The sequence below is a fragment of the Struthio camelus genome, chromosome 28, assembly GCF_040807025.1.
Source record: "Struthio camelus isolate bStrCam1 chromosome 28, bStrCam1.hap1, whole genome shotgun sequence".
Taxonomy (NCBI): domain Eukaryota; kingdom Metazoa; phylum Chordata; class Aves; order Struthioniformes; family Struthionidae; genus Struthio; species Struthio camelus.
Genome location: NC_090969.1, coordinates 303,843 through 519,944, shown reverse-complemented (window position 1 = coordinate 519,944; position 216,102 = coordinate 303,843). Strand labels below are relative to the sequence as shown.

General features: G+C 63.5%; 26 protein-coding genes, 1 long non-coding RNA gene, 2 other non-coding genes and 1 pseudogene across 58 annotated transcripts; 10 read left to right on the top strand and 20 right to left on the bottom strand.

Annotated features, from left to right (window-relative positions):
- Nucleotides 1–4,261: 4,261 nt before the first annotated feature.
- ANKRD52 (ankyrin repeat domain 52) lies at nt 4,262–29,022 on the bottom strand. The gene is made up of 28 exons (XM_068921284.1): nt 28,939–29,022; nt 24,882–24,965; nt 22,144–22,222; nt 20,817–20,887; nt 18,911–19,111; nt 18,673–18,760; nt 18,376–18,518; nt 17,988–18,200; nt 17,794–17,872; nt 17,026–17,140; nt 16,760–16,842; nt 16,551–16,668; nt 15,566–15,634; nt 14,941–15,081; nt 14,400–14,477; nt 13,954–14,065; nt 13,199–13,270; nt 12,533–12,734; nt 11,919–12,006; nt 11,448–11,565; nt 10,978–11,197; nt 9,917–10,004; nt 9,361–9,444; nt 8,841–8,986; nt 8,361–8,443; nt 7,755–7,837; nt 7,047–7,138; nt 4,262–5,867 (listed from the first exon to the last, which is right to left on the bottom strand). The coding sequence occupies exons 1-28, from the start codon at nt 28,963–28,965 to the stop codon at nt 5,623–5,625; spliced, it is 3,222 nt and encodes a 1,073-aa protein (XP_068777385.1). The 5' UTR covers nt 28,966–29,022; the 3' UTR covers nt 4,262–5,622.
- Nucleotides 29,023–31,443: 2,421 nt separating this feature from the next.
- On the top strand, nt 31,444–36,579 carry COQ10A (coenzyme Q10A). The gene is made up of 5 exons (XM_068921393.1): nt 31,444–31,560; nt 33,961–34,116; nt 34,292–34,484; nt 34,563–34,664; nt 34,837–36,579. Exons 1-5 carry the CDS (start codon nt 31,481–31,483, stop codon nt 35,002–35,004), a joined length of 699 nt encoding a protein of 232 aa, XP_068777494.1. The 5' UTR covers nt 31,444–31,480; the 3' UTR covers nt 35,005–36,579.
- CS (citrate synthase) lies at nt 36,553–42,554 on the bottom strand. Its single transcript, XM_068921392.1, has 11 exons — nt 42,437–42,554; nt 40,007–40,054; nt 39,762–39,869; nt 39,555–39,620; nt 39,336–39,467; nt 39,059–39,247; nt 38,660–38,859; nt 38,151–38,280; nt 37,964–38,065; nt 37,680–37,889; nt 36,553–37,560 (listed from the first exon to the last, which is right to left on the bottom strand). The coding sequence occupies exons 1-11, from the start codon at nt 42,488–42,490 to the stop codon at nt 37,390–37,392; spliced, it is 1,410 nt and encodes a 469-aa protein (XP_068777493.1). The 5' UTR covers nt 42,491–42,554; the 3' UTR covers nt 36,553–37,389.
- An 890-nt stretch (nt 42,555–43,444) lies between these two features.
- Nucleotides 43,445–47,169, bottom strand: CNPY2 (canopy FGF signaling regulator 2). The gene is made up of 6 exons (XM_068921659.1): nt 47,093–47,169; nt 46,713–46,837; nt 46,316–46,431; nt 45,933–46,130; nt 45,524–45,620; nt 43,445–44,262 (listed from the first exon to the last, which is right to left on the bottom strand). Exons 2-6 carry the CDS (start codon nt 46,810–46,812, stop codon nt 44,219–44,221), a joined length of 555 nt encoding a protein of 184 aa, XP_068777760.1. The 5' UTR covers nt 46,813–46,837; nt 47,093–47,169; the 3' UTR covers nt 43,445–44,218.
- A 366-nt stretch (nt 47,170–47,535) lies between these two features.
- Nucleotides 47,536–59,997, bottom strand: PAN2 (poly(A) specific ribonuclease subunit PAN2). 4 transcript variants are annotated; one of them, XM_068921656.1, is made up of 26 exons: nt 59,300–59,445; nt 58,910–59,210; nt 58,125–58,294; nt 57,773–57,893; nt 57,496–57,573; nt 57,071–57,338; nt 56,479–56,821; nt 55,773–55,869; nt 54,997–55,116; nt 54,683–54,802; nt 54,479–54,607; nt 54,108–54,307; nt 53,537–53,676; nt 53,066–53,172; nt 52,432–52,530; nt 51,874–51,950; nt 51,214–51,355; nt 50,773–50,910; nt 49,978–50,037; nt 49,634–49,724; nt 49,398–49,555; nt 49,117–49,260; nt 48,731–48,910; nt 48,311–48,404; nt 47,916–48,113; nt 47,536–47,826 (listed from the first exon to the last, which is right to left on the bottom strand). In XM_068921656.1, the coding sequence occupies exons 1-26, from the start codon at nt 59,344–59,346 to the stop codon at nt 47,792–47,794; spliced, it is 3,657 nt and encodes a 1,218-aa protein (XP_068777757.1). In that variant the 5' UTR covers nt 59,347–59,445; the 3' UTR covers nt 47,536–47,791. The 4 variants fall into 4 exon arrangements, with proteins under 4 accessions (XP_068777757.1, XP_068777758.1, XP_068777756.1 ...); XM_068921657.1 differs by lacking the exon at nt 59,300–59,445 and adding an exon at nt 59,911–59,997 and having other exon boundaries at nt 47,537–47,826; nt 53,537–53,679; XM_068921655.1 differs by having other exon boundaries at nt 47,537–47,826; nt 53,537–53,679; nt 59,300–59,442.
- A 2,801-nt stretch (nt 59,998–62,798) lies between these two features.
- IL23A (interleukin 23 subunit alpha) lies at nt 62,799–64,949 on the top strand. Of its 2 annotated transcripts, none has more exons than XM_068921432.1 (4): nt 62,799–63,062; nt 64,114–64,215; nt 64,426–64,551; nt 64,695–64,949. In XM_068921432.1, the coding sequence occupies exons 1-4, from the start codon at nt 62,907–62,909 to the stop codon at nt 64,839–64,841; spliced, it is 531 nt and encodes a 176-aa protein (XP_068777533.1). In that variant the 5' UTR covers nt 62,799–62,906; the 3' UTR covers nt 64,842–64,949. The 2 variants fall into 2 exon arrangements, with proteins under 2 accessions (XP_068777533.1, XP_068777532.1); XM_068921431.1 differs by having other exon boundaries at nt 64,102–64,215.
- Nucleotides 64,950–64,979: 30 nt separating this feature from the next.
- Nucleotides 64,980–71,386, bottom strand: STAT2 (signal transducer and activator of transcription 2). The gene is made up of 23 exons (XM_068921430.1): nt 71,347–71,386; nt 70,416–70,640; nt 70,171–70,321; nt 69,995–70,093; nt 69,827–69,919; nt 69,671–69,749; nt 69,475–69,560; nt 69,251–69,399; nt 69,021–69,179; nt 68,789–68,941; nt 68,647–68,667; nt 68,421–68,514; nt 68,240–68,296; nt 68,083–68,166; nt 67,917–68,015; nt 67,258–67,393; nt 67,106–67,155; nt 66,936–67,024; nt 66,732–66,868; nt 66,451–66,639; nt 66,319–66,376; nt 65,285–66,183; nt 64,980–65,201 (listed from the first exon to the last, which is right to left on the bottom strand). The coding sequence occupies exons 2-23, from the start codon at nt 70,544–70,546 to the stop codon at nt 65,068–65,070; spliced, it is 3,147 nt and encodes a 1,048-aa protein (XP_068777531.1). The 5' UTR covers nt 70,547–70,640; nt 71,347–71,386; the 3' UTR covers nt 64,980–65,067.
- Nucleotides 71,387–72,380: 994 nt separating this feature from the next.
- Nucleotides 72,381–73,700, bottom strand: APOF (apolipoprotein F). Its single transcript, XM_068921231.1, has 2 exons — nt 73,568–73,700; nt 72,381–73,466 (listed from the first exon to the last, which is right to left on the bottom strand). Exon 2 carries the CDS (start codon nt 73,442–73,444, stop codon nt 72,419–72,421), a length of 1,026 nt encoding a protein of 341 aa, XP_068777332.1. The 5' UTR covers nt 73,445–73,466; nt 73,568–73,700; the 3' UTR covers nt 72,381–72,418.
- A 150-nt stretch (nt 73,701–73,850) lies between these two features.
- TIMELESS (timeless circadian regulator) lies at nt 73,851–81,666 on the bottom strand. Of its 10 annotated transcripts, none has more exons than XM_068921224.1 (30): nt 81,547–81,666; nt 80,697–80,845; nt 80,462–80,615; nt 80,227–80,341; nt 80,074–80,136; nt 79,860–79,961; nt 79,511–79,666; nt 79,263–79,396; nt 79,096–79,183; nt 78,841–79,017; nt 78,515–78,732; nt 78,290–78,393; nt 78,039–78,208; nt 77,777–77,902; nt 77,530–77,681; nt 77,335–77,432; nt 77,124–77,238; nt 76,828–77,029; nt 76,575–76,726; nt 76,402–76,487; nt 76,152–76,275; nt 75,949–76,031; nt 75,705–75,847; nt 75,457–75,625; nt 75,301–75,369; nt 75,111–75,229; nt 74,888–75,029; nt 74,755–74,794; nt 74,499–74,584; nt 73,851–74,263 (listed from the first exon to the last, which is right to left on the bottom strand). In XM_068921224.1, exons 2-30 carry the CDS (start codon nt 80,791–80,793, stop codon nt 74,148–74,150), a joined length of 3,600 nt encoding a protein of 1,199 aa, XP_068777325.1. In that variant the 5' UTR covers nt 80,794–80,845; nt 81,547–81,666; the 3' UTR covers nt 73,851–74,147. The 10 variants fall into 10 exon arrangements, with proteins under 10 accessions (XP_068777325.1, XP_068777324.1, XP_068777330.1 ...); XM_068921223.1 differs by lacking the exon at nt 81,547–81,666 and adding an exon at nt 81,367–81,455; XM_068921229.1 differs by lacking the exon at nt 81,547–81,666 and adding an exon at nt 81,367–81,455 and having other exon boundaries at nt 74,755–74,791.
- An 855-nt stretch (nt 81,667–82,521) lies between these two features.
- On the bottom strand, nt 82,522–88,633 carry MIP (major intrinsic protein of lens fiber). 2 transcript variants are annotated; one of them, XM_068921214.1, is made up of 8 exons: nt 88,476–88,633; nt 87,441–87,551; nt 87,203–87,355; nt 87,042–87,122; nt 84,940–85,059; nt 84,229–84,393; nt 83,701–83,781; nt 82,522–82,732 (listed from the first exon to the last, which is right to left on the bottom strand). In XM_068921214.1, exons 1-8 carry the CDS (start codon nt 88,563–88,565, stop codon nt 82,529–82,531), a joined length of 1,005 nt encoding a protein of 334 aa, XP_068777315.1. In that variant the 5' UTR covers nt 88,566–88,633; the 3' UTR covers nt 82,522–82,528. The 2 variants fall into 2 exon arrangements, with proteins under 2 accessions (XP_068777315.1, XP_068777316.1); XM_068921215.1 differs by lacking the exons at nt 82,522–82,732; nt 83,701–83,781; nt 84,229–84,393; nt 84,940–85,059 and adding an exon at nt 86,269–86,625 and having other exon boundaries at nt 87,441–87,761.
- Nucleotides 88,634–90,422: 1,789 nt separating this feature from the next.
- Nucleotides 90,423–96,572, top strand: RBMS2 (RNA binding motif single stranded interacting protein 2). 3 transcript variants are annotated; one of them, XM_068921213.1, is made up of 13 exons: nt 91,186–91,576; nt 92,885–93,033; nt 93,154–93,212; nt 93,290–93,381; nt 93,510–93,667; nt 94,433–94,512; nt 94,579–94,688; nt 94,761–94,807; nt 94,895–94,988; nt 95,069–95,116; nt 95,695–95,802; nt 96,296–96,373; nt 96,451–96,572. In XM_068921213.1, exons 1-13 carry the CDS (start codon nt 91,511–91,513, stop codon nt 96,529–96,531), a joined length of 1,170 nt encoding a protein of 389 aa, XP_068777314.1. In that variant the 5' UTR covers nt 91,186–91,510; the 3' UTR covers nt 96,532–96,572. The 3 variants fall into 3 exon arrangements, with proteins under 3 accessions (XP_068777313.1, XP_068777312.1, XP_068777314.1); XM_068921212.1 differs by having other exon boundaries at nt 90,423–91,576; nt 92,888–93,033; nt 94,579–94,807; XM_068921211.1 differs by having other exon boundaries at nt 91,173–91,576; nt 94,579–94,807.
- A 1,238-nt stretch (nt 96,573–97,810) lies between these two features.
- On the top strand, nt 97,811–98,286 carry LOC138062543 (uncharacterized). The gene is made up of 2 exons (XR_011136516.1): nt 97,811–97,941; nt 98,072–98,286. It is a non-coding gene; the product is annotated as an uncharacterized lncRNA (long non-coding RNA).
- Nucleotides 98,287–100,403: 2,117 nt separating this feature from the next.
- Nucleotides 100,404–120,785, bottom strand: BAZ2A (bromodomain adjacent to zinc finger domain 2A). Of its 3 annotated transcripts, none has more exons than XM_068921209.1 (29): nt 120,708–120,785; nt 114,382–114,519; nt 112,158–112,748; nt 110,853–111,038; nt 109,771–109,992; nt 108,886–109,089; nt 108,723–108,786; nt 108,502–108,610; nt 108,229–108,330; nt 107,799–108,009; nt 107,568–107,629; nt 107,056–107,121; nt 106,776–106,967; nt 106,409–106,663; nt 105,637–105,851; nt 105,286–105,360; nt 104,887–105,049; nt 104,688–104,747; nt 104,453–104,588; nt 103,806–104,362; nt 103,188–103,413; nt 102,772–102,927; nt 102,532–102,695; nt 102,174–102,457; nt 101,948–102,080; nt 101,585–101,731; nt 101,273–101,499; nt 101,048–101,191; nt 100,404–100,855 (listed from the first exon to the last, which is right to left on the bottom strand). In XM_068921209.1, the coding sequence occupies exons 2-29, from the start codon at nt 114,515–114,517 to the stop codon at nt 100,687–100,689; spliced, it is 5,256 nt and encodes a 1,751-aa protein (XP_068777310.1). In that variant the 5' UTR covers nt 114,518–114,519; nt 120,708–120,785; the 3' UTR covers nt 100,404–100,686. The 3 variants fall into 3 exon arrangements, with proteins under 3 accessions (XP_068777310.1, XP_068777308.1, XP_068777311.1); XM_068921207.1 differs by lacking the exon at nt 120,708–120,785 and adding an exon at nt 120,100–120,202; XM_068921210.1 differs by lacking the exon at nt 120,708–120,785 and adding an exon at nt 120,100–120,202 and having other exon boundaries at nt 108,723–108,783.
- A 690-nt stretch (nt 120,786–121,475) lies between these two features.
- Nucleotides 121,476–125,454, bottom strand: ATP5F1B (ATP synthase F1 subunit beta). Its single transcript, XM_068921112.1, has 10 exons — nt 125,303–125,454; nt 124,491–124,673; nt 123,980–124,154; nt 123,479–123,600; nt 123,024–123,208; nt 122,744–122,902; nt 122,403–122,525; nt 122,077–122,289; nt 121,786–121,987; nt 121,476–121,681 (listed from the first exon to the last, which is right to left on the bottom strand). Exons 1-10 carry the CDS (start codon nt 125,445–125,447, stop codon nt 121,584–121,586), a joined length of 1,605 nt encoding a protein of 534 aa, XP_068777213.1. The 5' UTR covers nt 125,448–125,454; the 3' UTR covers nt 121,476–121,583.
- Nucleotides 123,280–123,353, bottom strand: LOC138062664 (small nucleolar RNA SNORD59). The gene has a single exon (XR_011136573.1). It is a non-coding gene; the product is annotated as a small nucleolar RNA SNORD59 (small nucleolar RNA).
- Nucleotides 124,371–124,445, bottom strand: LOC138062665 (small nucleolar RNA SNORD59). Its single transcript, XR_011136574.1, has one exon. It is a non-coding gene; the product is annotated as a small nucleolar RNA SNORD59 (small nucleolar RNA).
- A 499-nt stretch (nt 125,455–125,953) lies between the features above and the next one.
- On the bottom strand, nt 125,954–135,981 carry PTGES3 (prostaglandin E synthase 3). The gene is made up of 8 exons (XM_068921307.1): nt 135,751–135,981; nt 130,000–130,113; nt 129,762–129,831; nt 128,993–129,091; nt 128,695–128,784; nt 128,136–128,198; nt 127,668–127,692; nt 125,954–127,119 (listed from the first exon to the last, which is right to left on the bottom strand). Coding segments are annotated over exons 1-8 (483 nt in total). The 5' UTR covers nt 135,753–135,981; the 3' UTR covers nt 125,954–127,099.
- A 1,918-nt stretch (nt 135,982–137,899) lies between these two features.
- LOC104147448 (nascent polypeptide associated complex subunit alpha) lies at nt 137,900–152,323 on the bottom strand. The gene is made up of 8 exons (XM_068921306.1): nt 152,201–152,323; nt 151,809–151,880; nt 140,973–141,058; nt 140,481–140,558; nt 139,796–139,942; nt 139,336–139,464; nt 138,439–138,561; nt 137,900–138,029 (listed from the first exon to the last, which is right to left on the bottom strand). The coding sequence occupies exons 2-8, from the start codon at nt 151,876–151,878 to the stop codon at nt 138,015–138,017; spliced, it is 648 nt and encodes a 215-aa protein (XP_068777407.1). The 5' UTR covers nt 151,879–151,880; nt 152,201–152,323; the 3' UTR covers nt 137,900–138,014.
- On the bottom strand, nt 140,976–151,802 carry LOC138062557 (nascent polypeptide-associated complex subunit alpha, muscle-specific form-like). The gene is made up of 2 exons (XM_068921305.1): nt 148,302–151,802; nt 140,976–146,969 (listed from the first exon to the last, which is right to left on the bottom strand). The coding sequence occupies exon 2, from the start codon at nt 146,854–146,856 to the stop codon at nt 142,735–142,737; it is 4,122 nt and encodes a 1,373-aa protein (XP_068777406.1). The 5' UTR covers nt 146,857–146,969; nt 148,302–151,802; the 3' UTR covers nt 140,976–142,734.
- A 734-nt stretch (nt 152,324–153,057) lies between the features above and the next one.
- Nucleotides 153,058–156,088, bottom strand: PRIM1 (DNA primase subunit 1). The gene is made up of 13 exons (XM_068921637.1): nt 155,931–156,088; nt 155,234–155,391; nt 155,054–155,160; nt 154,889–154,962; nt 154,495–154,631; nt 154,354–154,412; nt 154,168–154,277; nt 153,997–154,088; nt 153,781–153,925; nt 153,646–153,715; nt 153,486–153,562; nt 153,308–153,406; nt 153,058–153,221 (listed from the first exon to the last, which is right to left on the bottom strand). Exons 1-13 carry the CDS (start codon nt 156,031–156,033, stop codon nt 153,202–153,204), a joined length of 1,251 nt encoding a protein of 416 aa, XP_068777738.1. The 5' UTR covers nt 156,034–156,088; the 3' UTR covers nt 153,058–153,201.
- A 249-nt stretch (nt 156,089–156,337) lies between these two features.
- Nucleotides 156,338–158,805, top strand: LOC138062654 (retinol dehydrogenase 16-like). Its single transcript, XM_068921636.1, has 4 exons — nt 156,338–157,452; nt 157,780–158,038; nt 158,120–158,283; nt 158,437–158,805. Exons 1-4 carry the CDS (start codon nt 157,140–157,142, stop codon nt 158,652–158,654), a joined length of 954 nt encoding a protein of 317 aa, XP_068777737.1. The 5' UTR covers nt 156,338–157,139; the 3' UTR covers nt 158,655–158,805.
- A 670-nt stretch (nt 158,806–159,475) lies between these two features.
- On the top strand, nt 159,476–161,211 carry LOC138062653 (17-beta-hydroxysteroid dehydrogenase type 6-like). The gene is made up of 4 exons (XM_068921635.1): nt 159,476–160,126; nt 160,209–160,467; nt 160,549–160,709; nt 160,794–161,211. Exons 1-4 carry the CDS (start codon nt 159,814–159,816, stop codon nt 161,012–161,014), a joined length of 954 nt encoding a protein of 317 aa, XP_068777736.1. The 5' UTR covers nt 159,476–159,813; the 3' UTR covers nt 161,015–161,211.
- A 545-nt stretch (nt 161,212–161,756) lies between these two features.
- LOC104147447 (retinol dehydrogenase 16-like) lies at nt 161,757–166,121 on the top strand. The gene is made up of 5 exons (XM_068921634.1): nt 161,757–161,982; nt 162,514–163,244; nt 163,327–163,585; nt 163,811–163,974; nt 164,120–166,121. Exons 2-5 carry the CDS (start codon nt 162,932–162,934, stop codon nt 164,347–164,349), a joined length of 966 nt encoding a protein of 321 aa, XP_068777735.1. The 5' UTR covers nt 161,757–161,982; nt 162,514–162,931; the 3' UTR covers nt 164,350–166,121.
- On the top strand, nt 165,885–167,544 carry LOC138062655 (retinol dehydrogenase 7-like; annotated as a pseudogene).
- An 837-nt stretch (nt 167,545–168,381) lies between these two features.
- Nucleotides 168,382–175,831, top strand: GPR182 (G protein-coupled receptor 182). The gene is made up of 2 exons (XM_068921633.1): nt 168,382–170,614; nt 171,736–175,831. Exon 2 carries the CDS (start codon nt 171,744–171,746, stop codon nt 172,836–172,838), a length of 1,095 nt encoding a protein of 364 aa, XP_068777734.1. The 5' UTR covers nt 168,382–170,614; nt 171,736–171,743; the 3' UTR covers nt 172,839–175,831.
- Nucleotides 175,780–186,362, bottom strand: ZBTB39 (zinc finger and BTB domain containing 39). 2 transcript variants are annotated; one of them, XM_068921632.1, is made up of 3 exons: nt 186,290–186,352; nt 183,675–183,823; nt 175,780–183,437 (listed from the first exon to the last, which is right to left on the bottom strand). In XM_068921632.1, exon 3 carries the CDS (start codon nt 183,326–183,328, stop codon nt 181,193–181,195), a length of 2,136 nt encoding a protein of 711 aa, XP_068777733.1. In that variant the 5' UTR covers nt 183,329–183,437; nt 183,675–183,823; nt 186,290–186,352; the 3' UTR covers nt 175,780–181,192. The 2 variants fall into 2 exon arrangements, with proteins under 2 accessions (XP_068777733.1, XP_068777732.1); XM_068921631.1 differs by lacking the exon at nt 183,675–183,823 and having other exon boundaries at nt 186,290–186,362.
- A 1,203-nt stretch (nt 186,363–187,565) lies between these two features.
- Nucleotides 187,566–188,418, bottom strand: TAC3 (tachykinin precursor 3). The gene is made up of 4 exons (XM_068921114.1): nt 188,341–188,418; nt 187,986–188,106; nt 187,866–187,886; nt 187,566–187,777 (listed from the first exon to the last, which is right to left on the bottom strand). Exons 1-4 carry the CDS (start codon nt 188,416–188,418, stop codon nt 187,566–187,568), a joined length of 432 nt encoding a protein of 143 aa, XP_068777215.1.
- A 3,235-nt stretch (nt 188,419–191,653) lies between these two features.
- On the bottom strand, nt 191,654–201,726 carry MYO1A (myosin IA). 8 transcript variants are annotated; one of them, XM_068921512.1, is made up of 30 exons: nt 201,370–201,412; nt 200,808–200,914; nt 200,096–200,239; nt 199,479–199,594; nt 199,266–199,360; nt 199,092–199,196; nt 198,949–198,995; nt 198,816–198,879; nt 198,639–198,737; nt 198,452–198,555; nt 198,226–198,373; nt 198,030–198,148; nt 197,860–197,946; nt 197,723–197,788; nt 197,549–197,653; nt 197,261–197,323; nt 196,208–196,408; nt 195,830–196,056; nt 195,558–195,758; nt 195,252–195,345; nt 194,980–195,129; nt 194,784–194,852; nt 194,434–194,520; nt 194,133–194,207; nt 193,910–194,044; nt 193,717–193,823; nt 193,070–193,202; nt 192,833–192,985; nt 192,636–192,763; nt 191,654–191,833 (listed from the first exon to the last, which is right to left on the bottom strand). In XM_068921512.1, the coding sequence occupies exons 3-30, from the start codon at nt 200,216–200,218 to the stop codon at nt 191,710–191,712; spliced, it is 3,225 nt and encodes a 1,074-aa protein (XP_068777613.1). In that variant the 5' UTR covers nt 200,219–200,239; nt 200,808–200,914; nt 201,370–201,412; the 3' UTR covers nt 191,654–191,709. The 8 variants fall into 8 exon arrangements, with proteins under 8 accessions (XP_068777613.1, XP_068777614.1, XP_068777611.1 ...); XM_068921513.1 differs by having other exon boundaries at nt 200,808–200,886; nt 201,370–201,387; XM_068921510.1 differs by lacking the exon at nt 200,808–200,914 and having other exon boundaries at nt 201,370–201,686.
- Nucleotides 201,727–202,083: 357 nt separating this feature from the next.
- Nucleotides 202,084–211,104, bottom strand: NEMP1 (nuclear envelope integral membrane protein 1). Of its 4 annotated transcripts, none has more exons than XM_068921519.1 (9): nt 210,794–211,104; nt 207,417–207,538; nt 207,096–207,315; nt 206,688–206,760; nt 206,232–206,325; nt 205,851–205,965; nt 205,348–205,573; nt 204,835–205,008; nt 202,084–204,324 (listed from the first exon to the last, which is right to left on the bottom strand). In XM_068921519.1, the coding sequence occupies exons 1-9, from the start codon at nt 211,074–211,076 to the stop codon at nt 204,144–204,146; spliced, it is 1,488 nt and encodes a 495-aa protein (XP_068777620.1). In that variant the 5' UTR covers nt 211,077–211,104; the 3' UTR covers nt 202,084–204,143. The 4 variants fall into 4 exon arrangements, with proteins under 4 accessions (XP_068777620.1, XP_068777621.1, XP_068777622.1 ...); XM_068921520.1 differs by lacking the exon at nt 210,794–211,104 and adding an exon at nt 209,159–209,311; XM_068921521.1 differs by lacking the exon at nt 204,835–205,008.
- Nucleotides 211,105–211,401: 297 nt separating this feature from the next.
- NAB2 (NGFI-A binding protein 2) lies at nt 211,402–215,106 on the top strand. Its single transcript, XM_068921509.1, has 7 exons — nt 211,402–211,499; nt 212,944–213,753; nt 213,870–214,003; nt 214,233–214,287; nt 214,387–214,483; nt 214,574–214,777; nt 214,868–215,106. The coding sequence occupies exons 2-7, from the start codon at nt 212,956–212,958 to the stop codon at nt 214,960–214,962; spliced, it is 1,383 nt and encodes a 460-aa protein (XP_068777610.1). The 5' UTR covers nt 211,402–211,499; nt 212,944–212,955; the 3' UTR covers nt 214,963–215,106.
- The last annotated feature ends 996 nt before the right edge of the window (nt 215,107–216,102 follow it).

The window sequence follows — 216,102 nt, the reverse complement described above, 5'->3', positions numbered from 1 at the left end:
GGTTGTTTTTTCCTTTGGTTTCTTACTGAAGGCAAAGGTGAGAGCGGGCTACAGCCTGCGCGGGTCCGAGACCCCGACGGTGCCAAGCGGGGCGCCGCCGCGGCCCCCATCCCGCTGGTCCCTGGGCCGTGGGGCAGGCGGGGGACCCCGCCGCGGCGGCCCCCCCGTCCCCCGCCAAACAACGCTAAGAAGAAGAAGAAGAAGAAAAAAAAAAGATTGTTTCTTGGGTCTTTGTAGTTTGTTCTTTGTTTTGGTTTTTTCTTTTGTTTCTTACTAACACTTTATCTTGCATGCTCAGAGGAACCCCCAAGGGCCCGCAGTATGTACAGACGCCACTACGACACTCAGAGTGTTCGGGAAAAAACATATTTGTTCCATTTTTGGAGATTTTTCTTTGTTTTTAGTGCTACTTTCATATCTGCTAGATTCCAGCCCTGGGACGTGGTCAACAGGGCCAGCGACTACTCCTCTGCATCTCGCTTTTGGTCAAGGGACCTCTCACTTCTCCTGGGACAGGGACCTGGGGGAGAGACGGGGGTGCGAAAGGGCAGGGGAGAGATATGTTTTCCTAAAGAACAAAATTTCAAATTGCCTGCAGCTCGGGAACAGCAACAACAAAAAAGCAACAACCGTGTTCTCATCATCGTTAGGTTATTTTTGAATTCATTGAAGTGCCCGTCAAGAATAAAGCCAATCGCAGCTTCCCTGGACTGCCCTCTTCAAGGACGTTACATTCAGTGTTTGTCAGCAGTTTATATGGCTCAGTCGAACTGCACGTCTCGCAGCCCGTTAGTCTAACAATGGCAGTGCAAATACACCTTTTGAGTTGAAATGTATTTGTGCTGTTTTTTTTTTCTCTCTCTCAAAACACAACTTCCCTTTGTTCATTCATTCCCTAGAAACAAACTTTTTTAAAATTAAAAATTAAAAAATAAACCAAAGACACTCTCTTATCCCTTCCGCTCTTGCTGCTCTCTATCCCATGGGATGCTAAAGGGAATCCAGACTCATGCTTTAACAAAAGTGCTTATTACTTGAAGCAAGTGCTTTGGACCAAGGGGGCGGAGAGAAACTTCCTTTTTTTTTTTTTGGAGGAGAAGGGAAAAGGAGGGGAAGGGGGCCTGGGGAGGCATGATCCGATGCCCGTTTGTTTGAAACCCAGGTTAAGTAGCATTGAAGGGGGGAAGCTGCTTGGCGAGAGCGACACCAAATCGACGCCGGGAGCCGAACAGAACGCTAAGCGGGAATGGTCCAACTTTGGCATAAAGGTCCGCGGGAAGGAAGGTTTCGGCGACGCCCCGGCCGGCACCACCGCACACCAAGCCCGCCGGGTCCGCGCGCCGGCGCGAGGCGGTGCCGCGACACGAAGGACCGAGGGCGGGCAGGGCAGGCGGGCAGGGCAGCGGAAGTTTCCCTCCATCCCTCTTTACAATGCACTAGGGAAACCATCACAAATCTCGTTTAGCAAAATAATGCATTATTACCAAACACTTTGATTATTACTTAAATTGTCAAGCTGTGCTGTCAAATGTATACAATACAGCGTTAAAGGAGAACAAGACTGGTACCTGCAAGAAAACTGGCCGCACTTCCCCCTTCCCCACCCTCCCCCTTTTTCTTCCCAAGTGTTCCCAAACCACGGATGCGCTGCTGAAACCTCATTTCACTCCGTTATTATTATTATTTTCAGTAAGACACAAGGGGAGGGGAGAAAGAAAAAAATCCTTGCTAAGAGCAAAAAATACATATATATAAAGCATGGTGCTGCAGAGAAGAAATGGAGAAGCCCTTACAGAGATCACATTGATTGTCTCGTCATAGTTTTAGTCATCGTGTTGAGTGAAAGGTAACAAGTCGTAGCACAGAAACAAAGCAAAAAAAGAAAAGAAAAGAAAGAGATCAGTTCTCTTTAAAAAAGAAACAATACTCCAAAAAAAAAAAGGGGGGGGGGAAGGAAAAGCAGCACACTCCATGTACTCTAAGACATTCTCTCACCCTGGCTACAGGAAGAAGTTGCATTCGATTGAAATGGTTTTGGAGTCCCAGGCCGGCAGCCAGGGTGGGCACGGGGCGGCCCACGCTCGGCTGCCCCCTCCGAGCTTGCTCCCACGAGATCGAGAGAGCCGGAGCGGGCTCAGGAGCCGCCGGCACCCTGAACGGGCTCCGCTCCCAGGAATCGCCCGGCATCTCCCAAACCCCGGGGGAAAGACCTGCGACGGGGGCGACCGCTGCTCCCGGAGCGGGAGACGGGATCTGGCTCTGGAAAGCAAGGCCTGCGGCAGCTCAGCCTCTCCATGTGCCTGAAAAAGTACTTTAGCCCTTGAAAAAGACGACTCAGGACTTTGGACCCATTTTCCTGCCCTGGCGGGGGAGGGCGATGGCCAGCAGCGAGAAGACGAAGAGATAAAGTGATGCCTGAATCCCTCCCGGAAAGGGAAAGAGCTGCAAGAGGCAAGTGCGGACTCGACAGCAATGTAAACAAGTCTCTTTTTCCAGTTCTCCTCTGTAGAATACTGAAAAGGATCTTCAAAAAGGATCTTTTTATTCAAGTTTCGTGAGCTCTGATTCCGAACTGAGGTATTCGGTGCAGAAAGGTTAACACTTTCTTTCAAGCTAAGAGGATTCGAGGGGTGAGCGGGGAGGGGGCCGGATGGAGGGTCGATCCTACCCTAACACTGAAGGAGGGAGGGGAGCCGGCTCCGACGGGCCACCACGACTGTTTTGCCAAGAGAGAACTCCCGCGGCTGCCGAGAGCCCGCGAGGCGGATGGGGCGAGCGGCTGGAAAAGAAAGCTCTCCCGGGAGCGCATCCCTGCCCGTCCCAAAGGCCTGGAGCGGCTTAACAGCAACTCAGTCCCCGAGAAAGGTTCAAGAGAAGTGCATCGAGGGGAACGACTTGGCGTCCGCCATCCAAAGGTTTAAGCCCTCTGAAGACGAGGCTGGCTACTGTGCTAACGTTAAGGCGCCCAATTTCTGTCTCTGCTCCCCATCACCGAAATCTGGTTGAGGTCAAATTTCTAGAGTGCTTTGCTGAATGGAAGTGCAAGGTGGTAAGGAGACAGGGAGACAGAGCTCCGCTGCTGAGCTGGTGCCAAGAAACAGGAGGAGATCAAGCGGGAGAACCCCGAGGTCCCCAACTCCGCTCCTCCGCGGGTTGATACTCGTACGTGAAACGCGGAGAAAATGTGCTTATCACCCAAAGGCCAAGATTGAAGCTTCGTATTTGGTTCTAAGAGTTTGGCTTTGGTAAAAGAAAGAAACAGTGCGACGGGACTTTCCCACCTCGGGATCCGACTCCTGCCCAGAGGAAAGACCTCTCTGCCGACCGGCCGGCCGGCAGCACCTCTGCTCGGCGGTCTCGTCCGTGCTCCGGCAGAAGCAGGGCGGTTTGTCGTTCCCCGGCGGAAAGCCTGCAGAAACGGCGAGTTCCAATGCCCGTTTCACACGACAACAGAAACCGCGACAAACAAAACCCTAAGAGAATTTACCTTCATTTAGAAGTACTTAAAAAAAACAAAAAACAATACATTATTTTGGTTACAGAAATGCTTTTTCCTCTTTTAAACACTACATAGAAGAGCCAAAACGCGTGGCTCGCACGATCCTGTAACAGTCTTATGGACCAAGAGACGGTGCGCGGCCACCGGAGGTGTCAGGCAGAGCAAACACGATGGGGACGGCGTGAAAGCGGCGTCCTTTAACGGATTCTTCTCCCCATCCCAGTCCAAAGCCTGGCTCCCACGGATTTCATTCTGGACACCTCCGGGGTGGCCACGGACCAGCGTCTCGGCCCCAGCCCAGCGCTCCCTCCCTTCCAGCAAGGCTGGGGAAGGAAAGAAGGTCGGCGGAAAAGATGACGTGTTCAATACTTCATGCCCTGTCAGCCCGTTCTCATTCTCTGCTTCCCAGTCTTTGGCTTTGAACAGACTTGTGATATGGTGAAAGAGTATTGGTTTTTTGCACATGATACTGTTACAGTAATTCAGAACAAAAAAAAAAAAAAGAAAAATCAAAAACAGTGCAACGTTCTCGAATGCTTCAAACCTGCATTATAAATATGATTTTTAAAATTAAAAAAATCCAAAAACAAAAACAATGATCCCACATACACACACGCTAATAAAACTTGCCAAGATGCTGCATTAGAAAAATAAACACAGACTTACTTAGGGTTGTGAATAAGGACTTTGAAGTGCATTTTTTTTCCTTATTAAAAGGCTAAAACTTTCAGATTTTTTTTTTGTGATTTTTGTTGTTTTTTTAAAGGTAAATGCTCGTTTCTTTATAAATAACTTTTTTTTAAAAAAGCAACACTGACTCTCGCATGGAAACAGCCACGCAATACAGAGAACGAAAATTCAAAAAAGAATCGTTTCTTAGGATCCAACGTTTTGCCAAGAAAAAAAACCAACAGAATCCCTAAAGTGCCTGGTGTAGGGAGGGAGGTTCCAGCAACGCATCCGTGGGCGAGCAGACCGCCGGGTTGGGCAGCAGCACCCGTTTTTGCATATAAATGACAGCTGCCAAAAGGATATTTTAGTGTCCCAGGTACAGTAGATCTTGATCAAGTGTTTGTATTGGAATCGAAGGATAAGCGTGAAAAAAGTGTGATTGAGATAGAGGAGCAGTTACAGTGGCACTTGGCCAGGAGCTAACACCCACCCCAGCGTTCACAAGAGCATCGAATTCCCCAGTACCCCCGTCCCCCCCATCCTACCAAGAGTTCAGGCTTCCCGGTCTGGCTAGACGGTGCCACGGAGGAACGAACGGAGCAAGTGCTCGGGGCAGAGGGGGGACGCGGCAGCCTCCCCCCGCGCAGCCCCGGGGGCACGCAGGGCTATAGCGAAGGCAAAGCAGGGTGGGAGGCTGGGATGGGGGACTGGGGAAGGCTGGAACCAATTTCAATCCACCCCGAAGGCTGGGACCCAAATGCTCTTCCCATCTCCAGGCTACTGGATGGTCCCAACCCACTGCCTTCTCTCTCTCTTTTTTTTTTTTTTTAAGCTTTGATTTTTTTTCCTCAGTTCAATTTTTTCTGGCCACAGAAAAAGCCAAGCTGCTGCTCGAGGGAAAGCAGCGTGAACCTACAAGCAGCTCCCGGGCCACTATGAGATGCAGAGAAGGGCAGGAGGAGCCCTGGCAGCAGGGAAGGGCTCGACTTACTGGGAGGGCAACCCCACTTTGCCATTCCTAAAGGGGAGCTGGCTAGCTAGAGGAAGCTAGAAACTTTTAAGTTCCTTATAAACAAAATAAAACAACAGGAAACCCCAAAGAGAAGTCGGGGCAAGTCTCCAAGTACCTGCCTCATCTCAGCCCTAAGCCTGCAGCACTTGTCTCCGGTCCTGCAGTCAGGGCAATCACGACAGCAGGGTGGAAGCGTGCGCTCCCAGGGGAGAGGACGTGGGAGAGGCAGGGGTGGGGAACAGGACCACCAGCTGCTCCTTAATTCAATTTAACAGCTTTGGCACCCCACTGGCAATCAAGCAAGAAGAGGAAGCTCTGAACTCTTGGCTTATCCGGCCACGCTAGAAGGCCTGCCCAGTCTTGTTCTCCTTTAAAGTGCCCTATATTTATAGAATTTCTAAATAAATATAATAAGATATTAGGTCACCCATAGTTTAAGCTACTCCGAGTAACAGCCGTCTAAGCCGATGGCATTGTGCCGGTCCTTGCTGTAGGGGCAAGTGCTGCCGTTGGGCAGGGCCCCGCAGGCTGCGGTTTTGGCTGCAATGCCGCAGTTCTTGAGGAGGTTGAAGCTGAAAGAGCTGATGGCGTCTTTAGGTGGGAAAGGCTTCATGGTGGAGAGGATAAGTGCCAGGCAGTCGGCAACGTCCTTGTTGGGGGCGCATGCCAAGGCTGGGGTATGACCTAGAACAGAGCCAGGAGTGAAGGCGACGCAGGCCGGTTATCTGCCCCCAGGCGCGCGGCTGCCTCCCCGGTGGGGACCTGGGGCCGGCACAACGTGGCCCGGCCCTCGCACACCGGACTGGCCCCAGCGGGCCCTGAGCGAGGCCGCAGCGGCCTGGCTTCTGGGCACGCTCGCTCCAGGAGGGCGAGCAGCACATCTGCGCGAGCATCATACTGCCCTGCTGTTAATTAGGCCTGCTTCTGTGCAGGATAATTAGCCTGGGCACAGAGCAGTGCTGGGGCAAGCCCCAAACACAGCGCTGCCAAGGGAGGAGTGACCAAGCCCCTTGCGGCTGCCCTGCGCCTTGGTTTCCCATCTCTAAAACAAACAGCCTCAGCAAGGTAAGCACATCACAGACGGCGAGGCTGCTGTACTGCGGTCCCAGAGATCGCAGGAACAAGAAGCAGGCAGGCAGATCAACTGGCGCTGCGTGGGCCTTTGTCGGTCCTGGTTCCAGACTGGACTAATTTCTGGACATGCCTGACCTTTGATTCAATTGCTTTGACTGGGGCAACTTTCCTTCCATGAGCTGAGGGGCCAGGACTTCTATTTGTCTTTATCTCAAAGGACCCTGCTTCTGAGCACCAGCAAGCTTTGCAATTTCAGCAACCGCTTTGAAGCGTGCCAGGATCAGCAGGAACCAAATAAGAGAGCCTCAGAAGCCCTGGCAGCACAGCAGACACAATGATATTCTTCACAACTCAAAGGTATTCCAGCAGAGCAAACACTCTGCTGGGAGAAAAAGCTTCTGGCCACCACAACCAGTTTCTGCCAAACTTGCAAGTGAGTCAATAGCTTATCACTAGCTCAGGCTAGGCTGGTTTTGCACCTGACCACAAATGGCAGGAGAGCCAGACAGCGACCAGAAGATGCTTGGGAGGAGAAAAATATATATTTCAAACACCTGTGGGACCCAGAAATACTTCTGCTAAGTGACAGAGGATCGCAACGCGGCAATACCCTCACCCAGGCTGCTCTCACCAAGCCAAGAGCTAAAAGCGTGGAGCTCAGCTGCAGGAAGGATGCAGAAATCCTTCCAATCCAGGCTGGAGCGATTCCCCAAGCAGCCCCCGTCCCCCTGGGACGTCACGCAGCAATCACACCAAACGCGACCCCGGCCAGCCACGAGGAGTACCCACCTTCTTCATCCACAGCCAGCACAGTGGCACCTCTGCTGAGCAGAGCCTGGACAACAGAGGCCAGTCCGTTGCGAGCTGCAATGTGGAGCGGCCTGGAGGGGAGCAGCGAGAGGAAGCATGTTAACTGGATGGGGCCGATTCGAGAGCCAGAGCTGAGCTGGGAGCAGCCTGCCCGAGCAGTGCTGACGCTCCTGCTGGCTTACGCAGGGATCTTCCCCGAGACTGGCGCCAATGCAGCCGTTTTGATACAACTCAGTTGTGGGGCTGCTCCTGTGAGAGCTCAGCATTACAGAGAACCAGTTCTCTCAGCTGACGACTGACAGCCAGAGGCAAGACTCAAGCCCAGGAGCTGGAAAAGGTGGGCATGGAAAGGAAGGTGCCCCACACAGCTCAGGCTCTCTGAGGAGAGCAGCCTGCAGCCCTGGACTGCGCTTCTATGTCTGCGAGAGCAGCCAGCCTGGCGGTGAAGAGCCACCTTCCCAGGACATCCTCCATGTTAAAAAGCAAAGGGCCTCTGTGACCAGCTTCAAGGGCAGACATTTGAGGCCTTACAGACTTCTCCCGAGCTTACCTGTTTGCGCTTTCACTGTGCACACCAAGCAAAAACACACCTCCCACCACCACCCTCTCTTCTTCTTGCCAATACATCACCCACACCCAGCAAAGCCTTTTTTTTCCCCCACCACTGCCAGCTGTCCAAATACTCACATCTGGAGAGCACTGTTACTTGCATTGATAAGGCCAAGGTCTTGGGTTTCCCCCAGGATCAACAAGGCACACTTTTCATGACCCTGGAAAGGAGATCAAATTGTTTATACTGCATGAGCATAAAGGCTCGGGGAGTGGATGGGACCTGGGTGCTGTCTGAGTGGAACGTGATTCCCAGGAATATGGATCTGTTCTCCATATACCTCCTTCCAGCACCGCTTACCACTTTGGAAGGGCCTAAGAAGGCAGCTGCTGTCTACTCCATCTCCTTCTTTACAGCATCTGCTTTTTTGCACTGAATATGCTGAACACAAGCCTCCTGCTTCCACCATATCCCGGCATCAGGAAGCAAGAAGCTCTCTGAGCTCAGTATGAGCAGGGATGCCCCAGGAAAAATACAAATAGGTTTGTACTACTATCTAAACCGCTCATAACTGAATCAGGAGCATCTGTACAGGTCAAGTTAGGTGAGCGGGCATGCAGAGCAAGCCCAGGGCCCTCCTTTCTGCTCCTGGAGGGCAGGACGCCTGTCTCCCTCTCAGTAAGGTCTCAAGGCTGAAGGTGATGGTGAACACAATCACAGCTGATAAGTGCTTGGCTCCCTACCTTGCTGCAGGCCAGGTGAAGAGCTGTGTTCTTGTTGACATCCAGCACAGTTATATTTGCTTTTGCTCGGTACAGCAGGAACTCTGAAATCAAGAGAGGCAGCTGCTGCTGAGAAGACGAAGCACAGACCCTGACAATATAGGGCAGTAGCCATGTGCTGAGGGGGCAGGAGTGGGGCGGCAGTCCCAGTGTGCCTAAGAGAGGAGAAGTACGGGCCCTGCTCCCACTTAGATGGTGAACTGGAGAAAGGGGCTGCTCTGGTGGGGACAGCTGGCAGGCACTGACCGCCCCAAAGAACAGCCAAAAACGCTGGTTTGCCCAAGCAGCAAATCCTCCCCACTGCCATTAGAGGTTCAAGGAACCAGCTGCACGCAGTACGTAGAGCACTGGAACACGACAAAGATTTCAATGCTGCGCTGTGAAAGCACGCAATCTGACCTGGAAGTGCCCAGGGAAGGAGGGAGGTTGCCAGCAACGTACCAACTGCTGCAGTGTGCCCGTTCTCAGAAGCCATCATGAGGGGAGTCCTCCCCAGCTTGTCAGTCATGTCCACCTCAGCTTGGTGGCGCAGAAGCAGCTGTAAACCATGGATGTTGTCTGCAAAGGCAGCAGCGTGAAGGGGAGTCCTGCGGAGAGGAGAGAGTGGGTAAAGAGGATGGCACAGCATCCACTTCAGCAAAACTTCCCAAGCCTGCAGACAGGTTTGAGCATGCCAGAGTCCCATTATGCTGTAGGAAGAGTAGGAACAGTGGAATTTACTCTTCTCTGCTGGACACAGCCACCCCACCATGCTGCCACTCCAGAGGGGTTTGCCCTGCTGGGCAGACTTTGCCCTGAACCGGGTCAGGAAGCGCTGATGCAGCTGTCCTGGCAGGGCGAGTGTGTGGCAGGGACCCTGCAGCCAAACAGGAACAACGAACCAGGAGAGGTGCAGGAGTCACAGCCACCACCCAGCCACCCTGGCGAGTGGGCCACAAGAGAGGGACGAGTCTGTACTCACCTTCCTTTGGCATCTCTGCTATTAACAATCTTGGCACCTAATGCTTCCACCAGCATTTCTGCAGTGCCATCCTGGTTGTTAATTCTGTGGTGGGGATGAGAAGGAAAGTTAGAACAAGGCTAAGCAGCATTAGCACATCTGCCTCACCCAGCAGGAAGGAGCAGCACGTTCCAGGGGCTCAGAAAAAATGCAAACAGCAGCTGGTCTGGAGTGGTTTAGGGTAAAAGTTTTACCCTTCTTGGTATTACTTAAGGAAACACGGTACCGCGCCAGTACTGCTGTGCTGTGCGTGGCTAGCGAGACAACTGCTTTACAGCTCCCAGAGGACCTCCAGCGGTCCAGCAACTGCCTACCCACTGCAGGGAGGCTGAGACAAGCAGGCAGTATAACCCTGAGGGGTGGCAGAGTGCCCGAATAGAAAGGATTCTGCTTTTGTTAAGAGCGGCAAGGTTTGGAGCTCATCCTTCTGCGGGTTCCTCCCCACTCAACCCACACATCCCCTCTCCCACATCTTCTCAGTGAGAAGAACCCAGGGCGCATCCCAGGTGCCACTTACACTGCACAGTGCAATGGAGTAAAGGGGTTTCCTTCTAGGTACGCAAATGGATTGTGTTCAAGTAACAATTCAAGACAATCTTCATGCCCTGTGAGGAGAGAGGGATGTGAATACATCAGTATCCAGAGGACTAAAGGCCCCTCCGGCTCCCCCCATGACTGTCCTAAGAGCTGGAGGCCTCACGTACTGTGGAACAGAATTGCTCAAACACATTAAGTAAATAGGGGCCTGAAAGCACCCCGTTCCTAACTGGTCTCAGCTCCTAGGAGGGAGAGACTGTGGGGCTGTCCCAACCCAAACAGAACGCCAGAGCAGATCACAGCAAATCCCACAACAGGGAGAACTGGACCATCGGCACGGAAGTGCCCAAACATCCCCCTTCCCCACTGCTGAGGCAGCGGTTTTGTTTCTTCTCTGGCAGCAAAGCTGCTGCATTTCAGGAGGCTTCTAATTCTACACCTTCTTCTTAAGGACTTCACAGCCACATCGCTAGCTCCCCCTCGAAACGCTGAGGCATCCCTTCCTGTTGCCGTATCAGGCCTACCACTCCCTGGAGCCAGGGTGATGGCCAAGTAATCCTATAAACCCAGCAGTCCCGGAGCAAGCAGCATCAGCTATTTTATAATAGCTGTTTTTATGTTTCATTCCCCTGTTAAAGGAGCTTGGCAAGGCGGGAAAAAAAAAAAAATCACAGTCTCCCTCCAGATTTGTGCTTTCCACTAGGCTGAATTCAGCGCTGGGCTGACAGCTCCTGGAAGCAGTAGGGGACAGAGGGACAACTTGGCTCCTCCTGGCAGGCTTTACCAACACGAAGGCCAAGCCACCATCAACATCAACTAACAGCGTGGCAGTGTCATTAGATTGTTCAACCCATAGCCATCACAGAAAGGGAACAGCCCACACATGCTGCTCCCCCTAGACCCAAAGACGACAGTTTGACTAAAGCCGATCTTTACAGCGTGTGCCTCAGAGCAGTATTAGAGCTTTTTGGTAGGGCTCCCTCTTACTCATCAATAGCAAAGCAGAGTAGAAGGGGGAAGGGGCCCAGCCCTGGTCCTTACCACTATACGAAGCCCAGTGCATCGGAGAGTAACCACTGTAGTCCACCACAGAGTCCAGAGGGTCAGTAGAGAGGGCTGCCTGCAGCAGGGTCCTCAGGATTTCTAAGTGCCCGCACGCCGACGCAAAGTGGATCGGGGTCCGGCCTTTGAAATCCCGACACAGAACGAAGGCATCATGGTCCAGCAGGGCAGCCAGGCAGTCCTCACAGCCCGTCACAGCCTGTGTCCAGAAGGGAGGACCAGAGAAGTCAGATTTCCTCCTTCAACCATTAACAACAGAACCATCCCCTTCTTCCCCCGTTTCCTACTCAAATGCTGCATCTTGGGAAGGGAAAGTGGGGTGTTTTTTTGAGGACAGTTGTGACAAGAGAAACCACTTGCTTGTCCTCCAAGCAGCCTCCATCTAGGACACCTTTCAAGTAGAAGTTGCAGGGCTCCAGGACACCGCCTGGTCCCAGAAATGCACTCACCCCTCGATGCAGGGCGGTCCTGCCCCTCTTGTCCGCTGCGTCGGCTGTGGATCCCTTCTCCAGAAGGAGGTGGACACAGTCAACGTGGCCGTTCATGATCGCCAGCATCAGCGGGGTTCTGCATGGCAGGGAGAAACAAGCAGCAGGAAGGATGGTGGGCTTGGAAACCACAACTGGGTTCCAGCATCACCCTCTTGCCCCAGCCCCACTCATCCTTGCTGGGTGCCTGGTTTGAGTGCTGGCTCGGGGACGTGAGCTTTGTCAGGGGCACGACGGGAACCAGATTTCTGAACCCCGCTCCCAGGGTGGCTGCCAATTTGCTACAGCTTTTGACTAAAACGTTTACTGCCCGTGGCAGGGGATGCACACAAGAGAGCGTTCTGGGACGCTCCAAGAACTTGCTGCTGTAACCTGAGAGGGGCCTGACCCTGTGACACACACAGCCCAAGAGAAACACCCAGAGAAACTCACTGGCCGTGGATGTCCATGACGTCAGTGATGTCTGCCCGCTCCCCACTGTCTATCAGGAGGTGCAGGGAATCCGTGTTCCCATTGGCAGCTGGAGAAAACACACAAGGAAACAAGGAGTCGCACACACATACAGATGGGTCCCCTCCTTCCAACCACTGCCGTAAGCCAAAGGAATAGGCTCATGCTCAGTAGCCAGCAGCACACGTGGCTGGGCAACTTCGTTATATGGTTGCTAAGCTACAGGATTGATTAGCACGTGCATAGGCTCAGCTAAAAACACGTGCGTGCAGAAACTGCTGGTGTCTTCTCTCCCACCCGTTGCTGAGCTACTTAGACCCTACACTTCTGCTGGCACATCACAGCAGGCTGTACTTGCCCCATTCTGGCTCTAAGCCTCATCCTAAACCACAGCCCTTTCCCCCTCCCTGAACAGCAGCTGGGTAACAAGCGCCGTTGTCATTGGCGGCTTCCAGGACAGCTGCTCGAGGCCAGTCTAACACCCTTCTAACTCAGCAAACAGTGAACCTACAGCACCCACAGCCCAGGCACCAAAGGCCTCAAGGGCTCTGGACATGTCCCCTCACCATCGCCCAGCCCTTTCTGCCCTCCTTCACCTGCAGCGTGGAGAGGTGTCCACTTCCTCTTCCTCTCCTTCACCAGGGCGGATGCGCCATGACTAGTGAGCACCTCCACACACTCCGTGGAGCCTCTCTCCGTGGCGAGGTACAGCGCTGTCCGCCCCTTGTGGTCCCGCACGTCGAGGTTCACAAGGGTTTCGGCAAGTGTCTTTAGGGCTTCACAGTGACCATTATAGGCCTGAGGGCAAAGCAGACTGTATCAAAGCAGTGCCCAGAGCGACAGCAGCCAGGAGTCCCCAGCACTGGCACAATTCCCGCTTTCTAGGTCCCTCCAGCAAGCTGAGCCCATGCGAACCATTGCTTCACGTTCATGCTCTGATCCCATGCAAAGCCCTCACGCACTCCTGCCCTGCCTACACAGACAAGGGAAGTGACTCCAAACAGCAGCAATCAAAGTCCCAAGAAGAGCAAGGAGCCTAGAATACAAATTAAAGAGACTTCGACCCATGGCCTGTGGGGACTGCCATGCTCGTGTTTCCCAGGCGGCCAGCTCTTTTCCTTCTCTGTCCTGCTCAGCATCGACAGCCCCTGAGACCCAAGTCTCCATTGCACGAGAGCAGGCATCTTTCCAGGGTGCAGTGTGAACCCTGGCAGAGAGGCAAGTGCCCTCTGCAGCCCTGGGGCTAGACCAGCCATACTTACAGCTAAGTGCAAAGGGCTGACTGGAATGGTGCTTTCCACATCCTCCAGGCAGTTAAAAGACATTTCCAGGAGCTACAATAACAACAAGGAAAACATAAAACCATAGCTGATCCTTGAAAACACACCATCGTGGTGGCTTCAAGAGGCACCTTCACCACCAGCAGTCTCCAGTGGGTGCATCTGCTCCAGAATGGCCTGGGTCTTAGCAAGGAGCTTTCCTCACCCAGCTCGGGGCCCCATATAGACAGACACATCCAGTCTTGCTGTCCAGAAGCCTCCTCATTATTCGCGTGGTTTCCTATACCCACACAGCCCTAAGCTCACCCCATAACAGCACAGGCATTTCAAACAGAGCTACCAGGCTTGTTGCCTACTGCAGCAGCTCTTTCCTGGGGCAGGTCTCCAGGCTTTCTTTTAAAAGCCCAGCCTTGCTCTACTGCCAGGGACTCAGGCAAAACATCCATGTAGTCCCCCTTGCCAGGTAACTGGGCTCCTTTCTGGGGCGTCTCACCCAAGCCCAGGGCTTCCCTCCACAGTATTCCTGGCACGATGACTTCCCAAGAGTCCCCATGCTCTTTAATCCTGTGCATCAAACCCTCCTCCCTTCTTCCTGGGCAAACCACAACACTGTAGTGCTTAGAACACACGCAGACCTTTAGCCGCGCCTGGAGTCTGCAGGGCTGGCCAAGTTCCTGGGGAGGGACCTCCCTCTCCTGTCTCCTGGCAGCACAGAGCGGTGCCACTGGCTTACTCACCAATTCAAGGTTCTGCCTGTTGCCGTACGCAGCTGCATAGTGGACAGCAGTATATCCCTGCTTGTCCCGGAGGGATGGGTCAGCACCATTATCCAGTAAGAACTCTAAACAACTGCAACAAGCAGGAAAAATGGGAGATCAGAGAGACAGAACTTCGCAGGGAACTTTGATCTCCAACTGCTCAGAGCAGATGGAACAAATGCAAATGCTGTATTAATCACTTCAAGACATGAAGAGACCCAGGAGGACCTGCGAGTCCTCTGGAACTGAGGAGGCCTCCATGACCAGGCTTGCCTCAAGAACCAAGTCAGCAGATGTTTCTTCCACTGCATCACTGCTCAGTTCAAGGTAAGCAGAAGCAAACAATTTCTAGCAACTGCATGCAGGGGTCAGGGGAAGGAGTAAACAACAAACAACTGCCAGATGGGGCTGCGATGTAGACTCACAAGAACGCTTCCTTCAGTCTGGACTCCTTCAGTGGCTCCTCATCAGTGTCGTGGCTGTTTCCTGAATGAGTCTCTGCTCTGAAAGGTCAGAGGCCTGCATCAGTTTGCTGAGATACAGCAAGCATGGGGGACTGCAAATGGGGAGAGATGGAACCAGGCCACCCAGGCTAACTCTGCAAGGAGATGGCTCTGTGCCTCACTGACTATTTCCTATTCAGTCCCAAAAGCAACTCAGCCTTTAATCCTATCTCATGCTCACAGCAGGGTCAGCATCACCACTCTTCCACAGGCGAAGAAACCATCACACAGTGTTTCTTGCCCAGCACGGGAGCAAATCAGAGACAGAGCACAGGGGTCTCACTTTTGCCACTGGATTATCCCTCTCTTACCCACACTTCTCAAAGCACTGTCCAGCTTCACAAACCATTAAGCACCAGCTGCCAGAGGTGGCTAGGGAACAGCAGAGCATCTCCTCCTGCCAGGGAGTGCCACTGCCTCTAGCCTCAGCCGCAAGAGGAGCGCTTGCCTACGAGACACTCACCTCCTGTACGTGTCCGAAGCAGCAGCATAGTGTAAGGGGGTACAGCCTTTACAGTCAGCCTCGTTAATACTGGCTCCGGCAGTGACCAGCGTCACCGTACACTGATAGCTGCCGTTGGCAGCTGCGTAGTGCAGTGGAGTCCTGGGAAGAGGGAAAGGAGAGAAAGGGGCTTAGGAGCACTGCCTGTCACACAGCTGGAGAAACTTGCTTGGCATCAAGGTAGGACTGCAGAGAGCTAGCCACCCTCCAGCTCCTGAGCTGCACCCTGCTCTGACTCAAAGTTTTGTGTCCATGGCTCCTTTTCAAAGAGCCAGAGCCGGACCCCTTGAGGGAAGGCAGACTGAAGGAAGCAGCATATGCAGAGGACCGACTCCAAAAGCCTCTCTGGAGATGGCATTTTGCTTCCTGATAAGCCCAAGCCATCAACCCGCCCAGAGTCAGAGCTGACATCCTCCCAGCTTAAAGCCTAGCTCAGCCCCACCCCAGCAACCTAAAGCTTTAAACACCAAATGCAGCAAAGGTGTCGGGAAGGTCTCAACCCAAAACCCAGGCTCCGTGCACTGCAGCTATTTTAGGGACTGGAAGAATCACCTCTGCCCCTTCACAAGGCCCACCGCACACTTACCTTCCAAACTTATCTCTCCTCCTCAAGTCAGCACCACTGCTCAACAGCAAATTAAGACATTCAACGTTCCTGCAAGAGTTAGGAGACTCGTTAGACACAGATCAGAAGGGACCACAGCAGGAATACAAACTCCTAATCACTCTTCTCACCCATACAACCTGGCTGTGCCAAAGCTCAGATTCAGTCTGTCATCTTGGGACAGCACAAGAGCCACAACCATGGCCGGATGCTGCATATAAAAAGCTCTTCCCAGCTCTCTAGTGAAATAACCCTTACATGCTTCCTGCCTTACCAGAGCTATCCTGCATTGTATAGAGCTCTCAAATAACCAAGCAATTATAGCGAGACATTAGCCATGGCATTAGTGCAGCTGATGCACTGGATTTTATGCTACAGAAAAGATCTAGGATTTCTGGCTTCTGTGTCAGTGCTCTTTGCGAGCTTTGCTCCCCTCACTAAGGCAGGGTAACAGCTCTGTATTGCCTAAGGACAGGTCTCTAACCGGCTCTCAAGCATTGCACAAACATAACAGAAATGAGGTCCTTGAAGGATTCCACACCTCTGTCATACCGCTGCAGCGGCATTTCTTCTAAATGCACTGCGCGAAATCAAACTCCCTGGCAAACAGTACGAGGCATTTACACAGCCAGTTAAATCCCTGCTGCTTTTCAGGCATCACCTCGTGAACCCCGCACAAACCCCCAGCCAAGGAAGCATTTTAGCCTCATTTTAAAGAGTAAAGAGTCGCAGAGAGGAGCGACTGGGACAAGTCGGAGTCAGCAACTGAACAGGGCCAAAAGGTTTCCATTTTCATTCCTGGCTCTGAGCACAGGTCTTTGCTCTCTCCCAAAGCCAGAAATGGTACCCAGGGTTCCTGACTCCCAGTCCTGTCCAAAGCGCAACATTGTGCTAGGTCACACACTATAGCTCACAGTCTGAGAGGAGGGATAGGATCTGAGCCACCGATGCCCCATGCACAGCTCACCCTCCAGAAGCAGCAGCGTGGAGGCAAGTCCTCCCGAGGTTGTCAGGTGTGTTGATATCGAAGCCTGCGGACAGCACGTGCTCATTGCTCAGCGAGGAGACGATACTGTACAACTGACCTGCACGGCAGGAGGGGCAGGGAGTCAGGGGAGAAGCCTCAAGGGCTCGCCCGAGCGCCCTCGCCACAGGAGCAGGGGCTGAGTCGCTCACCTGAGGAAAGTAGCTTACGACAACAGTCTGAAAATCCAAAGAGAACAGCTAAGTGCAGAGGGAACATGTCGTGGATCCCACGCCTGCCAGGAGATGAGAAGGGAGTCAGGAGAGGAGGTGACCGTGCAGCCTGTCCTCAGAAAATGTTGGCATCTGCCATCCCACCACCACCATCCCTCAGAGGGACAGGGTGGATCGTTGGGGTGACAGTTCCTGCATCTTCCAGCCCAGGACAGGATGGGGAGAGGGAGGAAGCCTTTCCTTACCTTGCAGTGTCAGCACCATTCGTCATTAAAGTACTAATTAGCAGCTCGTGGCCATATCTAGCAGCAACGTGGAGGGGGGTATTGCCGTATTTGTCAGCACAGTCAATCTCACTGCCTGGAAAGGAAAAACCAAGTGCTTTTTCGGGGCATCTCCGAGTTCTAGTCCCAAGCAATGATCCTGGTCTAAAAGGGGCTCAGACTGCAGCAGGGAGGGTCTAACAAGCAGCCCAGGATGTTCCCATTGCCACGTCCCCGTCTCAGCACGGGCAGCTCAGCGGACACTGCCGAGAACTCGACTCCATTCAGCGTTGTGGAGAAGAACTGCTCTCTGAGCTGAGAGCCCAGCTGTGTCTTCAAGCACTGGGCATTAGATCTCTCCCCCTTCCCAGAGGAGCTGATGTGCTCAGCCCTGGAGGTCTCCAGCTGAACCCCTGGGGTGTCTGCCAAGTCTGCAGCCCTCTCATAGGAATATTGTCTTTCAGGGACATGGCAGTGGAAATGTCCTTTGGCCATAGCAGTTCTGACCTGGATGGAATTTCAGTTCCCCAGTCTGCACTTTACTGGCCTTGAGAGCTAGACCCAGACAACACGCGTGCCCTCCATCGCCCCCCAACCAGCGCAGGGCCACTGGCCAAGGTCCCAAGGGCAAAACACAGAGCATAGAAGCAAAGTTGAGTGATAATTGTGCAGGGAGATCCTGGAGGTAGGTGCTGAGGAACACAAGAAGAGGATGGCGTAAACGCAAGGTGAGAGGAAGCAGCCACATACCGTTCTGAATGAGGATCTGCGAACGTGTGAACCGTCCGTGAATGGCAGCCATGTGCAAAGGGCTCTTCCCTTCCTTACTCTGTAGGGAGCAGAAGTGGACGTTGCATCGGGCTTCCAGCCACCACCCTGACCTCACCCACAGGCAGCATGTCCCTGCTCCCCCCACCGTGAAGCTCGATCCCTCAGTGCCCGACCTGAAAGTTGACATCAGCTCCGTTGTTCACAAGAAGCTCTAGGCACAGGGCCCCATTGGTGGAGACGGCAGCAAAGTGCAGAGGCGTGAAGCCCTTCTCGTTAGGCTGATTGACGTTGGCGCCGTAATTGACCAGCTCGTTGGCCACGGCATCTTGGCCCATGTAACAGGCAATGTGAAGTGCAGTGTTACCAAAGGAATTTGGTTCATCGATCTGCGGGAGCAACGAACCCCAGAGGATTTGTGGATTCAGGGAGAAGAGAGGCAGCCGAGAAACAGCCAGCGCTCCTGACACCACCCAGCAGCCGCTCCTACAGGCATCTCTAGACCAGCTTCTAGCTGAGCTCTCCCTCCTCCAGCCCGGGGCCACCCAGGCCACGGGGCCTTACCTCGACTCCCAGCCTCAGCAGATGTCGCACAACTTCAATCTGGCCGCTGGCTGCCGCAGTGTGGAGCAGGGTGTAGCCCTTCTTGTCCTTACACATCACATCAGCACCTCGGGCCACCAGCAGCTTCAAAACTTCCAAATGCCCTGCCCGAGACACAGAGTTAAGAGCCAGGGGACTCTGAGAGAGTCCTGGGCACAGCAGCTTTTGGGAAGCAGCTGCCCAGCCTCAAAAGTGAATCTACAGGCAGCAAGCAATGTGGGAGAAGGAACCAGAACGATGCTTGCAGGAAAAACCTACCTAGGAAAGCTGCCCAGTGGATGGGCTGGCGATCCTTCTTGTCACAAGTGCTCAGGCTGGCCCCTTTGTTTAACAGCAGATTCACCATCTAGATGAGGAAAAACAGTGAGAGAGGCAGGGCTACCATTTCCTTCCACTTGTGCAGGCAGAGGTGCCTTCTTCCAGCAGGCCTCCCGCCTGGACTGCAAAACCCAGGCAGAGGAAGGAGGACACAGGCGCCCAAGCCTGCCTCACCTACCTCGAGGTGGCCACTGTGCACGGCATGGTGCAGTGCCGTGCGGCCCGTGCGGTCCGCGACATTTACGGTGCTCAGCAGGGGGATGATGGCCTCCACACACTTGGTGGCCCGGTTGGCAGCAGCGACGTGCAGAGGCGTTTGCCAGTACTTGTCACGGGCATTGACATCTGCCGAGTGCTTCAGGAGGAGGTGAAGTGCCTTCTGGCAGGAGCAGAGGAAACAAAAGCTCTAATCCAACCTGGTGGAGCCCAGAGAAGCCCTCTAGCAAGGTGAGGGAAAAAGCTGCAGCTGGGTCCATCTCATGCTTTCAGTGCACACAGGGCTGCCCAGGCTGAGCTGAAACTACTCTGCACAATCATGGGTACAGCTTCTCCTTGCTCTGCTAAGGGAAGAACCTGTTTGCCCTTGCAGCCCCAGGCTGCTCCAACTCCTTCATGCTGCATCAGTTGTTCCCTTCCAAGCTGGAGTTCGGTGCGGAGAACCTGACTGAACAGGGCTCAACCCTGTTGGGTGAAGATGTGAAATATGGCTGCACAGGGGGTACTGGGATGAGAGAAATATCACTAAGCCACGTGACCTAACAATAAATGAGTGTTTGCCCATGACTCACGAGGTGTAAAGTGCCCGGGGGATGACAAGTGTGACACACTGACCTACATTTTATAATTATTTCCCCTTTTTGCTGGTAAAGGCAGTTTGCCGCATTACCCCCTCTCACTTTCTTTGCTATGGCTTACAGGTTATCCGCTTCCAAGTGGCATAAGGGCAGTGTTTCTCACTATCCCAGATCCCAGCTGGCTGCCGCTGCTCTCTTCTCCCAGGGTTATCCGTTGCCACTGCCTCCTCTCCCCAGCTTCTCCCTCTCCATGCAATGCTTTATAACCCTGATGAGACACCGGTCAGACAGCATCCCCAGGAAGCATTCTTGGCTGGGAGAAGCACACTGAAACTGCATGGCAGTACAGAAAAACAGCAACCCTAGAGAGCAAGCACTAGGGAGGAGAGATGGGAAGCACTCAGGCACGTCCGGGAAGGCTCCTTTCGGTGATTTGGCATGCAGGGCCCTGGAGGGCCTTGTGCCAAGCACCCTGGTGAAGAACAGAACAAGAGATGCTGCTCTCCAACACATCTGAGCTGAGGCACAGAAGCAAACAAGCGTGCTCAGATTCACAGACAAGCAGCACTTCAGACCTGACAGCAAACAGTCCCAGCTTGCTGAGCTCCTGTATTTTAGCAATCCACAGTAACTGTCCGCACATGTTCACAGCCCACAGCAAACGCCCTCAGAGGTTTAAGCTAATGTGTTTCGCCTCATGTCCGCTGCCGATTAAAAGAATTCATGCAACCAGTCGATGTGTGGTAACTTGCCCTGCATGTCAGACTTAGGGCTTCTGATCCCCCGGCTCCAACCAAGATGACCACAGAGTTTCTTGCTCTCAAGTAACTCGAAACAGGACAAAATTAAGTGGGATAAAGTTAAGCCCACAAAAAGCTGAATGTCAGGAAATCTTTCTAACAAGATCCATTGGAATCATCTCCCAAGAGAAAGTGTGAGAGCCCCATTATCCCTCAATGAAATGTAAAGCTGGATTAGACAAATCCCTTGGGAAGACGGGAAAGGAAGGGAGGAGGATGTTGTGGGGAAAACCCACATGCTAGTTCCTGGCTGATGGAGGGGAACCAAGGGGACCTTTCCCAGCTCTCATTTTCAGCCTCTGAATCACAAGTTCTTCCCCTCTCAATTGTGTAATGAGAACACCCATCTCAGCCCAAACCAGGCAAGGTAGAAAACAGAGAGAAGCACAGTCCCCTCCTGCTGTCAGCCATGCTACCCCCAATCGAGAGCGCCTACCACCTCTGTGCAAGGAGTAGATGAAAACAGAGGTTGTGTCAGAAGGAAACCTACCTCGTTACGAGAAGCTGCAGCGCGGTGTAATGGGGTCAGCCAAACAGTGTCCTTTGCGTTAACGTTAGCACCTGAGGAAGAACAAAGTGAGGGATCAGGGAACAGAGGGGTGACCGTTTGCCTACCGCTCCAGAGTCCCACGGCAGGTTCGCAGTCATCTCTGAGGCACCCACCGGGCAAGGGTGCATCCCGGTTCTTCTGCAAAAGGGGGCCTGCACTGAGCCTTAGGTGAGGACAGATCTTGTGAACTGCACGAGGAACAAACTATGTCCCTTGCAGAGCTGTGCCAGTGCACTGCTAAGGATGCTGCAAAGCAGAGACCGGAGAGACTACATCTCCCAGAGTGCCATGTTCCACACTGAGCCAAATGGCCGCAACAGAAGCCAGCCTGCAGTTCTGATCCTTGCTTTAAAAAGGAGGCCACTTGAGACAAAAAAACAGAGCATTTCATGTTGAGAGCTTTGGTCTCCGCATTAGGAAGGAAAGATGACAGACTACTGTCATCCCCACTCCATATTTGTGCTAGACACTTGTCTAACGACCCCCAAAACCCCCTGCCTTTCCTTGCTGCTAACTCACCACACACACGTGAAAACCAACACAGAGCACATAAGAGCATCTTACGCTCTGCAGATGGAGCTGAACATCCCCAGTCCCGTTTAGAGGCCCTCAGCAAGGGATTTTCCCAAGCTTCTCCTTGTCAGGTTAATGTAGGACCGTGCCAGCCTCAGGGTTCCCCCACACCACCAGCAAGCGCCCGAGAAGCCCAAGGCGCCCAGAGGCACTGCCATGCTGAATGGCAGATTAGGAGACTCCACTCTGCACTGCAGAGGCACAGGCCCCGAGCACAGGGTTGAGTTTCTTTGGAGGGGAATGAAGGGCAGTTTTAAGTCAAGTAACACAAGCCAAAACAGAGCAAAATCCTCTATTTCTTAACTGCCCCCTTTCCAATAAGCCATTGAAACTGGCCTCCTCTGAGCATCCTGCTGTTCCAGGCGTGTCAGGGGCATGCATCCTCCCTGCACCCTCCTCCAGCACCTTCTTCCAATGCTGGACACCCCACACACATCCTTCTCCTGGCCCGGTTTCCATGTCTGTTATTTCAGTTCCAAGAGGCTTCGCTGTTTGAACAAATCTCTCAGAATTATGGCAACGTTTCCTCATCTTTCACTGGCTGTAACCCCACTGGCATAAGTATGAGTACAACAGTTGTTTGGAGGGTGACCAAAAACTATTGCTCTGCACCCCCAAGACCAGAGGAGATCACAAAGATGCCTTAAAGGCAGCTCCAGCACTTGGGCCAAGTGCCTCGAGCCTTGGCCCTTACCTGACAGTATTAGGAGCTCGAGGATTGCAACATCTCCTATGTAGGCAGCAGCATGCAGCGGTGTTCGTCTTTCTTGGTCCTGAGCAGGGACGTAGGAAACAAAAACCATCTATTAACTTTGCGGAGGACAGGGGGATCCTTTGCAACAAAATCCCTCCTCCACTCCAGTCTGCCCCAATGCACCCCTGTAAGTGTGTGCAGACATCTCAGGGCACGGGACAGGGAGAAAATTACTTAGATCTAGCAACCTTCTCCAGTGAACGGGGGAAAAGCAGCTCTGTGCCACCCTACAGCCACTTCAGAGCTCCGTGGGGGCTGACCCCATACCTAGCAGCGGGGCAGAGGACACCCGGGTCCTATTCTCAGCACAAGATGGGGAGGCTGCACCTTTGCCCGGCTGTGTGAACTCAGACGTTTCATCTCTTTCTCTGATTCCTCTCAGAGACCAACCCAGCTTCGCTTTGGTGTTACTAGACTTAATAAATATCTGCAAAGCACTCTGACATCCTGAGATGAAAGCCTGGCAGCGCTCTGACAGTGTACAGACCGTCCCATTCTGTACACTTTCTAAGTGTACAGAACAACACTTCTAAGTGAAAAACACTTAGAATTACAGGCAGCTCAGATCAGCTTGCTGCTGGAGGACAGAAAGGTGCAAAAGCCCCTCTCAGATTGTAGATTGGATTAGCCAGAGAAAAAATATCTTTCACTTCTGTTTACTCAGGGCTGGGCCCTGGGTAACCTCTAACTTGAAGCATTTGGTTCAGGCTTTCCTCAGGGAACATGCCACGTACTAACGCCAGGAAGCAAACAAATAGAAAGCTAGAAGCACACAACTCATTTCAGGCCCCAAATTTTGTGTCTGGGGAAAAATAAAATAATAGTTTTTCATTAGGCTAAAAACAGTTTGGAAAACAGTGGTAGCTCAATTTTTTGTAATAACTTGTGCTGGCACAGCCAGGCAGGAGGATGTGAAAGTGAAACCCAGCTTGCAGGTCACTGAACAAGCAAGAACATTTCTAAACCTGCACATAGAAAAGGAAATTAAGTATTAACAATTGTGGTTTTATTCCTTCAGTAGCTGAGCAAGAGCTCAACAAACCGATCCCAATACTCTCTCCTCGCAAGAGAGGACGAAGCGTTACCAGGTCCCTAACCAAAGCAGTCACGGAAAAAAATCCTCACACTATCTTTGCGGAATAAGCTAAGATACGATCTAATCATTAGTCTCGCTGGCTGGCACGCAAGCACCAGCGCAGGGCTGCCCTTACCTTCCCGGGACACTGGCCAGCACAAGCGTCTGCAGCGCCTGCCCTTGACCTCCGGGTTTGAATGCAGCGCGGATCCGGGGTAGGCACCAGCTCTGACCCCACAGGCCAGGCTGGGAGGACACCACACCAAAGCGCTCAGCACACAGCAAAACGCACACGAGTACGCCAAAAAGCCAGTGTCAGCCAGCAGCACAGCTGGGAACAGCATGGATCGGAGACCCAGTTAATGCTACAGCTTAGATGAGAAGACGGCGAACCAGAACAGACTGCTCTTGCCGAGAGCTCACAACTTAGCCTGGCTCTTGGGCTGAGAGTGCAGTAACTGCTGACCCGGCACCAGTCCAACTGTGCCACCATGTCACGGAGACCCGGGCCGATGCAGTCAGGGCTGGCGAATCCGCCAGCCGGCATCACAGCAGGCAGCGTTTCTTATCTGCACATCTGCCACTGGTTTGTTAGCGGGAAGCTCGTTAGCATACGCTCCCTTGATCGGGTTTACAAGTCGGACTGAAACGTTCACACACAGGTTTTACCCCTTTCTTCACTGGAGCCTGGTTTTCACGTTCATGGTAAATCACACTCATCACCACCAAACTGGGGCTACCAAGGGTTGCTCCGCCAAGCGCCAGCCTGGCCATCTGCCAGGATCTGGAGGGATGCACCAGCACGGCACTGGAGAAGGCGAACTGCAGCCACCGCGCTCCCGGGATGAGGGAAACGGCGGGGCACAGCGCTCGCAGGGCCAAGGCAGCGCCCGGCCCGTAAGACCCTGTTGCACGGCTGCTCTTCCGGGCCCCAATGGGAAGAGCTGTGCCAGCATGCTCTGCTGTCCCACCCCACTCTGGAATGAGTGTAAAAACCACCCTCTGCCACAAAGCTTAAAACAAGAGCAGTGGAAACACCTTCCTAATACTTGCAACGTTAATTCTGCTCTGCTGAGCGGCTCCAACCCTCCTTCCCGCTCTGGGGAACAACCGTATCAGAAGACAGACCTGCTGTGTTCACACCAAACTATTTTGGGTCACCGTCCCAAAGGAGAAAAAGGTAAACTGGCAATGCAGCAAAGCTGAGTCTCCATGGAAAGTCCTCCCACACACCCCACAGCTTCTCAGCTCTGTTCTGCATTGCCCAAAAGCTTTAGGAAGTTCTCACCACCTCCCGGGGAGGTATGGAAATGCTGTTGTTCCACGCATCCCATTTTACAGATGGCAAGACTGAGGCAACAGGACAAAGCTGCACAGCTAATGGCAGCCAAGCCAGGAAGACACTCCAGAAATCTCTGTTTCAAAACCCCAGCTCTAACCTTCCTTGCAAAAGGAACCCGCTCTGGTTGGCATACAAATCTCAGTGGCTAAACCTGTGCCCCCCCCTTCAGCTAAAGAACCTTCTTGCTGGGGTAAGGAAACAGAGACAGTTGAATTAAGGAGGGCTACACCAGAAAAGAAAGCCAAGCCAGGCAGCACTCACCAATACATTGATATTCTCCTTCTGATTCAGCAAGGACCGCACCTCCTCTATATCACGGTTGAAGATGGCTTGGACCAGAGGAGGCTACAAAGAAAAAGACAAGTGAGCTGTGAAGGTGGTCCCAGGACACAGCCAGGAGGAGACCTGGCACCATTACTGCACACGTCCGAGACTGACACCAGCCTGGTTTAGCCAGGATCTCACTACGCAAACGAACGCCCTCCGTCTACTGTCTGCCAAAGACAGGCCCGCTGGCAGCATCTGACAGTGTTCTTGCAATTGCAGCAGTTTAAAGTTTTAAGTGCTCGTGCTGTTTGATTCCTGGGTTTCGTTTTAAGCAAATGAGAAGTCACTTCTAAAATAACTTGGACAAACTGAAGTGGATTTTACATTGATAGGAAATTCAGAGGGAAAAAATACTGCAGCCACAGAAGAGCATTACAGACTGCACCAACACTGTCCCTCAACAGCTCTCAGGGCTGCATCTGGAAAGCCTACGTACGGCTGGTCCCACAGACCCCTCGGCTTGCTCCTGCGCTACCAAGGTCGCTCGAAACATAACACGGTCTACGTTAGGAGCAGGATTAAGTTCTTAGTAGTGCAGCCAGCACCAGGGATCAACCTTCAAGCCAGCAAAGGTAGTTGTCATGATGTGGATGGCTGTACACTGGGGAACAGATCAAGGAGTCATTAGAAAAGCCTCCCCGTTTCCAAGGTCCAAGGAGCAGCGCTGATCATAGACATATTAGCTCGGTCTCCAACAGGGCGCGCGGGAACTCAGCGTAGCTCTCCACGCTCAGGCCCCTTGCCACGCAGCAGCACCCAAGCGCGGCAATCCAGGTCCACTCATGTTATCAAGAGCTTTAGCCACAGTCAGCAAATCCCACCACCCAGTAGTGGTGTAAGACAGGGCTGCACAGACTATGAAATCAATTTTGCCAAGACACAAATACGTGATGCCTCGTGCTATCCCGCAGGTAAGACTCTGTATTCCTTACTGCTCCCCTACGTTTTGAGAAACAGCTATGATGCTACACCAGCTACGATGGCACGAAAGGCCTGGCAAAGCCAAGCCTGGAGCGCCTTCTGCTTCCTGCTGTTCACACCTCAACAGTTACCCAGCAGACTTTGGTGAAAAAAACATTAGCAAAGCTCTAGCCAAAGTCATAAAGTTAACCACTGCTGTGGCCTGCAGAACTGATGTCCTGAACAGACAGAGCCTCTCTGCTGTCTTTGCACCGGGGTAACATACCTTGTCCCAGAGCACGATGTGTGTGCTAGGCCAGGTAAGCATCGCTCGCAGCAGCATTAAGTTCAGGTGCCGCCCAACCTCTGAGCATCGCCTGAGCACCCAGTAGCCTGTTTCTTGTTTCACAGGCCTAGAAATTACATTTTAATGTTGCAAGATCTTCGGGGCAGAGACTGCGGCTGCTCTAAATCCCTTCAGTGCTCTGCACCCCACGATCACGGCCAAAACCCACGCCTCCTTGCCCAGGGCAAAGCAGCAGGCCAGCCTCCGCTCCTTGCACAGATCTGAACAGCGCGTTCGGGGGTGCTGCAAGCAAGACAGAGCCGCACCAGCCTCCAGCACCCGCTTCTCCAGCTCTGTTCGCGTAGCCAGTGCTGGATCTAATGGTCAAAACCAGCCAAAGCTTCTCATCTTGGCTTCTCAAAGGAACCACAGACCTTCATTTTCGAGGAAATCCCTTCCTGTCCCTGCTACCCAGCAATCCTCACACGCATCTTTCTCACCCCACCATCAAAGTAAAAGCAGTTAAATATGGGGAACACATCCCAGGTCAGAGGGAACGCGTGAGTCATTCCCATGGAATGCAGCAGACTCAGCATCACTCGTTAGACATTTAAAAAAAGGTTTTTCAAAAAAAAAAAAAATCGCAGACGATAATTATGCCCTGAGCAGTCTTCAGCGGAGCGCGGTTTGCAGCAGTGCTGGGTCTGACACACCCACCCACCATTCACAAGGAAAGCTAAATGTTTTGGTTACCCAAAAAAAAAAAAAAAGTTCTATTTAAATCACAGATCAATCCCTCTTCCTCACCCCTCCCCTTCTTCATCCACCACGTGAGGCTTTAAACATTCACTGTATTAATGATAGCACAGGAGTGAGGGACCAGAGGCAGGCGTAAATATTTGGTTTTGAGAGGCCAGCAGCCCAGATCGCTACTGGTGAGGGTGAATAAAGACAATTTATGTAAAACGGGCGGGGGGAAAAGGAGACTTCTGTGGGGAGCACGAAGTTAAGAAGATGCTGGGCATCATCCGTCTAGGGGATACAGCACAAAAATTAAGTCTAGGCAGCAGGGGGACGACAAACAGCCTAGCAGCGTTCATGCTGCAGGAGAGGGTCCTAGCCGGAGGGGAGGCAGCGCGAGGGCGCTCAGGATCGTGGGGTCCAACACGCGGGCCCCAAGGCGGGGAACAGCGCACGGGCCCCATGCCAATGGAAACATGCTCTGATGACACCCGCCACCCTAGCGGCGCCCCCAAAACCCGACGGGGATGCAGACAGGGCTGGGACAGAAAGCACGGCGATCCTTGGGGCAAGGGGGCCCTGGGGCTGGTGTCCCCAGAGGTCCTCCCTCCTTTGGGGCAGGGGGTGCCCAGGAAGGGGGTCCCATCCCCGGAGATATCCCGTTGCTCTTGGGATGGGGAGACCCTGGGGTGGGGGTCTGGGCCCTGTGGGGCAGGGGGGTCCCATCCCCATGGATATCCTGTTGCTCTTGGGATGGGGAGACCCTGGGGTGGGGATCCAGGCCCTGTGGGGCAGGGGTGCCCAGGAAGAAGGTCCCATCCCCAAAGATATCCCATTGCTCTTGGGATGGGGAGACCCTGGGGCAGGGGATCCAGGCCCTGTGGGGCAGGGGTGCCCAGGAAGGGGGTCCCATCCCCAAAGATATCCCATTGCTCTTGGGATGGGGAGACCCTGGGGCAGGGGTCTGGGCCCTGTGGGGCAGGGGTGCCCAGGCAGGGGGTCCCATCCCCAGGGATATCCTGTCGCTCTCAGGGGGCCCTGTGGGGCAGAGGGCTCCTGTCCCAGGGGTCCACTCCCCAGGGCAGCAGGGGGGCTCGGATCAGGGGATCCTGCCCCACTGGAGCTGGGGGACCCGTCTCTAGGGGTCCCCTCGGGGGGGTCCCATCCCAGTGGGGCCAGGGGGGGGGTCTGCATGGGTAGGGGAGGTCCCATCCCTGTGGGGCCCTGGGGGGGGTCCAGGTGGGGGGTCCCATCCTGGGGGTGGGGGGTCTGGGCAGGAGGTCCCCCCGGGGGGTCCCATCCTGGTAGGGCCGGGGGGGGGTCCCATCCTGGGGGCAGGTGGTCTGGGGGGGGTCCCATCCCGGTGGGGACTGGGGGGGGGGTCCATGCGGGGTGTCAGGGCGGGGGGGGGGTCCCATCCCGGTAGGGCCGGGGGGGGGTCCCGTCCTGGGGGCAGGTGGTCTGGGGGGGGTCCCATCCCGGTGGGGACTGGGGGGGGGGTCCATGCGGGGTGTCAGGGCAGGGGGGGTCCCATCCCGGTAGGGCCGGGGGGGTGGTCCGAGTGGGGGGGGGTCCCGTCCCGGCGGGGGCTGGGGGGGTGTCCGGGCTGGGGGGGGGGGGTCCCATCCCAGCAGGGCCCGGGGGGGGTCCCGTCCTGGGGGCGGGGGGTCCGGGTCCCGTCCTAGGGGGAGGGGAGGGGGTCCCGTCCCGGCGGGCAGACGGTGCCGTCCCGGGGGGGCGCCGCGCCCGGGGCCGCCGTACCCGCCGCACCGGGGGCCCCGCGCGGGCCGAGGCGCCCGAGGAGGCCGAGCCGGGGCCGGGGCCGGGCGGGCGGCGGAGCGCGGCGCGGGGGCCCGGGGGGCGGCGGGGGCAGGTGGGCGCGGGCGGCGGGGCCGGGGGCGGCGGGGCCGGGGGCGGCGGGGCCTGGGGCGGCGGCCGGGCCCGCGCGGGCTGCGGGGCGGCCCGCGCTAGGCCGCGCATCCCCGGGCTGGCGTGGCGGGGCGGCCGGGCGCGGGCGGGCGGCGGCGGCGGGCGCGGGCGGGCGGGCGGCGGCGGCGGCGCTACCTGGTCCGTGATGCTGAGAATCCCCATCTCGGGGCCGCCCTCAGCGCCCAGCTCCCGGCATCGGGCTCCGGCCGCGGCGGCTCCGGCTCGGGCGGCTGGCGGGGCGGGGAGCGGCTGGGCCCGCCCACCGCCGGGGGAGCGGCCGCCGCGCCGGGCCGGGCCGGGCCGGGCCGGGCGGCCCCGCGACGGGACCCGCGGAGGGTGCTGGGCCCGCCGAGTCCTGGGGACCGGGGTGCTGGGCCCGCCGAGTCCTGGGGACCGGGGTGCTGGGCCCTGCTGGACCCCTGGGGACCGGGGTGCTGGGCCCGCCGAGTCCTGGGGACCGGGGTGCTGGGCCCCTGGGGACCGGGGTGCTGGGCCCGCCGAGTCCTGGGGACCGGGGTGCTGGGCCCCTGGGGACCGGGGTGCTGGGCCCTGCTGGACCCCTGGGGACCGGGGTGCTGGGTCCCGCCGAGTCCTGGGGACCGGGGTGCTGGACCCCTGGGGACCGGGGTGCTGGGCCCTGCTGGGCCCCTGGGGACCGGGGTGCTGGGCCCGCCGAGTCCTGGGGACCGGGGTGCTGGACCCCTGGGGACCGGGGTGCTGGGCCCTGCTGGACCCCTGGGGACCGGGGTGCTGGGTCCCGCCGAGTCCTGGGGACCGGGGTGCTGGGCCCTGCTGGACCCCTGGGGACCGGGGTGCTGGACCCGCCGAGTCCTGGGGACCGGGGTGCTGGGCCCTGCTGGACCCCTGGGGACCGGGGTGCTGGGCCCGCCGAGTCCTGGGGACCAGGGTGCTGGGCCCTGCTGGACCCCTGGGGACCGGGGTGCTGGGCCCGCCGAGTCCTGGGGACTGGGGTGCTGGGCCCCTGGGGACCGGGGTGCTGGGCCCGCCGAGTCCTGGGGACCGGGGTGCTGGGCCCAGGGGCTGGGGGTGCTGGGCCCTGCTGGACCCCTGGGAATGGGGCACTGGGCCTCGAGGAATGGGGTGCTGGGCCTCAAGGAATGGGGTGCTGGGCCCTGCTGAACCCCTGGGAATGGGGGGGGCAGGTCCCAAGGAAAATCCAGGGGACAACGGCGCTCGGCCCCAGGACGACCCCTTGGCTGGGGGATGCCGGCCCCACGGGTGCCCCGGTGTAAGGCCCCACCGGGCCCCCTTCTCGGCCCCCGCCCAAAAAGAAACTAGGCAGTAAACTGCTGGCCGAGGAGCGAGGAGCCAGGCCTGCCTCTTCCCCTGGTCTGGCCGCTGCCTGCTGGCACGGTCGCTTCGGTGCTCCAGGGCCCGTTCCCGCGAGCGCGCCGTCCCGAGTACAGCGCTCCCGGCTGCGAGCTCGGCGGCCCTGCTTCGGGCAGCAGGCCTTTGCTTTGTGACCGTCTGGAAGCGAGGCCCGTTACCGAGATGGCCACGTTGTGCAGCAGCTAGCACGGCTGCTCCGTCGCCCGGGGGTATTAACCGCTGGAGATGCCTCCCCAGCGGGTGCAGATAGCGCTGCCGGGGGACCCCACGGCCTGCAAAGGGGCGCCGAGCCCCCTGCCGGCGCCCTGCCTGGAAGGATGCTGCAGGTGGCAGCAAGGTAGCTGAAGTTGGAGCCTGGCGCGCCGGGACCGGTGGTCTCTGCCGGCCAGCACCTGTTAGCAGCCAGGTCCCAGTAGCTGCTTCCCTGGCCCGCGTCCGTCCCCTGCTTGGAAATAACTTTAAACGGAGAAAACTTTGGTGCCTCGGCGTTTTCTGCAGGTACCGGGAATTTCTGGTTTGTTGCCTCCTCTGTCGCCCTGCCTGGAAAGGGAGGCGATACCTGGGGACAAAGCACGGAGTTGCTGCCCGCGCCTCTTGAAATAACATCCAGAGACGTAACTGGGTGGCCTGCCACGGGGGTGGCGGGGCCCGGTGGCTCGGTTGACCCCAGTTCGGAGGAGGAGGAGCTGGAGAGAGCGCTGCTGATACCGTTAGCGAGGCTATTTTTATCGTAGGGTGGTTTTTTTTTTTGTTTTTTTTGGACTGGCAATAATTAGCCCCGCGTTAGCTAAGAGTGAAATCAAGGTGAAACGACAGAGGCGGAAAGCTGCAACGAGCAGCTGCTGACGTTTTGCTGCGGGGAAACGCTAGCCCCGGAGGGGGAGCAGCCGAACTAATCGTTTTCTTGGAAAGGCAGGTGCGGCGGGGAGCGCGCGCCGGCCTGTCCCCCGCCGAGCCGGGCAAGGCTCGGTGCGACGGCCGTGAGGGGCCCGGAGCTGGCGCCGAGGGACCGGGGGGGGCCGGGGGGGCCCGGCTGCTTCCAGGCCCCGGTGGCAGTGATGGCGTCCCGGGACTACATCCCCCATCGTGCCCCGCGCCGGCGGGACTACAGCTCCCGCCGTGCCCCGCGCGGGAGGCCGTGCCCGCTGGCACCGCCCCCCTCCCCCTCCCGGCGCCGTGACGTCGGCGGGCTCTATGGCGACGCGGTGACGTCGCGGGCGGGGTGAGAGGTCACGGCGGCGGCGGCGGAGCCGGTGCGGGCGGGTGGCGGTGCCGCGTCCCGGCCCCCCCCCCCGTCCGGTCCGGTCCGGTCCGGTCCGGTCCGGTCATGGCGGCCAGGCGGCTCCGCGGCGCCCTGCAGCTCGGGACGCGGCAGCGGCTGCGGGCCGGGGCGGCCCCGCCCGGCAGGTGAGGACCGGGCCGGGCCCGGCGGCGCGGAGCGGGGCGGAGCGGGGCGGAGCGGGCGGCCCGCAGGTCACCCGCGGCCCCGGGGCAGGGACGGGCGGGCGGGGACGCGGACAGGGCCCTGGGTGCCCCCCGGCGGCGGACGGGGCTGGAGGGACACCCGGACGGGGCACCGGGGGGGCAGCGAGGTGTGCGAGACACGGGGACAGCCGGGGGGGCACCGGGGGGGTCTGGGGGCACCGGGGTGTGCGGGACACGGGGACAGCCGGGGGGGGCACCGGGGTGTGCAGGACACGGGGACACCCGGACGGGGCACCGGGGGGGCAGCGAGGTGTGCGGGACACGGGGACAGCCGGGGGGGCACCGGGGGGGTCTGGGGGCACCGGGGTGTGCGGGACACGGGGACAGCCGGGGGGACACCGGGGGGGTCACCGGGGTGTGCGGGACTTGGGGACACCGGGGGCGTCAGGGGGCACCGGGGGGGGGGCACCGGGGTGTGCGGGGACGGGGGGGCACCGGGGTGTGTGGGACATGGGGACACCGGGGGCGTCAGGGGGTACCGGGGGGTTCACCGGGGTGTGCGGGACACGGGGACAGCCGGGGGGGGGCACCGGGGTGTGCGGGACATGGGGACACTGGAGGGGGTCTGGGGGCACCGGGGTGTGTGGGACATGGAGGCACCGGGGGCGTCGGGGGGCACCGGGGTGTGCGGGACATGGGGGCACCGGGGTGTGCGGGACATGGGGACACCGGGGGGAGGGTCTGGGGGTACCGGGGGAGGGCAGCGGGGTGTGCAGGATGGGGGGACACCCGGACAGGGCACCGAGGGGGTCTGGGGGGGCACCGAGGGGGGGTCCAGCCCTCCGCCCCCTCCATCCGCTGCCCCTGACCGCAGGCAGGACGGGGCGCGCGGGAGGCTCCGGCCCTGGGGCCGACGGGTCCCGTGCCTTGGCCTTTCCTTCGGGAGCGGGGAGCGGGGCGGCGCGCGGGGAGGAAGCGACGGCGGCTGCGTCCCACGGTCGCTCCTAGATGCCGCGGTTTGCTTAGGCTTTGGCGAGCGCAGGCGACCTTGTGCCACCTCGCTCTGTCCCCGCCGAGCCTGGCGCCGGGCTGGGCGCGGGGAGCAGCTCCCGGTCCCGGCGCGCTCGCGTCGTCTTGTGCCAGATCGGAGCCAAAAGCCGCATCTGTGGCGGGGGAACAGGGGCAGCATCGCGCTGAGGGGGTGATTTAGGAGACGGCGCTGCTGGCGCGCGTGCGGCGCCTGGCGCTGCCCCTCGGAGCGAGGCGTTCCCGGCTTTCCTCGGAGGCCGAGACCCGCGGGGGCCGCTCAGCCGAGGGCCAGGGCCCTCCGCGACCTGGGCTCGCCCGGCTCTAAGCCAGGCCGGGCTCTGACCCGGCCCCCGGGTCGCTGGCTACTCTGGGCGCCTCTCCGCGAAGCAGGACCGTCCAGGAGCTCCTGGGACAAGCAGGCCCTTCTCCCCGAGCCACCAGTCCTGGGGGGAGAGCTGCTGTGACCTGTTTGCAGGCACATCTAAAAATACCCGCACTGTCCCAGCGGGCACCAGAGCGCTTCCAGTTATGGCTGTTGCAAAGCTTAAGCCGGTCGGGCCGCGTGGGTGCCACCCGGGCGCTGCACCCGGGGTCGGTCCTTCCTTAAAGCCCTTCCTCTTCCCGCCGCTGCGATGGCCGAGCTGTCGCCTTCCTGGTGCTCGGATGGGTTTTGGACAGGCCGAATGAAGGCAGGCAACCAGCATGTCCCGACCGGTGGCCTGGGAATCATCGGGGCTCCCTGTTGGATGCGGTTTCCTCTTTCTGGCCCGGCTGTGCCTCAGTTTCCCTGCAAGGCTGGGACAGGGCAGGGGAGCCGGCCCTGCCCGGATGCTTTCGCCGCCAAAGCGGCAGATTGCAGTACCGCGAGGGGACCCTGCGGCTGTCCCGCAGCGCTGGGGCCGGGCGCAAGCCGCAGGGACGCGCTGCCTTCGGGGCCCGGCGGCGGCAGGCCTCGCCTCAGGCAGGTGGCGAGCGGTGCTGCCCTTCCCGCTGGCCTGCGGCCATCGGGCAGCAAAGGCAGCAGCGGAACGGCGCGGCCGCCGGCTGCGGGGTCGGGGGAGAGCTCGCGAGCAGCAGCAGGGGTTAACGGGCAGTTGTCCCCCGGCTCTGCCGCTCTGGATTAGATGTTCCTCAGGTCGGGTTTCCCCTGCCGTCCTCATCTTATGCAACGGCGGGGTTGGCAGCGTCACCAGGCCTCCGCGTGGCCTCTCCCCGGCTGCGCTGACGTGGGGGGCAGCCTGGGACCTGGCTCACCTGCAGGCGTCCCTAGGGGCGGTGAGGCCGGGCAGGCGCTTCGCTGTCCCGGGCCGATTCCCTCCGCGGTCTCCACTGACATATGTTTCTCCGGCCCAGGTACACGGCGCTGTGCGGCGCCCGGCTCGGCCGGCTGCCCCGGCCGGTGAGCGGCGCCGAGTGGGTGCCCCGGGCCCAGCCCAGCCGGACCTTCCTCAACCTCACGGGGCCCTTCACCAACAAGAGGAAGGAGTACTCGGAGCGGCGCATCATCGGGTACGTGGCCGCGGCTGCCCCTCCTGCCCGGCAGCCCGCAGCATCGCTTTCTGCCCTCCAATCCCTGCAGTCGAGACCTTCCCCTCTCGCCGCGTGGGACGCGGGGCAGGAGGCAGGGAGCCGCGGCGCGGGTCCGGGCGGTCGAGGCCCCGCTGACGGGCACCCGGCCCTGCAGGTACTCCATGCAGGAAATGTACGACGTGGTCTCCAACGTGGAGGACTACAAGAACTTTGTGCCCTGGTGCAAGAAGTCGGTGGTGGTCTCCAAGCGGACGGGCCACGTCAAGGCCCAGCTGGAGGTGGGCTTCCCGCCCATCCTGGAGCGCTACACCTCCATCGTCACCCTCGTGCAGCCCCACCTCGTCAAGGTGAGCACGGTGCCGGCGCGGCCGGCCTGGTCCCGCTGGGCTCCCCGGGGCCTCCCTGACGGCTGCTCCCCTCCCCAGGCCGTCTGCACCGACGGGCGCCTCTTCAACCACCTGGAGACGAGCTGGCGCTTCAGCCCCGGCATTCCCGGCTACCCCCGTACCAGCACCGTGGATTTCTCGGTAACGCCGGGCCCTGCTCAGAGACAGGCGCGCGGTGCAAAGCCCCCAAGGAGGGAGGTGGGAGGTGGTACCTGCTGCGGAAACCTGACTGCCATCTTCTGCGGGGTGCGCCCGGACTCCTGGGCCCCCCCGGAGGTGGCGGGGTGCTCACACCGCCCGCTCGCCTCCTCAGATCTCCTTTGAGTTCCGCTCCCTGCTGCACTCCCAGCTGGCCACAGTCTTCTTCGACGAGGTGGTCAAGCAGATGGTGGCGGCCTTTGAGCGCCGGGCGGCCAAGACCTTCGGCCCCGAGACCCGCATCCCCCGAGAGCTTATGTTCCACGAGGTCCACCAGACGTGAGGGCAGCCGGGCCGCCGCGGACTGTGCTAGGGCCGGGGCCCGCTCCCCCTGCCCACCCTCGTGAATATTTATTTGAGTGCATCTCTGCTGCCGTTGCCTCAACTTCTCTCCTGGCCCCAGGAGCAGGCGGTGATGCTCCTGTGAGCGCGGGGGCTGCTGCAGGCCCCTGGCCGCATCTCACGCCGCAGGAGCCGCGGCCCAGCGCTGGGCTCCCTGATTTTGTAGCTGATTTTTGATTTTAAGTTTTATTTTATTTCTTGGGAGCTCTTTCTTCCCTCCCCAGCCTTCATTCCTTTTCTAACTCCCCTCCTGTGCAAAGGCCGGAGGGTCCCAGCTCTGGGGCCCTCCTGCTGCAGGGGAAGCGCCTGGGTCAGCTGTGCCCGGGCCCTGCCCGCCTGGCTCCGGGAGAGCAGGAGGAAGGTGGGTGCTCAGCGGCAGGGGAGGCAGGAGCTGGATCCTGCCAGGGGAATGCACGCGAGGGGGGGGGGGGGGGCCAGTGAAGGAGGTGAGCGCAGGCCCGGCTTCCAGGGTGCCCCTGGCTCTTTTAGGAACAAAAGGGAAGGAGAAACATTCAGAGAGAGGAAATAGAGGCTGGAGCAGAGCTGCTGCCTGGCCCCCCCCCCCCCCAGCTTGGCTCCCACGCAGCCACCCTGAGCAGGGACCGTCGCGGCAGGGCGCAGGGACGCAGCGGCTGGAGGCCCGCTGGCCCTGGAGCCCTACGCCCCGCGGCAGCGCCCGCCCTGCCGCCGGACCGGACGTCGCACAGTTTGCACAAGTCACACGCACAGCGAGGGGGCGGGGAGGGTCACTCTGCCCCGTCCCCCCACCCCCCCAGCTCCCCCCAGAGCTGCTCCCAGGGCAGCACCGGCACCCCAGGGACCAGGACCAGCCCCCGGCAGCGCCCTGGGCACTGCCTGCACCCTGAGCCCTCCCAGCAGGCCCCCCGCCCCCCCCACCCCAACTATGATCCCTCTGGTTCCAGCACGTCTTTCCTTACGTTCTGCAGGGGGCCAGGGAGTCTCCAACACCACCAGGCTAAAACACACCCCCTCCCCAAAGAGGGGAGGGGGCTCCTTGCGCTTGCAGCCCCCCCCCCCTCAGCCCACCCAGTTTCATCCCCATCACTGAGGGCATCCAGGCCTTGCTGCCTGAGGAAGGACTTTTAGAGGCCAATAAAGAGCATTTTCCAAGGGTGAGTGAGTGCAGCTTCCTGGTCCTCATTTGGCAGCTGGGGGGGGGGGGGGGGCGGAAACTGGTGCGGGGGAGAGGAATTGGGCTGTACAGTGAGCCCCCCCCCCACCCCAGGCCCCATATCAGGCCCTCAGTCTGGTACCTGCCTACTGCCACCACCAGCCCTTCACCAGCCCGAGCAGAGGCCCAGGGCCACTGGGCAGCAGCGTGTCAGGGGGCAGGGGGAGACACATCCCTCTGACACGCAAACCCCCCACTCAGCCCCTTCCTCGCGGGAGGAAAGCGGGGCCCAGGGGTCCGGGTCCTGCCCTCCCCGGGACCCTGCACCCAGCGCGAGGGAGGCAGGCAGGAGCTGAGTTTGTTAATAAAAACATTTATTTTGCATTTTTGTCGTTGTTTGTACAGAACCGCCCGACACCTGCGACAGGCTGGGGCCAGCATCCGGCTCACACAGGGGGGTGGGGGGGGGGGGGCCAGCTCCGGCTGCCAGGGGCATCGGACAAGAGGATTCACACAAACACGCGGGGAGGAGGGGGCGCGGGCCGGGAGGAGTGTATCAAGTCCTTTCTAGGGAGAAAGGGAGGTTTGAGACATTCTTTGCTGAGCTGCTCTGAGGGCTCGAGCCCCAGCCGGGGGGGACCCGGGCAGCAGAGGTCACAGCTGAACCTGGACACGAGTCTGGCCTGAACCCCTCCGGGGTGGGGACGGGGCGTCCCCCCCACGGCCTCGCCAGCGCCGGCTACCCCCAGCCCAGCAGTGGGGCAGCCGGGGGCTCTGCGCGCGTGCGCGGTGCTGCCGGGGACGGGGCGGGAGGGCCGGGCCCCGTCGCTGCCGAGCTGGGGGCCGGAGCCCCCCTTCCTCGCCCAGCAGCGGGGGAGCCGCGGCGGCGGGGACAGCCCTGTGCTGGGGCGGGTGGGACGGGGACGCGGGGCAGGCTGGCACCCCGTGGCGGGCTGCCTTCCCCCCCCATCCCCGGGCCGGCGGGCAGCAGGAGCGCGGCGGTGCCACTGAAGCGCACGGGGAGGGAAGGTGGAAGAGCAGCGCGGTGGGGCTGAGCTTGCGCCACACACGACCAGGGGCCAGTGCCCGCGAGGGGTTCAGTGCCGAGCGTGTCCCGGGCCCTGTGCGGCGGCAAGGCGGCGTCTCGGCGCTCCCTGGGGAGCTCCGAGCCACGGCCCTGTCCCTGTCCCTTCTTTACCCCGATTTGTAGCCCACGAGCTGCATGAGGCCCTTTGTGCTCATGGACTTGGGTCGCTCCAGGGGGAAGCCCAACGCCCGGCTCCAGATGAGCTGCGCCAGGACGCCCAGGGCCCGGGAGACCCCAAACAGCACCGTGTAGTAGTTCATTTCCTTCATGCCGTAATACTGCGGAGGGGAGAGGGGCAGGGTGTCGGGCCAGGCTGGGGCAGCTCTGCCCGCGCAGCCCCTCGGCCGGCAGCCCTCCCGGGGGGGACAGGGCAGCCCCAGCTGGCCCCTGCGCTTACCTGCAGCAGCACCCCGCTGTGAGCGTCCACGTTGGGCCAGGGGTTCTTGGCCTTGCCCTGCTCCAGCAGCACGTTGGGGACGATCTTGTAGAGCTGGGCCACCAGCTTGAACATGGGGTCATTGGGCAGGTGCTTGAGGGCGAACTCCCGCTGGCAGGTGTAACGGGGATCCGTCTTCCTCAGCACCGCGTGCCCGTAGCCCGGCACCACCTGCAACGAGGGGGCGTCAGATCGCGGCCCACCGCGGCCCTGGCCCCTGCGCCTCGTCCCGGCCGCGGACTCACCCTGCCCGAGTTGAGCGTGTTCCAGATGAAGTCCCGCAGCTTCTCGTCCGAGACGTCCTGGCCCAGCTCCTTCTGCAGGTTGGTGAGCCACAGCAGCACTTCCTGGGGGCGCAGCAGGGCACGGGGGTGAGAACGGAGCCACGCGGGTGGACAGACGCGCGGACGGAGACGCACAGAGGTGCCCTACCTGGTTGGCGAGGCCGTGCAGGGGCCCGGCCAGCCCGTTCATGGCCGCGGCAAAGGCGAGGTACGGGTCAGAGAGCGCGCTGCCCACCAGGTGGCTGGTGTGGGCGCTCACGTTTCCACCTTCGTGGTCACTGCAGGGGCGAGGGGACATGTCAGGGCCACCACATCCCCCTCCAACAGCTGCTGCACCCCCGCGGCATTTCAGAGGGTGCCGACATCCCCCGTCCCGTGATGCCCCAGGGACCCTCTGGGACCCCTGCCCTGCTCAGCACAGAGCCCACGTGGGGACAGGCCCCACGTCCCTGCCGCGGCCGGGGCGGCAGCACAGCCCTGCCCTCCAGCTGCCCCGTATCGCCCGCATTGAGCCGGCACGCACCCGGCCGGCAGCACACCTCCCTCCCGCCTCGGAGCAGCCCAGGCACGTCCCTCGGGGCAGGGAGCGGGGCCAAGTTTGCACCTTCACTCCCGTTCCCGCTCCTCTGCCCACGCCACCGTGTCCCTGCCCGGCACCTGTGGATGGTGAGGTAGAGCCGCATGAGCTCGATGAACTGCGGGTCGGTGTAGCCCAGCATGTTGGTGAAGTTGTGGGACCAGTCCAGGTTGGGATCGATGGCCCCGATGCTGCTGCCCTCGCGGTACAAGTTGCGGTAGATCTTGGCGGCGATGCAAGGCAGCTTGGAGATCAGATCCATGGCATCCTCATAGATAAACTGGGAGAGACGGGGTTAGATGGGGCGGCTGCTCTTCCCCAGGGGTCCTGCGAGCCCCTCGTCTCCACGAACACTGACCCCGGCCCTGCTTCACCAGGTCTCACGGGCAGAGCAGCCAGGGCTGGAGGCACCTCGCTGCGGCCGAGCCCAGCCCAGACCTCGCTGCGTCTGTGCCGTGAAGCCCCCGAGCCCCCCGTACCTCCCAGTACTTGACCCGGTTGATGCCCTCAGCGTAGGCACGGGCGAATTTGCTCTCGCTGTTGAGAGCGGTGATGGCGGAGCTGAGCTGGGACATGGGGTGCAGGTTGGTGGGGAAGTTGTCCAGCATGGTCACCACGTGGGAAGGCAGCGCGGCCCGCTTGGCCCACTCGCGGGACAGCCAGCTCACCTGCGGGGAGGGCAGCGGCTGAGCCCTGGGGACTCTGCGCAGGGGGTGGCAGCCTCCCGCGGCCCCAAGGACGCCCCCGGCACCCTACCTGCTCCTGGGTGGGCACCTCTCCCGTCATCAGCAGCCAGAAGAGACCCTCGGGCAGCGGCTCCTCTCCCCCCTGCGCTTTGGGCAGCAGCTTCTGGCACTCGGGGATGCTGTAGCCGCGGAAGCGGATGCCCTGGAGAGCCCGGCACAAGCGTCAGCCGCTGCAGGGTCGCCCTGCACGAGGCGGCAGCCGTCACAGCAGGGCAGGATCAGGCCTTACCTCATCCGGGTCCAGCACCGAGGTCTCGTATATTAGCCCCTTCATGCCTCTCATGCCGCCGTAGACCTGCAGGAGAGCAGGCGGGGGCAGTTAACGGCGCTGGGGACAGCCCGGCTCCCCGACCCAGCCGGGCGCCGCAGCCGCACGCCGGAGGGACGCGGCCCCCCCCGGGGAAGGCAGCGCGGCCCGGCCGCCCCCGCCGCTCACCATGTCCACCGTGATCTGCCCGATGGCCGTGCTGCCGTGCTGCTGCCTGAAGCTCTTGATCTTCGCCTGCTCCTTGGGGATCATGTTGGCCAGGACGTCCTTCAGGTTCTGGGCCGGAGGGGAGGCAGCGGAGCCGTGAGCGAGTCTGGCCCGTCCCGGGGCGCGGGCTCACTGCCTGCCCCCCTCGCCCGGCCTCTGCCCCGCAGGGGCAAAGGGGTCGCAGCAAAGGCGGGATCTGCTCTTACCGTGGCGGCACTGGCGTGACGGGCCGCGAAGAGGACGCATGGCGCGTTCTGTGGGGGAGCAGACACGGGGATTTAAGCGTTACCAGGGAAAAAGGGGCCGAGCGCCCTGCTCGAGCAGCCAACTTGCCCCGTTTCTGTAACGCTTTTAGAGTGTAAACAGGATCCGAGCACCCGACAGAGCCCGCGAACCCCCGGACGCATCCTGCGGGAGCATCCCCCGGCGGGGCCCAGGCTGCCCCCGCAGCTGCGGCTGCCGCAGGCAGAGCCCCGTGACAGCCGCCGTCTCGCAAGGACGCTACGCCCTGCAACCGGAGCCGCGGCTTCTCTACGCCCACTGGCGCACGGGGGAGATCAAACCCAAACAGGTTTCGCTGGGCTCGTTGCCGGCTGCCAAGCGCGCAGGGGGAGGGGAGCCGCCGGGCGCGCAGCCGCTTCCCCGGCCCCTTCCCCTTCCCGCGCCGCGGCGTTTCGCTCGTGCACGGCGCGGGCTGCGGCTCCGCCAAACCAGGGGCAAACCCGGCACGACCGAGTCCGGAGCAGGAACCGCTGCAGAGCGCGTTGCGCGACTCGGCAGCGGGAAGCAAAACCCATCCGGCGTTTCGCTTCCCGGCGCCTGGACCAGAGGTGGAAACGCGCAGGCTGCAAGGGCACGGGGCGGCCTGCGCCGCCGACAACGCGCGGCCGCCGGAGCGAAACCGCAGCGGCCTTCCTGCGCGCCGGCGCTGCAATCCCCCCGCCCCGGCTTGGCGGCTTTCCAGCGAGGAAATAAATAAATAAATAGATAAATAAAGAAATAAAACGATCTCTGCTCAGCGCCAAGTCAAACGCGGGGACTCCGGCCTGGCCAGCCCCCGACGAGGCCGGCGAGCTCCGGGCCTGGCATCGCGCCTCGTCCTCCCTGCGCCCTGCAGAGCCCCCCGGGACGCCGCCGGGCCCCGCGGCGCGGCCGAGCCTCCCGGCGGAGCGGGAGCGGGCGTCCGGCTCCGGGCGCCTCCGCGGCGCGAGCGGGGCCTCCGGAGACGCTGGCAGCCGCGCAGCCACGCGACTCGTTTCTCCCCTGGGGTCCGGGGAGGGAGGGAGGGCAGCGCTGCGGGGGGCCGCGGCCGAGCCCCCCGCCCCGCGCGAGCGCCGAGCCGCTCGGGGGAAGCGCGCCCGTTATTCAGCACGGGGACGGGCTGCGTCGCGCCGAGAGGGAAAAACACGGAAAGGGGCCTGGAAACAACAGAGCCGGCGGCGGCAGTGGGGGGCGCGGGGCCAGAGCCCCCCCGGGCCGGACCCGCGGCCTGCGGAGCGGCGGAGGCGCCGCGCGGTCAAGGTCACCCGTGCGAACGGCGGGACGGGCCGGGACCCGGCGGCGAAAGGGGCCGGTCTGGCTGCGGTCGCCCGGCCCGTCCGACCCTCGACCGCCCGGGCTGGCGCTGGCGACGCGGGCGGCCGGCGGAGGAGCGGGGCCGCCCGGCCCGGCCCGGCGCGGGGGCCAAGTGGGACACCACGACACGGCCAGGGCCGGGGAGCGACAGAGTCCCAAAATAAAGCGGCGGTCGATGGAAACGCTGCGGCCGCTGTTACGAAACCGCCGGGGCCGAGGCCAAGGCGAACGGGCTGAAGGTCCCGGCCGGCTCCGGCGCGTTTCCTGCGGGGGCCGGCCGGGGGGCTGCCCCCCACCCGGGGCCGGGGCCGGAGCCCCCCGCGAGGGCCCCCCCCGGCGTGACCCCCATGTCCTCTACGGCGCGGGCGGCGGGGAAGGCCGCGGCGGGCCGGCAGCCCCCGCCATGGGGCCGGCAGCCCCCGCCATGGGGCCGGGACCCCCCTGCACCCACCTCTCCCCTAAATACCGGGGGGGGGGTGCAGCATGGTGCCCCGCATTGGGGGGGGGCAGGGAGTCCCCAAAAGGCAGGTTGCAAAGACAGCAAGGAGCACCCCGAGCCCTCTTCATACGGTGGGGGCAAATATTTGGGGGGAACCCCCCCTTTTGGGGGGAAGCCCCCAGTGAGGGATGCGACAGGGCAGGGAGCCCCCCCGGAGCCCCCCCAATAAAGAAGGGGGGCGTTGCAAACACGGCAGGGAAAGCAGCCCAGATGCCCCCTCCCAAAACGGGGGCTGCAAGCACGGCCGGGAGCCCCCGAGCCCCCCCCCCAGCGGGGCCTGCAGCAGGGCACACACCCCCAACCCCCCCCCGAATAACCGGGGGAGGGGGCGACAAGCATCGCCCGCAGCCCGCCGGGGGCTGGCACACCGGGAGCGGGGGGGGGGCCGCCCCCCGCCGGGGCGGACAAAGCGCGGCCGCTGGCGGCGCCACGTGCCGCCCCCCCCCCCGCCCGGCGCGGCCCCTTTAAGGCCTCGCCCCTTTAAGAGTGGGCCCCCCGGGGCGCCACCGCCCCCCCCCGCGGCGTCGCCCCTTTAAGGCGCGGCGCGGCCCGCGCCCCTCACCTTGGGGCCGCGGAGGCGCGCGGCCGCCCGGCTGCCGGCGGCCAGGAGCGTCATGGCGGGCGGGGCGGGCCGGGAGCGGGGCCGGGAGCGGGGCCGGGGCCGGCGGCGGGTGCGAGCGGCGGCGGCGGCGGCCGGGGGGTCCTCGGCGCGGCGGGCGGGGCGGGGCGCGGCGCGGCGCTGCGTAGGTTATTAGCATAGCACCGCCCCCGCCCGCCCCCTCGGGGACGGGCCCCTCGCGATTGGCCGCGCCGCGCGCGGCGGGGCGGGGATAGGCAAATGAGGCGGCGGGGGCCGGCCTATAGGTGGCCACCGCGTTCGCCTGATCCGCGGGCGGTGCCGGGGCGCGCCCGGCAGTCCCGCCCCGCCCCCTCCCGTGACGCCACCCGGCCGCTGCGGGTGACGTCATGCCCCGACGTCACCCCTCAGAGCCCGTTTGGGGCTCGCTATCACCCCGATGCTGCACCAGGCCACCCCGTGATGTCGCCTGTGACAGCATCCACGCGATGGTGCCGCGTGCAGTGAGGTCACCAGGGCCCAGTGACGTCACCCACCCGTGACATCACCGCGGGACGCAGCCACCCTGTGACCTCCCGCCGCTCCGGGTGTTATCGGCGGACGAGGGGCCGGCGGTCCCGCGCTCGCCGTCCCCAGCCCCGGCACGTGGGGCAGGGCCAGGCCGGGCACGGCCGCGCGTGACCCCGGGGCCGCGGCCGGACATTGCCCCGGCGGCGCTGGCAGCGGGCGCTGTCACTCGGCCGCCGCAACCCTGGGCCGAGGTGACGTGGGGCGGACGCGCCATGTGGGCTGAGGCGGCGGGGCAGGGCCGGGGGCCGGGACCCCCGCGGCAGCCCGGCCGGGGACGGGCAGAGCGGAGCAGGGCTTTCATCAGCCTCTCCGAGTGGGCTGCGGGTGCTGCTGCCCGGGGACGTCCCGCTGCGTGACACCTCCCGCGGGAGCTGCCGCACCGCCCGGCCCCTAGCAGCCACGGGACACCCACACACACGGGAGCAAGATCGGCCGCCACGCGGCCACTCTTTATTGCCCTGCAGCCTGGAAAGAGGCTCTTAAAAAACAGGCGGTGAACAAACCCAGCCCTGGTGACGGGCTGCTCCGGTGGCCCCGGCCGCGTTCACCCGTGCGGCACCAGCCCTGGCTGCGGCCCCTCACAGGGCAGCAGAGGACGGTCCCTTGCTCGGAGCCTGCCTGGAGACACGGGAACGGAGCAGTGTGCCCACGGTCACGGAGAAGCCGCAGGAGCAGCGGGGAAGCCCGGAGCCCTGGCCCCCAGCAGCCACTGAAACGTTCCTGTTAGGAACAAGGCCTTGGGGCAGGGCTCCAGCCTCCCGGGGCCCAGGGGTCCTCCCTGCTGGAGAGCTGGAGCGGGCGGTGGGAGTCCCCCCTGCGCTCCCTGCCGACCCTCCCAGCGCCACACTTACAGTCGACAGACAGTAAAATAAATAGGACGAGAAAGCACCAGACTAGGAGAGACGTCTGCGCCCAGCTCCAGAGCCGCAGTCTTCCTTGGGGCACGTCTGTCCGCCTCCCTCGGGAGGGGGGAGAGAAGTGGGCACAGAAAAGGTAAACTAAAGAGGTAGGGGACGACCTTCCTCCCCGACGGCTACGAACGTCAGCTACGGACGAAGCTCGCGTCGCGCTGTCCGCCCCGGGGACAGCTCGTGTCTCCAGGCAGGTCTCGGGGGGCCCCTCGGGCGCTGCTGGCAGCGGGGGGACGGTCAGGGAGGCGTTGGTCCGGTTGGTCCGAGGCAGCGAGGGGCAGCCGCGTCACAGCTCGTCGTGAGGGATGTGGAGCGCGTGGTCGCACAGGTCTGCAGCGACAAAGGCCAGGCGCTCTCAGGAGAGGAGAGATCCCAGTCCCGGCTCATGGGCTGGGTGCTGGGGCGCGACGGCCCCAGGAGGGCCAAGGTGCATCCACCCCCAGGACCGAGGCACATCGGGGGAGCCTTTCCCCAGCTGCGCAGTGACAGCGCTGCCAAACGCCTGCCGACAGCCAAGGGGCAAGGGAGAAGTCATGTGCAGAGCGCCTGGCCCGGGCAGGGCCAGGGAGCAACTGGCACAGCCGCGACCCGCGCGAGGGGACGCCTGCGCCCCCCTCCTGCTTTGTTCTCTGGTTAATGAGAAACGCAGCTGTTTGGACAGAGCTGTCGGCCCGGCTTTTCACCTGGAACCGCCAGCAGGAGCAGCACAACAGACCTGCTCCAGCTTCAAGGTAGGCAGGACACTGGCCACGTGCACCAGGCCCGGGGGGGCTGAGCTGGAAACAGCTGCCAGTGGCGCATGAACACGGTGCCCCCAAAACGGGGCCCTGCTTGGGCAGGAGGATTTTGCCCTCTGCCAGTGCGGAGGTACGGGAGGGACCTGCCCAGCCCTGCAGCCTCGGTGCAGGTAACGAACGCGGACCACGTCCATTAATAGCAAAGCACAAAGGTCACAGCGTGCCCTAAGCCCTCTGTTTGCCAGCTAGAAATAGCTCTGCGGGAAGGAAAGGGAAATGCCCTGTGGGGAGCACCTGGCAATTGGCTGTGAAAGGAGCCCTGAGCCCGAGCAGCCAATGGAGCCGCGGGCGCAGGGGCCTGTGGGGCAGCTGCCGTCCTGGCTCCCTCCCAGAGCACGTGGGCCTGGCCGGCGCTGAGCATCCAAAAAAAGCTGCAGGCAGATCAAAGAGGCTTTGGGACTCAGGCTCTGGGCAGGCAGCACGGGCGGCTGGGGCCTCGCATGCAGACACCAGGCTCCTGGCCTGGCGACGGGGCTGCGCTGTGGGTCCGAGGGCTGGATCCCAGCCCTTGCCCGCTGGCACTGACTTGCTTTCCAGAAAATTTCACCTAAATACAAGGAAAAAAGGGGCCTGGCCAGCAGGAATGGGAACAGAAAGCCCGAGGTGGGAACCTCAGAGAAGGGGCAGTCCTTTTACTCCCCTATGCGGCCAAAGGAGGGGGGTGCCCCAGAGATGACCCTGAGCAGCCAGAAGTGTCTTCTACCCTCAGGGCTCTGCTGCCTCACAAGGGACGGACGGACGGATGGACAGAGAGCGGACAAGCCCCCTCCCCAGGATGCCCCAGCCCGACTCACCTGTCCGCTTGCTGCAGAGCCGGTCCTTGACGTTCTCAGCCTCGTGGGACAGGAATTCGATGAGTTCGTCCTCGTACTCCTCGGCAATGCTCTCACACTGCAACGGGAGCCCCGTGTCGGTCGCCTGGCTGCCTCCATGCCAGCGACCGCGCAGGGCCAGGCAAAGCTGACCAGCATCCAGGGGAACCCAGAGCCAGGCCCTGCACCCAGCACTCCCCACCTCAACAGGGGAGCAGAATCCCTCCCTTCCCAGCTCTGGAAAGGGTCAGGGGAGGTGGCCAGGAGCTGCCAGTGAGACCAGCTGCTTCATCCCAGAAGGACTGCGGCTGCCAAACCCAGTGGGCCTGGTTACCTAAAGCCTCCCTGGAGCCCCAACAGACACTGCACAGGGCACGCTCCCCGCACATACCGCAAACTTCAGACTAGAAGCCACATCCCCATCGATTTTGACCCCGGAGAGGTCCATCTTGGTCCCATCATGGGAGATCACGCGGACATAAGTCTTCCGGTGTGTGGATGGATCCACTTTCTCCCCGTATTCCTTCATCTTCTCGCACACCCGCTCCAGCAGTTCTGTCAGATGCGCCTCTGACCGGGCATAGGGCACCTGCGGCACAAGGATAAGATAAGCGGGAAACACTAGTCCAACCCCTCCCTAATCTCCCCGAGTCTTTACCATGCAGCTGCTATTCTGGTCAGGCCTTGCTAACAGCCAACTCCCTCTTCTCCCGCAGCCTCGGCCTGAAACCACCCCCCGAGCCAGAAGCACACCCCAACTGGGAGACGCCTCACCTCCACGACTGACTGGCTGCCGTCAGGGTTGATCCGGAACGAGCCCATCTGGATGGTTTTCTTGGGGTCAACCTGGGCGATTTCCCACTCCAGCTCATCCACCAAGGCCCGGCATGCTGCAGACAACGGAGAAGTCACTGGCTTGGAGCGCTAAGGACAATTAACTGACCCTGAACTTTAGCCCACGACGCTGACATGCCCCGCGGCTGCTCAGATCTGCTAGAAAGAACTAGAATTGCTGGAAAGCACAGCGAGGGCTATAGGGGAGCAGGCAGGGGTCAGCGCTCAGCAGGAACATCCCGACAGTGCTGCAGAGCAGGTCATCAAGGAGCTCTTTCCGGGGCGACGCCCGGCCCCCACCGCCGCCCCGAGCCCCGCGGTCCCACCGCCGTCGCACCTCCGCAGTGGAGGTCCTGGCTCCTCCGGGCGCCGGCAGCGGGCAGCAGCGAGGCCAGGGCCGCGGCCAGGAAGAGCGCGGGCGGCATCCAGCCCCTCATCCTCGCCGCACCGGGTCAGGGCCACCTGCGGGCACAGGGCGGGCTGCGGGCACGGCCGGCTCCCCGCACCCAAGTCCCCCCCCACCATGGCCCCGGTGCGGCCCCGTCCCCCCTCCCGGGCCCCTTGCACACCCACAACCCCCCACAGGGTTCCGTGCCCCATAGCGCCTGTTCGCGGCCCCCGCGGGGTGCCCTCCCCATAGGGCCCGGTGCACAGCAGCCCCCCGCCCCTACAGGCCCCCGCGCCTGAGCCCCGAGAACCCGCCGCCCCGGCCCCTACGCGGCGCCGTCCGTGCCCTCCTCCCGAGCGGCCCGCCGGCCCCCGTCCCTCGCGGGCCACCGTCCCGCACCGCCCCCGCGGCTGCCCGTCGCGCTGCCTGACCCGGCGCGACCCGGCCCGGCCCGGTCCGCCCCTCCGCCCGGCCCGCCGCGGGGCAAAGCCGCCGGGGCGAGGCGGCGACGGCGGCAGCGCCGGGGAAGGCGGCGGCGGCCGCTGCCCCCCAGCCCCGCGGTCCGGCCGCCCGGCGTGCAGGCAGCGCGGCGGGCTGCCCCGGCCGGGCGCCGCGAGGCCCCCGGCGCCGCGAGGCCCCGGCCCGCGTGGCGGCCCCGCCCCCCCTCCCCCCCCCCACCCCTCACCGGCCGCGGCTCCGGCCCCGGTTCCCGCCCCGGCGGCGGCGGCTCCGTCCCGCCGCCGACGCCCCGCTGCCAAGGAGGACGCGGCGCAGGGCTCGGAGGCTGCCTGGCTGCTTTATGAGCGTGCCCGGGGCCGGGGCCGGCCGGCAGCGCCCCGGTACCGGCCCCGGTACCGGTACCGGCCCCGCGGGGCAGGTCAGGCCGAGGCTGGGGAAGCCCCGGCCCCGGTGCTGGTTCCAGGTAGAAGCGCGTCGCCCTTCGCCCCGCGGGGCCCCTCGTGCCTCCCCGCGGGCTGCGCCGGCGGCGGGGTCCGGGCGGGTGGGGGTCGGGCCGCCGGCGGCCCCGTTCACAGCGCCAGCACCGGCGGATAAACCGTCGCATCTGCCGGAGACAAAGGGCAGGGTGAGAGGGGGCAGCCGGGCCGGGCGGCGGGGCGGGGGAGCGGGGCGGCGCGCCCCGCCGTGCCTTACGCTTGGGGCTGCTCTGGCTGTCCGGCTCCGGCACCTTCCAGTCCAGCTTGCGGCCCTTCTCGTAGAGGGCCTTCAGCACCTTGCGGAAGTCGTCGGGCTCGCTGCCGTTCTGGCTCAGCTCCAGGTACTTGCGATAGAGCTGCAGGGCTGTGCGCGCATCCTCGATGCTGTCATGCGTCTCGCCCTGAATCATCAGGTCTGGGGGGAGCATCCCGGTCAGGGAGAGCAGGAGCAGGGCTGGGCGCTCGCCCCAGCGGGGTGGTGCGAGGGCTCTCAGGGACCTCATAGGGTTGAGTTGGGGACCTGCCCACCCTGGCAGAGCCGCGGGGGGTGTCAGTGCCCTCAGTCCTGCCCACCCTGGCACCTCCCGAGGTACAGAGGAATCAGCCACTAACCCAGGAAGTACCAGGCAAGGAAGCGCAGGGAAATCATCCTCTTCCTCGGGATGTGAAACAAGTACACGGTGTCAATCACCTGGTCCTTGGGCACCTGGAAAGCAGAGAGCAGCCTGCTGCCAGGGCTCACTCTGGACGCAACCCCTGTGTGAGCACGCACGCTGTCCCGCTGTGGTGGGGCGAGACCCAAGCTGCCAGCACCCCCCGGACTCTACCTGGGGTGAACTTGCACTTTGCGCTGGTAAACAACATGCACCTCACCAGGAAACACCACAAAGTCAGGTTAGGACTGACCCGGTTCACCAGTACCACCCCTGGAGCAGCCTGGGACCTGTTCCCCTGCCCAAGATGCTGCAGGTCTCCCACCCTCCCCCCGATACACCATGCCCAGGTTTGGGGATGGGGACACAGTGCTGTCACCATGAGGTTGATGACGCGGAAGTCTTTCTGCAGCCCGTGACCCACGAACTTGACTCCCACATCAATCAGAAAGCGCAGCTTCAGGTAGGTGGATTTGAGAGTGGTGAGGTGCTTGGAGGAGATCTTGGCGTCCAGGTCTCCTGGCTTGATCCCTGAGTACTGGGTCAGGTAATCCACCACCTACGGAGAACAGGGCCTGGGGTCACGTGCTGGGAAGGCTGAGGGGCAGCTGCAGGGGTTCACCCCCCTCCCGCTTCCCCTGCCTAACAGCCAAGCCAGCCAGGGGAGGGTGCTGACATTCTCAGTTTCCTGAGGAGAAGGAGCCCCTTGGTTGAGTGGGAGGCACAGTGGGTCCGTGTCCTCCCTGCTGGGCAGGGGCCAAGTACCTGCTCCTGGGTGGAGATGTAGTCATCAATAAAGGGGACGCCTTCATTAGGGCCCTGCCCGCGCACACATGTGATCCTGGCCACCGACATCTGGCTGGGCTTGATAGTGGACTTGGTCCCGTCACTGCGCAGCTCGGCCTCCTCCTGTGACGGAGGAGAGGAGCGCTCAGTGACTGCCAGCTCTCACAGGCAACGTGGGGTCCAGGCGTACCCAGAGGGGCTGCCCTGCTCCCCTGGCACCTGTGTGCAGCACCCTGTGCCCTGCCCCGGGAAGGCCTGACCTCATTCAGCGTGACAAACTCGGCGTCCAGCCCCACCAGGTCACCCGCCTGCGGCATCTCGCTCAACATGAGGGGGATGAAGGTGGCGTGGCACTTGCGCTGCTTGCGAGCCAGGGAGGCCTCAGCCAGCAGCACGCTGGCTTCGATTGGGTTCTTGACTGCAGGAAGAGGGGAAAGGAGGTCAGCTGGGAGCTGGGTTCGCTGGCCACGCAGCCCCTTCCAGCTCAGACACTCACTGACGAGGTTGTACTTGGAGTTGAGGTTCCTCCGGGCGTAGTACAGGATAGCCGGCACCTTCCAGCTCATGTCGAACTGCACAGCCTCGCACTGCAGGGGAAGGAGGGACAGTGCAGGGGCAGGGAGAAGCCCAGTCCAGAGCTGGGTCCCTCTGTGCACAGCAAACCCTCCCTCCACAGGGTGCCTGCATCCATGGTCTCACCTTGACATATGGCCAGGGCAGGGCTCCGCTCAGCTCTGCCTGCCAGAGCCAGCCCCTCACCAACCATGGTGACAGAGCAAACGACGCTGCCCTGGCCTGGGAGCGTAGCCCCTAGCGCAGCATGCACACCAGAGTGCTTACCTTGTCCACAGGCTCAATGAGGAAGTCGTTGAAGAGGTACCACTGCTGGTGTGTGACGCCCTGGGAGGGGGGAAGGCACAGGCGCTCTAAATTAGGGCCCTCCCCCCCCCCAGCCAAATGCAATGACTCCTCTACTCTGTTACCAGGGAAAGATGGGGTGACAATGCCATGTGGGAACTCCCGCCCTTCCTGGGACACAGTGGGGAAATCCCTGCTGGCCTGGGTGGTGGTGGTGATGTGTAAATGAAGTGCTGTGAGGCTGGACAGAGTCTCTGCCAAACTCCTACCCAAAACTCCATAAAGATGTAACAGATAACAGACAGGGACGCAGCCCTGGCACACTGAGCACTCTGGGAATTCCTGCCTTGGGCATCTCCACCAGCTCAGAGGGAACTGCCCAGACCAGTCCCCCTTTCCTCTGGGAGGGAGATGAGGTCCCAACCCTGACCTGGAAACACAAGGACACGCTGGCAACACGCTCATGACCCAGGAGGAACTGGCCTGAGGAAGCGTGGGAAGAGCACGCCTTTAGCCCTTTCCTCTCTGTAAGCTGCATGAGAAGCACTTGGCTTCCTGGCCAAATGCTGCCTGGCGTATCTAATAAATCACTTAACAAATTCAACAGTTCAATTGACCCATTCCTGGGTCTCTTAGTAAACTACCTGATCCCCGAGCAAGCTCTGGGCAAGAACACCCCAGCAAGGCAGGACTCTTTAGGGGCAGGGCTGCTCCCAAGGGAGCCTGCAGGTATGAGAGCTTTGGGCTGGAGTGCGCCAGTCCCACAGGGCTGCTCACCTCTTTCCTTTGGTGGTAGGTCTCTCCCACTTTGATATGCCCCACCAGGCTGCCCCCCGTGCGGGAATCCAGGATATGAACGACAGTGGCCATTAGATCGTAGACATACACCGAGTCAGGGTCATCGGATGGGCTCAGCTGCAGGGAGGAACCAGCCCCAGAAGAAATGTCTGAGTCCCGCCTGACTGGGATGCCCAGAGGCAGCTCCCCAGGCCTCAAACTCAAACCCCAGAGCCTAGACATGCAGTTGCCACCAGGAGTCTAAAGGTTTCCTGGCTGGCCGTGCTGGAGACACGGGGCTCACATGAGCTGCCTCAGAGAGGGCCTCTCTTTCTCTCTCGCCCACACGCAGCCAGCAGAACGCGGTGCTGAAACAGTTCTGCTTCCACAGCCCCATGTGCATGCAACCATGTGGCCCCTGAGGGATCTCAACAGCCTTACCTCATCGCTTTCATTCCAGTTGCAGATGTCCAGCTCCTTGTTCTTGGTCAGCCTCATCTTAATGGCGTGGGGGATCCAAATGTTCTTCAGTTCCTCCACGGAAGAATATGAATGCCCCATGTCGGGGTTCCCCAGCTCCTTCCTGCCCAGAGAATCACGGAAGACCATGTTGGAAGGAATCATAGATGGCTTTCCATGTCAACCTTCTTCTGGGCAGAATCCGCACTGCCCAACCCACACATCGGTCAGTCTGTTCTTAAAAGCTCAGCAGAACAGATGGGGAGAGTCAGAGCTGCACCGCTTCTCCCCAGCTGCCTAGAGAAAGGCCTGAGAAAAGGCATCAGCTCATGTTAGTCAAAGAGGGTAGATATATAGTCCTGGACCTTTTATCAGTCAGAAAAGGCAAAGGGAATGAGGGCTGAGGGCTCAAAAATGGATCATAATGGTCTCCAAATGGGTTTCAGTGCAGAGCACCCAGTTGGCACCCAAAGAGCATCACAGTCTCAGAGCACCAATGACTGCTCCAGTTTAGAGCTCACAGGAGGACAGATAAAGTCATTATCAGATGAGAAACAGCCCTGAGTTCTCCAAGGCCAGGAGGAACAAGCCAGAAGGCATCCGTGTCCACCTAGAGTCACCACCCCAAGAATGGTTACCTACCATTCTCCAAGAGAGATTTCTTTGCCTCTGGAGATCTCAAAGCCTCCTCTCTTCATCAGGGCTCTCTGAAAGGCATACTGGCAACGAAACACAGGCAAGCGTCAGCACGGAGCGAGATTCTGTGCTTGTGAACACGTGGATGGCATTCCAGACCAGCAGTGGGAAAGACAGGGACTTTAAAGCCAGCGACAGGGAGAAAGACAGCAAGGGAAACCCAACTGTTCACCAACTCTGTGTTGTGGGAAGTGGGCACTGTCTCGTTGCTCCTAGGTCCTGGGGAACTGGGGAAATGACAGAGTGATTCTACTGCAGTCCTGTCAGCTTTATCATGGCAGGAGATCTTGTCTTTTCCAACTCCAAATGCACAGCTCATGCTACAAGCATGACCAAATACCAGTATGTCCTCTGCAAACAGAGTATGGTGAGGCTTGAGTAGAGAGCAAGAGACTGCTACAGACAGTGAGATCAAAGTGAGAACACCTCCGCAGAGCAGGGCACCCAGCAAACCCTGTGTGCCCAGGGAACAAGCCTGCTTCTGCCCCAAAGTGTCTCCCCCACCTCGGCCTGTGTCTTCCAGAAATCTGCCTCCTTGGAGCTGTTCACCTCACAGTTAATGACCAGGACGTCTGGCAGACAGCGGATATTCCGGGTCTGGACCTGCAGAGAGAACAGGAGATGGAAGCAGGGCAGCACCAAGAACCCTGGAGAGGCTCTAAACTAGATTGGGCATGTGCCACCCATTCCCTCTGCCAACATCTTTGCCTATAGGGGTTCCCCCCTGCTGCCTGGCTAGGGTTCCTGATAGCTGGGGGCACTGTAACAGAGACTGGGGCCAGGAGCAGGCTCGTGCCTCTGCAGGACTGCAGGGACTATGGCGGAACAGGTGCGCTCAGCTCCCGAGGGAGTTTCCACGTGCTCCTCTCTCCCAGGGGGATTTAGCTGGGATCTGCATGACCTGCAAGCTGTGTTCCAGCACTCGCACAGCCCTGGCAGCCCAGGAAATACCCCACACCATGCCAGCTCCCACTCCAGGCTAGGAACCGAATCTCCTGCATCTGCTCAGGAGGTTCCCCACTGACTAATGGGGGAACTGCCCCACTCAGCCTGCAGCACGGGGTGCTCACGCCCTTCTCCCACACCCCCTCTGCAGCCCACAACGCATGATGTATTTGCATCCTCCTCCCAGGCTCACCGTGGGCTGGTACTTCTCACAGTTCTCACACCAGGCCTGTGTGCTTTGCTCCAAGCAGATGCTTCGCTTTAAAATCTGGGCAAATTCGTAATCTTTCACTGGCTTCTCTAAAGGGAGCAAGGAGAATAACGTCACCTTCCAACACACAGATCTTTACCAATTAAGCTCAGCCAAACCTCTGGGGTTTTCCTCACAACCACCAGGGAGAAGGTCAACCCCCAAATCTGTCTTCCTGTAACCAAAAGCTCAGCTGGCTGAAAACCCACAACCAGGCCTTGGCTGCTGGCTCTGCCACAGCCCAGGCCAGGCAACTGCAGAAACTCCTCACTGCAGGCATCTCTGTCACCTGGAGAAGTGTGGCTCATCCACAGAGATAACAGCCCCCACCCAGTCTCTCGGTCACAAGAGAAATGCAGCGGTGCTAAACACGCCAGGCCCTGCACTGCCTGCCTCCCTTTCCCTGCGCATTACCAGTGCTCTCAGGGTAGGAGAGAGTGAAGAGCAGCGTGGAGGACACACGGACAGTTTCCTTGCCGCAGCGACACATGCTGCAGTTCTCCATCTCGCAGCTGAACAGCTGCCCAATAACTGAGTCCCCCGAGGTCCCAAAGCTGCTGCAGAAAGAGAGCGCGTGGGTTAGCAGGGTCCTGGCAATCCCTGCGGAGCAGGGCTGGACGGTACGGTGGGTTGAGCATTGGGGTCCTGCACATCCCTGGTTGCACATGTGCCCTGCAGGGCCAGCACCCAAATTCCAGCAGCTCTTGGGGAACCAACCATTAGGCTGGTGGCCAGAGCCAGTGCCTCCTGCACAGCCCCTACCCCAGCCAAGCAGAAGGACTAGGCCTAGGAGGGACAGAGGTTCAGTGATCTCTCAGCACAGGATTCAAATCCAGCCATAGGGGCAGCCTGCAGCTCAGTGTGTTCCAGTGCAGCCCTTGGGGCAAACGTCGGCAGCAAGAAAGCTCTCTCTCGAGGGATGGACGGGGCCGCTGGGAGCCAGACCCCCCCCCCCCACCTCGGTTCAGGTACTCCCTGTACTCACCTGCTGCCAGCTCCCCGATAGGCCTGCGGTCCCTCCTGCTCCTGAGTTTCCTGGTGCAGTTGAGTGAGGATGAAACGGTTCCAGCTCTGAATCAACCGACCCAGGTTCACCTTCCCCGTGGCCTCGTCCGAGTCAGCAAGGATCAGCCCCAGAGCAGAAGCCTCTGGGATTGTGCGGAAAGCCCGCAAAAAGTTGCTTCCCTGGGGATGGGGTAAGGGTGGTATGTCACAGAGATGAAATGACAGGAGTTTCCAAACTGTCTGATGCCACCCCTGAGACCCGGCCCCACCCTGCCCCTGCTTCACTGTGGAGGAATCTCTCCAACCCACTTGTCTGCGGCATCACAAACACCACCTCAGCTCACCACCAACCTGGCAGGGGTCTCCTCTAGACAGGTCCAGCATGTGGAAGAGCAAGCCCAGCTCACAACCCAGGCAGAACTCCTTCTGGCACAGGTGGTTCTGGACCAGGCAGCGGACTGGCTCCAAGAAATACAGCACCTGGCAGAGACAGAGCGGTCAGGAGAGGTGCTGGGGGGGTGCGGCAGCCTGGGGCAGGCCTGGGATGTCTCCCACCTGGATCATGCAGTTGCAGTAAGCGTTGGGGATATGGGGCTCCAGGCCTGCGAACAGCGTCTTGTTGTAATGTTTGAAGTCAAAATCTTCCAGCCCCAGCTTGGAGTATTTGATTGTGACCTGAGCAGAAACACAGCGCGTCAAACAGAAATGCCTTCTCACACCTGCGAAACATGTTGGTGCTCCTCACAGAGAGGTGAGCAGAAGCTTTGTCCCACGTGGGTCTTTTATCTGCCCCAGTTAAGCCTGGTTTGAGGACTCACAGCCAGCCTCCTCTCCTCCCCGTGCCCCAGAGTGGCCCTGGGGAAGGCTACCTTCCTGTACTTCTTGGCCACCATGTAGAGGTGTGGCTCCTCTTCCCGCCCAATCGGGGACTCAGGGACTTGGCTGAAGCTGTCAAACTCATTGTCCAGCTCTTTTAACCGATAGGGGATCTGCAAGAGGGAAGAGAAGGGAAGAAGAGCTGAACCCTGAAGCAATCTACATGAAGCACCATGTACTGAAAAAAGCAACTCCTGGGCTTTCCTGTCTCCTCAAATGAGCAAAGGAATAAACCAGAAAGGAGCGGGGCCCTCCCTTAACCTGTATGGGGCCTCCACACCTTCCTTCTTACGAGGGACTTATCACTGTGGGAAAATACAGCAGCACTGCGGGCGAGGACGAAACACACCAGTGTTTTCCCAAGGGTGAGGGACGTGCCATAAATCTCCAAACCGGACTGCTCAAACCTTTTCCTAGCAGAGAGTGAGTTATCAATAGAACTTCACTCCTAGCCTGAGAGGGGGACTCCAACCCTTCCCAAAGGCTGGTTCACCCAGTGACACTGCTGAAGAAAAGCAGTTAAGTCCAAACCACACATCTGCCTCCTGCGATAGCCTAGGCCAGAGAGCTTTGTCTCTTACCCCTGTTCAGAGCTCTGCAGAAAGCTTTGAGGTCACTTAGCACATAGTGAGGGCTTCATCCATCCCTGAACTGCAGCCACAAAGGTGCAAGTCTCAGAGGCAGTGTGACGCTGCTACTGACAGAGGTGCCCTACGCCTGCAAAGCCGACCTCAAGATGCTCAACATCCTCCTGAGAGCAGGTACCTACCTGGTTGCGGAGCTTGGTCCGTGGGTTTGGGGCATAGCCGATGAACCCCACTTTCTTCATAGTACGCAAAATCTCAGGATCGACTGGAGGGGCTCGCCTGCAAAACACACCATGACTCGGAGGCTGCTCTGTTTGGCAGCATTATTTAACCAAGGGCCTTGCTGCATAGACACATGCTGGATTTGCTCAGGGACCCTCCAGTGGGACAGGAGGGTTGCTCCCATTCAGTCATTCCACCCAGGAACTCAGAGTGTTCCCTTTCTGTTATAACAAAATAGCTGGGCTGGGTCAGAACATGGCAGCACTGCTTGGCTCAGGAGTATTTAGGATAGAGCTCAGTCAGAGGAACAAAAAAACAGTTTTCAGATACACAGAACATAGTCAGGATCTAACCAGTATCTCCTTATCATAAACAAGGAGGTTTGACCATACTCTGCTGTCTTCAGACCTGCCCAGTCACCACACCTCAGTGGTCAAGCTACATAACAGGGAATGTTTTGCAGGACACATGATCAGGAAAGGCTACGCCAGCTGTGTGGTGTGGGAGCTGCAGCAGTGGCCCAGCTGCTGCTCAGCACCAGAGCTTCTCTTCTGCCCCCAACCCTGCATCACCAGAGGTGACGCCCAACTGTACCCAAGACCCAGAGAAGGGGAGAATCTGTGCTGGGGTCAGCTCTCTCATACTGGGAAGAAACTGGCAAATTACCGGGGTGCAGGGGCAGAGTTGGCAGCTGGCCAGTCTGATAGCAGCGTCTCACTGGTCAGCGGCACGGGGATGAGCGAGAGCGGCATGAGGTCCTGGTTCCAGTCCAAGTGGGGCAGCGTGTCAACAATGCAGGGCAAGGCAAAGTCGGTCTCCCGAGAGTAGGCATTGAAGGTGACCTCAGGGGAGTCGGCCCAGAGGTGGACGCAACCCTCTGAGTCGCCAAACGCCAGGGCTTGCTTGCTGGCTGAGACGTCGAAGGTCATGATCAGCGGCCCAACCATGTTCACATGGAAGATGTCAGCAGGGTTGGCAAGGCCTGTGGGCTCGCAGAACTGGCACTGACCTGCGCAAGAGGGAAGGGCAGAGCGACGTGGCACCAGCGAGTACAAAGGCAGGTCAGCAGCGAACAGAGTAATCCAAGCACACTTCTCACTTACAGAGCCATTTGAACCAGCTGGACCCGGATCGAGAGTGCTCGGACAACTATATCCCACCAGAATTTGAACCTGAGCCTGGAGGGTGCTGAGACTGTCACCCAATTCTCACCGGAAGAGCAGAGCCCAGCCAGGCTGGGGAACGCAGCTTCACCCACCTGTCTGGGAGATGATGGCCAGGCGGGAGGTGTAGGTGGGGATGAAGCGGAGGAAGAAGGGGTCAATGTGGACCTGCAGCGGGGTGGTGGCCCGCATCATGCGCAGGTCGTACACCTTAAGGAAGCGGTCGCAGGCCAAGCCGTTCATCCGGCTGGAGAAGCCACAGGTCACCAGCAGGTTGCCATGGATATCAAAATCAGACAAGCTGCCCGAGTATGCATCAAATTCATGCTCCACCACAAATGTGCGCAGATCCCGCAAGGAGACCTGGGAAGGCAAGGCGGGGTGCTGGGTACCACATAGGCAGCTGCCGGTGGCTTAGGAGCCACTGAAGCTCCAGGAAAAGCCAGACATCGACTTCAGGGTATCTCAGAGAGAAGCAGAGTGTCAGCAGGGCTGCCAGCTAGGCTGCGGCCGGCATTACCTTCCCCGAGGTATGTCCGCAGAAGAAGAAGCGGTTTGACTGCCTCATGATGGTGATGCCAGGTACCTCCACAGTATACTGGGAAAGACGCAGAACAGCAGGGTGAGCGGGGCAGAGCACCAGAACGAAGCACCCTCCCCAGCCTGTTGTGTCACACACAGCCAGGCCTGACCCACACCTCCCACTGATACTGGAAGTGGAGAGGGCTCTTCATCCTGCGGGACACAGCCCTCAAGCCAGGCAGCAGAGCCAGAAGCAATCTCAAGACTGGCCATACCTTCTGTGTCTCCTGGACAGTGTTGAGGTCTATCTCGATCACGTGGTTCTGCAGCCCGCCAACAAGCAGAGTGCTGGTGTCTGTGAGCAGGAGACTGTGCATGTCCTCAGAGTCATCCATGCTGCAGGAGAGGGGAAAGGACAGGCCTCGTGCTCCTGCTCACTCAGAGATGTGTCAGGGAAGGGGGCTGAAAGCCTACCCTCATCCTCCTCACAGATCTAGCTTTTAAACTGCAGGCAGAGGGGCCAGGACCATCTCTACCCATGAGCAAACAGGACCACGACTGCAACTGCTTGCTCTCCCCCAGCACAGGGCCAGCGTGACCCACCTGCTGCCAGAGCAAAACACTCACAGGTAGTCAAAGATGATGAGGCCACCTCGTGACATATACTTCAGGTTGTTTTTGGTCAGGAAAAGGATGCCGTTCTCCAGACTCTGGATCTGGCGGATGTCATCGCTGCTGTTCACTTGGAAGGAGGAATACCGCTCCAGCGTCGGACCGAAAAACGAGGTGGCGTGGCCCTAAAGCCAGCCCAGGACAGACTTGTCAACATGCAGTAACACTCACCTCGGCTTTACTTGAGTGTGACACAAAGCCACGCTGAGCTGCTCTACCTCCCAGGCTCCTACCGCTCAGGACAGGTTACCAGCTACCTTACTGCTTCAGCCAACTTATGGACAGGGTTTCCTCTGTTACATACCCTGCTGCCTCCCTTTATCCCCAAAACGGTGGTAAATTGTTCAGGCTTTTCATTTTTAGGCAGATACACATGGACACGAGGAAAGAACCAAAAGCTCTACTAGCCCAACAGTTCAGGACAACAAAGCTGCTCGGGAAACACCTACAGGGTCTTTTGTAGCCAGATACATCCGATTGCTTCCTGCGCTCCTAAACAGCTACATATCGACCATCTCCAGCCAGAAACTCTGCATTAAAATAGCACAACTCCCAGTTTCCGAGCAGGACTCCCTAGCTCGGGCTCAGTTCTTAGCAGAACCACTCTCTGTGTTCAAAGCCAGCTTGCCCCCAGCTGGTCAGAGCGAGCAGGTGTCGGGCTGCAGTATCTGCATTGACAACCGAGAACCTATGCAATGACCCTCCCTTCCCCGTTCCCGAGGCAGCTTGGAGACACCTACCCCATGATTCCCAACCCACAGCATTTCTTCATGCAAGTCAAAATGGGAGACGGAGACAGGCACGCCCACTTCGGAGATGGCAGTGTGCAGCTCGGTGTACATGCCCTCCATGATGTGCACTGACTCTGGCACTGCGATACCCTCTAAAGGCACCCCCTCGGGATCCAGCTCGACGTTCTGCAGCAAGCTGGGGTTGAGGTGGGGGTCCAGGACGGGGTCCAGTGCAGGGTGGAGGGTGGGAGCATACTCAGCAAGGGAGGGGTCGAGACCTTCAAAATTCATGGTGAAAACCAACGTCTCCCTTTAAAACAGAAAAGGAACTAAGTAGGTCAGCCAGAAACACCAGGGCCCCCCAATTCTTAGAAATTTCTGTGCAAACACTGTGACTACAAGCAATGGAAAAAGCTGCTGGAATCTCCGGCGAGGGTAAGGTACATCTCTCCCAGCCGTGGACAGCGACAACATCGAGCCCACACATGCAGCGGACGTCGTAAAGTCCCTTCCCCAGGACACGCTCAGCGCTCTGCCGCGGCAGCGAACCGCCGGGGGAAGGATCCTGAGGGCAGCCCTGCTCTGGCGCTGACGTCAGCCCCGGCGCATCCGCCAGCCGCTGCGCGGGGAGCCCCAGCTCCCCGCTGCCGCCGCGGGGGCAGCACCTGCCGGGCCTCCGGGCGGCCCCGCCGCGCTCCCCTCCCCGCGGCCGGGCCCAGCGCGGCCGAGGCAGGTGCCCGCCCGGCACCTCCCCGTCTTCGCAGGCCTCGGCCCGGCGCCCGACCGCAGGCTGCGGGGGCTCGGGCGGCTCCAGCTGGGCCCGGCCCGAGCCTCGGCGCGGGGCCAAGAGCGGGGCCCGCCGCCCCCGGGGCAGCCGGGGCCGGGGCGGCGGGGACCCGCTCGAGGGGACGAGCTGCCCCGGCCCCGGCCCCGGCCCCGACCCCGGCGGGAGAGCGCGTTACCCGCGCCCGTTACCCACAACGCCCCGCGCCCCCCGCGGGCCCCGTTACCGAGCAGCCCCCCGGGCGCGGCCCGCCCCGCCGGGGCGGTGTCCCGGGCTCGTCCCGCTGCGCGGCCGGGCCGGGGCCGCCGCCGCCGCCGCCGCCGCCGCGCGCGCCCCCACCTCCCCCCGTCGTTATGGCAACCGCGGGCTCCCGCGCTCCCGCCTGGCGGCCGACCCTTCCTCGCGGCTGGCGGGCCAATGGCAGCGCCGAGCTTGCGGCGCGGGCCAATCAACGCGGGAGGGAGGCGGGAATAAGCAGAAGGCGAGGCGCGGCGGGGAGCGTGCGGGACGGTACGGCGGAGGGGACAAAAAGGCTGGAACCGAGCGTCCTGGGGGCGCGTCGGTGCGGGCGGGCCGCGCTCAGCCCCGGCCGGCCGGCAGCGGTGGGGCCGCGGGGAGCCCCGGGGAGCTGCAACCCCCCAGACATCTACAACACCCTGCAGAACCCCCCCCCAAACGCCCCTCAGGCCCCCAACCCCCCCCAGACCCCTCCAGCACCCCCAGACCCCCCTCCCACAGCCCCCAACCCCCTCAGACCCCTCCAGCACCCCACAGACCCCTCCAGCACCCCCAGACCCCCCTCCCACAGCCCCCAACCCCCTTCAGACCCCTCCAGCACCCCACAGACCCCTCCAGGCCCTCCAGCACCCCATGGACCCTTCTGGCCCCCCCAGACCCCCCTCCCACAGCCCCCAACCCCCTCAGACCCCTCCAGCACCCCACAGACCCCTCCAGCACCCCCAGACCCCCCTCCCACAGCCCCCAACCCCCTTCAGACCCCTCCAGCACCCCACAGACCCCTCCAGGCCCTCCAGCACCCCATGGACCCTTCTGGCCCCCCCAGACTCCCCTCCCACAGCCCCCAACTCCCTCAGGCCCCTCCAGCACCCCCCAGACCCCTCCAGCCCCCCCAGCCCCCCCTTGCACAGTCCCCAACCACCCCCCAGACCCCTCCAGCCCCCCCATGGACACCTCACACCCCCCGACACGCCCCACTCGCAGCCCCCCACACTCGCCCCCTCCAGCCGCAGGGCCCGCCGTGGCCCCCCGGCCGGCGGGATGCTGGGCCCTGGCATGCTCGTGACTTTGTGGAAAACTCCAGCGCGGGCTGGAAACTCCTCGGACGCCTGCTGCTGCCCCTGCGGCCAGGCCAGGCGTGGAGCGGCCCCCGGCCCACGGCGGTGCCCCGGCACCGGGCTGGTACTGCCCTTCTCCCGCAGCCGGAGGCCCTGGCCCACCCTGCTGGCGGCTCCTCCGTGGGCCCCTTCCTGGGCACCTCCGGGCCCCGGCGCGGGAAGGAGGGAATCTCCGAGGTGACAGCATCGGGGAAAGTGTGGGCGGGCGAGCCCTGCGGCACCTGCAGCACCTGCCACAGGTTCACCTGCCACCGACGCCGGCCTTCCCCGTGACTCACGTCCCAGCCTGCCCGCAGGAGGCACGTCCCCGCTGCCCTCAGCCTCCATCCTGGCCTCCCCGTGGGAGCCGCATCCCGACTGTCCCCAACCTCCATCCTGGCCTCCCCGTGGGAGCCGCATCCCGGCTGTCCCCAACCTCCATCCTGGCCTCCCCGTGGGAGCCGCATCCCGGCTGTCCTCAGCCTCTCTTCTGGCCTCCCCACAGGAGCTGTGTCCCCGCTGTCCCCAACCTCCATCCTGGCCTCCCCCTGGGATCCACATCTTGGCCGTCATTGGCCTCCCCAGCCTCCGTGCACCGACCTCCCACGGGACCCACATCCCGACCTCCCACGGGACCCACATCCCGGCCTCTCCTGCCCCCCGAGACCCCCTCCTGCAGCCCCAAAACCCGCGCCCGCAACACGGTGCCCCGGGCAGGACCAGGCACCAGCCCAGGGCCATGGGGCCGGGGAGGCCCAGCCGCCGGTGGGGCCAGACCGCAGCGCTGCCCCCCCGCGGCAGCGGGGGCGGCCCCCGGTGCGCCGAGGTGGGGCCGGGGGTGCCGGTGGCCCGGGGAAGGCCGGGGGCAGCCCCGCAGGGCGGGGACCGGGAAGCGCCGGAGCCGCCCCGTCGGGGCCGCCGCGATTGCGGAGCCGCGGGCAGCACAGCCCGGCCCGGCCCGGCCCGGCGGGGCAGGGGGTGCGGGGGGCCGGGGCACCGGAGCGGCCGGGAAGCCCCCTCGTGACACAGCGGCCCCGGGAACCGCGAGCCGCCGCGCCGGGGCCGCCCCCGGAGATTTCCCGGGGGGGGGGGGCACCGGGGAGAGCCCCGCTCCGCACCGTGCCCCTCCTCCCTTCCCCTCCCCGGCCGGACGCCTGGGCTCCCTCCGCGCCCTCGAGGGAGACGGGGACAGAGAGGCGGGTTGGAGCCGCAGGTGCGGCCCGACCCGGCGCCGGGGGCCGCCGGGTGCCACCGGGTGTGCCGGGGCCGGAGGTCACCGGGTGTGCCGGGGTGTCCCGAGGACGGGGGCCACCGGGTGTGCCGGGGTGTCCCGGGGCCGGGTGTCACCGGGTGTGCCGGGGTGTGCCGGGGCCGGGGCCGCCGGGTGTGCCGGGGTGTCCCGGGGCCGGGGCCGCCGGGTGCCACCGGGTGTGCCGGGGCCGGAGGTCACCGGGTGTGCTGGGGTGTCCCGAGGACGGGGGCCACCGGGTGTCCCGGGGTGTCCCGGGGCCGGGTGTCACCGGGTGTGCCGGGGTGTCCCGGGGCCGGAGGTCACCGGGTGTGCTGGGGTGTCCCGAGGACGGGGGCCACCGGGTGTCCCGGGGTGTCCCGGGGCCGGGGCCGCCGGGGTCTCTGCCCGCGGCGGTGCCGCCGGCGGGAGCGGAGCCACCGGGAACTGCCCCGGGTTTTCCTGCCTGTCCCGGCGCGGGGCCGGGGCCGGGCGCGGCGGGGCGCAGCTCGGAGACCCCGGCCCGGTATCGGTTCTGCTTTCGGGGGAGGCGGCAGTTTCGCAGTAACGGGGGGCGGGTGCCACCTGCCCCGGGGATTCCCCACCTGCCGCCGGCCCATAAGAGCCCGGTGGCGGCGCCGGTGGCGGCACCAGCTGGCCATGGCCCCGCGCCTCTGCCTCTGCCTGCTGGCGCTGCTGCTGCCCGCGCCGGTCCCGGCTCCGCCGCCGCCGCGCACCGACTGGGCCGCCGGCAGGAGCCTCTCCCGAGAGCTGCTGCGGCTCCTGGCGGCCCTCGAGGTGCCGCACCACGTCCTGGTGAGCGCGGCGGTGCCTGCGCAGCCGAGGGGTGCTGGGGCACCCGAGGATGCTGGGGGAGGCAGGGGCGCTGGGTGGGCGAGGGGTGCTGGGGGATCCGGGGGTGCTGGGGGGTGCAGGGGCGCTGGGTGGCCGAGGGGTGCTGGGGGATCCGGGGGTGCTGGGGGGTGCAGGGGCGCTGGGTGGCCGAGGGGTGCTGGGGGATCCGGAGATGCTGGGGGGTGCAGGGGCGCTGGGTGGGCGAGGGGTGCTGGGGGATCCGGGGGTGCTGGGGGGTGCAGGGGCGCTGGGTGGCCGAGGGATGCTGGGGGATCCGGGGGTGCTGGGGGGTGCAGGGGCGCTGGGTGGGCGAGGGGTGCTGGGGGATCCGGGGGTGCTGGGGGAGGCAGGGGCGCTGGGTGGCCGAGGGGTGCTGGGGGATCCGGGGGTGCTGGGGGAGGCAGGGGCGCTGGGTGGGCGAGGGGTGCTGGGGGATCCGGGGGTGCTGGGGGAGGCAGGGGCGCTGGGTGGGCGAGGGGTGCTGGGGGATCCGGGGGTGCTGGGGGAGGCAGGGGCGCTGGGTGGGCGAGGGGTGCTGGGTGGATCCGGGGGTGCTGGGAAGGTGCTGGGGGACTCAGGGGACCCTCAGGTCCAGGATCCGGCAGTGCCTGCGCACCCAAGGATGCTGAGGGACCTGAGGATGCTGGAGGATGCAGGGGCGCTGGGTGGGCGAGGGGTGCTGGGGGATCCGGGAGTGCTGGGGGCGCTGGGGGACTCGGGGGACCCTCGGGTCTGGGATCTGGGGGTGCTTGCAGCAACCGGGGGTGCTGGGGGACCCGAGGATGCTGGGGGGTGCAGGGACGCTGAGTGGCTGAGGAGTGCTGGGGGTGTTGAGAAGGTCCCAGGGGTGCCGAGGGACCCTCGGGTCCAGGATATGGGGGTGCCTGCAGGATCCGGGGGTGCTGGGGGACCCAAGGATGCTGGGGGAATGCAGGGGCGTTGGGTGGGTGAGGGGCCGGGGGGTGCTGGGGATGCCGGGACTCTGGGCATCCCCACCAAGCCCTGCTGCCAGGAGGAGATGCGGCTGGAAGAGGAGGCCCCCGAGGAGGACTGGCCCCCCCGGATCCGCTGCAGCGACACCTGCGACCCCTCCACGCTGGACACCAACAACACGGTACCAGGGGGCCTGGAGGTGTCCGGGGGGGGACAGACGTGCCTGGTGGGACCTGGGGGGGGCCCAAGGGGTCTCTGGGCTCTGGTGGGGGCTAATCAGGGGGATGCACTCAGGGAGGCTCAGACAGTTATGGGACGGGGTGCCCGGGGGATGTGTCGGGGGGGGGTCCCTGTGCCCTCGGCCCAACCTCACGCCTGTCTCCCACCCCAGCGGTGCCTGCGGCGGATCCTGCAAGGACTGCAGCACTACCGGGACCTGCTGGACTCGGACATCTTCACCGCCCGCCGCCTGCCCCAGCTGGAGACCACCCTGGACCAGCTGCTGGGCCTCGTCCAGGTGAGGGGGGGCCAGGGGACCTGGTGGGGGGAACGACTGTGCCACCCAGCTGGGCACCCTGGGGCACCCCTTCCCCGCAGCGGCCGGGAGCACGGTGCCCATCAGCTGTGGCCTTGAGCCCCCTGACCCGCTCTTGCCCGCAGCAGGGGCACGGCCGCCCCCCCCGGCGCCCCCCGACCCCCAGCGCCACCTGGGCCCACCAGCTGCTGCAGCACCAGGCGCTCGAGCAGCTCCAGTCCTTCGCCGCCGTCATGAGCCGCGTCTTCACCCACAGCGCCAGCACCCACTGAGGCCAGCCGCGGGCCCCCGCCGTCTATTTATTCCCCCTCCACCTCGAGGGGCTATTTATGTGCCACGCTCCCTATTTATCTCGGGTATTTATGGATTTCTAATAAATGTTTGGACACAGAGATGGGGAGGTCTGTGCTGGGGGATACGGGGGGGCTCCGGCCACCCACCCCAAAACGCTGTGGGCAACTGGAGCAGAAAAGGTTTATTTACAGCGGGGGGGGGGGGTTACTGGAAGTCATTGGGGTCGATGTGGAGCGGGGGGAAGTCGGCCCCGGCGAAGAGGGAGTTCACAGCGGGCAGGGCCGTGTCATCGGACTGGGGCAGGAACGGGTCACAGCGGTTCAGGAGCGCGGCGTTGCCTGCGGGACGTGGGGAGGGGGTCAGGGCTGAGCGGGGACCCGACCGCGGCCCCCCTGGTCCCCCCAGGGCTGCTGACACTCACGGGCCGGCCCAGGGCTGATCGCCTCCAGCCCGCCGTCCCCGGCCTCCAGCATGCTGGGCATCAGCTCTGCCGCCTCCAGCGTCTCCAGTGCCCCCGAGCCCGGCTCCAGCCCCTCCACCAGCGACTGCAGGAGCTCCTGCATGTCCAGGTCCCCCGGCACCGGCTCCAGTGTCTCCAGGTCCCCCAGCACTGGCTGCAGCAGCTCAAAATCTCCAGGTCCCACCTGCAGCGTCCCCTGGCCCTCGGGGACCAGCTGCGAGGCCAGTGAGGGCTCCACAGCCCCAGGCCCCGGCTGCAGCGACACTTGGCCCCTTGGTCCCACTTGCTGCATCCCCTGGACCCCTGGCACTGGCTGCAGCATCTCCAGGCCCCCAGGCATCACCTGCAGCGTCCCCAGACACTCAGGGCCCACCTGCAGTGTCCCCTTGCCCTCGGGGACCAGCTGCAGCACCAGCTGCGGCTCCACGGCTCCAGGCCCTGACTGCAGTGGCACTTGGTCCCCAGGTCCCACTTGCTGAGTCCCCTGACCCCCTGGAACCGGCTGCAGCATCTCCACGCCCCCGGGTATCACCTGCAATGAACCCAAACCCTCAGGTCCCACCTGCAGTGTCCCCTTGCCCTCGGGGACCAGCTGCAGCACCAGCTGCGGCTCCACGGCTCCAGGCTCCGGCTGCAGCAGCTCTGGGACCCCTGATCCCACCTGCAGCACCAGTGGCGGCTCTGAGCCTCCAGGCCCCAGCTGCAGCGTCCCAGGGCTGCAGGGCATTGCCTGCAACGGCTCCAGACCCCTGGGCATCGCCTGCAGCGGCCCCGGGTCCCTGGGCTGCAGCTGCAGTGTCTCCAGGTCCTGCGTGGCAGCCACCAGCTCCTCCTCCGCCTGCCAAGACTCATTCGCTTGCCTGCAGGGAGAGACAGGGGCCAGGTTAGGGGCCAGGTTAGGGGCCAGGGCCTGGAGGCACGAGGCAGCACGGCGAGCGGGGCTCCTGTCTCTGCGGGGCCATGGCGGGATGGACGGAGGTGCCCTGCTGCCTCACCTGGAGGACACGCGGATGAGGCGCCGGTTCAGGTATTTCTTCTGCTCCAACAGGTTTCCTGGGGGCAGATGTGAGAGTGCGGAGGGGGCCCAGGTGGCTGCCGGCCCGTGGCGGGGCCGTGCCGTGCCGTACCTGCCTGCCGCTGGCTGTAGTAGGGCCCGAAGGCCTCGTCGCGCGCCCTGTCCGGGTACAGGAACTGCAGCGGGTTCTCGGGGATGTTCTCCTCCACCAGCAGCTGGTAGTCGTGGATGATGTCAGGCAGTGCCAGGGAAGCCAGCTCGGTCGCGGTGTAGGGAACCACGGCACAGAAAGCAGGGGGGCCTGCGGGGATGCCGCGGGGTCGGGGTGAGCCCCTAGGGCAGGCCCAAGGCCATGGTGAGGGGCTAGTGCCCCAGGCCAGGGTGGGCGCTCACCGCTCTCAGGATGCTCCACCCAGGTGCAGGTGACCCCCCCCAGGATGCTCTCACTGAAGCGGATCAGAAACGTCCCCGTCCGCTTCCCCTTCAGCAGCTTCTTCTCTTGCTTCCGGCTCACGAAGCCCAGGATGAGCCTGGAGAGGGAGGCACCGTCACCCCCTGGCCCTGGGCCCCCCCGGCCCTCCCCAGCTCCAGTCCTACCCGTCCTTCCAGAGCTGCTTGAGGTGCTCCTGGAGCAGCCCCAGGATCCCATCCAGCCAGGCCCAGAAGGAGAAGCCGGAGGCGCTGTCCTGCGGGAGAGGGCGCATCAGCGGGAGCTGCGGGGCCAGGGCCGCGCGGGGTGGGCGCCAGCGCCGCCGGGCACCGCTCACCTTGGAGAACTTGGGCCAGGTCAGGGTGCTCTCCGGGGACGGTTTTGAGCCTTGGGGAGGAGAGCGGGGTGAGCCGGGCGGCATGGCCCCACCGGTCCCTCGGCAGGGCAAGCTCAGAGGCCCCGGGGATGGGCTCCGTGCCTCGGCCTTACCGAAGAGCTTCTCGGCCAGCATCTGGAGGTGCTCCTTGCTGAGGCCCCGCTCGGCCACGCTCTCAAACTGCCAGCTCAGCACCTCGGCCAGCTGGGGCCAGGGCGCCGGCGGGGGCGCCGCGAAGAACTGCTGGTTCTGCAGGAGATGGGGTGAGCGCGGGGCCGGCGCGGGGCAGCTGCTGGGGACGGGACGGGGACAGGGACCAGGCACAGGGCAGGGATGGGCACCAGGGATGGGGCACCCAGCAGGGACTAGGGACAGGGACACAGACTGGGGACAGGGATAAGGGATGGGACACAGACAGGGATGGGGTAAGGACTAGTGATGAGGCACAGGGAAGGGGCAGGACCACGGCTTGGGGATGGGGACCAGGGACTGGGACCACAGGGTGGGAACCAGGACTAGGGACTGGGTCAGGGCAGGGGCAGGAGCATGGACAGGGGACCAGGACCAGGGACAGGGCACAGCAGACACTGACCAGGAACAGACCCAAGGACAGAGATGGGGCACTGACCAGGGTTGCAGGACCAGGGATGCAGGACCAGGGATGGGACACCAGGACCAGGGGGAGGGGGAACAGGGAGGGAGCACTGGGGAGGGGACAGGCCCGGCCCGGGGGGAAGGGGAGAGCAAGGAGCCAGGCTGGAGCGTCACTGGCCTTGGGGTTGGTGCTGAGCATGTTGAACCAGAGGATGGAGGCCCAGGCGCTGGAGAGCTGGTTGTTGTTGGAGACGATGACGACGGGCAGCGTGGAGGTCTGCGGGAGGAAGCGGGTGTCAGGCCAGCCCCCCCGCAGCCCTCAGCCCCCAGCCCCCGGCCCTCACCTCCAGCTCCAGCTCCAGCCCGCGGTAGGCGTAGGCCAGCGTGAAGGTGATGAGATGCAGCTCCTCTGTCACGGCCAGGGGACCCTGCGGGGATGGGCGCCCTGAGCTGCTGGCCGCAGCCCCGGGTGCTGCCTGCCCCCCGCAGACCCGCACCCACCTCGCCGGCGCCTTTGCTGCCCTTGCCCGACCCGCTGACTTTCTGCTCCTTCAGCGTCTGCGGGGCACGAGAGAGTCAGTCCAGGGCCCGGGGAGGGGGCTCGAGCCGGGCTGGGGGTGCTGAGCCCCTGCCCCGCTCTCCCTGCCTGGAAGAGGACCCAGGCGTCCGGGGGGGTCTGTACCAGGTGCTGGAAGTCGCAGACCAGCCCGTCCTGGGGGCCGTCACCCGCCACCAGGGTTTTGCTGTTTGACGTCAAGATGTTGAACTTGCGGAAACTGCGGGGCAGAGAGAGGCCAAGGGTGGGGGCCGCTGCAGCTGGGACCCCCGCAGGGGCTGGGATCCTCCCTGGGAGCCGGGATCCTCCCTCGGGAGCCGGGACGCTTTGGGGGCCGGCACTCAGCTCTCACCCTCGGATCTTGGGGGGGTCCCTGCAAGAGACAGCAGGGCGTCAGCGGGCCCTGGGAGCCCCACGGCGAGGCTGGGGGGTCCCCAAATCCCCCCTCTGTGGGGAGGCGGGGGAATGCATCCGGGTGTGGGGGGGGGCCCGACCTGTCGATGTGGATCTTGGCCTCCATGTGGTGGCTGCGGTCGTGCAGGTGGACGAGGAGGCGGGCGCGGACGGAGAACTTGCTGGCCGTGCGCAGCACCAGCGGGCGCTTGCTGGAGGTGGGCATGCTGGGCTGGAGCTCCACCACGAAGGCGCTGGGGGCGAGCGGCCGGCGGGGGGTCAGGGCCGCCCCAGAGCCCTGCGTCCCCCCCCCCGCCCAGGCTTTGCGCCCACCTCTGGAGCAGGTAGGTGAGCAGCTCCCGCAGCCGCGTCTCCAGGAGGGGCGGCTCTGCCTGCAGCGGGTCCCTCTCGTAGGTCACCTTGTGCCGCAGGTCCCCCAGCGCCCGCAACAGCTGCAGCAGCTGGAAGAGCCCCTCGCCCAGCGCCGTGAACCTGCGGGCGCCGCGGCAGCGTCAGCGGGGGCCGGCCGCGGCGCCCCCAGCCCCGGCCCGGCCCGGCCCTACCAGGTCTCCAGCTGGAGCAGGCTGGTGTCGGCGGGGGCCCCCAGGCAGGCGCGCTGCTGCCGCTCCCGCCAGGCCCCCAGCTCCTGCTGCAGGAAGTCCCGCAGGGTCTCGCTGCGCCCCAGCAGCTGCTGCATTTGAGCCAGCACGTCCTGGGGGGAGACGGGAGCCTGAGCAGGGGGTGCAGGGCAGGCCTGGCCCCCCGCCCAGCTCAGGGCCCCGCTCACCCTCCGGCTCCGGTCCAGCTTCTGCAGCTTGGCCTGGAGCCCTTGGACCTGCTTGGCGTACTCGGGATCGCTGGTCCTGTTCTCGCCTGGGGGGTCAGGGGTGAGGGGGGGCCGGCACCCCGGCCCTCCCCGGCCCCGCGTCTCTGCTGCCTGCAGGGGTCGCAGGAAGGATTTGGGCACCCCAAACGAGCCTTACCCGGAAGGTAGTGCACCTTGTAGCAGAAATCAAACATGTCCTGCGCGTCTTCCAGGTGGCGGAAGGCGCGTTCGGCGTCCTGGGGGCAGAGCGGGGGGTGAGGGGGGCCGTGCCGCCCTGCGCCGCCCGGGTGGCCGTGCCGGCGGGGGCCGTTACCTGCAGGGCCGCCTGGAAGTCGGCCAGCCGGCGCTGGATCTCCTGCTGCCGGTCGCTCTGCGGGGGCGCGCTGGGCGCTGGGGCCGCCCCCCCCTGCGGAGACACGGGGCTCTTGGGCACCAGCCGGCCCGGCGGGCGGGGGGGGGCGCCTGCCGGCCCCCCTCCTACCTGCTGCCCCGCGTGCGCCAGGCGCAGGATGCGCTGCTCCTCCTGCAGCAGGTTGGCCACCAGGTTGGCAAATTTCTCCGGGTGCTCCTCGAAAGCAGCCTGCGGATGAGGTGGAGGGGGGGGTCAGCAGGGTGCGGAGCCCCCCCAGGACCCCCCAGCCCAGCCTCGCCGCCTACCTGGAGGTCGCGCCTGGCCTTGCGCAGGTTGTGTTTGAGCATGAAGTCCTCGTCGCCCAGCCCCGGGCTGCCCAGCTGGTCGCCCAGCAGCGCCAACAAGGAGTGGAAGAGCATCCGGGCGTGGGAGGAGAGCGGCTCGGCCGCCTGGCGCCTGCCGGCCCCGCGCGGGGTCAGCGGGGACCCGGCGCGGTTCCCGCCGCCCCAGGGCTCCCCCCGTCCCGTCCCCCCCCCCACCGCCCCCTTACCAGTTCTGGTCCTCGATCCAGGCCGCCAGGCACTGGCGCACCTCCATGGGCAGCGCCACGCTGCTGTACAGCTGGTCGACCTGCTCCAGGGCGGCGTTGGCCAAGCTCTGCAGCTCCTGCCACTGGGCCATGCTGGGGCCAGGCGAGGCCGCTCGCTCGGCAGGCGGCTCAGCCGCGGGCCCTGCCCCGGCCCGGGGCTCCGTGCAGGCGCTGGCAGCCCCGGTCCTGGCCCGGCGGGGAGCGGTGAGCCAGGGAGGGCGTCGGGCTGGGACCCGGCCCGGGACAGGCGTGCTCGGGGGGGCCGAGATACGGGGTGGGGAGGCAGCCCTCCCCAGAACAAGGGGAGCGTCCCAGGGCACCCCCCAAAGCGGCTCCCTGCACCCCCCCAGCAGCACCCCCAAAGGACCCCTCGCAGGGCCTCCCTGCAACCCCCCCCGGGGGCACCCCCTAAACAGGGCTCCCTGCGCCCCCCAGGGGCACCCCCCAAAGGGCCACCCTGCACCCCCCCCGGGGCACCCTTGGCAGGGGCTCCCTGCACTCCCCCGGGGACGCCCCCTAAACAGGGCTCCCTGCAACCCCCAGGGACGCCCCCCGGCAGGACCACCCTGCACCCCCCCGGGGACGCCCCCTAAAGAGGGCTCCCTGCACCCCCCCAGGGACACCCCCTAAACAGGGCTCCCTGCACCCCCCCGGGGACACCCCCCGGCAGGACCACCCTGCACCCTGCCTAGGGACGCCCCTAAAGAGGGCTCCCTGCACCCCCCCAGGGACACCCCCTAAACAGGGCTCCCTGCACCCCCCCGGGGACGCCCCCCGGCAGGACCACCCTGCACTCCCCCGGGGACGCCCCCTAAAGAGGGCTCCCTGCGCCCCCCGGCGCCCCCCGGCGCCCCCCGCGGCCCCCGCCCGGTGCTCGGCGCTGCGCTCCCACCTCGGCCCCCTCCGCGGACTGCCGGGACGGGGCGGGGAGGGCTCCGTGGCCCCGCCCCCTCGCCGCTCTGCGCAGCCATTGGCGGAGAGCGGCGCCGTGGCCACGCCCCCCCGGCCGGGAGATAAGTCTTCCCGCGGGGTCGCCCGCTTCCCAGAAATGACGTGTGGAGGGGGGCGGGGCCATGGGGGGCGGGGCTAACGGGGCAGGGAGGGGGAAGATGGTGGCGCCCTGCTGGGGGCAGGCCGCGGCGGCAGGGACCTGGAGCCAGGGCCGTGGGGCCAGAGCTATGGGGACAGGACCATGGGGCCAGGAACAGGCTGTGGGGCCAGGGCTGTGAGGCCAGGGCCAGGCTGTGGGGCCAGAGCTATGGGGACAGGACCATGGGGCCAGGAACAGGCCGTGGGGCCAGAGCTATGGGGACAGGACCATGGGGCCAGGAACAGGCTGTGGGGCCAGGGCTGTGAGGCCAGGGCCAGGCTGTGGGGCCAGAGCTATGGGGACAGGACCATGGGGCCAGGAACAGGCTGTAGGGCCAGGGCTGTGAGGCCAGGGCCAGGCTGTGGGGCCAGAGCTATGGGGACAGGACCATGGGGCCAGGAACAGGCTGTGGGGCCAGGGCTGTGAGGCCAGGGCCAGGCTGTGGGGCCAGAGCTATGGGGACAGGAACAGGCTGTGGGGCCAGGGCTGTGAGGCCAGGGCCAGGCTGTGGGGCCAGAGCTATGGGGACAGGAACAGGCTGTGGGGCCAGGGCCAGGCTGTGGGGCCAGGGCCATGGGGACAGGGTCATGGGGACAGGAACAGGCTGTGGGGCCAGGGCTGTGGGGCCAGGGCCGGGCTGTGGGGCCAGGGCTATGGGGCCAGCCCGGCTGCCCCAGCCACCCCGGCGCGGCGGCGCTGCTGGGGCAGGCAGGCAGGGCTGGCAGGGGCCAGAGCCCTGCCGTTGGCGCGGGCCGGGCCAAGTTCCCCTTGCCCCGGGGCAGGGTGACCCAGCCATTGATCGTGGCCTGCCCCACACGCACGCATGCACGCACGCACACGCAGCCAGAGGCGCTGCCAGGTGTTTATTGGCGGCTCAGACGAGGAGGACAGGGCCGGCGTGGGCCGTGGGGGCCGGCGGGGGGTCCCCGTCCGAGGTGAAGTAGCAGATGAGGGCCCGCACGCTGGCCTTGAGCCCCGGCTGCAGCCCCAGGTGGACGCCGTAGGCCACGGGGCCGCCCGCGGCGGCGCTGAGCGCCGTGAGGCTGTCGTAGCCCAGGTCGACGGCCGCCTCCAAGGCCCGCTCAGACGCCAGCTCCTCGCAGCCCTGGTAGGCGTAGTAGAGGCTGGTGCCCAGGTTGTACAAGGTGCTGATGCTGGGCACCCACTCCAGGATCCTGTGCACCTCCTGCTCCCCCGGCGAGCTGCAGATGTCCTCGCTGGAGCGCCGGCTCCGGCCCCGGGGCGCCCGGCTGCACCGCTGGAGCCAGGAGCGGGCCCCCAGCGCCGGCAGCACCTGGGCGCCCTGACGCCGCACGGCCTGGAAGGAGGAGGGCCCCGCGGCTGCCACGCCGGCGCAGGCAGCCTGCAGGCGCTGGCAGGCCCTCGCGGCCCCGGCGAAGCGGCTGTGGGTGCTGGCCACGGGGCCCCAGAGCTGGATGTTGGAGAGCGGCGTCAGGCCGGCGCAGGGCTGGACGGGGACGGAGGCGCCGAGCTGGGCCAGGCTCAAGAGCAGGGGCAGGTGGCCGCTGCCCGGGGCACGCTGGAGCCGCACCAGCCCCTGCAGCAGGGCCTCAGCCGTGGGGCCCTCAAGCTCCCGGTACAGCCCCAGCACCAGCGCCTCGGCCTGGGGGCCGCAGCCCGCCTCGCTGAGCGCCAGCGCCAGGGCAGCCTGGGCCAGCACGCGGGGCAGCGCCGGGAGCTGGGAGAAGCCGGGCAGGGCATCGGGCTGCAGGTCACGGCAGGAGACGCCGGCGGCCCCGGGCAGTGCCTGCGGCAGGCCCAGCTCGGAGAGCCGCGCCAGCAGCGCCCGAGCTGCGGCGGCAGCGTCCGGCCCGGGGGGCACGGTGGAGCTGGCCGCAGCGCCAAGGCAGAGGAGGAGGCTGAGCAGAGCCCAGCGCATGGCAGGTCGTTCCCGGCAGAGCCTGTCAAGGCAGCAGGAGGGGGCAGAGCCCATGAGCTCCCGGTGGCCACAGCTCCCCCCCCCCCCCCCAACCACCCCAGCCCCACCAGCGCCCCCGCTCACCCACTGCCGATGCTCGCGTCCCCAAGCCCGCAGGACAGCCGCTGCGTGTCTGTGGCCGACCCCCTTCTCTGGTCCTTTTATAGCCCCTGCCTGGGCCCTTATCGAGGGCCGGTTGCGACACGCTGGGGGCTGGGCCCGATCCTGCAAGCATCTTGGCACCTTCCCGGAACAGAGGGGTGGGAGGGGACAGAGGTCTCCACCCAGCGCGGTGGGACAGAGGAGGGGACGCAGCAGGGATGGGGCAGTGCTCCCCCCATGGGAACGAAGGCATCCAAGTCAGGGAGAGATTTGCACTTTTTATTTGGTCTCTTTCCCCATTAAAAGGTGGCATTAGAAAAGAAAAGGACATCCTTGAGAAACAGCAACCTTTAAACTAAAAACACGGAGATGGACATGAGAAGGGGAGAGGAGGGGGACAGTGGGAGCCTGCTTTCACCCCACCCTTAAAAACTAGTTTAAAAACCTGCAGAAAAAGCAGAAAACTAAATACAAGGAAGCCCACAGGGAGCAGGGCCCGCAGCCCCCTGCTCCCTGCAGGGCTGGGATACACTGAGGGTCTGGGCAGGGCACAAAGAGCCTTTCAGTCCTCCTCTTCCTCTTCCTCCTCCTCCACGCGGCGAACCCGCTTCCGCCTGCTGGGGGGCTGCAGCACCTCATCCTCCTCCACACAGGGCCCAGCAGGGCCTGGCCCAGCACCTGCAGGGGCAGAGGGGGTCCAGTGGGGGCCGGGACCCCCAGCACCATACTCTGCCTGGGGTGGGGGCCCAGCCCTGCACTCAGCCTTCCTCCCAGCCCCACGCTCTGGGGGGCAGGGACATGGTGAGCATCACCCAGCAGCAGCCCTGTGGGAGACCCCCTGGGCCCTGGTGGGGGGCTGCGAGCCCCCCAGGGAGGTGCTGTGTTACATGCAAGAAGCAGGGGCGCAGCTCACCCAGGCTTGCAGTGTCCTCGTCGTCACTGTGCACCTGCCACCTCCGCTTGGTGCCCGCCTGTGCCGGGACCGGGCCCGGCTCAGCACTGTAGCGATGGCGACGGGTTAGAAGAGGCCGACGCTGCGCTGCCCAGCCCCAGGGGCACAGGTCTGTCCCCACCACACGGGGAGAGGCCAGGAGTCTGCCCCCCCCCCCCAAGCTGGGAGAAGACCCAGGTGTCTGGGGCAGGGGTCTAGCAAGAGCTCCCCTTCTCACCTCTCCAAGTCCGATCCCGGCGAAGCCGGTGGCTGCTCTGCTGAGAGGGACAAGGGAAAGAGCGGATCAGGGCTGGTCCCGTCGCTGGGAGAGCCCTGAGCCCAGCTCCCCCCACCCTGTCCCGGCCCCTCACCTGGAGCTGGCCCCTGGGGATGCTGCGGTGCCGAGAGCTGTCCCGGGGATCCCTCGGGCTCAGGTCCTTGGCGGGCGAGGGAGGCAGCCGCACGGCGGAGCTGCTGGGGCGTGAGGGTGGCCGGGATGCGCCAGAAGGACTCCTGGGTAGAGAGGGGAGATGCTGCAGGGCTGGGCTACGCCGTGCCTGGGGGGCATGGTGGTGGTGGTGGGGGGGGTCTCACCTGCTCGCTGGCAGGGGGCCGGACCCCCAGCTTCCGCAGCAGGGCCTGGAAGCGCCTGTCCTCCATAGCGTCCTCGTTCTCCTCCGAGAGCGGCACCAAGGGCACCGGGTGGGACACGCCTGGGCACAGAGAGTGCCGTGAGCCTGGCCCTGGCCCCGGCCCCGGCCCCCAGCCCCAGGCTCCCACTCACCGTCCTCCTCGCGGTCCCCAGCCGTCCGCTTCAAGTAGTTCTCCAGCCACTGCAGAGGCCCAGCCAGGCCTGCGGACACGGAGAAGGCCAGACAGGATCCATCCTCCCGGAGCCAAACGCAAACCAGAGGCCTGAACAGCCTCAGCCCCCACTCACCTTCCTGCCTCAGACGCTGTGCCAGTCCCTGCCCAGCCCCGTCTTCAGGCACCCAGTGCTCCTCCATGGGGCCTTCCTCAGCACCGTCCTCTTCCTCCTCCTCCTCGTCACTGTCGCCCTCCTCTGCTGAGCTGTCCCGGGCGGGTGCCCCCAAGGGCTCCATCTCATCCTACCAAGGACCAGCCCTGCCTTCCAGCACCCACCTGGGACAAGGCTCCCTCCTCACCCTTCCCGCACACCCCTCCTACCGCCAGGAGGGCATGGCCCTTCCTCCTGCGTTTCTTGTACAGTTCCTTGCGCTCCGACACCAGCCCCAGCCCCAGCAGCTTCTCCACCACGCGGGCCCGGGACCGCCTGGCTGTCAGGTTCTTCATGATGTTGCCCAGGACATCTATGGGGAGGTGAGGAGTGAGTGTGGGGCACCAAGCCTGGCCAGAGCCCCAACCTGGGGGCTGCCCCACTGGGCGCCCACCCCTGCCCGGCCCCACCCACCATCTGTGCCCTGGAACTCCTCAAAGAGCCGCTCCAGCTCCAGCTCCTGCTCCTGCGTCCACAGCACGATGCGGGTGCCCTTCCTAGGGGGATTGCAACTGCTCAGCCCTGCCTTGGAGCTGGGAAAGAACCCAGGCGACCAGGCCCCCTGGCCCTGAGGACATCAAACAAAGGCATCCTGCCCCAGTGGCGGCCAGACCCACCTCTCCCGTGGGAAGTCCTTGACGCTGTTGGCCAGCCCCAGCCGCACCAGCTGGTTCACAACTTGTCTCCGCGTGCGCCCAGGCGCCTGCAGGTGGGCCAGGATGTTTGCAATGATGTCCTCCCCTACGGGAGCAGGAGACTGTTGTGGAGGAGCAGGAAGAAACCTTGACTGCCCCCACTCCTCCCACAGAGGACCCAGGAATCCAGTTCTTCCCCCAGACTCTTACTCCCCCCTCCTCAGGCCGTTACCTTCCACCTCCTTGTACTTCCAGTAAAGCTCTCGCAGCTCCCGTTCCTCCTGGGGAGTCCAGGCTGGGGCCTTCCGTGTGCTGGCCCTGAGCAGAGGTGGAAGGGATGTGAGGGGACAGGGAAGGGCAGTGGCGATCCCCTCCTCAGCCCCAGGGTGCTGGGTCCTTACTCACCCCTCGCCCTCCTGCAGCGAGCTGTAGCCCTCAGCCATCTCGCGGGTGACCGCTGGGCTCTTCCAGAAGAGCAGCTCTACGTAGGCCTTCTTGTTGGTAGCTGCCAGCGCGAAGAACTTGCCCAGGATGAACTTGGCCAGAGTCACCAGCTCCTGAGGGGAGAAGGGACAGGCTAGGGGGATGCCTGGGCCTGACCCCCTCCCCAGCAGCGGGGGGCTCCAGGAGGCAGGGGGAGGCCAGGGCCCCATCTGACCTGGTAGGCACCAGCACAGGGGTCACTGAGCAGGCGGTTGAAGAGGGAGAAGAGGGAGAGCTGGAAGAGCAGGGCCTCCATGTGCAGGTCGCAGGCCAGGCGGTGCAGCATGCGGGCGACGCAGTGGTTGGTGTGGGCGCTGTTCTGGGCGTAGCTGCGCAGCAGCACCACGTAGGCCCGGATCACGGGGGCTCTGGCGAACCTGCCCCCACCCCGGACACCACGGTGAGCTACAGCAGGGACCCAGGAGTCCTGCCATCCTGCTGTGCCTCCCAACAGGGCCTGACCCCACTCACTGCTTGAGGTAGTCTAAGAAGTTGAACTCCTTCTCCGAGACTCGTACAGTCTCTTCTTCCTCCTCCTCCTCTTCCTCAAGCTCCTCAGGCTCCTCAGCCTCAGGGGGCGCATGCCCTGCATTGGGGACAGGGTTAGTCACCTTAATTGCTGCAGCCTCAAACCCGCAGTCCCAGTTCTGCAGTGGGTTCCCTCACCAGCCGGGGTACTCACGGGGCAGGGGAGCAAAGAGGATCTCATGCAGGAGCTTCGTCTCTTCAGATGGCTCCACACCAGTGGGGCCAAACACATCTCCTTCGGGCCACACTTCCCTGCAGGAGAGGCAGGCAGGCTAGCACCGTGTCCCCACGTCCCTGGCCAGGCATGGGGCAGCAGCAGCACTTGGCCATGAGGTGCCATGCCTGGTACCTGGCAGAGCGGAGCAGCCTCAGCGCCTCGGGGGCCCGGCCGCCGAGCAGGCAGTCCTGAATCCGTAGCATGGCCTCCGCGCGCTGCTCCTCCACTGGCGTCTCCGATGCAGCATCAAAGGGCACCACATCCTCAGGGAGAGGCACCTCGCCCTGATGGGCACAGACTTGGGGAGCTGGTATCCCCCAGAAGAGACACTGGTTCCCCCCAGGAAGGTGGGCTCAGGACTGGATCCCTCCCCTCCTACCTGCACACAGGCCTGGAGCTGCGGAGCCAGGCTTGTCCAGAGATCCTCCAGCTCCTCAGGGGTGGGAGGCTGCGCTGTCAGGGCTGCGGGGGCTCGTGGCTTCTTCTTCCTCCGCACACGCTTGCTCTACAGGGTGAGAGGGCAGTCAGGGCAACTAACCCGCCACCGGGAGGGTCCTCCATCCTCTGGAGCCTGGAGGGCGCTGCCCCACATGCTGCCCTGTGCTGTGGCAGGAGGGCAGGTCTCCAGACCCACAGCCCACCTGCACGACAAGGCCCGCACGTCCCCGGCAGAAGCGCTCTAGCATGCGGAGGAAGAGATGGGCTGTCTCCACCAGGTCCCGCAAGAAGCTGCGCGGCTGCTTCGTCTCATCGAACTTGCGGAAGAGGGCAAGGAAGAGCTCCCGGTACTCCATCAGGTAGAAGATGTTATCTGAAGGAGAAGGGATTGGCCAAGAACTAGGAAAACAGGATGGAGCATGGAGCCTATGGCAGGGGGGACGGACAGACTCACTCTTGATGATCTGGCTGCTATCCCGCACGGCCTGCTCAGGCGAACGGTCCATCTCCTGCACCGTCCGCAGCAGCTCCTGGTAGGCCTTCAGGGCCAGGTGCATCCTGGGGACACAGTGTCAGGCCAGGGCACAGCGCTGCCCCCCAGCATCACACCCACTGCCCTCGCAGACCAACAGCTCCACAGCCAGGGACAGGACCAGGCGCCCTAGCAGCACACGCCCACCTGCGGGCCCAGGTCGCAGCCTCCTTCTTGTCCATCAGTGCCATCTCGTAGTAGGAGGTGAGGTTCTGCTCAATGAAGTGGAAGGCGCGGATTCCCACCGTCTCCGACACCAGCTCTGGCCGGAACCGCAGGCTCCGATTGAAGGCCATAAAGAAGGCTGTAGCCCATAGGTAGTAGGTCTCATCGTGCTGCTGAGCCTTCTCCCGAATCAGCTGGTCCTGGAGGAGGCAGAGACAGGGTCAGCGCCAGGACCACTGCGCTGCCTCAGGCCGTTACGCTGTGCACTCCAGGGCTGCGCGTCCCTCCCCGAGCCCCGGCCCCCTCACCTTGACCAGGTACATGAGGTGGTTGTAGCAGCCCTCCAGAAAGTCCTGGCAAAACTCGCGCAGGAAGAGCCGGACGTTGCGGGCAGAGCGCCGGGGCGGCTCGGCCTCGCGGGCCGCCAGCCGGCGCTTGGGCACCCTCCGCACCTCCTTGCCCAGGTCGTGGCTGTAGCTCTTCAGCTGTGGGGGCAAACACCAATGCCGACTCATGTCCCGGTGCCCCAGCCTCCCCACTGCTGTCCTGGCCCCATTACTCACATTGTGCAGGCCCTTGTGAAAAACAACGTCCCGGTCCCCAATTGCCTTCAGGCCCTGGATGATGTAGGAGCCACCAAAGCGGGAGTGCCTGGGATGGGGACGCAGGGTGAGCGGAGCCAGCCCGCGGCAGCGGGGCCCCACACCCCTGCTGGCCCCCGATGGATCACCTGGATGGGCGCTGCAGCGCTCGGCTCCTCCTCTCCGCCAGCTCCCGCTGCCGCAGGGTCTCCAGCTCCTCCGTGTCCTCGCCGCGCTCAGCGGCTGAGCGGCCCTGCCCCACCGCGGCCAGCTGCTCGGGGTTCTGTGGGGGGGGGGGGGGGAGCCAAGCTGTCAGCTGCGCCGTGCCGGGGGCTCCGGAGGGAGCAGGGAGGCAGCGAGTCCCCCCTGTGTCCTGTCACCTCCCACCCAGGCTCACTTGGTCGCGGAACATGAGGGAGATGATCTCGAGGACGTGGAGGGCCCACTGCTGCTCAGTCTGCGAGCTGGCCAGGAACTTGAGCAGGTCGTCCATGCCACTGATGTGCAGGGCCCAGAGCACCCGGTCATGGGTGCTGGCGTCACCATCCACGCCCTGGCAGGAGGGGGCAGACGCGGGGCTCAGCACGCAGAACACCAGGGTCCCCAGGAAAGTCACGGGGCCATCACAGCCCCAGGTGGGGAAGGGACAAGGCAGGAGCCCTGCAGGGGGCTGGGAGCTGCCCCCAGACCAGTTTTCCAGACTGCAGCGGGGGCGAGGCACACAGGAAAAGCCTCCATCCTGGTACCTGCTCCTCCGTGGGGTCCGGGGGCACATGCAGCACATTGCGCACCAGCAGCAAGATCCTCTCGATGAGCAGCGTGTCTTCCTCCTGCCGCTGCTCCCAGTCCTGGGGGCGACAGGGCGTGAGGGGCTCCCCCGCTCCTCCCCAGTACCCAGGCCCTGCTCCGCAGGGATGAGGCACCCAAACTCGGGGAGCTGCTAGGAGAAATGGGACTCACCAGTTGCAGCATGTCATAGAGCTTCTCACTGAGCACCCCGAAAACTTTCTCACTAGCAAAAGCCTAGAGAAAACCTAACGTTAGGGCCTGGGGCAGCGACCCTCTGCCCCGCAGAGCTGGGCAGGAGCCCGTGTTCCCATGGCGGGGGCTCACCTCTTTGTAGGCCTGCAGGTAGGACACGACCTGCAGAAAGTGGTGGCGGGAGGTGGCATCTTGGGGCACTTTGCCGAAGCAGAGCAGAGCCGGCTGCGTCAGGTTCACCATGAGCCTGGGAGGGGAGCAGGGCGCGGTGGGAGCTCTGCTCCGCCGGGAGCCCCTCTCCGCCGGGCTGCCGTGCCGGGGGAGCGGCGCCGGGCGCCCTCCCGTCCCTGCACCCCCCGGGCGGTACCTGACCACGGCGTCGAAGAGCACCTTGTCCTGCGGGTACTGCACCAGGATGGGCAGCAGGTCGTTCTGCAGGATCTGGGCCGCCCCCAGCTGCTGCCGGATGTCCCGGGTCTCGTCCTCATGGCGCAAGTACCGGATGAGGTCCTTCACACTCTCTGCGGAGAGGGGCAGCGCGGGGGCCGTGAGACCCCCTCAGCGGCGCCCCGCCAGGCCCCCGCTTGCCCCGGCCCACGTACCCAGGCAGTCGGGCTCCTTGTGGTAGACGTCCCCTTCGAGGTAGCCCAGGGCGCTGCAGGTGGCCAGCAGCTCGCAGTTCATCATGTACAAGTCCATAAATCCGGGCAGGCAGCAGAGGGGACCGGGGGCCGCGGAGGGGCCGGAGCGCCTTTGGGGCAGACATGGGGGCTCACGGGGGGCAGGGGCGGCAGCGCCCTCCCACCCCCCGGTACCGGGGCACCGGCCGGTCCCGGATCCCAGGTCCCCAGGTGTCACCACGTCCCCCTTCCCCCAGTACCGGGATGCCACTGGGTCCCCCCTCCACTGGTACCAGGGCACCACTGGGTCTCTCTCCCTGCCGGTACCGGCCAGGGCAGCACCGGTCCTCCCTGGCCCCCGGTACCGGGACATCCCCCGGTCACCCTCACCCCACCTCCCCTGTCCCCAGGGCACCAGCCGGTCCCGATCCCCCACCCCGGAGACCGGGGCACCGCTGGGTCTCCTGCCCGGCGACAGCAGCGCGGCGGGACCGGGACCGGGACCGGGACCGGGACCGGGACCGGGACCGGGACCGGGACCGGGACCGGGACCGCCGCACTCACCGCCGCCCGTCGCCGCCGCCCGCCCTAAAAAGGCGGCGGGGCGGGGGCAGGCGGCCGTTACGCAACCGCCCCACTTCCCGCAACCTACTTTCACGGGGCCGCGGCGGGGAGGGACCCAGGCGTCCTGCCCCGCCCCCACCCCGCGCCGCGCCGCGCCGCCCGCGCGCCCCGCGCCCGCCGCCCCGATGGCGCCCGAGCCCGCCCGCGGGCTTAAAGGGGAAACGCCTCCCTCAGCGGCCGCTGGTGGGGCCGCTCGCCCCCTGCCTACCTAGCAGCCCTGCGGAACCCAAGAGGCCCGGCCCCCTCCCGCAGCCCTCCCCCGTGGGGCGCCGCCCGCAGCGGCCGGCCCGGCTGCTCCCAACAGGGCGGTGCGGCCGCCCCTGGCCGGGGCCGCTCTGCCGGAAGGGCTCCGCGCCGCGGCGTTGCCCTTTTAACGGAGGAGCCGGCGCCGGCGGTGTCTCCGGCCCCCCGCGGCGGGAAGGGGCGGGGCTTCCCCGGCGGCGCGCGACTGGCCCGCCCCACCCCGGCCCCGCCCCCCGGCGACTCCCGTCACCCCCCGCGCGGTTGCCGGGGCGACGCGGGCCCGGTGCGGCCCGGTGCGGGGCGCGGGCCACGGTCGAGAGCGGTTACCAAAATAAAAGAGCAGGTTTAATTCACTGAACACAGGAGCGCCGGGCGGGGCGGCGCGAAGGACGGGCCGGGCCGGCACGGGCACCGGCACCGGCTGCGCGTGCGGCCTCCCGCGATGGGCGCCCGGCAGCGGGGCCCAGGCCGCGGTGACCCCCCCCACCCCCCGCGATCCCCGCCGCACGGAGCCGGCCCGGCCCGTTCCTCAGCGCGAACCGCCAGGCCACGCCGGCCCCGGGCACCGGGACCTCCCCCCTCCGGTACCGGGGACCCCCCCCCCCCCCGCCGGCAGGGCCCGGCCGGTGTCGGCACCGCACACACACGCACGCACACGCAGGGCCCGGGCGGCACGGGGTGGGGGGAGGCGCTGCCGGGGGGCCGCGCGCAGGCAGGGGTCGGCCGGAGGCGGGGGGGGTCCTTTCCGCCCCCATCCCCCAAATACAACCAAGCGGAGGCCCCGGGCGGCCCCCATCACCGCAAAGTAAAGGAAAGTCCACGGAGAAAGGAGAACGGGAGAACTAAAAGCGGCGGCGGTGGCCGCCCTGGCGCACAGGCCGCCCCCGGGTCGCGGCCTCCCCGGGCGGGCGGCGGGGGCCAGGGGGCGGCGCGGGCGCCCCCCGCTCCTACAAGCACTGCGTCTTCAGCTCGAGGGGCTCCGCCGGCGCTTCGCACGGCGCCTCGGCCTCGACCTCGGCCTCGGCCTCGGCCGCCGGCTCGCCCTTGAGGATGGCCAGGCGCTCGGCCAGGCCGCGGGGCCGCGGGGCCAGCACGAAGTCGTAGAGCAGGCCGGCCAGCACGCCGCCCAGGAGCGGGCCCACCCAGTACACCTGCGGGGAGAGGGGGGGGTCTGCCACAGCCACGGGGCGCTCGCGTCCCACCCTCCCTCTGGGGGGTCCGGTGCAGCCGTGGGGCACCCGCGTCCCACCCAGCCCCTCCAAGAGGTTGGGGGGGGGAGCTCAGGGGGCTCTTTGCACCCCGTTGGCACAGCCCCGAGCACGGGGCTGCTCCGGGACGGGGCTGCCCGCACTGCTGGCGCTGGGGCAGATGCAGCAGCTGGTTCCCCTTGGATGGAGGGGCAGCAGGGCCGGGAGCGGCTGGGGCTGGACCAGGATGCAGCTGGGGCTGGACCGGGATGTGGCTGGACCGGGATGCAGCTGGGGCTGGACTGGGATGGGGCTGGACCGGGATGCAGCTGGGGCTGGACCGGGATGTGGCTGGACCGGGATGCAGCTGGGGCTGGACTGGGATGCGGCTGGGGCTGGATCGGGATGCGGCTGGGGCTGGACCGGGATGTGGCTGGACTGGGATGCAGCTGGAGCTGGACTGGGATGTGGCTGGACTGGGATGTGGATGGACTGGGATGCAGCTGGAGTGGGATACGGCTGGAGTGGGATGTGGCTGGGGCTGGACCAGGATGTGGCTGGACCGGGATGCGGCTGGGGCTGGAGTGGGATGTGGCTGGGGCTGGGGCTGGACCAGGATGTGGCTGGACCGGGATGTGGCTGGACCGGGATGCGGCTGGACTGGGATGCAGCTGGACTGGGATGCGGCTGGGGCTGGACTGGGATGTGTCTGGGGCTGGGGCTGGACCAGGATGTGGCTGGACCGGGATGCGGCTGGACTGGGATGCGGCTGGACTGGGATGCGGCTGGACTGGGATGCGGCTGGGGCTGGACATGGAAGCGGCTGGACCGGGTGGGACGTGGCTGGGGCTGGGGCTGGACTGGGACGCGGCTGGGGCAGGACTAGGGCAGGGACGTGGGGTGCCCCAGGCCCCCACCCCGGCCCCACTTACCCAGTGGTTGGTGAAGTTGCGGGTGATGACAGCGGGGGCGAAGGAGCGCGCGGGGTTCATGCTGGCTCCCGTGTAGTACATCTGCAGGAGGCACGTGGGGTGGGGGGGCTGCCGCTGCCCTCCCCGCCCGGCCGGGGGGGCGCAAACGAGGCCAGCAGGCATGCCAATGGCCTGCCACGGCGGGGGGTCCCCAAACGGCTCGCTGATGAGGGCCCCCAAATGGTCTGCCACAGGGGTTCCCAAACAGCCTGCTGATGAGGGTCCCCAAACGGCCTGCCACGGGGGGGGGTGGGTCCCCAAACGTCCTGCTGATGGTGGTCCCCAAACAGCCTGCCACGGGGGGGGGGAGGGGCGCCCAAATGGCCGGCTGAGGGGGGGGGGGTCCCCAAATGGTCTGCCACGGGGGTCCCCAAACAGCCTGCCGACGAGGGTCCCCAAACAGCCCACCAACAAGGGGGGGGGCCCCCAAACAGCCTGCCACGGGGGGGGGTCCCCAAACAGCCCGCCGCAGGGGTCCCCCGCTCTTACCCCGCAGAGGTGTCCCAGGGTGAGGGAGAAGCCGACGGCCAGCGCCGCGGAGCCCAGGCGGCCGTCGCGGCGGTCGTCGTAGCTGGCGAAGACGCAGAGCACGAACTGCATGGTGAGGATGAGCTCCACCGCCGTGCCCTGGGCCAGGCCCACGCTGGGGTGCAGCTGCGGGGGCCGAGGGGCGTCAGCCCCCGCGGGGAGCCCCGGCGTCCGGGCGGGGGGGGGGCGAGACCTCCCCCCGTCCCGCCGGCAGCGAGCGCCCCAAAGAGCCAGACCGCCGTCCGCCCCGGCACCCCCAACCCACAGCACCCCCAGCCATCATCCCCATTTACCCCCAACCCCTCCTGGTCCCCCAACAACCCCCCCCATCACCCCCAGCCCCAAGGCACCTCCAGCCCCTCCTCATCCCCCAATAAACCCCCACATCACCCTCAGCCCCCTGGCACCCCAAACCCCTCCAGACCCCCAACTACCCCCCAAATCACCCCCAGCCCCACATCACCCTCAACCCCTCCAGATCCCCACCAAACCCCCACATCACCCTCAGCCCCCCGGTACCCCAAACCCCTCCAGACCCCTCACCACCCCCCCCATCACCCCCAGCCCCACATCACCCCCAGCCCCTCCCGACCCCCACCCCCCCAGTAACCCCCTTCCCCCAAGCCACCCCCACCCCCCCGCGCCGCCCCGTCCCGCCCGGGCGCCGCTCACCGCACTGAGGCCCAGGGTGCCGCGCGCGGCGGCCGGCGTCAGCCCGTAGAGCAGCCCGGCCCCGGCCAGGCCGCCCAGCAGCTGCGCCAGCAGGTAGCCCAGGCCGCGGGGCAGCGAGAGCTGCGCGCCCAGCAGGAAGGCCACGGTGACGGCCGGGTTGAGGTGGCCGCCGCTCACGTGGCCCAGGGCCTGCACCAGCGTGGCCTGGGCCAGCCCGAAGGCCAGGGCGGCCGCCAGGGCGCCGGGGGGGCCCGGGGCCCAGCGCAGCGAGGCCCCCAGCCCCAGCAGCACGTAGAGGAGGCTGCCGAGGAACTCGGCCGCCACGGCCCTCCAAAAGGAGGCCGAGCGCACTTCCCGCATGGCCTGGCCCCCTGCGCCCCTGCCCCTGCCCCTGCCCCGGCCCTGGCCCGCCTCGCCGCCCCCTCTGCGGGGGAGCCCACCCCCGCGGCCGCCCTTATAACCCCCCCCCCACCCCAGCTCGGCCCCGGGGGTGGGATCCCGCCGCCGCCACCCCCCCACCGCCCGTTAACCGCTTCGCTGCCCAGGCCGCACCGGCGAGGCTGTGTGGGGATCCCCCCGGGGCTGCACCCCGAGCACTGCATGCACCCTCCCACCTCATTTTGGGTGCACCGTGGGGCAATGCTGCATGCACCCCCCCCCCTCATTTTGGGTGCACCGTGGGGCAATGCTGCATGCACCCCCCAGCTTTGGGTGCACCGTGGGGTGATGCTGCATGCACCCCCCAGCTTTGGGTGCACCGTGGAGTGATGCTGCATGCACCCCCTCCCATTTTGGGTGCACCGTGGGTCAATGCTGCATGCACCCCCCTCATTTTGGGTGCACTGTGGGGCAATGCTGCAGGGACCCCCCAGCTTTGGGTGCACCGCGGGGTGATGCTGCAGGGACCCCCCCCCAGCTTTGGGGGCGATGCTGCGGGGATCCCCCCCAGTACCCCCCTTTCCCCGTGCTTGGTGGGAGGGCTGTTTGCAGGAGGGTTATTCAGCCCGGCTTAGCGGGCACTAATTCCTTGGCCGGGGGGGGATTAGGGCCAGCCCTGGCTATTGGCGCTGGGCACAAATCTGCCACGGCTGCAGAGGCTGTGACAAAGCACTTTGCTGCGCTCAGCGCCCCAGGGGGGGACTCACCGCCCCAGCCGCCCGCAGGGCCCTGGCGGGGGCAGCCACTGGGGAAACCGAGGCACCGGGCAGCGGTGGGCACAGGGGAAGGACCCAGGCGTCCGGCCCCCTCCCCACCCCGCAGCCGGTGGTTTTACAGCCAGCTGAGCCCCTGGAGGCAGTGCCACCCACCGCAGCAACACTCGGCTCCGTCTCCGACACCAAAGCCACGTTTAATCCCCTCGGAGGGAGAAGGGGGGACAACAGGGCACGGCCTCCAGCCCCTTCTCGCCCTGCTGCGGGGTCCCTGGGTGGCAGTGCAGGGGGAGACACCGTGCCGCCCCCCAGGGCCAGGCCGGGTGCAGGGCCGGGGGGCTCAGGCTGGGCCCTGGCCCCGCGTGGCTGGGGGGCCGGGGGGCGACGAGGGGGTGGCGCTGGGGGTCTCCGCCGGCGCCACGTCGCGGCAGGTCAGGCAGGCGCCCAGCCTCTCCCGCGAGGTGCCGGCAGCGAAGAGCAGCTCGTGGCAGAGCCCGGCCAGCACCACTCCCAGCTCTGGGCCCAGCCAGTACACCTGGGGGGGACGCAGGGGTCGGGGGCTGCCGGGGATGGCACGGGGTGCTGGCAGGCCTGTCCCGGGGACCCAGAGATGGGGGGACCACCCCAGGGATGTGGGGATCTGTCCCAGGGATGAAGGGACCATGAGGACCCAAAATGGGGATGGGCAGCTGAATGGGAGCCATCCCAGGGATGGGGGAGCTGTCCCAGGTATTTGGGGAGAGGGGGACCCACGCCAGGGACAGGGGAGCTGTCCCAGGTATTTGGGGAGAGGGGGACCCACGCCAGGGACGGGGGAGCTGTCCCAGGTGTCGGGGACCAGGGAGACCCACCCCAGGGCCATGGGGACAGGGGGACCCCCCCACTGCAGCTAGAGGCTCCCGTCCCCACCCCGGGGTCTCGGTGCGGGACCCAGGGGCGCCGCCAACTCACCCAGTGGTCATCCCAGATGCCGGTGATGATGGCCGGCCCCAGCGAGCGGGCCGGGTTCATGCTGCCCCCCGAGAACGGTCCCTGCCGAGAGAGAGGGGTGATGGCTGGGCCCGGACGCCTGGGTCCCCACAGGGGGGGCTGGCCATGGTGGGGGTCCTTACCATGGCCAGGGCACCAGCAGCCAGAGCGCTGCCCAGGGCCAGCCCGCCCTGGGGGACCAGCCGGTCGGCTGCGGCGAAGGCAGCGAGCGCCAGCTGGAAGGTGGCGAAGATCTCCCAGCCCAGAGCCTGCCCCGCCGTCCCCGTGGCGCTCACCTGCCACAGACCCCGGCCTCAGCGCCCCACCGCCGCCGGGGACCCAGGTGTCCGGGCCGGGGTGGGGGGCCGGGGCCGCACTCACCCTGGTGACGAGGCCGGCGTCATCCGGCAGGGCCAGGCGGGCCGCGGCGGCGGCCAGGAGGGCCCCGGCGCACTGGGCCAGGAGCCCGGCGGCCCCGCGCAGGGCACCCAGCTTGCGGGTGCAGAGCAGGGCCAGGGTGAGTGCCGGGTTGGCCTGGGGCGCCCCGAGGCTGCAGGCCAGCCCCCCGGCCACCAGCCCCCTGGCCAGCGCTGGCGCCAGGGGCCCGGGGGCCGCCGAGGCGCCCAGCACCACCCCCACGAAGATGAGCGTTGCCGCCACCTCCGCCAGCACCCCCCGCCAGAAGCACCCACTCCGCAGCTCCTGGGGGCACAGCGGGCCCCGGTGTCACCACAACTGGCACCGTGGTGACAGGTGCCAGGGTGATGTGGCACCATGGCGACCGGGGCCATGGCAATGGGGTACCACAGTGATAGGGAGACACAGCAACGGGCCTCCATGATCAGGACCACAAGGACAGGGTACCATGGACATGGGGGAGCCATGGCAACGGGATGCTGCGGTGACCAGAGCCACAGTGATGGGGGCACCATGGTGATGGGGGAAACCATGGCGACAGGGTGCCCCAGTGACCAGTATCATGGTGACGGGATGCCGAGGTGATGGGGAGCTGTGGCAACGGGGCACCGCAGTGATGGGGACCACAGGGACGGGGCACCGTGGCAATGGGATGCTGTGGTGATTGGGGGGGTCTTGGCAGTGGGGACAGGTACTGTGGCAACAGGGTCTGCACAGCAACGGGGGCACCATGGCAACCGTTCTGGGCCAGGTACCACAGCAACAGCTGCCATGGCAACAGCAGGGAGCCCCAGCAACAGGGGGTACAGTCACAGATGCAGTGTCAGGGGCCCCGGCACAGAGCTGGGTGCCACAGGGACAGGCACACGGGGCCCCCAGTGCCAGGGGGTGAGGGCGGGGGTCTGGGCTGGGGTCTCCCCGTGTGCTCTGTCCCCGGTGGGGAGGGACCCCGGGCCCTGGCCGGGGACAGCCGGGGCCGCGCGGCTCGCAGGGCCTTACCTCCCTGATGGCCATGGTGCAGCTGCGGTGCCAGGAGGAGGGGACGGAGGATGCCCGGGGTGGGGGCTCCTCCCGGCCCCCCCAGCGCATCCCCAGCCTCCTTTTGGGGGGGGATCCGGGAGGGATCTCTGTACATGGCAGGGGGCTGAGGCTGGGGCAGGGCCCTGGACACCTGGAGATGCTGCAGGCGCCATGGCAACGAGTGGGGACCCTTTGGGGTGTTGCCACGACAACCGGCGCCAGAAAGAGATGAAAGACAGGATGAAAGGCGAGGGGAGGCGGAGGGGGGCACCGAGGAAGGTGCCTGCCCACAGAGGGGTAAGGGGCCCCGTGAACCAGCCTCCCCCCCCCCCACCCTGCACACTTGTGTGACGAGTGTGCTGTTCTCAGCTGGGGCTGGGGACGATGCCTGCCGTGCCCCTGCCCCACATGGGCCTAGGGGAGAGGGCTCAGGCAGCCCGGGGGGAGCCGGGGGGGGGCAGTTGCCCCTCTGCCCCAGGGGCTGCCGGGCACCGGCGGCCCCTGCCAGCTCAGCAGGGCCCCGGCCCTGCTCACGTGCTGTGAGTCAGCGGAGCTTTAGTGCCAAAGGCCCTGGCTCAGCACGGGGCGGGGGCGTCCCCCCGCTGACCCCCGCGCGTGCCGCTCGCCGCAGCCCTGCTGACGGCCTGCAAAGAGCCAGAACAATCCCTGCTGAGTGGGCTGCGCACCGAGGGGCCCCCGTGTGCCCCCCGCCGCCCCCCGCCGGCACGCGGGTGCACGGGGGCCCTGCGCCGAGGCCCCGGGGGAGCGGTGGGAGCGCAGGGAAGGGCCCGGCGTGGGGCAGAGCGGGGCGGCCACGGACCCCCCAGCCCAGTTGTCCTGGCTCCCCGCTGAACGTGGGCTGGGCTGGGCACAGCAGGGAGGGGACCCTGTCCTGCCCCTGCCCCACAGAGCCCTGCTTAGGGGTCCCCTGTGTCCTGCCCCTGCCCCACAGAGCCCCCCAGGGGCCACCCTGTCCTGCCCCTGCCCCACAGACTCCTCCTTGGGGGTCCCGTGTCCTGCCCTTGCCCCACAGAGCCCCCCTGGGGACCTCCCCACCCTGCCCCTGCCCCACAGACCCCCACCCGGGACCCCCCTGTCCTGCCCCACAGAGCATCCTCCACAGACGCCCGACCCTGCCGCACAGAACCACCCCCGGGCCCCTCTCTGTCCTGCTCCTGCCCCATAGACCACCCCTTCGGGGGAACCCCCCTGGCCTGCGCCTACCCCACAGACCCCCCTCCCGGGGAACCCCCCGGCCTGCCCCTTCCCCAAAGACCTGCCATCCTGCCCCCGCCCCACAGACTCCCACCTTGAGGGTCTCCCGTGTCCCACTCCTGCCCCACAGACCCCTTTTGGGGGAGTCCCCTGTGTCCTGCCCCACAGACCCCTGCCCGGTTGGACCCCCCCATGCTGCCCCTTCCCCCAAATCCCCATCTAGGGACCCGCCATCCTGCCCCTCAGAGCCCCCCGCCTTCAGCCCCCCATAATCGCTACGCCCCACTCTCGGGGGTGGGGGGGGGAGCCCGCTCCGCGTGACCCGACATGCCAACATGGCGGCGCCCAAGCCGCCTTCAGGCCTTCAGCCGCAGAGCGGAAGGAGCCGGAGTCACGCGACGGAGGGGGGGCGCCAAGATGGCGGGAAGGGAGGGAGGGAAAGCAGGCGGGGCCACGTGACCGTCGGATCCAAAATGGCCGCGCCCATGGTGCGGGCGGTGCGGGGCAGCGCGGCGCTGCGGGCCGCCCCGCGGAGGGGTAATGGCGGAGGGGGCGGGGATAAGAGGGGCGGGGCGGGGCCTGAAGGAGCCGCGCTTAAAGGAGCCGCGCGTGAGGGCGGGGCGCGGCCCGGTGCAGCCTCGGGGCCTGTCATGGCGGTGGTGCCCCACTGCTCTCCCCGTGGGGCGGCGGCGGCGGCGGCGGCGGCGGCGGCGTCCGCGCAGGCCCCGCGTGGGCCCCCGGCCCCGGGGAAGCAGGGCTGCCAACAGTGGGGCCCGGTGGTGCCTGGGCCCACGCGCGGCTCCCTGCCCCACGGGGCTCGTCCCCCTCTGGGTCTGGAGGGGGGCCCAAATAAACAAGACGCGAACCCAGCTCCGCGTGGCTCCAGCGGCCCCCCGGGTCCGGCCCTGCGGGAGGCCCCACAGCGGCGTGGGGCAGCCCCGGGGCAGACATGTTGACCCCCTCCCCCAAATCCCGCAGCCTGTTCCGGGCCTGGTTTTGCCCCTCTCCAGCCTGGAGGCACCTGGGTGGCACCTCCACCTGCCTGACACCGCCCTGGCTGTCAGGAAAACCCGTCCCGGAGCCTGGAGCTGGAGCGGGGCCTGGCATCCTGGGGAGCGATGGGGGCCCACGGGAGCCGGGGGGGGGCGCTGGGGGTCGGGGTGGGGGGACCGACGGGTGCTCCTGCCCCTCCGTTTGCCCCTCCGTGCCCGGGGCTGTGCCCCAGACAAGGGGAGGGGAGCGGGACGCCCCTGCTTTTGCCCCCGATTAGCTTCCCTGGGAAGCCGGGCACGCTGGGAAGCTCAGCAGGGTCGGCCCCGTCCTGGTGCGGATGGGTGACCTGGGGTGGAGGGGGGGGGTCTGCCCCATGAGGGGCCCCAAGGGGGAAGGCGCAGGGTTGGGGGGGGGGCATGGGCCTTCACTGAGAGGGGGGCACTGACGTGTGGGGGGGGGGCTGCCCAACCTCCCCCCCCACCAAGCCGGAGCGGGTCGTGCCAGCGGGTCCCCACACCAGGCTGCCCCACAGCACCCCCCCCCCACCCACCCACCCATAAGGCCCCACTGCCCGCCAGGCCGGGTCGAGCCTGGCGTGGGGCCGGGGGGGTGGGGGCACAGCGGCGGGCCGGGGCCCCGTCCCCGGCGTTAGGACCCGGGGCCTGTGCGGTGCCAGCCCCAGATTCCAGGCTAGTTTCCCTGGCGTGACGTCAGGCGCGAGCCCGTCTCGCTCCCGGCCTGCTCCGGCCCCTCTCCAGCGCGGAGCACTACGGGGGATTAAAAAAAAAAAAAAAAAAAAAAAAGAAATGCTGCTCTCGGTGCAGCCGCGCTCCGGCATCGCCGCCTTCACCTACAACAAGAGCAGCAAGAAGGTACGGGGGGGTCCGGCCCGCTCCGGCCCCGCCGCCCCCCCCGGCGGGGCGCCCGGCCCGCCGCCAGGCCGAGCCCTTGGCCGCAGCGGGGCCGGCGGCAGCGTTTCCCCCCCCCCCAACCGCCGCCGCCCTGGGGGCAGCGTCACCCCCCCACCCCAAACCCAGGCCCCGGTCCGGCCTGCGCCCACCCCGGGGCTGGGGCGGGGGACGCGTGGGTTGGGGTTGGGGGGTGGGGGACCGCCGTGGCAGCCCCCGTCCCCTCCTCGGGGCTCGGACATGGCCGGGACGCGTTTCCCCCCCCCCCCTCCACCATGGGCGGCTGGCCCCGGTTTGGGGAGGGGGAGGCCCCGAGCGGGGGGTCCCTGGTGGTGGGGGCCGGCCCAGGACGCCTGGGCTCTCACCTGGGGAGCAGTGGTGAGAGCAGGGCTTGGGGGGGGGGGCCGGACGCCTGGGCCCTCGCCGGGTTGGGGAGGGGAGGCGGGAGGGGGCCGGACGCCGGGGTGCTGCCCGGCACCGGGGTCGGGGCAGGACGCGGCCGAGCCGGCCCCTGACCTTGGGGGCTCGGGGCCGGTGCCTCAGTTTCCCTCCCTCGAGGGAGGCGCGAGGGGCTGCACGGCCCCCCCCCCCCCCCAACCCGGGCGGGCGAGGCGGCCCCGGCCAGCACCTGTCTGTGCTCGGACACGCGTGCACACACGTGTGCGACACGGGCACACCTGCCGTGCGTGCACGCACACACCTTCGCTCCGGTGCACGCCCCCCCCCCCCGCCATGGCGGAGCCCCCCTCGCCGCCCGCCGAGCCTGGCACACGCGCGCCCTGGGACACGCTGGCACGCGCCACCGGGAAGGGTGTTGGGGCTGAGCCCCCAGGGTGTGCACCCACACACGCGTGTGCGTGTGCGTGTGTGTATTTGCGTGTGCACCGCCTGTGCGTGCACCCCCCCACACACGTGCACCCTGCACACGCGTGCACCGGGGAGCCCACGACTTCCCGGCCAGGGCGAGGGGACCGCGGCGGTCCCCAGGTTTGGGGGGGGGGGAATGGGGGGGCCAGGGAGGCTGCAGGGACACAGGGCTGGGGGGGGGGCATGCGGGGGCACGTGAGGGCAGCCGCGGGTTGTTCATTTTTTCAGGTTGACATCAGGCCCGGAGGTTTCCCGGCCGGAGCCGCCTCCGGCCACCAGCCTGGGGGGGTCTGGGGACTGCGGGGGGGGGCGCTGGCCCCGGGGCCCCGTCGCGCTGGGGGTCCCGAGGCCGGGGAGGGGCTGGGGGGGGTGGCTGGGGCGGCGGGCGCTGACCCCTGCCGCCAGCAGCCCTATGCGCCGCCGGCGCCGCAGCCGGGTCCCCCCAGCCCCAGCCCCGCCGGGGGGGCCGCCGACCAGCTCAGCAAGACCAACCTGTACATCCGGGGGCTGCACCCCGGCACCACGGACCAGGACCTCGTCAAGCTGTGCCAGCCGTGAGTGGGGCCGGGGCGTGGGGAGACCCCCCCGGGCCCCCGTCTGGCTGGGGGGGGGGGGCCGGACGCCGGGGTCCCCGCAGGCCGCCGCTGACCCCCCCCCCCATTCTCTCCCCCCAGCTATGGGAAGATCGTCTCCACCAAAGCCATCCTGGACAAGACGACCAACAAGTGCAAAGGTGGGGCCGAGGGGCCGGCGGTTCGGGGGGCTGGGGGGCTCCGGGGGGGGGTCTCACCCTGTTCCCCCCCTCCCCAGGCTACGGCTTCGTCGACTTCGACAGCCCCACGGCGGCCCAGAAGGCCGTGACGGCGCTCAAGGCCAGCGGGGTGCAGGCGCAGATGGCCAAGGTAAAGCCCCCGGACCCCTCCCGGGGGGGGTCTCTGCAATCCCCCCACCCCCCGAGGCTGCTCGGGGACCCCCACGGCGGCGCGGCGGGGCCCCTGGCCCGGGCCGGCCGCCCTGACGCCCCCCACAGCAACAGGAGCAGGACCCCACCAACCTCTACATCTCCAACCTGCCGCTGGGGGTGGACGAGCAGGAGCTGGAGGCGCTGCTGAAGCCCTTCGGGCAGGTGGTGTCCACCCGCATCCTGCGCGACCCCCACGGGGCCAGCCGTGGCGTGGGCTTCGCACGGTATGGGGGGCCGCGGGGGCTCCGCTCCGGCCGGGGGGCTGCACGGCTCTGGGGGGGTCTAGGGGTGCTGGGGGGGGAGGGTGCATGGGGCCAGGGGGCTGCACGGCTCTGGGGGGGGTCTAGGGGTGCTGGGGGGGAGGTTGCATGGGGCCAGGGGGGCTGCACAGCCCTGGGAGGGGTGCAGGAGGGCTTGAGGCAGCTGCATGGGGATGGAGGTGTTGCATGGGGATGGGGGTGCCCTAGAGGCTGGGGGGGATTGTGGGGCTGGGGGGGGTGCATGTGGCTGGGGGGGGGATTGTGGGGCTGGGGTGCTTGGGAGGGCATGGGGTTGTATGGGGCTGGGGATATCCAAGAGGCTGGGGGGGTTATGTGGGGCAGGGGGGCGGTGTGGGGCTGGAGGGGGGCTGCAAGGGGGCTGGGGTGCCCAGGAGGGAAGGGGGGAGTTGCCTGGGGCAGCCCAAGAGGCTGGCGGGGGGGGGTTGCATGGGGCTGTGGGAGCTGTAGGGGGGCTGTGGGCGCTTGGAGATCTGGGGGTTGCATGGGGCTGGGGGGGGCTGCAAGGGGCTGGGGGAGCCAGGGGGGCCAGGAGGGCTGGGGCTGGGGCTTCGGGGGAGCTCCATGGCGCTGGGGGTGCCCAAGAGGCGGGGGGGGGTTGCAAGGGGCTGGGGGGGTGCTTGGAGGGCTGGGGGGGCTGCGAGGGGCCGGGGGCACCCGGGAGGGGCCCCGTGCGCAGCCCCCCGCCGCAGCCCGGCCGCCCCCCCCCAGGATGGAGTCCACGGAGAAGTGCGAGGCCGTCATCACCCACTTCAACGGGAAGTACATCAAGACGCCCCCGGGGGTGCCAGGTGGGCCAGGGGGCTGGGGGGGGCCGGGGGGCCGGGGGGGCCGGAGCTGACGGCCCGTCCCTGCAGCCCCCCCGGACCCGCTGCTCTGCAAGTTCGCGGACGGCGGGCAGAAGAAGCGGCAGAGCCAGGGCAAGTTCGTGCCCAACGGGAGGGCCTGGGCCCGGGACGGCGAGGCGGTGAGCCGGGGCCGGGGGGCCGGGGGGCGGCCGGGGGGCCGGGCCGCCTCTCACCCCCTCTGCCCCCCCCAGGGCACCGTGACCTTGGCCTACGACCCCGCGACGGCGCTGCAGAACGGGTGGGTGCCCCGCGGCCCCCCCCCCCGGCCGCGCTCCCCCCACCCCGGCCCCCCCGGGCCCCCCCTGACCCCAGCCCCGACCCACAGGTTCTACCCGGCGCCCTACGGCCTGGCCCCCAGCCGCATGATGGCCCAGACGGCGCTGGCCCCATACCTGCCGTCCCCCGTCTCCTCCTACCAGGTACGCGGGGGGCCGGGGGGCCGGGGGGGGCCGAGGGCACCCGGGAAGGCCCCCGCCCCACCTGGCCCCGCTGCCCGCAGGTCCACGGCCCCGCCTGGATGCACCAGTCGTACCTCATGCAGCCCACGGTGAGCCCCGCGCGCGGCACACGCATCATCACATGCATCGTCGCGCGCATCATCGCGCGCATCATCGCACACATCGTCGCGCGCATCGTCGCGCGCATCATCGTGCGCATCGTCGCACGCATCACTGCACGCATCATCGCACACATCGTCGCGCGCATCACCACCTGCATCGTGGCCTGCACCTGCGCTGCCTGACATCACACCTCGGGCAGGCCCCGCCCCCTGCGGCCACAGCCCCGCCCACTATGGCGGTGGCCCCGCCCCCTGCCCCATCCCTTGGCCCTATATATCCCCGTGTCCTCATTTGACCCCATCTGCTGGCCCATGTCCCCTGGCCCCACATGTCCCTGTGGCCCCTCGTGTCACCGTGGACCCACATGTCCCCTGGCAGCATGTGGCCCTGTGGACCCACACGGCCCCGTGTCCCCCCGTCACTGCAGCCCCACTACCCACCTGCCGCGGTCCCATGTCCCCACGCCCACGGGGCGCCCATCCTTGCGTGTCCCCGGTGCCTCGGTCCCCTGTCCCCAGCAGCGTCCCCCCCATCCCCGCGTCCCCGCGCTGACGGTGCCGTGCAGGGCGCCGTGCTGGCCCCCGCCGTGGACCACGCCGTCTCCATCCAGCCCTCCGTGATGGCCCCCCTCACCCAGCAGCTCGGGCACCTCTCGCTGGGCAGCGCCGGCACAGTAAGACCCCGCTACGCGGCCCCCCCACCCACGTGTGTCCCTGCCGCGCCCCCCCCCCACGCATGTCCTCTGCATGTCCCCACTGCGCCCCAGTGCATGTCTCCGCTGTGTGTACCCCACGTGTGTCCCCGCCGCGTGCACCCCACGTATGGCCCCCGCGTGTCCCCAACACATCTCCACCCGTGTCCCAGCCGTGCGCCCCCCCCGCATGTTCTCCGCGTCTCCCCACTGTGCCCCAGTGCGTGTCCCCGCCGCGTGCCCCCCCACGTGTGTCCCCCGCGTGTCCCTGCCGAGCCCCCACGCATGTCCCGGCCGCGTGCGCCCCACGCATGCCCCCCGCGTGTCCCCGCTGCGGCCCCGCACGTGCACCTCCGCGCGTGTCCCGGCCGCGTGCCCCACGCGTCCCCACGCGCGCCCCCCACGCGCGCCCCCCACGCGTCCCCACGCGCGCCCCCCACGCGCGCCCCCCGGCGCTGACTCGCTGCTCCGGCAGTACGTGCCCGCCGCCGCCGTGCCGGGAGCCTTCGTGCCGCCGTACCCGCCGGGCCCGCCGTGCGCCGTGGCCGTGGAGGTAAGAGCCGGGGCCCCGCGCCCCCCGCCCGCGCCCGCCGCCCCCGGGCCCGGCCCCCACTAACGGCGTCCCCGCAGGAGGGCAGCGCCCCGCCGAGCCACGTCCCCGTGGAGTCGCCGTCCGAGCCCGGCGCCTACCCCTACCCCTACCCCAAGTAGCGGCGGGGCCGGGGGCGCCGGGGGCGCCGGGACCCCCCGCCCCGCCGCCGCCGCCGCCGCCGCCGCGCTGCGGGCACCCAGGACCCCCGCGGGGGGGGGGCGGGCTGCGCCCCCCCGGGGCAGCGCGGACCCCCCCCCCGCCCGGCCTCGCTGCTCCGGGGGTCGCGGCTGCCCCCCGCCCCGGCTCTGCCTTGATCGCTGGTGTAAAGACGACTTTTGCCTTCTTTTGTTCTTTTCTCTCTGAAAGGAAAAGCAGCCCCGTGCCGGGCGGGGGGCTCGGGGGGGGGAGCGGGGGGGGGGGCTGCAGCTTCCGTTGCTTTTTGCTGCCCCCTCAACCTTGCTGCCCCCCCCCCGCAACGCCCCGCGGCTCGCAGCGGCGGCCCGGCCTCCCCTTGGAGGGCTTTTTTTTCCTCCTGCATTTTCTAAAAAAGGAAAATGAAAAAAAAAACAACAAAAAAAAGGAAAATAAGAAAAAAAAATAAACAAAGGGGGGGTCGGCCCCCCCGGCAGCCCCGGCCGCCCGCCCCCGCCCCGAGCTTCCAGGCGCCGCCGGAGCCCCGGGAGGTGGCGCGGGGCCGCCCGGCGCCGCCGGGGCTCTCGGTGCCTTCTGCTGCCGCCGGGTCGGACTGTGCCCCCCCCGCCGCCCCCCCCCGGGGCCGCTCGCCGGGCACCGGCCCCCGCCGCCGCCGTCCTGCCCGCCGGGGCGCGGGGGGCCCGGGGCTCCGCAGGGTCCCCCTCCGCCCCTGCCCCCAGCCCGGGGGGCAGGACAAGTGCAATAACCCCCCCGCAACGCGCTCGCCTGGCGACGGGCGCCCCAAGGGTTCCCAGGCACTTTAGACCCCCCCCCCGCGCAGCCCCGCGGTGCCCCCCGCTTGCGCAGCGACAATCAGGGGGGGCCGCGCGGCGGCGGCTCTTCTAACCAAAGATCGAGGGTGTCGCGGGGGTGCGGAGCCGCCCCGGCCCCCCCGGTTCGCGGCCCCACGCCGCTGGGGCCACCCGTCCGTCCCCACGGGGCTCCGGCCCCCCCTTTGCTTCCAGCTCTGGGGCCGGCCGTGCCCCCCCCAGTGCCAGCTCTGCCCAGGGCCTCCCGGTTCTTCCAGCCCCCCGCAGCGGGGCCCCCCACGGGGCAGGGGGACCCCGGCCCCCCCCGGGGCAGCGGGGCCCCCTGCCACACATCTACCTCACCCCACAGCTCGGTGCGTGCTCAGCCCAGGCCTGGGCCTGCCCAGGGGGGGCCGCGGCCCTCCGCCCCCCGCTTGGGGTGACACCACCCCCCGGTTTCCAGCCACCACCCACCTCTCCCGTTGCTGCTAGCGCCCGGCCCCCCCGGGCACGGCCCCTTTGGTTGGGGGGGACGGACACCCCCAAGGAAGGAACCAAAGAGGGAGACCCCGCAGACGGGCACCCCAGGCCCCCGCGGCCGGGGGGCGCTGGGACCCCCGGCCCCGCTGCCCCCGAGGAGGGGCGGCGGGTGCTGGGGGCCCGGCCCGCCCGGGGCCTGGGGGGCCCGAGCTGCAGAGGAGAAGCTGAGGCCCCCCAGGCCCCCTCGTGCCCCCCTTTAATTTATACGTAGCGCATTTTGTACAGGTTTTTAAGTTGCTTTTTTTTAAAATCTCGAGAGGTTTCTAGTTTTGTATTTCTTCCTCCTGCTTCCGCGCTCCGGCCCGGCTCGTCCCATCCTGCCCCCCTCAACCAGCTCCCACCGTCTCATTTTGGAGTTTTTTTTGTTTTTAAATAAAAAGGCGAGAAAAGCCAGCGCCTCTGTCGTGCGGGAAGGGGGCCGGGGGGGCGAAGCACGGGGGCCCCGGGGCGGCGCGGGGGGCCCACAGAAACGCCCGACCACCGTGTGTCTATCAAACGTGAGTTGTTTATTCTCGTAACGCGACACGCACGGTCCTACAGCTCGTGGGGACATCACAGGCAACAAACAGGAGGGCTAGAATCTTTTTTTTTTCTCCTTTAAACCTTATTAAAAATGAGATTGGTCCTAAAAATATAGAAAGAAATAAATTTAAATTCACAAAACCTGTACATTATCAAAAAGTCACTAAAACAACACGTTTGGTTATATAAAAAGGCGGCCCGTAGGCTGGAAGGGGCCGCACCATCTCGGCGTTGGTCGTTCCTTCCCGTTGCGACGGCCGGAGTCCCCGACCGAAGGGGCTTCACAAACGACTCGGAACGGGGTCAAAGAAAAATATATTCCACATCTTAGAGCTTCTCCCCTCAGTCCAGATCGACATCTGCAGCGCGCGCGGGCACGGAGCTGGGCCGTGGCGGGGTGCGTTACCGGGGCGGGGGCTACACGGGGTCAGAAACCGGGGCCACGGGAGGGGGGGGGAAACGGGGGACGGGGGGGGAATTAACTTCAACCGAACAAACACGAGAACAATACGGAGACTCCCAAAAACTTTCCCACGACGGAAAAAAACCTGACAGATCCAAAACATTACTAAAAAACAAACCACAAAAAAAGTTTGTTACAGCGCAGTTATTTAGATAAAATATAAATATTTATGCGTAATATAAAGTCAGTTCAAATAGACTTCAAATCCACCTCTTATTTCAAAGCAAAAAAATAAAATAAAATAAAAAGTTTCTGAGGTTATCTGATAGAAAAAAGGCTACTTTTAAAGACGCCAGAGTGGGGCAGGCGGGGAGCGGGTGCGCGGCTGGCTGCCCCCTGCCCCTCTCGCCCAGGTAGGTTAGTTGTTTTCAGTGCTCTGTGGGGCCGGTGATGGGGGGACGTGCCCGTGGCCCCCCGGCGCCTCCGCGAGGCCCTGCCAGCCGCCGAACCGCCCCAGAGCGAGTACCCGTAATATCCCGGCTGGCGGGGCTGGGCCGGCCCGGGCGCCCCCGGGCTGGCGGGGGTCTGGGCCGGCCCCTCCGCCCGGGGCTGCCGCAGCCTGGGGGTGCCAGCGGGCGGGCGGGGGGCGGCCGAGCCGGGCACCCCGCGGGCGCCTCCCCACTGAGGTAGGTGCCTGCTCGCTGCCCGGAGCCTCCGGCCGCCCGCAGCCCGGGCAGTGCGTGCTCAGGGGCAGGGGGCCGGCCCGGCCCCCCGCCCCGCCGAGTGCAACCCCCGGTGCCCTGGCAGGGGTTTCGGGGGGGTGGGGGGTGGGGGAACAGGACACCAACACCCGCCTGAGGCTTCAAGTCCATGTTCTGGTGCAGGAACCGGGCCAGGCCCCCTCCCTACCCGGGGCCTGCAGTAGCGTCCCTGAGGGATCCCAATTTGGGGTGGGGGGGGAGAGGGAGAAAGTCTAGGGGGGGCCAGGACCCCAGGCCCAGCCCTGGGGGGTCCTTGCAGAGGGGAGGGGAGGGCAGGGGGGCCGGGGTCTTCCTGAGAGGCAAAGGCAGGGAAGGGGCTGTCCGGGGCCCCCCTGCCCTTCCCAATTTGGTCCCTGGAGCCAGATCAGTAGGGGCCGTCCGTCCAACATCCCAGCCCCGGAGCAGTGGGGCGGGAGCAGTGCAGGGAGCAGGGGGACTCCTACAGCAGAAGGGTTTGCAGCCAGGGCCAGGACCCGGGATGGCACCGAGGGGGGGACCACCCTCCCAGCTAAAGTGTCTGCGCAGTCAGGCGTGATGCGGGTGAAGGGGTGATCCTGGCCCAGGGCGACGGGGGAGCCAGCGAGTGAGCGGGAGCAGTGTGGGGGGGGGGGGCTGCGAGGCGGGCGAGGGGTTAAGTCCACTTTACTGGCCGTTAATGCATGTACGACACTGCACAGGAGTGTTCTTACACATTCACTACGAACTATTGCTATTATTAAATATTCCCAGCAGGGGATTCGCTTTCCTCGTTTGTCAGGTGGGGTGGGGGGAAAAGGGTTCTGTTTTTTTTTTTTTTTTAATTAGAAAATAAAATTTAAAAGAAAGAAAGAAAAAACACCTCTTTTTTTTTTCTTTTTGGCTTACACAGTCTGTGAGTTTGTGTTGCTGGGGGTGGGGGGGTCCGGGCAGCGGAAAAGGGCCGTGGTCCCTGCGGAACAAGGCTGGGGCCCTTTTCACACTGGCCGGGGACCGGCCTCCGGTAGGAATTCAGCAGGCAGCGAGATCAGCTCCAGAGGAGTCAGTTCTTAGCAAGGGCGGCAGGAGGGGTGTCCCCGAGCCCCCGCCCGGGTGTGGGAAGGCAGGTGGGTGCCCCGGCCCGCCCCCCGTTCACGGATTAGTAGCATGTTTTCCCTGATAAAACTCCTCCCACCGGCTCTCGAAGAACTTGCGCATGACGTGCCCGGCTTTGCCCACTTCCGAGTCGTCCTCGTTGAAGGTCTGGCAGTTGTCAAACACCAGCATGGCGTCAGCCGCGAACTCCTCGGAGCTCGTGTACCTGGGGTGAACAGGCAGTCAAGAGCCGGCCGGGGAGCCCGTGGGACTCCCTGCCGGGCCGGCCCGGCCCCCGCCAAGGCAGCTCACCCGGCCGTGGAGGCAGGGCAGCAGGCAGCCGCATGACGCTGCCCAGCCCCAGCCCTCCGGAGCCTGCCGCCGGCTCCCACGCAGCCCGGGAGCACCCTGCACTCACCCGCCCCGGAGCAGCCGCGTGCGCATGGTGGCAAAGTCCATGGGGTTCTTGATGATCTTTCGGTAGCCGGGCACCAGGCGGGGGTTGACGGGCTCCAGGAAGGGCCAGGCGTCCTCGTGCGACTCCATCTCCATCAGGATGATCCTGGGGGCGGAAGGACCCAGTCAGGGGGAGCCGAGGGACGTGGCTGCCCCTGCGGCCCCAGGCCCCCGCGCCCCTACTCACTCGCAGAAGGTCAGGTCGCTGGGCTGGCCCCGCAATGACGCGCCCCTCCGCTTGGAGGGGGACAGGCCCTCACCCGCATAGCGGGGCACTGCCAGGCCCTCGCGGCGGCGCGAGGCTGCCCGGCGCCGGGGGCTCTCGTCTGCCTCCACGAAGCCCACCCCAAAGAGACGCCCCCGCTTCCGCTTCTTGCCTCGCCGGGGCGAGTTGGGGTCCCGATATTCCTCCGCCTGCAGGGAAGAGGAACGTGGTCACAGCCTGAGCCTGAGCGAACCTGGCTCCCAGCCCACGTCCAGGGCCTCCTCCGCGACCTACCTGGGAGAGGCAGACAGAGCAGAACCAGTCGCCTTCGGGCACCTCCGTCATCTTGGGCCGGTGGCAGTAGAGGTGGCAGCCACGGTCACAACCATCGCACAGCAGCAGGTGCTCATCATCATCTCCACGCCGGCACACCAGGCAAGTCTGTGGGGAGCAGGGGTCAGGCAGGCAGCACGGCGCGCGAGGCTACACGAGCTTGAGCCTGCAGAGCGGGCCTCCCTGTCCCCACCGCCCTGGGCAGCATGGCCTCAAACCCGCAGCCATCCTGCAGTAGGGAATTTGGCCAGGCACAGCTGGGCCATGCTGACCCCAAGGGAATTTGGCTTTCCTGCCTGGCAGGGACAGCATGGAGGCTCTCACCACTTTGTTGACTGACTTCTCCCAGGCAATGGACTTCTCCAGCTGGTAGATGCACAGGGAGACTTGGGCCGCGCTCCGGCACCGCTCCAGAGTCTGTCGCCATGTCCGGATTCGGGGCGTGATCTCGTACGCACTGGGGAAGGTAGAGAAGGGAAGGCAGTGCTAAGCCAGGGCTGTCCATATCCTAATTAAACCAGTCTCAGCTGTGCAAGGACAAGGGACTCACATCTCTCTGGAGCCCAGGCTCAGCTCCTCAGGGTTGCTCAGCACCGCTTTCTCTACCACCACCTCATGCAACGGCCAGAGCGGCTCCTTCAGATAGCGCCGCTCCACGTTCTGCTCCAGCGCTGCCAGCCGCAGAACTGCCAGGTCCAGGGGGTTCGTGTGCTCCCGGCACAGGGGCAGTCCTTCCCGCCGGTTCTTGATGGTGATGTCTTCCAGGGGCTCCACCTTGTGCTCACAGTACTGCAGGTCATCCCGTGTGGAGTCGGGGCTGGGACACGTCCAGCCCTGCAACAGAGACAGGCTCAGAAGAGGGTGCCAGGCCGGGGGTGGATTGCCAGCAGCCCCTTCCCAGCACCTACTCGTATCTGCAGATCTGCCATCAGCACACGCTGTTCCAGCTCCTCCACCCACTGCAGGATGGAGAGGTCGGTCTCGTAGGCTCGCTCCATCACTGACCACCGGGCTAAGGTTTCCTGAGACACAGCGGTGCCGGCTGCCTCTGGGCGCAGGTGGAAGATGGGGTCTGCGGGGAGAGGAAGGGTTCAGCGGGGAAGGCACGGAGCTGGGCACATGCCCTGGCCCTTGCGGGTAGTCCTTACCAGTGGTGGTGCGCAGGCAGACCTCCCGCAGATAATCCTTGTGCTTGGTGAGGTGCTTATGCAGAACTTTCTCCCGGATTCCCCGAGGGTGCAGTGCACGGGCCACTGCCTCCAGCTCTTCAGGGTCCTGCAGCCACCACCAGCCACTCTGCATTTCTGCAAGGCAATGGCACACAGCCAGCTCAGCACCTGCAAAATCCTGCCCCAGGGCCCAGTACAGTAGGGAGCGGGACCCAGGCGTGGCAGCTCAGGCCACTGCCTGCTGGACATGCTGCGCTTTCATCAGGGAGCAGAAAAGCCAGGCCATGGCTCTCAGATGCACACGCCTTAGCCTAGGAAGAAGATGGTTTTGCCCACGAGAGGGTCTGGTGTTTCTGGCCAGGGCAGACAGGGAAGGAGAGGAGCGGGGGGCTCACCAGGGGGAACAGGCTGCTCCGTCAGCTGGGTCAAGTACTTCTGTTCAATCTGCTTGAAGAACTTTGTAGGGGGCCGCCCCCGGCGTTTGGGCTGCCCTGGTGGGTCTTGGAGCTTCTCTAGGCTGCTCCGGCTCCTTGGGCAGGCGCCATGGACCCTGGTGCCAGCATGGACCGGTGTGGAAGCAAGCAGGGGAGACGTGGGGTCATCTGCAGGGAGGCCGTTCAGCTGGGAAGAGACAGAGCAGGTCAGAGAAGGGCCAGGCACACACCCCTCCTTGGGCCCCCGACCCCAGGCACTGCAGCTGCCCACAGCTGCCTCCGCTAGGCAGCTCCATCAATTTTTGCAGCCTTGGCCCAGAGGTTTTGAGAGCAGCAGGACCAAGTTCCCACCATACAGATATGCAACCATAAGAACAGCATCTCCCTGGCCATTTGGGTCAAATGTGCCCAGGCAGAGGATCCCCCAGGCCTTTCCCCTCCAAAGAGCCAGAGGCAGGTCCCTTCTTCATCCAATAGGACAGGCAATTTCCCAAGGGGTCACCATATGCTGAAACAGAAATCCTGGACACAGCCTCCCTCCCCAGGTCTCCCTTCCACCGAGGATGTCTGAGCACATACCTGCCTGGTCAAGGCCTTGGGCTGCTCCCCCCGGTGCTGGCTGCGGGGCTGCGAGCTGGCTCTTGGCAAGGGCTCGGCTGAAGAGGTAGCAAGGGGGGCGCGGTCATCGCAGGGTGTCCGGGGCAGCAGGTTGAGCCAGGGCCCCTGTTTCTCTGTAACGTCTGTGGCACTCTCCTCCTCCGCTTCAGCATCAGTCAGGGCCTCAACAGGCGGGAGACCCGAGTCCCCCTTTCCGGGGCTGCTGTCCGGGGTGAGCACAGAGTCCTTCAGCAGGGATGACTGCGTCTGGCTCAGCCAGGACAAGAAGGCAGACTGGCTGAGGTCGTGCTGGCTCTGGCCCAAGGACATTGAATCCTCTAGGACCCCGTTGACAGGAGGAGGTTTGGGTCCACAGTGCTGAGACAGCTCCTCTTTGCTCTTTCGTGGCCGGCCCCGGGAGCGCGAGATCGTGCAGTTCGTTCGGTTGGGAATGGGCATGTCCATTGGCTCCTCCTTGACCGGGGAGACGTGGCAAACCACCTTCTCCTCTGTGCGCTCCTCTGGCACTGGCTCAGCCACTGTAAGGGCAAGAAGAGGAGGTGAACCATGTGGTTCCCCTCCAGAAGGGGCCTCCAATGTTGCCCCCCTGGGAACCTTTTCCCACTCACCTTCCGTACCCTCCACGAAGATCCCACCCAGGTGGGGCAGGACCCAGTACCGCCGCCGATACCGGTCCTGGCCCAGAGAGGATGCCCGCAGCGTCTGCGAGGAATGGAGCAGCTTCTTACGGAAGAACATCTGCCTCTGTAGGGAGAGCACAGCAGGGTGAAGGGCTGGGAGGGGCCCCCCCAACAGAGCTGCACCAGCAGTGAAGCCCAGCAGCCCTGTCCCCTGCCAGGTTACCTTGGCTAGCTTCTCGATCTGTCTCTCCAGCTCAGGGACACTGGATGCAGAAGTGTCAGCCTGGGAGAGAGAAGAGACTGGTCAGAGGAAAACACTGGCAGAACTAGGAAGAGAACCCAGGAAGCCGAGTTCCCAATCTCCACTGTGCTCTGGTCCAAACTGCTCCCCACAAGCAGCTGACCCCACACAGGCACGTCACCTCCTCATCCTTGCGGGATTTCCGGCCTCGGCTCTCCTCCTCCTCCTCCATCTCCAGGCCGTTCTCCTCTGTGAGGCGAGAGCTGCGTCTCCTCCGCCCATCGTCCAAGCCTGTGATCTCTGACTCGGGACGGCCCGTCTTCTTGGCCAGAGCAATCTTCAACCTGCCAAGTCACAGCAGAAGTGTCCAGTATGTGCCAGTCCCAACAGCTGGCTGAGACATGCAGTTATATAACAGCCTAAGATACTTCTAGTGCAAGGTCCCATCTCCAGTGGGGAGAATGAGGAAGCAGAAGGGAAGGTTTCAGAGACAACAGAGTAGCTCCTAGCCACAACAGTCCTCCTCGCATAGAGACTGGCACGTCAGGGAATTTCACAAGCTGGATTTGGCAGCACCCACCTGCGCAGCCGGCCCTCGATGATCCACTTGTTCTTCCTGTAGTTGGACATGTTCTCCAGGGTCTTGTCAATCTCGCTGCAAGGAGACAAGGAGCTCAGCTGCAAACGACTTGCTCTACACGGCACTGATGGGGAAGGAGATGGGGCCACACAGGACATGAAGAAGCCCAGCCCTTCCCACCCTGTGCCCAGAAGCATGGTAGCACAGCCCATGGGGCTGCAAGGCCTGGCAGCACATGCTGGCAGTGAGGCAGCAGGCATGTGGCTGCACTGTGGTTGGCCTCAGAGTGGCCAAGATGCAAGAGGACGAGTTTTGCACCCCCCCCCCCCCCCCCCCCCCCGCCTTGCTCACTTGATGATGAGGGCACTGCTGTTCAGCTCGTTCACCAGGAAGGACAGGATGGCTGCTTTCTTGTCCGGGGGCAGTGCCTGGAAGGGCTTCGTCCGCAGCCCATCGCACAGGTCATCCTCTGCCCCATACGCCATGAGGAAGCAGCGCAGGATCTCAGAAACGGTGTCACGGTTCAGACTGATCTCCGACACCTTCTCTCCCAGGATCTTCAGGGACTGGGCAGAGCAGAAGGGGTGTTTAGGGAGTCCCCCTCCTGCCCACTGGGAAAAATGGGGGATTTTCCAGGGCATGAAAAGGACGCCAGCACCTCACAGATGGGAAAACCAGGGCCAGGCAACCCAAATCCAAGTAGGAATGAACCCAAGAGTGTCCCAAGAGAGCCAGGCTGGGACTAGGGAGGCATCTCGTCTGCTGTGCTCCAAGGCCTGTGCAGCAGGACAGATGGCTGGGAACATCCTGACTGCTGCCTCTGGGGGCCGAGAACATGTGGGATGAGGCCAGGAGCTGAACATGCACAGGGAGAGGGGGCAGGAGGCTGCGCAGCTGTTGGCTGTGCCAAGAGGAGCAGAAACACCCAGAATCCCAAATCACAGTAGTCTCCTGTCCCAAGCCTGCAGGACCCTGCGCCTCAGTGGGGCACCAGCCTCACCAGCATCTCCAGCCTGGACGAAGCAACGAGGGAACAAGGCAGGGGACAGGGGGAAAGGGGGAAGTCCGCAGCACAGCTAGGAGCCGAGGCCAGCAGCACCAGCAGTGCCCTCCGCCAGCTCACCTGGCAGTAGGGAGGCAGGCCAGGGTCATAGAGCGCAGCCTGCAGCAGCCGCACCAGCAGGTCCTGCACTTCGCCCACGCTGTCGCCCACACCCAGCAGCCCCTCCTGCAGCGTGCAGAGGCTGGGCACGTCCTTGGCTGGGTCAAAGCCCAGGACCTTGCCGTAGCTCTGGAGGAACTCCACAACGGTGAGGCAGTTGGAGAAGGCGCGGCTGGGCAGGACGAGGCCTGGGATGCGGGAGAAGGCTGGCAGGGGCTGCAGGAAAGGAGAGATGACAATCAGAGGGTGTGAAGCACCAAGCAGGCAGGTGGCTCATTAGCTCAGCCCAGCCAAATCCCTCCACGTCCCGCTTCAAGGCCCAGCTGACCTGGTGGTCCCCCAGGCACATATCCTCTGTGGGCTTCTTCATCTCCTCCAGGATCAGCTGCTGCCGCCGACGCTCCTCCAGGCGCCGCTGGGCCAACAGGCTCTTGTCCACCTTGCGAGCCGCTTTGCCCTTCTTCTCCTTGGGCCGCACCTTTTCCTTGCCCTTCTCTGTCTTGCCCTTCTTCTCCTTGGTCTGAGGACAGATCATGGAGGTCACATGGAGAGAGTGATTCCGTCCCCACTCCCCTCTTCCAGGCCACCTTGCACCCCCATGCACTCACCTTGGACTTCTTCTTGGTCTCCTTTGCTTTAGGAGCTTTGGCTTCCTGCTTCTGCTTGTTCTTGGCCTGGAAGGGACGAGATCCAGCTCAGGGAATCGGTGGCCAAGGCGAGGCCTTCCCACGCCGGGCAGAGCAAAGAGGCAGTTCCCTTGCCCATGGCTGCTCTGCTGGGGTAGCCGCAGTGCCCCCGGCCTGGCTGGCCCGGGGGTCACAGCCCCGGTACAGCCAGCACTGCGAGGTCAGGCAGAGCAGGGCCCGACACACGGCTGCACCACAGGCTGGGAACAGCTCACTGCACGGGAGGCAGCAGTGCTGCCAGAGGAAGGAACTACTAACACCCACCCTTGTGGGAAGGGGAGGCTCCTGAGGCACCTGGCGACTGGCAGAGCCCCAGGAGGCAGCTCAACCCTAACTGCTGCTGGATCTAGAGCCACAGGAGACCAGACAGGGTCCTGGAGACGGCTCCTGGCAGGACACCCCTAGCCCCGCCTTCCCCATGCAGCCACTCGTACCTTCCGCCTCATTTTCTTCTTGATTTTGCTCATTTTCAACTTGTCCTCCTCGCTGAGCACCTCTGCAAGAGCAGAGAGGATGGTTAGTGATAGGGACAAGGCGCTGGGGCTCTGATGCTGCTCCAGAGCCAGGCTGTGGCTGGCTGCCATCTCTGCCCCGGGAGAGGCCTCAAACTGGAGCAGTGTGGCACAGCCCCACTGCAGGGCATGAAGGGCCAGGAAAGGGGGTACCTTGGGCTTCCAGTCTTTTCAGCAGCCGAGCATCCGTCTTGCTCAGCAAGTCGACCATCTTGACTTTGGGAGGCCGGCCCCGGCCACGCTTCACAGCGGGTGTCTCCTTGGGCTTGGCTTTCTCTGCGTTGCGGGGTCGCCCACGCTTGCCTGTGATGGCCTGGATGCGTGATGGGATTTCCTCAGGGCTCAGCTTTACCCACTGCAGACCCTGCAGGCAAAAACCCAGGCTCAATCCCAGAAGGGGCACCCTTGCTGCCAGAGCAGCGTCCCAGCCCACGGCACGGCCTCTGTCCTGGGCCCCCTGCGCCTGGCGGGGAGTGCCCCGGGGAGCTGCGTGCTCAGCGCCTGCTGGCACGTGGGAAGGGCAGCTCAGCCCGGGCAGCAGCTCCAGGCAGGGCTGCATCCCACCTGCTCCCCCAAAACCCACCTCAGGCGTGTCCCGTTCCTCGTAGAAGTCCCCAACGGGCATGCGTGGGCTGAAGCTGAAGTGCTCACGCCGGACGTCCTGCACCACATTCCTGCTCAAGTACTGGGAGGAGGAGAGCTCCGTGAGAGAGGCACAGGGTAGGGGGCAGGCTCAGGGGACATGGCTGCTGACAGCAACACCTGCACCCTGAGCTGGACAGCAGCTGCTTTTGGGTGGGAGGCAGCCTCGCTGACACTGCGCTTGCTCTAGCCCAGTTCACCCCGGCACTTTTACCTTGATCACCTCCGGAAACTGCTTCATCCTCTTCCCACAGGGCCCGTAGTACCATGTCTCCCCCTGCCAGCGGTGGTTGCCCTTCTTGATCCGCACCTCTCTTCTCCACCTGGGCACAAAGATCAGCTCAGCCGGGGCCCTGCACAGCCTCAGCTGTGCAAGGATCGCGGCCTGCAGTGGGGCTGGTGACAGGGCAGAGGGACAGGGACAGCACCACGTACCCGTGCTGCAGGGGGAAGCGCACCTCCTCTTGGGTGGCAATGCGCCTCCGTGGGACATCACCTGCTGAGACAGCAGAGACAGAGACCCTTTGCTCAGCGAGCGCTGGCTGAAGGGCCTGTCGCCCGGGGCTGGCACAGCCAAGGGAGGAGTCTCCTTCCTTACCACCTGCTGACGCACTGAGGGGGGCTGCCTCTTCGCTCTCTCCTTCAGGCGCAGCTGAAGTCTCCGGACAGCTGTCACCACCTTCTTCCTCTTCCTCTTCTGGAGAAGGGGCTGGGGACTCCGGCTCCAGCGGAGGGTCAAGCTCCAGGGACTCTGAGTCCTCTGGCCCTGTGTGACTGCTGTTATTCAGGTCTATGCTGCTGTCTGCAAAGCCAAGGTCGGGGACGTTACCGCTGAGCTCTGCTCCCTTCCTGCTCCGCCCATGAAACCAGACGGCCCCCACCCCGGTCCAACCATGGGGGAAAATGTGGCTGTGCGTCCCCCTCCCGGATGCCGCCCACACAACGATCCAGCTACGGCCAGACCCTGCAGCACTCAGCTGCTTGCCCACCGGAGTGGAGGACGCCCCTGAGCCAGGGCTCACACCCAGCAAGGGTGTGCTAAGGGCAGTCGCTTGTAACTGGGCAGTTTTCTTCCCTGAACAGGCTCCCCAGCTCCCCACGCAAGTGCTGGCAGGACCGGCCATTTCCAGCACACACACCCCAAACTGGAGTTCCCTCGTGGTTTACGCTCCCACCACGAGGGCCGTGGGACATGCAGGGTCCCAGTTCTGCTCACACGTACTTCATAGCGCCGGCCCGGGGCCTGCAGCCCGGACACAAAGGTGCTGCTGCAGAAAATGCAGAACAAGGGAGACTCCAGGCAGCAGCCCTCCCCCCAGCCCTCGGGGAGCCAGCTGGCGGAGACGGCCTGAACGGCTGGCTGGAAACGCAGCCCGGCCTGCTGGGACTTGTCGTCTCTGCTGGCCGTGAACTGCTTTGCACAGCGCCCTGGAGAGCTTCCAAGGCCACTCGCAACCGGCTCCATCCTGGGCATGACACATACCTTGCAAGACAGCCTCCCCCAGGACGGGCGGCGAGCTGGGGCTGGCGAAGAGCGAGTGGGAAGGCTGGCTGTCGTCCGCCAGCAGGCTGAAGGAGCTGGAGTTGTTGAGGGAGGGGCTGGCAGAGCAGTGCAGGCTGGACATGTCAGGGGGCTCCTCCAGGGGGGATTTGTCGCTCACCAGCTGAGAGTCATCCATCTCGTAGAGGTCTCCGGTCCCCGGGTCTGAAGGGGGTATCAGTACCAGAACCTCAGCCGGACCGCACGTGGGGCGCTCACACGGCTCCAAACACGTCAAGGGCAAGCAAACCCACATCTCTGCTCCCGAGAGCCCTGCCAGACCCACTGGGCAGAGCTGGCATCGGGGGCTAGCAGCAGGGCCAGCTGGGGAACAATTAAACCCCCCCCAGCCAAAAAGGGGCCGGCAGGAGAGGGGTTAAGGGATTTCGGCGGCCCCCCAGCCACGCCCCCTCCTTTGGGAAGCGGAGCCCAAAATGGCCGTGATGGTGATGGTGATGTTCACCAGCGCGGAAGTTCAGGCACCGAGTAACAGCTTCGTCACCGAGCTGGGAAGGGAAGGGATAAGGTGGAGGAGGGCTGGCGCTCTGAAGGGGGAAGCCGGCGCCGCAGGCCCGCCCCTCGCCTGGGAAGGCCTGCCCAGGGCTGGCACTCGGCGGGTAAGAAGCAGCCACTGGAGAAAAGCCTCAGTCATCCGCCACGCTCTGCCCCACCGCCCGCCCGCGCGCAGGCAGCGTCTCTGCCCTGGCCCGAGTCGCCCTTGGGAAGCGGGCGGGAGCTGGGAGGATGCTCCCTGCGCTAGGGATGGAGGCGAGGAGAAGAGGTGGGACAGGCTTCTCCGTACCCTGCAGTGCCCGGGCCCAGCATGGTGCTGCGGGCAGCCGCATGGCCCCGGCTCGGCCTGCCAAGCTCCCTGGAGGGAGTGCCGCGTACGTGGGAGGAGGGAAGCTCAGGAAACTTCTGGCTTGAGCCTTCTGCCCAACCTCGGCCCAGACAGCCGCCCCTCCTGTCCGCTGCAACACCCTGAACCGGCCCAGCCCCTCCGAGTAGGGCAGCAGCTGCCCTACCTCTGGCCAGGGACTCAAAAGGCTCCAGAGGGTCTTCGCTCAGGATGTGAGCATCTTCCAGAGGAGTGGTGATAGGAGATGCGTCCCCCAGGCAGCCGCTGGCCGTGTCGGGTGCCAAGACAGATGCCTCCTGGCTGAGTGGCACCACAGCTGCAGCAGACCCATTGTAGCTGCATATCTTCAAGTCTAGAGAGAACAACCAACCAAAAACAAACCCGTGATAGCAGGATGCGTTAGCAACAGAGCCCGGGGCCTCTGCCATCCCTGCCTTAGGGTATCACTAAGCTCTTGTGTCCCAGGAGACAGCACAGCACTGAGCTCCTCTGTTGCCAAGCTGTGCAGAGCCAGGAGCGGGGAGCCTGCAGGGCTAGCTGCATCTGTGCACAGGCCCCCCCCCGAAGAACAGAGCAGCTGGGGAGAGGAGGGGGCGCATGTGGCAGCCCTGCAAGAAGCAGCCTTTCAGCCCAGCTCTTGCACCACAGGGACTGGCTCCCGATTCCTCATGCCACGTCAGAGCTGCAGGGACGGCACCAGAGGCAATCGGGAGCTGGGTGGCCTCGCTTCGCTCTGGCCCAGGGCTCTCGCTCAGGCTGGCGGTCGTTCAGAGCCCTCCGGGGTACCATGCTGAGGCTCCCCACTGCCCAGCCACTTCCCCTTCCCAAATCCCCACACTGCAGCGGCTCTCTGGGCCTTGGGGACGGTTTGCTGCCTTGCCTCCTCCAGTCTTTTCCACACAGGTTCACCCACCATGGCTCCTCCTCAGCTCTTCTCGAGGTCGGTCCTCGTGTATTCACTCCCAGCCATGCTGCTAGATTCTCTCCTGCAAAGCTGGCCCCGAGGAACCCCTCTGGGGCACGGCGAGGAGAGCAGACACAGGAGGCTGTGCTTCCCAAACCCAGGCTGCGCAGCAGCAAGCCTTTCTGCTGAGGTGGGCCACACAGTCCCTTTGGCACTAAAAGACCCTGAGCTGCAGCTGCGTCTCATCACCTACATCCATACATGGAAGAAGTAGCAGGAAACATCACCCTGTCAGCAAATTACGTTGGCAGGCTGCATCTGGCCCGATCTAACAGGATCCCAAGGCCTACCCTAAGCTGTGACAGGCAAAAACCAGCCTGAGATTCAGGGCAGGTGGAGTCAGACAGGCCACATTTCCCAGAGGGGCAAAAGATCCAGCTCTACGTTTGGTACATAACCAGAAAGCCAGGTACCCAGCTCCCATCCTACTCTCACGAGTTGGGGTCCCTAAGGCCTTACAAATAGGAACTGTGCCCACCCAGCATCCAGCAGTGCCAGGGCCCTTACCTGGCTGCGTGTCTTCCAGCTCCATGCTGCCCACCAGCCCGCCCCCATTCTCCGAGATGGCAGGGGAAATCTCTTTGGCTGCGGCTGTGTCTTCCTCGCTGGTGCCCGACTCATCCTGCGGGCACTGGGGGAGCGAGAAGGATTGCATGCCGGAGCTCAGCATGGGGGAAGGCTGGGAGGCTGCGTAGAAGCTGGCTGGCCCGTTCTGCATGAGCTCGAAGTTCTGGTCATGGAAGGAGTCGTACAGCTCCTGCGAGTCAAAGTTCAGCCCCATCGAACTGGGGGTGCCGTTGCCCCAGAACTCCTGCTCTGTCCCCCTCAGGTTAGTGTTGTGCCCCGGGGATGTTTGCCGGGAGCCCCCAATAATGCCGTTGAGCGGGTACTGTCCAAGGCTGGAGAACTGGGAGATGATGGGGCTGCTGTCCTTGAGGTTGCCAGTGCTGGCAGGCTGGTACTGCGAGTAGTCCCAGAGACAGTCGTAGGAGTGGAGGTGAGGCGTGCTGGAGGAATGCGTGGTGGAGGTGAAGGTCCCTGAAGTACTAGTGTGAGATACAGTAGAGAAGCCATTAACATTCATACCCCCATTCAAACCTGTGAAGAAAGAGCGAGAGGGGAAGAGAAACTGGTCAGCCATATGGCACTGAGCTGCAGGCCCCCGCCCAGCACATCCATCATGGGAGCAGAGGGGATTTCTCGACACTGCAGCCTCCCTCCGTGAGAACCCAGCCAGGCTCCACCAACAGCAAATGAGACAGAGAAACTATCCCAGCAGCCACAGAGCTTCCTGCCCTGCCAGTCCCCCGTCCTCACCTGCCCCAGCACAGCCCGATACGCAGCCTCTCCCCCTGCCACGAGGGCCCTGCTCAAGGACAGGATCTCTGCCCCTGGTTGTCACCAGCAACAGGTGAGGGGAGATGCGACGGCAGTCACCTCACCTGCCAGAAGCCCCGCCAATCCCACCCACGAGTGCCTGGAGCGGCCCAGCTGCACACCAGCACCCAGTGCTGCTTCCAGGGCCTTGGGACAGCAGTGGATTTCAATGCATCTGGGCAGAGCTCGCCCAGTACACATCAGCCAGCAGTGGGAGCGTGTGTCCCCTGACTGGCAGAAGGAAGCCGAGCAAAGATGATAGCTGGGCAAGCTCACAGGGCTGGGACCTCGCTGCCTTTGTAGCGACAGGCCACAGACAAATTCAGGAGGCACTATGCCAGCGAGGAACTGCAAGCCAGGGCAGAGAGCTGAGCTGTGCAGAGCCACGGCTCCGGGACTTGCCTGGCAGGGCAGCAATGCAGCCCTGGCATAAGCCCTGGCATTGCCCAAACCCAGACAAAGCGGGGCAGTCCGTATCTCTGCACCCCCAGTGACCCCCAGGCACAGCTGGAGCCTCTGGGAGCAGGGGTGCGCACAGGCACAGCTCCCCCATTAGGTGAAACCGGCCCAGCCACTGGGCTTTGCCAGTGTCTAGATCAGAGCAACAGGAATCCCAGGGGATTAGTCAAGCACTTGGCAGGGCTGCCGCAGGGATCAGCTGACCAGCCAAATCCACGCAAAGACCCCGTTCTGGCAAGGCCTCTCTTTTCTAGGCCAAAGCGATTGCAAGCACACAACAGACCCCTCCCTGATTCTTCCCCGATCCAGCACGGCCACCCAGGATCCACAACACTCGCTGGCTGGGAGACTTGCCTCCCAGCCACGCTAACCACTGCTCTTTCATAGTCTCTTCATGTCCTGCCCAGGACAGCCTGGCCCCAGGGCCACCTCCTCACTCTCACTCCCCCAGGGACGCTCCCTAGGGGCTCCATGGCCCAGGCTCCCTCCTCCCATTAAGTACATGAAATCAGAGCGGGACCAGCGTGTGGGATTAGATCGGTCCTGCCCCTGCCGAGCCCCGGGGCACAGCAGGACTCTCTGCGGGGTTCTGCCCTGCATGCACCCGCTGACGGCGCTCAGCTCCGCTGGCACAGAAACCTTCGAGGTACCGAGCGTCTCCTCGAAGCAAGCCCGGGAGCTGGGACTCCCCGAGCTCTCTCCCCTTCTGACAAACGCTCACTGGCCACACCGTTCACCCTCAAAAGCGAGGTCCCCGACTCCCTCTCCACTGAAGGCTAGTTGCTGTCTGCAGGGCGCTCTGTCCCTAGAGAATGGCATATGGCGGGGGCCTAAGGATTTCTACAGGCAAGCTATGGCCAGCCCTGGCTGCCCCTGCCCTCCCCAGGGCACTTACTTTTCCCTTGTGGGGGGAAGTTCATAGGAGACCCGTTCGTGTATAGGCTGTCCCCTGAGGAAGGCGTGGGTTTCAGTCCTGAGGCAGTAGGTACGGAGGAAAGGCCAGTGAAGTTAAAATGGTTGTTTGTTTCCATTTCTGAGAAGGGGAAAAGAGAGACACGGAAGGGTTAAACGCTGCCCGAGCCTGGAGGGACAGGGACTTCCAGACCATTAAGAACATCCAGCCCGCCACCCCCACCGCAGAGCCCAGGGTGGGGAGACCATCTGCCCACAAACCAGCCCAGCCCTTCCCCAGGTGCCTGCTCCCAGGCAGCGGAGGCTCTACCCAAAACCCTCTGCTCCTGTGAGCTGGGGCAAAGAGCTGCTCCTTAAAATACAGGCAGTGCCGGAGAGAGCCGTGTGGAGGAAACCCTGGGGAAAGCATCTTGCCTTGCCGGAAGTGCCTGGAGGCAGGGGAGAGCCCCAACCCTGGAGTCACAAGAGAGAGAGCACAAGTGGGGCAAGGGAAGGCAAAGAGCTGCCTACTACTAACCAATAAAGCCTTTCAGGGCAGCAGCGTCCCCCTCACCTGGGACCCCAAGGGCCATTCAAAAGCAACAGAGACCTCTGCACTACCTCTGCAACAAGCCGGCCCCCAAACCAGCAGCCCTGCATTAGGCAAGCTGCCACCTGCGTGAGTGTAGGCTTGTCACCACGCTCCAGCGTCCCCAGGGAAGGCTGTTACTGAGAAATCTCATTTGCTCCCCGCATGGACTTCTTTCCGCATTAAACTCAAGCGCTCTGCTCTAAGTTGCTGGCTTCCCAGGGCTCCTGACCCAGTGAAGGGTGAGACCGTGGCAGCGGCGTGGTGGGAACTCTGGCAGGCTCCAAGGAAGACGCCAGAGGCAGACCCAGCAGAGGATGCTTCTCAGCGAAGCATCAGCTTCCCCTCGGAGAGCAGGTTTCTGACCTTGCGGGGCCTCGGCAAAGCCTCAGCTCCCTGGGAAAAGCAACGCTTCCCAGACACAGAAACGCTACTGCAGCGATGAGCGAGCCCATGAAACGGGACCGAAAGGAGACTGCGGCTGTGGCGGGGGCCCGGGCTGCGCACTCCCCCTGCTCCAGCAGCCCGGGGGGCTGGCGCCCCCGCAGCACGGCCTGGGCGCGGACCGCCACGCCACGCCACGCCGGCCGCCGGACAAAGGGCAAACGGCCGAGCCCGGCTGGGCAGCCACCCAGGCCAGGCGGAAGGCGCAGAGCACCTTCCCCTCCCAGAACCCAGCTTTCAGAGACGTTTATTCATCAACCGTTTCAGGGGAGGATCCGGGTTGGCCTCATTTTACAGAGCGGAGAGAGCAGAAGCCTGGAGGTTCAGCAGCTCGGGGCCTCCCTGCTCCATGCACCAGGGCACGCAGCCTCCCTCGCCCCAACTCCCCAGGGAGGCCCAAACTGCCTCGTTCGGCTGCAGTCCTCCAGCGCAAGGAGAAACCCGGCCAGCTCCTCATCCCAACGCGTGGGGCTCTGTCCTACAGCAGCTCTGGGACCAGCCCTCCAGGGTGCCAGCGACTGCAGGGAAATTCCTGCTTGCATAGCTGGCTCTAGGCACAGGCTGGGAGAGATGGGAAGAAGCCATGCTGATGACCTTCAGAGCCCAAGACGAACAAACACTCCCCCTCCAAACCAGAAAACCGCTAGTATGGCTCCTGGCAGTGGCCAACCTTGAGATCAGGACCTTGTTGTGCCAAGGGCACCGCCAGAAGCCGCCTGAACAGCTATCAACCAGAGGAGCCACGCAGGGGCAGGGAGAGCAAACAAAGCCACAGAGAGAGCCGGCGGCTCCAGCGAGCCCCGGCAGAGGCGAGACAAGAACCCGAGCACCCTGGCACCAAGGCCAACCACCCGCCGCTGGCCCCTCTGGCAGCATCCCGGGCTGCAGGCGCGCGCCCCGCAGCAGGCCGTCCCCCTCGGCAGCGCCTGGGCGGAGGGCAGCGGAGGCGCAGGCTCCGCCAACCTCTGCAGAAAAGCTGTCACCCTGCCACACGGAGGAGAGGACGTGGTGTTTCAGCCCGGAGCTGACAACACAGCCCGTGTCGAAACCAAGATGGGGGATTTCGTCACGTTCCTGCCTTGCTGCTTCCAGCGCAATAGCAGTGGACAGCGCGCCGGGCTGCCCGTGGAGCCCTCTCCCAGCGGTCTAAGGACATGGCAGCTGATCCATCCGCTCAGGAAACCCGTGGGGGTGCTGACGCGGCTTGCACGCACCACGGCTCCCGAACTTCCCAAGGCGGCCCGCAGATCCTCCCCCGGCCGCCTGCTCGCCGGGAACAGGTGGCATCCACAAGGGAAGGCGGGCAGGCGCCCCGCTCTGCCGCCTCCGCGCCGCCCAGCCCCTGCTCTCCGCCGCCGGCGGGGCGGCCAGGGCCGCGCCGGCCTGGGAGCCCTCCTTGCCCGCGGCCTGCCCGGGGGAAGGCTGGCCGGCCACAGCGCGGTTAAAGAAAAAAAACAAAAAAAAAGAGAGAGAGAAAAAGCCTTTCCGGTACCACCCAGCATTTGATGTGCTGGCTGGGAAAGCCGCTCCCGGGCTTTTAAAGGTCAGAGGAGGCGGCGAAAGGACGTGCCAGAACTGGACAGGTGGCTGCTCCAGGTCAGCATTAGAGAGACTGGGATAAACTGGGCGAGCGCCAGGTAAAGGGAGGGGGCAGGGAGGAGAGGTAATTAGAGGGGAGAGGAGCCAGGAGCAGAAGCACAGCAGCTAAGAGGGGAAAATAAAAGCAGGGAAGATGGGGAATTAATTACAACGAGCGCTAGTGACAGAGGAGTTTAAAGAGAAGGGAGATTAATAGAACAGGAGTGGTTCAGCTAATAGGGTTGGGGTTTGAGAGCAGGAGCAGCAGTGCTGACTGCTGGGAGAGCAGCTGGCCCCCGAGAAAGGCGACAGTGGCGCTCTCTGCGATTTCTGCACAGCAACGCACGCCCACCTCGCCCTCGGGTCCAGGCCGCACCGCAGGCCCAGCCCGGCGCCGGGCCGCCCCGGGCTCCGTCTCCCGGCTCCAGCCGCCCTCGGCACCTCCGGCCGGGGCTGGGCGGGAGCGCTGCCAAGCGGTTAGCGGGGTGTTTGCCCAGGCCCTCTGCGGCCCCGACCTCCCCCGCTCGCTCCAGCGCGCGCTCTGGGTGCGCTGCTGGCGGATGCCATCAGCTCCCCGCGCAGGAGCGGGGCACCCGGCCGGCCGGCCGGCCCCGGGGGCTGCGCTCCCCCGCCTGCTGCACGCGGCCCACGGGCACGGAGCCGCTCAGCCCGGCAGCGGCATCCCCCCCTCCCCCCCCCCGGCCAACACATTATAAAACGCGAAGCTGCAAACTGGGCCACAGCTTGTAACTGGAGCCTACCACTTAACAGCAGAGGTGAGAACTAGGGTGAGGGCTCTGGATGCAGCCAGAGCTGCTGCGCGCGCTGGCGAGTGGGAGGAGAGGGCAGGCAGGCAAGGGAGAGGCTGGCGGGTCTGCAGGGCCGCGCACACCGGCAGGGCCGCTTGCAGCCCAGCGCCTCGGCACCGGCCGGGGATTTTAAACACCCGCAGCCTGGGTTCGTGAGACTGAAGCGGACGGGAAGGCGGGTGGGTGGCTCGCTTGCGTTTTAATTGCGATTGAACCGAGGCGGTGACAACGTGCGTGCACAGGGGGTAATTCCTCCAGGTTAGATTTCAACCTTGCTCCCGCAGGGAAGCTGGCAGAGCCAATATGGCAGCAATTGCACGCGCCATCATTAAAAAAAAAAAAAAACAAACCTGTTTGCAGCAGCGCCTACAACGCACCCAGCACTTAACCAACGCTTGGGCCTGCTCTGCTCACAAAAGGCTCAACTAAGAGGTGATTTTATACCAGCCTAATTCAACCAGCAGGGACATGCTTACCCCGGCTTCCATCTGGCTCGCCCGTTGAGGGAAGCGCGCAGGCACCAGCTGAACCGAGAACCGCCTGTTCAAAGCCAGCAGAGCCCCACTCCACATGCAAACCCGCGCCCGGCTAAGCTGAGTTGAACCAAGCCCAGCTAAGCGGGATGCACCAGCTCCCGAGGCAGGGCGCTGCGCGGGGCTGCTGACGGGTCAAGGACAAGGGCCTGAGGACGCACTGGCCCCTGCCCAGGGTCCGTATCGCAGGCCTGCTCCCGGGGCGAGGCGGCAGCTCCTCCGCTGCAGCCCCAGGGAACAGCTGGCGGCAGATAAGGAGGAGGGGAAGAAAGCACGTACAGGTCGGCAGGCCCCAGCCCGGCTTCCAGCTGCGAGCAGCCCCGGCTGGCAGGAGCCAAGGCGGCCCCGGCGCCGGTTCAGCAGCGCGGGGTGCTGGGGAGGAACGGCTGGTTCCCCTTCTCTTGCATCTGCAGCAGCGTAACCACAGCCTGCCCTGGGCCTCAGCGCTGGCAGGGAGCGGGGAGGCGCTGCCCGCAGGAGAAAGCCCGAGCGCAAAGCCAGCTCCAACCAAGAGCTGGAGGAGCCCGAGCAGCGGAGCGGGGCACGACGGAGGCGCGCGCGCCGGCACCGAGCGCAGGGCTCGGGGCGAGGGCTCTCCTGGCTCAGCTCGTCCCTGGGGCCTGCCAGGAGCTCAGGGAATCCATTGCTCTAAATGGAGGGGGTGGGGAAGGAAAGTTATTTATTTTTAATCGACATTGTTCCTTTGAAAACACGTTTAAAAAGCCCCCCCGTTCGCCAGCACGCAGGCTGCGTGGCCAGTGGGCTGCTAGACCCGGGGCCGATGCGGCCAAGGAGGCTTAGGAGCACGGGGGGGGGTCCAGAAACTGAAACCCAATCTGATTAAAAAGGACATTTCAAAAACAACGAGAGACGCAACAAACACAGCTGCCATTTCCCGGCCACTTCCTGCAGGAGGGGGAGGGAGCGGAGGGAAAGGCCGCTGGCACCGGGGCTGCGGAGCCGGCCGCCGCTGCCCCCGCGGGAGGCCCGGCCCGCCGGGATCCCTCCCCGCCCCGACACGCGCTGCCACCCGGGCGCCTGGGCCCCCCCCGGCCGGGTTGAAACGAACAGCGCCCGCACCGCGCCCCCCCCGGTCTCTCGGGGAAGAGGAGCAGCGTCCCCCCCCCCCCCACACACAGACGGGGGAACCTCCCGGGGGGGGGCGGAGCGGGGGGGAGCTCACCGGGGGGGCCGGAGCGGAGCGGGGGGGGGGAACCTCACCGGGGGGGCCGGAGCGGAGCGGGGGGGAACCTCACCGGGGGGGCCGGAGCGGAGCGGGGGGGGGGGGAACCTCACCGGGGGGGCCGGAGCGGGGGGGGGGGGGGGGAAGCTCATCGGGACCGGAGCGGCGGGGGGGGAGGGAAGCTCACCGGGGGGGGCCGGAGCGGAGCAGGGGGGGGAAGCTCACCGGGGGGGCCGGAGCGGAACCGGGGGGGGGGAACCTCCCCGGGATCCCCAGAAAGGCGGCGGGGGGGGAACCTCAGAGGGCTCCCCGGGATGGGAAGGGGGCGGGGGGGCCTCCCGGGGCTCTCCGGTCGCCGGGGGGGGGGGGCCCAGCGGCACCGCCGCTGCGCTCAGGGACGGCGGAGGGAGCCTCACCGGGCCCGGCGGGACGGGGGGGCCCGGGGGGGCCCGGCGGGGCTGCCGGCTCCCTCAGGGACGTGGGTCCCCCCTCCCCCCCCCGCCGCGTCGCGCCGCGCGCGCCCCCCCGGCCGTTAACGGCCGCCGCGGACCGTTACCCGCCCCCCGGCCGCCCCCGGCCCCCGGACCTGGCGAGGCGGCGGTGCGGGCCCGGCGGGCGCCCCGGGCCCGGCTCACGCGGCGCGGGGCGGGACGCGGCTCCGCATGGCGCGGCCCCTCAGCGCCGACCGGGCCGGGCCGGGCCCCGCCGAGCCGAGCCGAGCCGAGCCGAGCGGCGCAGGGCAGGAAGCGCCGCGCGCCGCCGGGCGGTCCTAGCGCCGCCCCCGCCGCCGCGCGTCACCGCCGCCGCCGCCGCCGCGCTGGCGTCACCGGGGAGCGGCGCCCGCGTCACGCGGGGACGGGACGGGCGCGGGGGGGGGGGGAGGCGGCGCCGCGCGCCCACGTGGGCGGGATGCCGCCCCGGCGGCGCGGCCCGCAGGGGGATCCCCACGCGGGGCCCCGCCGCGCCCGGCCCGGCCACGGCCTCGGGGGCGCCCCGGCTGCCCCCCCTGCCCCGCCCCGCCCCGCCCCGCCGGCGACCCCGGTGCCGCCCCCCCCCCCGGGCTGACGGGGAGGACCCAGGCGTCCGGGATCCCCGGTGACGTCACGGGGCGGCGGGCCGGGCGCCGCGCGGCACCGGTCCCGACCCGACGGGGGGTCCCGGTCCCGGGGGCGGCCGGGCCGGCGCGGTCCGTACCTGCCGGTGTCCGAGCCCCGCGCTGATGTCAGCGGCGCCACCGCCCCCTCCCGGCCCCGCGCCGCCATTTAAAGGAGCAGCGGACCACCCCCCCCCCCGCGGGGACCCGGCAGCCCCCCCGCCCCGAGCTCCGCCCCGGGAGCTCCCCGCAGCCCGCCGTGACACCGGCACCGCCCCCCCCCCCCCCCCGCCGGCGGAGCAGGGCGCGGCCGGGCCGGTTATCGGGGCCGGGCGGTGCCGCCGGGCCCCCGGCGGGGGGGGGGGGGGGAAGGGGCCCCGAGGGCAACAGGCACCGTCCTGCCCCCCCGCTCCGGCCGGGGCCTGGCGCCGCCCCCCCCCCCCGGGCCCCGCAGACAAAAGCCCCATCTGGCCGCGGAGGCACCCGCCGGGCAAATGGCTCTTTTGTGCTTCTGCAACATGGTGAGAGCGATGGGGGGGGGGGGGGGGGGAAACGAGCCCGCTCCCCCCTCCCCGGCCTCCAGCCTGCTGCTCCCCCGCACCCCCGGGGGCCCCCACCCCCCCACAGCCCGACACAGAGGGCAACAGCCCCCGTAGAGAGCGAGCTGGGCACAGCCCCACGGCTGCCCCACGGCTCGGCCCCCCATAGCGGATCCCCCCTCCACCCCCCACCAGGACAGTGCCATGGGGTGCAGCCCCCCGGCAGGGTGCTGGGGGCTCCGCTCCCTGCGCGGAGCTGCCGCAGGGGAACGGCCCGGCCGCCAGCCCCAGCTGCCCTCGAGGCCTGGGGCCCCCAGCACACAGGGCTCCTTTCAACGTTTTCGCCAATGTTTTATTGGAAACTTTAAATACTCTGGAGACAGGCCCCACGCGGAGCCGGGCAGGAGGGGCGGGGAGAACAGCTCCAGCCAGCGCTGCTCACGCGTGCTCTTCGGCCAGCTTCTCGGCCTTGGCCACTGCTTCCTCGATGGGCCCCACCATGTAGAAGGCCTGCTCCGGGAGGTGGTCGTATTCACCTGAAGGGACCCGGTACTGTCAGGGTGGGGGGACAGGGCCCCACCAAAGCCCAGCTCAGGACCCCCCAGCCTCCTCTCTGCTCCTGCCTGCATGGCCACCTCACCTGCCAGGATCTGCTTGAAGCCTTTGATGGTCTCCTTCAGCGGCACCAGTTTGCCCAGGTGGCCGGTGAAGACCTCGGCCACCTGGAAGGGCTGGGACAAGAAGCGCTGGATCTTGCGCGCGCGGGCCACTGTCAGCTTGTCCTCTTCAGACAGCTCGTCCATGCCCAGGATGGCAATGATGTCCTGCAGGGACTTGTAGTCCTATGGGGCGAGACGGGGCTGTGAGCAGCCCGCACTGGTGTTCACGTCCCCTCCAGCCTTGCCCACAGGGGCCTGGCCTGCCCCCTCACCTGCAGGATCTTCTGCACGCCACGGGCCACGTCATAATGCTCGGGCCCCACAATGTTGGGGTCCATGATTCGGGAGGTGGAGTCCAGCGGGTCCACGGCAGGGTAGATGCCCAGCTCGGCAATGGCACGGGACAGCACTGTCGTGGCGTCCAAGTGGGCGAAGGTGGTGGCAGGGGCAGGGTCAGTCAAGTCGTCAGCAGGCACATAGATGGCCTGGGGAGCGAGGGGACTGTCGGCCAGAGGCAAGCGCCGCACAGACAGGAGCCCGGCAGCCCGCGGGGCCTCCCCCAGCCCGACGGGCCCCAGCCCAGGCCCCCCGCTGTTACCTGCACAGAAGTGATAGAGCCTTTGCGCGTGGTCGTGATCCTCTCCTGCATGGTACCCATGTCGGTCGCCAGCGTGGGCTGGTAGCCCACGGCAGAGGGGATTCTACCCAGCAAGGCCGACACCTGGGAGGGAACGGACCTGGTGAGAGACCCTACAGCTCCTGAGCAAGGAGGCAGCCCCGCCGAGGGGGGCCTGGTGCTGCTCCTGCAGAGGGGAGGCCCAGCCTGGGCTGGTCGGTACCTTCGGTACCTCAGCACCACCAGGAACCCAACAGGCAGGACCGTGCAGCAGTAAGCCCAGCTGCCCTAGGGTCAGGGCCCTCCCCGTGGGCAGCACACACCTCCGAGCCCGCCTGGGTGAAGCGGAAGATATTATCAATGAAGAGCAGCACGTCCTGACCCTCCTGGTCCCTGAAGTATTCAGCCACCGTCAATCCAGTCAGAGCCACTCTGGCGCGGGCACCCGGGGGCTCGTTCATCTGCCCGTAGACCAGAGCGACCTGCCGAGCAAGACCCAAGTGTTAGCAAGGTGCTGGCCTCTTTCTCACTCCTCGTGCTGAACAGGGCACGGCAGAGCAGATGACCCCCCGCCCTGCACCGACAGAAGAGGGCCCAGTGCACCTTGGAAGTGGCATCTTTCAGGTTGATGACCCCAGACTCAATCATCTCATGGTACAAGTCATTGCCTTCGCGGGTTCGTTCCCCCACACCAGCGAACACCGAGTAACCACCGTGAGCTTTCGCCACGTTGTTGATCAGTTCCATGATCAGCACTGTCTTGCCAACGCCAGCACCGCCAAACAAACCTGGGAGGGAAAGCACGCCCTGGTCAACCTGAAGTCAATTCAACTGCCCCGATGACTCCCTTCACCCCTTTCCTCCTCAGATAATCAAACGTTGCTTCAGCAAGCTCAGAAGAACGAAAGTCAAAGGGTTACTCATCAGCGAAGGAAACTCCTGCAGAGGGACTAGTCCTGAGCCTCGGGCCAGGGGCAACGCAGGCCCTGGAACTGCTCAGCAGGGCTGGCACTGTGCCACCCACAACCCCCCTCCCTGTTTCTCTGCATCCAACGTACCGATTTTGCCACCCTTGGCGTAGGGGGCCAGCAGGTCCACCACTTTAATCCCTGTAACCAGGATCTCCTGTTCAACGCTCATCTCCACGAACTCAGGGGCTTCGGCATGGATAGCAGCAAACCTGCAGCGCAAGGCAGAGCGGGGCTGAGCAGCAAAACCAGCTCCCATCTGCCACGGTGCTGGGCACGCTATCCCAGCCACCCAAGAGACCGCTTGAGCGGGTGCAACGCTGCTCGCCTTCCAGAAGGGCATGCGCGCAGCAAGGACATACAAAAGCTGGTACCCCATGTTTGTCTTCACTGTTTGTGCATCTCTGACCACTTAAAGCAACCCAATTGTGTGTATATCCAGCTATGGCAGTTGCTGCAGGCTTGTAGTGAGGCTTCTTTGATGGGGCTGGGAAGCAGCAGCCATTTGAACAGCCTCTGAACCCACACCCACCTCCCAAGCCTGGCACGACGCAGGTCTGCAGGGCCCACAGCGCTCCCAGCGCCACTCACTGTTTGGTTGTGATGGGGCCCCTCTCATCAATAGGCTCCCCGATGACGTTCATGATCCTGCCCAGGGTCTCGGGGCCAACAGGGATACGGATGGGCGCACCAGAGTCCAGCACCTTCTGTCCTCTCACTAGGCCTTCTGTCCCGTCCATGGCGATTGTGCGCACAGTGTTCTCCCCTGCCAAGGCCCAAGGACAGCGTTACACCAGCGCCCTCGAGCTGACCCTGGAGGACAGCTGCTGGCAGTTTCTGCAGGCCCTGCCAAGGGAACAGTCTAGTGGGAGCAGTGTCAGGAAGGGTTCTTCCAAGGTGGGAACCAGGTACAAAAGGGCACGAAGAAGAACCGAGCCCGGGCCATGCCCAGGCTGCAGAGCCCTGCCGCAGCCACCTTCCTCCTTCTCAGACTGAAATCTCTGGCTTCAGCACGCTCAGAAGAACGAAAGTCATTGAGATACCTCATCACAGGAGGACCCCTCCCACCCACCTCTGCAGCCCCCTGCGGGAGGATGCTCACCCAGGTGCTGCGCCACCTCCAGCACCAGGCGGGTCTCCCTGCCCTGCACCTCAAGGGCGTTGAGGATGGGCGGCAGCCCCTCGTCGAACTGCACGTCCACCACAGCGCCGATGACGGCCACGATGCGGCCGGTGGTGGAGCCCGCCTTGGCGGCGGGGGCCGGCTGCGCTGCATAGTCGCGTCCTGAGGCGGGGGGGGGCGAGTCAAGGTCAGCGGGCAGGAGAGGCGCCCCCGGGCCAAGGCCGGCTCTCGCTGGCACCCCCGGGAGGTGCCCAACACTGCGGTACCCGCTGCGCTGCACCCAAGTGCTGCCGCAACCCCCCCACAGCACCCCTCCAGGCGAGCAAGGCCTTGCGCTGCCCCCCAAGCTCCCCCAGCCCCCAGGCTCCCCCTGAGCACCCCCGGGCTCCCCCAGCCCCCCGGGCTCCCCCTAACCTCCCCCTCGGGCTCCCCCAGCCCCCCAGGCTCCCCCTGAGCACCCCCGGGCTCCCCCAGCCCCCCGGGCTCCCCCTAACCTCCCCCTCGGGCTCCCCCAGCCCCCCTGACTCCCCCTGAGCGCCCCCCGGGCTCCCCCAGCCCCCTGGGCTCCCCCCGAGTTCCCTCAGCCCCCAGACTCCCCCTAACCTCCCCCCGCTGCCCCAGCCCCCTCGTCCCCCCCGGGCTCCTCCCAGCCCCCTCCAGCCCTCCCAGTCCACCCCTGAGCTCCCCCCCGGGCTCCCCCAGCCCCCCGGGCTCCCCCTCGGGCTCCCCCCGGCCCGGCCCAGCCCAGCCCGCGCAGGCCCCAAGGTGACCCCGCGGCGTTCGGCACTCACGCGCAGCGGCGGCGGCCGGGCCGGCCCCGCGGCCGAGGAGCAGCGGCAGGAGGTCGCGGCCCGGCGCGGCCCCGCGGCGCCGCAGCAGCGGGCGGGCGGCGGCGGCGGCGGCGGCGGCCGAGCAGCGACCCGCGAGCCCCAACATGGCGGCGCCGACTGAACCCAGCGCCCCGCCCGCCTCGCACAGCCCCCCGCAGGGCGGGGCCTCCGCGCACGTGACGTGCCGCTCCCCTAGCCCATTGGCCGCCGGGCTGGCCAGCGCCGTCCGAACTCGCGCTGCTATAGGCTGGAGCCGCCTCGGCGCTCCGTCCCTGCCTCTTCGTGGTTGGGAGGCAGGACTATCCATCAAAAAGCGCGCAGGGCGGATGGGGCGCGGCGCAGAGGCGTGCCACGGCCGTGAGGCGGGATTGGCTGGGCGGCGGGGGGCGGGCCCGGGATGCCGGAAGCGGCGCGCACGTGCTCCCTTGTCCTTGGAGCGGGCGCGGCGACCGCGGCCACGTGGCCGCAGGCGGGAAGCGGGTCCGGGGCCCCGGCCCGGGAGGGGTGCGCCTGGGCCGGCCTTCTCCTCCCCCCAGCCCCCTGCTCCCGGGGAAGCAGAACACGTCCAGGAGCCCTTCAGAGCAAACGCCCGGATGCAGAAGCCCAAAGATGTAGAGGAGGACAAAACATCGTTTTATTGGAGTCAAATCACAACACTTTTTCCAAACTGTTGCCAAAGTGTACCTACAATTTAAAATTACAGATCCACTTCTGAAGGTTTGCTGGGAACATTACAACTCGCCTCCTTCAAACAGATGAAGTAATCCCACGCTTGTATTCCAAATTAAAAAAAAAAAAAAACAAATCCATTCCAGCAAATAAGAATACATGAACTTACAATCAGACAGTTAAAAGGACAGCCATGGAGTCTTCAACAGTTTATTAGAAAGAATGTAGACATTAAAAAAATCCCCACTGCTTTGAACATAAATTGAGGTTTTTCAGCCTTGTTATAAGCTGGTCAAATAAACTAACAAAAAATTCCAATAGTGTATAACGTTTTGTCACTCGTTTCCATACCAACAGTGCAAATACAATTTGGTCTAAATGTACAGATTGACAAGCAACAATGTACAGCCACTCTCACCCCCGGACTAAGAGATGTAAAGCTTTAGGGTCAAACAATACCGAATGTACAGGCTTCACCCATTTAAGTTAGGGGTTCACTAGTTTTAGCTAGGAATACATCTGGAACACTAACTAGTGATTAAATACAAAGTGAAGTGAAATTTGTTTCCTTTTTAATAGAACATTAGTGGAACACACCTGAAGACACTGCAGAGGTATTGCATGTTACCTGTTAAATTTTGTAAGCCAATTAAAACACCATTGTTTCAGCCAGTTTTGTCTGAGGTATAAACTTGAATTTTCAGATTTACCTGCAGGCCACACAGAGGGGAAAACGCTAATTTACCACTTACGTAAATTCAGAATTCTCCCATTGTAATTACATCTGCTACGAGGCAAGGAGGCTCTGTAAACTTTTTATTGCAACTGTTCTGTATCGATTACCTACACCTCAATTGGTTTTTGGAAGTCTGGAAAACGGTTCATGCATAACATTATTGCCTCTTGTGGCTTAAGACTGCCCCGTACAATGGTACACACCAACCATCAGTGAAGCCATTTAAAATGGACTGAAAATAGGTTAAAGGATGCAATATCTCCCTTTAGGGCTATCAACTCAGGAATTCTTATCTCAATTATGAAATGTTGTGATGAAGTTCTTTCCCCAAACCCTGAAGACGACAGTTTTCCTTACTCCAGATCTGGCATTTCTAGAGAGGAAAAATAAAGAACGTTAGTTTATTTTTTGTTGTTAGCTACCAAGAGCCCTATCATATCATAAGCAACACAAGCCAGAAGATACGGTCCTCGACTAAAAAGTGAACAGGATATTTTAAAATGTCTTTAGCCTTGCCACTGTTTGCACTTTGGAGCACAAAACTGGCTCTTGGCAATAAAGATCTTTATACAGTCACTGCTTGAAATGCAAGAAGTTTTCAAATGGGGCCTGTGTTGAACACACTGCTCCATGTAAGTGACCACAGCTGTTGAAGTCAGAGCCTAATCAGGACTACAGCAGCCTGGGAAGGTCAAAAATGGTATTTTAAGCTTGCGTAGAAAGGCTTTCACTAGATTATGTTGTCTCGCACTGCTGAAGCGAGGTACCCGCATTAGCTTGTGTAGAGCGCTCAATTGGAATCTAGTCAGACTGCCAAGACAGTACATCTGCTGGCTCTTTAAGACCTTCATTCAACTAGAAGCATTCAACAAATACTCAGATTGCTACCCAAGTGTGTAGCACTAAAAAATACCAACTTACTTTCATCATCACTGTCTGGTGAGTCCTAGAAAGAAGAACAAGAAATGGTAACTGGAGCAGACTGAGCTTGAAGGCGCTTTTGCTCTTCTACCACTAACCCAACAAACAAGTTGCCTTTTCCGTCAGAGGTAGCATTTTGAGGAGCTACAAGTTCTTCAGGATATGCTTTAGTTAGGCCTTACTGGTTTAAAAAAAAAACTACAGACCAGTAATAACAAAGAATCACTGCAGAAAGGTATATAACACCAACCTGTCAAAAACACCTTGCAAGCATTAATTCAACTGCCCTCAGCACCACTGCTGGAGGGAAGAACAATGACTTTTGCAAGATTACATCATTTGTCCAGACAGAAGGTTCAGTGCTATTTTAAGCTTTTTAGCAGCGTTGAAGTGGGAATGCGAATTTGACTTCAGCAAGTAGCTTAACCAGCCCTGAACATACTCACTGCAAACAAAGTAAGGACTTACATCATCTGCCCCATCTACTTCTGGCAAGTCTACATCTTCATCTCCGCCCATGTTGTTCATCATCTGTCCCAGAAAGATAATAGACACGTTACAAAGAGGAAACCATTGACGGTATATCCATTCTCTACGTGAGCCAATGAAACATTAAAATCTAAAAATAGCCAACAACTTTGTTATAACCACCAGTGGTTTCTGAAAGCCTTGCTACACCTATGCAGGGATTACAAAGCAAGCATGCAAAAAGATTTCAAATTAACTTCTTAGCAAAGCAAAGACCAGCTCATTGAGTTAGCTCTGACTTCCACAATGAAACATGCATTCATTTTATGTTTGATCACAAGCACAAACTGGTAATCTCACTACAGTGCCAACTCCCCACACGGCATGGGCTGGAGCAGTTGGATGCCTGCTCTAGAGCAAAGGGGTGCTATTTCCCATCTTATGGGCATTTGCTTGTGAAGACAAAAAACCCCAAACCAGAAACTCTTCCTAGAGCTGCCAGTCACTGCTTGCCAACAGACCCAGCCCAAAAGGAAACTCAAACCTCCAAGTCCTATACCTCAGAAAAACGATCAAAATTGGACATATCTTCATCTGAATCATCTTCCCAGTCTTTCCAGTTGTTGAAATCCACACTGAGCCAGTTGAGCTGCACGTCAACACAAAAGTTTATTTTTTAAGTGACAAGCACAGAATAAGCAGATACTACTAAGTAGAGGAAGGTTACTAAAAAACTGTCATTTTGATCAGAAGCAAGGCAAGTTACCCATTAACTGCTACATAATTTAAACATGACACAATAAAGGCCGGGAGGCAACAGGCACTACTACACTGGCCATAGAGGGACCCAAACCCACCTTTGCCCTCTCTTTTGTTAACCTCGGCCATGCCTGACCAGATTCTCCTTTTCGTAAACAACACAAGATAGATCTGTCTGTTCTTTTATGCTTTGACTCCTGAAAAAGAAAAGAGAGCAAATACCTGTTGGTGTAACAGACAATCATGAACATCAGAAACTGCTTGGCTTAAGGCAATTGAGTCTAATATATCACTTATTCCTTGTCCTCAAAAATATCATCCATACTTTAAGCTATTTCCCCAGTACTATGGGCACGCGCTCCTTTGACCCTAAGAGCAGGCTTGACAAACTCACTTAGATCCATAAAAGCATCTTCGGAAGGCTGTACAATGATCTAGAACTTGTCAGAATAATTCCCCATTACGAACAGATCTTTACCAATCCCGAAGTCACCTGTATACTTTTAATTGGAACAATTCTGCACGACAAATTCACAGAAACTGGAGAAGGTAAAGGCATACTGATTCTGCTTGGGATGGCCTGAACAAAACTCAGACAGGAATGTTGTTATAACACTCCTTACTCTCTGCATGTGTGAGGATAATGAGATAACAGAAAACAGGAAGGATAATCAAAAATGGAAACCTTAAAGATGCTACCCTTCAAGCAGCAACAACTACAGAAGAATCTTTTCTCTGCAGTATAAACAATTTGCCTCAAGAGATTTGGATAGCGTTGATTATCAGAGAACAGCAGAGCAGTCTCAGTCCAGTATGAACTGGTATTAAGTACACAAGAAATGAGAGAAAAGTTCAGAGGATACTTACATTTGGATCAATATTATTAAAAAGGTCAATTTCATTTAAATGTTTAAAGTTATCACTTCCTCCAAGACAACTGTTAAGAGAAAAAAGTTATACTCATGTTTTAGTTGGAAACATCTTATAGTACAAATATGCTTCAACAACAGAACTTTCTACTTTAAGAAATTGCACCCAATCAGTTTCAGTGCAGCTTTTAGATATACCTGTGTCCTTGAACTTCACAAATACCTGAGTTACTTACCTGAACGTAAGTTTGGATTTTTCAAAATTTACATTAACATCTTTACTGTCTTCAACGCAAAATTCAATAAAGACATAGTCCCTTCGGTCGTACCACTTTGCAGAGGCAGGCTGCCTGTAAACAGACCATTTAAGAGAAACTCAAATTAAGATCCATACTTCTCATCAATACCGAGAGAATTTAAGGACACTGAACACCAAAATCTCACTGTTCCGTGCTGCCAGTAAACATCAAGTTAGCTTTCCTTACGTTTCTCACGTTGTTTTTCAGGAACAGTTTGATCTTTATTGCATTTAGATAACCTAAGAACAGGAAGGAGTCTTTGTATAAAAAGCTGTACTACAAGCTTATGATTAACAGTCTTTAAAAGGTGCTTAAGGCTGAAAGAGATAAGGGATAAAGAGATGCACTATATTTGCAAGTTTGTGTTAGCGTTCCTTGAAGAAGCTATCAGAAATTATGAAGCTGAATCAAAAGCATTAGGGCAAGTTAAAATTATGACCATTAATCATGACAGGCTACTACAGGTAACTGACATTTTGCCCTCACCTTTTCCAACAGCCATATAGGCAGATCTAATTACCTGTTTTGAAGTTAGTCATCCAGAGAGTTAAATCTCCAAAGTACAACCACTAAAAAGCCCACTTTTTTGGACATAGATGCCATTAAGAAATAGACATTCAGCTCAACAATTAGGCTATGAAGAAGTGCCCAGCTGAAGCTGGCACAGCTACTTAGATCTGAAAAACTACTATTCTGAACCTTTGCTACAACCTTGTATCTACGCTGACCTTAACTGCCAGGATATTTGGTACCCTTCAGAGCACAGGTGAAGTTTCTGGCTTTTCACAAAAATCAAAGCAAGCAACAGTTTGTCCAGAGTACCACAAAATGATGCAAGACTCTTGACCAACTTTCAGATGTTTGCCATTTTACAGTGACAACTCACCTGCCAGATAAAAAGCAACGCTCAAGTAGAGTCATAATTGATCTGACGGCAAAAGCAAACACAACTCATCCAGTCTCAGTTGCGTCCTCCCCACCACTTCCAGCTTATTCTCCTGGCAACTTAAGCCAAGCCCATAACTGAACTCCTACATTCCACAAGACAGCAAACAGCTACCTAGCTTAAACGGTTGTTGCTATGACAAAGACAACCATAGGCACTTCTCGTGCTTAGGGCATCTCCCAGAGGTGCAAGGTAAGATCAAACCTGGAATTTAACAGCTAACACCGTTGCAGAGAGTACCTTAAAGGCGTATTTGTGAGTTAGGACTAAAGTTTAACGCTCTAAACTGCACGGGCACTCTCCTTGGTATTTATTGCAAACATGCAGACAAGAAGCCGAAGCACAAGAGGACACAGAGAAGCTAATGTTTATGTTTGTACATGACAGAGTAGCTTCCATTTCAAGCTCAATGGAGTGGATGTTTGGACTCAGTATTTGACTCTAAACATTACAGCCCAGTAAGCTGATTAAAGGGGAATTGATAAATATTCCAAAAAGTGAACGTTAAGGTGACCACTGCTAAACTTTCAGAGCAGATTCTGAATCACCTGTTCAATCAATTCAGTTCTTGACATCGCACTTGCCTGCATAATGACTCACTTAAAGCTACTCAGTCCGTGAGCAACCCAAGAAGTCTTGGAAGTCAGTACCACTCTGCACAGAAATCCCACTCTCCCCTGCCCCGCTGCTTGTTTCTTTTCCGCTCCCAGCTTAAACATCCACATAATGTGCAGGACAAGCTGCATCAGGAAATAGTTTGGACCTGGATGAAACCCAGAACAGCTAGCTTTAATGTCCATCAGTGGTACAAATGCTTTGCAATTCAGCTACACAAACTCTCCTGCCAGCTCAAGAAGAGGATGGTGCAGTGACAGAAGCGGCCAAGCCTGCCTCTTCCAGTGCTAGCACCACTTTAAATAGTTACGCTGTTAATTGCACTCCACATACTATTCTTGTGGACACTTAAGTTTAAAGCCTGCTACTTATCCTGATTGAAATATATGTGTATATATATTACAAAAAAACCAAAATGCAGTTTCAGTTATTTAACTGCAAAAGGTACATGGGCAGAACAAACACCAGACAAAAGGCCTTCAGTGAGGAGAAAGGAGACTCTGAAGTCCCCTTAACCCATTATATTATGCTACCACAAAAGAAATCCTCTCCAATGGCAATTCTTGCACCACTTCTAAAAAGATACAGCCTGTTTTGTCTTCATGGTTCCCCGTGCTTCATAGCAGACTAGTACTACTGCTTGGTCCAAGGTCTTTCTGGAACTACAAATGAAGCAAACATCTGAGCAGAGGTCAATAACAGCACATTTAACTTCCGAGAGCATCAAAAACAAGTGGTTTCTGGATGCAGCCTTTACATTCAAGAGAGACACTGTCCCACTGGGTGAAAACCTAACTCTTCCTCTATTAGCAGCACTTTAGGAAATATTATGGCAGACACCTACTTATTCAGGTAAAGTTCAGAAATACCAGGGCAGTAATTTTCTCACTATGGTATAAGGCTGCACAGAAGCCTCCCTTTCTAGTAGGGAAATGAAAGGCTCTCAGAGGGGAAAAAAATATGACAAAATGACCAGAGTGGAACAGAGTAGGCTTTTTCTCATCTCTCTCCCCATGCCCTCTAATCCCAAACGGCTGCATTTGGGCACCACACAGCAGCCATTCCTCACATTGCTAGGAGACAAAAGTCCCAACTGCTGGGAACTTGGTACATCAGTCATCACTCAAGTGCACTGTTATCAGAACAGAAATCTCAGTGTCCCCGCTAACGATGATGTAGGGGCTTTTGCTGAATAGTATTAACACTTAGCAAACATTTTCTATGTCAATGGAGATATCCCCAGCCTTCCCAAGGAGTTGCACGCATTTCTCAGTCGCGTAGCTCTGGTTTGGCCATGACCTCAATATCTTTGCCAAGATCAGGCCTTTTAGGGAAGCACTATTTACAGCACTTCCAAAAATCTTAATGAACTGCCCTAGAGCTGAAGGAATCTCACATGCATCTCTGCTACAGAAAGAAGCAACAGAGACCAAAGAAAGTGTACCAGAATCATAATTCATGCTTACAACACTAAACATATGCTGCCTCCCTAAATATTTGGTACTTCCCACTTTAAACATGCCTACTGTATCACATTGAAACTATGCACAAGTCTCACAGAAACCAGCTGCCTTTTTTTTTTTTTTAAATTAAATCTTCCATCCACTACCTCTCAAAGAGGTAACGGAAACCTTCCTTTTGGCCCTTTGGCCCTCTCATGAGAGGCTGGTAGCCGTGATTTCATCATTCTAATGTATCCTGCATTGTTGTTTTAAACTACCGGCAAAAATTTTGGATGCGACCTAACGCTGTCTTATCTAATTCGTACTGCATGCCTACATTTTGAGACTCCTAGGAGACAAAAGGACACACAAAAGCCAATGGTAAGATGCGCACGTGCTCTGAGCACTTAAGAAACATGGCTCCCCTACACCCACACTAAACCATGATCTATTTTCTTACAGGCTCTGAGAAACAGTATCAAAGACTTCTAAGCATAGTCATTTGTTGCACTGAGAGCCTAACACCTCCTCCTCCTCTCTCAACTAAAGTAATCCCAGGGGACCAGACTATATTAATTTAACATTACTTCAGCCTTATGTCAACAGCGTCGTCAACTTGAGCATGTGCTTGAGATATGCCTTATCCTCAAGTCCTAATGGGATTTAGATCTGTATGAAACATAAATTAAACACGTTATATCCCATGTAGCAACAAAACACATCTCAAATAGCTTTAAAAGCAGAGTTTTTCTGGCCTTGCACTACCACCTGGGCCATACAGGTCGCCTGCATTTCACATTCTGCAAAGATTCCTTTTTTTCAAAGCCTTGCTTGCCACCATGTGCATGTTTTGACAGCTTCCTGAACAGATACGGCCACTCTGCATCAGTTTTAAACTAACATTTCTAGTCTTTTTCTAATTGTTTTCAGAAGACAAGATGACAATAGCATGCCTGTTAAGCAGGCACGCTTAGCCTGGGTAAATTCCAAGATGAAAATAGCAACATAATGCTTGCCCTGCAACTCCCCTACTTATCAGTAGGCATTTTTATTAAAATATATTATATACTGCAACTGAAGACTGCACTTTATCGTGCAGCTAAGAATTCCTGTGAAATCAATTCTAGAAACCACATTACAGCAGTTTCCCTCTGATGGGAGACCTGCAAGCTTGACTTTCTCTATGAGATCACGCTGGATAATCACTGTGGCTCTGCAGCAGGCTACCCAGAACTCTAAAGGCTGCAGTTTGGTGCAGACATCCAGGTTCTTCTACTTAAAGAAAGCCATAGTAGTTTCCTCAAGTTTCTTATATCCAGTATCTACAAGCTGAATCTCAAGTCTTATTGTTTGCTATGTGGTACGATTCAAGAAGTTCCCACTTTCAATCCCTAATCCAAACCTGTCCCTGTGCTTTCTTTCTTGATCACTCCTTGGTTTACCTATGGAAAGTTTAGCTTTCTTTAATGGAAAGTAGAAAGTATTCTAACAATTCTTACATCTCTAGAGACCGCAACGTTTGAGGACACTGCAAAAGTCATCTGTTGAATAAGATTTTTTTGCCCCCAGACATGATTATGAGGAAAAAACATTCAGGTCTATGGACAGCAATGAGAAGTTTGCTTTACATAATTAATCTTGATTTTTATTTTTTAACACCTTCAGGCTATAAAGCTAGACAATTCTAAGCCAGATGCAGTAATACTGTTGTTTCAAGATGATGTATTCTTGAGACTTTAAACAAAATCCACGTTATTACATTCCTCTCACTTTCAATCACGTTAAGCTGAAGAAGCTCAAAATGCAGAGTTTCGGGACAGCTGCACAGAAGTAAATGCCTTACCGGTGCCAGAGGGCAAAACCCAACTAGCCATGCAGGTCGTTTTCCTGAGTAGCTGTTCACGGGTTTTCCTCACTACTTGAGAAAGCAGTTACCATCCTCAGGCATTTAAGTCAATACAGAGTTTTAAGAGAACTTTAAGTTTTCAGCAAATAAAGCTCCTGTTAACTTCAGTGGGTAGTTTTCCTTCAGATTTTGCTCTGAAGGGCCAGCAGCACACGATCGTTATGAATACGCTGCAAAGTTTCGCTACTCTTCCACTTGCATTGCCAGAGAACAGCGATGCCAACTGTAACTACGTTGCAAAGAGCATGCCCTGGTTTCGGGTCAGCGAAGCAGCCTCGACAGTTACAACGAAGCCGGCTAATCAGGACTCCCCAGCGTGCCACAAGCGTTCTTGTAACGTCAGAGCACTTCAGGCTTCCGCGGAGCCGCCAGGGCGCACAGGAGGCCGCACGGGAGCCGGCGGGAGAGGAAATCCGGCCGGCCACCTCCTGCCCTTGGCTCCGGCCCCCGCGCCGCCTGCTCGCGGCGGACCGCTCCCGGGGCCCCGCCGCTCCCCTGCGCCCACCGCCGGCCCCTACCGGGAGCCGCAGCCGAGGCGCCGGCCGGGGCAGGGCCGCAGGCCCCGCCGCCCCACGCGGCCCCATTCATTGCCCGCCCGCCAGGGCCCCCCCCGGCGCCGCCAGCGGCAGCGGGCGCCCCCCGGGCCGCCGCCGCCGCCACAAGGTCACCACGCGCCGCCGCCCCCCCCCCGCCTCGGCAGGGCCGAGCGGGCCCGGCCGCCGCGGCAGAGCGCCCCGCCGCCGCCGCCTTCCCCCCGCCCCCCCGCTGCCCGGCCTCACATGGCGAACGGCGGCGGCTCCGCTGGCGCTCCTCGGGGCCCGGCGGCGGGCGGCGGCGGCACGGCGCGGGCGGCAAGGGCCGTGGCGGCGGCGAGGGCGCGGCGGCGGCGGCTCCTGGGGCTCGGCGCGGCCTCGCTCCCACAATGCCCCGCGCGCGCACTCCGGCAACGGCGGCGCCCAGGCGCTGGTGACGCAGCAAAATACCCGCCGCGCCGCGCCCGCCTCCCGCCTCCCGCCTCCCGCCTCCCGCCTCCCGCCGCCGCGCATGCGCGGGCCCCGCCGCCGCCGCCCGCGCCCCGCTCCCTCCTCCCTTCTAGCAGCTTCTCGGCGCGCAGGCGCGCTGCGGGCCCGCCCGAGGTGGGAGGAGGAGGGGGCGGGGCCGGCGTTGCCAGGGCGACGGGCGGCCGGGCCCGGCGGCCGCGCAGCCCACGCGTGGCGGCGGCGGCGCGCCGCCGTTTCCCGTCGCTCGGGCGGCTACCGCGGCTTGAGGGCCACCGCAGGCAGCAAACTCGCGGCCACCAGAGCTGCCTCGCCCCGCGCCGGGCCGGGCGGAGGACGCCCGGGGGAGCGGGGGTCGCCGAGGCCTGGCCCCCCGCAGGCCCCTCTGCGGCCTCCGAGTGCCACCTCCGGGGCTCGAAGCGGCTTTGAACTCCCATCGCCGCTCCCTGGGCCAGTGGCTCTCCGGCCTCTCCGTTAAAACTGCTGAAGGCGGCTCCCCGAGCCGCTCCTCCGATCGGTGTTCCTCAAGCGCGGCGGCTGCATCCGTCCCTCGCGGGCCCGGTGCCGGTGCCTCCTCCGAGGCTCCGGCCGGAGCTGGAGCCCTGCCGGCGCGTGCTGCCGGGGGCAGCTGCGACCGAGCGAAGCATCGCGCGATATTCGCCAGCGTTCAGGCACCGGGGAACCGCACGGAAGGGTAACGAAGGGCTTCTGGCTAGCGAACCTCCTGCTTATTTCATCTGGGGCTTCGTGCTGGCTGCCCGTACGGTGAGGTCGCCAATCAGCTTTAATGAGCTGTTCCAAGGCCCAGATTTTACTGCACAAGGGAGAAAGAAATGCTGCTAAGTGGCAGCAAGATGCCCATTTTCACAGCTCAGCCTCTGCATTTCATGAGACTTGGGGCTTTAGGTGGGTAAATGTCAGCTCGCTTCCCACCCGTCGAGTGCTGAAAGACTCCCTCTGCACGCAAACAACTTTCTGGGTAAGCACAGCCTTCCCTGCAGGCCTGGAGAGCAGGAGAAAAAACAATCAAAGCTCAGCCCCTTCTACTGCTCTGCTGTGCTGTACCACTCAAATTCCAGCAAAGTGGCACTTCAAAAACGGTAGGACTTATTGTTTGTTGACGCTCGGCCCACCAGGGCCCCAGCCTGGCTGATGCCATCGGGCAACGCGCTGTGAACGCGAACAACCAACAACGTGGGCAGGCAATCATCTCTGCTGGGGTGGGCGGCACAGCAAGGCGGTCGGTAAGGAGCCGCTGCCAAGGAAGACAGGTCTACGGCAGCAGAGGGAAGAAAGGGAAGCTGTCAGCGCCAAAGCAGCCATCTCCCATGACTTCTGGGCACCTCTAGCTGTTGCAAAGCTCTGGGTTCAAGAACCTGGATGAGTCTTGACCTTCTCTCAAATCAGGCTGGAAGACATGACGAGATAAACTAATCCATCCCTGTCCCATGGCTGCACTGAATTAAATGAGAAGAACCCCCTTTTCACTATTCTGCAGATCATTTCTTTTTCTTTAAAACCATTGTGGTTTCCTGGGCTGAGATAGAGACTCGCTACTGGGAGCATCACAGCTGCGCTCTCACAGAAGAGCACCGTCCGGAACGCTCCTGGGTGATGCGACACCCTTCAGCAGACGTCTCACCTGTAGATTTGAGACCTCCCGCTAGCTTCAGAGGGAGACGGTCTGTGCTAAGATCAGCGTCCCAGGCACACGTTGAAGTCGGAGGCCTTGGCTGGCCTTCCTGGGGCTCCCAGCCAGCCGACCTTTGGCGACAGGAAGGAAATGAGGGAACGAGCAGGTGTTCTTCCTCTACGGTGTAACAGGACAGAGAATATCAGGTTTTGAGATCTTCCCAGGATGAAGGCTCCACCCTGGGGCCTCAGCTACCAGGGAGGGAAAGGCAGCAAAGCCAAAAAAGAACAAAAAATGTTTCACCAACAATAAGCCACAACTTTTATTAATTGATAGAAATAGTACAAATTTTAAATGTAGTTGCATTTTACTCTTCTCTGAAACACCAAAAAAGGCTCCTCCCTCCTGACGGCTACATCGTCAATTCCTGCAAAGAGAAAGACCTGTTAGGATCCAGCCTTGCCCACCGGCACAGAAGCCTGGCTCCGGACACGTGGAGTACTCCTTAGGGAAGACAAGCCTCTGCGGCTCGTCTGCCCAGCAAGGCCCGGGACAGGTCATTTCGCTTCCTGGCCTTCCAGCTGGGAGCAAGCTACTGTGCCAGAGTGTGGAGGTACCTGATATCCCAAACAGATACATGGGGTGCAGACGGAAGGAAACAAAGTCCCTCCACTTTGCATCACGTGACCCCCAAATTCATCCCCTACTTGCAGCAACAGAGAAACAAGCACCACATGTCTCCTCCACAGGGAAGTTTCATTTCTAACCGCTATGGGTCTTCCCAGGCTCAAGGCTCGCTTGACTGGCTGGAAATGCCACTGCAGGCAGGCACTTACCATTATAGCATTTACAATATCGTTACTGTTGTTCTTCAGGGCACGGACTGCCTTTGCTCGGGACACGTTCGCCTGGGACATGACCAGCTCAATATCTTTCACCTCAACGCCGGTTTCGTCAACCTGAGGAGACAGAGACCAGGATTGTCTCCAGCTGAACACACGGCCTGCTCCACGCCCAGCAAAGAAAAACGGAATTGTCTGGATTGGGGCAGCTCCCAGTCAAGCCAAAGACAGAAGCTGGGATGCAAGACTGGGCGCTATCTAGCCCTGTAGACAGTCTTCTGATAGCGAATGGGACCAGGTCCTCCAGGGGAAGGACCCTGCACTTCCTTTTGTCATCAAGCCAAACATTCAGAGGCGGGAAAGAAAAGCATGTGTCATAACGCAAAGCTCTAGATGTGACACAGAGTGGCAGGGAAGGGGGCTCGGGCAGAAAGAGTAGCTGATACGGCAATCCTGTAAGAGCAAAAGCAACAGGCAGGGGAGGAAGGGTCTTCGGAGAGCAGAGCTACGATCCATGCAGCAAAGGCAGAGCACAACAGCCTGGTAGGGAACTGCCCTGGTGGAGGGTGAATCCAGCTCTTGCTCTTTAGAGCTCTCTGGACCACCTCCAGCCCAGGCCGAGGCGATACACGGGTCAAGCAGACAAATGACCACACCGAGGTTACAGCCTGGGAACCCCCACCCTGGCCAGGGCTGCCAGGCAGGCGGCGTGGCGTGGCGTGGCGCGGCACACCGTGGGGAGGGAGAACCCCTCGGAGCAGCACGCTCCACTTAGCATGAATGCACATTAACACAATGAGGCCCTTCAGCTCAGTGGCCGGGTTTCGCATTTTGGTTCAATTCCCAAACAAAGCACCCTGCCTCGCTGCAGACAGCCTGGGGAAGGCATACCTCTTCCTCCTCGCTCTCCTCCTGCACGGTGGGGGTCTGTGTGTTTTCCTGGATGTTTGAAACAGCTTCTCCTTGCACTTTGAACTTTTCGGCAGCTGCCAGCTGGGCCTGCTGGGACAGGTCCTCGATCTGGGGAAGAGAAGCAGCACAAGTGAGGCCAGCCCTACGCAGAGTGGGATGTCAGCACACAGGCTCAGACAGTCACAGCTGTGTTCCTCACTCTGCTGAGGTGCCAGCACATTAAATAGCTCTGTTGCACAACCGAGCTGGGAAGCCAGCCGTCAGTGAAGGCTGGGGCCTGCCCACACCTCTCTAGGGGCATGCGCAGCAGCAGGGATCCAGCCAGTTGCAGCCAGTGTTTGCAGGTGACAAGGATGAACCCTGCTACCTCAGAGCTGCCACCCCGCTGCTGTGAATACAGATTAACATGGCTGCCAGGCACGACGTAGAGTCAACACACCTTCGCTTCGCCGAAGACGATGTAGGTGTCTGACGCTGGGCTCTTGTACACGTCTGGCTTTGTGATGACAAAGAGGATGTTCTTAGATTTCCGAATGGTGACTCTGGTTACTCCTGTGACCTGGCGAAGGCCCAGTTTAGACATTGCCTTAAAAAAAAAAAAAAGAGAGAAAAAAGAATGAGAGAAAGAAAAGTTAGTGAGACGGCCCAGCCCAGGACAAGATGCGCATGCTCATCTGCTCTCTGGAGATCAGGGTCCAACAATTGGTGCGCTCATGTGAATGAAAATGTGCATTTTACTGCTGCAGACAAGCATTCAAAGGCTTTTAGACTGACACTGCTGAGTGCCCGGGAGGGAACTTTCTATTCCCAGCACTGGCACAGATCCACAGCATGACCTCGAGCCACTCCAGGCACAAGGATTTTTTTCCCGTGGAAGGGGGGCATTCCCCTGCCTGGGGGCCTGACCAAGACAGAAAATCACACCATCATTTCTCAGCTCCAGAAAGCCCTGCTGCTATAGTACAAGGGTAGAGCATGAGGAGGAGCAATCCTGAGCAGGGTTCATCAGATGAACTCCCAAGCACTCAAGAGATACTGTGCCACATTCTGAAGTAAAGCTCAGCTCATCCATGGGCAGGCTGTTGGCTGTATATGGATTTGGTCCCTTTCCCATCCCATCTTACCTTTCGTGCTTTCTTTTCACTCCGACTCTGTTTTGCTTTGCTAACGGGTTCTTCATCTATTTCAGCTGCTGCTGCAAGCTGCAAGGACAGAAAACAAGAGGGCCCTTAGACAGCTCTGAGCAGGTGATGCATGTAGCAGATGACAGCATCTGAGGGGATCCTGCTTTGGCCACTGCTGGGCACAGGGAGACCAATGGGACCTGTTCTCTGACCAACAGCGAGGCAAGGAAAAATAGAAATAGAAGAATAGTCCTTTCTGTGAAGGCTCTCCAACCACCATTCCCTGGTGTGAGCTACTCAAGATGGGGGTGGCCTGAGGGACCCTCAGGTGATTCTGAGGAGCAATTTCCCAGAAGGGCATCCCCCTGCACACGTTATGCCCACCAAAATCCACTGCTGAGCTTGGGGAGTTGCACTCCCAGAGAGCGGGAGGTGAGCATGGCTGTCCTGACACGCTCCCCTGCGCGGCTGGCCTGTGCCCACTGCCCCTACCTGCGCCTGCTGTGTTGTGGCCTGTGTAGAGTCTTGTTCTTCGAGTTCTGGTACAGATTCATCGCTGTCAGATTCTGTTCCGGACCCTATCGAAACAAACATGTCACTCTTTTCAGCTTAGGACCTTGCAAGGAGAGGCAGGTAAATCCCCAGGGCACAGCAAAATCAAAGAACCAAACTGTTTTGGTGTAATCTTTGTGGGGGGGGGGGGGGGTTGGTGCTGACACAGTTAACTCAAGCAGGAACATAGGAACACTCTCAAGGAACAACACACTTTGTGAAACATACTCGAAAGCCCTAGAGAATAAACTCTATGCAATCACCAGCCTGTCAAATTGCAGAAACTTAATTGTCAAAGTGTTCCCTGTATTTAAAAATATTAGAATTCCACCTGAAATGAATTTCGAGTCAGTATGTTTAAGCAATACCTGGCAGAAGGAGCTCTCCCTGCAGTCCCAAATAATGAGCCAGCCAGTAGCACAAGAGCATTGCCTTTTCCAGGCACTCTCACCATGATGGAAGCGCCCCTGCAGCAGCAAGGAAGGGGCCTGGCCTCCAGGCCAGCGCGGGTGAGGCCTTGCGCCCGCCTGTCCCAGCAGCTGACCTGTGCCAGGCCAGGCTGCGCTCCTGTGGGGCTGTTGTCAGAGCACTGCAGGCGCCCAGAGGCTTGCTTGGGAATGCCAGCACTCGCTGGTGAGTCACTGGAGTCCCCAAAACGCAGCCTGAGCCAGAGCCGCTCCCCTCACTGAAAGTAATGCGCTGGCCAGCATCGCAGGCCCAGCTCGAGTAACAAGCACGAGCAGCGTGGCAGCACCCCGCAGGGCAGTGAGTCAGCACGAGCCCTGCACTGACAGGGACTCCTGCGGAGGCCAAAGAATGACACTCCCTTAATTCTGCTCAAACCTGTTTAGACAGCAGCGAAACTCAGGACTGCAGGAGCTCAGACGTGCAGCACGGAAATGAGATCCAATTCACCTTGAGTTCTCGGGGCTGCTGTGCAGAGCCAAGCCTATCAGGGACTTTATTAAAAGGGGATGATTTGTAATTACCTTGGAAGCCCCTATCAGGAAACAGCATCTTTGGATGCTCAAGCTGGCATCTGTGCCAGGGCCCGAAAGCTGCCACAAGCCTAGGACGGCTCAGAGGGCTGCCAGCTCCTGCGCCTCTCTGCTGCAGAGGCCGTGGTCAGCTTGTGAAACACAGCACCCGCTGGAAGCCGGTGTCCAACCGCACAGGAGCGAAAGTAGCACAACTGGGGCTCTCTTCAGCTCTCAGAGCAGGCCGGCAGATGAACACGATACCTTCTCTTGTGCAGCTATTACCTGAATTCAGTTCCATTTCCTTCTCTCAGCCCAGGCCTTTGCGCCCCTGGTCGCGCTGAGCGAACACAGAGCCCTTAGCAAAGCTCTCTCTGCAGGCTGTTAGTGTGAGTCTGGGGGAATCCAAACAGCTCACATAGGCAAACGTGTTTCTCCTGGAGTGCAGGGACCCGTTTCGACACCAGCACTGCCCACATCTGCCCTTCTGCTGACTGACTCCCAGGGGAGCCAGCAGACACCAGGCCTCGGCAGAGCCAGCGTGCGCACCAGCAGCTCCACGTGACCACAGTGCACCTGAGCGCTCTGGACACCTCCACGCAGCGACATGTCCCCAACATACCACACAGGGAGGAGGGGAAAGTAAAACCGTGGTGGGTGCCAGGCACGTACAAGGGGGCATATGCACATGGCGGCTCTGATCGGAGCTTCAGCGTAAAGACAGTTCAGACAACGGTTGCAACACCCGCACCACAAGCCACACTGTGCTCTGTGCCCAAGAACACGCTGTTAGTGACACCAACTCGCACCTGCTGGCACTGGACCATGCAGCGAGCCCTGACCTGCCCGATCGCATGACTGCAGGCCTGGCAGGCAACCCCTCCCCGCTCCCCCACCTCTAAACTTGACGACTGCTCAGGCAGGCTCGGCGCAGCCTGGCATGGTTCAGGCCTACCTACACCGCGCAGCATTTCTAAAGACAGCTCATCTAGATTGACACACCAAGCGACGTAGGGGCAGTCGGAGTCCCCGTCTGTGTTAGTATCCGGTGGGCAGCCAGTGACACTCCATGCACACAGCACACTGAGCAGGCAAATACCCTTGTCATTCTTCAGCACAGGCTGCTTAGCTGGAGGAGCTGGGGCCTCAGCGGGGGCCACAGCCGCTCTGGGTGAGAGGTCCACCAGGATGGGCTGCAAAGGCGGTTCGACAGCAGGCACCTCTGGGGGGATCAGAGGTGGCAGGTCATCGTCGTCGTCAGCAGCACAGACAGGGGCTGGGCCTTTTGACGGAGGTTTGGATGGGGGGGCACGTGGAGCCGGCTTGGAGAGCTTAGCAGAAGGAGGTTGCTTTTTATTGGGGGAAGTGGCAGGTGCAGAGGAGGTGGGTGGGGTGAGGTTACCCCCAGGGGCAGAGGCAGGAAGCTTGGCAGATGGTTTCTGGGGAGCAGGGCTGACAGCAGGGCAGGCTGCAGGGGCAGCAGCCCCAGCTGATGGTTTAGGGAGGGCATCAAGAACCCCCAGGACTGGGCAAGGGGGAGAGACGGGCAAAGGTGGGGCAGCAGCACCTGGAGCTGGAGCCAGTGCGCCAGGCACAGGGCTCACACCAGCAGCAGGAGAGGCGGGAGCTGGGGAAGGGGCTGCTGGGGCAGCCACAGAGCTCACGGGAGGCGATTTGGCTGTTGGAGGGGTGGCTGGAACTGGTGGAGCAGATGGGGCAGCCACAGGGCTCACAGGAGGTGATTTGGCTGCTGGAGGGGCAGCCACAGGGCTCTCAGGAGGTGATTTGGCTGCTGCAGGGGCAGCAGGAGCAGCCACAGGGCTCACAGGAGGTGATTTGGCTGCTGGAGGGGCAGCAGGAGCAGCCACAGGGCTCACAGGAGGTGATTTGGCTGCTGCAGGGGTGGCTGGAGCAGCCACAGGGCTCTGAGGAGGTGATTTGGCTGCTGCAGGGGCAGCCACAGGGCTCACAGGAGGTGATTTGGCTGCTGGAGGGGTGGCTGGAGCAGCCACAGGGCTCTCGGGAGGTGATTTGGCTGCTGGAGGGGCAGCCACAGGGCTCTCAGGAGGTGATTTGGCTGCTGGAGGGGCAGCCACAGGGCTCTCAGGAGGTGATTTGACTGCTGCAGGGGCAGCCACAGGGCTCTCGGGAGGTGATTTGGCTGCTGGAGGGGTGGCAGCCACAGGGCTCTCGGGAGGTGATGTGCCTGCTGGAGGGGCAGCAAGGGCAGTCACAGGGCTCTCAGGAGGTGATTTGCCTGCTGGAGGGGCAGCAAGGGCAGTCACAGGGCTCTCGGGAGGTGATTTGGCTGCTGCAGGGGTGGCTGGAGCTGGTGGAGCAGCAGGAGCTGCCAGGCCAGTTGTGGCTGGGGTGGAAGGAGCAGATGGGGCAGCCACAGGGCTCTCGGGAGGCAATTTGGCTGCTGGAGGGGCAGCCACAGGGCTCTCAAAAGGTGATTTGGCTGCTGCAGGGGCAGCCACAGGGCTCTCAAAAGGTGATTTGGCTGCTGCAGGGGTGGCTGGAACTGGTGGGGCAGCAGGAGCTGGTGGAGTAGATGGGGCAGCCACAGGGCTCACAGGAGGTGATTTGGCTGCTGCAGGGGCAGCAGGAGCTGCTGGCCCTGGTGCAGATGGGGCAGCCACAGGGCTCTCGGGAGGTGATTTGGCTGCTGGAGGGGTGGCTGGAGCAGCCACAGGGCTCTCGGGAGGTGATTTGGCTGCTGGAGAGGCAGCAGGAGCAGCCACAGGGCTCACAGGAGATGATTTGGCTGCTGCAGGGGTGGCTGGAGCTGGTGGAGCAGCAGGAGCTGGTGGAGTAGATGTGGCAGCCACAGGGCTCACAGGAGGTGATTTGGCTGCTGGAGGGGTGGCTGGAGCAGCCACAGGGCTCACAGGAGGTGATTTGGCTGCTGGAGGGGTGGCTGGAGCAGCCACAGGGCTCACAGGAGGTGATTTGGCTGCTGCAGGGGTGGCTGGAGCAGCCACAGGGCTCTCAGGAGGCAATTTGGCTGCTGGAGGGGTGGCTGGAGCAGCCACAGGGCTCTCAGGAGGTGATTTGGCTGCTGCAGGGGTGGCTGGAACTGGTGGGGCAGCAGGAGCTGGTGGAGTAGATGGGGCAGCCACAGGGCTCACAGGAGGCGATTTGGCCGCTGGAGGGGTGGCTGGAGCTGGTGGAGCAGCAGGAGCTGCGAGGCCTGCTGTGGCTGGGGTGGAAGGAGCAGATGGGGCAGCCACAGGGCTCTCAGGAGGTGATTTGGCTGCTGCAGGGGCAGCAGGAGCTGCTGGCCCTGGTGCAGATGGGGCAGCCACAGGGCTCACAGGAGGTGATTTGGCTGCTGCAGGGGCAGATGGGGCAGCCACAGGGCTCTCGGGAGGTGATTTGGCTGCTGCAGGGGTGGCTGGAGCTGGTGGAGCAGCAGGAGCTGCCAGGCCTGCTGTGGCTGGGGTGGAAGGAGCAGATGGGGCAGCCACAGGGCTCTCGGGAGGTAATTTGGCTGCTGGAGGGGCAGCCACAGGGCTCACGGGAGGTGATTTGGCTGCTGCAGGGGTGGCTGGAGCTGCTGGCCCTGGTGCAGATGGGGCAGCCACAGGGCTCTCAGGAGGTGATTTGGCTGCTGGAGGGGCGGCTGGAGCTGCCATTGCTGGTGTGACAGGCAAGGAGGTGGCAGGGGCTGAGGGAGCAGATGGGACAGCAGCCAGAGGAGCTGCTGGCAGGGAGAAAGGACTCTCCAGAGCTGGTTTCCCTGGGGCAGATGAGGCAGCAGGTACTGCCTGAGGGTCTGGGCTCCCAGGAGGTGTCCAGGAGGGAGGGACTGGGGCTCCCACAGCTGGTGTTGCATCAGCAACAGGGGCAGCAGCTGGGGCTGCCAGGGGAGAGGCAGGGTCCACAGGACAAATCTGGGCCACAGAAGGGACAACTGGAGTGCCAGGGGCTGGCCCCTGTGGGGCAGCAGCAGGGCTCCCCGGAGACATTCCAGCTGGTATCAAAGGGGCCGGGGGTGATGAAGGGACCAGCGCCACGGGGGAAGCCAGGAAAGCAGGCGGAGAGAAGGCACCTGCCAGAGCTGGGCACTTGGGAGCAATGAGAGAAGGCAGGGGAGAGTCAGGGCTTGGGGCCTGGGGAGAGGCCATGGCCAAAGCGGAAGCCAGCAGGGGAGAGGCAGGGCTCCCAGGAGCGGCCGGCGCTACAGGGGTGCAAACCGGAGCGATTGCGGCTGGTGCCATGAAAGGACAGAGAGGGACTGCCGGGTCAACAGGGGGAGAGCCCGGGCTCTGAGGACAAACCATGGCCTCAGGAAGAGCTGAAGCTGGCAGAAAAACGGGACCTGCTGCCGGGGGAGATGTTGCTGCGGACGGTGCCTCAAAGGGACAGGAAGGGGTTCCCGAGAGAGCAGCTGGGGCAGCCCCTGGGCTGCTGGCAGATGCTGAGGAGGGAGCAGGGAGAGGGGCCTGGGCAGCAGCTCCAGTGAGGCTCAGAGGGGCAGCAAACGGAGCAGCTTTCACAGAAGGGAGAGCTGCTGGGGGAGAGCCAGGGCTTACAGAGGAAACCGCAGTCCCAGGAGGGCTGGTGAGGGGAGCTGGTGTCACCAGGGCAGGAGGAGCAGCTGCAGCAGGAGACACTGGGGCTGGGAGTCCTGGGGCTGCTGAGGTAACTGGGACAGCAGCAGGCCCTGGAGATCCTGGGGCTGCAAAACTGGCCGGGGACTGTGGAGGAGGGGAAGGGGAAGAAGTAACTGGGACCTGAGGAGCTGGGGCAGGGAGCTGTGGGGGAACAGAAAACACAGGCATCACTGCAGCTGGGACCACAGGTGGGGAAAGGGGAGCAGGAGGGCAGGCAGGGCCAGGCATGGCTGCGGCAGGGCTGGGCTGCCCAGCTGAGGGAGCCAGGCCACCAGGGCCTGCGGCAGCGGCGGGGGACGGAGACGGAGTCAGAGTTGGGGAATGAGCAGCATGAAGAACAGCTAAAGGAGAGAAACAAAGCGAACTGATGAGAAAAAGAAACCAAGGGGAGGAAAGGAGAAAGGCGAGAGTTATTGCAAAGGACACCCGCACCGAATGCCTCCTCTGATCCTCTGGCCCCATCCTGACCCGGAGCCCACCAGGCCACTGCACATGGCACACCGGGGCACTCTGCAAACACTCCCCACGCCCCCAGCCCCAGGACAGTGATGAGAGAGAGGCGTTTCATACGCACAGACACCTGCACTCTCCTGGCTGAGCCCTCCCATGCACATGGGCCCTGAGGGCTCTCAAGGACTAAGAGTCACTGTCTTCCCATCACACAGGTGAAGCACTCTGCTCCAACATGCTCTCCAGCCCATAAACCCAGGGAAATAATCCTTGGCTCAGGGAAAGATCTGGAATGCAGACAGCTCTATCTACAGCAGCGTGCTGGAAACCAACGGGGCAGCTGGCCTTCCAGCCAAAGCCTTTGTGCCCAGCTTCTAGAGCAGCAGATAAAACCCTGCCTGAGATACCAGGCCCAAAGCACACTGTGATGTTGACTTGCCTTTAGAAATTGGAACTGATTGTACAGAGTATATTGTGCCAGCATGCTTGCATATGAGCTGATGGGGTACAAGTGCCCTCTTAGAGATAAAGAAACAGAATCAGTAACGCCACCCCAAACTTCCTCCCTCCAGTGCAGCCACGCTCAGAACCCCTGCGTACAAAGAGGTGGCATCTGAAGAGCGAGGAGGCCCCAACAGGCTGGGCACAGCAGGAACGCAACGGGGCAGGTGCATGGACAGGCTTCACGGTCAGCTCTGTGCATGGCACTTCCCTGCTAAAGGGGTTGCATCACCCTTCCCCTGGGGAACGGAACCCTTGGGGCCCAGCCAAACTGCCAACGCTGCTCCCCAAAACCTGGGAAGTTGCAGCCCAGGCTGGCAGACGCAGCAGGGACGACGGATCACCACCCAAGAACAGGAAGGAAACGTTATCAAATTTAACACAACTGAGTGCTTAACGGTTCCAGGAGTGCTCTTTGCAGGCACGTGCTGACTGACAGAAGGCAGCCCCTTTCCCTTCATCCCTGGTGCGTTACACATGCAAACCCTCCTGTGAGGCAGATGCTCCTTCGCTGATGAGGAAACCGAGGCACAGAGAAATGGCGTGACTCACCCACACTGAGCCAGCAGCAGAGCAGGGGCAGGACCCTGGTGTCCTGCCTCCCACAGTGATCCGCGCTCCCCCTTGCAAAGTGTTAGGGTTAATGTAACTGCAGCCATCCAGAACAGCAAACTATTGTTAGTGAGGCACACGAGGTGTTACAGAGGAGGGATTCAGAATACCTGGCGCTTCGACAGGAGGTGCAGTACCAGGGGCTGCGGGAGGAAGGACAGCTGGAGCTGAACAAGTGAGAACAGTTTATTAAGACAAGTCCGGCCAACTGAGAGTGCTCACCATCTAGCTTCCTTGGCTCACTCCCAGCTCAAGCCAGTGCCTTGAAAGCCCTGGCATTCAAATACCAAAGACTAAACTCAGCAGCAGCACAACCAAAGGGAACTCACTCAGGTAAGAGGCACCGTGAGAGCCAAGGATGGCCCTGCTGGTCTGACCAGTGTAACAGGCAACGCTGCAGGTCAGGAGAGCAGAACTGGCAGAGCAGCACGTCCACCCTTCCGGTAACTTCAGCCTCAAGCTCTACATTAACCCCAAACCCAGGAGGCAGCCTGTCCCAGCCTGTCTGTCAAGAGAGCAAGATGGCAGGGACAGAAAAGGCCCCGGGGAACAGAACCAGGCCTGCTGCTGAGGAGCAACCACACCAACAGCTGATGAGTTCAAATCACGACCCACTTCACAGAGATCCAGTCATGTAAGGAAGCAATGAATTTCCTCCCTCCTTCAGTTCCGGGCACTGGCTCTCATTTGCTTTAGCCACATCCAACAGGAAAGACACAAACAAATTGCCACAAAAGCCCCTTTACAGAGGTCACCTGCCCACCCAAGACAGGGCAAACTGGCTGGTTGTTCACTGTTCCTTCTTGGTCTTTCCCAAATTAGGGTTAAGGCTAGTCAGAGACTCAAGTCCTCGCCTCTCTGCTGTTCATAGCGTTAACACGCGTGTTAAAGAGAGCAACTCCCTCTGAAGACGAGATCGCTTCCTCTTCCCCAGGGACAGCAGCCCAAAAGATGTTCCTAAGGCCGCATTTTCCCCCATCTATTCCAAAATATAGGATGGCAGGAGGAGACACACTAGACTAGAGGTGGGCAGCTAGTTAACAAGCGCTGGAAGGTCGAAGGCCAGTAAGGCCTAGCGCACACCAGGACACTTCCTGCTCCAGAGAGGATCTGTTGGCACTTCAAAAAAGAGCAATGCAACCTGGCCAACAGATGAGCTGGTCCCAAGCCCTTCACAAAACAACCTAGAAAGATAAAAAGCATTCTCTACTGAAACTCCTTCCCATCCCTGCCAGATCTCCCTGTTCCTTCTCCATTTGCACTGACACCTCACCAAAGAGGTCATCGTTTGAGGATGTCCCTGAGATGAGTAAGATGTTTCCAAGTCATCACTTGTTCTCCAGAGACAACTCCAGCATGGTGGCCACCTCCACAGACCAAGGTGAGATGCAGGGTTCTCAAAAAGCACGCATCACTTCTTAAGGGGTGCTTAAATTAACCAGGCTGCAAAGCCTCTTAAGGCCAGTCTGCATACACGTGAAAGGCTGAAGCCCTGGACTGCAGATTGTTCTGTTGAACATTAAACACTTTCCACAGACCAACAAACCTCCAGGGAATAAGCCAAACGTCAAAGGAAACCGTCTGAAGACTCTCCCACCCACAGCAAGACTGTTAACCCTGCATCAGCACTCTCCAAGTGCCAGTTCCTTTTGTGCCCTGCCGGATCTTGGGAATAGCCTGCTCAGCAGAGATGAGATAAACACAGCAACTCTTCACACACACGCACCCCTTCCATCTCCACCCTGTTAATGGAGACCTACCTGATGGCTCCTGAGAAGCCTCAGACTTTACAGCCCCAGCCTGTGAGCCCTCCCTGCCTCCCCAGCTGCTCTGGCCTCTTCGGCTGCCAGCATCACTCCTCGAGAGCCCCACTTGCTTCGCCAGCGCCTGGGGGAGCAGGTACTATAACGCCTTTAGCTGCTGAGTACACGCTACCCATAGTCAAGAGCTACCAAACTTTAGGTACACCACAAAGTTGTTAGAGACCCAGGAGAAGCTGAACACTGACAGGAAAAAAGGTGCGAGCTATCGTCTGAGACTAAGAGAAAAACTGCGCCCCGGGAAAAGGCAAGGGATACAAGAGCACCGGGAAGTGACCCGGTCATAGGAATCCCAGCTATGCCTGAGCACGTCTTAAAAAGCAACAGCTGCCCCCAGGATCCAACAGCACAGTTGTCATACCAACAGCTGTTCTTTAAATCTGCAGCAGAAGCTACCAGGCCACTTCCTCTTAATAAAACCTTTCTGATAGCAGTAGCTGATCATTCAGGAAGCCTCACGCTTCCTGCGGTCCCCGAATCCAACTCACATGCGCTCTGGACAGATCCCCATTTACCCGTCACGCAGCGTGTGGCTCCCCCATGCCTCGGGCCAGGTGACAAGGCCCAGTCACATATTCATGCAGTGTGTCCCTGAGCCTCGAGGCAGAAATGCAGCAAACAAGGGCAGACTATTTGTTCACTGGATCACAGCATCCAGGAAACCTTCAAAAGAGTTAAGGAGCACAACATACAACGGGTGTTGAGTACAGTTCAGAAATCCACGTCCCCACGCCCCCCTTCCCCCAGCCACACAACAGCACACATACACAAACGCACACTGCGAAATACAAGCAGATTGCCCGGTTTTTTAAGCTGCACTGACTCACAGCTCTCATCTTCCCCTCCCCACGGACAGCATGATGCATTCTTAACAATACATTCATCAGCTGAGTGCCAAGGCCAAGCACACCATGCCTGGCGAGTGCCACACCTCACTGTAACCTTCTGGCTAGAGCCATGAACTGTCCCATGCCTTCTCGGTAGGAACGCAGCCAAACTCTACAAAGAGAGCCTAGACATCTGACCAATTTTAGAGTTTAAAGGAATTTTCACTTCTACACATCCCTGACAACTTGAGTCGTTTCATAGCTTGGTACTGATAACAGTTTTTACCTCTTGATAAAAACTGCTTATCCTCTCTCCAGCTGGTTTAAGACTCAAATCTGCAACAGGAATATTGATTAAAGAATGGGATTCTAAATTGGTTACATATGCTCCCCATGAAGGAACAAGTCGAAAGCAGAGCATGTAACACTTTTCTCAATGTTTTGGGAGATGACAGCAGGCTACAAAAAACATGACTTAGGTGAAAACAGGTTCCTATAACGTTGTACAATGCCTTTTTGGCTGGGAAGCTGCAACACCTGGGCAAGACCACATACAGACTTCTTCTGGAGATAACAGAGAACAAGAGACAGAGCAGAACGGCACCAAAGCTGTGAAGCGAACCAGCAGCGCGTGGCTCGGTTAGCGGGGCTGAGACTCGCAGGCACGCTTCACGCAGCGGCCGGGACGGCGCCAGACCGGGGGCTCGCGGTGCCGGCGGCGGCACAGCTGGGCAGCAGCCCCGTCCCGCCAGCAGGCTGCTGCCGCTCTCCGTTCCGCTCAGACGGACCGCGTAAACTCATCCATCTGGGCAGGCGAAACCTGCTCCTCGTCCGCCACCGTCCGAGTTTCCTCCTTAGGGGCGAACAAACCTTCCGAAGGGCCCCGCGGCTGAGGGCGGCCCCCCCCGCCCCGCAGTTCCACCCGTCGCGCCTGGACGAGGTCAGGACCCGGCCGCGCCGCAGGACTCACCTGTCTCGGCCTGAGGCTGCGGCAGCTCCTGCTCTGTGGCGGGGATGGTTTCTGTAGCTTCACCAGGCATTTCTGAGGGGAAACAACCACCCGCGGCCCCCCGCCCCGCTGTCAGCGCCGGGCCGGGCCGCTCCCCGAACCCCCGCGACCGCGGCCCCGAGCGGCCGCGCTCCTCCCGGCACCGGCGGGACCCCCGGCCCGGCCCGGCCCGGCCCGGCCCGGCGCCCCGCGGACACGGGCCCGCTCCCGGCCTGCGGACGGCGCTTCCCCTCGGCGGCACCGCCGCCCTCCCGCCCGCCCCAGACGCGCCCCCGCCAGCGGCAGACGGTCCCCGCGGCGGCCCCGGGCCCGCGCGGCGGCGGATGGCGGCGGATGGCGGCGGCGGGACTCACTGTGCGGGGAGCGGGGCCCAAGATGGCGGCGGAAAGAGAGCGAGCCGCTGCACGGCGCGACTTCCGGCAGGGCGAGCGCTTCCGGGGCAGGGGGCGGCGCCCGGCGCCCTCCGGCTCCGGTCCGGCCCGGCCCCGCGGCCTCGCTCGGCGGTTCCGGGCTCCCCCCCGCCCCCACCCGGCGACGGGGACCCCCACGAGCGTGGGGCTGGGATCCAAACGGACATGGGGCTGGGACCCCCACGGGCGTGGGGCTGGGACCCCTTCATGGGTGTGCGGCTGGGATCCAAACGGACATGGGGCTGGGACCCCCGACGGGCGTGGGGCTGGGATCCAAACGGACATGGGGCTGGGACCCCCACGGGCGTGGGGCTGGGACCCCTTCATGGGTGTGCGGCTGGGATCCAAACGGACATGGGGCTGGGACCCCCGACGGGCGTGCGGCTGGGATCCAAACGGACATGGGGCTGGGACCCCTCCGTGGGTGTGCGGCTGAGATCCAAACAGACATGGGGCTGGGACCCCCATGGGCGTGGGGCTGGGATCCAAACGGACATGGGGCTGGGACGCCCATGGGTGTGCGGCTGGGATCCAAACGGACATGGGGCTGGGACCCCTCCGTGGGTGTGGGGCTGGGACCCCCACAGTAATGGACCTGAGACCTCCCCATGGGTGTGGGGCTGGGACCCAAACGCGTATGGGGCTGGGACCCCTCCATGGGCAGTGACATCTTAGGCGTGGGGCCGTGCCCCCTGCACAGCACCAGCCCCCCCAGCTCCCCCTGCGCCCCATGGTGACGCACCCATGGCTGTGCGGCCGGCACCCTCCACCCTGCCCAGCCCCGACCCACACGTTGGCCGCGGAGGCAACAGAGCTGTTTAATGGTCTTTGTGCAAAAAAAGTACAAAAAGGGGGGCAGGAAGGGCCGGTCTGGGCCAGGGGGTCGGGCACGGCGGGTGGCAGGGAGACGGCTCGACCTCGGGATGCGGGGCCCGGCCGCTGGCTCAGAAGTCTCCTTGCAGGTCTGGAAAGAGGAGAAATGGGGGGTTTTTACCCCAGAAAGAGCAGCTCCCCCTGGGCAGGGGCAGTGGGCTGTCGCCGGGTGCTCACCGCTCCGCCGGAGCGCCTCTCCGCGCCGGGCGCGCTCCATGCCCTCCACGAACTGCTCGAAGAGCCGCACATAGGGCGCCAGGCTCGTCCGCTTGTAGTCTGCGGGAGACGGGACTGAGCGGGGCCGGGGCAATGGGGACTCCCCCGCAGCCCCCCAGCCCAGCCCGGCCCCGCTCACCCCGCGGCCGCCGCTTGGGCTCTGTGTCGCCGTCGTCCTCCAGCTCGCTGGTTGCGTCCAGCTCCTGGCACAGGGAGCTGCGGGAGAGAGACGCGGCGGGAGGTGGTGGCCACCCCCCACTGCTGCCGCGGACCCCCCCCACCCCCCGGCACGCACCTACCTGATGGTGGGGACAGCGAAGGGGTCGAACTGCTCCAGCCTCTGCAGGTCCAGCGGCACCGAGATGCGCCCTGCCGGGGTTGGGGGGTGAGGGGGGGCCGGGCGCGGGGCGGCCCGCAGGGCGGCCGGGACCTACCTGTTTTGGGGTGGACACTGAAGGGGCTCTTGAGCAGGTGCCCGACGCCCTTGCTGACGTTGATGTCCAGCCGGGGGAAGCAGTACTGCAGCATGATCTCCCAGTCTGCGTAGCACGGCAGGCTCTTCCCGGGGCCCGCAGGGCGCTGCAACGGCGGAGGGGCCCGTCACCACCACTGCCACCACCGTGGTCCCACCGCTGCCCCGCCACACTCACCCGCGTCCGCTCCATCCTGGCCTTCAGCAGCTCCCAGCGCTGCGCCGAGTCCCTCTTCTTGGGGAATTCGCTCCGCAGCACGTCACGGTGCTGTGCCGGCGGTTAAGGCCATTCGCCGGGTGTTGCCGGACCCCCCTCCCGCTCCCAACGCGGCGGCTCCGGAAAGGATATCCTCTGGCACGAGGGCCAGCACCTTCTCCCAGCTCTCCTGGCTGCCCAGGATGTCCTGGCCCTCCAGGGCGTAGGCGGCGAAGTACCGCTCCACCACGCTCACCGAGCGCCTGCGGGCAGAGGCGGCTCAGCCCCGGCCGGCCCCGCGCCGCCCGCCCGCCCGCCCCGGCCCCGCATCTCACCCACCTGACGAAGGGGTGCACAGGCTCTGAGAGCGCCACCTTCTTCACCGTCTCCGCGCCGCCCTGGGGGGATGGCGGTGGTGAGGCCGGGCCTGGGGCACAGTGGGCTGCCCCGCGCCGCCCCCCGGCCCCGCCGCCCACCCACCTTCACCAGCGACAGGTACTCCACGGCGGCGCCGCGCAGCGCCGGCGACCACTTGCGCACCGTGTCGTCGCATACCCAGCAGTGGACGCCCCGGCGGCCCGAGTACACCCAGAGCCGGTGCTTCACGCCCAGGTCCTCTGCAGGGGAAAGAGCAGGGCTCCAGCAAGGGCCGCGGGAAGCGGCGGTCCTGGCACAGCCCCCAGAAAGCACCCCGCCGTTGCACCCCTGGGCGCATGCCCAGGATCCCTGCCGTTGCTCCCCTCCGCCCATCGCGCCCCCCTCCGGGCGCCGCGGCAGCAGACGCTATTGCAACGCAAACTGCAGCCGAGCACGTCCTAAAAACCCATGGGAAAGCGCCCGAGGCGAGGGGTGGCGCGGGGTCTGGGGGGCTCACCCACAAGCGCCCGGTCGAGCACGCGGACGGCGATGGTCATCAGGGTCCAGCACTTGGAGCAGATCTCGGCCGAGCTGCAGGCGGAGCGGAGCCGGGTCGGGAGCGTGCGGCGGCAGCGCCGGGCGCCTCCCCAGCCCTCCCCACTCGCCCGGCCGCCCCGGGGACCTGCAGCACGCGCGGACATCATCGTAGTCCGTCATGTCGATGTCGAACACCAGCTCCTTCTCCTGCGGCTGGAAGGCGCCCAGGTGCACCGTGTTGTGCTGGTTGGGCTGCGGGGAAGGCAGCCGGCTCAGCCCGTGCCCGCGGCACGCGCCCCCGGCCCGGCTGCCGCCGCCGACTCACGCGGTGCGAGTACACGGCCCCAATGTCGATCTTGTAGGGGTTGGTTTTCTGCAGCTCCCGCTCCAGCTCCTGGGGGCTGCCGAAGGACTGGAAGCGCAGGTAGACGTCGTCCCGCAGCGTGAAGGAGAACTCCCGCAGCTGGAAGTAGTTTTTGGCCGCTGCGGGGGCGCGGCCGGCATGGGCTGGGGCAGGGCCTGCCGCCCCCCGCTGCGGCGCTGCTGAGAACCCTCCGCTCATCACACGCCCCCCCAGCACCCTCCCATTCGCAGCCCCTCCTGCTGTCACCCCTCCAGGTCCCCCCTTCATCGCCTGCACCCGGGGCCCCCCTGTCCACTGCTCCCAGGCCCCCACTTCCACAGGTGGGTCCCCAGGGGGACCCCTCCACTGCACCCCTGCCAGCGCCCCCGGGACCCCCCCACTCATCCCCTGCACCCCAGCATCCCCTTCATTGCACCCCTGAACCCCTCCTATTCATTGCACCCCATCCCAGCGCCCCCGGGCCCCCCCACTCATTGCGTGCACCTCCAGGACTCCCTTCGTTGCACCCCCCCCAACCAATGTACCCCTGGACCCCCCCCCCATTCCTTGCACCGCACCCCAGCGCCCCCCCCATCGCACCGCCGTGGCCCCCCCCCCCCCCCCGCCCTGCGCCGCTGAGGCCGCCGCGCTCATCGCAGGCGCCGCCGGCCCCGCTCACCGCCGCCGTAGCTGAGCCAGCGGCCGTAGGCGCCGTGCGGGAAGAGGCGCCGGTAGAAAACCGGGAGCAGCTCGGGCAGCGCCGCCGGCTCGAAGGGCGCCATGGCGGGAGCGGCGGGAGCGGGGGCGGCGGCGCCACGTGCCCCGCGGGGCCGCCGGGAACTGTAGTCCGGGACCGGCCCGGGCCGCGCGGCATTGGGGGGGGCGCACGGGGCTGGGGGGCGCACGGGGCTGGGGGGCGCACGGGGCTGGGGGGCGCACGGGGCACGGGGGGCACACGGGGCTGGGGGGCACACGGGGCACGGGGGGCACACGGGGCACGGGGGGCACACGGGGCACCGGGGGCTGGGGGGGGCGCACGGGGGATTAGGGCGCACGGGGGCGCACGGCCTTGCAATGGTGCAGGGGGCTGGGAGTGCACACGGGATTGGGGTGAATGGGGCTGGGGGACACACAGGATTGGGGTGCATACAGAATTGGGGCGCACGCAGTTGCAGCACACAGGATTGGGGTGCACGGGGCTGGGGGGGGCACACGGCCTTGCAGGGGAAACACGGGATTTGGGGGGGGCACATGAGATAGCAGGGTGCACACAGCATTGGGGGGGCACACGGGGCTGCAGGGTGCACAGCAATGGGGGCAGCATGGGGGTTGCACAGGGCTGTGGGGTGCAAAGCAATGGGGAGTGCACAGGATTGCAGGAGGTGCACAGCATTGCAGGGGGGCGCAGGGGATTGCGGGGTGCACGGAGCACTGCAGGACGCACAGGCTGCACAGGGCAGTGGCGGGTGCGGGCGGTGCAAGGTGCACCCAGCCCCGTGCACGCGGTGTGGGTGCCGGGGTGAAGAGCCCCCAGGACATTGACCCAGCCCTGGTTAATGATTCCCCTCCAGCTGCAGCCAACAGCAGAGCCAGGGCAGTGCCCTGGCCCCGCCGTCCCCAGCCCCTCCCCGCGATGGCATGAAGCCGCGGGTCTGGGACCAAGCTCCTGCAGCACCACGAGACCACTCCGGGGGCGGCCTGGGGGGGTGGGAGCCACCTCCGTCCCACCTGGAGCCAGCCGACCGCAGTCCGGGGCTGGGCACTCGCGCGGACGCCACCAGCCGCAGCGTTCCCGTCCCAGCCGCACGCGTCTGGCACCGCGGGGCCGCATCCGTCACCCGCAGCCCTCTCCCCGTCACCCCGTGCGCTCCCAGCATCACCCACGAGGATGTGGCTGTACCTGGCAGTGCTGGTGGGGCTGTACCTGCTGCGCCGGTGGTACCTGGAGCGGCAGCGGGTGCCGAACCTGACGGAGAAATACGTGCTGATCACGGGCTGCGACTCGGGCTTCGGCAACCTGCTGGCGCGGCAGCTGGACGCGCGGGGGCTGCGGGTGCTGGCGGCGTGCCTGACGGAGTCGGGGGCCGCACGCCTGCGGGCGGCCGCCTCGTCCCGGCTGCAGACCCTCGTCCTGGACGTCACCTCCAGCCAGAGCATCGCTGCCGCCACTGCCTGGGTTGAGGGACAGGTCGGAGACCGAGGTACGGCCCCGGTGCCTGCTGTGCGTGTCCAGGCACTCCTGCAGCCCAGACCCCTTCTGCAGGTGTGAGGCTCTGGGGTGAGGGTTTGTCCCTGGCTCCGGTGCCACGTTCACCCCCGGCCCCGGCGGTGCATTCGCCCCTGCAGCAGCAGGTCGCAGCAGGCAACCTGCAGCCTTGCCTGCCGCTGCCTGCACGCTCGCTGGCTTTGCTCCGCAGGGAACGTCCTGCGTGGGTGCAGCCGCCTTTGCCGGTGCGGCGAGCACCCTGGCAGTGCCCTGGGGCTGGGGCCGGAGCGATCGTGACCCTCCTTGTACCCACTCTGCGCAGGGCTCTGGGGGCTGGTGAACAACGCGGGCATCGCCCTGCCCACGGCCCCCAACGAGTGGTTGCGCAAGGAGGACTTCGTGCGGGTACTGAACGTCAACCTGGTGGGGCTAGTGGAGGTGACGCTGAGCTTCCTGCCCCTGGTGCGGCGCGCCCGCGGCCGGGTGGTCAACGTGGCCAGTGCTGCGGGCCGGATCACCTTCTTTGGCGGTGGCTACTGTCCCTCCAAGTACGGTGTCGAGGCCTTCTCCGACAGCCTCCGGTAGGTCCCCGTCACTGCGCCAGCCTACGGCGCAGGACGGCACCCTGCTGCGCCCAGCCCGTGACGGCGGCTCCCTTGCAGGCGCGAGCTCCGTCCCTTTGGGGTGCACGTGGCCATCGTGGAGCCCGGCTGCTTCCGCACGCCCATCGTGGACACGGAGGTGGTGCGGCAGAGCATCGCGCACGTCTGGAGCCGCTGCCCCGACGAGGTCCGGCAGGCCTACGGCCACAGCTACTTCTCCACCTGTGAGTGCGGCGCCAGGGGCTGGTGGAGCCCCGGCAGCACCTGCGGTTTGAATTCAGGGGGGAAAGAGTCGCTTCCCCCCGTTTCATTCTGGCCTGACTCGACCGGTCGAGATGGTGCCCGGCCGTGCCACTCACTGCATGTTTGCCCCGCAGACAACAGCGATTTTCTGCGCCTCCTTTCCACGGCCAACTCCAACCTCTCCCTGGTCACCTCTGCCATGGAGCACGCGCTGACAGCTGAGCACCCATGCACTCGCTACACCTGTGGCCTGGACGCCAAGCTCTACTACATCCCCCTGTCCTACCTGCCCAGCTCCTGGACCGACCGCTTCCTCTGCTCCAGTGCCCTCAAGCCGGCTGGGAGCGCCTAGCGAGCCGCACGGAGAGGGGCTGCCACTGCGGCGTGCCCAGTGCCGGCTTCGGGCTTGCACCCGCCGCCAGCGTGGTGGGGATGGCCCGCTCTGGCACCGGCGGTTCCGGCTGCCTCGTTAAAAGCAAGGCCGCTCCTAAGTGGCTGTCGGGTGGCCTCTGTCGCTCCTTCGCCTCCAGGACGCTCTCTGCTTTGCAAAGGAGCAAAAACCCACGCGCACGGCTGGCCGGGAAGTGGGGGGGGGACAAGGACAACCCGCAAGACGGGGTGATAAACAAGACGTTGCAGGGCAGAGAAAAACGAGTCACCAGGCTGGGAGGGCTGTTGGCACTGGCCCGGGAAGACCAAAGCTCCTTTTCTGCCCCTAAAGAGAGCCGAGGACGGAGGGAATTGCCCCATCACCCCTAGAGTGATGCTCGCTCTGCTCCTGGGGTGACGCAGCCTGGACATCACCGGGCACCCGGCTCCAGAGCGGCTGCACCCCCAAAACCGCAGGTGCCAGCACAAAGGGGCAGGCAGGACCTGAACCATTCAGGTTCGAGAGGCGTCTCCCAAAACGACGTCCAGGGCAGGTTGCAGCACGCTGCGCCGCGCCAGTGAGCGGCCGGCCCACAGACCGCTTCTGCCACAAGCAGGAAGAAGGGAGAAGGGCCAGTTTTGGGGGGTTGCAAAAGCAGTTTCGGGGTCTATTTCCCTCCTGTCCACGTTCCCGTGGTGCAGCGCGACTTCCTGCTGCCCTCAGCCTCTTCCCTGCACGTGGGCTCGCCCCATCGGCCACAGAGGCTCAACGTCAGCGACGGAAGCACAGGAGAACAGCGTTACGAAACGCAGCGCTGCCTTGCGGAGGTTAAACCCTGCTGGACACTCCCCGGACCGGCCCCCGCTGCAGCCCCAGCTGCAGCCCCCTCCGCACAGGGCTGGAGCGCAGCGCCCGCCCCACATTCCCGCGCCTGCTGGGGCCACACGGCTGCTTCTGCGCAGCTCCCCGCGCTGTGAACACCCTGCAAGAGCTAATCATTGACCAGTGCTGGGGTGGGGAGACCTAAGGTCAGCGGCAGCCCCGGCACTGCCTCCGGCCACACTGGTGACCTCCTTTGCGCTCGCCCCGTCACCTCCCGTGTACAGAGCTCCCCTCGCCCGACTCCGCAACACCCGCGAGGATGTGGCTGTACCTGGCAGTGCTGGTGGGGCTGTACCTGCTGCGCTGGTGGTACCTGGAGCGGCAGCGGGTGCCGAACCTGACGGAGAAATACGTGCTGATCACGGGCTGCGACTCGGGCTTCGGCAACCTGCTGGCGCGGCAGCTGGATGCGCGGGGGCTGCGGGTGCTGGCGGCGTGCCTGACGGAGTCGGGGGCTGCACAGCTGCGGGCGGCCGCCTCGTCCCGGCTGCAGACCCTTGTCCTGGACGTCACCTCCAGCCAGAGCATCGCTGCCGCCACCGCCTGGGTTAAGGGACAGGTCGGAGACCGAGGTATGGTCCGGCGCCCAGGTGCAGCCACGGACGGGAGTGGGGTGTCCCTGCGCTCCCCGCTCACCCCGTCCGCTCTGCGCAGGGCTCTGGGGGCTGGTGAACAACGCGGGCATCGCCCTGCCCACGGCCCCCAATGAGTGGTTGCGCAAAGAGGACTTTGTGCGGGTGCTGAACGTCAACCTGGTGGGGCTAGTGGAGGTGACGCTGAGCTTCCTGCCCCTGGTGCGGCGCGCCGGCGGCCGGGTGGTCAATGTGGCCAGCATCCTGGGCCGGCTCGCCTTCTACGGTGGCGGCTACTGTCCCTCCAAGTACGGCGTCGAGGCCTTCTCCGACAGCCTCCGGTAGGTCCCCGTCACCGCGCTTGCCCATGGCGCAGGACGGCACCCTGCTGCGCCCAGCCCGTGACGGCGGCTCCCTTGCAGGCGCGAGCTCCGTCCCTTTGGGGTGCACGTGGCCATCGTGGAGCCGGGGTATTTCCGCACCGGCATGGCGGATGAGCGTAACGTGGAGGCCCTGGATCAGGTCTGGGAGCAGGCGCCAGCGGGCGTGCGGGAGAGCTACGGGCAGCACTACTTTGAGAGCTGTAAGAGCCTGGTGGTGGGGAGAGCATGGGGGCTGGTGCAGGCACCCGCCCGCAGCCCTCACCCTCCTCTTTCTCTGCTCCCAGTTCGCAGGACCTTCAAGGAGTCGCTGGAGACGCACTGCAACAGCAACCTGTCGCTGGTCACCAACTGCATGGAGCACGCACTGACGGCGGTGCATCCCCGCACGCGCTACAGTGCCGGCTGGGACGCCCGGCTCCACTACATCCCGCTCTCCTACCTGCCCACCGCCCTGGCCGACTGGCTCCTGGCCCCGGATTTGCCCCGGCCAGCCCAGGCCCCTTGAGCACGCCACACGCTGCAAATAGAGCGCCTGCAACCCCGGGGCGTCCCGTGGCTCCTCCTTGGGGCTGGCCCCCCACCAGGGTTGCAGGAGGCCAACGAGGCCATGCGTTAATAAAACCGGGCACGGCCGCGCTCAAGCAAACGGTGCATCCTGGGCTGTGTCCCTCGGGCGCCTGGCACCGGCTGCTCTTTCCTTTCCGCTTTTGCCCCTGGGGTTGCTGCGGGCAGCAGGGCACAGCGGCATTTGCCTCGCGTGCCGGGTGGAAGCAGCTTATCTGGGCGGTCAAAGCCAAAGGACGGAGCCGAGCACTGCTCTCCTGGGCAAGGGGTGAAAAGCCGCTCGGTGCTAGCGCTGCCCCAAGCCTGCTGCGGCCCGGCCGTGCAGCCCCATCCCGCCGGACTGGCCTCGGCCTGGGCCGGGCGCCTGCACAGAGACATGTCCGGGCTGGGGGAGGCAGTGGGGAGCTGCTGGCAGCGGCACGTCCCGGGCTGAGGGCAGGCCGCCAGCACAGCTTGGGGGATCGGCCGCAGCAGAAAGCCCGGCCCGGCCCAGCTCGCCCCAAAGCACCTGCCCACGGCGCTCCCGGCTCCGGCTCCTCACGCCGGCCCTGCCTGCCGAAGGGGGTAGCGAGCGGCAGGTCAGCCTGGCACCCTGCCTGTCCCGGGTTCGCTGGCCGGAGATGGCTCTGCCAGCGACTGCTGTTGCAAGCGGAGATGAGCAGGGCGGGATTTGGCTCGGGCAGGACCGTGCTGACCGGCAGACAGCAAACGCCCCTCGGGCTCTCAGCCCTGCTCTGTAGGAATTCGCGTCTCCAGAGCCGGGAGGCACCACCTTGGGCAGGATCCCCAGTCCGTCCCGCCAGCACCGACCCCTCTCCCGCCTCGGGGTCCCACTGATCCCATTCCCGCAGGCCACGAGCAGGCAGGCTGGGTGAAGAGAGCCAGAGAGAGCAGAAACCTCATCTGCTGGTAGGTCCCCCCTGCCCACGAGCAGCGTGACCAGGAGCAGAGCTTGGTGCCAGGGCCCCAGGGCGAGCGGCCGCCGTGCTCCTGGCCCGAGCACCCGGAGCAGCGGGGCCGGGGTGGACCCGGGCGCGGGAACCCCGTGAGCTGCCCTGAGGCTGGCAGCAGCTCGGCGCAGTGTTGGGCTCGCCCATCACCCCCAGAGCGATGCTCGCTCTGCTCCTGGGGTGACGCAGCCTGGACATCACCGGGCACCCGGCTCCAGAGCGGCTGCACCCCCAAAACCGCAGGTGCCAGCACAAAGGGGCAGGCAGGACCTGAACCATTCAGGTTCGAGAGGCGTCTCCCAAAACGACGTCCAGGGCAGGTTGCAGCACGCTGCGCCGCGCCAGTGAGCGGCCGGCCCACAGACCGCTTCTGCCACAAGCAGGAAGAAGGGAGAAGGGCCAGTTTTGGGGGGTTGCAAAAGCAGTTTCGGGGTCTATTTCCCTCCTGTCCACGTTCCCGTGGTGCAGCGCGACTTCCTGCTGCCCTCAGCCTCTTCCCTGCACGTGGGCTCGCCCCATCGGCCACAGAGGCTCAACGTCAGCGACGGAAGCACAGGAGAACAGCGTTACGAAACGCAGCGCTGCCTTGCGGAGGTTAAACCCTGCTGGACACTCCCCGGACCGGCCCCCGCTGCAGCCCCAGCTGCAGCCCCCTCCGCACAGGGCTGGAGCGCAGCGCCCGCCCCACATTCCCGCGCCTGCTGGGGCCACACGGCTGCTTCTGCGCAGCTCCCCGCGCTGTGAACACCCTGCAAGAGCTAATCATTGACCAGTGCTGGGGTGGGGAGACCTAAGGTCAGCGGCAGCCCCGGCACTGCCTCCGGCCACACTGGTGACCTCCTTTGCGCTCGCCCCGTCACCTCCCGTGTACAGAGCTCCCCTCGCCCGACTCCGCAACACCCACGAGGATGTGGCTGTACCTGGCAGTGCTGGTGGGGCTGTACCTGCTGCGCCGGTGGTACCTGGAGCGGCAGCGGGTGCCGAACCTGACGGAGAAATACGTGCTGATCACGGGCTGCGACTCGGGCTTCGGCAACCTGCTGGCGCGGCAGCTGGACGCGCGGGGGCTGCGGGTGCTGGCGGCGTGCCTGACGGAGTCGGGGGCTGCACAGCTGCGGGCGGCCGCCTCGTCCCGGCTGCAGACCCTTGTCCTGGACGTCACCTCCAGCCAGAGCATCGCTGCCGCCACCGCCTGGGTTAAGGGACAGGTCGGAGACCGAGGTATGGTCCGGCGCCCGGGTGCAGCCACGGACGGGAGTGGGGTGTCCCTGCGCTCCCCGCTCACCCCGTCCGCTCTGCGCAGGGCTCTGGGGGCTGGTGAACAACGCGGGCATCGCCCTGCCCACGGCCCCCAATGAGTGGTTGTGCAAGGAGGACTTCGTGCGGGTGCTGAACGTCAACCTGGTGGGGCTGGTGGAGGTGACGCTGAGCTTCCTGCCCCTGGTGCGGCGCGCCGGCGGCCGGGTGGTCAATGTGGCCAGCATCATGGGCCGGCTCGCCTTCTTCGGTGGTGGTTACTGCCCCTCCAAGTACGGTGTCGAGGCCTTCTCCGACAGCCTCCGGTAAGTCCTGCTCAGCAGACCCAGGGGCTGGTTACCCATGTCCCAGGACAGACTTGAGGTGATAGCTGGGGGTCACGCTGCTTTGCTTTGAGCCCATCCCACAAAACGCTGGACGGTGGCTCGTGTGCCGTGGCGGGGCACATCCTACAGCAGTGCCAGTGCCTGCGGGGAAGGATGCCCACGAGCACAGCTCCCACTTCCCACACGGCTCCGGCTCCCTTCCAGACTGGAGATGCGCCACTTTGGGGTGAAGGTCAGCATCATTGAACCGGGCTACTTCAGCACGGCCATCACCAACGCCCAGATCCTGAAAGATAATTTCCAGTGCATCTGGGAGAGGCTCTCGGATGAAACCAGAGCAAGTTACGGAGAGGCTTACTTCAAAAGCTGTGAGTACATCCGCCAAAAAGTTAAAGCTGCTGCTCCCTTCCTGGAGTCCAAGTGAGACCCTGCATCCAGCTGCCCTGCTGAGCTGTGCCTGGCACAAAGGAGGCCAGACTCAGCCGGCCTGACTGCCTCTTTTTGTCTCTGCAGTTTTAAAGTTAACGCAGGAATTGCTGAAGATGTGCAGCTCCAACCTGTCCTTGGTCACAGACTGCATGGAGCACGCGCTGACCAGCCGGTACCCCCGCGCCCGCTACTCGGCAGGCTGGGACGCCAAGCTGCTCTACCTGCCCCTCAGCTACCTGCCGTCGGCCTGGGCAGATGCTGTGCTGGCCTGGTCCTACCCCAAACCTGCCCAGAGAGTGCAGGACGCGCCGTAAGCGGCTGGCGGCAGGAGCAGCCTGGGCCAGCCATATCAGCTGGGGGCCGGCATCTCTGCAAAAGTGACTGAGTTTCCAGTTATTCGATGCACATCTCATCACAATGAACTGTCACCTGCTAGCAAACCCATTTGCACTGGCCAGTCCAACTCCTGGCCCAGCAGGACCTGGCTTCCAGCCTTGCCCGGGGGGGCGCCGGTGGCCGATGCGGGAGAGCCCAGGACCATGGCATCACGAGCCATGAACCCTAGGGTATGTTAACAGCAGGGGGCGGCTCTGGTTGCTTTTGCCTCGGTGTCTCTTTTCTGGCCTATTTGGTGGGTGTTGGGGCTTAACACATGAATGAAAAAAGCAAGATGTGTGCAATCTCAGCAGCCTTTCTTCTCTGTGCGTGGTGGCTGGGCAGCAGCAGCCAAGGCATCAGCAGTCTCACTGCTCTGGCTCTCCTAGGATGTCCCAAGCAAATCTTGGTGCCTTGTATTTCAATCTGTAGCTTGGAAAACACACAGAGCCCATTTGGCCTCTCCTGCTCAAGCAAACTCTGTGCTGGCATCACCACTGGAGCTGTGGCCCGGGGCCTCCTCGGCTTGGGAACCAACATGTGGCCTCTCCCACACTGCCCTGGGCCCAGCTGGGCCATCCCAGGTCCAGCTGGGTGACCATCCCAGGTCCAGCTGTGCTGCCCCTGCAGGTCCAGCTGAGCTGCCATCCCAGGCCCAGCTGAGCTGCACGCTCACTCCTGAAGTGGTGGGAGAGTGCAAAGCGTTGGCCCACACAGCTCCCTGCGAGCTGGGAACAGGCATTGATTATCCACCTCCCTCAGGCTCCTGGAGGCTTATTAGGGTTTAGGTCCTGCCCACAGGGAAGGGAGCAGCACGGCAGAAAATCTCTTCGAGGCAGGGCTGTGCACATCAACCCACCCGTGTGCTGGGCCGATTCCTCTGAGCTTTGCTTTCCTCCTGCCGGGATGGTGATGGCTCCGGTGCACAGGCCGTCAGGACAGGCAGAGCCGCTCAGAGCTCAGTGACTCCAGCGCACCCAGTGACTCCCACTCCTCTCAGTCAAAGCACTGAGAAGGGAGCCCTTAGCCACAGCCAGCCCAAAGGGCCTGTTTCTCCCCCGACTCCAGCTGGCAGCAGGGCAAAAGCCCAGTGCCCCCATCCTTGCACAGAGAGAGGGATGGGGACAAAGGCGCTCGCGCAATCCAGGTGTGCGCTGGCCAGGCTGCCGGGGCTGGAGCGGCTCTGCCAGCACGAGAGGGAAGAAAAGTTGGGGGCTAAGTTTTGTTGACTGAGGAGCAAAGGAGGGGTCAGATGGATCAGGTTGTGCAAGGCCCTGGGATCCACTCTGCCAAAAAAAACAACCATAAGGCCAAAACAGAGCTGCTGGTACGATGTTCTGTGCAAAACAACCAGAGCATTGTAATTAAGGGATGAAAAGCTTTCCACCAGTGACTGCTCTGATCCCGCCTCTCCCTCAGACTTACCTGGAGCAATCTGAGCACCTGCTTTGCCCAGCGGCTGTTGCTTTAGTGGATGAGGTGGGGTTGTTCACCCAAGCTGCCCCCTATTCATACAGCACATCCAAAGGAGCAAGGACAGCACAGAAGGGTCTGGCTGGGCTGGAGCAGAGCAGTGGCAGGACCTGCCCCAGGTAACGTTTGGGTTCATGCTGCGGCACTTGCAGGGATGCAGCCCAGCGAGGATGATGCTCCTCTGGAGGGAATGCTGCGGTGGGGGGATAGGAGAGGTCAGACACGTCCGGCTAGAGGACATGCAAAAAAAAAAAAAAAAAAAAAACAGTAATATTGAACGGCAAGAACTTGATCTGAGGGGAGAGAGAGGGGCCGCTCTGGAGGTCACTGCCACGTCCTGCCACTGCAGGAAGCAGCGAGCAGAGATGCGGTGCTTTGGGGGATCGTGGTGAGCTGATGCCCTGGGACAGATCCCCAGGCTGCCTCTAGACAGCTGCATTTTTCAGCGCTTGAGTCCTGTCCCCACGATCTGTGCACAGGAAGGTTTCCTCTGCACCCTACGTGCAACTCCGCAACACCCGCGAGGATGTGGCTGTACCTGCTGCGCCGGTGGTACCTGGAGCGGCAGCGGGTGCCAAACCTGATGGAGAAATATGTGCTGATCATGGGCTGTGACTTGGGCTTCGGCAACCTGCTGGCACGGCAGCTGGACGCACGGGGACTGCGGGTGCTGGTGGCGTGCCTGACAGAGTCGGGGGCCTTCTCTGACAGCCTCCGGTAGCAGCACCCGCACCGCGTCCCTGTGTCACATGCAGCCAAGCTCTGTCGGCCGCCTGGCTCTGCTCTCCTTCCCCCAGGGGTGTCTTTGCACCATGCTCTGCCCATTCGTCAGAACAGGCATCGAGCCACAGGGAGGGCGGGTGTGAGACGGTGGGTGTGAGACGGCGGTGCCTGCCTGCAGCTTGGGAGAGCGGGAGCGCGGCTGGGGCAGGCAGCTGTGCAAAGAGACCAAGGGCTTTGCAAAGCCCAGCCCGTGGGAGAGGGCTCCCGCCTTGCACCCGCGCAGGTGGGCCGGGGTGTTGGCACCCTGGCAGGATGCTCCTTCCAGGTGGTTGCTCGCACCCTCCCCTTGCAGGCGCGAGATGCGCCCCTTCGGGGTGCATGTCTCCATGATGGAGCCTGGCAGCTTCCACACGGGCATGACGGACCCGCAGCGCCTGACGGAGACCCTGGAGCGCCTCTGGGAGAAGCTGCCGGAGGAGACCCGTGCGGCGTACGGGCGGCGCTACCTGCGGGCGTGTGAGTACCATCTCAGCCGCCGGGGTCCCGCGGCGCGGGGCCGGGCTGACGACGCCTCCCCCCCGCAGACGTCGATGGCACTGGCCTGCTGCACCGACTGAGCAGCCCCCGGCTCTCACGGGTCACCGACGGCACGGAGCACGTGCTGCTCGCCTGCTTCCCCCGCAGCTGCTACTTGGCTACTGTGCACCAAGCTGTTCTACCTGCTGCTCAGCTACGTGCCTGCCTGGCTCACCAACGCTGCCATCGGCCTCTTCCTGCCTGCCCCGGCTGCCAGCGAGCGCCCAGCCGCCTGCTCGTGAAGCGGCTCGATAAAGCAGAGGGTGAGCGGGGGTTGGATGGGGCCCGAGTCTTCCTCCATCACCATTTGCACCAGCTTTTTCCTGCCTCTCTGGGATTTTTGCAGGCTGGCACTTCCCAGGTCCCTCTGGAGGTCGTCACGCATGGCAGTAGCACTTCAGCTCCCGTTGCTGCCTCATGCTGCCCCAGAACCTTGTTAAAAGCCTGTTTTTAGCTTAAAGCTTGCTTTTCCACAGCTCCAGCCTTTGGGCCCTCCTGGTCCGCAGTTCCTCTCTGGGGAGGCAAAGGAGAGCACGTGGACTCTGCAGAGTTCCCAAAAAAACAATTCTGCTTCACTTCAGCTGTGCGAGGAGCTGCCAGGGGACTCCAGGTGTCTGCAGCAGATGCAGCACCCTGGCTGCTCCCAAGTGTTCATCAAGCTCTGGTTTTGGGTGCTTTTCTCTGTAGTTTGGAGAAAAAAAAACTTCTTAGCTCAGAAGCAGGACAAGCTCATCCTAACATTCCCATTTCCAAAAAGCCAATAAATCACCCCCTGGAAAGAACCCATCTGCATCCAAAGCGCCCGTGCCTGGAGTTTGGGGGCCGAGGCCCATGGAAAGGGAAAGGGGCAGCCAGCAAGGACTGGCCCTGGCCCCACCGCTCCCAGCTCTGCCCCCTGCACAAAGCCACCCCTCGGCCTCACAGCCTCTAACTGGGGCCCCAGCAGCATCAGCTGCAATTTATACTGGAGTGATGAAACGCAACCAGGTGTGGGGCCCGCGGGGTGCAGGGGCCGAGGACCCACGCTGGGGCTCTGCTTGCAGCCCGGCCGCGCTCCCGCCTCCGGCCGCCTTTCCCAGGAGCTCCCAGGGCCGCCCCGGAGCTGCTCCCGCTGCCCGGCTTGGGATCCCCGTGGAGACGTGGGAATCTGGAGATACCGGCTGGACAATAGAAGGAAGATCGTTAGCGCGAGGCGAGGCAGGAGCCGTCGCGGCCACTGGCCGGCCAGGAAGCCCAGCTCGCCGTGGAGGAAGCGGGGCCGCAGCAACGGCAGGACAGAGCCTGTCCCTGCGCAGCCCTGGCTAAGCCCGTGCTAGCGATGCCGTGGCTGCAGTGCAAGCACCGGGCTGGTCGGCAGCAGCCGGGGTGCAGGGGAGCCCCGCGAGGGCTCGGCTGGTGTGGGGAGGGCCCTGGGCACAGACCAGGTTTGCGGTCCTGACCAAAGTGCTGACAGGTAGGGAAGAAAACAAGGCAAACTCATTAGTATCCCTTATCAGCCTTTCCTTGCTGCCTTCCTGCACGCCGTTTATATAACCCATGATCCGTCAGGCTCCGAAGGACCCCACTCCAGCCGGAGCAGTAGCTTTCCGGAGAGGAAACGGCCTTTTCCCATTTATCTGCAGACAAAGGGGAGAGCGGGACCCTTAGCAGAGAGCAGGGGCCTCCCAGCCCTGCCGGAGGCTGCCCCACCAGGGGCCGATAGCCCCGGGGCATGGCAGGATCCAAAAGGCTCCCCAGCCTGCTCTGCTGACAGGGCCCCAGCCCCAAACCCGCAAGTGGCTGCAATCCCATCGTGACTGACCACTCGCTGAAGGGATCACCAAACCGTTTTAGACTTCTGCGTGCCAACTTTGCAAAGGGGCTAGCGGGAAGCACAGCTAGCATTGCTCCCGCTCTCATGGCTGTAGCGTTGATTTGCATTGCCAGGAGGCTTGTGCACAGCTCTGCATCCGAGGAGATGCCTGTGCCTTAGCAGCCAAAGACCATAATTGCACCTGAGCTGCCAGGGACAGCAACACGGGGATGTCTCAGTGCTTGCTGGGCTGGTGTCACAGGCATTGGGGACAGACACCTACGGTGTGGCAGAGATGGCAGCTGGAGTCCTACTTCTTCCACCCCTCTGTCCCCCGCTTGCTCCACATGCATTCGCCGCTGCTGGTGCTGGTGGCTGCGGAGGTGAGCGGCCCCTGGCCAGGGTTCCAGCTTCTACTCCTGACTCTCCCAGGGGCTGATGAGGTGAAATAACTCATTTCTTCTCTTTCTGCCTCAATTTCCTGATCTGTGAGATGGAAACAAAAATACGTCCCCTGCCTTGCAGGGCAGGTGAAGAGGTGAAGCATCCCAGGGCCGCCGGGCAGCGAAGCCATCTGCCAGCGTTCATTGCGGGCGCCCCATGGTGTGCGCCCCACGGCGTTTGCCCCACGGCGAGGACAGAGTGACCCAGTTCCTGTTTGCAAGCACCAGGGCCTGGTACCTGCCCGTGAAGGTCACCGCGGCCGGCGGGCTGTTGTGCACGGCCTGACTTATCAGTGCTGCTGCGCTTCCCTGTTCCCGCCGTGCCTTCCTTCCGAGCCGATTGTTGACCACAAATGTCTTGTGTGTACTTGTAAAGGAGATTTCCTGGAATTGTTTTGCAGGACTTGCAGCCCAAGGCAAAATGTTCTGCCTATCAGCCCCCTCCCCAGTGCAGGGGCACGGCGGGAGCCCCCTCCCTTCCCCTGCGAAACCGCCAAGCTGCCTCATCTTGCTGATTGATTGCTGCCCAGGCAGAGGGGTTTCGGCTGGAGACAGCCATCTGCGATAATCTCCTCCGATTGCTGATTAGATATCTTAACTCCAGCCTTGCCTAAAGCCTGGCTGTAGAAACAGTGCTGTGCAGGGCTGCAACAGGCACTGCAATTGCTCGGAGATGTTCAGCTTTTTGCTTTTTCCCCAAAGGAAAACCTAAAGTCGCCTGAACATTGCGCTACTCTGGGAGCTGGCACCTCAGGGTAGTCGATGGTGTGTTCACCCTAACCCATCCTAATCCTGCAGGGCAGATAACCCCAGGGCCAGGAAGAGAGTCCAGCTCGGCAGGGTCCCGTCCTGGAGCAGCGATTCCTGCTCCCAAGGCAGCAGCAGCTCCTGGCAGCCCACGGGATGCGGCTTCCCGCTGCCACCTGCGCTGCGGCTCCTGCCGCCGCTGCCCAGCCCCGCGGCCACATCAAACGCAAGCCCAGCCTGGGGCCGGGGCCTGCCTTAGATGTCACCTCGTGCTGGGCTGTCTCCGGATACTGGCCAGCTGCGGTCATTTCCTGCGGGAGCCGCCAACCAGCCCACCCCAGCGCAGCCCCACAGCTGCCTTTGCTGCCGGCTCAGATGAGCAGCAGTCCCCAAGCCAGCAGCATCGCGGCGGCCGTCCCTCCCGCGGACACCCTCGGCTCCGCGCGCCAGGTGAGCTGTCACTGTCCACTTGCTGCGTGCATCTTCCCTCCCACCCTCCTGCCAGCTCCTTCTGAAACGCCAGCTTCCTCGGCACCTGCAGCTCAGAGACGGCAGCAAGCTGCAGAGCCGCTGGCACAGGCACAGGCTCCAAACACGGCAGCTTCTTTCCCTTTCCCCAAATCTTTTGGGACTAGGGGGTGGCAGGGAGGGCAGCGGTTTGCTGCAGCAGCTGATGCTTTGGGGGGGATTTGCTGGCTGTGGTCCTCCTCACTCGCTGGCTGCCCCGCTCCGGAGCGGCACGGGGGCGAGCACCACTGTGAAATTCCTCAGCAGCACGCGCTCCGCAGGCCTATCCGGGAGTAGCCTCTCATCTCCTGGGCTCTTCCAAGGGAGCTAGGTCTGCAGTGTCCTCGCCCGGCGGATGCAGCTGTGCCGGGATCGGAGAGCATTCACATTTGCAGCAATAAAAGGGTGTTAAGGTCAATTACATTTCCCTTAAGTTTGTAATTTTGACACCTACTTGGAACTCCTGACGGGATCCCAGCGACACGGCAGCAAGGGGGAAGAGATCTGAGAAAGGAGCTGGATACTCTTAAAAAGCAGCTGCAGATCAAGGTCTGGGGTCGGGGGAGCGGTGACGCGGCCTCGAGCACCCAAATGCCTGACCGTGGCCCAGAGCCGGTGGCACAAACTGCAGCAGGTGTCTTGCTTCTAGCCTAATTCAAATTTGTCCAGCTCCAATTTCCAGAAGTTTGTTCTTGTTCTGCTTTTCTCATTCATGGGAAAGAGTTCTTCAGAGGCTGGGAAATTTCTCCCCTTGGAAATAGGTAAATGCAGCATTCAGGCCACCTCTGAATTACGTTTTTTTCCGCTTGTGAGGAGCTCAATAGAGTGAGCAAAGCCGCATCTGAGAACCTGCACAGGCTTCCACATTGCAAAGCCTGGAGCTGCACCCAAATGTCCCTGGCTCAGGATCAGCCCCTTACTAATGAGCCTTTCTTTTCTCCTCTGTAGGAGGTGACAATTTGACAGAGCAGAGAAGGTGCTTTAGGGAGGACTCCCAGAGCACGTCATGGCTCTCTGCTCCTGTTGAAAAGCTCCCCATTTCAGTGCTTTCCCTTTCTTTGCAGCTACCAGAATGGCTGAGGTGACCACTGCCCCCAGCGAGACGCACACTCTCGGGAATGAGTATGGGGACTACCACAACTGGACGGAGCTGTTCCACCTCCTGAACTACACCTTCACCTTCTGCGAGTTCAGCCTGGATGAGAACGTCAAGCGGGTGGTCCTCTTCATCCTTTACCTGGTCATCTTTGTCGTGGGCTTGGTGGAGAACCTCCTCGTCATCTGGGTCAACTGGCAGACACGGGGCAACAAGAGCTTGGTGAACCTCTACATCATCAACATGGCCATCGCTGACCTCGGGGTGCTGCTCTCGCTGCCCATCTGGATGCTGGAGGTGATGCTGGACTACACTTGGCTCTGGGGCAGCTTCCTCTGCCGCTTCACACACTATTTCTATTTTGCCAACATGTATGCCAGCATCTTCTTCCTTACCTGCCTGAGTGTAGATCGCTACGTATCCTTGACAACCTCCTCCGTCTTCTGGCGTAAGCACCAGCACCGCGCGCGTCGCATCATCTGTGTCTGCAGCTGGATCTTGGCAGCAGGAATCCCATTCCTGGAGGTTGCTCACATGCAGCTGGTAAATACTGGAGAGCCCATCTGCATCTTCATGGCCCCCTTCGAGACCTACGATGACTGGGCCCTGGCGGTCAGCTTAGCCACCACCACCATCGGGTTCCTCATCCCTTTCCCCATCATCACCGTTTTCAACATCCTGACGGCCAGGTACATCAAGCGCACCAAGCCAGAGAGCAGGAAGCACTGTCTGCTCATCTACGCCTACATCGTCGTGTTCCTTCTCAGCTGGCTGCCCTTCCACATCATGCTCACACTGCTCACCCTTGACGGCAATCACATCATCCTCCACTGCACCTTTGCCCACTTCCTCTACTTCTTCTATGACATCATAGACTGCTTCACCCTGCTCCACTGCGTTATCAACCCAATCCTCTACAATTTCCTCAGCAAAAACTTCCGCAGCAAGCTCATCTCTGCCGTGGTTAAATACATCCCCAAAGAGCAAGCCAGCCAGAAAGGTGCAGACAGTTCCTCCTCCACCACGCAACACTCCATAGTCATCACAAAGGACAGCAACCCACCCAATTAAGCAGGGACCGGACTCTCCTACTCCTCACTGGCAAGTGGTCCCATGGGAGTCACCAGCTTCCGGGACTCACTGAGGTCAGTAAGATTATTTTCCCTGGAGATAAGCAGACACTTTGCTTTTAAATAGCATTTCTTGGCTGGCCACCTACTGTGCTCTGAAGGCAAGGGGAGGGGCAGAGTGCCAAACGTGAAATGAGGTGGTGTGGGGAGCAACAGACATTTGTCTCTGATGTGCTGCTGTATCAGATCTATTTAGCTAGAGAACAATAAGAGAAAGAGAGATTTCCTGTTTTTCAAAAGAAACATTTGTAGTAATAAAGTATATTACTCTGTCTGCTCTGAAGTCTGAACACAAAGCCCACCAACAGGACCTGACCTGACCCTCCTACTTCCCCCTAGCTGCACAGCTCATGGAACAAGCAATACTTTTCCTTTACCACAAGTTTTTCCGCAATCCCAGACTTTCACTTACACACGCGCTTTGCGTATGCCACACCGTAAAGGTGTCAAATGAAAGCTGCCCTTTTGCCATGATGCCAACCCAAGTAGGAAAGACAGGAAATTCATTCCTTTGAAACACAAACCTTACTTTCCAGTGCCCAGCAAATAGCCGAATGCCTGACTTTACAAAAACTAAGGTGATGAAGCCTAGAGGTGCAGAGCACAACGCAGAACTGAGCTTTAAACATTCAAGATCAGCCACTTAGAGCAATTTTTCAAACCCAGCAGTAAATAAGAGATGGTTAAAACCAGGTTCCACCATGTCTCTGTGCTTTCGCTGTGACCGGTGATATCAGATTGGGGGACAGGGGGTTTCCAGTTTGTGTTTTGCAGAAAGAGACCCATCCCATTAACATCAGCCTCCTTTAAAGCCTCTCATGTCAGGTTTCTAAGGTCACTCAGCACATTTCTAAATTTTGGCAGAGGCTCCAGCAGTCCTTATGCATATTCCCTTCAACCAAGGTCACAAGATCTCACAGTGCACGCTTTCAATGTATATGTGCACAAAGCCTTAGCATTTGAGCACAGGCTGAGTTTTTCTGTTACATAAGAAACTAGAGCATCTGGAGAAAGTTCATCTTTGCCTGGATTCTGCTCAGTCACATGCTGCAGGTCAAGTCCTTGGTAGGGGAAGGTGAAAGAGTGACAGCCTCTGGGAGTTAATAAATCTACCAAAGGCCTTGAGCTGCTTAAGAAACACAGAGCATAAACAAATTGGACAGGATCTGGGGACAGGATGCTTGCACCACAGAAGCAATGGGTGGAGGGCAGGATGTTCCAGATTGCTGGAGAAGCCCATGTCCAGGGGTTAACATGGAATCACAGCTATTATGGGAAGTGCTGGGAGCAGCTCTGCTATTTAGAGGGGTCCGACGCCAGGGTAAACTGCAAAGCACTCGAGGGCTCCTTGTGCACAAGGATGCTCTTTGTTACTACCAGAAGAAAGGGCACTTGACTGTGGAGGGGAGCAGCTAGGGAAGAAGTCAGTCCCCTCAGATTCAAACAGCAACTTGTTAAGAGAAGCAGCTTATATCCACTCCTCTTTCTTACGTTAATTATACGGTTGAAAATAAGTAGAACAGCTTAGACTTTGGGGCAAACACCATCCTTTTAGATCTGCATCTATAGAGCACTTTTCCTGCTTCATCCCTGTGACTCTCCTGGGCACAAATACACGCAGTAAAACAGAGCAGCCATAAAGACAGGCGAACGTTAGCAAGAAAGCAGCCACTTACCACTGACCTGACCCACAGTTCTCATCCAGAGCATGCCTGAATCTTCTTTAAAACTTCCTTTTGCTAATGCTCTGCCATTTTCACTAAAGAAATCAGAGGCTAGTACACAATAAAAAGACATTTGATATGTGACATAACCAGGACAGCGATATATTCAGTTTCAAGTTACTTAAACATTTGAAACTCAATATTTGACGTATTAAACTTTTAACTCTCCTAATGCACCTGCAACTTTGTGTACCGTAATTCATAGGCCTCAAGGCCAGAGAGGCCTCAAATGAACCCACACAACACCATGCAGAATTGCACCTAGTGCTTCCCCCACTGATTTGGGGTTGAAATCCAGCAAGTCTTTCACTGGATCACGTGGCCTTCCTTGAAAGTTTTCACCACCTCTTTTGGTAAACTGCCCCAGGAATGGGTTCCTTTAGCAATTACCACATATATACTCTCAAGCCATGCTCCAAGCCTTGAATTTGTCTAGTGTCTGTTCCTGGTCACTGGTCCTAACTTCAGCATGCCCAATTTCTCAATCTGCTGCGCTGGCAGGCACGCTCAAGCAAATAAATGTGCATGCTGCTCCTTGTCTCCCAAGAACTGCAGCCTTCCTGCAGGGAAACCACACTTCTGTCTTTGTCCAAGATTCGCTCGAGAGACTCCTCCGGGAAGCAGCTTCCTCATTTGTTTATCACAGCTCAATATGCAGTTCACCCTAACCCTGAACTGAGAAGGAAGCCTTGTCCCTGGAGAAAAGCAAAGCTGAAGCATCTCTTGAAAAATACCAGCAGTGCCTGCCTTCTCATTTGGCTTGCCAGTCAAAAGCAATGAGCCTGTAAGGGTCTAATTCTCAGTTAAATACAGCACTGGCAGCAACAAAAGGGGCTTAACAAGAAACACAAACCCAGAGAATCTCCTAAATGGTTTCTAGGGCAAAGCAGAGTGGCTAATAAGGGCTCTGCTACCAACCTGTTATAGAAACAGTTTGCAGTGATGCCAGAACATGCTCTTCTCTAACTGCTCCTGATGCTGGGAGGGAGGTGACTGGGAAGAAGTCCTGGGGCTGCTCTGACTTATGCCACAAATCTTGCAAAACATTGCACACAGCAACACAGGAGCAGGATAACAGGAACGGGTCACTCTTAAAAAGAGAGAAATGCCAATCTGCAAATGTAAAGAAACAATTTTTAAAAAGAAACAAGGTACAAGTGATCAACATTTTTCATTTTATTATTCTAAATAAAAACCACACTTTGTGCTGAACAATGGAGTATAAAAGAACCCGATGTACAACGATTTTAGACATCTACTATTTGGGGGGAAAGTTTACAAAATATACAAAACTTTACAGCAAATAGATAGTAAACACTTAAATATCAGGAGGTCAGTACCTACTATTAACTTAACAAAAAGGTTAGACAGCAATTCAACTCTTTTTCTTTCTTCTCGTTAATTATTTTGTTAAGAGACCTGGATCCTTTGAGAAAGGGGAGAATAAAACAGAACTGAATTTTGTGTTTTAAAAATTAGAGTAAGACCAGTATCAAAGTACTACCTTCTGGAGGTGCATTTTGTGTCAGGGTTTCAAGCCAACTAGCCTTGAAGCCACGTAGAGCAGCTGCTCCTTGCCTGAGCTGTCCCCGCTGTGGAAGTCAAAGGCATGCAGCTCACTTCAGGCTCCAGTAGTATGTGAGAACCCACAACCAAACAAAACCCTGCAAATGCAGTTGGGAAAACTAACAGCAAAGTATTTTCCTTCTATATTCCCCTATTTCATCCCAAGGATCCCAAAGCACTTTACAAACATGAATTAAACCTCACAGCCTCCCCGAGTGAGGTAGGTAATTCTTTATTGTCCCCCACTTTTACAGACGGGGAGGGAGAAGGGCGGGGAAGCGAGGCGAACAGATTTGCCACAGGCCGCACAGTGAGTCAGTGGCAGAGCGAGGAACAGAACCAGGAGTTGCGTTTCTGCTTCAGCCCACTGGACACTACTGCTTCCCCAACTGCTGCAAACTGTGCTTTGCTTCCCAAGCAGAGCTGCAGCATGGTTGCAACCTGACCCTCCTGACCCCGGTGCTGCTGGACGTGGCTCAGAGAGCCACTGCCATCACCAGGATGCGTTTGCTGCGACACAGTTGGGTCAGACCTACAGCCCCTTCGGCCAAAGCAGCCTGCTTTGGATTCAGGATTAAAGCCCAGCAGAGAATCCTTGTCTGTCAACTCTGTCCGATCCCACCCTCCAACACTGGAGCTCCTCGCCAGTGACCGGGCTCAGTGGCAGCCATGTCACCAAGGGAAAGAGGAACACAGAGCACTAAAGCTGGCCATCAGCTTGGAGAAGTGCCGAGGACCCCGTGCACCGGGGCCATGCTGTCAGGGGCTACGGCCGTGGTTAAAAGCCCAGGAAAGCCAGTGGAAAGACTCTGTGGGATCTGATCTGGTACTAGACATGCTGGGCAGCGGTTCTCCAATGCACACTGGCAGGGTCCTACTGTTGGATTCTTGGGGAGAGCTCAGATCTTTGACCTCTCGTGGAAAAATCGCCATTTGGCAAATCTGAGGAGGAGCAGCGACACAAGGTCAGCAAACCCAGAGAATGCTGCAGACCAAAATCCTGTCTCCACATTCCCTCAGCAAATGAGAACTTGGTGCTGATCGCAGAATATTTCACATGGGAATAGGAATATTTCATTATAACATAGGGAAGAATCCAAAATATAGAAACAGCAGGGAACTGAGATCTCTGTCCCTATCCCCACTTCCAAAAACGATCAGCAGAAAATGGGGTGGGCTTTTGCTTTCCTGTCCCTGTGTTCAGAAGAGTGGGCTTGCTTTGCCCATTAGTGTTTCAGTGTAAAAGCTTCTCTTTTTGGTTTATGTGCACAAAAGGCTTTTGCTTCACAGCTTAGCTAGATATGGGGCTACAGACCATTACCACTTGACAGTGCCCCAATCCATCCAAAAGCTCATTACAGCTTCTGGGACATTTTAGGAGGATCTTGAGGCTTTAAAGACTCAGCTATCCCATGCCTAGTCTGCCTCTCTCAACATCCTTCATAGCAATCTCCAGAACATATCACATCCATTTCCCATCATCCTAGAGTCTTCACAGAATCACAGAATGGTTGAGGTTGGAAGAGACCTCAGAGACCATCTAATCCAACCCCCTTGCTCAAGCAGGGTCACCTAGAACATGTTGCCCCGAACCCTATCCAGATGGCTTTTGAATCGTCTTGTCTACCAGCACATCTTGCTACTATCAGGACAATGAAAGAAACCCCATAACTCAAAGAGCTCCTCAGTGGAGCCTCCAGTGAACCAGTGTCAACTCTCCACACTTTTCTAGAGCACCATGCACTCTCAGCATCTTTTTTTTTGTTGTTTAATTAAAAACACTAGGCTAGATATGGTTCCACAGACCAGTTAAAGATCACATGCTAAGGCCTTCTGGATGACCAGTGGTACCACAAGACCAGAGTTTGGAAACCACAGCTCTACTTGACAAGCATGGAATACCCTTGCCCATCTCTCACAAGAGTTAGCTATCATTTCAGTATCTATTTTCCTCTTGTAAACATACTCCTGGCACCAAAACGTCAAGAGTATGAGTCCAGTTTAACATCACCAGGACAACATCAGCCAGCCTCAAACTTGGCCGACATTACATGGGTTGTGGAAGGGACGCAAAACTCTTAACAGCCTTATCATCAGCCTTGGCTTCTCCTTTTCCTCCTAGGCAAGGTCCATTCCTCTGACCCCTTGTGTTTGTGCAGTTTGTGCAGGTCCATGGGGTGACGGAGGATTACTTCAAGCTCAGGACAAAGGAGCTTTCTGGGAAGAGGCATCATGTCCACGCAGGGGGCAGCACTGCCAGGTGGAATATAGCTTGACACAGGGCTGCTGTCTCTTGCCCCTGTCACAGCAAAGCAAACTCTGGAGCTACCGAGGAGGGACACCAGCTTTATAGGCAAACCAAAGGGATCAGCCGCAGACGGAGAAGGATTCCGAGTATGGAGCTAACAACCAGAGGCTTCCAGATGCAGCCAGCAGTTGCACACTTGTATAATCTCCACTCTCTCCCTCCCTGGGAAGGAAAGTCCAACTCTTGCTTATTCTCCTGGACAGCAATTTACCAGGAGACAAGTGAGAAGCTCTTTTCAAGCACTGTGGTTTCAGTTGCATTACAATGCCACTACATCCCAGCATGCACACTCCTCCTTCCCATTCTGCCAAGTCCCTTCCTCAAATCCCCTTCTCAGATGCAGCTAGCACTGAGGGGAACATGGCCCCAAATCTTACATTGCCACATAGCTTGTTTCACCGGACTGCGATGGGGGCAGAGCTAAAGGAAGATTTGCTCTGGATAGGGAAAGCTGCAACAGGAGCAAAATGACCCTGCCAGGTGGTTGCTGTACCTCAAGAAATCGGTACAGAACAGGAAAGGATGGAGGCTGTTATTGCCCTAGGATGCTAAATAGTAATATTCACTAAGTGCTTTGCATCTTCCACACGCTTTGCAGATATGAGCCAGTAATCTTCACCACACTCCAGAGAGGTAGGTAGGTACCACAAGTGTTACCATCCTCATTTTACAGATGAGGAAACTGAGGCAAAGAGGTGAAGTGACTTGCCCAAGGCCACAGTGGAGCGGGGGGAGTAAACCCCAGAAATTCCTAGCTCAGTAACCACACGTCCAGATCATGCTGCTCCTCTGTTGTGGGTTGTCCCTTCAAGAGGAGGGTAAAGGTGGAATGACTTCAAGCATTAACTTTTACAGGGTTTGCAAATCACTAGTTTTGTTTTGTAATAGCATATCTTTATAGAAGCGCAGGAGCCCAATTTACTATACGACTGTGGCTTGAAAGCCCTGAGCGCTTCCTGTTTGTGAGGTAGTATGAGTTACCTAAGGGTGATTATAACTCATGCTGTGGTATTTGAAGTATTTGTTCCTCTCCGCCTCTGCCCCACAGCAGGATAACATGGGAAAAAGCCAACCCCCACCCTTCCTGGTGTAAACATTACAAGCATGGGATCAACCTCGCTAGCGCAGCTGAGAAAGCCCACTTTGCAGGAGGGCGCACAGCTCTGAGGAGGAGTCCCAAGCCTGTGCTGGACGTTTGTCCAGGACAGGCTGAGATTCACATCAGCTACTATTCCTGCAAGTTTCTGGAGCTGCTCTGTTGCAGCCACCAGCTGGCATGTGCTAAAGTTACAGCATTATTCTGTAAAAGATGAAACAACTTATATTGGCACCAACAACATCCTGCAGTACACGTTTCACAGAGACACGTCTGGGACGTGGTGATTTACTGCATTAACCATGGGAGGGGGCTATCTTTTTAGCAGAGAGAATAGTCCTTCTCAAAGACACCTTCCTGGGAGTTAAGGCAACGGTTTCATCACATCCTTGTCTGCTGGGATTTGCACAGGCCTCAGCAATGCTGTTCTCAGACATCCAACGCTTCCAACAACTGGAAGCCCTCAGACGCACACTGCGCGGGCAGAGCTCTACGTGCACGGCTGTCATAAGCACACAAGTAAGAGCTGAGGAGATGTCAGCATGCTCATCGTGATGGCCGACCACGGGCCAGCAGAACCAGGCATGACTATTCCATCAAAAATTGTTTCTTAAGAAGCAGTCAGCCCCACAATATAAATCTGCTTCCCTTGCCTTCTCCAGTTCAGTGATTCTTCTGAGAGATATCTCTGCTCAAACATCCATCTCTCCTTCAGAGCAGCCACCCCCTCTGCTCAGGCTGCTCTCTTCAAAGAGGTGGAGTTACTCCTTCATTTCCCTTGTTCTGAAAGGGGGGGGGGGAAGGGGGTGGTCTTTGAAAACTTGAGAGGCATGTCATGGGGAGGGCAGTGAAACTGCCAGCTGCGCTCCCTGTTCAGACAGGCCTCCCAGAGACCACAACCACAAGAGGCACTGACGGGGAATTGCCCTTCTGAGCAACAAATCACCCTCCTATTAATTCACTCCTAGGTACCTCTTCTCGTTTGCATGTGCACACACACATGCTGCTTGCTAATCTCCCCTGCAACGGAGTGACAATTTCAAGGCTGATTCTGTGACACAGACTTTGCTTACCTCCTCACAATAGCAGCAGAACCCCAGCGATGCCTAGAATGAGTCTTTTTTTCCTGTCTTTTTTCTTTCAGTTATTTTTTGAGTCCAGTACTGTCCTGCTCTGGCTCTGTCCCTCTCTACTGAGGTCAGGTTTCAGCATCTTAGCAGCATCAGTTTGTGGGTAAGCTCAGAGGGTTAGCCTAGTCAAGTGGGCTAAAAGGTTTCAAACAAACAAACAAACCAACCAACCAACCAACCTAGATTCAAAACCTAGTGAGAAATGCTAAAAACACAGAACTCAATGTCCTCTAACAGGACCAGAGGTAAGTAAACATGACAGACTTCTTGGAAACGGTGATGTAGCTTACATGCTGTTAATTTGTACAATGCCAATCAAAAAAGCCCTAGCAAGGCCCCCAAAAATTAAAAAGACTAGAAAAGGAGGATTCCATCCATGATGTCTGACCATTGAATAAAATAAATGACATTTTTCCACAGCTTCTGTAATTAGCATTTGCTCCTTTGCTGGCCCTGTCCCGTCTCACCCAATCAGCTGTCTGTGTTTTTCTCCGCATCTTTGGAATGGATAATATACATGAAAGTCTGTTCAATGGTAAAGTCAGGGGGCAGGCTGCCTTTGTGCACGCCTATGTGCTTGCTCATAAGGTTGAGTGTGGAGCTATAATGCCCACACACAGTACATCGGTACATAAGGGCGCCGGAATGTGTCCGCAGGTGGCACTTGATGGTGGAGCGGCCACGGAAGAACTTGTGACACACTTTGCACTGGTAGGGCTTTTCTCCGGTGTGAATCCTCCGGTGGTAGTTGAATTCACTGGTGTGGGCAAACCTCTTCCCACAGACTTTGCAGCTATACTTACTGTTGCCTGGCTGATTTTGCAGTGCCAAGTCTTCACTCAGGAATTCTTCAGGCAGCTTCCTCTTCTGGAGGCCCTGCTGCTGGAGTCGGTCACCAAAGCTGGGTCGGATGTCCAGGCTGCCCCCACATTTGTGCTGGCTGACATGATAACGATACGCTGCTTCCAGCTTGAAGCTCTGGCCACAGAAATGGCAACGGAAAAGAGCCTCCTCCATGTTCTGGTGAACAGCCAAGTGTTTCTCCAGGAGGTGCCGATCTACAAAGCTGTTGGCACAAACGGAGCAGGAAAAGACTGAGATCCCCAAATGAGACAGAGTGTGCCACATCAGACTGCAGAGATTGAGGTGCCTCTGATCACACACACCACACGTCTGGCTTTTCAAGTTCACGTGGTCCAGGATGTGGTTGCGGACAGTGTGAAAATCTTTGGCCAAAGGCTTCCCGCAGGCAGCACATGCCAGCTCTGAGCCAGACCCCCCACCAAACATATTGGTCTTCCCCGGGAGCGGGTCGCTGGGGTGGATGATGATGTTATTGTCAAACACCCCTTCTCTTCGGTGGAGGGTAAGCTGCCACTGGGTGAAGAACTTGGTCTCACACATGTCGCAGGAGAAGAGAAAGATCCCGATGTGGGACAAAACGTGAGTAACCCTGGAATTCCGGTCCTGAAAGTGGGTCTCGCAGACCTTGCAGTTCCCAGTAAGCAGATCAACGTGATCTCTTGCATGCTGGCGGATCAACTGGATGTTGGGTTCCAGGACCTTTTTGCACACCTGACAGGGCATGGCCTTGCTATCCCGGCTGTCATTCTCAAAGGCCAGCTCTTCTTCACTGTCGTCACTCAGCTCAATAACTTCTTCTGTTGGGCCCAGCTCTTCACTGGCATCTTCAAAATGTAGTTCATCATCCCCCAAGTCCTCCAACTGAAGCTCATCCATCTGCCCAAAACCTTGCTCTTTGGAGTGGTCACTGTTGCTGGGACAGGAGTTGCTCCCTGTGGAGACGTCTAGGGAAGTATCAGCAGTAAAGAAGCCACCCTTACTGTAGTCACCATTGCTCTGGACCTTATACTGTTGGCAGGAGCCTGTAGTGGTTTGAAGAGCAACGTTTACGCTGCCCAGGTTGGGCTGGGTTGCCATACTTGTGGCAGGAGCAAACTGCCCTTGTTCTGATTCCTGTTCTGTCTTGGGAGGCTGCTGATGCATCAGGGAAAGGGTCTGGCTGGCCTCATTCATGGTGTTCCGGTCGTCCTCTTTGTAGCTGCCTGCCACTTCTCCATGCAAGATGTAATTCCGTTCAGGGCCAAAATGTTCCCCACTGCTCCGGATTTCACCCAAAGAATGTTTCTGTTCTGACGAGGTGCTGCTCAGAGGGCCTGACCGGCCTTCGCCCATGGACAGAGAGGGCTGCTTCGTGATGGCTGAGCTCTCCAAGTCAGGGAAGGTTGAATGGCAGGCCTTCAGCAGATCTTCCATGCCCAACCGCTCTGCCACCTCGTAAATGACACCCACGTTGATTAGGTCTGTGAAGAGCTCTGAAGTGTATACAAAGCTGAGGATCTTCTCAAAGTTGGCTGGCGTGATGAAATCTACTACATAGGTCCTGGCAGCATCCAGCCCTGTGTTCAAAAAGAGATTCTGGAAGTAGCCTGCAGCGCAGGCCAGAACTGCTTTATGTGCAGCAAAGGAGCGGCTCCCCACCAGAATGGTGACGTCACACATGGTCTCGGAGAGCCTGCACTTGTTGAGTTCCTTCAGCAGGTTGTTGGGGTGATTGGTGCTGTGCAACTTGATCCTCATGCCCATCTTAGCAGCTGCTCAAGAGTCCCTCTCCTGGTCAGCTTCCTCTTCACGCATTCATCAGCTGCATGGGCAGAAGGTGCTTGGCATCCAGAACCTGGCAGGGCAAGGGGCTCTATAAAGAGGAAAATGTGAAAATGAAAATGTGAAACACTGAAATGAAAATGTGAACAGCCAGAGAGACATCATTCTAGTCTGGGAAGAAACATACTGCAAATTTCACACCTTCTTTACAAGCAACAGGGAAACAGCAAAGTTGCTTCGATGAAGAATGATTAAAACCTATCTTGTAATTTCAAAGACTGACTCTTCAAGGGAAAGATGCAAATAGACAAAATAAAAAGCCACTTACTCTGCCAATGACAGTCTGAAGTTTCCAGTTCTATTTGGGCATGAACACAGGTCTTTATGCCTTGCAACTCTGCTCAGTTATGTAACAATCACCAGTTGGGGCCCAGTTTAACAAAAGTCTCACATCTCCGAAAGCATGGGATAATACTCCTGCCAAGAGGATATGAAATTTGGACTGCTATATCTTGGGCAGTTTCGTCTCTAGGTCTCTTCCAACCACAACTGCCTTGCGGATTGCTTCTGCCAGCTGAATATTTTTCACATTTCTCCTGTACCCCACACATTAACTTTCATTTCCCAGACAGGATCTCATTTCAGATTCTCCCCAATGTGCCAGCTTCGTTAGCTCCCTTGTGATTTCTCCTCTGTTATAAAAGTGAACTGAAAAGAGTTACAAACACTTTTAACTGAGAAGTTTGTGCAGTATTCTCAGACTGCCATTAGACACTTGGCTTACGACACATGCAATTCCCATCTGGGCGCTTCCTTCCAACTTGTCCCATTACCTTCGTCACCCCTCTCCCATTTACAAGTGCTTAGCTAGCTTTCAGATCACCTTGGGACTTGATGAAACATAAGCCTCCAATGCTTTGGGAAAACAACATGGGAAAAAAAATCACCCAAAATACAATTAGAAAAGTCAAGTTTGGTGTGAAAGCTCCACTTTAATAGTGCAGTTTTAACAGACCAGTTTTCTTACCAAGAAAATGTGTGTAAAGTTAGAGAAGAGGCATATACCAAGGGATGCTCTCTGATCAGCATCTTTGACCCTCTGAAGCTCCTTTTAACATCAGAAGCCAGATGCTAAATTTTACCCAATAATATCCTAATCTTCTTCCTCTCCTTCATCTGCACAGAAACGTTTCCATGGCAGTAACAGCAAATTTTGAGCCTCAGCCCTGCAACCTCATCTCAACTTTTTCAGGACATGTAAAAAGACAAGAGAAAGACACTCAAGATTGTGACAGTGCAAAGGAAGCCCAGGGTTGCTCTAGCTCATGCACACTGAAAGAGCCCCAGTTTGCAGCTGGCCAGGCGAGGACTACGCAATACTGAGATATAAAAGGGAAAAAAAATTCAAATCCCAGCTGTAACTGTAAGATCTCGTAAAAAGAAAAGAAGCAGTCCCAAAAAGCATTCCTCCAGAAGAACAGGAGAGGAAAAGGGAAGCTGCTTGATAGCTCATGTTTTGCAATGTTATCCCAGACTTACAGGGGTACGGCCCCCTTCACTTTCGTGTTTTCTTTAACAGTGGCTATTCCTGCTCTTTTAAGGGGGTTCCCAGCATCAGCTTCAGTTTGCCTGATTGTTAAGTCTTTTTCTCCCTGTGATGGAGAACAGCTACCTCAGTAGCTAGAAGAGAAAGCAAGAGTTTGCAGAAGACAGAAGGGGACTGCCTTCTATCACAACTACAGGGAAAAGATAAAAAAAAAAAAAAAAAACAGTTGAGGAAGGGTCATCCTCCTCCCCCTCACAAAGATGCCGAGGGAAGGAGATAGAATCTGCCCTTGCCATGAGAAGGCAGTGGGGGAAACATTACTCCGCAGCTGGGGGAAGATGAAAATCCTCAGAAGGGGAAAGATTTGGAGGGATAATAATAACCAGCCCAGAAAACACCTGGACCTCAATATTTTCTACAGTATGGTGTTGCCTGCAGCAAAGGAATGGGTCAGATTTAGGGAATGAATGAGAGAAAAAAGAGTAGATGGAGAAGGGAGGATAAGACTTGAGGAAAAAGAGGAAAACAGAAAGTCTTGCATACATGGACGGGCGAGATGGAGATCCTGAGAAGAGGAATGGAGCATTAATAGACCCCAGATGGCGAGGAGGTGCAGACATGCTCTGCTCCGCACCAGGCAGAGATAAGAGATACAGGAGTCTCCTGGGCAAGGAGACAGGGAAGCCTGAAGTGACCCCAGGACAAAAGGGAACAATGGAAAGGGGAGAAGGGGCCCACGGGGGGGCTTGAGGGGAAGCAGTGAGGGGTCCATAGAGGGGCTCTGAGGGGAGCCGCGGGGGGGGCAGCAAGGGGCCCACGGGGGGGAGAGGCAGCGAGGGGCCCACGGGGAGGCTCTGAGGGGAGCCGCAGGGCGGGGGGGCTCTGAGGGGCCCACGGGGGGCTCTGAGGGGAGCTACGGGGCGGGGGGGGCAGCGAGGGGTCCACGGGGGGCTCTGAGGGGAGCCACGAGGCGGGGGGGCTCTGAGGGGTCCACGGGGAGGCTCTGAGGGGAGCCGCGGGGCGGGGGGGCTCTGAGGGGCCCACGGGGGGCTCTGAGGGGAGCTACGGGGCGGGGGGGGGCAGCGAGGGGCCCACGGGGGGCTCTGAGGGGAGCCACGGGGAGGGGGGGGCTCTGAGGGGCCCACGGGGGGCTCTGAGGGGAGCCACGGGGCGGGGGGGCTCTGAGGGGCCCACGGGGGGCTCTGAGGGGAGCTACGGGGCGGGAGGGCAGCGAGGGGCCCACGGGGGGCTCTGAGGGGAGCCACGAGGCGGGGGGGGCAGCGAGGGGCCCACGGGGGGCTCTGAGGGGTCCACGGGGGGCTCTGAGGGGAGCTACGGGGCGGGGGGGCTCCGGGAGGGGCCGGGGGGCGGCGGGGGGGGCGGCGGCGCTCCCTTACCCGCCCGGCGCCCGGCACCATCGCCGCTCGCTCCACACAAAGGCTCCGCCCCGCCCCCCGGCCGCCCGCGCCCGCCGACGACCGCCCGCGCCGGCCGCCGCCGGAGCCGCCATCCGCCGGCCGCCGCCGCCGCCCCGCCGCCGCAGCGCCCCCCGCGGGCCGGAGGGGAACTGCCGCCCGCCCGCGGCGAGGGGCGGGGCGGGGAGAGGGGGCGATGGGCGGGGAGATGGGCGGGGCGATGGGCGGGGCGATGGGCGGGGCGGGGAGAGGGGGCGAGGGGCGGGGCAGGCGGTGACGGTAACGGGGGGCGGATCGGGGGGTTGGGGGGCAGATGGGGACGGTAACGGCGGCAGATGGGGGGCAGGTGGGGCATGTTGGAGGGGGTGGCTGGGGGGCAGACGGGGACGGTGACGGGGTGGGGGGCGGATCGGGGGGATTGGGGCAGACGGGGGGGCAGACGGGGACGGGGTGGGGGGCGGATCGGGGGGATTGGGGCCGACTGCGGGGCAGACGGGGACGGTGACGGGGTGGGGGGCGGATCGGGGGGATTGGGGCAGACGGGGGGGCAGACGGGGACGGGGACGGGGTGGGGGGCGGATCGGGGGGATTGGGGCAGACGGGGGGGCAGACGGGGACGGTGACGGGGTGGGGGGCGGATCGGGGGGATTGGGGCAGACTGAGGGGCAGACGGGGACGGTGACGGCAGCTGGGGCAGGCTGTGGCTGCAGAGGGGCAGGCTGGGGGGCATATCGGAGGGCAGATGGGGCAGGTTCGAGGGGGCGGATGGGGCAGGTTGGGGGACAGACTGGGGGGGGTCAGACTGGGGGCAGGTAGTGAGGGAAGATGGGGGTAGATGGGGCAGGTTGGGAGGGCGAAAGTGGGAGGTGGAGGCGGGGCAGGTTGGGGGGCAGGTTGGGGGGGCAGACGGGGGCAAGTTGTGGGTGCAGACGGGGCAGGTTGGGGGGCAGCGGCCGCCCCAGCAGCCCCGGCCCCGCTCCCCCCCCCCCGGGCGTGCAGCGCCGAGCACGGAGACAGGGCGCCCGGGCGCGGGTCCCGCGGGGGTCTCAACACAGCCGCGTGTTTCCGCATATCTGGCTGTATTTGTGTGTCCCCGCGTCCACAGGCGTCGCGGGCGGCGCTTCCTGCGGGGGGGGCGGCCCGGCCCCGGCGGCAGCTCCCACGACGGCGCTGAATCGGCTCCGGGGACACCGGAGCAGGGCGGCAGGACGCCGGGGGGCGGCGGGCGGAGCCCATCGCCGTCCCGTCGGGCCGCACCTCAGCGCGCGCGGAGCGGCGGCTCGGCGTCCCCGGGGGCGGCCCGCCTCGCCCGGTGCCCGTCCGCGGGGGCTCCTGGGGGGCGAGGGGCAGATCGGCACCGCCGCCGAGCCCGGCCCTGCTCCGGCTCCGGCTCCGGCCCCGGCCCCGGCGACCTACCGGGCTGCGCCGCCCGCTTCCCCATGAGCCCCACGAAGAAGTCGTGCATGTCCCCTGCGGAGAGAGCCGCCGTCAGCGCCGCCCCGACGGGGTCCCCCGCGGCCCGGCACCGTCCGGCCCGGCCCGGGGGAGCCGGACTTACGCTTCTGAGGAGCCCCGGGACCTGGAAGGCGCAGAGGCGCGCGGGGTCGGTCGTGCCGGCCGGAGGGCGGCGGGCAGCGGCCCCCCCAGCCCACCCCCGGCCCCGCCGCCCGCTGCTCACCGGCCTCCTCGGCTCGCAGGCGCTGGAGCAGGGCCGCGAAGGCGGCCGCCGGGCTGCCGGGGGCTCTCCGGGGCAGAGCGGGGGGCGGCGGGTCGGGGCCGGAGCCGGAGCCGGAGCCCCTCTGCGGGGAAGCGGGGCGGGCTGAGAGCGGCACCCCCGGGCCCCGCGCCGCTCCCCGGCCCGACCGCCCCTCTGGGCGCTGCGCCCACCGCCCCAGGTAAGGGGCGTTCAGGGACCGAGGCTTCGTTTGCGCATTCAGCCCCGGTTCTGCCATCCGGACCCCCCCCCCGGGTCCCCCCCCCAGCCCCGGGATTTTCCCGCAGCGGCAAGCGGGGCCGGGCTGGGGTCTCCCTACCTTGGCGGGGGCGCCGTGGCCGTGGGAGAGCCGCAGCGCCAGCGAGAGCAGCACGGCCAGCACCAGGCAGCTCCTCATCGCGGACGGGCAGCAGCTGGGGGGGGGAAGGGGATGGGGGTGGTCAGGGCCACCCGCCGACACCAGCTGTGGCGAGGAGGGCACGCTGCCACCCTGTGTCCCCCCCCCGCATCCTCACGTCCCTGCATCCCCGTGGCCCCCATCTCTGCATCCTCATGTCCCCAAGTCCTTGCCTGCCCACATCCCCACGTCCTGCATCCCCACGTCCCCGTGTCCCTGCATTCCCGCGTCCTGCATCCCGAGGTCCCCCCCACCACATCCCCATGTCCCCGCATCCCTGTGCCCCCATGTCCCCGCATCCCCGCGCCCTTCACCCTTGGCCGGCCCCGGCAGCAGGAGCCCCCTGCGCTGTCGTCCCGGGATCAGGCGTCTCCCCGCTCCGTGGTGCGCCCGGGCCGGCTGCGGGGGGGTCCGGCGGCGGGGAGCGGGGAAAGGCGGCAGGAGGGCGCCAAGGTTCGGGGAGGGCGGCGGGGCCCGTGGACCCCTCGTGGTAACTGCCGGCCGAACTGCACCGTTTCCCGGCAGCGCCGAGAGGAGCCGACGGCAGCGGCGGGCGAGGAGCGCGGGGCGGCCGCTGGCGCGGGACCCCTCCGTGGACCGCGCCGAGACCCCGGAGGCGGGAGGCCTGGGCGCGCACGCTCGCCCTGCCAGCGCCCGCCTGCACACACGTGCCCGCGCCGGCGCTGCACGCGCCTCCCCTCGCCCTCGCCAGCCTGCTCCCCGGGACCCCCCAGCCCTCCCCAAACCCGAGCGGCGCCTTCGCTCCCACCGCCCCGTCCCGCCGGCCGCCCCCCCCGCTGCGCCCGCCTCAGCCTCGCCCCCGGCCCCGAAATACCCGGTGGCGCCCCGGCAGGGCGCGCAGACCTGCTCAGCCCTCAGCGACAGAGCCTCCCGCGCTGCTGCTGAGACGAGGCTCTGCCGCCTTAAATAGGGGGCTCTGCCCCGGCACGGCGTGGGTGGGCGAGCGGCGAGCCGCCAATGGGGGCCGGCGGGGGGCCGGCACCCCCACCCGCAGCCGCCCACCCGCGCCGGCACCCGTTGCACGCGCGGCGGCACGCTGTGGCACAAGCGCGCCCACGCTGCCGCGCCGCCCTACCCTAGCTCGGGCAAACCCCGGCCCCCGCAGCCCCCGCAGCCCCCGCAGCCCCTGCAGCCGTGCCAGCCCCCCGTCCTCTCCCCGCGACGCCCGCTGCCCTGCCGGCGCTCGCTTTGCAGCCAGGCTCCAGGTCGAGCACCGTAACGGGGCTCGCCCGAGCCAGGCGCCCGCATCTGCACCCGTGCACAAAGGCACACGCGGGCGCGACGCCCGCCAGCCCCTCCGCGACCAGCCGGGGCCGTGCCGGGGGCTCTGGCCCCCTCCCGGTGCTGCTGCACTCGGCGCCCCGGGCCACATCCTGCACCCGCTGTGCGGAGGGGCAGCAAACCCCGCCACTGCTGGGTCGTACAGCAGCGTCGCCCCGCGCGCGGTGGCAGTGGGGCCCCGAGGTCGGGGCCTGCAGCGATGGCCAAAAAGCGGAGAAAAAGGAGCAGGGGGAAAGGGGGGGGGGGCGCCTTGCGAGAGCCAGGACTCGGGACCAAGCAACAGGCGTCCAGGCACCGGCGGCCAGCGCTGCAGCCCGTGGCGGGGCCGCATCTGCAGAGCCACCGACGTTAATTAAGTGGGAGCTGGGCCAGAGACAGCCTAATTAATTAATAACACCTACTTGTGTGGGGCCAAGCGCCACGCAGCTGCGAAGCGCAGCAGCGCCCCGGGCTGCGGCGGGTTTGTTTACGGCTCTCGTCCCTGTCCGCACACGGCTGCGGGGTCCCAGCACGGGGAGGGGACGCGGCCCCGCTGGCGGGGAAATGGGGAGGGCGCTGGCAGCCACGCGGCTCCGGCACGTGGAGACATGGGCCCCACGCGCCCGCTCCCAGCTGCAGCGAGGCTCGCGCACGGGCACGGGACATCACACGCACACACACACCCCGCGTGCACGCTTATGCTGCCCCAGCACACGCAACGCCCCCCTCCACGGACACGCAGAGCCCAGGTGCGTGCACATGTGCCCTGTATGTGGGTGCACACACACCCCGCACACGCGCACCCTGCGCGCATGCACATGTGGCCCTGCTGCACACCCCACCCCCATGCACACGCACACCCTGCACACGTGCACACGCACACCCCGCACACACGGCTCCAGTGCCCGCCCCCCCACAGACACACACATCCCACACGCGTGCACACGCGGCCCCAGCGCCCCGGCACGCGTGCACGCACGTGCCCCCCGCAGACGACGAACCGCAGTGCTTGCTCCGAGGGCCACCTGGGAGCTGCTGCTGCCGCTGACGTGACGGGGAGCTGTCAGCTCTCAGAGTTAACAGGGTGACGCGTAGGGACAGGAACAAAAACCCTCTCCGAGAGCGTGATGAGCGCAGGAGAGCAAAGGCGGCGGGGGGCTGCGGGGACGCCCGGGCTCTGGGGAGCTGCACGGGGGGCCGGGCCTGGCGAGTGGTGCAGGGGGCCAGGGCGCAGGGGCGGCAGGCAGAGGGGCCGCAGCTGGGCGAGCGGAGGAGCTGAGCGGGCCGGGGGCCGGGGCTGCCGCGGCACCTCCCTGCTGGGGCCCGGCCGCAGCGAAGGGGCGCAGCGGGGGGCCGCACCGCTGGCAAGCGCCCCGGCCCGGCCAGAGGAGGTGGGGGTCCGGGGGAGAGTGGGGCTGGAGCCGGCACGTGCCCGGGAGGCTCTGCACTGAGCCGGGGGTGCAAAGGGGGCCCTGCACCAGGGCGTGCAGGTCCTGTGCCAGGGGTGCAAAAGGGGACCCAAGCCAGGGGGTGCAAAGGGGATCCCACATCAGGGGTGCAAAGGGGGGTCCCACGCTGGGGATGCAAAGAGGATGCTGTTCCCAGGACGCAAAGGGGGACCCGAGCCAGCGGGTGCAAAGGGGATCCCGCATCAGGGGTGCAAAGGGGGTGCTGTGCCGGGGCAGGGCGACGCTGCAGGTGAGAGAGGCGAGAGCCGGCGCCGACAGGCCGGTGCCGAGGGCCACCCACGCTGCCCCCCACCCGCAGCCGCGCAGAAATCGCTCCTGCGGTGGAGCGAGCACTTGATGGGAAAAGCCGCCGGGATTTGGGGCCCTTCCAACCGGCGCTGCGACGCGCCGAGGGCTTGCCGCGGTTGGGCGCTCGGCGGGGCCCGTCGCCCGCCTCCCGCGCCCCTGCCAGAGGGGGCCCCGGCAGCGTCACTGTCACACGCGCGACACCAGCACAGCTCTGTTTAATGGGTGCGCGGCAGCGGCGGCCCCGCGCCGGGGCTCAGTGCACCAGCACCTCCAGCTTGTGGCTGCCCCGCTTCTTGCAGACGGGGACGTCGCCGCCCGCCTTGGCCGACTCCACCACCGTGACGGCCACGTCGCCCTTGGGGAAGCGGGTGGAGAACCTGGGTGGGGGGCGGAGCCCTGAGTGGGGTGGGACATGCCTGGCCCCGCCCCACCCCACCTCCCACCCAATGAGCTGCCTGGGCGGTGCCCTCCACCAATCAGCACCTGGCCCAGCTCTGCCCTCCCCACCCTTCCTTGTGCCCAATCCCAGCCCTGCCCCAGCAGGCTCCACCCCCAAGAGCCTCGCCCCTGCAAGCCCCGCCTCCACAGTCCCTGCCCCACCCCTGCAAGCCCCACCCCCTGAGCCCCACTCCACCGCCAGGAGACCCATCCAGACAAAGCCCCGCCCCCAGGAGACCCATCCACGCAAAGACCCGCCCCCAGGAGCCCCTGCCCCACTCTTGCAAGCCCCACCCCCTAAGCCTGGCCTCACCCCAGGAGACCCATCCATGCAAAGCCCCGCCCCCTGAGCCCCCCCACCCCCAAGAGACCCATCCATGCAAAGCCCCGCCCCCTGAGCCCCCCCACCCCCAGGAGACCCATCCATGCAAAGCCCCGCCCCCTGAGCCCCCCCACCCCCAGGAGACCCATCCATGCAAAGCCCCGCCCCCTGAGCCCCCCCACCCCCAAGAGACCCATCCATGCAAAGCCCCGCCCCCTGAGCCCCACCCACCCCCAGGAGACCCATCCAGGCAAAGCCCCGCCCCCAGGACCCCCTGCCCCACCCTTGCAAGCCCCGCCCCCATGAGCCTCACCCCACCCCCAGGAGACTCAGTCCTGCAAGCCCCGCCCCCAAGAGACCCAGCCGGGCAAGCCCCGCCCCCGAATCCCCGCCCCACCCAGCAGGCCCCGCCCCCGTACTGGTCGGCGATGCACAGGGGCAGGGCCTGGGCCCGGGTGTCCATGAGGGTCTGGTGCAGGCGGGTGACGAGCTCGATGAGGTGGTCGCTGACGAGCAGGACGTCGCCCTTGGCCCCCCTGGCCGCGGTCTGCGGGGCGGCAGCGGGCTCAGCCCCCGGCCCCCCAGCCCCCCGGCCCCCCGCCCCCCCCATCCGTACCTCCTTGAGGTGCAGGGCCAGGAAGCCGTCGGAGAAGCGGGTGACGGAGACGCTGCGGATGTCGCCCAGGCTGAGCACGCTCTTGGGCTGGGCACCCCTGGGCTCGGCCAGCACCAGGTGCTCGGTGGTGAGCAGCAGCAGGCGCGGCACCGTCTGCAGTGGGCCGGTGCGGCCGTCAGCGCTCCGCGCCGGCCCGCCGCCGGCCCCCGCCCCGCGCCCGCTCCCGCTCGCACCCACCTTGCCGCTGGCTCGGTTCACCTTCCGCACGGCCTCGGCCATCACCAGCTTGTCCTTGGCCACCGCGTGCAGCTTCTGGTACTTGGGGTTCTGCGTCAGCCCCAGGTACTCACCTTGGAAGGGCTGCGGCAGGCTGGGGGCACGGGGGGGCCGTGAGCCGCCCGCCGCCCCGCAGGGCCTGCGACCACCTCACCCCATGCACCCACCTGCCCCGTGCACCCACCTGCCCCATGCACCCATCTCCTTCCATGCACCCACCTGCCCCATGCACCCATCCCCTTCCATGCACTCACCTGCCCCATGCACCCATCTCCTTCCATGCACCCATCTCCTTCCATGCACCCACCTGCCCCATGCACCCATCTCCTTCCATGCACCCACCTGCCCCATGCACCCATCTCCTTCCATGCACCCATCTCCTTCCATGCACCCACCTGCCCCATGCACCCATCTCCTTCCATGCACTCACCTGCCCCGTGCACCCACCTGCCCCATGCACCCATCTCCTTCCACGCACCCACCTGCCCCATGCACCCACCTCCCCCATGCACCCACCTGCTCTGTGCAACCCCTTGCTCCATGCACCCAGCTGCCCCCATGCCCCCATCTGCCCCCGGCCATCCCCGAAACCCTGGCTGAGGCGGCACCTTTTAGGGTAGAGCGTCTTCTTGTCCTTGAAGAGCTCGCTGGCGCAGAGCTTGGCCTGCAGCAGGGCCCTCCGCTGCGGTGTCAGCTGCTCCCGGTACCGCTTGCACTGCCGAGGGGAGGGACGAGCGGTGCCACCGAACCCCCCGGAGCCGGAGCCGACCCCGTCCCCGCTCCCCCCGCGGCGCCTCCCACCTTCCAGCGCTGGAAGATCTCCTTCAGCTCCTGGTTGGTGCCGGCCAGGAAGCTGTAGGGCGCCGGGGGCCAGGTCCGGTCCATCACCGCCAGGGGCGGGAGGTTTTTCTGCAGCCCCGCGAGGAACCGCTGCACCTGGGGCGAGAGCGCGGGGCCGTCGGGAGCGCGGCCGGGGCTGCAGGGCGCCGTGCCCGTCTGCCCCGGCCGGGGCAGCCCCGCTCACCAGCCGCCGGTAGATGAAGTTGGCCAGCCGGGCGCCGGCCCCGGAGCGGAAATACTTCTTGTACGCCTTGCGGACCTGCGGCGGGACGGGGCCGTCAGCGGGGCCGGGGCTGGGCGCCGGGGCGTCCGGCTGCCCCGCGGACACGTGCGGAGAGGACGGCCGGCCGCCCCGGCCCGAGAGCGGGCGGGAGCGAGACGGAGAGCCCGGACACAGCGGAGGGACAGCAGGACAGAGGCAGCTCGCCAGGAGAGCGCGGCCGGCCGGCCGGCGCGGCGCCGGGCCCCGGGGCCGGCCCCGTTACCTGGTGCCCTTTCCAGTAGGCCGAAATGGTGCTGGCGGCCTGGTGGCGGCGGCGCTGGGTCTTCAGCTCCCGAAGGAGCCTGCGAGACTGCGGAGGAAGGATCAGAGCCCAAAGGAGCCCAGAGGCGGGGAGAAACACCAACACACATAGGGAGCCGGAGGGAAAGAGGAGAGGCAGGAGAGGACGGAAGGATGGAGAAGGACGAAAGGATGGAGAAGGATGGAGAAGGACGAAAGGATGGAGAAGGATGGAGAAGGACGGGGACGAGCCCGGCCCAGAGCAGCGCGGGGGCCCGGCCGCGCCGGGAGAGCCGCCGGCCCCGGGTGCCCGCGCCGTGGTGCCGGCCTCACCTTCCAGCCGCGGGCGTACGCCTGGATGAGCAGCGCCGACCGCCGCATCTGCTGGTACCGGCGCTTTTGCTGCAGCGGGGAGAGCCGGGGTGAGCGGGCGCCCCCGAGCCGCCGGCGCGCAGCCTGCCCCGGCCCGGCCGAGGAGGGAGGCGGGTGGGAGTGCAGCGCGGTGCGGCGCGGCCGGGCCCCCCGTTACCGCGTGGCCCCGGAACCAGGCGGCGATGAGGATCTGGCTCTTGCGCATGAGCTGGAACCGGACCCGGCACCGCCATCCCCGAAACGTCTTCTGGATGAGGGTGGCCAGCTCGGCCACGCGCTCCTGCCGCCGCCGCTCCAGGTCGAAGAGCTGCGGAGGGCGAGGGCGAGGGCTGGGGGCGCGGAGCGGGGCCGGACCCCCGCACCAGGCCGACGGCGGGGCCGGCACAGCGCTCGGACCCAGCGCCCGCCGCGCGCCCTCCCCGGACTCACGGTGCGCGGCGAGCGGATGAAGAGCTTGCTGTGCCCGTACGCCAGCTCCTCGGCCGGGATCGGCAGCTCCGCCAGCAGCACCTCGGCCCCGGCCCTGCGCCACGACAGGGACGCGATGCGACTTGGGGCCATCAGTCCTGCCCGCACCAGGGGGACGGGCAGCGGGGTCCCCCGTGCACCACGCTCCCCCTGTGCACCACGCTCCCCCCGTGCACCATGCTCCCCCTGTGCACCACGCTCCCCCTGTGCACTGCAGCCCCTCGTGCACTGCAGCCCCTCGTGCACTGCAGCCCCCCCTCGCCGTACCTCTCACTGCCCGCCCAGTGGGGCCAGGTCTTCTTGCAGAGCATCTTGTAGCGCTCCAGGAAGGGGGCGTATTGCTGGCGGAAGGCGTAGCCCGCCCGGCGCACCCGCACGTTCTCCAGCAGCCCCAGGTAGCGGATCTGCGCCAGCACCAGCTCCGGCGTGAACAGCATCGCCGCCTTGCTCTCGTTGGGCTTGATGCACCTGGGAGGAGGGCGAAGGCGCGTGGGAGCAGCCCAGGCGCCGGCCGGGCGCGGGACCCTGGCGGCTCCTACCTGATGTAGTTGGGGTTCTTGGAGTAGAGGTTCTTCATGAGCGTCGCCACCGAGGCCTTGAACTGGGAGCTGGTGGTGGGGGGCAGCTTGAGGGAGGCCTTCTGGGGGTCGCCCTCGGGGAAGAGGGAGCGCAGCAGCGAGTGCTGCGAGGCCCACATGGCCTGCGACAGGTCCCGGAAAAGCAGGTCGTTGTTCTTCTCGATGAAGCCCGTCACGTTGTAGGTCACCTGGCAGCGGGGACGGCATCAGCGCCGGGGCTCTGGCCGCCCGCCGGGCTCGGGCAGGGAGCAGAGGGCAGGCAGCGGAGGGCTGAATCTGGCCGTCCGGGGCCCCGTCCCGGGAAAGCCCCGGGGACGGCTCAGCCGCCGCGGCGCGAACCTTGCCGGCGTAGTGGCGGATGCGGAAGCAGCGGGGCGGCAGGCTGGCGTCGGTGACCCGCTTGGCGTTCTGCGTCTCCTTGCTCTCGTAGTGCTCGTGGCGGGCGCAGACCTGGTCCAGCTTGGCGAGGAAGGTGTCCTCATTGACCGTGCCAGGCCGCAGGCACTCCTCGTCCAGCATGGCCAGGATCCCGCTCGTGCCCTGCGTCGCGACGGGCACCCTCACCCCGGCGTCCAGCACCCCAAGCCGCCCCATCCCAGAGCCACCAAGTGCCCTGCACCCGGCCTGCTGCTGGATCTGCCGAGCCCAGACTGGGCACGGTGCAAGGGAGGGGAGCTGGGGCATGGGCTCGGGCATGGACACAGAAACGGGCATGGGCACGGACACGGGCACAGGTACGGACACGGGCACGGGCATGGACACAGACACAGGCACGGACATGGACATGGACACGGGCATGGACACAGACACGGGCATGGACACAGAAACGGGCATGGGCACGGACACGGGCACAGGTACGGACACGGGCACGGGCATGGACACAGACACGGGCATGGACATGGACACGGGCATGGACACAGACACGGGCATGGACACAGAAACGGGCATGGGCACGGACACGGGCACAGGTATGGACACGGGCACAGACACGGGCATGGACAGACACGGGCATGGACACAGGCATGGACACGGACACGGACACAGGCATGGACACGGGCACAGACACGGGCACGGACACAGGCATGGACACGGGCATGGACACAGACACGGGCATGGACACAGAAACGGGCATGGGCACGGACACGGGCACAGGTATGGACACGGGCACAGACACGGGCATGGACAGACACGGGCATGGACACAGGCATGGACACGGACACGGACACAGGCATGGACACGGGCACAGACACGGGCACGGACACAGGCATGGACACGGACACGGACACAGACACAGGCATGGACACGGACACAGACATGGGCACGGACACGAGCATGGGCACGGGCATGGACACGGACACGGACACCTCCGCGCATCGGCGGAAAGCGACTCACGTTCTCGATCAAGTTGCAGATGATGCTGTTGTCGAAGAACTCCACTGGGGTCCACTGGATGCCCTGGGAGCAGAGGGGGCTCAGCAGCACGGTCCCCCTGGCCCCCCCCCGCCGATGCGGGGCAGGAACCGGACGTCCGGCTGCGGGGAAGGGGATCCCGAATCCCTCCCCGCCTTCCTGCCATTGAATGCGCTCCCGGCGGGGAGCGGGGCGAGGAAGGGCTGCGGCGCGGAGCCGTCTGGGGCGCTTCCGAGGGGCCGCGTCCGGCCCGGTCCGGCCCGGCGGTACCTCTCGCACGTATTCCTCCTGCTCCTCCTTCAGGGTCAGCAGGATGAAGATCTGCTGCAGCTTCTCGTTGCAGTAGTTGATGATGAACTGCTCGAAGCCGTTGTCCTGCAGGAGAAGGACCCTGAGCCGGGTCCCCAGCCCCGCGTCCCACCCGCCTGCCGCCCCGCCGCTCACCTGGAAGATCTCAAAGCCATAGATGTCCAGGACGCCCATCACCTTCCTCCTCTGGCCCGGCTTCACCTGGGGAGACGCTGGGCGCTGAGCCGCGGCCGGGCAGGGCGGGGGCGTCCCCACCAGCGGCGCACCCTCACCTGGATGCTGGTGTTGATGCGGTTGACCAGCCAGTCGAAGAGGCGGCTGTAGATGTTCTTGGCCAGCGCGTCCCGCCCGTAGTAGCCCTGGGGAGAGGAGGGCAGGGGCTCGGCGGGGGCTCCGGGCGGGCGGCGGGCAGGGGCAGCGGTGGGGGACGCCCCCCGCTCACCTGGGCAACGCTGAGGCTGGTGAGCACCATCTCGTCGCGGGCCTTCACGGTGCGGGAGCACAGCGCCCGCTCCAGGGCGCCGAGGTCCAGCCCGATGAGCCGGCCGATCTCCTCCAGCTCTGCGCGGGGAGGCGGCGGTGCCGGGGCCGGGCAGGGGGCCGAGGCCGGGCCCCCGGCCCCCCCGGCCCCTCCTTACCTCGCGGCTCGGGGATGCTGCACGCCTCCATCCCGTTGGCCTGGAAGCAGCTGCTGAGCTGCACGTTGCCCAGCTTCAGCACGACGGCCGTCACCTCCAGCAGCGCCGTCACCTCGGCCGGCGAGAAGCCGATGACCCCCATGGCGTCCTGGGGACGGGGACGGGCCGCTCAGCGGGCCGGGCCGGGGCGACGGGCCGCGGTGTGCCGCCCCCCGGCCCCCGGCACCTGCACGGCGCGGAAGTTGGCGGCGTCGTCCATGCCGGGCAGGCTGGAGCCCTCGCGGTTCAGGTACTCGTAGTGCCGGCAGTCCTGGCGGAGCTGCAGCCTCCCTGGGGGGACGGGACGGGACGGGACGGATGGGGCTCAGCCGCGGCCCCGCTCCGGCCCCCCGCGCCCCCGCGCCGGCACCTACGGAGCAGCTCGGCCGAGCCGCCGGCCAGGAGCTGGTAGAAGATGTGGAAGTTCCTCTCGCCCCGCACGTGCCGGACGATGCGGGATTTCTCCAGCAGGTCTGCGGGGAGGGGGCGAGCGTCAGCAGGGGCGCGGGCCGGGACGCCCGCCCGAGCCCGCCGCCGCAGCGCGCGCTCACAGTTGCTGATGACGCCTCCCAGGGGATCGCCCTTGAAGTCGAACTCCACGTCCATGTACTTGCCCTGGGGAGGGGGCCGGGCTCAGGGCAGGCGGCCCGGCGGGGCCCCCCTGCCCGCCCCCCCGGCACTCACGAATCGGGAGGAGTTGTCATTGCGGATGGTCTTGGCGTTGCCGAAGGCTGCGGGAGGAGGAGGAGGAGGAGGAGGAGGAAGGGGTCAGGCGGCCGCGCGCGCAGGGACCAAGCCGAGCCCAGGGCCGGACGCGGGGCGCTCACCCTCCAGCACGGGGTTGGACTGCAGCAGCTGCTCCTTCACCTTGGTCACCTCCTCGTCCTTGCCGCACACGGCCGCCACGTAGGACATCACCAGCTTGCTGGCCTCTGCGGCGAGGGGCCGTCAGCGCGGGGGTCCCGGCCGCCCCGCCGCCCCCCGCCGCCCCCCGCCGCTACCTGTCTTGCCGGCCCCGCTCTCGCCGGTGATGAGGATGCACTGGTCCCTGTCGCGGTCCCGCAGCGAGCGGTAGGCGTCGTCGGCGATGGCATAGCTGGGGGCCAGGGGGTCAGAGAGGGGCCGGAGGGGAAGCGGCGGCTCCGCCAGGCCCCGACGCCCGTGGCGGGGTGGGGGGCACCCCACAGACCCCTCGCCCCCCCCCCCGTGCTCACATGTGGGGCTTCACAGCGAAGAAGTTGCAGCTGTGATACTCCTGCACCTTCTCGGGGGTGTAGATGGGCAGCGACCGGTAGGGGTTCACCGAGATCACCACGTTCCCGATGTAGGTCTGCGGGCGGGAGGCCGCCGTGCGTGCGGGGCTGCGAGGAGCCGGCCCGAACCCCCCATCTCCCCATCCCAACTCCCTGTGCCCCCGTCTCCCCATCCCCAAACCCCCGCGTCCCCCATCTCCCCATCCCCAACCCCCACACCCCCCATCTCCCCATCCCAACTCCCTGTGCCCCTCGTCTCCCCATCCCAACTCCCTGTGCCCCCCATCTCCCCATCCCCAACCCCGCGCCCCCCATCTCCCCATCCCAACTCCCTGTGCCCCTCGTCTCCCCATCCTCAAACCCTGCACCCCATTCCCCCCTCCAATCCCCATTACCCCATCCCTACCCCCTGCATCCTCCTCCTCCCCATCCCAAACCCACATTCACTGTTTCTCCATCCCCAACCCCTGCACCCCATTTCTCCCCATCCCCAGCCCCCTGTTCCCCCATCCCAAACCCCGAGCAGCTCCTCCCCGTCCCGCACCCCTTCGCCCCGCGCCCCCCAGCCCGCTGCCCACGTAGATGTCCTCGTGCCGGAAGCGCTCCTGCAGGGCGTGGAGCAGCGACTCCTCGGTGAGCGGGTCCAGCAGCACCAGGTCCCCGACGGCCGCGGCGCTCAGCTTCGAGGCCGTGGCTTCCATGACCGGCCGGCTCTGGGGCAGCTGGGGGCAGAGCGAAGGGGGCTGCAGCCCGCGGGAACGCGAAGGCCCCGGCCCTCCAGCCCCCTGGACGCCTGGGCTCTCAGCAGCCCCTTCCCCGCCGAGGCCCCGGCTGCCCGGGGTGGCACGGACGCGCCAAGACGTGCACGCCAAGGCACGAAGCGCCAGCTGAGCCCGGCGCGGGGTGGGGCAGGATGCGGCCCGCCGCCAGGAGGATGCAGCTGGGACTGTCCCCCCCACCGGAGCCGGTGGCGCCGGGTCCCCGTCGCGCCCAGCTGCCCCAGGCACCGCGTGGGTGCGGGCAGCCCTCGGGGCCGGGGACAAGGCACAGCGCGCTCCGCTGGGGGACCCAGGCTGCGGGGCAGCGGGACACCGGGCTCTGCCGGCTGCGGCGGGTGGGAAGCGCGGGGGCTGGCCAGGAAGCTCCCACACCTGGGCCCTATTCTTGCAGCACGGATGAATTCAGCCTCCGCTTCCTCCCTCCTTCCTGGTAGGGGGGAGCCGGGGCCGGCGGAGCGGAGAGCGTGCTGGCTGCCCCCACCGCCATCCGCCCCAGGGCACAGTCCCTCACCTGCCTTTTATAGAGCAACCACGATCCCCTGCAGACCTTCAGCCTCGCTTTACAGCCAGGGCACACGCTCTGCGCGGGGCTGTAAACCCAGCCCTGCTTATCAGCGCCTGGGGAAAGGTCAGCCGCGAGCAGGCAGGGCAGGAGAGGGTGAACGGGGGGATGGCGGCAGAGGTGGCCGAGGCCACCATTTCCCCCGCTAGCAGCAGCCTCCAACAGGGACATGACCCACAGGAGCCTGTGGGTCCCTGCAGCCTCCTGTGGAGCTGGGCACCTGCACGGGGACCCCCTCTCTGCTGGGCGAGGGACCCCAGCCTGAGCACCCATGGGTAGGGGGTGCTTTAGCAAGAGCCCCCCCCCCCCCGGACTCCAGGGCAGCCCAGGCTCACCTCCATCACCCCACTGTTGTGGGTCTCAGAGCTCCCTGTGCCCCTGGGGTGGGGGTCCCGTGGGGTGGAGGTGCCCCCCGGGATGTGGGATCCGTGGATGGGGGCCCCCAGCCAGAGCCCGGGATGCCGGGGGGATTGGGCACCCCTGGCTGCGAGCAAGGGGCTCCGCGACTCACCTCCCTGTCGGCAGCAGCTCCTGGAGTGGCTTTGGCCAGGGCTGCCCCGGCCCAGCCCCGCAGGCGCTGGCCAGGGCTGGCCCACGCAGGGACCTCCCCCGGGCACGGCCCAGGGACAGGGCTGCTCCGCTGGGACCGCTCACAGCTCACAGACAGGGAGACTGAGGCAGGCGGCGCAGTGGTGAGCTGGGAAGTGATGCCAGGCTGCCCGCCTGCCCCCGGCCCGGACCCCGTGTGGTGGGCTCAGCCCGGCAGGGCCGTTACTGCGGCACTTCCCACCCGCCCCCAGCAACACTTCATAGCAGGAACAAGCAGGCAAACTCAGTTGCAGCCGAGCAAACAAAGGGAGCTTCCTTCCAGGGCTCCGGGAAACCGGGGCAAGGTACAGGGGCTGGCAGGGCCGGGAACGCCCTGGGCTGCTCTGCAGGGGCAAGACATCTGCCCTCAGCAGAACAGAGTCACCACTGCAGCTTGTGCAGAGAAATCTGCCGTTTCCCCAGAGCATTAAAGGCTTCTGGCAAGAACAGGGCCCGTCCTGCCTTTGGCTCTGCTCCCATCCTGCCCTCCGCCGGCACCTGTCTCCCAGCCGCCCGCTCCTTACCCCCCAAGCGCCCCGCAGCCTCCTCGGCCGAGCAAGCTCCCGTGCACCGCCAGGCCACGGCCAAGGACGCACCCTGGGGTCACTGGGGGACGGACAAATGAGGTCTCATCACCTACAAAATACACCTTTATTAAAAAAATAATTCAGTCATCAACTTGTGTTAAGCACACGGAGGGGACAGAAGAGCCGCGGCGCGCGGGCAGGAAGGCGTGCCGGGCTGCTTGCAGAGGCTGCTCACACCACAGCGGGGATGGAAGCACGGCAAGGGCAGGAGAGCGAACCTGGCACAGACACACACCAACAGCAAAAATGCCTACAGCTGCTTGGAGGAAGCAGCCCAGGGAGCGCTGGGGATCCCTCCCCCTTCCTCTCGTAGCCAAAGGGAGGCAATAACACTGAGACAAGGTAAAGGCTGGGCTGCGGGAGCCAGGCTGAGGGTAACAGAAGCAGCCTCTTGGGCGGTAAGGCTACAGCAGGGCAGTTTTATTGCTTAGAAAGTTGCATAGACTGGGGCGTCCCCTCCACGTTTGCGCTTCAAGGCGGCCGAGGACCAGTCTGTAACAGAGCCTGGCTGCCAGGGAGCAGAGCCCCCTCCCTGGTGCAGGGAAGGAGCAAGTACGATCGGGGTCAATCCCTCTGCCCCACGCCAGCTGGGGAGGAGCGCGGCAGGGACAGTCCCCACAAGTACGGGGGATGGCAGCAGAGAGCAGTACCTGCGGAGCCCCAGCACACTTGGGAGACTCACCTGCGCCACAGCCACTTCACACGGGGCGTTTATAGGCCGCCGCAGGAAGCACAGGAGTTGCCCCATGCTGGGAGGCAGCCAGCAGCCCTGCTTTGGAGTCGGCCTGGCCTCCCGGCCTCCAAGCCAGCTGCAGAAGAGCCCCCCAGGGACTCTCAGGCTCTGTAAACACCTCACATTTCCTCCAAAGCTGGAGTCTGGGATGGCTGGAGGGCAAGGAGCTGTCAGCACCTAAACACACAGCAGCCGAGGGAGAAGGAAGCACATTCACAGGTCCTCAGCCAGGGACTGCCTGGCAAACAGGAGGGCACAAGGAAGCACAGCGAGAGCGAGCGCAGGGCTGTCAGCATGGGGCTGCCGCATCACAGCTGCAAGGGGAGGACGGGGCAAGCCACACAGGGGGCCGAGCAAACTTAAGGGCCTTCTCCTGAGGTCGGTAATGCCCACACACAGCCCTCCACCAGCAATAGGCACCTGCAGAGCCACGTCTCCGCCCAGGAGGAACTAGGGGTTTTGGTATCCACGAGGGTTTTGAACCAAGTCAGAGTTGCAGCTGAACCACTTGGAGCCCTTGGGTGTCTTTGGTAAGCAGCAGTGTGAAGAGGAGCAATTCACCCACGTCCCAGGCCCTGCTGCATCTGGAAAGCCACTCTCTCCACAGGCAGCTTCACAGCAGGCAGGTGCTGAGCACATAGACACCAGAAGGATACGTGCAAAGTTCATCGCGTGTACACGTCATTCCTCCACAGGCATCTGCATGAGACAGACTTTTCACTCCCTTCCAAACCCCAGCAGGAACAGAGGCACTCCATCAGAGCAAGGGCGCTCAGCAGTCCAGAGGCAACAGGGTGGGGACGAGGGCTCCCCATCAGCTGGCTACAGCAGCGATGCTGAGGGACAGTGAGCTCGGTGCACTCAGAGTCAATACAGTGCCCAAGGGGCTGGGAGGGAGGTCCCTGCCCACCTCATTCACATACTAGGAGGCTCACACGCATGCACACCAAAAGCCAGGACAGCTCCAGTCCACTCTCCCTCAAGAGCAGCATCCCACGTCTTGTCAGCACTGTAGGCCCTAGTGGCCTTGTGGTCACCTCCCAGGACCAGCTCCCTGTGCACCCGCTGTCAGCGCTGAGGGCTGTGCTGCTGAAAGCTTTCATGCCTCAGCCTGGCAGGAACTGGCTGGGGAAGGCAGGGGCATCAGCTCCCCTTATCCTCCTCCCAGTTTGGCTCTGCTGCAGCATTGATCATGGCCCAGCTCAGGATGGGATCTGAGATGCCAGGCACAGGCACGCCAGCTCTGCCCATGCCCTGGCTGATGGTTTCACCCCTGCTGCAGATAGGGCTGTGTCCATGTGCACTGCAGGTGTCAGGGGAGTGGGGGTAACAACAGCTGTTCTGCCCCTTGCCCTTGTGGGTCCAGGGCAGCTGACTTCAATCAGCATCCAGGTGATTGTGGGACAGGGAGTAGCTCATGTGATCCCTATCGAAGGAGTCATCCTCCTCCTCAAAGAGCTGGTCCTCGAGGAAGACACCGCCCAGGCCATACTCCTGCTCGTGGACAGAGACCTCATTTGGGGTGAGGTGAGAGGCGCCACCCACAAAGTCAGCAAACCTAGAAAGAAGCCACAAAGCAGCATGTTGCACACATGCTCGACAGTTCCCTGTGAACCTCTGGCACAGGAGCCAGGGATAGTTTCAGCGCCCTGGCACACCAGCTCAGCCATGTGGTGTGGCAACGCTGTCAGCATGCACAAGATTGCGCCCTGTCAACCTGAGCCCCCGTCCGTGGGGTGGAACTGCGGATGGAGCCCAGCAGTGCTGTGGCAGAGCGTACCACCTCCCTCCGTGCCTGCTCAGACACAGGCAGAGCCATGGCTGAGAAGTGGCCTAACATGGAGGAGGTCAGGCCACGACTGGGAGAGCTGTTCTGCCCCTTCCCTTGTGACATGCCCTGCCTTCAGTATGTCACAGGCCTTCTGTGCCTCAGTGTCCCCATCTATAAAGCTGGGGGTGGCAGCCCTGCTCTCCTTTCACCTCAGAGGCATGCACAATGCAACCCCTGCGCTCAGAAGCATGTGGGGCGCAGGTCAGCCGCCCTGAGTGTGCTGCCATGAGAAGTTACCTCTTGGGAGACTGGATGCGGGAGACTGCAGCCCAGGCAGAGAAATCTGGGCTATTGCAGTAGCTTCGCAGCTCCTCGAGAGCCCTGCGTGTCTCCACCTCGCCCTGGACGCGGTACTCCTCCTCTGTCAGCAGGCGAGGGGGGCTCGGCCCGAGTCTGGCGCTCTGCACTCTCCTGCCAGCAGAGCAGCACCAGTTACTGCCCTCCCAGCCAGGGCAAGACCCCCCACCACAGGTTCAAACCCCCAGGAGAGCTGGGGCAAGGGCTACTGGCAGAAAAAGAGCAGAGCACGTCCTTCTGGCCTCTGCACCCTACTCCTGAGGGGGACTCCCAGCCATGAGGAGCTGTTCCCCACACATCCCGGGCGAGAGGAGACAACCCTCCCCTCACTGCGTACCCCTCCCCAGGCCCCAACCCCAGCAGAAATGCCCTGCTCCTGCAACCTGGGCTCCTGCTAGCAGCTCGCCTGGGCCAGGCAATGGCTGGGAAGCAGGTGAAGCTAGCAGCCCTCACCTGTAGGCAGCGTAGGCCCACTGCAAGGGATAGTCCAGGTACTTGGTGCAGATGGCAATGACCACCAAGGCCAAGGCGATGGGGCGGATCTGGATGCCTGAGTACATCAGCAACAGGCCCAGGAGCTGCAGGGTCCAGGAGAGCAGGTTGATGCTGCGCTCGTTCTCCAGCGGGCCATATCTGTAGCACACACCAAAGCTCACAAAGCCCACAAGCAGCAGGTAGCCTGCAGAAGAGCACAGGGATCAGACGGGAGGGAACCAGCGTAGAGGCACTCTCACAGCACTGGCTCAACCCTGCCTGAAAGGAGCTTGCTGAGCAACATCTATCAGAGCTGCAGTTAAACCCAGCCCTAGAGCCCTTCTCTCTCACAGCAGCACCAGGGCAGTATCTGTGGCAATGAAGAGGGCAAGAAGCCTCAGCATCTTTCACCAGCATGTTGCAGCTCCAGGGAGGAGTCGCACAGACTGATGAGCCCGCAAGTCTGAAGGGCCCACACTCACCTAGGAGGTACTGCCAGTACGACTTGCAGATCTCTCGTAGGTTCTTGAAGATCAGCTGAAGGAGGTAGAGGGAAAAGGACCAGCCTCCTACCAGCAGGAAGTAAACAGGACTTTTCTAGGAAAGGAGACAGGAGAATCAGGACAGGCGGCGGCTAGAGGGCCCTTGTGGCTATACCCGCTCCCCCCAATTGCCAAACCTTGTTGCATGCAAAGCCAGACCCACAATCCAACTCCCCAAAGCCAGGTACTCCAGCACTCTCACCAGCACACCTGTGCAGGTGTGAAAAGGATTATTATGTACCAGCTAGCCCCAGCTGCTGCCATCCAACACCTCCAGACCAGCCTGGCTGCTGTGGAGTCTCTAGAGAGCCCAACACTCACCTTTGGCATGACCTTGGACATCATGTAGATGAGGATGAGCAGCGAGGCCAGCAAGCCAACGCTTATCCCGGCCGAGTAGTAAAAAAGCTGGCTCCTGCAGAAATCACACACACACACAAGGTGTTTTACAGCTGACAGGATGCGTGTGCGCAAACACACCTGCTGGGAGCAGCCCTTTGAGAGGAGAGTCTGCAGGCAGCCAAAGCCAGCCAGGGAATGCCTACCCCAACAGCCAGTGCCATTGGAAAGACACCTTGCATCCTGGAAACCCAGAGAAGCTGTGCAGAGCCCCACAGACCCCTCACCTTTAGAATCAGGCAGGGCACCCAAGTGCAGACAGACATATACTCTGCTGTTTGGCTCCCCCTTCCCCAGCGTGCAAGCAAGCAAAAAACTTACCCTGCAAACCTAGCACAGCTTAGCCCCCAGCTCAGAGGGTAAAAGGAGGTGTCTCACCTGCTCAGCATGTCCCCACAGAAGAACAACAACAGGCCCAGGAAGAAAACCAGGAAGAGCTTAGGGTCAAACCCTGGAAAGAGAGCAAATCCAGGTTGAGGGACATCCTGGCATGCTGCCCTCTGTGACAAGCTCCAGCTTACCACACTGCCACAAGAGCTGGAAAGGGACAGTGTCCAAGGCAAACACCTGAGAAGGGGCAGAGCCATCCATCCCCCCACTTTACATCCCATGGGATGGGGCATGCTCCTCTTTTTCCAAGCCATTCTGCTATCCAGCGAAGGACCAGCCTTGCCAGCCCTCAGACCATGAGGCCTGTACCAGGTCCTCCTTGCCCCCTTGAGCATCCTGGCACAGTCAAACCCACCTCCCAGCCCAGCAAATCCTCCCACAGGCAACAAGACCTACATCGGAAGAGAATGACGCAGTACGTGGTGCCATTCTCCAGCAGCTCAACCTTCAGGCAGGTTTTGTTGCTGTAGAGATCCACATCAATGCAGGTGTTGTTCAGCTTCTCCTTCAGGAAGGAAGAGAAGAAGTTCCACATGTTGAATTCCTCCAGCTCCTTCAGCTCCTCCTCGCTGTCCACCTGGATGACTCGGATCATCCTGCTGCTATTGATCCGGATCTGTGAAGGGGAGGAAAGCAACCCGGGGGGGTATTGCCACAGCTGCTGGAAAGGCAGGAGGGGCTCAGCCCCCTAAGAGAACCTGCCTTCTCCTCTCTCACCTGCATCCTGGTCCATATGTCATGCCATTGCGGGACTCGCGTGTTGGTATAACAGAAACGGTGGGAAGCTGACTGACTGCACATATGACCCTCCTGGAGTGGTATGACTGATTCCTTGGCATCTTCACAGAGCAGGAGAAAGGGGATTTAGCAACACAAACCAAACATGAGGCATCTACTCTTGTATGCTTCAACATGAGCAACCTCCCACCAAAACGCATGGGTCCCCTTTCTCTTGCAGGAGTTCCCCCACATAATTATACCCTGGGTAGGAAAAATAGAAATCCTTTCTCTGTTTTCCTTGGAATGAATATACTGGCTGGCTCTTTTCTGGAATATCTGTTCCTGGGATTACCAGGAACAGCAGAGACTCTTCCCCTATTCCTCTTTCCAGTAAAATTCCTCATTCTAGAGCCATCCCTAGCTCAGAGAAGAGCTAAATCCAAGCCTGCCTTCTGCATGAGCTAAGGTGTCAGGGTGAATTAGGTTCCTGATTCCTATGAGACAGGTCTGGACAACAAGCTATCCAAAAGCCCAGATTCCTTTAGCAAGTCTCTTTCACAGCACCAGACCCTTCTTTCACACACAAGAGCTGAAGCACCCGGGGAGAGTTTTGCTGAAGAGCATGTGTCTTGCTAACAGGCTCCCCAGAGCGAGCCTATTCCCCAGAGGCATAAATATGCCTCCTCCCCGAGCTGGCTCAGACTGATGAATTCACAGGTTGCAGTGGTTGTTTGAATAATGTGCTGCAACTATTTACCAGCCAGCACGAGCTAGAAGAGAAATGTAATTACCTGAAAGCAGAATAACATTCAGTTTCCTGAGAAGAGCTATTCTAAGGGGACCGAGGGGGAAAGCAGCAAATGCTTGACAACCCTTTCTGCTTCATTTGCTGAACTGGGGCTGCACACAGCTTGGGCTGCTTAACTCCCTTGCTAAACAGCTCTGCTCCTCCCAACACATTGCACGGTTCAGCTCTGCTTTGCTGGTACCCCAATGAAGGGCTCCCTTCGGTCACTAGGCTGCCCTGGGGCCAGGTTTGGGTTGGTTTAATAGACTTGGGAAGCAGTCACATCACTTTCAGCCCAATATCCCACCCTCTTCTTGATCGGGAGAGACAGGCCACAGCTCCTGTGAAACCCAGTTCACAACTGCCTGGTCTAATCTCTGTTTTCTGAGCAGAAAAAGCCAGCGGGCCAAGCCTGGCGAAGTCACACTGCCCAGGGAGCTGCCAGCACCGTTCAGCACCTCTTTGGGCAACAGGAGAGAGGTGCAAACACTGCCTCAGAGCCAGGACGGCTGCGGGGAGCAGCTGCAACTGCAGCCTGGGAGCAGACGGGGCAGGATGGGGGAAACCAGCAGGCTGTGGGGCGAACGTCACCCCTGCCTCAGCAAGCGGGTGCAGGACCAGCGGGCCGAGACCCCGCTCCTGCTCGAAACAGCTCTCTGCACAAACGGCCAAGGGCCCCGCTGCTCTACAGTGACGTCACCGCCGCCAACTGGCTGCCTCGTGACGCCATCACCACCACCTGGCTACCTCATGACGCCATCGCCGCCCGGCTCCCCGCCCCTGACGTCAACACCGCCGCCCTGAGCCCCGCTGTGACATCACCAGCAGCCGGCCTCCCCCCACCGGGGACCCCCATGACGTCAGGGCCAGCCGGCTCCCCCTCCGTGCCGTCATCACCGCCCTGCTCCCCGCTCCGCCGCCCCCAGCAGCCCCAGGCCGCCGCCCCGCGCACCTGCGGCCCCCGGCGGCGGCAGCAGCAGCAGCAGCAACAGCGGCCCCAGGAGCCGCCGCCGCCGCCCCGCCGCCGCTTTCATCCCTCCCGCCATGGCCGCTCCGCCGACTTCCGCTTCCGCCGCCGCCCTAGCAACCGCCGGGATGGGCCAGCAGACGGCCAACGGGAGCGCGGGGATTGCGTGACGTCACCGCAGAGTGACGGCTGAGGGAGCCCATCCGGAGGACGCTGCAGCCGCGCGCGTGCGCGCCCCGCCCCGCTGCCTCCGGCCGCGCTGACTGACAGAGCTCTCAGCCTATCAGAGCAGGCCAGGCAGGAACCAGCCTTGGTCCCGCCCTCCGTTACCAAGGTGACGAGCGAGGGCTCGCGTCAATCCAAGGGCCGGCGGGGCCCATAGCAACCGCGAGACCCGCCTTAGCAACGACTCCGACAGGCACGCCGCTCAGCCTATCAGCGCCCGGCCTACCTCCCGCCCCTCGCGCCTGATTGACACGCGGCTCCACCTATCAGGAGGCGGCACCGCATTGTTTTTGTAGGGTCGCTCCGGCCGTTGGGGGGGGGGGGGCAGAGAGCGAGGGTCTCGGTGGGGCGACGCCTGTCCCGCCCCACCCCTCCCCGAGGAGTGTCGGTTCGCCGGGCCGCCCCCTGCCCACCCGCGACGGGGCGGCCCCCGTGGGGCCGAGCGCCCCGTCGGGGCGGCGGTGCCGCCCCCTGCGCAGCCCCGGCCCGGCCGTCGCCGGTCCCGGGGGGAGGCAACGGTTAAGGGCGGCCGCTCTGTGCCCCGCGCCCACGCGGAGCCGCCCCGCCCGTGGGGGGGGAGGAGAACCGGAGCCGGAGCCACCGCCCGCGCGGTCCCGCCCGCCCCGCCGACGCCGTTTGTGTCTTTTCGCCCTCGAACACAAGGACCTTTTCTTCTGCCCCCCCCACCCCCCCCCCGCCGCCGCCGCCGCGGCAGCGCTGCCCTCGGGGCTCCCGCGCGGGGGGGGGGGGGAGCGGCCGCCCCTTCCCCGCGGCAGAGCCCGACACCGCCCCCGGGGCCCCTCGGGTCCCCCCAGCTCGGGGGGGGGGAGGCGCATGCCCGCATGCCTGGGCCCCTCCCCGTGGGGCGCCAGGACGCCGGGGTCCCCGGCCCCGCCGGGGGCGGGCAGCGGGCTGGGGCGGCCTCCCCCCTCCTCTCCCCCCCCGGGTCCGTGGGCGGCGGAGCCGGGAAGCGGCGGGGCCGTGGGCGGAGGATGTGCGTCAGCCGGGGGCAGCGGCGGCCCTGGGAACGGCCCTGCCGCGCCGGACGCCGGGGTCCGCGGGGGGGGCGGGGGCTGGCCGTGGGAGGGGGGCGGGACGCCTGGGCCCCTGGCGGGGAGGGGGCCGCGCCCGGCTCTGGTGCTGCGGGCGCGGGACGCCTGGGCCCGGGAGGGATGGAGGGGTCGGGGGGGGGGCGGGCGGCGGGGCCGCTCCCGGGACAGGCGGGCGCGGGGGCGGCTGGAGCCCCGCCAGGCGCCGGGGCCGCGCGGTATAAATAGCGCCCGAGCCGCGGCGGGGCCGGAGATGGGGCGGGGGGCTGGCAGTGTCCGCCGTTCCCCCCCCCCCCCCCCCCCCGCGCCGAGCCCCTCCATCCCCCTCTGCCCCGCCGCTGTTCACCCTCGAGCCTACTGACGGCAGCGCGTCTCCTGAGGCGCCGGGCGTGAGCTGCCGCGGCCGGGGCTCCCGGGGCGGCGCCGGGATAACGGGGGAGAGGCCCCGGCCGCGTTGCTGTAGGAGCCGGGGAGGGGCGAGCGCGGCCCCCCCACCCCCGGCTCGGCGGGGAGCGGGCAGGGCCCGGTGCTGGGGCCGGGCCGCGGGGGGGTGGGGGGGTCTCGCGGATGCCGTCCGGCCGGTCCACCCGGGGGGGGTCCTGCCCCCGCTCCGGTGCTGCCGGGCGCATCCCGTCCGCGGGGCGGGGCGGTGCCGCTCCCCCCGGTTCTGCCGCCCCGAGGGGGGAGGGGGGGACGGCGGCGGCTGCCCGCGGCCCCCCCGCCCCCCCCCGCCGCGGCCGCCCGCGCTGCGCTCGGCGGGGGCGGCAGCCGCGGGATCCGCCCCCGGGGCCTCCCACGCCGCGGCGCAGCCGGGGCCGCTGCTATTTCACGGTACCGCCCGTGTGGGCGGCGCGCAGAAGCGGCGCGGCGCGGCGCGGCGGAGCGAGCGCGCCCGGCCCGGCCCGGCCCGGCACCCCCGAGCCCCGGCGCCCCCGAGCCCCAGCGCCCCCGAGCCCCGCCGCGGAGCCTGCCCATGCCCCGGCGCCCCCCCCGGGGCGCACGGCCACCGCGCACGGGGCGGGCGTAGCGGCCGCACGCGCCTCCAGCCCGCGGTGAGCGACCGGGGGGGACCGCGACGGGGCGGGCTCTGGACGGGACCGCGATGGGGCGGGGGGAGCCGGGCTGGACGGGACCGGGACAGCGGGGGGACGTCGGGGGTGCAGGGGGGGCCGGGCTGGACGGGGCCGGGACAGCGGGGGGACGTCGGGGGTGCAGGGGGAGCCGGGCTGGACGGCACCGGGACAGCGGGGGGACGTCGGGGATGCAGGGGGGGCCGGGCTGGACGGGACCGGGACAGCGGGGGGACGTCGGGGGTGCAGGGGGAGCTGGGGCTGGACGGGGCCGGGACAGCGGGGGGACGTCGGGGGTGCAGGGGGGGCCGGGCTGGACGGGGCCGGGACAGCGGGGGGACGTCGGGGGTGCAGGGGGAGCCGGGCTGGACGGCACCGGGACAGCGGGGGGACGTCGGGGATGCAGGGGGGGCCGGGCTGGACGGGACCGGGACAGCGGGGGGACGTCGGGGGTGCAGGGGGAGCTGGGGCTGGACGGGGCCGGGACAGCGGGGGGACGTCGGGGGTGCAGGGGGGGCCGGGCTGGACGGGGCCGGGACAGCGGGGGGACGTCGGGGGTGCAGGGGGAGCCGGGCTGGACGGCACCGGGACAGCGGGGGGACGTCGGGGATGCAGGGGGGGCCGGGCTGGACGGGACCGGGACAGCGGGGGGACGTCGGGGGTGCAGGGGGAGCTGGGGCTGGACGGGGCCGGGACAGCGGGGGGACGTCGGGGGTGCAGGGGGGGCCGGGCTGGACGGCACCGGGACAGCGGGGGGACGTCGGGGGTGCAGGGGGAGCTGGGGCTGGACGGGGCCGGGACAGCGGGGGGACGTCGGGGGTGCAGGGGGACCAGGGGGACGTCGGGGGTGCAGGGGGAGCCGGGGCTGGACGGGGCCGGGACAGCGGGGGGACGTCGGGGGTGCAGGGGGAGCCGGGGGGACGTCGGGGGTGCAGGGGGAGCCGGGCTGGACGGGGCCGGGACAGCGGGGGGATGTCGGGGGTGCAGGGGGACCAGGGGGACGTCGGGGGTGCAGGGGGAGCCGGGCTGGACGGGGCCGGGACAGCGGGGGGATGTCGGGGGTGCAGGGGGGGCCGGGCTGGACAGGGCCGGGACAGCGGGGGGACGTCGGGGGTGCAGGGGCACCGGGGGGACGTCGGGGGTGCAGGGGGGGCCGGGCTGGACGGGGCCGGAGCACGGGGGACCGGGTGGGTTGAGGAGGACCCGGGGGGAGGGGACCCGTGGCGGGGGGCACCGGGACAGGGCGATTCGCGGGGGCTGCAGAGTGGGGCGGTCGCGTGTCCTGCCCCACGGCGGGTGCTGCGCTCGGCCCCGGTCCGCCGGCAGGTGCCGACCCCCGAACGCGCGGGGCCCGGAGGGCGCTGGGGGCCCCGGGGCCGCGCGTGTCCCGCGGCGCGGCGCAGCGTGACGGGCGGCCGCCCCGCAGGTCGCCGCCGCCATGGCCCTGCCCCGCACCCTGGGGGAGCTGCAGCTGTACCGGGTGCTGCAGCGCGCCAACCTGCTGGGCTACTACGAGACCTTCATCCAGCAAGGCGGCGACGACGTGCAGCAGCTGTGCGAGGCGGGCGAGGAGGAGTTCCTGGAGATCATGGCGCTGGTGGGCATGGCCACCAAGCCCCTGCACGTCCGGCGCCTCCAGAAGGCCCTGCGCGAGTGGGCCTCCAACCCGGGGCTCTTCAGCCAGCCCGTGCCCGCCCTGCCCGTCAGCAGCATCCCGCTCTTCAAGCTGGCCGAGCCCGGCGGGCGCAAGGCGCTCAGCAACGGGCACGCCAGCCCCGGCGAGGCGGCGGGCAAGGCGGCCGGCGGTGCCGGGACGCCCCCGGCCCGCAGCCCCGCCGAGCCCGCCGAGAAGCTGTCGCCGTCGGCGGCGCCGCCGTCCTGGCCGGGCCGCAGCACGCCCGAGTCGGAGGGCGGCGGCGACGAGGAGCCGGCGGCTCCGCCGTTCTCGCCCGGGGGCGAGCCGGCGGCGGCGGGCGCCGAGGCGCTGGAGCCCGAGCTGGCGCGGACGGTGGCGGAGAGCGTGGAGCGGCTGCTGCAGAGCTGCCCCCGGGGCGGCGGCGACGCCGAGCTGCGGGCGCTCATGAAGCTCAACAAGAAGCTGGCCAAGGCGGTGGGGCACATCTTCCAGATGGACGACGGCGACCGGCAGAAGGAGGAGGAGATCCGCCGGCACAGCGCGATCTACGGCCGCGGCGAGGCCCGGCGCCGCGACGGCAAGCAGCTCAGCCTGCACGAGGTGGGCGCCGCCGGGGGGGCCCGGCCGCGGGAGCGGGACGCGGGGGGGGGGGGGCGTGGGAAGCCGGACGCCTGGGCCCGCGTCCGCCCCGCTCACGGGCGGCCTCTGCCCCGCAGCTCATCATCAACGAGGCGGCCGCCCAGTTCTGCCTGCGCGACCCCTCGCTGCTGCTGCGGCGCGTCGAGCTCTTCTCGCTGTCGCGGCAGGTGGCCCGCGAGAGCACCTACCTGTCCTCGCTCCGCGGCGCCAGGTGAGCGCCCGGCCCACGCGTGGGGCGGCCCCGCCTGTCCGCCCGCGGGGCGCCCGGCCCCGGTTTTCCGCCGGAGCGGGTCGCGGAGGGGGCGGGGGGGGGGAGAGCCGGGGCCGCCCCCCTCCGGCGCCCCCCGCCCCCGGCCCGCCCCGTCGGGGCGCTGCCGGCGGGGGGCGGCGCCGGGCGGGAGCCGCCGCCCCCGCGCCTGACGCAGCGGTTCCCCGCGCAGGGCCCTGCCCGACGACGGCGCCGCCGCCCCCGCGGCCAAGCGGCTCAAGCAGGAGGTGGGTGCGCGCGCGCGCGCGGGGGGGGGGGGGGACGCGCGCCCGCCCACGCGCGGGCGGCGGCGCGCAGGGCTGAGGCCGCGCTCGCTCCCGCCGCAGGCCGGCGAGCAGAGCCGCCCGCCGGAGCCGCCCGCGGCCCCGCACCGCGCCGGCCTGGACGAGGACGCCGCAGACAGCCCCGACGGCCACGCGCGCGGTGAGTGGGAGCCCCGTCGCGGGTGGGGCGGGGCGGGGGGGCGCGGCCGCCGCGCCGACCCCGCCGCCCACTGCCGGCCTGTGTCCGCAGCGGCGGCCGCCTGCCCCCGGCTGACGCCGCCGCCGCCCGCCGCCGAGCTGGGCCCGGGGCCGGGGCTGCCCCCGCACGGGCTCTGGAGCCGCCACCTGCTGCAGCAGACGCTGATGGACGAGGGGCTGCGCCTGGCCCGGCTGGTGTCGCACGAGCGGGCCGGGGGCCGCAGCCCCTGCCCGCCGGGGAAGGCGCCGGCTGCAGGTGAGCAGCGCGGGGGGGCCGCGGAGGGGGGAGTCCGCCGCCCCCCGCCGCCGCCGCCGGGCGCTGACCCCCGGCCCGCCTCTCCCGCAGACTTCGAGGACGGGCTGGCCGAGCGGCGCCCCCCGGCCCCCCCGGAGCCTCCCCGCGGCGCCGTCAAGGTGGAGCAGGAGACCGGCCGGCAGTGAGGCCCCCGCCGCCCCCCGCCACCATTAACGAAGCAATAAGGCTCGGGGACGGGTGCCCGGCTGGCGCGGCGGCGGCGGCGGCGGCGGCGCCTCGGGGTGCCGGGGGGGCTCGGTGCCCCCCTCCGCTCCATGCACCGACGCTCATGTTACCTCAGCCGCGGCGGGGCGGGACGCGCCTCCCGGCAGCAGCAATACCCTCGCCCCCAGCTCGGGCGCGGGGGGCCCCAGCCGCCCCCCCCGCAGGGCCGCGAAACGGGCTGGCACCTCTCGAGCCACTCGGACCCGCTGTACAGACCCCCCCGTCCGCGCGGGGCCCCGGGCTCCGCGCTCCCCCTCCCCCGCCGGCGCGCCTGCCCCCCCGTCCGCCCCCTCTGACCGCCCCCCCCGGCTGCTCAGGCCCCGCCAGCACGTGAGCCGCGTGCGGAGCTGCGTGCGCTGCCGTCAGCGCAGCCGCCCACGGGCCGCTCGGCTCAGCGGGCTGCACCACCCGCGCCCCCGCGCGTGGCTTGGCGTGCACGCACGTCGCGACCCTCCTGCAGCGTGTCCACACGCAGCTCGGCGTGCACGCACGTTGCGACCCTGATGCAGCACGTCCACACGCGGCTCAGCGTGCACGCACATCGCGACCCTCCTGCAGCGTGTCCACACGCAGCTCGGCGTGCACGCACGTTGCGACCCTGATGCAGCACGTCCACACGCGGCTCAGCGTGCACGCACATCGCGACCCTCCTGCAGCGCGTCCACACGCAGCTCGGCGTGCACGCACATCGCGGCCACGAGCACGCTCCCTGCTGCAGCACGTCCACGCACAGGTCAGTGTGTACATGCATCACGGCCATGAGCGTGCGCCCTGCTGCAGCACGTCCACACGCAGCTCGGTGTGCACGCACATCGCGGCTGCGAGCGCATGCCCTGCTGCAGCACGTCCACGCACAGCTTGGCGTGCACGCACATTGCGACCCTGCTGCAGCGCGTCCATGCGCAGCTCAGCATGCACGCACATCGCGACCCTGCTGCAGCGCGTCCATGCGCAGCTCAGCATGCACGCGCGTTGCAGCCACAAGCATGCACCCTGCTGCAGCAGGTCCACGCGCAGCTCGGCATGCACGTGCGCTGCGGCTGCGTGCACATCTCCCCTTG

What these genes read in the sequence shown, in the direction of transcription:
- ANKRD52 (XM_068921284.1), bottom strand. Translation starts at nt 28,965, where the DNA reads ATGGGGATTCTCAGCATCACGGACCAG. An exon ending in TGCACAGTGGCCACCTCGAG is followed by an intron (nt 18,761 to 18,910) that starts GTAGGTGAGGCA and finishes TTCCTCATCTAG; the next exon opens with ATGGTGAATCTGCTGTTAAA. An exon ending in AATGGTGCTGACACTGCAAG is followed by an intron (nt 16,843 to 17,025) that starts GTAAGGAAAGGC and finishes ATCTCCTGGCAG; the next exon opens with GCGTGGGATCCACGACATGT.
- COQ10A (XM_068921393.1), top strand. Translation starts at nt 31,481, where the DNA reads ATGGCGGCCAGGCGGCTCCGCGGCGCCCTGCAGCTCGGGACGCGGCAG. An exon ending in TCGGAGCGGCGCATCATCGG is followed by an intron (nt 34,117 to 34,291) that starts GTACGTGGCCGC and finishes CCGGCCCTGCAG; the next exon opens with GTACTCCATGCAGGAAATGT. An exon ending in TGCAGCCCCACCTCGTCAAG is followed by an intron (nt 34,485 to 34,562) that starts GTGAGCACGGTG and finishes TCCCCTCCCCAG; the next exon opens with GCCGTCTGCACCGACGGGCG.
- CS (XM_068921392.1), bottom strand. Translation starts at nt 42,490, where the DNA reads ATGACGCTCCTGGCCGCCGGCAGCCGGGCGGCCGCGCGCCTCCGCGGC. An exon ending in ACCGGGTCAAGTACTGGGAG is followed by an intron (nt 38,860 to 39,058) that starts GTACGGGGGGCT and finishes CGTCTCTCCCAG; the next exon opens with TTTATCTATGAGGATGCCAT. An exon ending in CTCTACCTCACCATCCACAG is followed by an intron (nt 38,281 to 38,659) that starts GTGCCGGGCAGG and finishes TCGCCCCTGCAG; the next exon opens with TGACCACGAAGGTGGAAACG.
- CNPY2 (XM_068921659.1), bottom strand. Translation starts at nt 46,812, where the DNA reads ATGAGGGGCTGGATGCCGCCCGCGCTCTTCCTGGCCGCGGCCCTGGCC. An exon ending in CCAGGACCTCCACTGCGGAG is followed by an intron (nt 46,432 to 46,712) that starts GTGCGACGGCGG and finishes CGTTGTCTGCAG; the next exon opens with CATGCCGGGCCTTGGTGGAT. An exon ending in GCAGCCAGTCAGTCGTGGAG is followed by an intron (nt 46,131 to 46,315) that starts GTGAGGCGTCTC and finishes CTTGTGCCGCAG; the next exon opens with GTGCCCTATGCCCGGTCAGA.
- PAN2 (XM_068921655.1), bottom strand. Translation starts at nt 59,346, where the DNA reads ATGTACCTTACCCTCGCCGGAGATTCCAGCAGCTTTTTCCATTGCTT. An exon ending in GTGAGAAGTACCAGCCCACG is followed by an intron (nt 52,531 to 53,065) that starts GTGAGCCTGGGA and finishes TTCTCTCTGCAG; the next exon opens with GTCCAGACCCGGAATATCCG. An exon ending in TCTGGAAGACACAGGCCGAG is followed by an intron (nt 51,951 to 52,431) that starts GTGGGGGAGACA and finishes TTTCGTTGCCAG; the next exon opens with TATGCCTTTCAGAGAGCCCT.
- IL23A (XM_068921431.1), top strand. Translation starts at nt 62,907, where the DNA reads ATGGCCCCGCGCCTCTGCCTCTGCCTGCTGGCGCTGCTGCTGCCCGCG. An exon ending in CGCTGGACACCAACAACACG is followed by an intron (nt 64,216 to 64,425) that starts GTACCAGGGGGC and finishes CTCCCACCCCAG; the next exon opens with CGGTGCCTGCGGCGGATCCT. An exon ending in AGCTGCTGGGCCTCGTCCAG is followed by an intron (nt 64,552 to 64,694) that starts GTGAGGGGGGGC and finishes TCTTGCCCGCAG; the next exon opens with CAGGGGCACGGCCGCCCCCC.
- STAT2 (XM_068921430.1), bottom strand. Translation starts at nt 70,546, where the DNA reads ATGGCCCAGTGGCAGGAGCTGCAGAGCTTGGCCAACGCCGCCCTGGAG. An exon ending in GGCTGGAGCTGGAGCTGGAG is followed by an intron (nt 68,016 to 68,082) that starts GTGAGGGCCGGG and finishes TTCCTCCCGCAG; the next exon opens with ACCTCCACGCTGCCCGTCGT. An exon ending in GCTGGCCGAGAAGCTCTTCG is followed by an intron (nt 67,156 to 67,257) that starts GTAAGGCCGAGG and finishes CTCCTCCCCAAG; the next exon opens with GCTCAAAACCGTCCCCGGAG.
- APOF (XM_068921231.1), bottom strand. Translation starts at nt 73,444, where the DNA reads ATGCGCTGGGCTCTGCTCAGCCTCCTCCTCTGCCTTGGCGCTGCGGCC.
- TIMELESS (XM_068921220.1), bottom strand. Translation starts at nt 81,087, where the DNA reads ATGTCCCGGTACCGGGGGCCAGGGAGGACCGGTGCTGCCCTGGCCGGT. An exon ending in TCGCTGCAGGAGGGCGAGGG is followed by an intron (nt 76,488 to 76,574) that starts GTGAGTAAGGAC and finishes ACCTCTGCTCAG; the next exon opens with GGCCAGCACACGGAAGGCCC. An exon ending in AGGGCCATGCCCTCCTGGCG is followed by an intron (nt 75,626 to 75,704) that starts GTAGGAGGGGTG and finishes GGTCCTTGGTAG; the next exon opens with GATGAGATGGAGCCCTTGGG.
- MIP (XM_068921214.1), bottom strand. Translation starts at nt 88,565, where the DNA reads ATGCGCTGGGGGGGCCGGGAGGAGCCCCCACCCCGGGCATCCTCCGTC. An exon ending in CTGCTGGTGCCCTGGCCATG is followed by an intron (nt 87,123 to 87,202) that starts GTAAGGACCCCC and finishes CTCTCTCGGCAG; the next exon opens with GGACCGTTCTCGGGGGGCAG. An exon ending in GCAACTTCACCAACCACTGG is followed by an intron (nt 82,733 to 83,700) that starts GTAAGTGGGGCC and finishes CTCTCCCCGCAG; the next exon opens with GTGTACTGGGTGGGCCCGCT.
- RBMS2 (XM_068921211.1), top strand. Translation starts at nt 91,511, where the DNA reads ATGCTGCTCTCGGTGCAGCCGCGCTCCGGCATCGCCGCCTTCACCTAC. An exon ending in CTCGTCAAGCTGTGCCAGCC is followed by an intron (nt 93,034 to 93,153) that starts GTGAGTGGGGCC and finishes CTCTCCCCCCAG; the next exon opens with CTATGGGAAGATCGTCTCCA. An exon ending in TGCAGGCGCAGATGGCCAAG is followed by an intron (nt 93,382 to 93,509) that starts GTAAAGCCCCCG and finishes CGCCCCCCACAG; the next exon opens with CAACAGGAGCAGGACCCCAC.
- BAZ2A (XM_068921209.1), bottom strand. Translation starts at nt 114,517, where the DNA reads ATGGAAACAAACAACCATTTTAACTTCACTGGCCTTTCCTCCGTACCT. An exon ending in AGACCAAGAAGAAGTCCAAG is followed by an intron (nt 106,968 to 107,055) that starts GTGAGTGCATGG and finishes ATCTGTCCTCAG; the next exon opens with ACCAAGGAGAAGAAGGGCAA. An exon ending in AGCGACCTGACCTTCTGCGA is followed by an intron (nt 101,192 to 101,272) that starts GTGAGTAGGGGC and finishes TTCCGCCCCCAG; the next exon opens with GATCATCCTGATGGAGATGG.
- ATP5F1B (XM_068921112.1), bottom strand. Translation starts at nt 125,447, where the DNA reads ATGTTGGGGCTCGCGGGTCGCTGCTCGGCCGCCGCCGCCGCCGCCGCC. An exon ending in GGCCCCATCACAACCAAACA is followed by an intron (nt 123,601 to 123,979) that starts GTGAGTGGCGCT and finishes CTTGCGCTGCAG; the next exon opens with GTTTGCTGCTATCCATGCCG. An exon ending in CTTCAAGCAGATCCTGGCAG is followed by an intron (nt 121,682 to 121,785) that starts GTGAGGTGGCCA and finishes GGGTCCCTTCAG; the next exon opens with GTGAATACGACCACCTCCCG.
- PTGES3 (XM_068921307.1), bottom strand. An exon ending in AAGTAGATGGGGCAGATGAT is followed by an intron (nt 127,693 to 128,135) that starts GTAAGTCCTTAC and finishes TCTTCTTTCTAG; the next exon opens with GACTCACCAGACAGTGATGA. An exon ending in ACCAGACAGTGATGATGAAA is followed by an intron (nt 127,120 to 127,667) that starts GTAAGTTGGTAT and finishes TTTCCTCTCTAG; the next exon opens with AAATGCCAGATCTGGAGTAA.
- LOC138062557 (XM_068921305.1), bottom strand. Translation starts at nt 146,856, where the DNA reads ATGCCTGGCCCTGCCTGCCCTCCTGCTCCCCTTTCCCCACCTGTGGTC.
- LOC104147448 (XM_068921306.1), bottom strand. Translation starts at nt 151,878, where the DNA reads ATGCCTGGTGAAGCTACAGAAACCATCCCCGCCACAGAGCAGGAGCTG. An exon ending in GCAGCCTCAGGCCGAGACAG is followed by an intron (nt 141,059 to 151,808) that starts GTGAGTCCTGCG and finishes TTGTTTCGATAG; the next exon opens with GGTCCGGAACAGAATCTGAC. An exon ending in GTGAAAAGAAAGCACGAAAG is followed by an intron (nt 139,943 to 140,480) that starts GTAAGATGGGAT and finishes TTTTTTTTTAAG; the next exon opens with GCAATGTCTAAACTGGGCCT.
- PRIM1 (XM_068921637.1), bottom strand. Translation starts at nt 156,033, where the DNA reads ATGGCGCCCTTCGAGCCGGCGGCGCTGCCCGAGCTGCTCCCGGTTTTC. An exon ending in TTCGCTGTCCCCACCATCAG is followed by an intron (nt 153,563 to 153,645) that starts GTAGGTGCGTGC and finishes TCTCTCCCGCAG; the next exon opens with CTCCCTGTGCCAGGAGCTGG. An exon ending in AGAGGCGCTCCGGCGGAGCG is followed by an intron (nt 153,222 to 153,307) that starts GTGAGCACCCGG and finishes TCCTCTTTCCAG; the next exon opens with ACCTGCAAGGAGACTTCTGA.
- LOC138062654 (XM_068921636.1), top strand. Translation starts at nt 157,140, where the DNA reads ATGTGGCTGTACCTGGCAGTGCTGGTGGGGCTGTACCTGCTGCGCCGG. An exon ending in GGGACAGGTCGGAGACCGAG is followed by an intron (nt 157,453 to 157,779) that starts GTACGGCCCCGG and finishes CACTCTGCGCAG; the next exon opens with GGCTCTGGGGGCTGGTGAAC. An exon ending in CCACAGCTACTTCTCCACCT is followed by an intron (nt 158,284 to 158,436) that starts GTGAGTGCGGCG and finishes TTTGCCCCGCAG; the next exon opens with ACAACAGCGATTTTCTGCGC.
- LOC138062653 (XM_068921635.1), top strand. Translation starts at nt 159,814, where the DNA reads ATGTGGCTGTACCTGGCAGTGCTGGTGGGGCTGTACCTGCTGCGCTGG. An exon ending in GGGACAGGTCGGAGACCGAG is followed by an intron (nt 160,127 to 160,208) that starts GTATGGTCCGGC and finishes CGCTCTGCGCAG; the next exon opens with GGCTCTGGGGGCTGGTGAAC. An exon ending in GCAGCACTACTTTGAGAGCT is followed by an intron (nt 160,710 to 160,793) that starts GTAAGAGCCTGG and finishes CTCTGCTCCCAG; the next exon opens with TTCGCAGGACCTTCAAGGAG.
- LOC104147447 (XM_068921634.1), top strand. Translation starts at nt 162,932, where the DNA reads ATGTGGCTGTACCTGGCAGTGCTGGTGGGGCTGTACCTGCTGCGCCGG. An exon ending in GGGACAGGTCGGAGACCGAG is followed by an intron (nt 163,245 to 163,326) that starts GTATGGTCCGGC and finishes CGCTCTGCGCAG; the next exon opens with GGCTCTGGGGGCTGGTGAAC. An exon ending in GCCTTCTCCGACAGCCTCCG is followed by an intron (nt 163,586 to 163,810) that starts GTAAGTCCTGCT and finishes GCTCCCTTCCAG; the next exon opens with ACTGGAGATGCGCCACTTTG.
- GPR182 (XM_068921633.1), top strand. Translation starts at nt 171,744, where the DNA reads ATGGCTGAGGTGACCACTGCCCCCAGCGAGACGCACACTCTCGGGAAT.
- ZBTB39 (XM_068921631.1), bottom strand. Translation starts at nt 183,328, where the DNA reads ATGGGCATGAGGATCAAGTTGCACAGCACCAATCACCCCAACAACCTG.
- TAC3 (XM_068921114.1), bottom strand. Translation starts at nt 188,418, where the DNA reads ATGAGGAGCTGCCTGGTGCTGGCCGTGCTGCTCTCGCTGGCGCTGCGG. An exon ending in GCCACGGCGCCCCCGCCAAG is followed by an intron (nt 188,107 to 188,340) that starts GTAGGGAGACCC and finishes GCTTCCCCGCAG; the next exon opens with AGGGGCTCCGGCTCCGGCTC. An exon ending in TCCCGGGGCTCCTCAGAAGC is followed by an intron (nt 187,778 to 187,865) that starts GTAAGTCCGGCT and finishes CTCTCTCCGCAG; the next exon opens with GGGACATGCACGACTTCTTC.
- MYO1A (XM_068921510.1), bottom strand. Translation starts at nt 200,218, where the DNA reads ATGGAAGCCACGGCCTCGAAGCTGAGCGCCGCGGCCGTCGGGGACCTG. An exon ending in CGGCTCGGCCGAGCTGCTCC is followed by an intron (nt 198,556 to 198,638) that starts GTAGGTGCCGGC and finishes CCGTCCCCCCAG; the next exon opens with GGAGGCTGCAGCTCCGCCAG. An exon ending in ATGGCTTTGAGATCTTCCAG is followed by an intron (nt 197,654 to 197,722) that starts GTGAGCGGCGGG and finishes CTTCTCCTGCAG; the next exon opens with GACAACGGCTTCGAGCAGTT.
- NEMP1 (XM_068921519.1), bottom strand. Translation starts at nt 211,076, where the DNA reads ATGCGCCCGGCAGCACCGGAGCGGGGGCAGGACCCCCCCCGGGTGGAC. An exon ending in CTGCGTCATTCTCTTCCGAT is followed by an intron (nt 206,761 to 207,095) that starts GTAGGTCTTGTT and finishes CTCTCTTTCCAG; the next exon opens with GGTTTGACCCTAAGCTCTTC. An exon ending in TGGGCCTACGCTGCCTACAG is followed by an intron (nt 205,009 to 205,347) that starts GTGAGGGCTGCT and finishes CTCTGCTGGCAG; the next exon opens with GAGAGTGCAGAGCGCCAGAC.
- NAB2 (XM_068921509.1), top strand. Translation starts at nt 212,956, where the DNA reads ATGGCCCTGCCCCGCACCCTGGGGGAGCTGCAGCTGTACCGGGTGCTG. An exon ending in CCAAGCGGCTCAAGCAGGAG is followed by an intron (nt 214,288 to 214,386) that starts GTGGGTGCGCGC and finishes CTCCCGCCGCAG; the next exon opens with GCCGGCGAGCAGAGCCGCCC. An exon ending in GGGGAAGGCGCCGGCTGCAG is followed by an intron (nt 214,778 to 214,867) that starts GTGAGCAGCGCG and finishes CCTCTCCCGCAG; the next exon opens with ACTTCGAGGACGGGCTGGCC.